This window comes from Chionomys nivalis, chromosome 18 (assembly GCF_950005125.1).
Source record: "Chionomys nivalis chromosome 18, mChiNiv1.1, whole genome shotgun sequence".
NCBI classification, from domain to species: Eukaryota; Metazoa; Chordata; class Mammalia; order Rodentia; family Cricetidae; genus Chionomys; species Chionomys nivalis.
The window spans coordinates 22,776,709-23,007,596 of record NC_080103.1 but is presented as its reverse complement, the minus strand read 5'-3'; the positions used below and the strand labels follow the sequence as shown (position 1 = coordinate 23,007,596).

Below are 230,888 nucleotides of genomic sequence, written 5' to 3'. Positions count from 1 at the left end.
TGGGAGAAGGGGGCGGAGGGGGAACTGGGGTTGCTGTATAAAATGAAAATGAAGGCCACGTGGTGGTGGCGCACGCTTTTAATCCCAGCACTCGGGAGGCAGAGGCAGGCGGATCTCTGTGAGTTCAAGGCCAGCCTGGTCTACAAGAGCTAGTTCCAGGACAGGAACCAAAAAGCTACAGAGAAACCCTGTCTCGAAAAAAAAAAAAATGAAAATTTTCAAAATATATTTAAAAGATAAACAGAAAGCCTCTAACTTAAATCACTTGGAATGATTTAATTAAGCAAAAGTCCCTCACAGGTCACAGGTGTGCCCACCAGCCATTTCTGAGTGTTAATTCCACATATAGTCAAGTTGACAGCAAGAACAGCCATCACAGTTATGCAAGCGTTTATAACTTTTCTCTCTGGGCTTCAGAACTTCACTCTAGGAGTATAAATTCAGTTTCTCTTAGACCGTTTGACTTTCCCAGTTACTTCTGTCCGACTGAACAGACGTTAATTATGAACGTGTGTATCCAGTATTGGCTCCAGGCCGTCGGCACTGTTTTACCTCCCCCCCATACCACTGAGAGGAAAACCTGGAAGTGAAGTTTTTTAGGTTCTGAAGTGGAGGTCTGTCATTCAGAAGCATTTATTTTGTCAAAATTTGGAAGGCGTGAAGAAGGCAGAGGCCACCTGGGCAGCCGCGCTAGTGCGGCCTGTTGTCTGGAGCAGTCTCTCCCAGTCTTAGTGCCTCGGTACCTGCTTCCTGCCTGCCCTCGTGGTCATACTGACAGTGATCTTAATTCCTGTTTTCTGTATCTGTGGACTGTTCAGTGGTTTTGTAAGGATCTAATTCTTTTTTTTTTTTTTTGAGATTATAATATGATTACAACGTCTCCCCCCCCCCCGCGCTCGCCTTCAGATTAATGGCTTTTTTCACTAATTATTAATTATTATTATATGCATATATATTCATAAATATAACCTGTTCAGTCCATATAATGCTAATTTTCTCTTAAACCCCTTTGTGTTTAAAATAGAGGATGTGGCCTGTGCTACCACGGGGGCCTTGGTGGCAGCCCAGCCCAAGCACTGCTGAGGGGCATCTGGTCTGTCATCCTGCTGCAGCTGGGGTCAGTGGTGACGGTCATGACCTGTGTTGGCCCAGAGGTCATTGGAACCATGCTGTACTGAGCCAGCCCCGCCCTTCACTGGGTACCTGACATCCCCCCCAACACACACACCCCTTGCCACAGGCATGTACTTCACCTGGCTGCACAGTAGAGCTGACCCTGTGATAGGGATGCAGCCAAGCCAACCCTGAGGGAGTGAGAACAGGAGAGCCGACCCTGCTCCCCTCCCACCATACCCCCTATAGCAGTCAGGAAAGAGGGCCCTGCACCTTGCCTGGGCAAAACAGCTGGCCCTGGTGACGTGCGAGTGGGGGACCCAGATCTGAGGACCTCGCTGGAGAGCTCACCTGGTAGTGATACGGGCAATCACTAACCCAGCTACCAGCCGGGCCAGAACCAGGGCTGTGAGGTGGCCCACCCCAGCATCCACAGAATCCATAGAGCACGTGAAGGGGGCGAAAACTACAGATCCAAACAACAGGATCTCTGTGCACAGGACAACAGGGTATCCAAGAGGAGCCCCAGGGAGAGCAGAGACCAAAGGCCTCCCGCAGACCGATGATGTTTACAAGTAAATATGAACGAACTAACGGGTAGACTGTGTCTCAGTGGGCCACACTGCAGCTTCCACGACGACTGTGTGTGTGTGTGTGTGTGTGTGTGTGGTTTTGGTGGTGTTGGTGGTGTGTGTTTGGTTTTGTTGTTGTTTGGTAGTGGTGGGTGATGATGGCAGTGGTCCTGGTGGTGGTGGCGGCAGCAGCAGCCGCAGCAGTGGCCCTGGTCCTGGTGGTGGTGGCGGTGCTGGCAGTGGTCCTGGTGGTGGCGGCGGTGGTGGTGGCGGTGGTCCTGGTGGTGGAGTGAGGTAAGTAGGATCAGACCGGAGTGCATGATGGGAAATTCACAAAGGATCAATAAAAATTTGTTGTTGTTTTTAAGATTATTTACCTTCCAGACAACTAGGGTTCAATTACCAGTATCCACATAAGTGGCTGCCACAGGCATATGGTACACTTACATATGAGGGTGCAAAACCTTCATATGCATAAAATTCATAAATCTTTAAAAAGAAGAAAAGATATCTAGAGGAGTTTATTTCCTGTAGGCTTTGTGATCTCCCTCCACTGTTAAGGATGCGCTGGAGGAGTCTGGAGCTGAGTTCTCTGCACCCCCACCCTCAGGCAGGAGAGAGCCCAGACTCACGGTGTCAGAAGCACAGCGCTACATAACTAGCTGGGTTTTCTAGTGTGCTCGCAGAACAGAATTAGAAGAAAGGACATCCCTGAGCTAGGACAGGAGAGCACAGGTTCAGACTGAGCAAGTCCCCTTGCAGATCAGACTTGCTGGGGTGTTTGTTTGTTTTGGAGACTGGTCTCACTGTATAGCCTTGACTGTCTTTAATGCCTCTGCCCATTCCTTTATTTCTTGAACTAGTTGTATTTCAGTGAGTACTCATAATGATCCAGACATTGGGGAGATGAAAAATTACACTTAGAATATGGTTTAATAAGACAAAGGTAGGATGTGGTTTATTTAAAAGAAAAAATGGAGTTTGTAGGATGTAGGATTCAAGGAATCCATGTTTTTTTATTTTTTAAGGTGTATATTTACTTTAGTTGTCTCTATTTCACCTATGTACCACGTGAGTGCAGTGCCTGTGGAGACAGGAACAGGGTGTCAGATCCCCTGGGTGTCAGATCCCCTGGGTGTCAGATCCACTGGAACAGCAATTACAGACTACTCTGAGCCACCATGTTGGTCCTAGAAATCAAATGTGGACCCTGTGGAAAAGCAGCTGCTGAACCATCCCTCCAGCCATATCCATAAACGCTTTAAAAATGCGCATGACTGTGTAAGTGTGAATACCCTTTGTAGGAGGACAGCGTGAGGACGGCAGGCTTGGTGACTTCATCTGGGTCTCAGGGACAAACCCCGATGTGCAGAACTGGTGAGTCGCATAAGAAAGTTTAAACAGCCAGAGACGTGTACAATTAAAAATTTATTTCAACTATTTGTATGAGTATTTTGTGTGTATGTGTGACTGTGTACCACGTGCATGCAGTGTACCCACAGAGACAAAGAGGGCATCGGATCCCCTGGAACTGGAGCCACAGACAGTGTGGGTGCTGGGAATGGAACCCACGTCCCCTGGAAGAGCAGTCAGTGTTCTTGACTGCTGCTGAGCCATCTCCAGCACAAAGTGTACGGCTCTGCATTCTCAACTGTTATTTCTTGTGGAGGGCCAGTGTGAGGGAAGGGCCGAGACCACTGCAGGGTCAGCCCTCTCCGCCCCGTGTTTTCTGGGGACCCAGCTCAGGTTGCCAGCCCTGGAGAAGGTGCCCTTTCTAGCCATTTCAGCAGCCCAGGAGGGTGTAGCTTTAAACCTGGGGATGAGATAATGAACCTTAGCATCCAAAATGGATTGTCAAGTTAAATTTAAATGCACTTATGCTCCGAGGAGAGACATCCCAAGTGACGGAATCATCAAGTACCCCTTTTAGTGTGAGCCTGGCCCTTGTCCAGAACCTCATGGAATTGCCTGTGTTCCAGTCTCATTATGAAGTGCTCCCGAAGACCACAGTTTAAATACTCGTTCACTAGTTGCTGGTGCCATTTTGGGAAGCTGAGGAACCTTTAAGGGGTAGGGCCAATCTGACAGGAGCAGGCTGCTGGGACCAGTGGGCCTTGAAACTGACCCTTGGCCTGAGGTCCCTCCCTGCTGTGGGCTTTGCTTCCCGGACCACCTGACAGAACAGCCTCTGCCACACTCATCCCTCCCAGCTGTGATGCTCTGTAAGCCTCAGAAACCATGAGGCAGAACAGCTCCTTCCTTGAGTTCTTTCTGTCAAATACTTTGGACATAGCACTGAAAAACATAACTAACACAAATAATTGTATCAAAAAAATTCCCATAAATTGAGTTTGACGATGACCCCATTGGCTTCTTTGCTTTCTTGAACTGGGTAGCATTGAAGCACAGGAAAGCTGAGTAGAGCAAGTGAGCCTTACAGTCGGAAAGCAAGGAACAAAAAGGCCGGTTGGTCCTCTCCTGGTTAGGTAAGTCCCTTGCAAAGGATAAAGCAGAGCTTTCTTTGTCACGCTAGCACAGATTGACGAGCCCTCTTCTGACTGATGGCTGCGAATCCCCTGGTTTAAAACATAGATAATAACTGGCCACTTTTAAAGTTCAGTCTGACCACTTGTCACATAGCGCTAATGGCTTTGTTCTAGTTTGGTCCTTTGAAGTCCAATATAGAAAGAAGCTCGGTTTAAAAAAGGGGGGGTTGGCCAATTCCCAGCACCTGTGTAAAGGTGGAAGGAGAAAACTCCACAGAGTTGTACTCTGACCTTCACATGTGTGCTGTGGTATAGGTGCACCAACATATGCATAATACACACATGTGCGCATACACACACATACACACGTACACACTAATAAATAATAACAGCAACAATACAATATTTAAATGATAACTCAAAAGCTTTTCTGGTATTTTGTGAGGAATGTTACAAATTTTCATAAGCCCTGTGATGGCTATTCTTGGTTGTCAACTTGACTACATCTGGAATTAACTAAAACTGAAATGTCTGGGTATACCTCTGGGTTTGGGCTTATTGTTTGTTTTTTCTTAATTAAATCATCTGAAGTGGGAAGATCCACTTTTTTAAGAATATTTATTTAGCCGGGCGGTGGTGGCGCACGCCTTTAATCCCAGCACTCGGGAGGCAGAGGCAGGCGGATCTCTGTGAGTTCGAGACCAGCCTGGTCTACAGAGCTAGTTCCAGGACAGGCTCCAAAACCACAGAGAAACCCTGTCTCAAAAACCCAAAAAAAAAAAAAAAAAGAATATTTATTTATTATACAATATATGCCTTCAGGCCAGAAGAGGGCACCTGACCTCATTACAGATGGTTGTGAGCCACGATGTGGTTGCTGGGAATTGAACTCAGGACCTTTGGAATAACAGACAATGCACTTAACCACTGAGCCATCTCTCCAGCCCCGGAAGACCCACTTTTAATCTGGATCTTTTAGAGTGGGAAGAGCTACCTTAAATCTGGGCCACATGTACTGGGAGCCCATATAAAGGACCTGGGAGAAGGAAGCTCTCACACTTGGATGCTTGCTCCAGCTCTCACTGGTAAGACCATTCTTCACTGGCGTTTGAGTCTACTTCTTTGGGATGCCAGTGTATACTGAAGACCACCTGAACATCCAGCCTCATGGACCCAGCAGCCACTAGGTTCTTGGTCCTTTGGTTGATAAACAATCATTGTTGGACTGGGTGGATCTCAGCCTGTAAGCCATTCTAATGAATCCTTTGTGTGTGTGTGTATGTGTGTGTGTGTTCATTTGATAAGTATTATTCCTCTCAAGATCTCCAACTAATACCAGCGCTGATAAGCAGTTTAATGGCTTGTCTTCTACAATGTTAGGACTGTCATTTTATATATTCTCGAGGTCAAGAGATCATCAAGCAACTATACTATACACATACTTCTGGTTAGTTTTTGTTAACTTGACATGAAATAGAGTCACCCAACATGTAGGCCCCAACACCAGCCAAAATAGGAACAAAGACCCAATCCATCAAAGACCTGGACTGTGGTCCCAGGATCCAGGAAAGTCCCTAACTGTACTAACCTTGCTATTTGGCTTCTGTAATTCTGCTTCTTGCTAATAGAAGTGTGCCAAACAGGAAGTACATGATGTGTATAAAAGACAAAGAACTGTGGGACCAAGGCTCCATGAGTTGGGCAAGTTACCTATGCATCTGCCAACAGGCGATACAGACTTTCTTTTCAGCTTTTAGAATGTCCATATGTGTTCTCTGGTGGACTTACCTCAGACCATAATTGCTGTGACAGACACCATGACCTAAGCACCTTGGGGAAGAAAGGACTTCCTTGGCCAACAGTCGGCCCTCAAGGGAAGTCATGACAGGAGCTGAGACAGACACCACAGAGGAGTGCTGCTTACTGGCTTGCTCCCCATGGCTTGTTCAGCCTGCTTCCTTACACAGTGAAGGACCACCTGCCCAGGGGCACCCACATGAATCATTAATCAAGAAAATGCCCCGTAGATGTTTCCACAGGACAGTCTGATGGAGGTGGTTCTTCAGCTGAGCCTCCTTCTCTGGTGACTCTAGTTTGGGGACATTTAGGAATGGGCTAAATGCATTTTGCATTATATGAACATAAGACTTTAGGGACCAGAAGTGGAATTTCATGCTTTAAAAAGAGTGTGTTTGGGGGCTGGAGAGATGGCTCAGCGGTTAAGAGCATTGCCTGCTCTTCCAAAGGTCCTGAGTTCAATTCCCAGCAACCACATGGTGGCTCACAACCATCTGTAATGAGGTCTGGTGCCCTCTTCTGGACTTCAGGCATACACGCAGAAAGAATATTGTACACATAATAAATAAATATTTAAAAAAAAAAAAAGAGTGTGTTTGGGTGTCAGGTTATCAAGGGAGGATTTTTGACGGTTGATCTTGGTCATCAACCTGACAGGACAGACTGTTTAGGAGACTGTGGGTGTGTCTGTGAGGGTGTTTCTAGAGAGTTTGAGTTGGTTCAGGTGGGAGTTCCAGAGGATGAGAATAAACGTACTCGAGTCTGGCAGGAGAGCGCCCTCTTCACCCAGCCAACAGCACAGGACAGCTAACCACTGTCCGGTATGTTTCCATGCCTTAATTCCACCTCGCTCGTGTTCTCAGGGTATGGAAAGAAAGACTGTAGCTGGATTCCTGACCAGAATGTGTCACGAAGATCTCTAGGCCAGTTCCCGACAGAGTCCTCGCTCCCCTCTGAAACCCCACCGTCCACGTTTCTCTCAGCGTTCTGAGACTCTTCCTCACCCACCCGAATGGCGGCCGCGCGCTCTGCTATGCCTGCAACCCTCAGCACTGCTGTCGCCAGCAGCACCAGACTCCTCCACACCCCTCCCTCAATCCAGTTCCAACGGTCTGTCAGCCCCAGGGTCAGCTGTCTCAGCAACGGCTCCTCCTCTCCGTTCCTGGTTTCTGTGTTGTTTTTTCTCATTGCTCTGACAAAAGCTCTAGAACGAAGGTTTAGTCTGGTTCGTCGTGTGAGAAGGGCTGCAGCCCATCGTGCAAGAGAATGGCGGGTCACGCTAATCACAGCCAAGAAGCAATGAGATGCCTGGGCGCTCCAAATCCTTGCTCCTGTTACTCAGCCAGATCCCAGCCCACCGGAAGTGCCATCCATCCATGGAGGTTCGTCCTGCCACAGTTAAACATCGCTGAAAATGCCTTCCTAAACCCGCCCAGGTGACTCTCAGCCTCATCTGATTTACACACCTCCCCACCACAGCTGACTCTCGTAGCCCTCCATCTCCTTCGTTCCCGTGTCTGCAGACCATGCCTCGTTACCTACTGTGGGAAAGGAAAATGTACTGTCTCCTCTGTTAAAGGATGCAAAGAAGTTTTACCTTCAATGAAATTTGTAGAGACACCATGTGGCACAAATCCCCGCCACTTTGATGTGTTCAAAGTTGCTTCCTAATCTCAAAACACTTTGCCTAGCACCCGCTTTCTTCTTTTGGGCTAGCCTTACACGTTGGTTTTCAGCTGAGCCCCCTTTGAGTTAAACATCAGTATGTGGGGGCTGAGCTCCGGCCGCTGAGCGTGGCCTTTGCCTTAGGAATACACGAGGAATGCGAGCCTGCTTCGCTGGTGGCTGTACAGCTTTCTGCAGAAGTACAGCTTGTTGTGTTGCCCAAGATGATGTGGTCATTCCCGAGACCCCGCGACTCCCAGTCATCATGCAGGACACCGAGTGACCCAGTGACCCTTCCTGTGTTTGGTAGCATGCTGTGAGCTGTCTGTGGATTTTCTAAAAGCTCTTAGCAGAGGAACTGCTGGTCAGGTAGGTGCTTTTTGGAATTTGGTAAACACAGCAATGACTGAACTTACTTTTTTTTTTTCAACTAAATGACAGTGTAAAACTGATATGCATTCAATTGAAGCTACTCCTTTCTTTTGTTTTGTTTCTTTGAGACAGGTTTTCTCTGTTTAGCTTTAGAACTTGTCCTGGAACTCACTCTGTAGACCAGGCTGGTTTCAAACTCAGAGATTCACCTGCCTCTGCCTCCCCAATGCTGGGATTAAAGGCGTGCGCCACCACTGCCTAGCTCTCTAATTTGAATTTTTTTAATACTTATTCTCTCTCTCTCTCTCTCTCTCTCTCTCTCTCTCTCTCTCTCTCTCTCTCTCTCTCTCTCTCTCTGTGTGTGTGTGTGTGTGTGTGTGTGTGTGTGTGTGTAGCATGCACAGGTCAGAAAACAACCTTCAGGAACTGGCTCCGTCCTTCCACCTTATGGGTCCCAGGGATCTAACTTCGAACTCCGATTGTCACATCTTGCAGCCAATGCCTTTTCCCACCGAGCCCTCTCACCAGCCCTCAAATGTGGATCTCCCCCCCAGGCCAATGATAAGACAGCACAGTACTCTCGGCTCCTGACAGCCAGTGGCAGCCCTCGAACTCGGAGTCAGCTGCGCAGTCACGAGAGACTATTTTATGTTAGGTCACTAAGCAATTATGTTCTGTAAGCAGGCTGCCATATTCCAAGCACTTCTTATTTAAAATCTTTTGACTTTACCGTGGGTTTGCCAGGATGCGAGCCGCTGTGAACTGAGGAATGGAGTCATGTTGCCTTACAGCAGCGGGTGACAGGGTCTGTTCCCCGTCTCGCTGACACAGTTTTATGAAGCGTTCCAGACTGATGGATAAAAGTACTTGTTTTATTGTCTTTATTGTGAATTAGGAAGAACGTAGATTTATTTTCACATAAATACCAGAGGGCTGTTTGGTTTTGTTCTGTTTCATTTAAGCACTTCGTGTGTCCATTTCTTATGGTGCTAGTGTCTTCTCTAGAAGACCATCCTCCTACACTGTGTCATAAGAAAAATACTTTGGAGAAGAATACCAAAAAATGTTAACCCTTGACTGCCTTGGCTGGCGCTAATAGTGGTTGAGTTGGTGCCTCCATCGCTGCGCTTTGGCGAGGTCTTCGGCAATGGATTTAATCATTTGGTCAGTGGTCTTTTTCAATATGGTTGCTGTCTTTAAAGCATGGTCCAAAGCCGAGTTTAATATCTACAGAGGGAAAGTCCACATATTTTTGTTATAAAAACTTACTAATGTCTCTGATAATTGGACTCACTCATTATTAAACATTCCGAGACAGACTTTTTGGAGCATTCCGTTTCCACACAGTTTATTTCTGTTTTGGAGAGTTTGGTCTCCTAGGAAACCAGTCTGGGATGGAATGTATTTGTCAAGGGAAGGGAGAGAAAAAAGATCAGCACGTGACTGATGAACGTGAATCAGAGGGTGAGGTCAGCAGCCTGCTGGCCTGTTCCTGCTGCAGAGAAAAAGAGGAGCTTAGGGACCAGCGAGGGGACTGAGGGTGGACACTCCTGGATACCACACATACGCATGGAGGGGACTGAGCGCGGACACTCCTGGATACCACACATGCGCATGAAAGTAATCCACGGGCTGGTGCTCCCAGACTGAACATAGGAAACACTGGCACCCCTAACCAGGATCTCTGGAGCAGACTGCCGCCTTCAAGCCTGGGCCCGGGAAATCCTGCCGCACCACCCACCAACCACTTTCTCCAGGAAGTTTCCTTTGGATCCAGTTTAGTCATAATGCAAACCAGGTGGCTGTCGAAGCCCTGTGTTTTTAGTTAGTGCTGAGCAAAAATTGTTTCTAGCAGAACATTTTCTGAAGGCCCATACTATAATAGCTTGAAAGCTAGGTGTTCTGTGCTTTTTTGGGGGGGTGGGGGGGGTTGGTTTTTTTCAAGACAGGGTTTCTCTGTAGCTTTGATGTTCTGTGCTTTTAAGACCATACGTCTGAACTACGAGGATTTTCTCCATCCTCACCTTAGATTCCGTTTCTTCCATGTTATTCCCATCACGTAAGGATTGGATTCCAGGAATCATGAGGAAGCGGAGGTGGGATGAGGGTGTTGCAGGGTCTGCGTTGCAGGTCAGGTAAATCTTGGTGTGTTTTCTAGAAGACAAGAGCACATTATCACCTGTGAATGGCACCACCCACATGTGCGCTCTCCCACAGTGAAGGTTTTGTGTGCACATGCGTGCACACGTAAGTGTGCCCATTGCCTCTGTGTGTGTGCACATGAGTGTGTGTGCTCGTGGGTGTGTGCCTGTGCGAGTGTGTCTGTGTATGCCTGCACATGCGTGTTTGTAGCACTTATGGTCGGAGGGGCCAACCACAGCTGAGCTTCAAGAAAAAGCAGTTGCTACAGCCAATGAGGCATGTCCTTTCAGAGCTGCTTTGTTGTTGTTGTTGTTGCTGTTTTGTCCAGAACAGAGAGCCAAGACTCCAAAGAGATTCTTCTCTTGTCATTCTTGTGGGGCCAACAGTCTGCCTTGCATAATCATAAAACAAAAACACACACACACACACACACAAAATTGCCAATACGATGCCTAGGCTTGAGTTCATTCCAGCACCAAGGACCGCGCCTGGCAAGGCAGCCAAAGCAGTGGGAAAATGAAAGCAGTGTCTCTTTAAGTCCGTAGGTCCCCACACTACCTGCTGTCCTCTGAGGAGCCATACTAAGTCTGCGCGTGAGGGATGTGGTGTCGGACCACTGGCGTGTTCAGGTTTTCTACTGCGTAGCTGAGGGGCCGTTCCCTTAGCCTATGTGAAGAGCAGCAGCCACAAATGCTTGCCCGTAGACAGGTCTGCTGTGGCATCTCCTGCATTTGTTCCTCTGCTAAGTCGTTTTTGGGGACGGACACTTGTGAGCGATATCATCTCCAGGAGATCGCTACAAATGCATGTTGCCCAGAGCCTCTTGGTCTCTCTGTCCCTGTTACTTTCACGTTTGTCTGTTCTGCAGTTCACTTAGCACCTTGGAGTCATGCCATCCTCCGGATGAGAGGCAGTCTGTGTCAGGGGCTCCTGCTAATTAAAAACACCGGGCAGAGGTGGCAGTATGGTATAGCGGGGACTGCAGGGGCTTTGGAGTCCTCCCCCCCACCCCATACGAATCACCCAGTGCCTTGAACAGGATTGACAGTATTGCTGAGTAGGCCACTTGTTTTAAGTCTTTTAAAATTCACTGATGACTTCATACATGTATGTAGCACATCTGTACACTGCATTCGGCTCACTCATACACGTATGTAGCACATCTGTACACTGCATTCGGCTCACAGTTACCCTTCCCTCCTATTCCCATCAGCTCCCTCCCGTCCGACCACCAAGTCCTCCTTCCACTTTAACTTTGTTTTATTTTGTTTTACTTAGAGACCCACTAAACTTTTCCTATCATTTCCATTTTATATCCAGGAAAGTGAAGGCTCAGGAAGGGTAAGAAACCTTTCCAAGGAAAAAGATAGGACATAAACCCAGTCCAAGAAGTCTCCAAAAGCTACATTCTTTTGTTGGTTCGGTTTTCTTTTTTAATGATTTATTTATTTTGTTTGTGTGTGTGTGCACGCATGTGCACAAGAGTGTTAGTGTATGTGTGTTCACAGAAGCCAGAAGAGGACCCTAGGGCTGGAGTCCCAGGCATTTCTGGGTCACCTGGTGTGGGTACTGGAAACCAAACTTCAATCCCTTGTTTTGGTGAGTTTTTTATTTTTGTTTTTTGGTTTTGTCTGTTTTTTTTGAGACAGTCTCATTACGTAGCCCTATCTGTCCTGGCACTTGCTCTGTAGCCCAGGCTTGTCTCAAACTCCCCCATGCCCTTGCCTTCCCCTGAGCAGTGATTACAGATGAGCCCCGCCATGTCTGACGTCAAATACTGTATTTTAAATAACTGTGCTTTTCTGAAGAGCAGGCTCAGGCTTGAGGTCGAGGCAAGGAGGCTGAATTGTTGCCTCTCTGCCCGCTGTTAATTCTGCTTTAAAGGGTTCCCAACCCCAGCTTCTCTCTCCATCCACCCAAGTCACGCTGCTGGGAACCGTGAACTCTCCTCTTGCTGCCTCCCTTGGCCTCTGCCTCTGGTTTCTGCTCCTCTAACCCAGTGCTCATTCCTCACTAGCGACAGCAACTGGTGTTGTTGGAGTTGTTTTGTTTTATGAGATGGTCTCCAGCTAGCCTGTAACTCCTTTTTCCCAGGTTAGCCAGAACCCCTCCCTAGGCCTTCTAAGTGCTGGGATTGCAGGCCACTCTACCCGACTACTCCAGGGGCCTTGTACAATTCTCCAAATTTTCCAGTTTTAAAAGCCCCTCCTTTTCCATTGTTCTGAAGACTCTTAAGAAGCCTGCCTCCACCTGCTTCATCTTGCCCCTGCCACCCCCTTCGGGCTCCTGACAGACACATGGCCTTTTCTCCTTCTTAAGTCTTCATCTAGAATGTTCTTCACGTCTCATCCTTATGTCCTCTGATAGTTCATTCATACTTTTCCTTTGAGCTCAGGTTCCCAAATCCCCAAATTCGGTCAGTAGTTCTGCGCATGTTCCTTTCTGGCCTGCAAACCTCCTCTCAAGGGCAGATACGGCTGTTGTCTCAGCCTCGGCACCAAGCACAGTGTCCTGCGTCTGACTGTTAAGTATTGACTGAATGAACATGTAGAAGACTGAAGTACCACCAGATAGGTGTAGGCTTGAACCCCAGTTCTACAGTGACAGTGTAGGACAGGCAATCTTGTCTAGGTAGTTAACGGCACAATGTATGCACCTGAATGATGGAACTCGAGTGTGTGTGCACGCACATGCATGCACGTGCATATGTATGTGTGCACGTATGTACACACACACGTGTGTGTGCGTGTGTGTGTCTAGAGTCTTTCTTTGCACCCCACACTGGCCTCAAACTCACCATGGAGCCCAGACTAGCCTTTGGCTTTGCTAAGCCTCCTTAGCATCTCAAGTTTAGAGATGTCGGACCCGAGCCACCACACCTCGCTCTGCTTTTGATATTAGTAATATTAAACTACTCACCCTGTGCTGGAATCACGCGCATCTTGAAAGGGTCCTGAATTTACTCGCTGGGAGCAGATCCATTTTGATGTTGAACAAGCTGAAAAATGTTAGCTGGGATTAAATTCAGAGTATCAAAGATGGCCTCCACAGATCTTTTGAGTTAGAGGTCAGCCTGGTATTCGCTGCCAGTTCCGGGGCAGCCAGAGACACAGTGAGAGCCTATCAAACACAAAAACAACCAGAAACCTCCAAATGGTGAGAATGGATCACTTCCTCTTCCTCAGCTTTGCAGTACGGATGAAATAGTTCCTAAAAATTTAACTACTATGTAAGGAACACAGAAAGCAGAATTTTCTTCCAAGAATTCTGAATTTATAAAACTCAATTTTACTTTTTAAATTTTTAAATAAAATGTATTGACTTATTTTGTGCAGGTGCATGCATGCCACTGTGCTCACGCAGAGGTCAGGGACAGTCAATCCTCACCACCATATGAATCCCTGGGATTGAACTCACATCAGCAGGCTTGGCAGCAGTCACCTTTACCAGCTGAGTCACCGTGCTGGCCCTATTTCTGGTTTGTGGATAGAGTCTCACTCTATCCCAGGCTGGCTTTGATCTCAGAACTCACGACAGGTCCTTTTGAGTGCTGGTGTTCCAGGTGTGAACCATGATGACCAACACGAAACTCTGACCTAAAACTCTAATGGAGCTCAGGAGACTGAGGCAGGAGGGTTGTCGCAAGCCTAAGGCCAGCCTGGGCTACAAAGTGAGACCCTGCCTCAAAACACTGAATTTATCTGTCTCTCTATCTATCCATCCGTCTGTCTGTCTATCCATTCATCCATTATTTTTTAGTAGTAATTAATTAGGGATTTTTATTCCTTGGGCGTCGTTCACTGTGTGAACTGGCATTGTTCCCAACTGTGAGCCAATATTTCATCTAATAACTGTAGGGAGGTACAGTTTCCAAAAGGTGAAACCCAAGTGAACTCTAGACTCTCCACCAACTTCAGTAGCGAAGGGTTTAGGAGTCAGAAACGAACCATTGTATTAGTAAGATAATTGCAGAAGAGAAACTAAATGATAAAGAGAAGCGTGGGAAGTCAATATGGAAACCAAGGAGACAGCCAGAAAGGGACAAGTCAGTGGGAAAAAGAAACCTGCACTGCCTATTACAATGATTGTATAAGATGCATTTCCGCCCCCACCCTAACCTGCTACAGTGTATATGAGATCCACTTCCGCACCCCAACCTGTTAGTGTGTATATGAGATCCACTTCCTTCCCCTAACCTGTTACAGTGTGTATATGAGATCCACTTCTGCCCCCACCCAACCTGTTACAGTGTATATGAGATGCATTTCCGCCCCCACCCTAACCTGTTACAGTGTGTATATGAGATGCATTTCCGCCCCCACCCTAACCTGCTACAGTGTATATGAGATGCACTTCTGCCCCCCAACCTGTTACAGTGTGTATATGAGATGCACTTCTGCCCCCCAAGCTGTTACAGTGTGTATATGAGATGCACTTCTGCCCCCCAAGCTGTTACAGTGTGTATATGAGATGCACTTCCGCCCCACCCCTAACCTGTTACAGTGTGTATATGAGATGCACTTCTGCCCCCCAACCTGTTACAGTGTGTATATGAGATGCACTTCTGCCCCCCAAGCTGTTACAGTGTGTATATGAGATGCACTTCCGCCCCACCCCTAACCTGTTACAGTGTGTATATGAGATGCACTTCCGCCCAACCCCTAACCTGTGTGTAATGAGATACACTTCCGCCCCACCCCTAACCTGTTACAGTGTGTATATGCATGCACTTCCGCCCCCACCTCACTTGGTTGCCAGTTGTGGGGATGTTTTAGGACCTGGAGGACTTTTAGGTGGTGGTAGAACTTGGCTGGAGGAAGTAGCTCACTGGAGGGTGGATGCTATGGATTGAGCATTGACTGGCTTCCAGCCAGGGCTCTGTTTTCTGACCACTAAAGCTGCCATTGGCGTCCTCCCACCCTCCCCACCATGCTTTCTCCACTGTGGCAATCTTTACCCCTTCAGCCCATAAGCCACAGCAAGCCTCCCTCAAGATGTTTCTGTCAGGAAGAACAGGACTGCTGTGAGAAAATCCCTCTCCCCCCACTTTCTCCTTCCTCTTCCTTCTTCCTCTTCATTCCTGTCTTAGTCACTGGTGTCTCATAGTGAAGCTCTACTCCCTTCCAGAGGGTCCACCTGACAAAGAAAATCAGCAGAGACTGTTCCTCAAACATGGAAAACAAGGTGGAGGCCCAAAGGCTTGTGTTTAGGCAGCTGGACCACCCAGTGCTGGGTTATGTGGACCACCCAGTGCTGGGTCATGAACACAGGTGCTTATGATGTCAGCCTCAATTGCTAGTCGTCTGTAAATGTAGCCTTAGAGTTTGCTGGAAACGAGATTTGAAATGAGCTCAGTGTTGCAGGATTCAGTTCTAGAGCAGTCTGCAGTTCGACAGAGGACCTCTCAGATGCAGCACCCGGCAGCCACTTCCTTCAGCTCCCTATACTGAGGGAAAGCTGCCCTCACGTGCTGTCTCCCACTGAGAGAGTTCAGCATCCCATTTCAGGGATTCTGTGGCTTTTCAGCACATGGATCAGAAGGAAAAGTCCAGGGCCGGGATGTTCAGTAGCAGAGCACTCGACTTACATGTGTGAAGCTAACAGGCTCCGGCCCCCACACCACAGAGGAGGAAGGAGAAAGGGGGCGAGGGGAACGTGGGGTGGGAGGAGGAGGGGAAGAGACAGAGGAGGAGAGCCCCAAAGACCAAGAAGACGGAGAAGAAATCCACTATGTGGTTCTGTAGGATCATAGTGACTCCCTTCGGAAGAATAAGTCCAATTGGAGGATTTGTCCATGGGGACGGCGGGAGAGGAGCTGATGGCTACGTCAGGTAAATGTCAGTCTTTGGTCTTGGGCGTCGGCAGTTGTGAGAAGAAGAGCCGTTCCGCCTGGTGCTTGCCTCAGAGAGAAAGCATCCTAAAGGCAAGGAGGGGCGAATGTGCCTCAGAGAAGCCATGGCTGGCTGCTGGAGCAGAACGAGATGCATCTTCTTCCTCGCTCCCTGTCCACACAGCATCTTCTGGCCTTGCTTTGGTACCTACTGTATTTGCCTTGAACTTTTTTTACTTGGCCAAGTCTCTTTCAGTTAGGAACTTCTTGGGAGTTGGGTGCTGGGCCTTACTCATCTTTATAAATAAATGTGGGGTTTCAATTGTTTTCCAAGATCGCAAATGTTTGCACTGGAAATGAACGATAGTATGTCTAAAGAGTATGGAACCTCTGGACACACTGAGTAGGTAGTGATAGTGGGGTCACTCATTGGGTCAGAATGTATGCTTGCTACTGACTTGACTGGGCACGCTAACTGCACAGCCCTCACCACCAGCATTTCCCAGTTCCCAGCCCCAGCTCAGCCTCTTGTCACCATCATACAGACCTGAATTTAGAGGTGTCAAGTAAGTGCAGGAGGCCTGGGAGACTCAGTTATTATTAACACATATAGGGTCATACAGTGATGTCACAGATAGCATCATACAAAGATGTCACAGGGTCATACAGAGATGTCACAGATAGGGTCATACAGAGACATCATGAATAGAGTCATACAGAGATGTCACAGATAGGGTCATATAGAAGATGTCACAGGGTCATACAGAGATGTACTTACAAGATGAAGGCATTTTATTGTCACGTAAGAAGTGTGACTGGGAAGCAGTACACCCTCCACTGTGGTGTAAATCATCTTGCCCTGGAGTGTTGTATCTGTAATGAAATTCTGAAAGGAGAAGGTTGAAAACGCAGCCCTTTGCCTGGGATGATGTCTGTCCCTGCCCACCTGCTCTGGGGTCCCCAAGTCTGTCTCACCTTTTGGTGGTTCTTCGTTTCTGACTCTCTGGGGGTTCCGATTCTTGCTTCCGCTGTCCTTACCTTTATTACACTGCAGTCTAGCGTCCGAATCAGGGCAGCAGCTGGGCCCTGGATCAGAACCTAAAAGGGTACGCAGAGCAGAGGTTTGTTGAGTATAGTCGTGAGGTGTGGATGTAAATGCTGATTGCACAGTGTGCCTCAGGCACCATAGGGTGCTTTCCTCAATGATGCTCCCAAGGGGGAGCTGCCAACCAAGGGACAACAGAGACCCAATATGAAAGTCCCCAGATACATCCAGATCATGTAGACACACAGGAAAGGTCTGATCCACTGTGGGAATTTGGTCTACTGGGTTACTGGATCCTCTTGTGTTTGTAGCTGGTTTGGGTTATTGAATCCTCTTATTTTTTCCAGATTTGCACACACCATACCCAAGTTCTTCATCTCAGATCCTCTTAGGGTCAGGACTTTTGTTCTGTCATTCAGGTGACTGCAAAGATAGTTCCCTCCTGTGTAATATTCATGAACTCGCATGAGGATCCATGAGGTCAGTTTGCCTAGCCTAAGGCATTAGGGATGGAGGGAATGTGGAGCTGGTGCTGAGCTAGAACCTGCTGGGCACACTGGGGCCTGTGGAGATGCCAGGGAAGGCCAGGTTCTTTAGAAGTGCATGCCCAGGGGCTGGAGAGATAACTCAGAGGTTAAGAGCACTGACTGGTCTTCCTGAAGTACTGAGTTCAATTCCCAGCAACCACATGGTTGTTCTCAACCATCTGTAATGAGATCTGGTGCCCTCTCTGGTATGGAGGTGTATAGGCAGTAGGAACATTGTATACACAATAAATAAATCTTTAAAAAGAAGAAGAAGAAGAAGAAGAAGAAGAAGAAGAAGAAGAAGAAGAAGAAGAAGAAGAAGAAGAAGAAGAAGAAGAAGAAGAAGAAGAAGAAGAAGAGGAAGAAGAAGAGGAAGAGGAGCAGGCCCAGGCAGGGGAGCCTGTAATCATAAGTCACAAACTAAAGACCTAGGGTAGAATCCTGGCTCTGCCGCTTATTAGCTGCGGTGACAGAAAATATCTGTATTAATTCTTTTCACTTGCCCTATCTATCTATATCTATCTATCTATCTATCTATCTATCTATCTATCTATCTATCTATCTATCTATCTATCTATCGAGGCAGGATCTCCCTACATAGTTGTGGCTGTCCTGGAGCTCACTCTGTAGACCAGGCTGGCCTCAAACTCACAGAGATCCACCTGCCTCTGCCTCCCCAGTGCTGGGATCAAAGGCGTGCGCCACCACACCTGGCCAATACTTGCTTTGAAAGGTGGCACTTGAGCTAGGGGGCATTTGCGTGGCATACACAGCGCACTACAGAGGGAAAGGAAGATCTTGGTCTGATTCTTTTCCTTCATTATGGGTTCATCACTAACAAAATAAAGCAGTAACAATGGACCAATAACACCTCTCTTTCTTAGGTCCCTTGCTCATAAGAAAGCAGGCTGTCATATCTCAGTGACAAGCACAATGGCCTATTGGAGGCTTCACTAAGTCTCCCTGTCAAGGAGCTTGTGAGTGGTCCACTCTGGCCCCTAATCAAGCCTTCAGGCAATCTCAGCCTTGACAAGCATCCTCCTAGGGGATGCTGGGCCTGAACCCTCCAGCTCACGTGCTCCCAATGCCAGACCCACAGAAACTGTCAGGTAACATGTTCACTGTTTTGAAGCACTAGGTTCTGGGATACATTGCTATAAAGTGGGATATAACTAATACACTGGCCCTTTGATGCAGAGGAGATAATCTCATTGAGCTGTATTTCCTTATCTGTAAAATAAAGTGCTCTTTACATTAAAATCAAAGACCCAAAGGGCTGGAGAGACTCAGCAGTTAAGAGCATTTACTGCTCCTGCAGAAGACCCAGGTTCAGTTCCCAGCACCCACATGGTAGCTCACAACCATCTGCTACTCCAGTTCCAGGGGATCTGATGCCCTCTTCTGGCTTCCACAGTGCTTGGGGCTTGGTGTGCGTATATCCATATAGTCAAACATGCATCACATAAAAACAAGCCAGGCATAGTGGCACACTCTTTTAATCCCAGCGCTTGGGGGCAGAGGTAGGTAGATCTCTGCCAGTGTGAGGCCAGTATGATCTAGATACCGAGTTCCTGACAAGCCACAGCTGTGTAGAGAGACCCTGCCTCAAATAAATAAATACATCTTTTTAAAAGGGGAATTACAAATAACTTGTGTTCATATGATTTTTACCTACTATATATGAGAACATAAACCATTTTGTATGCCATAAAAAAATTCTCCCCAAGGCAGGCATGGTTGGGAGGTAGAGGCAGAAGGATCAGGAGACCAAGGCCAATCTCAGCTATAGGAAGTTTGGGGCCAGCCTAGGCCACATGAGACCATGTTTCAAAAGACAAAAAGCCTCCCCAGTGAGAAATCACCGTAGACTATTTTGTCCCCCAGATAGACTTGCAAAGGTGTCTCGCTATGGAATGTGTAACACATTCCAGTACCGGATCATTCTTAGGCTAAATGAACAGTTCTAAGGATTTTTTAAAGTTTAAACTGAGACTTTACAAATACTTCACTGTTGTATTTGAAAATAACATGGCTGGGATGTGGGTCAGCAGCAGAGCTCTCGCTTAGCATGTATGAATCCCTGGGCACAACCCTCTATACCATCAATGATAGCAACAAGAAGAGGGCACAGGACCACCTGCCTGTCATCCTCACTGCCTAACTGACGCAGGAGTGTCCAGGAATTTGGGGACAGCGTAGGCAACACAGCAATACTTTGAAAAATAAATAAAAGTAACAAATTCATCTTTTATCAACAAAGAAATATATTTTAAGTAAAAATATTTTTTCTAAAAATGAAAGTCAAAGCTATTGAGAAGAGTGTCATTGTTTTATGCTTTGGTAACTATCTTTGGCTTTGGAGCTGGGAACTGGGTTCCAAGACAGCACCCTATTGATATGTTACAATACTGGCCTTATATCCCTACAGTGCAGTGCCATTGGGAAAAGAAAACTCCTGGTAGAAGCATTGAATTTAGCAAGTGTTCAGTCCATGAAGTCAATTATTTGAGGGTTTATTTATGTGTGTGAGTGTGTGTATATGCACACGCACATGCAAATGTACATATGCACGTGTGTGCTCAGGTGCCCATGGAGACCAGAAGAAGGCATTAGATTTCTTGTGAGCCTTCGAAACTTGAGTGCAGGGAACTGAATTCTAATCCTCTCTGCAAGAGCAGTAAGCGTTCTTCAGCGCTGAAACACCTCTTCAACCTCCATAGCTGCTATCTGAAAACACACCATCCTTCAGGAGGCCAATTCAGAACCACGTGGGACCTTCCAGAATGCTGAGTGGCAGGCAAGGCTCTGGGAACAGGGAGAATGCTCACAACCATGCTGTGTCAGCTCTCTGGCTTGCCCTTCCAGCTCGGCCATGAGAATGGTTGGTTCTACAGATGGTGGCAGTCCAGGAGCTGCCTGAGAAGGCAGGCGTCTTGGTCACCTCTCTGCCACTCTCAGCAGTTTGACCAGAGTACGTTTCTCCACTTTACACTGTCTTTGGAGCAAGGATCTTATGACTAGAGTCATTAAGTCCCACATACACACGCCCTCTTAACTGCTCTCGCCCCCAGCTTCTTTCGCTTCTGTGAAATGTTCGTGAGTGAACCAGCAACCCCTCCCACGGGGCTGGTAACCTTACCAGTGCAGTTGTGGGTCGTGCCCAGAGCCTGACGAGAGGCAGAGGGTCATCTAAGGCATGGATTGGCACTCCACTCTGCTTACCCACTTCTTAGTTAAATGGCCCATTACCAGTTCTTCACGTTTTGAAAAAAGGAAAACAAACACCATCCTAGTCAAATGCCAGGCTATGATGATAGCAGGTGGCAAGTTGGTACTCACTGTGGGCAGACCGCATATAGAGAGACCTTTAATGACAATGTGCACCCCAACTCCTCCAACTTACTGAGAGGCGAATCTTGGTGCAGTGTTTTTTCCTGAGTGGTACTGGAAAGCTTTCCACAGTTGGCTCTTCTGTGGCCCCCTTTCTCCATTTTCTGTTTCCTAGAAAGAAAAAGGAAAGGAAGGAAGAAAGGGAGGAGAGGAGAAGGGAGGAAGGAAGGAAGGAAGGAAGGAAGGAAGGAAGGAAGGAAGGAAGGAAGGAAGGAAGGAAGGAAAAGTAAGATCTCAAAATTATAGCACTGGTATGGGTAAACCGAAGTGTTGAATTTCTCTGATATCCCCAGGCTGAAGATAGTTCCGTGGATAAGGTCACGTGTCACCAAGCCTGATCCCCACATCATGGAGGGAGGGAGCTGACAGCCAGAAATTGACCTCTGACCTCCACATATATGCCGTGGCACATACACACACACACACACACACCTTTAACATGTAAAAATAATACATAATTTAAGAATAAATTTGCAGTATAGAATCATAAGAATTGGTGTTTTCTTCATAATACTATGTCAAAATCAGCTTTTTGGGGTTTTGGGGAATTTTTTTTTAATTTTTCAGACAAGATCCAGACATTACTAGTCCTGACTTGCCAGTAGCAGTAATTCTGCCTCTGACCTCCAGAGTACTAGGACTTTAGGCCAAGCCACCATACCTGTCTCAGAGCAGTTCTTGGCTGAAGAAAAACCGTGCTTACATTACTACTGGGTAACATCGCTCTTACCATAGCTCTAAGTACAAGCTAAACAGAGTCCAGCAAAGCGGGTTTTGTGTACCTTGAGGGGCTAACGTTAGGCTGGGAGCCTGGCGTTCACTTTAATAGCGTACGGCCACCAGGGGGCGTCAGAAAGACACAAGTAAAACCAGTCTTTCTCGAGCCGGTGTAGTTTCAACCTCCTTCCACAGGGATTCTAACGCCTCCAGAAGACTTTTAATTACTAACAGCTCCTAACAGCGTGCATGCTCAGCCGGGGATACATTAACAAGCCTTGGAGGAAAGTGTGCGTTCTACTGTGAAAGGAGTGGCGTCCAGGACATCCTGGTGCAGATGGGACAGGATGGCCCAGGGCTGGTTAAAGAACTTGAAGCGTTGCGGAGCAAACACATGTCCCTCCTAAGCCTGCTAGCAGTGAAGAGGGGACCCCATTTGGGGTTCCTGAGGTTTGGACCGGAAAGCCAGGCCCTTTCCAAGCCTTTCCTCCGCTCGGAAAAACATGCTCTCCTCCTGAGTCACGTATTTTCTCACACCCCATTTTCTGTCTCCACCCTCTGCCTCTGGGGCCTGTGAACATCTGCTCTCCGGCTGGAAAACTTGGACGTGGTTCAAGCGAGTACAGTCCAACGCAACGATCGCATTTCTCTGCTGCTCTTAGACTCCTCTCCGCACTAAGATCCTCTGGCCAAGCAGAGCGGCCAAGAGCAAGTCTGCTGAAGAAGGCAGTTTCTCAGCCAGACAAAGAGGCTAACACACACTCTCCGATCCCATATCCTGCATCAGAAATAGCACACGGATCTAATCCACATGGAAAGTAGAAAAAGACAAGGGCTCCTGAGTAAAATGGGAGCGTGGGGGATCATGGGAGAGGGGAGAAGAGGGGATAGGGAGGGGAGCGGAGAAAAATATATAGCTCAATAAAAAGAATTTAAGCCGGGCAGTGGCGGCGCACGCCTTTAATCCCAGCACTCGGGAGGCAGAGGCAGGCGGATCTCTGTGAGTTCGAGGCCAGCCTGGTCTACAAAAGCTAGTTCCAGGACAGGCTCCAAAGCTACAAAGAAACCCTGTCTTGAGAAACCAAAATAAATAAATAAACAAATAAATATTTTAAAAAAGGAAACAGCACATGGGGATGTGAATTCATAGGTCACACCAGCCTATTTACAGTTAGATAATTTGCTATTTGTGCCCCATCAAACTTCACAAAGAACACAACCCACTGATGATAGTAATTTGAGACTTTTAACGAAGATCGTGCAGCCTTAAGTGAATAATTCCTCGGGACTATCACGGAGGTTACCCAGATAGATTCCTCAGGACTATCACGGAACTAGGTAGACCAGGCTGGCCTCTAAGAGATCTCCCTGTCTCTCCTAAGACTGAAGGTGTGTCACCAGGCCCAGCAATCAAAATCTTTTATAAATGTCAAAATAGTTCATTAGACCTAATAAAAACCTTTTTTTAAGGATCCCACATCTGGATTGCTACTTAATCCAATACACTAACGATTAAAAGTCTGTTCTGGCCAGGTCAGCTAGCTTCCGTGGCGCCCTGTGCTTAGAGAGCTCAGAGGTGCAGCCCATCCCAGGCAACGCACCGGCCTCTGCAGCCCAACCCCACGCTATTTCTTTATCTAGGGGCAGAAACTTAAAGCAGGTGGCTCCCGCGAGGAGCGCTTTCTAACAGGAAGCTACAGGCCTCCGGACCTGCTCTTATTGGAGCTCATTATGGACTTAAATAGTGGTTGCAAAACAGCCCCTCCCTCCTTGACTCTTGACCTTTCCAGGTAAATCAGCTGAGCTTTGCACTCGGAGGCGGCGCCTCTCCTAACTGATAGAGCTACAAACATCCTGAAACCACACAGGCCGGCTGCTGCTCCAATGGGTGTTCCAAAGCGTTACCGACTTTCCACTAGGGTCTTATGGCTTGCAGCTTGTTAATGCTGAAGGATTTCTTCCTTAGGAATTCAAAGGTCCTGCCCTGAGAAGAGGAACGCGGCTTGTTTCCCAGGAGATTGGGGTGGGGGGGAGCTCAAGTGAGACCCAATAAGAAAGACCCTGTGTGTGCGTGCGTGTGTGCGTGCGTGTGTGTGTGTGTGTGTGTGTGGTAGTCACAGGAATGCGTGTGTCCATGCACTTAGAGGCCACTGCTCTCCACCTTATGGTCTTGAGACAGGGTCTCCTACTGAATCAGAAGCAGGAGGGGGCTCCTAGTACACACATTCCTGCTAATGCTAGGGATACAGAGATCTTTGGCCATGCCACACTTTTCATGGAGGTTGGGGATTTGAACTCAGATCTTCATGCTTGTACGGTAAGTATTCTTACCCACTGAGCCTTCTCCCCAGCTCCAGGAAAGATTTTTGCTCACCCCAGATAGCCTGCAAATGAGAGCTACTCTTCCGTGGACCGTAATGCCCCAGCCAGGCAATGTTCAGCCTGCAGACCATGGTGTGCATGCTCTACCTTTGGAACGCTCACCAGAATAGCCTGGAAAGCTAAAACAAACGGCTCCTACCAGACCACCCCTCCCAGTGCTGCTGGCACAGTAGGTGGAGTGGGGGCATGCCCATTATTTTAAAAACTTCCGCAAGGATTTTGATGTTCTCTGCAGCAAAGAACAGGCAATGGCAGATATTCAAGGTTGGGGGAGCCCATCCCTGAGAGCCAGGCTTCTGTAGCTAGCCAGCGGCTTAGTTTAGGCGCTATCATCCATCCTCACTGGAGTTTTGAAGCCATCTTCAAGAAGCCCTCGCCCACCAAGAAGCGGGCAACAGAAAGCACAGTGCAGATGGTGTGGAGTGATGTCTGCACAAGCCTACCTTCTGCAGACACTGCTAGGATTCTCCCGAGTCACAAAGCACAGCCTGGCAAGCAGCTCAGACCTGGATAACCTCGCCACATCAGGACCAGAGACAACTGCCAGGCAACTCTTACAGACAGGAAGTGGGCCCGGGGGACCGGAGGAAGGAGTGCACCCTTAGCTCTGATGTCTCTCACTGTGGACAGAGCCTCTCGTGCCTGGTTTGGGGAAGGGAAGTTTCAGTCTTGGTTGCGCTTCTTTCTTCCTCCAAACATATTTTGAAGTCTGAGTACACATGAGAGAGAACACTTTCCCTCCCCACCCCACCTTATTTTCAAAGGCCCCCATCCTCCACCCCAAAATGAACAGATTTGGGAAGTTGTTGGGGTTTTCTTTTGTTGCAAGGATGGAGTGAACCTATGCCAAGCTAGTAACCTGCAGCCCTACCCCAGAAGACGCTTTTAACTATTTATTTGGAATGTACATTTATGTGTGTGTGCGTGTATGTGACATGCCACAGTGTATGTGTGGAGGTCAGAAGACAAATTTCAAGAGTCACTAAAAATGACATTCCACCTTGATGAGATGGGTCCCCCCCTCTTGGTTCTTTTTTTTTTTTTCTGTTTGTTTGGTCTTTTGAGACAGGGTTTTGTGTGTGTGTGTGTGTGTGTGTGTGTGTGTGTGTGTGTGTGTGTGTGTGTAGACCAGGCTGGCCTAGAACTTGCTCTGTAGACCAGTCTAGCCTCAAAAACTGATCTCTCTTGTTTCTGTAGATGCCCTGTGTAGTCCAGGGTAGCCAACCTGCCCGGGGAACTGTCTCCACCTCCCATCTCTCTGTAGGAAGGCCACCCCATCCGTCTTTACACGTGAGTTCCATGGATCAAACTTGAGCCGGCAGGCTCAGACAGCTAGCACTTTTACCCAGTGAGCTATTGCCCAGCCTCTAGAAGAGAATTTTAAAACCAGTCTGACCACTGAGTCCTCCAGGTCAAAGTGGTATTTTGGTTTAGGTTTTTGTTGTCCAAAGAAATATATTCATTCATGAATTAAGCCAAGATCTGGGGACTGCTGATAGCCGGAGCGATGGGAACACCCGTGAACTCCTTAAACACGTGATCGCACAACTTAGCCACAAAGGCCGACAGCACCTGCCATGTAGTGTGACTGTGGTCTTAGCCTTCATGAAAACAGATCATAAATGGCCCCTTTCCACCCTTATAAACAATGCTGACGCAAGCATCACTGCACACGTGGGTTTTCCACCTTTTGAATTACTTCCTGGGGAAACATCTGGGCCAAAGGTTTTGCGCGTGCTTGTGTGTTGACACACGTTTGTCAGACTGCTTTCTGCAAGTTTTGCGATTGGATTACGCAGCTGCCAACAATGTGGGTGGCTCAGCTTGACCACACCTTTCTCGCTACCAGAAATTATCACCTGCAAATGTTTTCACTAACTGAAAGTAGGGGGAGCGAGTTGTGTCCATTAGCATCTTTTTCAGCATCACAGGAGGTGAACGTATCTCTTGCGGGTTCTTTAGCTCTCTGTCCTCTTCACGGCTTCTCAGATCATATCCTGTTTGCTCATTATATTTTTTGAAGGGCTTCAGTACTTTTTCTTTGTGGAGAGAAGCAACCACAGTACCTGCAGTTTTCCTGTTGTGTCCCAGAAGCCTCTCGAGCACCCTTGTCTGTGACTCTGTCATCCTGGCTTGATTGTTTACTATACAGGGAGAACTTGACAAGGCCTCAGAGACTAAGCTGTTGAGCTGTGATTTACCTTTCCAGTGTGACTCATGGGCGTGTGTTCTTAACCCCAATTCTGCTTCCTTGTCAGAGCCCTGGACAGAACAAAGATTTCCCCACCAACAATAGATACTCTTCCCATTTTCCCAACTGGCTGACTTTAAAATAATAACTGCAGTTTTGGCATTAGATACAGGGTTGGTGTCTCAGAAACCGAGTAACCAATAAACAAAGGAACACTGGAAAATATCACAAAGGGTCAAACAGAAGCAAACAGGGAGATACCAGTTTTTACTTCCAGAAAAGACTGTCTGGGGTGGGCTGGAGGAGGAGAGCCTGGCATTCCCATGGAGGGGTGGGTCCTGCACACTGGCACCCACCTGCTTCATGAGAAGGTTCACTGTGCACCGTATGATCCATTCCCTGCAGTGCTGGGATGTGGTTTAAGAAACTAGTCCGCTCTGGACAAAAGCCGGCAAGGGAGATGATGCTACGGACAACAGGCGTATGAAGTGCTGTGCAGAGACTGGAAGGCTACCCACTACACTACAGAGATGATCTTTCTCAGAGAAACTTCTTTTTGACAAAGTGTCTTGCCTTGTATCTCTAGCTGGCCCAGAACTCATTATGTAGACCAGGCTGGCCTCAAACTTGTAGCAATCCTCCTGCCTCTGCTTTCCAAGTACTAGGACTACAGGAATGTATTACCATTCATGGCTGGGAACTTTTCTCTATACTTTTACCATTTTCTGAGTACATTACTTGTTTGTTGTTTTTTTTGAGACAGGGTTTCATATAGCTCAGGCTAGCTCCTGGTGCCCATGCCTCTGCCTCCCCCATGTTGGGATTGCAGACATGCACCGCCACACCTGGATCTCATATTTACAGTTCCCCTTCCATTTCCTTCCTGTTTTCTTTTATTATCTTTTTGTTTTTATTATATTTTCTTTTATTACCACTAAGATCACAGAATCGTCCCCGCACTTAACAGTTAAACTCCATTTACAGTGGCAGGACAGAGACGTCCTCAAACATTTTGGGAGACCTGGGTTTTATTATCTTTCTTGTCATTTGTTTCATGCATGTCCTACCTTTCTAAAGCATTCCTCCTTCGTAGAAGTCTTTATAAACCAGCAGAATTATTGTATTATTATTTTTATGCCTATTACAATTAGTAATGGTTGATTTCTGTCAACTTAACACAAGTTACAGTCATACGGAAAGAGGAAATCTAAATCGAGAAAATGCCTCCCTCAGATTGTCTGTCGGTAAGTTTGTGGGGCATTTTCTTGATTAATGATTGATGTGGGAGGGCCCAGCCACTTGGGATGGTGCCATCCCTGGACAGGTGGTCCTGGGTTATACAAAGAAGTAGGCTGGGTGAGGAGAAAGCCAGTAAGCAGCCTTTGCCCGTGGTCTCTGCTTCAGTTCCTGCTCTGACTTCCCTCAATAATGGACCGTGACCTGTGAGGTCAAACAAACTCCCTCCTCCTCACGCACACACACATTGCTTCTGGTCATGGTCCTTATCACGGCAATAGAAACCCAATCTTGATATAGACCTGGAGTATTTAATTCAAGTATTTCCCACTCATCCACAGTGAAATAATCTCTAGAACCTGGTTCCTCAAATGCTCAGACCCACATGGGAACCGGCACCGTTGATACCACCTGGGAGCTTGCTCTAACTACAGAAGCACGGGCTCATATCAGGCCAACTGAACCAATGCCCACCTTTCAATAAGATGCAGGGATGACCCCTAGGTCCAGTTACCCCAAGTCTCTCCAGGACTGGAAGCGTGGGAAGCATTAACTACACCAGCGTCACCAGCTCTAACATCAGGCTGCCCAGGAGGTACAGAGCCTGGAGCTGAGGTAGAGCTCGGTGCTAAGTGGGTTGAGGATGCTGGGGCCCTGGGGACAAGGAAAGGAAGAGATGGGAGAGAGGTAGAGAAGAGGATGGGAGAAAGGGAAAGAGATAAAGAGGAGCGTGAAGGAAGAAGGAGAGGGAAAAGCACATGAGCCAGTTCATCTTCACAGTCCCAAGGTCCATCAGATTCAACAAAAGGGTTTCGGGATTTGACGGTTTGGGCTCCGTGCATCCTAACCCTGTGCTTGCCTCCTGAACCACATCCCCAGTCTTTTCCAAACGTTTAAAAGCTTGAGGCAGGTGCTCATGAAGCTGCCCTGGCCCGGAACTCACTCTGCAGCCTGGGCAGGCAAGTAGTTAGAATTGCAGGCCTGTACCACAGGCCTGGCAACAGGAATTTTAACTAAGGAGCCAACAGGGTGAGCTCATAGGATCAGAGCAGCCTGGTGGACGTTCGATCCATTTAGTCCCGGGCAACTACATCCATACTTGGTCTATTTGGGTAAGTAGGTTTGTTGCTGTTTGCTTTCTAAATAAAAAGGAAGAAGAGGGAGTGTTCACATTCATGTTAATTTCTGAACCTCCTTCTCCAGCTGGTGAAGGGCTCGTGGGAATTTAGCTCAACGCTTCTGGGCCTGTAGAAGGAGCCATCTATGGGACAATGTTGTGTGGATGTCCTGCAGCTACGCAACCTGTGCCATTCTTCGCTGTGTGGGGCCCTTGCCCTCTGCCCCTGGGCCCCCGCCCCACCCACTTCAGGCTTGATACCGGGTGGTGGAGGCTCCCGGGAGAGGACTCACATCTTTGGGGCCAGCTCTCTGAGCTCCTTGGAGGTGACCTCCTGTGGCCCTGCCCTTGGTAGCCCTGTCACCTCACTTCTCCGTGAGCTCCGGGGTCCCGGAAGACAGTCAGTGTGCTCCTTGGTCATCTGCAGGAACACACACAGAAGGAGCCATTAGGACTGCAGGCTATAGGAAGTGATTCAATCAGCTCAGCACCCAGACACCACAAGGTGCCTGTACCTCCTGTCTCTTCACCTCGCTGGGATCTCACCTCAGGACTTAGTTCAAATGCCCCTGGCCACCATCTGTCCCTGGGACGCTGGCCTCTCACGCTTCACTTTGGTCATACCCCATTATTTAATGGGCACGACAAGCCAACACCCAGGCCATAGGCTGACTCTGCTCCCTGCCCTATTTTAAGTACCTTACATACATTAGCTCATCTAAACATGCTAACCACCCTGCCAGACAGGCACTGTTATCCCCATTTTCCAGAGGAGGGAACTGAGGCCCGAAGAGGTTACATAACTGCCCCAAGATCACAAACCTGATAAATGACAGAACCAATATTTGAACCGAGGTGGCCTGGTTTCAGAGTCATGCAGAATGTTTTATCACCCCTCAAAACTCTTTTATCATTCTGCAAATATTCTGATTCAGTTTGCGAAATATGACTCTTCCTCAGAGAGGCGTAAGCACAGCCATGGCAGGCGATTTTCTGTTCTATACTATATTCCTAGAAAAGCGTCTGGAGTTTCCCAGTAACTGCTGTAAGAATGAATGAGTTACTGACTGAATGGTCTTCTAAGTAGACTCTCTCAGGACTACTTGTTGGAGTATACAGATGCCATCACTACATTAACCATTGCTGTGAACTTAGGACCAAATAAAGAGCAAATGCAGACTTGTTGGGCAATGGCTGGGTTTACTCAGGCTCCACCCACTGCTAACTCAGGATCAAACCCAGCAGCTAACTCAGGTTCAGCCTCAGCGGGGTACCATACCGCCAGCAGTAGCATCTTGGGTAGCACTGAGACCGTTGCTAAATCCAAAGGGCTCTGGGCTTCCCATACAGAGCCCCCCACTCCATGTCAGATATTTAGGGTGCCTAGGCACAAAACAAGTCAGACTCAGGCTAAGATTGCACAAAGGCTGGAGCACGGAATCCTGCTTGGAAGGGGTGTGAGGGCCGGCATGACAACGGCGCAGGTGCTGTGCCCCTAAAGCTGGCCTTGAATGAGTGAGAGTTGCCCAGGACGCAGGTGCCTGGAGGAGGCAGACACACATCTTTGGAAGAGTTTGCACTTATATAATATCTTGGCTTTTGCTGACAAACGCTTCATTCAGATTTTGAATATCTGCTTCAGGCTGGGTCTTCAATGCTGCATGAAACCAAAGAGTCTATCAAAGGCAATTATTTAGATGACTCAGTTTCTCAGAATTTTGATGTCGTCTGAATTGTTCTGATAATTGAGAACAAAAGGTTGAGTCGGGTGTGGTGGCTGATACATGCACTCTGGGAGGCAGAGGCAGGAGAAGCACGGCAAGTTTGAGGCTAGCCTGGTCTTTGTGACAAGTTCTAGGGTAGCTTGGACCACATAGCAAGACCCAGTCATAAAAAAATTAAACACAAGGGCTGAGAGCACACTCAGCTGCTAAAGAGCCTGTGGGGTAAAACACTGAAAACCAAAAGGCATAGGAAGCCACCCTTGGGTTGATTCCCAAGCCAGCATGAATAGCTAATCCGAAAGATTTAAATTTGCAAGAGAGAATACAGAAGAGGACTTACAGGAAATCATTAGTTTACTGAACTTGGTTTCTCTTTTGTTTTTGTTTTGTTTTGTTTTTTCATTTAAAAGGAAACTATAGGGAACTAGAGAGATGGTTCAGCAGTTAAGAGCACTTGCTGGTCTTCCAGAGGACCTACGTTCAATTTCCAGCACCTACACCAGGTGCCTCACCTTAACTCTAGCTCCAAAGGGATCCTATGCCTCTGACCTCCCACATTGCCTACACTTGGGTTCATATACCCACACACAGACGTGTGCACATAATTAAAAATATTTAAAGAGGCAGCATAAAATTATGAGGAAAAAAACTTTATCCAGGCATGATCCACAGAAGTTTTTTTTTTTATTCCCAAAAGAGTTAGTGGCTTGTCATTTTCAGGAGAAGCGTTGAATCCTAAAGTAATAGTGTCTCAAATATAAACACTTGAAATAGCTTCCAATCATGAAAAGCTGGCTCCATTTTAAATAATATGACTCATGAGGCTTTGGCAAGTCAAGGATTAAAACAGAATCCAGCAAGCCCGTGAACTGGGAGTCTACATGTACGTAAATGCCGTTTCTCCTGGCGCCACGTCAGGCTGTTGTGTTAGCTCATCTGAGGTTGAATATGCCACATCCAGGATGACTGGAGAGCACCGGGGAGGAGAGGGCCCAAGCGCACTGACGTGCATCAGCTTTCCCCTGAATGTCCTCAAGTAGCACCTCCAAGCTGAAGATTACACCGTCCACTTCTTGAGTAGAGACTGATAAGCCGGCGTCTTCTGGGCTGTATAGTCAGCTATCAGGCTAGGGACAACATAAAGAGGACCCTGGGCTGTGTTATTCAAGTTGCCCGTATTCAGGCAGGAAGGGAAATGCACATCTGCCCCGAGTAGCATCCTGTTTGGAGTTTTGTTCCAGCAATCCAGACTCCAGCCCTCACTCCCTGCTTCCAACATCCCTACTCTACCCTGGCAGGATTAGCCTTGCTTCTCTGGACTTGATGATGCCAAGGCCACTCACGTTTGCTTTTCTTATACAATTGTTACTTGGTATGTGTGTGTTTCTGTGTCTGTGTGCAAGTGTGCCACAGCACTTGGGTGGAGGTCCAAGGAGGGGAAGCTGACTCTCTCCTATCTGTAAGTCCCAGATATAAACCCAGGCTTAACCAGCAGGTAAACTTAGGCCTTTACCTGCTGAGCTGTCTGGCCAGCTGCTAGAGAAGATCCCCGTTTCTCACAAGCTGGATGCTAGGTCTTTCTGCAGAGCTGTGGAAAGGGACCCCAGTTTTGCACTAGACTCAAACCTCAGGGAGCATGAGAAGCCATTGCTTTCTCAGGGAGCCACATCCCTGCCCCCACTCTCACCCTGATTCTGAGGAAATAGTTGTCATGTGAATTTATAGGAGGGGAAATAAAAAGCTGCACCCATTCCAACAAACTTGTTATGAATATATGTACATATTTATATAAGAACACACTTTCTCCAACACTCGCCTAAATAGCTTTGGATTAAATAGGAAATTTTAAAAATGGAGGATCAGGGCTGGTGAGATGGCTCAGTAGGTGAAAGCATTTGTTCTGCAAGCTCAACAACCTGAGTCATCATGGGAAATGCCAGACGCATGTGGGGGCGTACAGCTGTAACCCCAAAACACTTGTGGTAGGAAGGGATGGGGGAAACAGAAGAATCATCTAGAACCTTCAGACCTGCTAGGCAGAGGTGGCACACGCCTTTAATTCCAGCACTCGGGAGGCAGAGGCAGGTGGATCTCTGTGAGTTCAAGGCCAGCCTGGTCTACAAGAGCTAGCTCCAGAACAGTCTCTAAAGCTACAGAGAAACCCTGTCTCAAAAAAAAAAAAAAAAAAAAAGCAAAACAAACAAATAAACAAAAAAAACCCACAAAAAACAAAAAAATAGCCTTCAGACCAACTGGCCTGGACAGTTGAGGAAGCATGAGGAAGGAGAGAATCAGCACCCAAAAGTTGTCCTCGATTCCACACGCATAGCATGACACACACGTATGCATTCATACAGAAGCACATGTGCACACACACACACACTCATGAAATTAAAAAACATAGAAATTGGGGACAAGCAAAGACCATACCTTAAGACAAAGAAGTGAGGGCTGGAGACCCAGGTCAGAGGCTGGGTGTTTGCCTAGGCTATCAGTGACCTCTCTGGTGCTGTGATAAAACGCCATGACCAAGACGACTAACAGGAGGAAGGACTTATTTGGGCTAACAGTTCCAGAGTGACAGAGTCCATCACGGCAGCAAGCCGCAGGCATGGCAGCTGGCACTGAGAGCTTACATCTTCAAATGCAAGCATGCAACAACAACAACAAACAGTGACCGGGAAGTGACTCAAGTCTTTAAACTCTCAAAACCTGCTTCCAGTGACATGCTTCCTCTAACAAGGCTGCACCTCCTTAATCTCCACAAACAGAGCTACCATTGGGGAACCAAGTGTTCATCTACATGAGCCTACAGGGGACATTCCCATTCAGATCACCTTACCTAGCATACACAAGGCCCCAATTCAAGTCCAGCGGGAAGGACAAGTTAGGTTGAGAGCAGGGCCCCTGCCAGGTGGAATAACGTGGGAGCGCAAGGACATCTGTTGAGATGGTGACTGACGAAAAAAGACTTGGAGTATAGGAAGGATATTTGGGGGGAATTTATGATCTTTTCTGTAAAATGGACAGTAAGATTGTATTCTAGAAATATCAGGGAGAAGGGACTGATGAGGCAAGCTAGTATCTTGATTACAGATTCTTCTGTTAATGTGCAAAAAACAAATACCTATAGGATTTATCCTCATGAGCAAGACGTATCAGATCTAGAATTATTTTTGCATATTAGTGTGCATGTGTGTTGCTAGGTAAGCACACTGTCACTGAGATACATCCTATGTTTAAAATCTATTTATCCACTTCTTGACTTGGATGGAACCTGGTGTAGCCCAGGCTGGCCTGGAACACACAGAATAGTTGAGAATGACCTTGAACCACTAATCCTTTTGTCTCCACCTCCCAAGAGTGATGGGTGTGTGCAACTGTACCTGCTTTATTTTGATTTTGATTTTGAGACAGGATCTTCTGCAGCCCAGCCTGGCCTTGAACTCGCTCTGGAGCCAAAGCTGGCTTTGAACTCCTGATCCTCTCATTTCCACCTCTTGAGTGCTGAGATCACAGGCAGGCAGCACCACACCTGGCTTCCAAAGCTAATACGGTTTTAATAACAGCACAGCTGCTGAAGAAGCAAGCAAATACACAACAAATTTGCCAAATTCTCGCCCCTGGGGAGAGACATTAGCTACTTTAGCTATTGGGCAGACCTCTGCTAAGGTTCTGCATTCTGAAAGACCCTGACGTTGCTTGGGATGCATTGCTGTATTAGCCCACATGAACCTGAAGTCCCTGGCATTGCATGGGATGTTACCCATTGCCGTGTCAGCCCACATGAGGCTGAGAGCCCAGTTTGAGCTATCGGCCTTGCTTGTCCTGATGTGGCTTCAAATAAGTGTAAGGAAAGGCTAGGCGCCTCCCTTTTCCCAGTGTAGAGAACTTCTCCCATATATGGGATATAATTGCAGCTCAAATCCTTTTGATTTATATTCATACCAGACACTGTGGTCGTAGCTAGGATATAAATAAACATTGTATAACTTTGGTCTCAATGTGGACAGAGGCCTGTCTTGAAAATGGCTGCCAAAATGAGAGATTCCTTGGGAAACAAATGCACGTACTCTATCAATTTCCTTATAAAAGCAGAAACATGTGGCAAATATCCTTCCCCTCCAGGAACAAAAATAAAAAAAAAAACAAGCCTCTGGGGAGAAAACCAGTATTAAACCCATCGCCGCTGGCTAATTGCACAGCATTGACCAAAGGTAGACGGCTTTCATTTATTTTTCTAAAAAGTAAAATTGTGCCTCAGGGGAAAATACCTCAGGACGCTATTTCCAAAATCGTTAAAATATTTTGGCATCCAGAGGCCCTGTTAAAATGCTGTGAGTAGAAAAGAGCTGAACTTGACAGATATTAAGTCTACTCAATGGAGTCTTTCAATTCATGCCAGGAAATTAGTGAAACAAGCTTAGCCCGGAGTTCTGGAATGAGTTTTAAAATTATTTAGAGCGGAGAGAGAAGAGAATGACTCCACGGGAAAAGTGGAAAGCTCAATAGGAGGGTGAATCCAAGGGTCTAATGTGGCAACAAAGGCCTTTGTCTGACTTTAAGCTTCAGCGTTTTCCCTGTCCTCGGGATCTATGGCGGCTCACCCGCAATCTAAGCCATCTGTGGAATGGGTGTCGTGTTTACGTCATGGAGTTGGAAACCCGTGAAGTCAAACTACCTTAAGTCGCTTCCATGTGAGCACGCTCCATAGACTGTAGCTGCCGTTGGTGCTCATTCCCATCCAGATAGAAATGACTGGGCGTGGAGGCAGAAGCAGATGGAGCTCTGTGAGTTCGAGGCCAGCTTGGTTTGTACAGCAAGTTTCAAGGCAGCCCGAGCTATATGAGACCCTGTCTTATAAAAAAATGCTGAAAATGAATAAACATGACTTTGGAAACTATTGACTATTGAGTGTACAGATGGCTGGCCTGATGGTTGTTTTTCCTTCTTCCTACAGCCACTCTCTGTCTTTCTCTGCAGGGGCTGGCCCTGGCCCCACTGCATTATCAGGACCCTTCTACCCTGGCTTCTATTGATTTTAGCCAAAGGAAGACAGCAGCAGGAGAAGGGAGTTGGCTAAAGATGAGGTGGAAGCCCCAATTTCTCTGATTCTCCAATTGTTGTGCCATCACAGACAGATTGGCTGTCTCCTTCTACCAAAAGCCACAGAATATCTCAGCTACTCCTCCAACTGCAGCTCTTCCCTTCAGCCCCAGGGCATGCATTTCCTCTGCTCCGTCAGGCCTGGGGGTGAAGTAGCTCCCCCTATCCTTCCTGGGCTTCCCTTAGCCTTGCCCAGGCTGTTGTAAAGCAAGGCCTTTATAAGCTCTCAGTTACCACATTCAAGTCAACCATCTGGTCCCTGCCAGGAAGTGACTGATACTGTGAGTCTCACAGACATCCCTGGAAGGCGGAAGGGATAAGACAGGTCTGACCAAGGTGAGGAATGAGGGGAGGCTAACAACTGTGAGGGAGAGTATCAACATGGGGGTAAGATAGAGTTCACAGTGCACATCAGTGTCCAGAAGACGGACAGACACTGACAGCCACAGGCAAAAAATGAGGGCTAGCCATTAGACTCTGAGAGGAAGCCAGCAGTGTAAGCTGTGAGGGGGGTGAGGTGGTCAAAATAAACAGAATACAAAGGGAAGAGACGGCAGGCATAGTGGTGCATACCCTTGAGTCTTCGTATATGGGAGTCAGAGACAGCAGAATCATCTCAAGTTCAAGAAGTGCGCGGTCTACACAGTGAGTTCTAGGTGAATTGGGGCTATATAATAGGACTCGGTCTAAAAGATCAAAAGGATTTTGGTATTTAAATCGTATTTCAGAAGACAGCATGGTTTATCTCATTTAATTTGCTAACAGTGCTGAGATTAAGGACATGCTACAATATGTCTAAAACCATACACTTAAAATCCAAATGCCTTGCACTATGTCCTACTAAGAAGGTTGGTCACTTGGAACTCTGTCCTCGGCCTTTTCCACTTAGTACCCCATGACTCTTCGTTGGCTGGGGGCATCTCACCCACACTGTAACTTCAACTATCCACCAAAGCATCTATTCTGACCCAAGTACCACTGAGGGTCAGATCTATTGCTCTGCCTTCGTGCAATTGGATCTCCTCACTTGAGAGTCCTTAAGGGGACCGCAAACCTCCTAAGTTATACTCGATCTTGATTCCTGACCTGCTTGCCACACCCTTTCTGAATTGGATCCTCCATTTTGATTTCTGACTTCGGTTGTCTAAACCAGGACTCGGTAACTATCTCTATTTCTTCTTCTTTTTTTTTATATTTATTTTTATTATGTATACAATGTTCTGTCTGTATGCCTGCAGGCCAGAAGAGGACACCAAACCTCATTGCAGATGGTTGTGAGCCACCATGTGGTTGCTGGGAATTGAACTCAGGACCTTTGGAAGAGCAGGCAATGCTCTTAACCGCTGAGCCATCTCTCCAGCCCCCTCTCTATTTCTTCTTTTTCTTGATTTTTTTCTCCTTTAAATCTGCCACCCACTCCCCATCCTCATTGCCAGCCTCAGTTCAGACCCTTCTAAGTTGCCCAGTATTGGCTTCCTGACCAGCCCCTACCTACAGTCTCACCCCTGTGATGCCTGCTATGCCCTGACGTCAATGCCTTCCCCATCACTCCACCATCAAAGTCAGGACGCAATCCATGCTCCTTTCATGGCACGGTCCTCGTCTGTCCTGCTAGTCTTCGCGTGCACTCTGAGCTCACACCAGTTGCATGTGGCATTCCATTTGCTGTTTCTTTTTGATTTGGAAGATTCTCGTCCCCTGTTCTGCCAAGGTTGCTCTGTTCCTCTTGTAATCCCCAAATGAGCAGTCCCTTTGAGGACCACCGAGTGTCTCCCCTCGATGGCAAAGGACAAACTTCCGCTAGGCTGTAATATGCATACTGTCACAGCCCTCAAACTGCATTTCATGATCTCTCCACCAATCTGTCCCTGGTAGAATAAAAGACACTAGCAAAGGTGTTTCTCTAACTCCCTAGTGCTTGGGACATTTAAAAAAGTGCTTGATGAGTGTTTTCTGAATGACAGAGCAGTTAATGACGGTGATGAGTGAATGAATGAATCAGTTATTATTATGTTGAGTAAACAATCACGGATCCCTTCCTGGGTTTGGCCCTGGTGTGTGGTTTCTGCAGAAGTTTGTCCTGAAGCTTGCTCTAGCCTAGGTCCGCTGGCTGTTCCTGGTGCTCACCCGGTGGCCTAAACTCCATCTTCCACATCTTGGGCTCCTGTGCTCTGCCCCCTTGCTACACCTTCATTTGCTACTACAGCAAAGCTGCTACGGCGACCCCACAAATTAGTTGTTTGATTGGCTGTGATGACAGGCAAGGGTATGGAAGCATGTCGAAGGTTCTGATCTGAAAGTCCTGCTTGAGTTTCAGATCTAAGTGTTTTCAGAGTCTTACATGTCACGTTGCCAGATACCAGCTACTTTTACAATGAGAATTTACTAAGGCCTGACCACAATGGGCAGGTTCACCCTTTATAGTGAGGTTCATAGTCTCCTCTGGAACATTCCATGGCCTCAGGTTTATCACGAGGTCACTGGTGAGAGAAGTATAGCTTCCTTAGGAAGAAAAGAAGGATAAATACACAGAGAAATAGAACTCTAGGCCATGTAGCTCCAGAAGCTAAGATGGTTAATTTTCCATCTCCCTTCCTCCTCCTACCACTGTACAGACGATGTGGCACTATGGAATCCTCCGCATGTACCCACCGCAATTCCCAAATATAGATGAAAAAATCTGGATAAAGTTCATTACCAGTCTTATGTCTTGCAAATGGCAGAAAGAGTCCTGTCTTACTCTTTTGGAAAATTCTTGTACCTGTAGTTTAAAAAAAAAAAATTCAGTATTTCATTCACGGCATGGCCTCTTCTGTTTGACGTCCATTGTTTCTATTGCTATGGACAAACTCTGAAGGTGTTTGGAGCTGGCGAGATGTCTCAGTGAGCACAGGTACTTTCAGCTAAACCTGACAACCTGAGTTTGGTCCCCGGAACCCACAGAGTGGACGGGGAGAATCAGCTCCTGCAAGCTGTACTCTGACCTACACGTGTGTGTACGAGCATGCATAAGCACACACACGCATTCTGAATAAGTTACCTTGGTCTTCAGTAGGTCAGTCTGTTCTTTCAGTTTCTGGCACATCTGTTTTCCTTGGGAGATCTTTTGAAATATGTAAGAATTTGGGGGAGGCTCTTTCTGAGTGGTTGGTGTCAACTTCCAGTGACGCTTCTCAGATTCAGCTCCTACGCAGAAAAGGCTGTTTGGCTACCGTTCATGTCAGCTTTCCACAGCTTTACTAAGTATTACCAAAAGGAGTCTGTAACAATGAGCACCATATTTTTTGGGGGGGGGGCAATCAATTCATGTGTTTATTGAGTGCCTGTTATGTACTAAATATTGTTCGGGGTACTTGGGATACATCAGAGAATAAAACAAGGAGCCCTGCCCTCATGGAGCGCACAGTCTATCGTAAGCACCATATTTTTAAGGTTTAACAATGCTTTTTGAAATAATAGTTCAAGATACTACCTTTGAGGGCTTCTTGGCAGGTGTGGGTGGCAGGCTCCATCTGCAAAATTAAAGAGGAAGAAGGCATGGGCTATGGGGATAACCAGGGACACTGCTGTTCAGAATGCCTTGCATCCTGGTCATTGAGGGGGCAGCACAGTGCTATGGTCCCAGCTGTGATCGCCATGTGGAGGCTGAACTTCACTGTGATGCTGTGACTGGCTGACACGGGCAATTGCTCGTAAGCCTCAGACTTCTTGGTGATAGAGTGGGGGCAATAGAGAATGTACCTTGTAGGGCTGCTATCTGGATTAATTGGGACACACATTCAGTTGACATTCATGTGTTTGACTCTAGCATGTAAAATACTCCAACACTTCCCTAGACGTAGGCTTCACAGGGGCAAGGACCCCTGTTTGTCTTATCACAGGTCTGCGGCTGATGCTCTTGTTAACATCAAGCCTGGCAGCCAGACTCTAGGAATCATACAACACGCACTGCACTGAATGCTAAACACGCCAAGATGGTGGTGGTTCCTACTGCTGCAGGCTGACTGAACAGGGGTTTAAACTCTTGATTAACTCACCTTTAGGATCTTGAGAAACATATACATGCCAGAGAGATAAATGACTGTTCAAAACTGACTCTGACCATTACGGATATATCCAGTAAAGAAAACTGCTAGCCCCAGTTCTCCAATTGAAGCTGTTAGGACTGATGGGAGGAAAATCAGCCCAGTCAAGCTCGCTGACATTCAAGCATTGCTGGCCACTAAGAACTGGCCATGCATGAACGCTCTTGTATAAAGACAGAACCCCAAGGCTTCCCAATATCATAGGAATGTAGGTTTCTCTAAGACAGGAAACAGCCCAGTCAGGCCAGATGGGCTGCTGGCTTCAGATGTGTGTGTGTGTGTGTGTATGTGCACGCATGTGTGTGTGCGTGTGTTTGTGTGTGTGTATGTGTGTGTGTAGTGCTGGGTAGGAGTTGGGGATCTGCACAAACCTTCAGGGTGTTCAGCTGAACTGGAAGGGTGTTATGGATGAGAGATGTGGGGGGTAACGGAGGGTGTTACAGAGCGAGGCCAAGGGTGCGTCTCTATTCAGAAAAGTCCTTCATACAAGGCTTAAAAGGAAGATGATCCAGGAAGGAAGAATTAAAAATTTTCCTGTCAATTTTTTAAAAGATGAATTTACCTATTAACTTTAAACAGTGAGATCCTGAATCTCATCAGGAAGGGAAATTAGGAAGAGATGAGAAGACAGGTTAAGGAAAAGGAAAAATAGTATAGATTACCTATTAACCAAATTTTATACTAAATAGGTACTAATAAAATATTTGAATTATAGTATTAAAGATCTTAGCTTTAAGCCAAGTGGTGATGGCACGTGCCTTTAATCCCAGCACTCGGGAGGCAGAGGCAGGCGGATCTCTGGGAGTTCGAGGCCAGCCTGGTCTACAAGAGCTAGTTCTGGGACAGGCTCCAAAACCATAGGGAAACCCTGTCTCGAAAAACCAAAAAAAAAAAAAAAAAAAGATCTTAGCTTTATTTCATTTGACTTTAATAACTGAGGCAATAATGGCCGTAGAACCCAAGGCCAGGCCTCGCTGGGAGGCAGCAATGGAAATCTGAAGATAAGGTCCTTCAGAATTTGTAGATCTAACAGAAGAAACGGATCTCTCCCGGCTATTATGATTCAAAGCAGCTGAGATGAACTGAGAGCAGAATTCCTATCCAACCCTGCCATACCATCCCGTACGAATTCACCTCAAAACTCCTAGCCAGCGTCTCACAGAATACTTGCCTGTTGAGGCTTATTGCTACTCTGTTCGCAATAACTGGGTCACGGAACTAGCGTCCAGCACAGGAATGAATGAAGAAAACATACCTCACATAGAAGATGGACTTTCAGCCATAAAGAAGGAGAAGTTAGGTCATTTGCAGGAAGATGGGTGTAACCAGAAATAATATCAAGCAAGCTCAGTCTCCGAAGGACACATATCGCCTGTTTCCTCTCATTTGTGGGCTCTAGATTTTTATACAAATACAGAAGATCATACAAGTACAGATGACAGAAAGGAGAAGTGGAGTGGTCGGGGGGGGGGCGGGCAATGGGAAGGAAGAGTAGGGAGAAAGAGAAGCTAGTGGGGGTGGGGAGTGGGAAACTCATAATGTATTCTGTATCTGCCTGACTGCAGCCTTGTGTTACCCAGTTTCCTGCAGTGACCCCTGGGAACAGTGATGAAGCGGCAGCAAGTGAGAGCCGTGGGTAGATCTGAGGAGTAGCGTGGCCTGGGGAGACTTGAGGGAAGCTGTGCAAATGGATATTCTTTGGTAAATCATATTAGGACAGTCTAAGACGTGTGGTGGTACACTCCTGTAATCCCAATATTGGGTGGTTGAGACGGGAAGATCAGAGGTTCAATGCCAGCCTGGGTTACAGGAGACACTGTTTTAAAAAACAAACAAATAAACAAACAAAACAAAGAAGTTCCCTGTGAAAAAGGAATTTGGAGAACTTGGGGCCTGAGAAAAGCCAGGTCGTGGTCACATCTCTCAGGGAAGGGCTGAGTTTAGAAGTCTAAATAAGGGCTGGAGAGATGGCGCAGTGGTTAGAGCGCTGGCTGCTCTTCCAGAGGACCCAGGTTCAATTCCCAGCAGCCATCTGCAACTCTAGTTCCAGAGGATCCAGTGCACTCTGCAGGCACTAGGCACGCAAGTGGTGCATATGCGTACATGCAGCCAACACCTATACACATGCAATAATAAGATTTAACATTAAAAGGGGAACATACTGGGGAATGTAGGGGAGGAACTAAGAAATGAAATTAGGGTGGATTTTATTATATGTATGTATACAACTTTCAAACAATGAAATTATTTTCGAATTTTAGATGAAGTTAAGAAAGATATTGGAGGCTAGGCATGGTGGCACGCACCTTTAATCCCAGCACTCTAGAGGCAAAGGCAAGAGAGGATATCTGTAAGTTCAGAGGCAACCTGGTCTACATTTTAATTTCCAGAATAGCCAGGACCATGGAGGGTCTCTGCCTCAAGAAAACCAAAAACCCAAAAAACAAACAAAAAACCTTGACAACAAATACTAATAATAGCAACAAAGGAAAAAAGAAAGAAAGATGACATTGGGAAGGCTTTGAGGAATTTGAATTTTATCTTCCTCTATATTTTTTGGAATCCAGCTTCTGATTCTTTCCATGAGGTCACCACTGAGCTTCTGAGAGGTCTGCTCCTTTGTCCCAGATAACTCAGAGGCCTAATGAAACCTCAGAACTGCAACTAAGCTCTATGTACAAGTCCACCATGGGATGGCCACGCTGGGATGACCACTCTGGGATGGATGACCACCTGGAGATGACCACGTGGAGATGGCCACCCTGGAGATGCCCACCCTGGGATGACCACCTGGAGATGCCCACCCTGGGATGACTACCCTGGGATGATCATCCTGGGATGACCACCCTGGGATGACTACTCTGGGATGACCACCTTGGGATGACTACCCTGGGATGATCACCTGGAGATGGCCACCCTGGGATGACCACCTGGAGATGAACACCCTAAGATGTCCACCCTGGGCTGATCACCTGGAGATGACCACCTTGGGATGACCACCCTAGATCAGTTTTGATAGGAACCATTCTCATTTACCTGGGTTCGTTGCGAAGGTTCAGTAAATTTCCTTTTTTGCTCTGGTTGCTGTTTTCCAACACAATTTGGCCCGGACATGGTTCCTAAATTATCTTGCACAATTGTTGATTTATTTCTCAACCTAGGAGAAAAGCTGGCCTGGTTAGCTATCATAAGTGGTTTATTAGTTACCGTATTCCTAGGGATTTTCGCTTTGGGAGAAACTTTAGAAAAATCTGGAAGCTGGTAATGCACTTGACCTTGGCTGTATTTGAACCAGCCGCCTGAACTTGCTTTTTCAGTCAGCTGTCTCTGGGACGTCTGTCCTTGGCAGTTTTTATGTTTATCACCTGAACCTTTAGGGCTGCTTAGAAAGCTTGGATCTTGGTGGTTGCTCTGCCCAGCAGCCACTGGCTTTCCTAAGGGAGAGGTTCTTCCTCCCGCTGTGTCTGGAGAGCAACTGGGCTTATTGCTATTTTCCGCACCACTTTTGGGACTGGGTCGATCAGCGAATGCTGGGGTTTGTTCTTTGGGGCAATAATTCTTTGCACAACGTGAAATGACATCTGTCAGAATAGCTGCATCATCGAGGCTGTCGGCATTTGAGGTCTCTGGGAGAGTGTCACAGCCAGTGCCTTGTCCCCTTAAGAACTGCTCCCTGGAGAGATGATGGAGTAAAATATCCAAAGTGCGTGACTTTGAGTCATTGCCTTCATTAGCTGGAACACAAGAAGCCAAGGCACACTGCTTATCTTTATTGTGCCTGTTGGTGACAGCATTTTCAGCGATCTTATCCCAAGTCATGGCCACAGCTGCGTTCCTGTACACCTCACAGCATGCGGCCTTTTCCTCGGGGCCTTTTTCAGACAGAACAACTTCTTCTGAGACAGCAAGGGTGCCGTTTGTTGAGGGCAAGTCGTGAGCACCACACACCTTCATTTGAGAGAAGTCCCCATCGTAAGGCAAGTCCTCCTGTTCTCTATAGGTTGTGTCTTCTGAAAAGTCAGCTTCATCCATGATGATATGGGCTGATGTCTGTGGTCCTCTGCTGCCTGGCCTTGGTGTTCCTAGTGGTCACAGTATGTCGCCTGGGTTTCACTGAATGTCTGCCCTGTGTGTTCTATGCTGTCAGAAGAGAAAACAGCTTCATTAGCAAATACATCAGACTAATGTACAGAGCTATGCTGATCCCGGGTCTATGGAGGAGCAGACACAGATGTTTTCCGTTTAGAGAAGTCGCAAACCTGACAGCAGAAATCTCAGCCAAAGGATAACTCATCCTGAACACCACTGGGAAAAAGAGTCACAGGAGGGTTATAATTTTAATCCACTCCATCTGGGGAGGTGTGGGCCGCACCTAACCACCACATCTTCATCACTCTCTCCTGGGAGGTACCACTTGGCGTTTGTTCCCATCACTCCTCAGCCTTGCCCTGAAGATCATAAGTGGATTTGGTCCCTCAGAATGGGACCTGGAAACGCAGATGAAGGTTATTTTAAGGATGCTGCGCATTGTCTGTGCGTCCCTGATGTCTTCGAATCGTGGGATGCGAGAAGCTGGCTCAGCTCAGGCACACCACTCAAGTTCTCCATTCTGATACTCTTTGTAAAGTGGTATTGTATTTTCTAATTGGCACACATGTTGTAAATATCTGGGGCACAAAATGTGATGATTTGATATATGTATAGGAAATAGTAGCATTAAAAATGGTACAGGGTTTCTTTGTTTAACTCTGACTGACCTGGGACTCACGATGCTAACCAGGTTGGCCTCAGATTCAGATCTCCCTGCCTCTGCCCCCCAAGTGGCAGAATTAAAGGCAAGCACCATCACCCTGAGCCTAAGAGTAACTTATTTATCACCTTGAACATGTATTATTTTTCATAGTGAAATATTAAAAATCCTTTCTTTTAGCTATTTTGAAATATTTTTAAAGGTTTATTTTACATATATGAGTAACTCTATCTGCATGTACACCTTTATTCCAGAAGAGGGCATCAGACCCCCATTATAGATGGTTGTGAGCCTCCATGTGGTTGCTGGGAATTGAACTCAGGACCTCTGGAAGAGCAGTCAGTGTGCTTAACCACAGAGCCATCTCACCAGCCCTATTTTGAAATATTTAGCATTGTTAAGTATCTCATTGTGCAACAGAGTATCAGGACCTATTCTTTCCAGACTAACTTTGTGGCCACTGACCAGGTCCTCCCTATCCCTGCTACAGCTCTGCTAACCATTGCTTCCCTTTCTGCTTCTATGGGATCTTTGTGCATGTGTGTGTGTGTGTGTGTGTGTGCGCACGCGCGCGCACTGACTGAATGAGTATCTGCTTGTGTGTGGTATGCTTGCACAAATGCGTATGCGAGGAGAGACTAGAGGCCAACATCATCTGTCTTACTTAAGCACTCTCGATCTTGCTTTTTGAGTCAGGGTCTCTCATTGAGCCTGGCGCTTACAGTTTGACTAGACAGACTGGCCAACAAGCCTCGAGGACCCTCCCGTCCTATCTCTGCTTCCTCAGTACTGGCAGTTCAGCCAGACCACAGTGTGCTTAGCTTCTCACATGAGTGTCGGGGTTCAATTTCAAGTTCTCATGCAATGCAGCAGGTACTTTACAGACTTAGCGTCTCTGGATTCTGCATATGAATGAGATCAAGTACTTGTCTTTCATGCCTGGCTTACTTCACCTCACATATGATTCAGTGTTCTTTCCCCTGGGCTGTCTTCCAACGGTTTCCCCTTGTTGTGTCTTAGCAGAGCATAGAACAGTGGTTCTCCAGCTGTGGGTCACGTTTGCTTTGGGAGTCGTGTATCAGATCTCCTGCATATCAGATATTTACATTAAGATTCATAACAGTAGTAAAATTAGTTATGAAGTAGCAATGAAAATCATTTTATGGTTGAGGTCACCACAACATGAGGAACTATATTAAAGGGTCTTAGCATTAGGAAGGTCAGGAACTGCTGGCATAGAAGGACTGACAGGGAGGTCTTTGAACACCTGGAAGACAGGTTCTCCTAGGACCCAGGCAGGAGGCTAGCCAGTGATGCTTTATCTCAACAAGGCCCTAGCAGCTACCACAACCCAGAGGGTAGGGTAGTAGAGGCCAAGGGTCTCAGGGACATTTCTAGGAAAAGGTCAGGGCACAGTTGGCTGCCACTGGGTACAAATCCTTTTTGCTAAAGAAAACCTATGACAACCAGTTAGAAGACAGCTCCTCTTGATTGGTGAACAACACCTTAGGAGTAATAAAACCACCTCAGCTTTTAGGGGGCTCTTGCTCCCCAAGAGAACCAGTCATGTCCTGAGCTCAGCATAACTGCAGGGTGACCATAACCACTGGCTGGCCCCTCCCATCTGATGATGGGGTTAGATGAACAGATCTTTGATGAGGTCCTTCCTCATCCAGATTTTCATGGCCAAGAACTTAGGATTTATTAGTTAACCTCAAAGGCTGAAATAATATGTTTGACAAAGAAGACCGTCAAACTAAGTTCCCCCAAAAAGAGGAGCGCAAAGTTAAGGCATCTGGGAAACATCAAACAAAAATCACAGTTTATAGTTGCACTAGAGCCAAGATATTAAAAAGCAAAAATTGCTTTGGGGAGGGGAGGCAGAGGAAATGGCCACAGGATTAATTTGTCATTTATATAGAGGCAGATGCTTACTGCAGAGCGGAGAAGGCACATCTGTGTAGGCAGAATTACTGGTTTCTCCAGCCCAAGCTGAAGGCAGGAGGAAATGTTTCCCAGGAGAAACGAAGACACGACGGAAAAGCTGGAGTCAGCACTGGATTTGGTTCTTATGCTTCCACTCCTTAGCTGTGTGGCATCTACAGGTGTTTAGCTCCTCCCCTTCCTCCTCGGCTACCTTGTCTGTTGTCCTGTGATAAGAACTTAGCTTTATCCAGCTGCCCTCAAACTCCTGGGCTGAATTGGTCCTTCTGCTTCAGCCGGGCCCATAGCATGCATCTCTCTGCTTGGTTTTTATTTAACTTTTTCTGAGTCTGTTTTTCTTCTGAAAAGACAAAAAGGAAGAATGAGAGTGCCTGGTTCCCAGGACTTCTAGATGATAGCAGGATATAAGGCGTGTGAGGCGTGTGGCTCAGAGGGAGAGTGCAGCAAGCCTGGGTTTAAAAATAAAAGATCGCTGGACGTGATGGTGCACACCTTCAATCCCAGCACTCAAGGCGGAGTTCAAGGATCTCTGTAAGTTTAAGGGCAGACAGAGCAACGTAGAAACCCTGCCAATAGATAGATAGATAGATAGATAGATAGATAGATAGATAGATAGATAGATAGATAGATAATAAACAAATCAGGAAGATAAAGGAAGATAAATGATCACCAAGCCCCGTGTTCAAACCCTGAGAACCACATGGAGGAGGATAAAACCAACCCCTGAAATTTGTCCTCTGGCCTCCACACACATGATGGGGTACAACATAGTCACAGTACATAGATTCTTTCTCTCTCTCTCTGACACACACGAACACAAATTGTTTAAAACAAAAAGGAAAGACTTCACAAAGATGAGCCAGAAGCCCAAGGAATTCCCTCCTTACACACAGAAGAACTGCTATCATTTCCCTGAGTGAACATCTAGAACACCACAGTGCCTTTTTCTGGAATCCTTTGCTTTAGCATCACAACAAGCCCCTTACAGGCAGCTGGAAAGAACTGGAACATTTCCCTGATACCCACCCAGCTCAGTCTTGGAATCTGAAGGAGTCTTCTGAGAGATTCTGATCAGAACCCAGCAGAACTTTTGGCACCACAACTGTCCCACAGATGACCTGAGCATTGTGAGCTCAGGGGTGGCTCATAATCACTCTGTGGAACAGAGGAGCCCCAGTGCCCCTCAGCCTGAGGACACCTTAGTCCAGCCCTGAGCTGAGGTGCACAAACCCACTGTGCTGACGGCTCTTCTGAGTGTGGCTTTCAACATCATAACATCTGAATGGGATCCTGAAGTACAGGCCTAAGCTCACTAACTTACCTGGAGAAGAGAGGATGGCTGGAAGAGCTGGCTTCTGAGAAATCAACGATGTCTTCAGTTTGGGGGCAGGGCACCAGTCAGGGTAGAGGCGGATGTCGGTTAGCTGACCGTTGTTTCCAGCTGGTAGGTAGGTGGTGTTTCTCCTGTTTACTCGGTCGGTTTTCTGATGCCACAGCTTCACATCCCCGGAGGAATTTTTATCACTGGGTCATGAGTTGGGTTTGTTGTTGTTTTTGTTTGTTTTGTATTGTAGTATCTGGGGTTTGAACCAAGGGCCTCATGCATGTTAGGCAAATATCCTACCACTGAGCTACACCCCAGCCTTCATAGCTGAGGGTGATTTTGAACTCCTGATTCTTCTGTCTCTGTTGGAATTTCTATTGCTACGGTAAAACATCATGACCAGAAGCAACTTGGGGGGAGAAAGGGTTTATTTCACCTTACAGTTCCCAGGCCACACTCCATCACTGAGGGAATTCAGGCCAGAACCTGGAGGCAGGAACTGAAACAGAGGCCATGGAGGACCACTGCTTACTGTCTTGCTCCTCGTGGCTTGTTCAACCTGCTTTTTAACCAGAACCACCACAGTCCTCCCCCAGACATGGTCAGGTCTGTCAGCAATACTCCATTCCTGGCACTGACTTCTGTTGAAGAGTTTCTTTTGCTGTGATAAAATACCATGACCAAAACCAACTTGGGGAAGTAAGGGTTTATTTTATATTACAGTTCCCAGGTCACACTCCGGCATTGAGGGAAGTCAGGACAGGAACTCAAGGCAGGAACCTGGAGGCAGGAACTCCTGTGACCACAGAGAAATGTTGCTTACCAGCTTATTCCTTATGCTTGTTCAGCCTGTTTTCTTAAAGAACCCAGCACCACTATCCCAGGGGTGGCTGCCAATTGTGGTGCCCCCTTAGGTTCATGTCTTTGAATGCTTGATGCCTAGTTGGACTAGTTTAAGAAGGATTAGGAGGTGTGGCCTTATTGAAAGAGGTGTGTCACTGGGGATGGATTTTGATGTTTCAAAGCCCATGCCAGGCCCAGTCTCTCTCTCTCTCTCTCTCTCTCTCTCTCTCTCTCTCTCTCTCTCTCTCTCTGTGTGTGTGTGTGTGTGTGTGTGTTCTCTCTCCCTCTCTTCTATCCCTCCCTCCCTCCTCTTCATTCGGTTTGTGGATCATATATAAGCTCCCAGCTACTGTTCCTGAGCCCTGTCTGCCTGTCTGAGGTTATGCTTCCCACCATGATGATCATTGATTTAACCTCAATTAAGCAAGCCCCCAATTAAATGCTTTCTTTTATAAGCTGCCTCGATCGTGGTGGCGCTTCATGGCAGTAGAACAGTAACCAAGATACCAACAATGAGCTGGGCCCTTCTACATCAATTATCAATCATGAAAACATGCCACAGGCTTGCCCATAGCGCATCCTAGTGGAGGCATTTTCTCAGTCAAGGTTCCCTCTTCCAAATGACTCTAGCTTTCATCAAGTTGACATAAAACTAGCCAGTACATCCTGTCTCCAAACCCTTGAGGGAGGATTCCAGGTTGTGGGAACACAGTGTGCCTCATCATGACAAACTCATGCTGGGAATGGAAACCCGGGGTTCACGCATGCTTAGCCAGCTCTTTACGGATGAAGCTTCAGCACGAGCCCTTCTTTTAGTTTTTTGAGACGGGGTCTCAGCTGATAAGAATAAGAGCAGCTCTGCCAGTGCAAGAAATGCAATTAGGTCAAATCAAACCAAATCAAAATGCCCATCGTTTTATTAAGAATGATGCTCTCTGGTGGCCAAGCACATGGCAGGGAGACAGGACAGCAGGAAGCCCATGCCACCTGAAAAGCACGTGTTTCTCCTCTAGGAGGCCACTTAAATACTCTGTGGGACTCGTCCTGACACCCCCCCCCCCCCAGGGAGGGGTCAGGACCTGGCATGCTGGGATTTGGAGTCTAGAGCAAAGCAACTCCCAGGCCAGGGGCTGGGGCTATGCTCCCAACTTGACATCTGTAAGTTGTCCAGCTGACCTGGGACTCATTTTACTGCCTACAACCATCTGAATTTGAGGCCCTCCTGTTCAGCTTCCCATCATAGCTGGAAATATAGGCCTATACCACCAGGTACAGTTCCATAGCCATCTTTTGATCTCAGTACCCCCTATTCCCCTACCCTGAGAGCCAGGTAGAGGAAGATGTCTGTGACCCAGTTGTGGAAGGGAAAGGCAGAATAACTTCTATTTAAACCACCTCTCCCTCCTCCCCTCCCCATAAGGTACCCTCTAGCTCAGCCACCTCCCCTTCATGATCCTAAACCCATACTTCTGAGATCAACTGTGCTGACTGAAACGGCGGTAAGACTTAGCTATTGGAGGCAGGGATGGAGGCCCCCCCCCCATCCTTATGATGTCATTTAGAATATGACTGACTTAGAATCAGGAGCCTTGAGCATCACATTTGTTCCACACAAAGTGCCATGCCGCCCGGTCCTCAGGGGAAGCACTGTGACAGTACGAGAAACTCACCTGGATCTTGGGGTCCCGACATCACGCAGCGAAGCGTCTTGCAATGCAGATGAGCCAGCCTCAAGACCGTATTCTATTTTTGTTCAATCACTGGAAGTTGGTTGCAATTGAACGACAGAACGAAAGTGTCCCCTCAAAACTGTGGTGTGTCGCTTCCCCTAAGTCCTTTCAAGCAAGGGATTGCTCTTAGAAGTCACGGGGAACTTCCGACACAATGTAAACTTTTTGCCTTTGTTTTAAGCGCAGTCAGAAAAACACTTGGTTTCATTCATAATCTTTATGTTCGCTACCTGCGGACTTCTACTTATCCATGAGGAAAAAAGGGGCAGTCGGTTCAAAATAAGTCCCAAGCCACACCCGGGGTCAGACAGTCAGGGATTTTTGTATCCAGTCATTGGTGTTTCTAGATTAAAATATTTGCAGAGGTAGCGTGATGAGGGCCCCTCCGTGGGGTCCGCATCGGATTCCAAGCTGGTCATCTGATCGGTTAACTGGAGCGCAGCCCTAAGGGCTGCCCACGAATGCGGTGTCTATAACTGTAACTGTATCTCATTCTGTGCGGTGGCCCAGCTCTGTCTTGTCATTGTGGCGTGACAGCGGGGAAGCTGTGATGGAGCAACAGATCAATCCAATCCTCCCTCGAGAGCCAGGTGGATGTATTATTTATAGTCAGGCTTAGGCCACGCTTCTTCCAGGACTGCGCATGGATGTGGTGACCAGCTGCTATAGAGTATTTGTCTAGAGACGGCTTTGGAAGTCTTTGAGGAAACCAGTGTTTGGAGAAACACCTTGTCTTCACTGGTTTTTCATCTAGTTTTCCTGCTCACCTAGCCCCGCTGCCATCATAGGTGGTCTAACCTGCACCATCACCCATGGATGTCGACATGTGGAAAGCAACTGATTTTCTGAAAACAATTCTCACGATAAACTTACGTGTGTATGGGGTGTATGTGCATTCATGTGAGGGGATGTGCATGGGGGCCCAGGTGTGCGTGTGGAAGTCACAGAAACAGCCTCCAGTGCAGGTCGTCAGGTGCCCACACTGGCTGGAGACAGAGTCTGTACTGGCCTGGCACTTCACCACGTGGCAGGCTCTTCATCCCCCCTCACCGTCACCGGGATCAGGGGTGTGGGCCCCTGTGCTTGGCTTTCTGCATGGGTCCGGTGGATCTGAATTTAGGGCCTCAAACTTGCAAAGGAGGAGCTTGAACAGAGCCATCTCCTCAGCCTTCATAAGGTTTTAAACACACTAGATTTCAAAGACGTATTACACTAACAACTTGTGGGCCAGTAAGATGGTTCCGTGGGTAAAGGTATTTTCTGCATGAACTGGAGACATGAGTTTGGTGCTTGAGAACTATTACAGGCTTGATGCAAGCATCTTTACCTGTTGAGCCATCTCAGAGGCCCAGGAAACGGACATAAAACTGCAATGCCAGCACTTAGGAGGCAGAGGCAGGAGGATCACAAGTTGGAAACTAGCCTATTCCACATTGCAAGTTCCAGGCCAGCCAGAGCTACATAGTGAAATCTCAAAAAAAAAAAAACAAAACCCAGTCATTCACTCTGTCAACACATACGTGCTAGGGGTATTGATAGAGCACTTGCCTAGCTTTCATGAAGCCTTGGGTTTGATCCCCAGCATAAGCACAGACCTGTAGTGTTAACGCTCAAGAGGGGAAGTCAAGACAATCAGGAGTTTAAGATCCCCCTGGGCTGCTGGGCAGTGGTGGTGCACACCTTTAATACCAGCACTCGGGAGGCAGAGGCAGGTGAATCTCTGTGAATTTGAGGCCAGCCTGGTCTACAGAGTGAGTTCCAGGACAACCTGTTACACAAAGAAACCCTGTCTCAAAAAAACCAAGCAATCAACAAACAACAACAAACCAGGAGGGGGGGGGGGATTATTCTGAGCTATGTAGAGAGAGCACATTGAACCCCATCTAAAAAAAACATGAACAAACAAAAAACAAAATAACCAACCAACCAAATCTCTTTCCATATGACTATGTGCCTGATACCTTTGTGATCAGTTTAGAGCGTCCATTATTACGTGTGATGTTTAGAATGCTATATGTTAATGTGAGTGGTGGCCAGAGCTGTGGGGAATAGGTCGGGGAAAGACTACCGGAGAAACAATGTTAGAATGAGAAAAAAGGTTTCCTTGTGCATGGTGAGGCAGGAAAGAGTTATCGGAGGACATGCATTTCAGACTGGAGCCTGAGGGATTGGAGAGACCCAAAGTCAGCTATGCGAAGAGACAGAATGTTCCGGGCTGAGGTGACAAGTATGCAAGACCTGAGAGCGAGAAGAGATTCAAGTGACGGCAAGTTGAAGGCCAGCATGGCAGCGGCAGAGGCTTGAAGAAGCCCATTTAATACAAAGGAAATAATGTGGGAGCTAAACTAAAGTTCATGTGTTCAATACACAGGAAATAACTTCGGGAGAAACTTAGTGTGCGTGTCAATACATAAGAAATAATCTGGGGAAGAAGTCACCAAGCACTGGCAAGGTGCATGGGAGAGAGTATGAGCAAAAGGAAACACAAACCCTGCTTCCTTGGCCACACTTGCTACTTTCTAGTATTGTACAATGGAAATCACACAAATCAATGTGAGAATGACCTCAATGGGAAAAAATGTGGAGTAACAGAAATACACACAACCCCAGGAAAAGGTTATCTGCTTGTTCACATTCTAGAATATTCTCGTAGGCACTGAACACATTTGGAAGTTTTACTTCCTAAAACCAAAAGTGTAAATTTGGTTGACTCAAAATCCCTATGTAATGGAGGACACCTTGAACTTTTGATCCTCCAGCCTCCACCCACACAGTGCTGGGATTTCAGGCGCCAGGAATCAAACCCAGGACTTCCTGCACGCTGAACAAGCCCACTACCCACGGAGCCCACATCTCCAGCTGACGGAGGAAGGTCATTGGTTAAAAAATAAAGAAACTGCTTGGCCCTCATAGGTTAGAACATAGGTGGGTGGAGTAAACAGAACAGAATGCTGGGAGGAAGAGGAAGTGAGCTCAGATGCCAGGCCGCTGCTCCCCAGGGCAGATGCGATGAAGCAAGCCGCCAGGTCAGACAGGCTGAATCTTTCCTGGTAAGACTGGTGCTACACAGATTATTAGAGATGGGTTGATCGGGATATGAGAATTAGCCAGTAAGGGCTAGAGCTAATGAGCCAAGCAGTGTTTAAAAGAATACAGTTTGTGTGTTGTTATTTCGGGGCATAAGCTAGCCAGGCGACCAGGAGCTGGGGCGGCAGGAACACAGCCCGCAGCTCCTACTACATCCAGCCCTACACTACCTCAAAAATTTTATAGCAATGAGTGGATAACTTTTTAGACACAGCGTGCCTTCCAGAAAAGTCAGTGACCTAAGTGAAGCTGCATCTTTGTCTGTTTTTTCAGAACAGGTCTCACTATGCATCTCTTGATGTCCTGAAACTTACTATGTAGATCAGGCTGGCCTCCGAGATCTGCATGCCTCTGCCTCCTGAGTGCTGGGAATAAAGGAGTGACCCACTATGCCCAGCCTGAAGTTGTACCTTATTTTTTAAAAATTTCATTTTTGCTTTGTTATGAGCCTTTTGCCTGCACATATGTCTGTGTACCCGGTGTGTGTCTGATATCTATGGAGGTCAGAAGAAGGTGCTGGATCCCCTGGAACTGGAGTTGCAGATGATTGTGAGCTACCATGTAGGTGCTGAGAATCAAACTCTGATTCTCTAGAAGAGGAAGTCAATGCTATTAACCTATGAGTCATCTCTCCAGGCTCTGTAAATATATATATATATATATGTGTGTGTGTGTGTACATATATATTATATATAAAATTATATGTTTTGTGTGTGTGTGTTCCTGAGTGTGTGTACCTGTATGCAGTGTCACTGGAAGCAAGACAAAGGCATCAGATCCCCTGAACTGGAGTTACAGGCAGTTGTGACCCACCTGATTTGGGTACTGGGAATTGAACCTGAGTCCTCTGGAAGAGGAGCAAATGCTTTTAAGTCCCGAGTCAGCTCTCCAGCCCTGAAGCTGTACACACATGGAATCTGAATGAAAGTGAACCTGTTTTTCTGGACAGCTTGGGATCACAATGAGGCCCTGTCTCAAAAAAGAAAAAAATAAGAAAGGTACCAGGAAATGGTAATTTGCATGGTGCTAGGAAACAGAAGCCACCTTGAAATCTTGAAACAAGTGCAATATATGTGTGGTCTTTATCCTCGCCTGACCTACCTTGATCTGACCAAGTGTCTGGCTTTATGTGTGTGCACACCAGTTTTCCACAGGAGCCACAGCAGAATGTCTCGCTGTTTGTATGTTTGTTTGTGTTCTGTCTCAGGTCTTTCTACCCAGAAGAAGGCAGGGAGGCTGAGAGGATATGCTGCCTTGTTTACAGGAGTGAAGGGGGCCTGCTAATGTCTTGGCTTCAATTAGTGGACACAGCAACTTAAATAAAATCAGTTATTCCTTACTCAAGACACCGCAATTGCCAAGAACACTGTTCGAGGCGGACAGGCTCTGGAAACACCCAGACAAGGATCCTGAATCCTGCTGTTAGCACTTTCTGGCTTTACCATGTGGCATGAGTTACCTAAATGCTCCGATTTTTATTTTTCAACTTTGTAAAATGGTGGTGGCGGCTGGACTGCCAAAGATTCTTGGCTGAGGCCTGCACAGCTCGGTCCTGGAAACCAGACTGAGGTGATACAGGAATGAACGACAGACACACAGACACGTGTACAGAAAAGCTGGGAGCGGGTGGGCTGTGCCCACTCTCAGGGAGTGGCACCTACTACATAGCAACCAGGAAAGCCGTCCTGTTGACTATGTGCAGCACAAAGAGGGCTCTCTGGTCTCCAAAGTGTCTGCAGCGGAGCAGTCTCGGGCTGTGAACATCTCGGGGAGGAGGCTGCAGGCCACACTTTCTGGGCACTCTGTCAACTCTCACACACAGACCAGAGGCTTTGCCAGCTCCCGGACCCTGACTGGGAAAGGCTTTACCAATTCCTAGAGTCTGAGGCAATGGGGTATTTGTCCATTATACATAGTCACTTGGGGTTTCCTCTGCTCCCCACAATTCCTCTAAGAATAAAAGAAGAAAACGTGCTTCCTTCCTATATAATCTGTCGTAGATGGAGGCCACGGCTCCAGAACCAAAGGCCTGGGTCTTACTAATCCTCCTCTGCTCTCGCCCCAGCGTGAGCCATCCTAAGCCAGCTACAGACGGGAACATTATAACCAAATAAACGCAGCGCATTAGGGTTGGGCTTTGCCTGTTTTAGCTTTAACACGAGCACTGAATTTAGAGCAGTGCTTGCCGTACAGTGTCCCATAAATACTGGCTTTAAAACACTATTAACTGAAGCCAATGGGATGTCCAGCAGACAAAGGCACCGGCTGCCCAGCCTGACAACTGAGTTTGGTCCCCAGGACCCATACAGTGGAAGGAGAGAACAGACTTCCTAAAGATGTCTTCTGGCCTTCACATAGGTGTCAGGGCACAGGGGTGCCTACCAATTTAATGTATGCACACAGAATAAAACGAATTAAACTGTAGAACAAAAACTATGTTGAAAGGGCTGGGGGTGTAGCTCAGTAGTAGAACACCTGTCTAGCATTCCAATGACCCCAAATTGAATCCCTACCACACCCCGAATTGAATCCCTACCACGGTAGCCATTACACAGGAATCTTAGCCTTTCAGTCCTTCTGCATTGTTTTGAAAGTTAAGGATTTGAAATGCAAACCTGTTATAAAGTATAAAGTTATAAAGTAGAAAAATGTCAGCTATCGGTATTCCCATAACCCTCGTAAACAAACAAACCCATATAGCTCTTTTGAGTAAATTAGAAACTCCCTGATTATGAAGTAAATATTAGCTCAGCTGATACTGAAATACCGACCTTTATTGGACAAAATATCGACTTCTGTATTAAATACGGGGAGTGAAAATGATGCCCATCCTTTAGGTAAACAATCCACATTTAGCTTTTTAAAGACAGGCTCATGTAGGCTTAACAGGCATTAGTTAGTTAACCTCATTTCAGAGGTGAACCAGCTTGATGCTGAACGATTTGGGACCACCAGCGATGATCTGCTCAGAGCATAGCTCTGTACCTAAAACACACGTCAGCGGCACCCGTCACATCACAAACCTAACTAAACACTAGGAGGGGATTAATGGAATCACCGCTTACATTCACGGGCTGTTCATGGAAGAGAAGACGTTTAGCTAAAATTAGGCCTCTGTCAAGAGCCTTTAGGACTCTGAAATCAAACATTTGTTGGGGAGTGAAGACTATTTATTGGGTGCCTAGTGCCATTTTGTAGGTACTGTCTCAATATCTCCCACAGCTCTCAAGGAGAGACACAGCTTCCTTTTCTATTTTTATACCATATGTCACAAGGAAGGAAAGACAGAATCAGACTCAGAGCTATGCTTTTTCTCTCCCTCCCCCAAGATTGGTTATTTATTTATTATTGCTACCATAGCGAATTGCTAAACAAAATTTTTAATGAACTCTATAAACTCTGTGACGGTCACTCTCAGTGGTCAACTTGACTAGACTTAGAATGGCCTAGGAGACAAGCTAGTGGGTCTATCTGAAAGTGCGTTTCCAGAAAGTTCTCCTGGAGGTGGGGTGGGGTAGGAAGACTCACCCTGAATGTGGGTGGCTCTGTTCCACGTGTGGAGTCCAGGACTGAATCAGACGGAGAAGAGCAAGCTGAGGGCCAGTGCTTACCTTGCTGAGGGCCAGTGCTCGCCTTGCTTTCTCTGTGTCCTGATTGCAGAGGTAGCATGGCCGGTGGTATCCTGTTCCCCACTCAGTGCACTGTCCCCTGGAACTGTGAGCTACAACCCCCCTTTCTCACGCTGTTTTCAGCATTTTGTTGTAGCAGTAAAAAAGGGTAGCTAACAGAAGATCTACCTAGCTTTTCCGGGCGCTGATGAGCTGGGACTTTGGAATAGGAAGATTCTATTTTGGTTGGTCTGCTGAGGCTTAAGATAATGACAAGATAATGACCGTCCATAAGTCTTAAATAAAATTATTACAAATTTAGTGACACAGTACAGAACAAATTTGTTATCTTTCAATACTTGAAGCTGGAAGTCGGACATTAGATTTACTGATCAAAAGCCAAAGTACCGGCATCGCTCTGTTCCCTCTGGAGGCTGCGGGGAAGTCCGTTCCCTTGGGTTTTCCAGCTTTAGGGACTACCTGCGTCCTATGACCCTGACCCCTTTCTCCATCTCAAATACCCCATTCATATGTGGGTGTTTCAAGAAGAGCGAGAAGTTGAGAATTTATTTCCCCATGTAATCAAAGCTCCTTAGCAGCGAACAGCAGCTGCCCCTTTGTGGTCTGTGGTTGTTGACTCCTCCCACCTACCCTCTGGCCACACACACCTACTCGACGGTCGCGGTTCAGCAATCCGTGGCACAGGATTGCCAAACTCAGCCGGTGTTTTATACCCTTAAGTCTTTGGGAAAACCCTTCTTGCCCGGCCTCTTCAGTTAGGTGAGAGGTTCTTGCTCCCACTGGTCACCTCCACCTACTGTCTGAGATTCCTCACCATCTGATAACTAAACCTTTGCTCTTCCTTGCCACTCTTTTGTTCTGCCAACCTGGAGACTCAACATTTATTTTATGAACTTGGAATTGGCAAACGCTGGAACCATCAATGTGTCTATATGTGAAGGAGCTCTGGTGAAGGGGAGTTCAAAGGTCACTGGAGGAAGGGACAAAACTACTTACTAAGTTGGTGGCTGTCATCCTCTTGCAGACATCCTAAAGCAGAGCAGCTAGCGGGGACTCGGAAGGAAGGCAGGGCAAACCCGAGGCTTCAGGAAATGGAGAATTAGTGCTGGCATTTAATATCTACAGACTTGGTTAGAAGCAAGGCACAGAGCGGTCCTGTACAAGAAGAGCCCATCCAAAATGCCAATAAGGTTATCGTGCAAAAGATAGAACCTGTCTGCTGTGGAAAGATCATGATTGATCTTTTCCTGGGTAGCTGGGGTGAGTGTGGGTACCATGAGTGACGACATTCAGAATTCTCCCCAAAGGAGCTATTTTTCAAATTACTCTTTGTTAGGCTCCTGGCCTTCCCTTCCTCAAATACACTGTCCCCTGCCCACTGAGGCTCTTTTCTTCATGCCCTTCTTCTTTATGCCCCATTGATGTGGACTATTTGTACTCTGTGGGAAGATGTATTTGCTGTGATTGATGTAACAAGTGGAATGATCGATAAGTAGCAGGAGATAAAGGAAGAATTTCTGGGGAGAGAAAGAAAGAGGAGGAGGAATCAAGGAGCACAGGAGATGCGGAGAGGAAACAGGAGGTACAAGATGGAAAAGAAGTATGCCACATGGAAGAACATAGATCAATATAAATGGGTTAATTTAAGTTATAAAAGCTAGTTAGGAATAAGCCTAAGCTACAGGCCAAGCTTTCATAATTAAGAAGTCTCCATGTCATTTTTTGGGAGCTGGCTGGTGGGACAGAAGACTCATTACACCCCACTCTTCTGCTTTCCTTCCTGTTTCTTTCTTATCTCCTAGCATGCCACTCATTCTAGAACCTTCTCTCACCCCAGCACTAGAGCAAGGTCCTCTGCTACAAACCATCAGTGCTCTCATCATCTCTGTATGACATTTATAATGCCATAAAATGCTGGTGGGAAAGAGGAAGGAGGCCCGTGAGGGCAGCAAGGTGGGGGGAGCACTCGTGTGCTTTAGGAGAGTCGAAAAGTATCGGTTCAAAAAATCGCACAAAGCTGAGGGTTAGTTCCATCAGTTTAGCCTGTGTGAAGCCCTGGGTGGGTTCCTGTAATACTAGCACTTGTGAGGTGGAACGAGGGACAAAGTTCAGGATCATCAACAGCTACATGGGAGTTCAAGGCTATCCAGAGACACGTGAAACACTGTCTCAAATGAAACAAAACAGGGCTTGAGAGATGATGGATAGCTCAGTGGGTAGAGAGGCTTGCTGCCAAGCTCGAGGATCCAAGTTTGACCCCCTAGGACACGCAAGGTAGAGGGGGAGAAGTGACTCCTACAAATTGTCCTCTGACCTCCATGTCACACGGTATCCCAATGGATAAATACATGCAATACAATTTTTGAAGACAAAACAATGAAAACTAGAGTAAGGTTCTCATCTCTGTCTTACTGAGAACCTTGGTAAACTGTCTGAGGGATCTGAACCATTTTTGCCTCATCCTCAGAATGGGGATGAAGGCTTGTACAGGGATTAATGAGGTGACTGACAGAGTAGCTTTTTCAATATCCAACGAGTGTGGGTGTTCAATAAATAGCAGATATGTTTTCCTTTCTACCCTCTTCTTGCCCAAATGCAGGCATGTGAAGGTAGGTAGTAAAAAAAAATCTGTATTGAAAAGAGGCCTTGGAGCTAGCCTGGTAGAGAGAGGAAGTCTAGAAGACTTCTAGATGGCTTGACAAAACTGACTTAAACAAAGCTTGTGGTCAGGAGGCGGCGGTTGGACAAGTCATGAGTGAAGGCAAAGATGAGAATTTTGGCATGTGTATGTTATTGTTTTAAAAGAAAAACTATTGTCTTTATAATTGCAACTCTGCACACTGGCATAATTGTCTATCAGAGTCCATAGGAGAATGCCAGAATCCACCTAAGTCCCTTACATACATTGATGCAGTATTTGTATGTAACCTTCACACTTTTCCTGTATATTTTGAATCATTTCTAGGTTATAGTACTCAACTGTGATGATCACTTTTAATTGTTAACTCGACAAAGCAAATGATCATTTGTAGAGAGAGTCTCAACCAGGGATTATTCAGGTCAGGTTGGCCTGTGGGCACATCTATGTGGGGGGGGGTTGTCTTGATATTGCCCTAACTGACTGAAAGGGTGGGAGAATTCCCCGAGTTTCGGTCCTGCACCTTGTAAGAGTGAGAAAGCTAGCTGAGCAGTAACTATGTATCCGCTCATTTCTCTCTGCTCTGGACTGTGGGTCTGATGTCACTAGCTCCTCCAGGTTTGTGTACTGACTTCCTCAAAATGATATCGTGTAATCTGGCAAGGTGAGTAGTTCCTTTTAGTCAGAGCATTTTCTCACAGCCCCAGAAATGAAACTAAGACACCGATACATCACACACGACCTGAATTACTTTTCCATAGTGAAAAGACGCCAGGACCAAGGCCTCTTACAGCAGAAAACATTAAGTGGGGCTCACAGTCAGTGGGTTGCCTGACAGCGGGCAGGTGGGAGTGTGAAGCAGTAGCTGAGCCCTTATAGGTAGAGACAACAACCAATGGGGGGAGGAGGGAGAGAGAGAGAGAGAGAGAGAGAGAGAGAGAGAGAGAGAGAGAGAGAGAGAGAGAGAGGAAAGCGAGCGCACCAATTAGGAATGGCATAGGACTTTGAAACCTTAAAGCCTGTCTGCAGTGACACACCTGCCTCAACAAGGCCACACCTCCTAAATCCTTCCCAAACACTTCTATTAACTGGTGATCAAGTATTCAAATATATGAGCTTATGGGGGGACCACATGGTCATAAGCAGTTGTTACACTATATTTCTTGGGAAATAGTTACAAGTCTGAACATGTATAGTATTTCAATACACAACTGGTTGAATCTATAATGTATAGAACCCATCAATTTGGGAGCCAAGAGTATCTGTAGGACCACTGGACCTGGCTTCCTGAGAAGTGAGATACATCTTAAGAGTGACTTCCACCCGGGCACAATGGCTTATCCTCGTAACCCAAGCACTCAGGAGGCTGAGACATCAGGACTGTCATGATTTTAAAGTCAGCCTGTGCTATGTAGCCAGTGCAGCCCAGCCAGAGCAACACATAGCAAGACTTTGTCGTTTAAAAAAAAAAAAGTTACTTAGTTCTTTATATCTCTGAGATGCATCTACTGGGGTCATGCTTGTTCAACTGACAATGTCTGGGAAGCATCCGGGACAAGCAGCTGAGGTGGCGTGTAACCACGAAGAATAAAAAGAGTTCCATATGGTGATAATTTAGGTTGCTAGGACATGCTGTCCAAAAGAACCTCTGGGCACATTTGCTATCCCATAATTAAGACTGATAATAGCATCGTAAAACAGGGGAATTATCTTCAGAGGGGAGCATCTGAGTAAGAGCAGAGCACCAACTCTTTAAAGTTAGGACAGTCATAGAGGCTCTTGCCTCTCTCTTGTGCAACCTCCCCTACTAAGTGTTCCTTTGAGCAACAGGGTAGCTGGGTTGCACACGGCTCCACATGGATCCAAAGCGCTGGGCCTCATCTGCTGCCTGGCAGCCTCCAGGTCAGCCCACTGCTGTTTTCTCTGCATTATTTAAAAGCTGGCGAGGCTGAAGTTCCTGTGAAGACACACTGTGGCCCCTAGAGTTTCCATTGCAAAGCTCTGGCCCTGTCCTGTGCTTTACTCTTGGGTTGTTGCTTTTATTTACATTAATCACATAAACCCCTAATAGTTCTTTAAATACTAAGTATTTAGTATTAATCCATTGTCAATCGCATATGGCTGTAGTTATGGCTTCATTATGAATTAGCAAGGGACATAAAGACATAGCAAAAGCATAGCCTTGAGACAGATCTGTTCTGCTGTTTACTAGGCAAGTGGATGCACTTCACTGTTGTCTAGCTCTCTGTTACTGTGACAAAATACCTGAGCTAATAACCAACTTAATAAAGGGATGAAAAGTGCTGGCACTAAAAGTATGCACCACTATGTCCTGCAAAAAAATTATTTTATGTGTGTGTGTGTGTGTGTGTGTGTGTGTGTGTGTGTGTGTGTGTATAGTGCTGGGAGTTAAACTTAGGGTCATTGGTCATACCTGTACCAGGCAAGCACTGTGCCACTGAGCTATATTCCCAGCCTTCATCTTTGAATTTATACTTTTTAGCAACATTTGATGAGTGTTTTGCTTGAATGTATGTGTACCACATGCCTGGTACCCAAGGAAATCAGACGAGAACACTGCCCCGTCACCTCAGATTTTAACTAGACATGTGTTGGACCATCTCACTCTGTTCTTCACATTCCTCTTCTACTTGAAAATATTTTGCCAGGCAGTAGTGGCCTGCCACTGTAGTCCCAGCACTCAGGAGGCAGAAGCAGGCAGCTTTCTATGAATTTGGGCTCAACCTGGTTTACAGAATGAGTCCCGGGACAGCCAGGGCGACACAGAGAAACCCCATCTAGAAAAACAAAAAACAAAACATAAATTTCTTGAGTTGTACCTGCTGCCCCCCAGCTCCCTTTTTGTCTTAGTCTGCCAAACCTGTGCGCCGAATTTTAGATTTCATTGTTTCCCCTATTTTACTTTTTATTTTGTTTTATTCCCTATTCTCTATTTCAGTTGTTTCCCTAGAAGTTTTATTAGATTCTTTTTGAAACCTGCCTGCTTTTTTCTTTTTCTGCAGTCCTTGATTCATATGTTTATTTCTTTAAATATATTAAACATTCTTGTTTTATGATCTGTGTCATGTTTCAACTTCAGAGTCCACTGGGCTAGATTCTGCTGCCTTTTCTCTTCTGTGGATCCTTGCATAAGCTCCCATGTTTCTTGGTGTGAATTCTGATTAAGAGTTCCCATTTTTTTTTAATCTTTTCTGTATAATTTTTGGGGGAATCTGGTTAAATTTGGCTTCTAATTCGATTTACCTAACTGGTTGAGAATACCATCAAACTAAAATCAGGTTAAAGCTAAACACTTTGGCTTTTTAGACAAGCTTTAATTTAAAATTAAGAGACAGATAGGACTGGAGGGACGGCTTAGTTCTTCTAGAGGACCAAGTTCAGCTACTAGCACCCTCATCAGGTGACTTCAAACCCCTGTAACTCCAGCTCCAGGGGATCCCATGTCCTCTTCTGGCTCCCGTATGGCATGCATTCACACACACACACACACATGAATAAAAATAATCTTAAATCTTTATAAAAAAATTTAAAAGTAAAAAACATTTTCATGGGCTATAATTTTCTATCTTCTCAGAGATCCCTCCACCAGCAGTCTCAAGAAGTTGAAGCATTGCATTTTCCTTATTATGTATTTTGATTTTTTTGTGTTCCTTCATTCATTATATTTTCAGGCTTTTATTTCTTTTTCTTTTTTCAGATTTTATTTATTTATTATGTATACAACAGTCTGCCTCCATGTATGCCTGCAGGCCAGACGAGGGTGCCAGATCTCATTACAGATGGTTGTAAACCACCATGTGGTTGCTGGGAATTGAACTCAGGTCCTCTGGAAGAACAGTCAGTGCTCTTAACTGCTAAGCCATCTCTCCAGCCCCTCATGCTTTTTTTTTTTTTTTTAGTTTTTCGAGACAGGGTTTCTCTGTAGCTTTGGAGCCTGTCCTGGCACTAGCTCTTTTGTTTTGTTTTGTTTGTTTTTTTTTTTTTTTTTTTTTTTTTTTTTTTTTTTTTTGGAGACAGGATTTCTCTGTGGTTTTTTTGGAGCCTGTCCTGGAACTAGCTCTTGTAGACCAGGCTGGTCTCGAACTCACAGAGATCCACCTGCCTCTGCCTCCTGAGTGCTGGGATTAAGGGAGTGTGCCACCACCGCCCGGCCCCCTCATGCTTTTATTTCTTTAAATATATTAAACATTTTATGATCTGTCGTTTTAATTTCAAAGTCTGTGTGATATATGTCTATACATATAATACTCTTAATTGCACTTATTAAAAAGTATATGATATGTGTGTAAGTACATATATTCTGTTTTTTAAAGATAGGAACTCACTATGGTAGTCCTGATTGGCCTAGAACTCACTATGTAGACCAGAATGGCCTCAGACACAGAGATCCACCTGCCTGTGCCTCCAGGGGTGGGATTAAAGGTATGTGAGACAATATTCAGTTCTTGTTACTCCTTTTATTTTTGATTATTAAATGTTTTCAAGGAGAAGAATGCACAGTCTGATGTATGTATGCTTTTGGAAAGATGACTTGCAAGACCATTCAACCTGAGTGGTTAGGAAGATGTACTTAACTGATAGCCGAGATAGAAAGTCAAATCTATGAGAGAAGAGATGCAGGAAAGAAATGGTTCACTTTGGCTATACTGAATTTGAAATACTTCCATTGTGGTTTCCTATATCAATACCCTCAAAGAATTTATGCGTATAGGAAAATTATAATACCTACCTCTGCAATAGTACAACCAGCTAATTCAGCTGTTTCTAAGAACCTGGTATTAAGGGTGCTGGCTGAAAATAACAACAAGGGTACCATTTATTGAGCAGCTTCGATGTGTCAGCGGTGTTAACCGTTTCATAAACTTTACCTCCTGAAGCATCATAACAAACCTTATTAGAGGAGAGCTTATTATCCGTGTTTTACAAGAGAGGAAGCTAAGGCTACAGAGGACGCCTCGCTTGCTCAAGGGTCAGTCAGTCGGAAGGGACCGAGCTGAAACGTAAACCTGTCTAGTTGCAATTTCCAATACACATACGCACGCACACACACATGCACACACGCACACACACAAGGAGAAATGTTCCTTGGAACAGTGGTCATGGCCATCACCAGAGAGATACTGAAATTAGGATTTCTCTAACATCTGCCTAACCCAGTAAAACATTAAAACTTCATCCCAGCGGAATAATAACCAATGGCTATATAGCGTAACTAAAGCTTCGCACCAGAGAGCAAAGTAAGATCTATTTTCTTGTGAACTTGACTTGAAGGCGTGAATAGAATGGGGATGTAGCTGCCGAAGCTGATTCAACTCGTCACTCTGTTTTCCCTGGGAACCAGCGATCCTGCCTTCAAAAGAAGTTTGCTTTTCGAACAGCTGGAAACGCCAGAATTGTGACACAGCCTCAAGAACTGAGGCTCCTTGTTCAGAGGTTCACACCGGACCCTCTGTTCCTTTCACACAGGCCTCTTTCTTTCTCACATCTGCCTCTTGGAAGACTTTCCCAGGGCGGGAATGAGCCAGCAGGGCAAGAGGCACTGGCCGCGGGGTTCCAGCGTTCAAAGTCTGAACTAGACCAGGCCTGAACTCTGATGTTTATTGTTCCACTTTTCGGCGTCTGAAGGGGAAATTTGAGAACAGTAAACTTCCAGCTGGTGGCGGAGGATCGGTCAGAAGCATAAGAGGACCAAACCCCACAGACAGAGAGACAAGCTCCCAGGTCTTTAGGTGGAGGGAACCCCGGCTCACTTAGCCCCGCCCCCGCTCGCCTAGCCCCGCCCCGCCCCGCCGTTGCCATTGGCCGGTCCAAAAGACGCGGGGCGTTGTCGGTTTGAATGGGAGAGCCTGGAGCTCGGCGCAGACGCAGAGGAGCACAGGCGCCGAGGGCTGCTGGCTGGCGGTGGGACGCCCGGAGAGGCCAGGGGGGCGTCCGAAGCTCTGGCCCACGTGACCTGCCGGAGGCGGGCGCCGGGGGCGCGCGCCGGCCTCCCGCGGTGCCCCTGCTTGGCTCGCCGTCGCCGGGGGGACCCGCCAGGGGGAAGCGCCGTGGTCCCCGGTCTGCGGCCGGAGGCACTCAGCCCTGCAGCGGCGTCGCGTTCCTCGGAGCCGCTGCCCGGAGGGAGGTGAGCGGAGCCTGAGGGGGCGACCGAGAGGGGCGTGGAGGCGGGGGGCGTGTGGCGGAGTCTCTGGCCACCTGAGCTCCACCGGCTCGGGTGACGTCGGGACCTCAGGGCTTCGCACCCGCACCGGCGCTCGGCTGGTTTCTTTTAAATGAGGGGAGAGTGGGGAGAGGGTTCTGCAGATCTTGCAGACGTTTGCAGGGATGCAGCGACTTCACGCGTTCACGAGTGTAACAGACAGTAGGTACAAAGCCTTATCCCCGTGGAATCGAATCCGAGACGCGTCGCCGACCCCTGCTTCCCAAACCAGTTTTTTTCAAATCACATTTAAACTCGTGAACTTTTGGAACTCAACCTGTTTTCTACTGGCAGGTGAAACTGATAGATCGTTGCTAACAATTTTAAATCAGGCGTAAACTGTTGTGAGACCTTTCCCCGAAATCTGAACTTATCTTCAGATGAAAAGTGGACAACCCAATTTCCTTGTAACTTAATGGTAAACAGTGAAGTAATTTTAACTAGTATCATTTGAGCACTGTTGAAACGAGTAAGGCTGGAATTTTTTTTTTTTTTTTTTTGCCTCAATGCATAATTTAACCGTACTGTAGGATTAGAAGAGGTACGTTCTTGACTTTCGGGGGCGCGTAAGGAGTGGTTTGTTCTGGAAGTGCCTGTCACCAACGGAGCTGAAGTTTCAGGCTGCTGCTTTGGAAGGTTACACTGAAAATTTCCCGGCATGTTAGTAATCATCCTGATTGCTTTGGATAAAGAAGAACGGACACTTTTGTGTGGGGTTTCTACATGCTAGAGCGCCGCTCGTTTTCCAGAAATACAAAAGCAAAGATCGCTGTTGTTTGACGACGTGGGGGGGGGGGGGGGGCTCAGGGGTGCTTGACTGTTCCTACCAGGCATTCTTAGGTCCCTCATGCAAGCTACTTCTAACTTATAATTCAAACTTATAATTCAAGAATTGAACCGCTATGAACTCAGAAAATGTGGGATATTGTGGAAGCATGTCCCACAGGAAAAAAAAATAACTGAATTTTTATTAAGTCAGCTCATACAATATTACAAATATGTTTTCATGTAAATTTGAGATTTAATACGAGGCTAATTATGAAAAGGAATGGAATAGAGTCGTTTTTAACGTGGCTCCCTCTGCCCCTATGCTTGAGTTTGAGCCCTGAGCCACGTGAACACCAGACAAGAGTTCTATCACTCAAGTACTTCCAGGCTTGTTAATTTATTTCAGATAGTGTTGCTAGGTTTCCAGAGCTGTCCTGCAACTTGGAATCCACTTGTCTCAGCCTCCCCAGTAGCTGGATTACAGCTGTACACAAATTACACCTGTGGTCAAATTACTGACTTTTTTCTTTCCTTCCTTCCCTCTTGCCTTTCTTCCCTCTCTCTTTCTCTCTCTCATTGTGAGACAGGGTCTCACTGAGTTTTTCCTTGACCAGTACTGTGAAGCAACCCTTCATACTTAGAGTCAGATCCAGGCAGGTGTATGCTAAGCAAAACTGATCCATATCCCCAGCCTTCGCCTTTTTTTTTTTTTTTTTTTTTTTTTTTTGGGTTTTTCGAGACAGGGTTTCTCTGTGGTTTTGGAGCCTGTCCTGGAACTAGCTCTTGTAGACCAGGCTGGTCTCGAACTCACAGAGATCCGCCTGCCTCTGCCTCCCGAGTGCTGGGATTAAAGGCGTGCGCCACCACCGCCCGGCTCGCCTTTTCTTATCCATGAAATATTCCAAGATTTACCAAAAAAAAAAAAAACCAAAAACCAAAAAACCACCAGACTGTGGGTATTTATTTTAAGACTGTGTAATTAATAAGTTACTGGCAGGATTGAAGCTGCTGCCCCGTCTGAAAGCGCCAGCTGTGTGTAGTGCATTTAAATCCCCACACGTCTCCCTCCCATTTGTGGGGCATTATTCTAATTAAAACCGCCTATAGGTTCCGTGTTTTGTTGTGAAGTGTGAAGGAATATTTCTACCCTCCTAACTATTGCTGGCTTTTATAGCCTTCTAAATCCAGTTACATTTCCCATTGCTTTTAACCTTTCTAAAAACTTAAGTAAAATTTTAATTTTTTAATGAATATCATTATAGTCTTCACTGTAAAGCAGGATGTATTTAACTTTTGTTTGTGCATTGTTACAGAATTCTTTCTTGTCTTTCAAATTGCTGGGGGTTGAACCCCGATTCTTGCTTCCAGGGGTGGTTCTGAGCTGCATTATGGTTGGATATCTGTCACGCTAGCTAATGTACTCGGTGTTCTGAGATGACCAGTTAGACTCCTGATTCAGGTTTTGTAGTAATTTTCTCCTCTTTCTCCTCATCCTACCCCATACAGTGCTGCTAGTTTCTCTCCCTGATGTTGAATTTTGCTGTTTTTGTTGTTGTTGAAAAACAGAAACAAACAAAAAAAAAAACCCTATGAGGTTCCCCATTGCAGAAATACACTACCAAATACGTGTGTCAGCCAGATAGTGAAGTCTCATAATTTGGTCTTGTCCTACCTTCTGAGAACTTCTCTCATGACAGTGTGCTTGCCCGGAGCACTCTGAACATGCCACCTCTTTGCTTTTGCTGGACTAGCTTCCCTTAAATAGAATGCCTTGCTTCTGTTTGCCTAATAAGTTCTAACATCTCCAGTGCCTGGAGTACAAATTTCCTTGCTTCCTCAGAGGGGTTTTTTTTTTTTTTTTGGTCCTTTTTAATGAGAATTCTTCTCATATAACCTTATAAAATTAAACTGAATAGAAACATTTCCTTCCATAGAAGATGAATAACTTGTTTTATATATAAGATCATGATTTATATATATTTTCCTACAAAAATTCTAAACTCAGACTTTCTAGGGCCCTTCTTTTGTTGAGTGTAATGTTTTGGATTTAGGATTCATTTTTGCTCTAAACTATATCTGAAGTTGATGCTGTCTTTGTCAGAGGACTGATCTAGTGCTGTTGACTGAGGAAGGACCAGTTCTCATCTGCCTCGCTGTTCAGTTTGTAAATTGTCATGGACATGCTGATGGAGGAAAGTTGGCGGCCGACCAGCATTGGTGCAGTACCTGTCGTATCCACTGGGGACACCTTTAAGACCCCAGTCTTGAAATCTTGAGTAACACCCAACAAGCCTTTTTCTGTATAAACATACATGTAATAATTAATTTATGATCAATAAATGAAGTAATAAATAATAATAAACAGAAGTTATAGCAATATATTGTAACAAAATTGTAAGCATCTCTGCTCTCGTGCTTTGAAACCATTAAAGAACAATGAAGATCACATGACTAAGACTGCAATACTGTGACCTTGACTGGTCAGGGTAGCTGCTGGTAAAAGACTGGCAGGGTGGTAACATACGGCGTGGATACAGTGGACACAGTGATGGTTTGCTTTCTCGGTAGAGCTAGGGGATTTCATCTTGCGTCTCAGAATGGTTCATATGTAAAGTCTTATGAGTTATGTGCTTTCTGGAATTTAGCACTTACTAGTTTTGGACTGCCGTTGACTGTAGGTATTGAACTGAAAAGGAAGGTCACGGATGAGAGAATTCCTGTGGTAATCCATGGCTGTGGCCGTGTTTTCAAAGGGCTAGGTACCTGTTTTTAAGGTTTCTCAGAGTTGCATGCTTTCCACCGTTGACTATAATTGTTCCCTCTTTCTCTGTCACAGTAATTGTCATGAGACTACTTTAAATTTATTTTTTTGAACTCTTAATTATATAATGTTTGTTCAATAATTTGTGTGATCTCTAAAAAGGTAAAATTTTAACACCTTTATTTATACTAACAAAAAACTACAGATAGGAAAAGTTGGTGACATAAACATATATGTTCTTTTTTTCCTTTTTAGAAGTTGTGTTTAGGTTGGAGAGATGGCTCAGAGGTTAAGAACACTGCTCTTCCAGAGATCCTGAGTTCAGTTCCTTAAACCACATGGTGGCTCACAACCATCTATAATGAGATCTGGTGCCTTCTGGTGCAAGCAGAACACTGTATACATAATAATAAATAGATCTTTTAAAGTTTAGAATGTCTAAAATGTTACTGAATTTTCTGATGATGTTATATAAATACCCTGTGAAGGACCAGGACTCAATGCAGCAAGGGGCTTTAGAATGCATGCCTTTCTTTTTCTAGCTCACAAGCCCACTCCCGTTCTCACGAATGCCTTCTTTCTTTCTCTCTCTCTCTCTTTCTTTCTCTTTCTTTCCTTCTGTCTCTCTCTCTGTCTCTCTTTCTGTCTCTCTTTCTCTCCTTTCTGTTTCTCTGTGTAGCTCTGGCTGTTCTGGAACTCACTATGTAGACCAGACCAGACTGGCCTCAAACTCACAGAGATCCACCTACCTCTGCCTCCTAAGTGCTGGGATTAAAGGCCTGCGCCACCACTAGCTGGCCTCGAATGTCTTCCCTTTTAATAAATAGCCCTTATTTCCATTCTCATTTTCTCTACAGCTGACTTTTACATCAGTGTATCCAATTTAAGTATTAATCATAATTATGTAGAGATCATTTTTGCTCAAGCCATTACAACTCATTGAAAGTGCTGGATGCAATGGCACATTCCTTTATTCCTAGCGCTTAGGAGGCAGAGGCAGACAGATCTCTGAGTTCAAGGTCAGCTTCATCTACATAGCAAGTTCCAGGACATCCAGAGCTACATAGAAAGACCCTATCTCAGAAAACAACAACAGAAAACAAAAAACAAATTCCCAATACTTTGAAAGCTTGTTAATTTTATTGATGGAGTGCTCTTGTACACTGTAAAGATTTGTCACTCATATTAGTTTAATAAAAACACTGATTGGCTAGTAGCCAGGCAGGAAGTGTAATCAGGTGACCAGACTAAGAATTTTGGGAAGAGGAAAGGCAGAGAGTCAGTTGAAAGCCAGATGCAGAGGAAGCAAGATGAGAATGCTGCTCTGAGAAAAGGTACCAAGCCACACAGCCAAACATAAACAAGAATTATGGGTTAATTTAAGTTGTAAGACCTAGTTAATAATAAGCCTGAGCTAATAGGCCAAACAGTTTATAATTAATATAAGCATGTTTTTTGGGGACTGAATGGCTACAGGACCAGGCTGGACAGAAACTTCCATCTCCAATAGAGTTAAAAGATAATGTCTATTTGAAATAGTTTTGGTAGAAATGAAAAATTTAAATTCTGGAATTCAATATGATGAGAAATAAGAACCAACTAATGGGGAAGTATTAGTTTTACTGCCATGAACATATTTAGTATAAAGCCTTTTTCTTTTATTTGAACATGTTTCATAGTCTTTGATCTCACAGTCAGAGATGGGAATCAGTCAGTTTATCATGAGTGCTGGCTGGGTGTTCTTTCACTGAACTAACAACCCCCAGCCCTAACACACTTGTAACTTTAAATATTTGTCAGTAGTCATGTTGGAAACAAATCCTGGTGACACATGTCTGTGCTCCAGTCCCATGGGAATAGGAGGGAAGAAGATCGGGGTTCAAGGGTAGCCTGGGTGACAGAAAATCCTGTCTCAACTCCCTCCCCCCCAGATCCCCCCTCCGCCGCACAATAAACAGAACAAAATAGGTTGTGGGGTTGTGTGTCCATAATCCCGCACTGTGGGGCAGATGCAAGGAGGGTCATGGGGGTTTGCCCAGCAAGCCAGCCTCACTGAGGTGGCAAGATTGAAGTTCGGTGAGAGACCCTGTCTCAAAAATTTTAAATGGAGAGCCGAGAACAATAGAGGAAGATAATCCATCATGACCTGTGACCTTTACACATGCATGTGAGAGTACACAATTCTGCATTCATATGTGCACACAACCATATGACATTTACACATAAAAATAAACACAAATCTTTTGGTGCAGGATTTTTAATTCAGTAACTACTGTGTTAGAGAAGAAAATGACGAAGACTAGCAATCTTGCTAAAACAGCCTTCTTTGACATTGAAGATTTTAAGTAAATAGTTCACCCTCTATTAAATTGTTACAATGGCTAAAATTTGTAGTCAAAAGACGGCAGCTTTTGATTAGTCTTTATTAGAGTAATTTAGGTTGACTCCATGTGTAATACAGAAAGTGTAGCTTTATTTTTTTTGTTTGTTTGTTTGTTTGTTTTGAGACAGGGTTTCTCTGTAGCTTTGGAGCCTGTCCTGGAACTCCCTTTGTAGACCAGGCTGGCCTCGAACTCACAGAGATCCGCCTGCCTCTGCCTCCCGAGTGCTGGGATTAAAGGCGTGCGCCACCACCGCCCGGCAAAGTGTAGCTTTATTGTCCCAGTCAGGTCTTTAATTTTTTTTTTGACTTAAGTGCTGCTAAACCCTAAAATGCTAAAATGGTGCTGTGCAGAAAATTACATCTGCAGTGCTTTGTATAGACACTGGGAAACTCGAGCTCACATGCAGCATTTGACTCCGACACGGGCCTCCTTCCCACTGGTGCCAGTGCTGGGGTGAAGACTTGACATACTTAGACCCCTTTCTGTTAGATTGCAGGTGTTCTGTGTCCCTTTACTTTGAAATTTTATGTGTGGGTTTTGGCAATCCAGGCAGCTGGATTCCTTTTAACTTGATATGATGGGAAAAAATAGAAATATTTGTCCGACCAAGAAAAGAAGGTCATACAGTTATCAAAGTGGAGTGGTTCTAGGGTCCTTGAGATATCCAAGAATAAGAAGTGTTTGAGGAGGGTGGAGAGGTGACTCAGCAGTTAAGAGTGTTTGCTCTTCTTCCGGAGGACCAGAGTTCAGCTCCTGGCTCCCACATTGGCTGGTTCACAACAACCTGTATCCAGCCTGTGCCAGGGGATCTAATGCCGTTTTCTGGCCTCTGACAGCAACTGTGCACACTCACACACATGCATAAATAAAAATGATAAAAGTAAATCATTAAAAATAGTTTGGGATTATGGTCTTACTTTCATGTATTCTTTATCATGACTCATGTGAATTAATTTTAGATGCATTTGAATTAATTCCAATGCTTTTTGGCCTGTTGGATAAGATTAAATGAATTAACTTCAGATATTCTTTTGTCTGGTGTGTTCATTTGGAATCATTTTGGGTTCATTTGGAATCTCTAACTATTGCCTTGACTCTCCTCCTCCTCTTCCTCCTCTTCCTCCTCTTTTTTCTTCTTTCTTCTCCTATGTGTACATTGTTCTGCCAGAAGAGGACACCAGATCTCATTATAGATGGTTTGTGAGCCACCATGTAATTGCTGGGAATTGAACTCCTCTGGAAGCAGCCAGTGTTCTTAACCTCTGAGCCATTTCTCCAGCCCTGGCAAATATCCTTCTTATGTTCCCCTATATTAACAATCCATTCTTTTGTTTTACAGTTTTTCAATTCAGAGTTTAAGATTTATTTCGTTTCTAATCGTGTGTGTGTGACTACAGGTGCCCTCAGAGGTCAGAGGCTTCAGATCTCTTACAGCTGTGTTCTCAACCTGTGGGTTGTGACCCCCTTTTCATGTGGGTCACCTAAGATCTTCAGAAAACACAGGTACTTGCATTACGATTTGTAGCAGTAGCTAAATTACAGTTATGAAGTAGCAACAAAATTAACTTTATGGTGGGGTCCACCATAGCAGGAGGAGCTGTGTTACAGAGTTGCAGCAGTAGGAAGGTCGAGCACCACTGTCCTAGAGCCAGAGTTGCAAGTGGTTGTAAGCCCCTATGTGCTGCTGGGGCTCATACTTGTATCATATCTGCAAGAACAGTAGAGACTCAAGTGCTGAGCCATTTCTCTAGCCGTGAGTGAGCGTGTGTGTATGTGTGTGTTGTGAATCAACTTCCTACACTGACTTCCTCTTAATTTTGTGTGTATTATTCCTTATACTTGCTAACTGGTTTCCACTTACCTTTGGAATAGATTTGGAATAGAAATAGACTTTGAGGAGCTGAGGATGTAGCTCCAGGGCAGAGCACTTACTTAGCCTGCCTTAGGCTGCAGATTCAGTCCTCAGCACCGAGGTCTCGAAGTGGAGTTAGACTCCACTTACAGGCACATGATTAGACTCAAAATGACCATTTTGCCTAGGATAGGGTTTCTCTAGAGGTGGCTGTTTTGGCATCTGCTTTATTTCTTCCATAGTTACCATGATGAGCCTGCGTTACTAGCGCCTGCACTCTGAATTCTAATACAGCAGGGCCTTGCTTTGAGTTGTTCTTGTTTGTTCCTCTTTCTTATTCCTGCTCACATTGATAAAAGGCTGCTGTATTTAACAGGAAATATTATAACTAAGTGAATTTAAGGAATTTGCGTATTCACTGTACCTTAGAGAAAACTATTAGGATGCAAAAGATGTAAAGAGTTTAGATGACCTAAGGTGGGGGAAGAAAAGATAGCTCACCTGGTGAGTGCTGCCGATATATGTACATCTTTTTTTAGATTTACTTATGTGCATGAGTGTTTTGCTTGCATGTAGGTATGTGCACTGCAGGCATGTCTGGTACCTGCAGAAACCAGAAGGCATCGGATACCTTGGAACTGGAGCTGCAGGTGGTTGTGAGCCATGAGGGCCATGGGAATGGAACCTGGGTCCTCTGCAAGAGCAGCAGGTGCTGGTAACCAGCAGGCCATCTTTCCTGTTGCATTTATGGAGACTTAATTAAAAGAAGCAGATTAAAAGTTACTGTCATTTAAGTTGGGGTCAGTAGCAAATAGTTTAGATAAATTCGTAGAAGTGGAAAGTGTAGCTATGTTCCATTGGCTCCACTTCCCCATGGTGTAGTTTGAGAACTCTGTCAGTGGAGTGAACCTAGGCAGGATTTCCAGTCTGCACTCATTGCATGCTGTGGACGATACCTAAAGTCCACTGGCTGTGTCTAGGGAGTTTTCCTGTGTGACTTTCTAATCCAGGAGTTCTATGCCCTTTTTCCTGTGTGCTTCGGCCAGTTCTGGGATATTTTCTTAATTTCTTTATGGTCAGACACAAGCATGCTTACCCCTGCCGCCACCGCTGCCGACCTTGGTTTTTGGAGCATTGTTGGGAGATGAGTTGGGGAATAAATGCGTCTTGCAAATTATTAGCTGTGCTCTTAATGGAAGTCGAGACCGAAACTTGACCACTTCTCACTGGTCTTTCTGAGCTCTCATTTTCATTTGCAGTTTCTGTCATTAAAATCTTATTCTAGCCAGGCAGTGGTGGCGCACGCCTTTAATCCCAGCACTCGGGAGGCAGAGGCAGGCGGATCTCTGTGAGTTCGAGGGCCAGCCTAGTCTACAGAGAAAGTTCCATGACAGGCTCAAAAGCTACACAGGGAAACCCTACCTTGAAAAACAACAACAACAAAGACAAAAAACTTACTCTAATGAACAATTTAATAATGTGAATGTAATTAATGTTGCCCTATATTTGTATTTATAATATATCCTACTAGTATTTTTGTATATAAATATGCATACACACAAATGTGGTGCTAGATATGAACCATTTGTTAGCTGTGCAGTAAGGAACAGAGTGAACAAATTGTTACAAAGTTGGTTGAGCAGCGAATCTTGAATCAAGAATTGCTTGTCTGCCCAATGAGCAGTTTTAAGACGTCAGATGCAGGAGCACTTGTGTGGCCTGTTGAGGACCTGTGTTGAAAGAGAAGAGAGAATAAAATGCTACCAGTTGTTGCAGAGAGTAAATTTGGGGGCAGTAAATTTGAGAATACTAAAACCATGTTGACTGTTTCCTTCAGAGTTCTTTGTGGTGGGGCACACCTACCTTTACTCTCGGGACTTGGGAATTGGAGGCAGGAGGATCAGGAATTTGCTAACCTGGGCTACATGAGATCCTAGATTGGAAAAAAGAAACAAACAACAAACCAGATCAGTTCACCAGTCACTGAATCAATTGATGTAGTTTTTGTTTGCAGTTTTTATTGGATAAGGTATTTTTGCAACTTCCTATGTATACTTTGCTAATTAAACATGTAAACATCTTACATTTTTACAATATGAAGCTCACATTTTAGTAAAAGTTGGAATTTGATTATCTCATAGATGAAGATATTTAAATACAACTTAATTTTAAGTAGGACAAGATCTAATACCTTTCCTTGCACCTCTCTTGTGAATGACCGGCCAGATGTCATAGTGACTAGCGAAGACTGTCTGATTGCCGATTTAGCGGCTTGTGTTGTCTAGCTGCCCTTCAGAGCGATTGTTCTGAGTGTCTACACTAATTCAGTCGTGTTTTTAAAAGGGAGAAAAGTACACAATGGGATTGAGGGGGGCAGGGCAAGAGGAAGAGGGTTGTTGGGTTAATAGCTGCAACTTTTCTTTTCACCCTTAAGCTATTGCTTCCTTTATTGTACGAGAGAAGGACTAGGAAGAGCAGTATTGTATGTTCCCTACATGCCAAGCTGGTGGCTTATGTGAAAAGCTCATTTCCTCTAGGCAGCGTTGACAGTCTCCCAAGGCTGACCCGCCCCCTTTACCTCTATCCGTGCAAACAACGTGCACGACAGAGAGGCTTGTTCATTATTTACGGTCGGACTGTGCTGTAGCGGTGACACTTACAGGATGTTAGATGGAAGAAGGATCAGGCTGTTGTAGATGGCGGTGTGAAGAAAAGCCCAGACAAAGGTGCAGAACTGAAGACAGCATAAAGTAGGAGATAGCCTTGCAGTAGGACTGGGTACAGGCAGCAGCTGTTTGCTTTGCAAACGCCGTGAAATGTCGAGCAGTCTAACATGTACAGGCTTGTTGACAGCGCTGAGATTCAGAACTTTACAGTTACATCTTTGCTTATTTCCTAATTTCTGCCGTAAAGGCTACAGTTTCATCTGATGCACTCATTTCTGGGCTGTGCCTGGGCGTGGACCTTCTCTGTGTTGGGACTTGTGCTGCTTCTGTCTGCCGATTGGTGCCTCTGAGTTTGAAAACTCCTCAGCCTTTGTCCTTTAGATTGTATCTGCTCTTTCCTTCTGGTGCTCCTGTTCCATCCGTTAGAGCCGCTCTTCTGCTTCCCTCTCGCACTCAACCTTCTCTTCTATTTGCTTATTCTTCTACCTAAATCTACCCTGCTGCCTAACTAGTGCATCAGATTATGAATACCAGTCTTTGTGACAGTTCATTTAGTTAATAATAGCAAGGATAGGAGTATAAATGTTTACAGTACAAATGCCTGTCAACAGAAAATTGAAAAATACGCTTATTGTATAATGGAAAGTGGAATGGAGATAAAAATGTGCACGTTGTAGCTACGGGCAGCAATGATTTAATTGAATCTCAGAAACAGTGTTGAAGAAAACCTTAGAAAGCAAAAAGCTGTGTTGCTTAGGGCTGTGTGCACACTTGAGGTGAAGTTGATAAGCAAGAGAATGATGAGTCCATTTAGAGACCTATTTCTGACAGAGGACATGAATGCATGGAGAAGTTGGAGTATCCAAGAGAGTCTCAGGGTGGTGGGGGTGCACGTTGTGAGTTGCCTTAATTAAATATTTGGTTCTCATTCTTTCTCTTTTATATGTATTTCCTAAATTCTTTTTGTACCTACTTAGTATTAATGCAACTGTTTTAAAGGACTTAAATATGCTCAGAGCAAATGAATGCAAACATAGCTTAATTACCAGTGTGGTATCATCTTGAAAAGAGGTCGTTAGAGTTTAGTTGACTTATTTAGATAGGTGTTGGACTCTTGATTTGATTATAGCAGCTTTTAAGAGCTCAGAGTATCATGATTTTATTTTAAAGTATTGATCTGATATATTGCTTTTGCTCGATTGCTAGTAATAATTCCGTAAGATGGTTATACTTCGAAACAGTGTTAAATTTGAAGTGCAGTTCTCAGGCAAACCTCTCAGAGTCACATCCTTGTTGTTAATCTCTGCGGTGGCAGTTCAGCTGTCCGCTGTCGACTGCGTCTGCAGTGGCTGGCCGGACCTGCGGTCGATGGCATTAGCTGTGTGATCGTGTACAGCTCAAGTGGCTGCAGGTTAATCTTTGGAAAGAGGACTTCCAGCAAAGCATCTTGTATTCCTTTTGCAGAAATGTTGCGGAAGGGGCCAGAGGCGCAAGGATTTGGGACACACGTGCACCTTTAAGCTACCTGACATTGACCTCCTTTCATTATTAATAAAGAAGAAGCAGGAGCTTAGGATGTATTAACCGTCTCATTAATGTACTAACCGGACAGTCTGCAAACTCCTCTGCGCTCTAAAGACCTGGACTGGACAGGAGACAGTAATTTCACGTTTCTCAGCTTATAATATGACTCGATGGAGGGAAATTTGCTAAGCATGAGGGAAGACCATTCTTTTCATGTTCGCTACAGGTAAGACTGCTGCTCTCTGAGTGTGTGGCTCTTCTCTATGTAGACATGTATTTAGTTCTTGTCCATTTCAATTTTCAATTCAAAATTCTCAAAATATACCAACTAAATTTGGTTTATTCTGTATGCAGTTTTGTGGTGGTGGTAAGTTTCTGTATATTTTTGTGGGAAGGTGGTGGTAGAGACCATAGGTACTGAAATGTATTGATATTCTCTGTGGGAACTTGTGAATAGCTGCTTTATACTTTGTAACTTGTGCATTATAAATAGGAAAATGGAGTCCACTTTAAGACTGTCGTGGGTAGCGGTTGGACCAGCTGACTTTTCTGCTTGGCCTTTCAGAGCAGAGAGGCTAGAGAAGGTTGGAGTGAGTAGGTGCTTTCTAACCATGACAGATCAACAGCCAGCTCAGTAGTTAGTAAGAAAACACTAATGGCTCGTCTGATAGAAGTAAAGCATATTTCTGTTATTTGTTACTCTAGAAGTGCTGGTCCAACCATAAAACCATTACTCAGATGTAACAGTAGATTCTTTCTCAAAATGTGTGGATGAAAGACACCAGAAGTTCCTAGTGATGAGCAGAATTCCAGTCAGTGTCTGTCTCTGTTTCTCTCCCACTGGGGATTGAATCCGTGGCCTGTGTGTGGCAGGCAAGTGCTTTGCAGCTAAGCTAATGGTCTCAGCACTCAAACTCTCCCATGTGAGGTGCTTGTCACTAAGTCCTCCCTTTCTTAACCTGCGTTTAATAGGAGATTTATACTGTGAAACAGATGGCCCGTGTTTGGGTGTGGTGCCAAGGAAGGTTATATAAAGTTAGGATCCCTTCTTCCTTCCCTCCCTCCTCCTCCTTCCTTCTTCCTCTCTTTTTCTCTCTCCTGTGTGTGTGCACGCACGTGTGCATGCTACATGTGTTTTGCATGACTGTGGAGGCCAGAGGACAGCTTCAGTGTCATTCTTCAGGTGCCATTTTCCTTTTTAAAAGACAGGGTCTTTGACTGGCCTGGAACTTTCCAGAAGGGGTTGGCTGATCAGCAGGCCTAGGGATCCATCTAATTCTGCCTCCTACCTCTGGGATTACAAGAATGTGGCACAACACCTGGCATTTAAATATAGTTCTAGGCTATAACTCTTTGTGGTTTTTTAAATTTGAAAAATACATTTGTTTGTTTATTTGGTGTGTGTGTGTCTTGGGGACAGGGTGTGTTTGCCATAGTGTACATTTGGAAGTCAGAAGACAGTTTGTGTGAATTGGTTCTCACCTTTCACGGGTGTAGATCCTGAGATGGAGCTCAGGTTGCTGGGCTTGGTGATAACCACCGTCACCCACTGGACACCTTACCGGCCTAGAACTCATGTCCTTGTGCATGCGCTTTTCTAACCGGACTGCCTCCCAGCCTACTAAGGACATTTTTATTAAAAATTAAAGAAAAAACCCTCAGGCTGCTGAGATCAGTCAGTAGAAGAGGCTTGAAAACATAAACTGGAAGCCTGAGTTGCCATGGTGTTCAGTTTAAACCAGTGGTATGCAGTTTAATCCCGTGGTATACAGTTTAATCCCATGGTGTGTAGTTTAATCCCGTGGTATACAGTTAATCCCATGGATTACAGTTTAATCCCATGGTATACAGTTTAATCCTGGGTATACAGTTTAATCCTGTGGTATACAGTTTAATCCCATGGTATACAGTTTAATCCCGTGGTATACAGTTTAATCCCATGGTATACAGTTTAATCTCGTGGTATGCAGTTTAACCCCATGGTATGCCCTGAAAGTCAAGAAAGAGTTGACTCTCAGCAGTTGGCCTCACTGGCATGCAGTGGTACATATATGCAGGTGTGTGTATGCACACATACATACACAGTAAGTAAATGGTTTTTTTTGTGAAAACAAGGCATGGTGGCTCATACCTGTAATCTCAGCACTCGGGATTGAAGCAGGAGTTTTGCTGTGAGTCCGGCCAGCCTGAGCTATATACTGGTTTCTAGTTTAGGCTACAGAGTAAGACCTTGTCTCAAAAAAGCAAGAATATTTTCAAATAAAGGAGAATGGAAGGCATTCAACCTTGGCCAAGCATTTACTATGAAGTACTCCCGTCTAAACCCTAGGCTGTATCCTCCCAGACCTGAAAGGTTACTTCTCATCCTTTTCACATACTTAGTCCTGCGGGAAGCACTGCCACGTGATCTCTTAAGTGTTCCGTAGATTCTTCTGCCCATCTGCATCTTTCCCACCCTGCAGTGGTTCAGGTTCCCAGAGTCTTCCCTCTTTCCTCCCAACATTACCCACACTTACCTTCCAGGAATCACCTTAAATTTGCCACTGGGGCCTCAGTGAAAACAGAGCTCACCGTGCAGTCCCGGGCGGCCCCTAGATGCCTAGATGAGCACAGTGTGAGCTGCTCCACCTTCTGACTTTGCACCTGGGCCATACGCTTTCCTTGTGATGCTCCGTGTCTCGGTGTCTCGGTGTTTAGCTTGGGCGTGTGCATGGTGACTTGAATCCCCTTTCTACTGCCTTGGTTTAGCTCATTCTACTCATGCCTAAGAGTTAGCCCAGAGACCCTGATGGAAACCTTTCCTAAGCTTGATAGTTTGCTCAAATTGTGACCTGCACAAACTGTCATTAGGTGGCAGGGCTGTTTGTCCTTCTTTACCTCTCCCCTATTTCTCTGATTGCTAACGCCTCAAGGCAACACAGTTGCTTAGCGTTTGTTTAGTTTGCTTGCCTGTTGAACTTTGTAGAATGTAACCATCAGATGAACAGGGAACACATTTTTTTATCTGTCTTTCGATCCTTGTGAGTGCTATGCCCTGTGGTACAGTAGAAGAACTGCAGATGAGGAGGAAAAGATTGGATCCCTGCCTGTAGGGAGATCTTAGTTTTCTTCTTTTTCTGTGACAGGTCAGACCTGGTTGCACATTGCTATAGGACTTCCCCAAGGAAAGACTTGTCACAGTAGTGAACACGCCTGGCCCCATCCGTGCTCTAACATAGCATTCTATAGAGGGTAGCCTTGTGTGCAGCTTCCGGTCATGATGTGATATGTTGTTAGGTTGATCTAGTTTAGGTTCCTCTGCTACAGGCTCCTCTGTAGTAAATACTTAGCGTGCCATGTCTTATCCATCTGGTTCCTTCGTTGTAGAATTCCTCGTCTATAGGAATCTCTGTAGTTCAGTGACAGCAACTTTGGAGTTTCCCTTGATAACAGAGGAAGCTCCCCCGGGACATCAGGAAATACTTTACCCCTGTTTAGGAACATGAATGCTAACAACAAAATTAGAACACATTTCTAAACTTTAAAAAATTCTGATTGACTTTAGAGAATTTTAGGTATGATAAAATAATCTCTCTCAGTTTTGAGTCAGGGTCTTACTATATGCCCAGGTTAGTCTCAAACTCCTGAGCTCAAGTAACCTTACCTCTTTCTTCAAAGTGCTTAATCTTGATGTTAAAATACTCTTTAGCAATACACACTAAATATTTGTTAGTGAAGTTATATGCATTCTGGAATTTACTTCAGGATAATCTGAGGTTGGAGTGAGTTTAGTTGTAGAGCTGAAACGTTGATTGCACTGGTAATTGTGAGGTTGAAAGATGGGTACATTGCATTCATTAAACTAGCTTCTACAGTTTTGTATTTCTTTGGGACCTGCCCTTCTTTGTCCTTGTCACACGAAAATTCTTCAGTATTTAGACATTATAAAAAATAAGACGACAACATTCAAGTAAAAGGAGTAACCACAAGCTGGAGAGATGGCTCAGCAATTAAGAATGCTTTCTACCCTTACAGAGGACTTGAGTTTGATTCCCAGCATCCATGTCAGGCTCACGACCACCTGCAAGTCCATCCAGCTCCTGGGGATCTGATGCTCTCGTCTGGCCTCTGAGGGCACACACACACACATGGCAGGGGGTTGGGGGCGCAGGAGGCATACATGAATACAAATAAAAACAAGTATTTCTTAAAAAGAAAGGAAAATAGGACTGGGGAGTGGGTAAGAGTGTTTGCTGCCTAGGTATGAGGACCTGAGTTCAGATCCAGCACTCACATGAAGGCCACAGGTGGCCATGTGTATGACCCTGTTGCTGGGGTGAGGTAGAGACATACGGGTCCTGGAACTTACTGGCCGTTACTTATCTCATGGGGATAAGCCCGAGAGTGACATCTCAGAACACACCATGCCTCCATTGACCTCTGAACCCACAAACATGCATATCATACATACACCAAACACACCTATAAATAAAATGAAAATATTTTAAAAGATATAATTTAGGGACTGGCTGAGGTGGGGAGGGTCCCGCAGTTGGTAAAATGCTTGCCCTACCTTCAGTGGTCCTGAGTTTAATCCCTAGAACTCATATGCAGAAACAAACAAAACAACAGCAAAAACTCAAACAAAAGCCAGGCTCAGTAGCACATTGCTGTGGAGGCAGAAACTCGGATTTCTGGAAGTCACTGGCAGCCAGTCCAGCCTACTCAGCAGGCTCAGGCCAGTTAGAGCCCTTCTCAAAATGAAAAAGTGACTGGCTCCTGAGGAGCAGCATGGAGCTTGTCCTCAGGCCCCTGCGCATACTCAGAGCCGCATACACATGACACACACTACAGCAAAATAGAATTTGGTATTGAATTCAGTTTTGCTAGAGAATGTAATTGCTAATATTCCTTCCTGAGGCCGAGGAGGTAGCTCAGTTAGTGAAATACTCTTTTTGCCTGCCTAACCTGAATGAACCCCAGCAGAACATAAACCAGGTGTGGCAACTCACCCAGCTGTAATCTCAACACTCAGTAGGTGGAGACAGGAAAATTAGAAGCTCAAGGTTGTCTATTCTTAAGCAGAGTCAAATCGAATCTGGGATATATGAAACCCTGTCTCAAAAAAATAGCAATAATAATACTATTACTTTGTTAAGATAGTTTGGGGTAACAGGGAACACTAGATTAGAAAACAAACAAAAAAAAACAATTTATATCCTTAGTTTTTCCACCATGTGATCATTAAGCCAGTCAGATAACCTGTCTGAGCATCTATTTCTCCTTCTGTTATTTTGGGGGATATAAATTTGAAACTTATTATATAAAATTTAAAGCTTGGGGCTGAAGAGGTGGTTCGTTGTTTAAGAGCACTTGCTGCTTTTGCCGAGGACCTGGGTTCCATTCCCAGCACCCTTGTGGTGGTTCACAGCTCTTCATAACTTCAATCCTAAGGGAGCTGAAGCCCTCTTCTGACCTCCTCTGGCATCCAGCACACATGTGATGCTCAAACATACATGCAGGCAAAACACACATAAAATGAATAAATCTAAAAAAAATTGTCTAATTAAACTGTGACTCCTGGTATGTTTGCAGTGCTTTTTCTTCCACAAATAAAGTAGAACAACTCGACCTATTGATAAGTAAGATACAGACGGCTTACAGGAGCCAGGACTGCTGGTGGAAAGGTCCGTGCCTGAGGAGAGTACACCGAGAGCAGGACTAGGCTCTATGAAAGGAGGTGGGGGACGGTTCTCCTGGTTTGAGGTCTTAAGTCCCAGCTCCCATCAACATCTACCCTGAGAAACCTTTTGAGGACTCAGATTTGGATGTAATCAGCATTATTGGGTGTTTTTAAGTGCAGCTTCAAGATTTTTATCCTGTTTTGCTTTGACTGATATAATTTGGATGTAAGAAATTAAAATTTAAGGCAGTAATGAAGATGCTGAATGTCAAAATGTAGAAGTGAGAAAACTTTGGCATCGAAATAACAGACTTGTGCAGAAGAGGAATTATACCTGACATATTTGTGTTAGTTAATTCCTGATTACAAAACGCCTGGCCTAGACTTGAGGAAGCGAGGGTTTATTTTGCTTACAGGTTGAGGGTACAGTCCCTCAGGGCAAGGATGGCATGGCCGCGGAGACAGTGGTCACTTTCTGTCTGTACTCAGGAGGTAGAAAGCAGGGACTCTGGTATTCAGATCACTTTCAGTTTTATTCAAGTCCCGATCCCTGCCTGTGAAAGGTGCTGTTCCCCTTCAGGAAGAGTGCACCCCACCCAGTTCATGTAGAGACCCTTCACAGACACACTGAGAAGCTTTTCTCAAGGTAATCCTGTCAAGTTGACGGTCGACATAAACCGTCTGGTTTGCTCTGCTTACATTTATTCAAAGCAGTTCTTTGTGCATCTAGACAGGCTGCCAGGAGCGACTGAAGAAGCCCTGTCAGGGAGGAATTGCCCTGGCCTGGTTCCTGCATCTGAGTATGTGCTTTGTCTTCACCCCAGCTGGTAAACAGATGAAGTCATTCTCTTCTCTCACGGTGACAGAGAGGATAGGAAATTTTCTCGTCATTTAATGATCTTCTAAAAATGCATAAGCTTAACTTGCTATATTTTACAATTCCAAATATTTGATTGGAGTTTAGGAATTTTGTTATAATGTTAACTTGTTTCCTTATAATATATAGTAGAGTCATAGTATGTCTGCATTGACAGTCCCCTAGATAGTTTTGAGTTTTAGCTCAGACATTAGTTATTATAACTTAGTTTTTCCTATGAACATTCTCATGATCTCAGAGGACAGTGAGGTGGGTCAGCAGGGTTCCAGTTAACTATTATGGTTTCTGGTGATAACTACATAAAATATCTTTTCAAAAGTATATAACTTGGGCTGGGGGATGTCTCTGTGGGTAAGGTGGGTTACTGGCATGAGGGCCTGAATCCAGATCTCAGCACCCATGCAGTGTTGCAGCCGGGTGTGGTAGCACACTTGTAACCTCCAGCCAGACAGTACAGCCAAATTGGTGAGCTCCGGGCTCACAGGCAGACTGTCTCAAAGGTATAATGGAGTGACGAAGAAGACCCTTGACTTTGGTCTCTGACCTTGCCAACTGTACACACAGGCAAGCAAAGCTTCACATACATGCACACACAAATGTGTAACTCTTATGGTATCGTTTTATCATCATATAGAGCAGACAGAAAACACCCATACACACAAAATAAATTTTGTTAGGTATTATGTCATTTGGATTGATGATGTCATGTTGTATGAATAAACTTAGAAATCCAGAAGGCCCCTGTATTTGTACTGGTGATACTTTATATGTATGTTCGCTTTATATGGATGCAGGCAAACACATAGATTCTGTTTGTAAATGCCTTCTTTATGAATAATTCTGCTTGTCTCTGATGTCCTGTATAACCCAGTCACCCTGAATTGAGAGCACCGCTGTCTGACCATTTTCCTACTCTCTCTCCCTCTGGAATTACGTGCCATGCATCGCTGCATATTTTTTTTATTATTTTTAAAATTTTATTATTTTGAGTATGAGTGTTCTGTCTGTTGATATGCCTGTGTACCACATGGGCCTAGTACCCGAGAAGGCCAGAAAAAAGGTATTGGATTCCCTAGGACTGGAATTACAGATGGTTGTGAGCCACCAAGTAGATACTGGAAATCAAACCCAAGTCCTCTAGAAGAGCAGCCAGTGCTCTTATCCACTGAGCCATCTCTCCAGCCATGCTTGTCACAGCGATATTTTATTGCTATAAGTCTCCTTGTATAGACATCTTGTGAAATTGTGGAACTATACTCTGAAGTTCTGTTCCTAGAAGGGAAAATGCTTGTTAGATATTTCTTACACAAGAATGTTTAGGTTAAAATTTTAGTAGGAAGATTTTATATACATATGTATACACACACACACTTTTTTCTCTTTTCCTAATGTTTCCTTCTGGTAATTCTTAGGCGGCCACTGGTTCCGGTATTCAGACAGAGCCTCATCTAGCAGCTTTCATGGAAAGGGAAGTTTTCACTTGTGAAAGACAAGAAGAGTTTTGTTAATTTCAACCCTGTGGATAAAGAAATGTAACTAGCTACTGTGGGGTGCCTGCCTGTGATCCCAGCACTCTGGAGCCTGAGGCAGGAGGATCTCCAGTTCAAGGCCAGCATGGCTACATAGTGAGGCTGATTCAAGAAAGAAAAAAAATAGGGGAAAAAAATGGATAAATAGTCGCTGACCAGATACCTGTAAAGACTGGGGCCGGTCAACATTCCATCGTGGATGGGGGAGGTGCTCATAAGACCTCACCTTCTCCTGAAGAGCTGTAGACAGTTAATGGTTGCTAGGAGACAGGCAGTCATATTCCCAGTGTTGTAGCCACTGGTAAGTTGCCCACTTGAAGTGAATGACTCTTGCTCATTCAGGCGGGCACCAGCACCCACCCATCCATTGTGTTACACTTTACCCAGGAAGCTAAGAGGGCTCCTTGTTGGGAAGAAGAAAGATTTGGCAGTACAGGGAGAGTGCAAGAGAGGGTAAGGGGTGTAAAGTTCCTTGCGTATCTGTGTGAAATTGTGAGAACATAAGTAAACTGTAGAACAGTGTAGCTGGTTACGTTTCTGATTAGACTGGTTTCATCTTTCCGTGTACTTAGTTCTTCCTGGTCTGTTGGTTCCATCTACTGTTGAAACATGTTAGCTTTGGTTATATTGACTTGGATTGCTTTTGTAAGTTCATACATGGAAGGTAAAGTTTCTGTCATAGAACAAGCAATAGACATTGGCTAAATATTTTGAATTGTTAAAGAGAAAGCTTCCTGAGTGCAGAATTGAGGATTACCTGTTAGAGATGCTGGATAAACCTGCCTGTTCTAATTCAGGAGTCTGCTTTGAAGCTTTGCTGTTGGCTCATAGTTGATCTTAGTCCATGCTTTTCTAGTTCCAGCAGGTTATAGTCTGCTTTTACCAACACATTTTAATGTATGGCTGTCAGGAAGACCATACATCTCCTCTGACAATTTTTCTCTGCTCTAAAGGTCACCACCTAGGCTAGACTGGCTGGCCAGCGCACCTGTGGACCCTTGCCTCTCCAGTGTGGGATGACAAGCATGTGCCAGACCTGGCATTTTTACATGGGTCTGGGAAATGAAATCAGGTCATTATGCTGGCAAGGCAGGTGCTATACCAGCTCAGCTCTCCACCCCCCTGCTGTACCAGCTCAGCTCTCCACCCCCCTGCTGTACCAGCTCAGCTCTCCACCCCCCTGCTGTACCAGCTCAGCCCTCCCTCCACCCCCCTGCTGTACCAGTTAAACCCTCCATCTCCATCTAAATTAATTGCTTTCCAGGAAAGCATCTTGATCTTTAGTTCTCTGATGAATCAAGATATTTTGTTCCTTTATTCTTTTAGATGATAATTGCTTATGTGCTGGTAAGAAATGCAAAAGGAGTGTGTGTGTGTGTGTGTGTGTGTGTGTGAGTGTGTGTGTGAGTGAGTGTGTGAGTGATATGAGACTGGGAAAGGCAGATGGAATGACGGATGGGTGATGGAAACACTACTTAGGATAGCCTCACTAGTAAAGTGGGTTGTTACTCTGGGCGGGCCACTTATAATAAACTCCGTATACGATATATAGCTGCCCCATCTAAGAGACCTTTGAGGCTCAGAGAAATATGAGCAGGCAAATTAGCTGTTGCTTCAATTAAGCATTTATTGTTTTGTCAGTAATGTGTATGTCATTCAACTAAGCTCCCGTCTGATCAAGAGTAGCCACAAAGCCCTCGTTTATATCACTGGGAGTTAAAATCACGGATGTAGTTGTGATGCTCTAAGTGTCTGTCCTATATAATTTGCAGAATGGAAGCTTCTTGCCTTGAGCTGGCCTTGGAAGGAGAGCGCCTGTGTAAATCGGGGGACTGCCGCGCTGGCGTGTCATTTTTTGAAGCTGCAGTTCAAGTTGGAACTGAAGACCTCAAAACCCTCAGTGCTATTTACAGCCAGCTGGGCAACGCTTACTTCTACTTGCACGACTATGCCAAAGCACTAGAGTACCACCACCACGACCTAACGCTCGCCAGGTAACATCAGCGTTTGACATTCTCCCTCTCTAAGTTGACTTGCTTAAAAAAAACCAAAGCCAAACTCCCATTCATTTAAAAACCAACAGTTGTACTTCGTGGCTTCTATTTGAAAACGAATGTTTAGACAAAACAGTTGAACAGTAATGAAACAGCTCTGAGCTTAATTAAATGCATGAAGGTTAACTAGAGAAGTGCTTTTTTATTATTTAAAATAGGTTTCAAGGTTAATGAATTTCATCTTAGCTGTGCCATTTGTCCTCTAGAGAAACTGTTCTTTGACTTCTTTGTGTCTTCAGTTTTTGTTTGTTTGTTTAAGACGGGGTTTCTCTGTGTAGCAGCCCTGGCTGTCCTGGATGGAGCTCACTGTGTACACCAGGCTGGCCTTAAACTCAGAGATCCACCTGCCTCTGCGTCCCAAGTGCTGGGATTAAAAGCATGCGCCACCACTGCCCGACTGTATCTTAATTTTTAAAAATAGTTTTAACATCATTCACTTTTCAAATTTCTGTCCCAGGACTATTGGAGATCAACTGGGGGAGGCTAAAGCCAGTGGCAACCTTGGAAACACCTTAAAAGTGCTTGGGAATTTTGATGAAGCCATAGTGTGCTGCCAGCGCCACCTGGATATCTCCAGAGAACTCAACGACAAGGTAATAAAGATGGCAGGCCAGATGACGGCTATTTCCTCGAAATAGTTTTGTGTCCTAATACTACTTCATAGTTTATCTGTAAAGTCAAATATTCGTAGACAAAAGAGAAAGAGTTTTTTAAAATAGAAAAAGCAAATAGCAAAAGGTCCTTCTTTGCGAGTGGAATGATATGTTTGATTCTCTGTGGGTGGGCATTGGGTGGTTGGTTTCTTGACAACAGCATTAAGGATGTTATAAACAGATGGGGAGCGGCAAGAGGGCTCAGTGGGTAAGGGCACTTTGACTTCAGTCCCGGGGACCTGCAGGAGGGTGGAGGGGCGAACCACGACGTGTACCACCACACGTATCATGCAAACACACGATAATGACACATTAAGTAAATACATGGGATTAGCAGTAGAAACCCCTGGCCTCCATCTTTAGAATGTAAGCTTTGTTGACGTCTCCACCCAGGTGGGAGAAGCGCGCGCACTCTACAATCTTGGAAATGTGTATCATGCCAAAGGGAAGAGTTTTGGTTGTCCTGGGCCCCAGGATGTCGGAGAGTTTCCAGAAGAAGTGAGGAATGCCTTGCAGGCAGCTGTGGATCTCTACGAGTGAGTATACGCGGTGGGGCTGTGGGCCTGGGCCTCCTGTGCTCTTTACTCTGTGGGTGGTTCCTAGTTTGTCAAAGATGCAAAAATAGCCAGGCAGTGGTGGCGCACACTTTTAATCCCAGCACTCCTGAAGCAGAGGCAGGCAGATCTCTGTGAGTTGGAAGGCACCCTGGTCTACTGAGCGAGTTCCAGGGCAGCCAGGAATACAGAGAAACCCTGTCTCAGAAGAAACAACACAACAAGAAAGATGTAGGAACTGTGAGCTAATTCACTGGCTGTGGTAGCACACGGCTGACCTACCAGTTTGGAAGTAACCTGCTCTACATTCTGAGTCCGGATGACATATTGAGATCCTGTCTTAAACAAAACCAAAAACCTAAAACAAAACAAAAACAAAAAAGGTAGGCTAACTTGAAAACTAAGCACTGGAAACAGTAGCTGCTGAAGTGCTACTGTACCCCAGAAACCTGCTCTTCACTTAAACTGCAGACCAGTGCTCCTTAGTGTTGAAAGCAAGAAACACCAATGCTTAGTTTAATTTATCTGGGGTAAATTTAGTGTTTGGTCAGTAGGATTTCAAACAATCGCCTAGCTGTCGGGCTCCATGATCATCTCTTGCTGGCTCTGAATAAAGACCTCCAGCCGGCTGTTTGAGTGAATGACTACCCCGCTCAGAACGTGCCTTTAAGATACTGTCATTATAACTGTAAGCTGTTTTTTTTTTTCTGACTAATAGATTAACTCTGGGGCTGGGGCATAGCTCAGTGGCCAACACTTGCTGAGCATGCCCTAGGCCTGGGTTTAAACCCCAGCTATGAAAAGAATAAAACCTACCTGCAGTCAACCAAGAACTTTCCCCTAAACTTACACTCTCACCGCTTTTTGTCATCACTAAGGGAAAACCTGTCGTTAGTAACTGCTCTAGGTGACCGAGCAGCGCAAGGACGGGCCTTTGGGAATCTCGGCAACACACACTACCTCCTTGGCAACTTCAGGGATGCAGTTATAGCTCACGAGCAGGTAAACATGGAGCTGGGTCATTTCCTCCTCGGAGCGGAGGGCAGTGATTGGGCGGTCCTCAGCTCTCTCATGTCTCTGATGAAGGCTTTATGTTCCAGCGGCTCCTTATTGCCAAAGAGTTCGGAGATAAAGCTGCCGAAAGGAGAGCCTACAGTAACCTCGGAAACGCATACATCTTCCTGGGGGAATTCGAAACTGCTTCTGAATACTACCGGTTAGTCGGATATCTTTGTGGATCAATGTAAAGCAAGTCCTTACGTAGCCTGTAAAATCACAGTGGGCTTTGGGGCTGAGGAGACCCGGCTACTGACGCGTGCCTGCAGGGCCTAGGCTCCCAGGCCTGTCTCCTCATCTGTGTGGGCATCAGGATCTGGATTTGGGGATGTCATGAGAACTGGATGAAAGAGTACGCTGGGCTCAGGAAACATTGTACTCAAGTTTTGTTTTTGTTTTTTTCTGGGAGTTTCGACTGGTGGCCTTGAATTTGTAGCCCTCCTATCTCAGCCTCCTGAGTGCTGTCATTGCCAGCATGGGCCTTAGAGTGTGGCCTTTTACCTGATACTTAATAGCAGAATACGACTTCCTTTATGCTTTTTATTACCTTTTGTTTAAAGTTCGAAACTTCTAAGGTCCTTTATGAACCTGTTTAGCATGTAGGGCGTGTGTTTTATCTCACTCAGTTACTAGTGGTAACAGAGGCCAAAAGGAAGCTTGGTAACAAAACTAGGTCTTGTCGGAAGACTATTAAAGTTTCACACACACACACACACACACACACACACACACACACACAAATGGTGTTAATCTCCACCAATGGCCACTGAATTTTTCCCTCCTGCGCCACCGTCAGCCAGCAGTTCTCCCTTCCTTCTGCCCAGCATCAACTCCACCAAAGCTGAGGCTCTGCTCATCTGCCTGCAGCAATGCCAGCTTGCACTTCTGTGTCAGGGCCCCTCTAGGCCACAGTAGGCTGAAATTGATGGTAGCAAGGTCTGACCAGCTTCAGGTCATCTGCTCCATACCTTCTGGACTGTTGAGGGTTTTCTCCACTTAGTGGGCTTCAAACCCTCATTCAGACTGAACCAGACACACAGGGGTTGGTTTGTGCTGATACTTCAGAGATTCCTGTATACAGGATTCAGATAGTTTGTCTCAAATTAACAACAAAAACAATATTGGCTTTTTAAAAAGGAATCTTTAATTTTTTAAAAAAATTTTATATAGGGGCTGGAGAGATGGCTCAGAGGTTAAGAGCACTGGCTGCTCTTCCAGAGGTCCTGAGTTCAATTCCCAGCAACCACATGGTGGCTCACAACCATCTGTACTGAGATCTGGCGGCCTCCTCTGGCGTGTGGGCATACATGGAGGCAGAATGTTGTATACATAATAAATAAATAAATCTTTAAAAAAAAATTTTATATATATTAGTGTTTTGCCATGGGTGTCAGGTCCCCTGGAACTGGAATTACAGACAGCTGTGAGCTGCCATGTGGGTGCTGGGAATTGAACCTCGGTCTTCTGGAAGAACAGTCAGTGCTCTTAACCACTGAGTCGTCTCTCCAGCCCAGTGCTGGCTTTTTGGTGTATGCCTTTCCCAGGTCACTAATCCAACCCATCCTTAGGAGTACCTTTCTCTTAATACACTTTCTCTGCTTTTGTTACTCCACAAAGAAAAATCTAGGTGTGTGGCACATGCCCTTAATCCCAGCACTCAGAAGAGTCTGGGTATGCGGCACATGCCCTTACTCCCAGCACACAGAAGAGTCTGGGTATATGGCACATGCCCTTACTCCCAGCACTCAGAAGAGTCTGGGTATGCGGCACATGCCCTTACTCCCAGCACACAGGTGAAGGCAGTGGATTTCTGTGAATTTGATGCCAACCTAGTCTACAAAGTGAGTTTCGGGCCAGTCTGAGGTATGCAGTGAGATCTGTCTCAAAAATAGAAAAGAAAAAGCTAAGGTTGCTTTGGTCCATCTAAAACATTAAATGGTGCTGTCTTTCTTTAAACATCTACTGGCGGTTAATATTTATTGGTTGATTATTGATTAACTCAATGGTTCTCAACCTTCCTAATGCTGCAACTCTTTAATAAATTTCCTCATTGTTGTGGTGACCCCCAACTATAAAATTATTTCATTGCTACTTCCTAACTGTAATTTTGCTAGTTAGGATCATGATGTAAATATCTGATATGCAGGGGATCTCATCTGCAACCCCTGTGAAGCAGTCATTCAACCTCCAAAGGGGCCATGGCCCACAGGTTGAGAACCACTGAATTCACTAGCTAAGACATTTCCTCCCTAGTATGTCATGTGAGCAGTATAACATACATGTTGATTTTAACTGTCAAGTTTCATATATTTTAAAGTCAAGAATACAGAAAAGTCTTCGCTTTTGAGTGTTGTGCCTGCATTAAATATTATAAGTTCTGTTACAAATTGGTTGGTGGCTTTTTGACTAAAGAAGTTACGAGTTTGCTGTTATGGTTTGCTCCCCACAGCAAGCAGACTACTCAGAAGTTTAACCTCTGTTCCAAAAACACAGGCGAGTGATACTTTTGGAACGCGCCTTCAGAATTGTCTCCAATCCCATGGAAAAGTATGTGACCCATGCTTTTCAGGACACAAAGCAGCAGCTTGGCAAACAACCTAAGTAATTGAATTTGCTTCTAGAAAGATCTCTGATCATTTACAAACAGTAATGGTGGAGCAGAGACAGCCGTACTGTGGGGTCTCACGGCAGTCCTGAAGTCTCAAAACTGCCTGTGAGGACCAACCACTAGAGTAAGCATGCAACCTCCCAGGGCGACAGCTCTGGAGATTATCATTGTTAGTATATAGCTTCAAATTTGTGTTTTTGAAAAGACCTATCTTATTACCATATTTCAGTTTTGAAATAGTTATGAGCGGTGTGAAGTGATTGTACTTTGGGCAGAAACTCTGGAAAAGGTCATTTAGATTATTGAATCCACAGGCGTCTGTAGGCTTAAGCACTGATACAGTTTGCATACATCCTGGTCCATCTCAACGTTCCCAGAGCCTTGTGAGGTATTTCTCCCAGCTGTTATATACATATATGAGAAAATCGATAGGAAGCTTGCGTAGCTTGTCCTCGAACACATAGTGAGGGTAGGGTCTGAATCAGACAGTGTTGTCCCAGGACCGTGTTCTAGCCCGTTACACCAACTTCTTGCTGACAGTATATATACCAAATGTGTTAGGTAGAATTTGTGTCATGTTAAATAAAATGTTTGGTATTTTTTATGAATCAGTACTGTGATTCACAGTGCTATAAACCCGCATTTAAGGATTTTCCCTAAATATTATATATGTTGACAGAGGGTAAAGATAGCAGTAGGATTAAAGACAGATGTCGGGGTTAGGGAGAGGGCTTCACTGGCAAAGTACTTACTACACAAATATGAGGACTTGAGTTCGAGCCCCTGCTCCTACCTCAAAAGTTAGGCACCATAGTGTTACCTGTAATTCAAGTGCTTGGGGTAGAGATGCAAGGACAAAGATCCCCAGGCTCACTGGGCAGCCAGCCTGGCCAAGTCAGTGAGACACCCCGTCTCAAATCATAGACTGATGAGGAAGACAGCAGCCTGGTAGCAACTCTGGCCTCCACGCGATGCACATGCACACACAGATAGGCACAAGGCAGCCAGTGCATGAACACGTGTAAGTTACCGCCAGCACAGGGGAGAGAGCGTCTTCATACTTGACATACTTCTGCTTCCAGAGGCATTTGGTCTCATGCTTCAGCACGGCTGTATTTTGGTGAGCTATTAGGACTCAAAGTCTAAATCTATTTTTTTACACTTTAAAACAGGTTTTCACTTTTTCTAAAGTAATGGGAAGAAGATAAATTGAACTCTCAGACTTGTTTAAAAGGCAGCAGAAAGCAACAAGAGATGGGAAATGTCAGTATTATGTATGATTCTTTTAGAACCAGAATTTCAAATGAGCTTTATGTGAATTGGTTTCTCTTAGGAAGACACTGCTGCTGGCTCGGCAGCTTAAAGACAGAGCCGTGGAAGCTCAATCCTGCTACAGTCTTGGGAACACGTACACTTTGCTGCAGGACTACGAGAAGGCCATCGACTATCATCTGAAGCACTTAGCAATTGCTCAGGAGCTCAAGGACAGGTAAGTCACTCCTCGTCCCTGAGTTAGGGCAAATGCAGATGCGTTATTGAATTCCGGCCTTTTGCCTCTGCCTCCCAAGTGCTGGAATTAAAGGTCGGGCCATGGCATAGTTTAAAGACTGTTGCCATGTTTTAATATTTGACTTGGAGTTTGGTATCAAGTATTCCCGTTTCTCTGTCTGGACTCCTCCTTGCTCTATCTGAAAGGTTAAGTAAATCCAAAGCATGCTTTGATCCTTGAATTACTGCTTGGTTGTATTTATTCTGTACAAAGGCCTTGTTTCAGATAACTGCGTGTGAATTTTCAATTACATTTTAGAATTGGCGAAGGACGAGCATGTTGGAGTTTAGGAAATGCATACACGGCTCTAGGAAATCATGATCAAGCAATGCATTTTGCTGAAAAGCACTTGGACATTTCAAGAGAGGTATGAGACGGAAGAGACCACTGCCCACCCTGTTGTCGCTTACAGATCAGGGAGGCAGTGGGGTGTTTTCCAGAGCATCCTTACGGCTGTATTGCCTTCATCTGGGGAGGCAGTAAGATGAGCTGGGGCATGTGGGAATAGGATGTGGCCAGAACACTCCATCTTCTTTCCCGTGTAGAGAAATATCATGGTTTTTTAAAGAAAAAGTTGATATTTAGAACCAAGGACTGGCTCTTGTTACACCTGATGGCTCTTTGAGCTTAGATACCATTTCTGAGCTTCATTTCTCTCATGTGCAAATAGAGATGGTAATAGATACCATGGGAACTGTTAGCACACGCACGCGTGCACTCAACACGCACACACGCATGCACTCAACACGCACGCGTGCACGCACACTGAACGGATGCTCACCATTTCTCTCTGTCACTCTAACATAGAAACGCTGTGGTTACAGGTGGGGAATTGTTAGCACACACACATATACTCACACATACACATGCACATACACGCACGCGCACTGTGAGCTGATGCTTACCATTTCTCTGTGTCACTCTAACAGGTTGGGGACAAAAGTGGTGAACTGACCGCGCGGCTGAACCTCTCAGACCTGCAGATGGTTCTTGGTCTAAGCTACAGCACAAATAATTCCATGATGTCTGAAAATATTGAACTTGATGGCAGCTTACATGGTAAGTAACAGCTTTCAAAACCCCCACTTCTGATCTCTGTGAGTTCAAGGCCAACCTGGTCTACAGAGCGAGCTCCAGGATAGGCTCCAAAGCTACACGGAGAAATTCTGTTTCGAAAAACCAAACCAAAAAACAACACAACCCCACTTCCTATGCTTAAGATTTACTTTACATTTAGGAAAAGGAAGGATCTTTAGATCGCTAGTGATGCGTGTCTGCTGTACTCAGAGACCACGTGTGACGGAAGTGTAACTTCTCCACCTTTTATGGTTTTATACAGTTCAGTTAACCCGGAAACACAGAACATGGCATTTTATAATTCTTACTGTGAACATAGGAATGATAAAGGTGTAAGTCTTTTCTTTAGTTAAAAAAATACTCAAATGCTGTTAGAGTAACCTGTAGGTTAATTCAGAAACCTATAAATAAGATACCAGAATGAAAACACTTTGTCTATCCCTTTATATTTCATATAGTTACAGTATATCTGATTCTTAAAGTTCTTTTTCTCCCCCATTTCACTTACGATGAAATAGCTTGGGATGGCTGTCTCTTCTTTCAAATCAGAAAACACAGGCAGTCTTCTGCCTGTATGTGACTCTGAAATACATTTTTAACTTGGTTTCATGAACCACAGACATGACTCAATGGGCAAAGCATCCGCTAACAAGCCTTGTGACCTGAGTTCAAGCCCCGGAACCCACATAGTAGAAAGCGAGAACCAGCCCTAAAGTTGTCTGTGACCCCCCTGCTGGCACTGTGGTGCTTGTGTGCCCCACCCCCGACAATAAATGAATGTACTTTTAAAAAATATATTCGTTCCTAAGCTTAGATTCACAGTTGTGGGCTAGAGAGATGGCTCAGCAGTTAAGAGCACAGGATGCTTTCCCAGAGGTCCTGAGTTCAAGTCCCAGCACTGACATGGCAGCTCATAGCTGTAACTCTAGTTCCAAGGGTTCTATTCCCCTCCTGGCCTTCAGCACCAGGCACAGAAGTGGTGGACAGACATATATGCAGAAAGAACACCCACACACAAAATTCAAAACTGAAGTTCTTGGTCTGGAAAACGTTGACACAACATTTCATACTTGAAAGCCAGTGAAAAAAATTAGCTTTGTCACTGGAGTTTTCCTCTCTAAACTCAGAGATAATGACGGGAAGTCTGTCCTGATAATCGCAGGATAGCAAAGAACATTTCATAAAAGATTCTGAAGTGGGGGGTGTAATAAATTGCAATGTGCTTTGTAATGAGTTATTGTAACTGGATAAAGTTTCCCAGTGTTTAACTTGTAAGTCGGTGTATTGTAAGAATTCCCATCTTTTAAAACTGTCACATGTTGTCATGAGCCCTAGCTCCAGACCCTCTAGCGTCTCCTCTGCCTCCTCTTGCCATCGGAACCCACTCACCCGCGCTGCATGCTAGCCTGGCACCTCTTCTCAAGGTCACATGCTTCCTTGGCAGTATTTCCTGCAGCTGCTCACTCCACCTGCGGGTCCTCTGCTCTTCATCCCCATCCGGTACATCCCTAATGCCCAGGGCTCGGCTCCTGAGCCTCCCCTTTCTCTGCCTCCCTCTCTGTTCACCATCTACCGCTGGAACAGATGTATGCTTTTTCGTTCTAGTCCATGTCCTAGTTCAGTGCCTTCAGTAGAACTTTTTAGAAAGGTAGGAAAATTCTTGGGGCTGGAGAGGTGGCTCAGCAGTTAAAAGCACTGGCTGCTCTTCCAGAGGATCCTGTTCCATTCCCAGCACCTACATGACATCCAGAGCCCTCTTCTGGCCTCTGAGGGTTCTTGCACTCACAGGTACATACTTAACACGGGACACATATGTAGATGCATGAAAATAAAATCTTTTTTAAGAAATGAAAAACATGGACTTCATGAAATATAAATGCTGATCACTACAGAGCTTGCAATCAAAGTTTAACCCTAAACTCTTGTAATTAAACCCAATATAGAAAATAAAAATTTCAGAGGCTCTGTTTCTCACAGGTAGCCTGTCCTCAGCACAGTGCAATTAAGTTGGAAATCAGTATCAAGAAAAAGTAGCATAGAAGTCTGGGCCTAGTGACACACCTCTAAATCCCACTACTAATCTAAGGCCAGGCTGGGCAACTCAGTGATGCTGGCCTAAAAACTAAAGAGGACTGTGGTGTGGCTTAGTGACACAGAACACTTGCCTAGGCATGCACAAGGACCAAGCCCCATGTACTGTTTTACACACACACACACACACACACACACACACACACACACACACACACACAGGGAAACATAGAACATCCATTTGAAAACTTAAAAGCATACTTCTAAATAACTTGTAGATTGAGGAATTCTTAAATAAGATTAAATATAACCTAGAAGTTACAGTGAAAATATAGTGTTTCAATGAAATTTTTATGTGTTTGGATGTTTTGTCTGCATTTGTGTTTGCCCACGTGTGCCTGGAGACTAAGGAGGTCAGAAGAGGGCATTGGGGCCCCTAACACTGGAATTACAGTGGTCGTGAGCCACCGTGTGGATGTGGGAACTGAATTCAGGTCCTTCTGCATAAACAATAAGTGCTCTCAACCACTGAAGCATCTCTCTACCCCTCTGTACTTCAGTTTTTGTGGCATGTTACTTGTATTGGTTCTTCAGCAAAACTTGTATTTAAAAGAATTTTTTTAAAACTTTGTGCATGCATGTCTATATTCAGACAAAATGCAATGAAGATTTTCTTTAAAGTTAAATTTGGTTCTTAAAAGGTGAGCAAATCTACAAGATTATTTTTATAAAGAGAAATTGAAAAAGAGAGAAGGGAGCACTCAAAATAGATGTACAGATTGAAAAGGTGACTGGCTTAGTATAATTTTAGAGGAATCTATATCAAAACCTAGGAGAAATACCTGTTTCTAGAAACATAACAAATCATAAAAAAATTAGGTCAGGTATTAAAAGTCTTCTCACTAGGAAACATGGAAGCTCACAGTTGTCGCCACCTTTTGATGGCGTCACACATCCAAGTTAAACAGTACACTAACCGGAGTGCAGGCGGACTTCCCTGATGATCTGGAAGCTGCCTCCCACTTATAACTGCCCAGACCACGCGAATATCCTGCTCAGATACCCAGGGGGACGGGGGACGGAGGATCCAAACTCAGTAAACAGTTTCTACTGAATGTTCAAAGTGCATAAGCTAGGAACCATCTATATAACCATTGCATTTTCCAGATAACTGAAAAACTGGGAAAGTTCATCAGCTTGAGAATCATATAACCTTGATACCTAAACTAGAAATAAACAGTACAAGAAAGTAACTTACAGACCAGCTTCACTCATGAATAAAGTTTCAAAAATCCTCAAAACAAAACAAATCCGGGAAAGTGTTTAAAGCAAACGGGTTTTAACGTAGCATGAGTGACTAAAGAACCCAGAGTAACCAGTGCTGTTAATCACAACACGCTCTGTTCTTGGACTTCCTGCTCGCATTAAATATGTAAAATTTCATCTACATGGTTCTTATCACAGCAACTAATAACATATTCTTTAAATAATGAAAAATCAATCAGGGATTCAACCAGATTCAATATCAGAAAATCAATTAATTTACTAGTAAACATAGTAAATATGAAAATAGCCCAGATAATCCAAATGGAGCTACAATTCTTTTAAATACAAATGCTTCATTTTAGAATATCCAATTAGAGAAAATAAGATCCAATCTACTAATAAGAGAAATATGTAAAATACTAAGATGTTGAAAGACTGAAAGTAAAAGGATGGAAAAGATTCACAACACAAAAACTACCAAAAGGAGATAGCTGTGCCAATACTGGATCAGGTGTGCTTAAGGTAAAAGGTCTGTAGCAAGGGTGTGCTCAGTGGGAGGGATGCTTACAGTAGCATGAGTGAGGTCAAGGATGGATCTCTAGCCCTGGGGGGAGAAAGTGCGATGGCAGATTTATATGTTCATATTTTAAATCTGGATGTCAGGTATCAGCCATGCTTTATATTATGTCCTTTTGTTCTTGGCAGTAGTTTTGTTTGTTTTAAACAAGGTTTTGCTATGTAGCCCAGGCTAGCCTTGAACTCACTGTATCCTCCAGACTCAGCCACCAGAGTGAGGCTAACAGGCATGCGATGCCATGTCTAGGTATATTGTGCTTTTAAGGGCTGGCTGCTCTACTGGAGGACCTGGGTTGAGTTTCCAGCACTCACAAGGTGGCTCACTTCATCTATAACCCTAATTCCAGGGGAACTAAACACGCCTTTCTGGCCTCCTGCGACACCAGACATTCACACGTGGTGCAGACATGCATGTAGCAAGACATCCATACACATGAAATAAATTTATTTATTTATTATGTATACAATATTCTGTCTGTGTGCATGTCTGCAGGCCAGAAGAGGGTGCCAGATCTCATTACAGATGGTTGTGAGCCACCATGTGGTTGCCGGGAATTGAACTAAGGACCTTTGGAAGAGCAGCCAGTGCTCTTAACCACTGAGCTATCTCTCCAGCCCCCATGAAATAAATTTTTAGAAAAAATACGACTTAATTTTTAAAGGCTTGTTTGGTTACAGAAACTCTGTACTTAATATTGAACAATATGAACAAAAGCTGGTGTTTTGAAACTTGGCTTCTATCTGGCTTGTGTCCTGACAGTGAACCTGTCTGGAAACAGGAAACTTGGGGAAACTGTGTTGAACCAGGGTGTTATTTTTAATTCTCTCAAGACTGAAGGCCTTCAGCTTTCCCGTGATTTCACTCACTTAGACCACAACATGTTTGGGTTTCTTTGAAGCATCACAGGGAATATAAACCAGTTATTATAAAATGCCTTTTCTAAATCAAGGGGTAATGTTAGAAACCACTGGTTAGCTTGCAGCCAGAATGTGGCTTCTGACATCAAAGTGTTTTAGAGGGACTCTATTTTTATGTCGTGTGGAAAATAATTACTCTTTTTAAATGTTGTGCTCCTTCCACGAGGGTTTGCAGATCAGATGTGAGAGTGGAATCATGTAACAATGCCAAGTTTGTGTTCTAAAGGGCTCCCTGGATTATTTGAATTAATTTTTTCAATTTTTTTTTTACAAAGGTTCACGCTCCAAGCTGGGACGAAGACACAGTATGGAAAATATGGAACTTATGAAGTTAACACCAGAAAAGGTTGGCAGGTTTATGTTTTAAATTTCCATGAACTGTAACGGTATTTCAGTAACTTTTAAGTTAAAAAAAAGGTTAAGCCTTGTGTAACTTTTTTTTTTTAATTTTTTTTTATTCTTTTTTAATTAAAATTTCCACCTGCTCCCCGTTTCCCATTTCCCTCCCCTCCTCCCAAATATTGCCCCCTCCCCCCACTTCCCTAAGCCTTGTGTAACTAACTGGAGGTTTCTCTCCCACCTACCAGTTCCCAAATATCTACTCTGAGGCTTAATATTAATTATAAACTGTTTGGTCTATTAGCTTAGTCTTATTATTAACTTGCTGTTACAACTCAAATTAACCCATTTCTATCTGAGGGTCCAGGGTTCAAGTCCCTGCTTGGGCACCTGATGTTGCTAGGTCCTAACGGCTCCCTTGGGGGAGCGGGTGAGAAGGCACGGTGTCAATGGCATAGACACTGGGAGTCAGGTAAAAGGCAAATGGCAGACTCGTTTATTCAGTAATGGGGAGAGCCTTGTCTGCTCTCCTCCCAGCATCCAGGCTGCGTTCCCCTCCACTGACATTGCATGTCCATCCCTCATTGGCGAGGCACCATCAGGACCTCTGACAGCACTTGTTGCTAGGCCCTCAAGGCAGACTGCAGGTTGGCTCATCTCTCAGCCTTGTAGGCCTTATCTCCCTGCAATTATTTTACCACAAGGCTCGTGGCTTTTTAACCCCCCCCATCTTGCTTCTCCTGTGGCTGCTGGTATCTGTCTGATACCACCTTGTTTCTCTCTCTGTTTGGATTTCCTGCCTAGCTATATTCTGCCCTGCCATAAGTCAAAGCAGCTTCTTTATTACCCAATGGTACTAGAACAGCATACAGAGGGACATCCCACATCAGCATTGTCCTATGTGGATATCACTTTCGCTTTTAAATAGAACCAGAACAGACCAATGCAAAAGGAGTGAATACAGCATGCCGTCATGTGAGATATATACATATATATATGTATACACACACATATATATACATGTATAGCACATGTGTATGTATATGTATATTGGCTATTTTGAACTGTTTTCCTTGTTAAAAAAGGTTTTAGCCAGGTAGTGGCGGCACATGTCTTTAATTTCAGCACTTAGGAAGCAGAGGCAGGCAGATCTCTGTGAGTTCAAGGCCAGCCTGGCCTGCAGAGTGCGTTCAGAATCCAAAGCTACACAGAAAAACCCTGTCTCAAACCTCCCCCTCAAAGTTCTTAATTAAAAGGATACCAGATTGATTAAAAGAAAGAACAATTCTTGTCATTCAATTACATAGCAACATCACTGCCAAGTTATTTGTGTGTGAACATGTATGTGCCCATGTGTCTCCAGGCCACGTATGTAGAAGTCAGGGAACTACTTTATTCTTCCATCTTTTAATAAAGAAAACATTCATGTGTGCCAGTGGGTGCACAAGTCGGAAGACAACTTGTATGGGTTGGTTCTCTCCCTTCAAAGTGTGGGCCCAGGGATCAAACACGGTCATTAGCCTTGGCAGCAAGCCGCTTTCCCCACTGAGCCATGTTACCAGCCCCCACTTTGCGTTCTGAGACCTCTCTCCTCCACTGCACCTTCTTCCCCTCTCTTCCTCCCTCTTCTGCACAGAAGAGCCAAGCTAGCTGGCCCACAAGCTTCTGGCTGATTGTCATGTGCTCCCCCAGCCCCTCATCCCTGTGGAGATCTGTGATTACAAATATTCACTACTGCTGACTTTCTTGTGGTTCTGAGACTCAAGCAGCAAGTTCTAATACTGCAGGACCTTGCCCTCGCCTTTTAGCTGAAGTACCTTTTATTCAAGATGCATCCTTCCTGTGTTTTTGTTTTTTGAAACAGGGTTTCTCTGTGTAGCTCTGGCTGTCCTAGAACTCACTCTAGACCAAGCTGACCTTGAAACTCACAGAAATCCACCTGCCTCTGTCCCCTCCCCCATGTGCTGGGATTAAATGTGCACACCACCACTGCCCAGCAGGTGCAGAGAAGAGATTCTAATTGGAAGGATGTCATAGAGGACAAATCAAGGCTATTTCCATTCTCATTCAGCTTAATTCACATGGCTGAAATAGGCCTCCCCTCTGCCGCCTTTATTACAGAGTACTTGTTTTTTTCTATTTACTTTGCATCCTGGCTGCAGCCCCCCCCCATACTTCCCTCCTACTCCCTCCCTCTCCAGTTCCTTTCCCCCACCCCACCCTCAATCCCCTTCTCTTCTTTCTCCATCCAGAAAAGGATAGGTCTCCTATGAGTATCAATAAAACATGGCATATCAAGTTGCAGGAAGGCTAAGCACTCCCCTACATATTAAGGCTAGGCAAAGCGAGTATGAGAAGGGTCCCAAAAGCCTGTAAAAGAATCAGACAGCCCCTGTTACCAATGTTAGGAGTCCCCCAAGAGGACCAAGCTACACAACTGTAGCTTATGTGCAGAGTGCCTAGGTCAGTCTCTACGAGTCCCTATGAGGCCAGGTTAGGTGATTGTGTGTGTTGTCCCATGATGTCCTTGACTCCTCTGGTTCCTCTTCCTCTGCAGGATTATAAAGTACTTTCTTATAAAACATTCATTATAGCAACTTTTAAAAATTATAAGAATCAGGCTGGAGAGATGGCTCAGCGGTTAAAAGCATAGCCTACTCTTCCAAAGGTCCTGAGTTCAATTCCCGGCAACTACATGGTGGCTCACAACCATCTGTAATGGGGTCTGGTGCCCTCTTCTGGTCTACAGGCATACACACAGACAGAATATTGTATACATAATAAATAAAAAAAGAATATTTTAAGATTGTAAGAATCAAAAAAAAAAGATTGTAAGAATCAAAAGAATCAGTAATCTCCCATCCCCATAGTAACTTCAGATATTAATAATTGTCCAATATTCATTTGATTATAGATGCTGTTTCCTATACAGCAGTCATACATCAGGAACATCTTTCAGCTGGGCATGGTAGCATGCATCTGCAACCCTAGCATGGAGGCCAGCATGGGCAGCATGTGTGGAAAAGTTCATCTTTGCATCCCCTGAAGTGCCCTTCTCTTCTGCTGTTATAAGTAGCATATGGCTTATATATTATTGATAATTTCTGCATAACTAGCCTCTAAAAGTCTGTATCTAAGATCTTTTTAAAATTTTAACAAGATGTTCCAAAATGTGGGCCTGTGAGATGGCTCATTGTGTAAAGGTGCCTGCCACTCAGCCTCACAACCTAGAGACAGGTTGTGTCCCACAAGTTGTCCTCTGATCTGTGCCTGTATGTCATGACACACAGCAAACAAATGTATAAGTTGTCCCTGACCTCTACGTGTCATGACATTACTCAGTAAACAAATGTAATTTAAAAGTTTCTAGAGGAATCAGTTCATTAAAAATATTTTTCAAAGCCGGGCAATGGTGGCGCACGCCTTTAATCCCAGCACTCGGGAGGCAGAGGCAGGCAGATCTCTGTGAGTTCGAGACCAGCCTGGTCTACAGAGCTAGTTCCAGGACAGGCTCCAAAACCACAGAGAAACCCTGTCTCGAAAAACCAAAAAAAAAAATATTTTTCATTGTCGAGAGACAGGTGGGGAGTATGTGTGTGATTTCTGTCTACAGAGAATTTATTTCGTATTAGTGAAATCATTAGTTTTATCAACAAATTATTTGTAATAATAAACTTTAGATACTAATTTTTAATTAAAAATTCTACATATCCTCACAAGTTTCTAGCTGTGACAGATTTTTATGTAATTTACAACCAGAATAACGGGCTTCTCTGACCGTTCAAAATGTATTTTCAAAGGATTTGGGTAAACAGCGTTTTTTTTACTCTGGTGTTCATAAAAGCGTTTACAGGATGTTAGATGCTATATGATGTGTGTTGTTGAAATTGTTGAATGGGTTCATCAAACATTTGTGAGGCTGAGGCAGAAGGCTCATGGCCAAAGTGAGTTCCAGGAAAGCTACATGAGACCCCTTGTGTGAAAATAAACCATAGGGTAACAAAAACGCCAGTCAAGGATCTCTAATTCTCCCACACTGGTTGCGAGCTGTGAACTGGGGTTTTCATGCCTTGCTTTCCACCTACAACTTGCAGGTCCCAAACTGGAACAGTGAAATTCTTGCTAAACAAAAGCCTCTTCTTGCCAAGCCCTCTGCAAAGCTGCTGTTTGTCAGCAGACTGAAGGGGAAGAAGTACAAAGGCAGCACCGGCACTAAAGTTCTTCAGGACGCCAGCAACTCCATCGACCACCGCGCCCCAAATCCTCAGAAGGTATCACCCGGGAGGATGCATGTTAAGTGCCCACTTGTAATACTTTAGTTTTCTTGTATTCACACTGAATCGTTGATAAACAAGTAATACATGTATCTGTCAGAGGATGGGTCTGTCTGTCTTCCGGTTCTCAGCTGGGACCTACTCTGGACATAAATTGCTCCATTGTTCTGGACAGTAGTTATTACTATTTAAGTCACTGTGGCAAAAGCACTGTTTACTTATTTTGTGTTTGAAGCCAGAACAAAGTGAATTCAGGTATTCAAGGGTTTTATTTTTAATGAATTAGTCATTTTCACAACACTAGACCTAGTGGATTTTTAAATAGACGGAAAGAAAGTATTTAGTAGCATCAGCTCTTATCTCATCCTATTACTGAAACCGTAACTGCGTTTTCATTAAGTATACCAGTTTATTGAATTTAACTTACTCTAAAATAAAGACACTGTGGGCTTATTGATCAGTATCAAAGAACTCTCTAACTAGTTCTTCTGTATCCTGATAGAGAACCAGAACATTCTTCACCAAGTCCCATTTTCAGTCAATGAGGATATTTTTTTTAAAAAGTCTGTTTTTTTTTTTTTTTTAAAGATTTATTTATTATGTACAGTGTTCAGACTCCATGTATGACTGCAGGCCAGAAGAGGGCACCAGATCTCATTACAGATGGTTGTGAGCCACCATGTGGTTGCTGGGAATTGAACTCAGGACCTCCTGAAGAGCAGCCAGTGCTCTTAACCTCTGAGCCATCTCTCCAGCCCCTGTTTTTGTTTTTTTTTAATCAAAATTCCACTGATGACTGTATACCTTTCTTTGGTTTTTGGCTAACAAAAGGAAGAATTACGGGGCTTTGTACAGACGGGCCAGGGATGCAGCAGAACTAGGGCTCCAGGCTATGTTCCGCAGACACCTGAACCGAGCTAAAATGTGTGTACTTTTGAAACCTACTGTGGGTTTCCATTTCGAACTTCTTGAGACAAAGTCTTCCTCACCATGCCCAGTCCCCATGCTGCTTTTGATGTTCAGAATTGTAAATTACAGGCCCTTTGCGCCTAGAACGAGGTCTTGGTGATAAGGTAAGACTATCGTTTGGAAGCACTTCATTTCCAGATGTCTGATCCAGCTTGCCTCCTGCCTCATTTGTTCTTTCCATCTCGTTTATGGGGTGTCCTGTGCCGTCCCACAGAGCTGGTGTTCCTCTAGGTTCCCTTTTCCTGTCTTACCCATCATTTGTTCTTCAGATCTGTATGTCTCTTCTAGAAAATTTCCCCCTCCCCAGTCTTCATCTGGTACTTACAGTCTCCTCTCTAGACTTCATCTCCTTCTGCTTTCGTTTTTGCTGCCTGGATCACGAGGCATCTGTACAGACGCCTATCGCTAGCTGCACGGCCACTGAAGTTCAGAACTTAGAACTTGCCTACAAAGGCAGATGCTTTCTTAGCCCACCTCTGCCTTTGCATCCACTGTCCTGTAAACAAACCTTTGGAACCATATTTATCAGTACAGAACATCTCCAACTGACAAATGCCTGTTCATTTTTAAAAGAGCCAACACAAACACATGAGACCTTAGCTAGTTTACTTACTCCCTTCTTAGGACTATGACATGTTGTATGTGTATACCTTTATCTCAATACTTACGGAAAATCAATTGCTTGTATTAGACATTACATACACTATTCAGGTTTGGAGCACTCCAAACCCCTCCTCCCTTCAAACACTTAACTGAAGTTTTTTTCCAGGGTCTTTTAATAACAATTTATGCGTTTGATCCCTAGCTCTGGTGTCCCCACATGGAAAACACTGTGGAGATTGTCATGTTAGGAAAATACACTTGCTTTTCCTGTTAGTTTACAACAATTAACTTACTTAAATCCTATTATGGAGTCATTGAGCCTGGGGTAACTCTGTATTGCTAATACAGCAGAGTGGCATTTCTTTCTGACGAGACCACAGGCAGTTTGCACTCTATCATGTAGCTTAGGCATGCAGTGGCTCCACCCACCTAGGTCTGCATTTCTCAGATCACAGCGCCACCGCCAGCTGGCATGACTGCACCTAGTGGTGTCTGGAGCATCTCGCTGAAGACGGGCATTTTATTCTTGTAGTGGCTTTGAATCTAGGGCCTTGAACAAGCTGTGTGATCCACCACGGAGCTACAGCTGCATCTCCAGAACTTCTGTTAGATTTTATTTGGGACACTCTCACTAAGTTGGCCAGACTTGCCCTTCACTTTGTGATCTTCCTGCCTCAGTTTGTAAGAAGCTAGGATCATAGTTGAGTGTCCAAAGCCAAGCTTCAGATACATTACTTTGGCCTAAGAAATACAGGAATTAAAGTTACAAAGTTACAAATTAAGTGATTCTTGTAGGGTTAGTATGGGAGCGCTTTATTACCAACATTGCCACTCGAATTCTTTTTGAAAATAAAAGGCCGGTTTTTGTTTTTAATATCTATCCTTTCACAACTGATTACATCATGATGTTCACGGATGACCCTAAGGATAAAGGAGGAATAATTAAGCATACTAGACTTTCTGTTTTAGAAAATCAGTGCAGACAGTATTGGAGATGAAGGATTCTTTGACTTACTGCGGCGATTCCAGAGCAACAGGATGGATGACCAGAGGTGCTGCCTACAGGAGAACTGTCGTGCAGCACCCACAGCAGCAGCCTCTGCCACCCCCAAGGTGGTGAAAGGTAAGCCTCCTCTGCTGCTCTTGCAGTCCGGTCCTCCTGCTTCCCTCCCAAGTGCAGGGATTACAGGCACCATCGATGCCTGCTTTTCCCCAGTTTTAATAGTTGTCTTTGGTGCTGTCATTTCTCATATTTCTTGTTATAGAAACACAGTAAGAGATCCCATAATCCTAGCATAAGGCACTGAGACAGGATATTAAAGCGAATTCCAAGCCAGCCTGTGCTATTAGATAGTGAAGCCCTCCCTGACTCAAGAAAAAAGGTTGCTGCTAAGTGGTAGAGCATCTGTCTGGTGAGTAGTAGGCCCTTTTGTCTGCAGCATCACACACACATAAAAGGCAGTGATTTATATACTAGATACAAATAATAAGGCATATATTTCATATCTAAAATTTAGAAGCCTAAAATACATTACTCATATTTAGCTACTAAGAGATTTCTACCACATAAATTAATATTGGCCAGTCTCAGCCAGAAGGTGGTAGTGTACTCCTTCGGTCCCACCACTCAGGAGGTAGAGGCAGACGACGGATCTCTGTGAGTTTGAGACCAGTCTTGTCTACAGAGCGAGTTCCAGGATATAGCTAGGGCTACACAGAGAAACCCTATCTCAAAAAAACAAAAAATATAAAGATTGACCAGTCTTTCATCTCTTTAAATGATTTCCATCCTGATTATGGAAAGACAAACATTAGATGAAATTATATAAGGAAAAAACCAACACCATTTGTTTACTTCTGAAACCCAGCCCATACCTCAGTTATTTTGGGCAAAGCTGAAGCCCTGGAAAGGCCACAGCAGCGACGGTGCCCTGCGGGAGAGCGAGGTGGTGAAGACGGCGTGCATACAGGTGTTTACGTGTTTCTCTTCCCCGTCCACAGCACCATCTGTTTCTGTGGTGTCCCCCAACACAGATGAGTTCTTAGATCTTCTTGCCAGCTCACAGAGCCGCCGCCTGGACGACCAGAGGGCCAGTTTCAGTAATTTGCCAGGGCTCCGTCTGACAAAAAACAACAATCAGTCTGTACTTGAGCGCCTGGTGACAAATGACAAGAAAGAGCCCGATGAAGACTTCTTCGACATCCTTGTAAAGTGTCAAGTACGTGTTCACACACACACACTCCATCTGTAGAACAGCTCGGGCAGTATTCAGATTCTTGTGAAGGGCTCATTGAGGATCAGGCCCTTCTTACTTGCCTACATTCTGAACACCACTGATGTTACAGGCACAGTTTGGGATATCAAGGATGCTCTTGCAGGGTCCTGCGTCTTATTGGGAAGACAGGCCAAGTGTGTATATTGTGCTAGAGAGACAGACAGACAGGCAATGATACTTGGTGTGAACAGCGTGAAGGGGCAGTGGGTGATCAGGGTGGGGAGTGACTGGGGACATCTGTTCTGTACACAGTTGAATACCCCTCTGGGTTGAACAGCTTCAAAAGTAGGCACAAAAGTATATTTCAAAAATATAATCTAGTAACTATAGTTAGTAATTAGTTTGTTGGCCCTTGGCCTAGGTCATTCTAGAAATGTAAAGACTGATAAGATTCCAGTCCTGCAGCTGTCATTGGGACTTTTGGACAGTTGACCTTGCATTTTAGCATCAGATTACTTGTGACCAGTTGTAATAGTATGATACAATGTACGTGTGAAGCCCATTTCTACATAATATACTATATTCCCATTCTATCAAGTTTCTGGTCTGAAGCCAAGTGTCTGAAAAAGGCCAAAAGGAATGCTTATAGATCTAACTGGTGACTGACAAATGCCACAGCCTGGCACTGTCCTCCCTGGTCATTATGTTTTCATTCCTCTCCATCTTTAGGGGTCCAGATTAGATGACCAGAGATGTGCTCCACCACCTGCTGCCACCAAGGGGCCAACTGTCCCCGATGAAGACTTTTTTAGCCTCATTTTACGCTCTCAAGCTAAAAGAATGGATGAACAAAGAGTTCTTTTACAGAGAGATCCAAACAGAGGTACTGAGTTTGGACTAAAGGAACTTTTGCAAAATAATGCTTTGCTGGATTTTAAGCATTCAGGAAAGTAACTACCAAACCACTAGATGCTGTTGCGGTATTTCCTACTAAAGACTAGCTCCCTTGGGAACACTGCAGGGTGATCCACCTTTTTCCAGAGGAGGAAACGATGGCACTGTAGTAGTTAACATGTTTTTAGGGTGTAAATGCTGAAGTACTCAGGGACTGACATTCTCGTAGACGTTTGTTTCAGGGCAGAATGTCCTGTAGGTGCTCCAGCAACTTACTGTTAGATTCCTTGACTAGCGTTTGTGAGCTAGGAATTTAAATGATCCCTACATTAGAACTCAGTCCTCTTACTGAAGTCATTTTTTAAAGATTGAGTTGACAATGACTTTTTTTATACTTACCCTTGAATATAGTGGACTGCATTGTTTATTGAAAATAATGTAAATGTCCTATGTAAAAAAGATGAAAAAGTCATAAAATTTTAGTTTAAGAAAACTATACTCAATATATTTTTAGGCAAAGTCAGTGGGGGGATAAGGAATAAAACTACTTTTAGCATGCTTTGTTTCTTTTATTTCATAACAATGCTATATAAGACTTAACTGTTGGGAAAACCAGAAAACTGTGTGGTTGGTGTGGTCAAAACTGAATTATCTAGGCAGAAAACACATGCAAACTCACAAGCATGCAGGGCAGTGGTTAGGCCCTCAGCCACCATTAGACCTTGCTCTGCCAAGGTATTAATGTGAGTTTACACGACAGTGATATTGTGAAGATCATCTGTTCATTAAGAAAGCAAAGACAGCATAGCATATCAAAATGTAAAAAATAAGTGTTTATTTTGCATTTACAGTGGCTATTAAGACCCTGTAAGCATTCAACATTATTCCATTTTAAAAAGTGCTTTTAACAGCTACCTACCCCATTGTTACTTTCTTAAAAGGCAGTTACAATATGCTTTAGTCTCCATGACAAACTCTTGCTAGTCAACTGAAACAAGCTGGCCTTGATATGTTCACTTGTTTTAGTCAAGTCTTCCCTGAATGACTGTAATCTTTCGAGAACAGCGTGTTGCTTTGCTGACTGTCCAGATGGAGTCCACTCCCAAACAGTTATCTGCAATGAGAAGTACAAAGATGAGACTGTAAATGTTTCTGAACTAAGAGCAACAGTAGTGCCCTTCCTTTCAGGAACATCTGTTACAGGAGTTATTTCTCCTCAGAATTCCACCAGAGCTCAAAATACACGTCCCACCTTGGGAGTGTATTTCCCAGTCAGGGTGAATGACAAAGATAACTGCTGTACAGATGTTCAGAATCTAAATATATACCTAAGTATAAAAAATGAAATAGCATACATTTCTGTAAAGAAATCAAAGTCAGTTGTTCTGAATATCCTTGCTGAAACAGCCTGCCTGATCATTTCAAGCCTTAATTCCTGAGTGACGTCGATGTTAGGAAAGCACCTGATAAAATGTGCAGTATGGATGTGGTTACGACAAAGGACACCTGAGTTCAAAGAGACTGCTAACTAGGGACTTGTACAAAATACAGAAATTGCTTTTTTTTTTTTTTTTTTTTGAGACAGGGTTTCTCTGTGGTTTTTGGAGCCTGTCCTGGAATTAGCTCTTGTAGACCAGGCTGGTCTTGAACTCACAGAGATCCGCCTGCCTCTGCCTCCCAAGTGCTGGGATTAAAGGCGTGCGCCACCACCGCCCGGCTCAGAAATTGCTTTTTTAAAAGGTTTAAAATGGAGAATGTATTTTAAAAATCACAAAATGTTGATTGACAATCTATCTACCCACAGTTACTTTCTATGTAAGCTCTTTAAAAACTAGAATTGCATTTAGCCCAGACAAGATGGTTTTCCATAATAAAAACTGAATAGCATCAATTGCTAGGTTCTCAACATGGAAACTGGGTCTTTATAAAAGCAGCACTTCATGGAGAATAAAGCCATTCTCAATGATGAAGTGAGAAACTGAGAAAGACTGATAGCACCAGGCCATCCTCAGGTTTGTCTTAGTGAGACCTAATGTAAAATGTATGACAAGCTAGTAACCAGAGAGTCACATTGTTCTACAGAGTGGGATTGACACGGTCACATGTACTCTGGGGCTGCAGCAGCTGCCAGCCTGCATTAAACACCCTTTGCAATGCAAACACTGACTAAATCAAACCAATTATTCTGTTAACTAGGTTTCACAGGACCCTCCACCAGCTAACATAAACTTTGATTAGTTGCTTCTTCTAAATGCCAGTTAAACTTTAATTACTTATTAATTATACTTGCAATAGCATTCATCTGAAAACATACAAAATCCTGTTCTAAAATTATGAGACATCTTAATAGGTAAGAGATACTGATGGTCTGTAATATTAAAGTTGGCAGCTTTGTAGTAAATACCAACATATTTTTAGGGAAGAATGAAGAGTTAATACTTTACAGACTTCAAAGATGACTTCATGTTCCTTAGCCACATGGGCTGCTGACAAGATCAGTCACACATGTTGCGGTTCCTGGGCTGTGTGTGGCACCTCCCTGTGGGCTGCACGCAGAATCTAGCATCACCGGGGCCTTCTCCGCTGTGGGTGAGACTTCTGCAGTCCCTGCACCTTGGCCAGAGACAGTCTTGGCAGACTGGCTGTGTTCTGTTGGGGTGCTTTCTCCTGGGGGTCCAATCTCTTTGAGGTTTGTATTCACAATGGATGGTTTATGCTTTGAAATACAGAATTATATTTTAACTACTTAACAAAATATAAAGGATTCATTGCCAGTTCTTATCCACATCTACTGTAGTGTGCTCCAAACATCTTAAAACCCCGATTCTAGAGCTGCATCATGACTGAAGCAGTAAGCCTCACAGAAGGATGAGGACACTTAAGGTCTTGTAGGTATCTACAGACCCCGCTTAGGAGATCTGAAGGGTTGGCTACCAGTAACAATGTCTCCTGCCTGGTAAGAATAATCTCATGTGAGCCTGTTTTAAATTCTAGGTGCTGGGAATATAGAAGAAGCAAAACACAAAATCTGCTCCCATAGGAACCCACACTTGGGTGGGGATGAATCATCTGGTATAGGCTACATAGAAAAAAAAATGAGTTTGGTGCTAGATGGAATATGATCGATCAGATGGCAGATTAAGATGACATGAGTAAACGCTGAAGAGTGTGTGCACATGTGCACAGCATTTTAAACATTGAACAACAAAAACAAGACCCTGTCACCAAGGTTCAGTGAGCAAAGAGCAGGAAATGATTGGTAAGGAGGTTACATGTGGGGCATGGCAGAGCAGGAGTTCCCGGGACTACTGTGGTAGATGGCTTTCCCTGCCAGCGGAGACATCACTAGAGGAGCTTAGAATGAGTGGCAGGTGATCAACAGCTACAAAAGCCGGAAGGAACAGTCTCAGGTTATTTAGCTACATTAACATCCATAAAAGAACCCAATGCTATTTCTGTCATTTCTAGAGTCTCTTGTACGTACAGCTTTCTCAACAATTTCTAGTTGAAACTCAAACATTGCAAACAACAATACCAATTCCTATCTTGGGCAGAAATGGAAATGGCCCTTTAAAAACACCAACAGTAATGCCAAAAATGTAGTTAAGTGGCTTAGCACGTGAGAGCCCAGGTTCAATACCCAGACTGCTGAAGAACTCATCACCTTGCAGATAAAACGTCCAGTCCAGTATATACTTTCTTCTATACTACAGAATCAATAGAGATTCTGTCAAGAGAAAGGGAAAGCAGGGAGGGCTGCTTTCTGATCCCTGCCCGGTCCTTTCTCCCAGGCTGGGCCATCAGAGCTCTGCAGCCAGCCAGTCCCCTAGCACACTTAGGCCCTCTGGGAGACCCTCTCTGATCATGTCAAAAGCAGAAATTCCAGTCAGACTCACTTGTTGGTTTCATAGGAAATAGCACCTGTTGTAAAGAATACAGTTAAATGGTATTTAACAAAGTAAATCTCATTTTCTGAGGCCGCTGGACTGGTGACAGCAATGAGAGGTAATAATCATTGCACTAGTGACTGAGCTGACGGCGTAAAGACCAACACACATGTGTAAGGAGCTCTTGGGCCTAGAGTGAACAGGCAGCAGAATACAGTGCTGACTTACGCTGGGTACCACTTCTGGATGCTCTTGAGCCTCTGTGTCAGGTAAATCACATGCCCGGAGCACTTCAGGGCTCTTGTTGCCAGTGCGAAGTCTCATATCAACGTGTCTCTGTCTCAAACCTTCTCTGTTACACGCATGCATCGTGTCATAAGGGCCTTGCTCGATGGAGCCAGCGTGGCCCCTATAACAGAAATCTGCATCACCTGCTCCACCATGAAGTCTATAGTCAAGTTGCTTCTGCTGTCGCCTGTCGGCTGGCTCAAGTGCCTGGGGAGGTTCTCTTTCAGGACCACCCAAGTATCTCAGCATAGGAACTGACTTTCCAGCACCGTAGCAGAAGCTCTGTAAAGAAAAGAAATACATTCTGAGGATTTAGTGATGGACAGGTAATCAAGTAGGTGCTATTTTATTCAGAGTTTAACAAAGCCAGCTGTCTTAGTATTTGTGGACATAAAAATATTAATTTCACTCTTTGATTAAAAACTTCTTTGGACTAATGGGCCAAAGTAGCCAATACAATGTACTAAAAAACTAAGTAAATATTTCAATCAACTTGATACACTTTAAATACCTAAAAAGAGTATTTTTAGACCTAGAAATTTAGACAATTCTAGAAATTTCAATTTAAAAGCCTGGTTATTGTTCCTATTTCTATTCATTTAGGGAAAATGATAAATTATTGAATTTCATAATCAATCATGCACCAAAGCAAAACCCAAAAGAGAACAAGTCAGTCAGTGCATACAACATGTAATTCCAAATCCCTGGGGAGTCCTCATTTTTGATCCATACAGCAAGTGCTTTGGGAAGGCCATGGCCATAAGTAACAAGATGCTGAACTAACTATGGGAGAAATACAAGCACTATTTTTAGTAAATATCTACTCTTGGACTCCCCCACCCAAACTGATTTCAGTGCACACACCCACTCCTCCTACACCCCTTTCTGTTGTTCTGTGCTGTGAAACTCAGGCTGGGGTAGAGCCTCATTCTCTACAGGAGGCAGTCGGCAAACTTCCTGTGTATTCAAGTTAAAGCTAAAAAGGGCTATTCTAAATTACTGTGGTGCTTACAAACCCAAGAACTACTAGTTAAAATATATACTATCTCAACTTACACCTCTGAGCACAGTATATTAATCCAGACGTTTCAAACTGCTTTCTCTGTCAAACTTCACAAGCTTGTTAACTACCAGCAATTGGGCTAATGTACTAACCAGGACGGCCAGTGCCATAATCACCAGCACTGGAATCTGCAGTAACACTGGGATCTCCTTCATGAGTGCTTTAATGAATTCACCAGTTCCTTTTCCAATGTGCTTTAATGGTTCTGTTACGAAGTTAGTGAATGTAACTGCCAGAGCCTAAAACAAAGATCAGAGCAACTTCTTCAAAAGACTGAGACATCCACATGCAAAACTTCACCATGCACTAAGGCTCAAATTAAAATGCGCATTTCTACATATGCGCATGTGTGCTCTGAGCACGGGTCTCTCATTCAGCTCAAACAGCTATCTAACCTCCCACCTCGGCCTCCCAAGTGCTAGGATTATAGGTATGCCACCATGCCCACCTAAATTTGAAAACCAATGTTTAATGAAAGTACTTTTCCCCTAGGACAGAGGTTTATTATTAACCCTATCAATCCTTTATGCAGGCAAAGAGTTTGTGATACTATAATTATTACAAATATATTCTATACCTTTGTTGGCGGAACCAACAAAATAGGGTTGATTAGTAAGAGCTCATAGTACTTTTGGCACGAGTCATCCTTATAGGTCCATGAACTTCTAAACCATTCTACATAGAGAAACAGACAAAAGAAAAACAAAGCTGTTTTTTTCACAAATGAAATTACTTTGGTTTTAACGATTCTTACCCACCCACCAGTAAATTTTTGAGTTGTTTTATATTTTAAATAGACTCTCTGTAATGTTAATTATTTCATATAAGTCCAAAATCCATTCAAATTCAACAAATCTTATGGAGACAAAAAAAGATCTACTTTATAGATTTCCAAAAAGTAAAGAATTAGCTTTTTATGCACACAAATAAACATAAGTAGAACTGCAAAGTGGAAGACTGGTGGGTTAGCGCACTCCTGCTACAGGGCGCTGCCGCCGCTGTGTGAAACGCTGTAACGGGGGAATACCTACTAATCTCTATCTCAATAAAATTTCACTTTACAAAGTCAACTCTGACAAAATTGTTAAGACAGAATAGGCTCTTAATTAAGAATAGCTAAAGCAGTCTTATGCACGTTTGGAAACTAGCCTGCATTAAAGGAGGCGTATTGTCTCCTGAAGCCAAGAACCCAAGTTTTAATCCCACAATTTAAAAAGGGGGGCGACTGGGGACTGGAGCAGGATGAGGGTGAAGGGTACCTGTAGCTCCTGCATAACACCAGACTCAGTTCCCAACACCCACATGGTGGCTATAATCATCCATTAACTCCAGTTCCGGGGGATCTGAAGCCTTCTGTGTGGAATATTATTTTAAGATGTGTCAATGTTTGTTTATACTGTGGAATATTTGTTTAATGATGCAAAGGGTGTGTTGTATTCTTTTATGTTGTTTGTTTAACTCTGAAGCTGTGATTCCTTGCCTGTCTAAAACACCTGATTGGTCTAATAAAGATCTGAACAGACAACAGTGAGGCAGGAGAAAGGACAGGTGGGCTGGTAGGCAGAGACTACATAGAAGAAATCTGGAAGAAGAGGAAGGAGCAAGAGAACAAGGAGAGGACGACACCAGGGGGCAGCAACCCAGCCACACAGCCAGTCAGAAAGGTATACAGAAACAGAGAAAGGTATACAGAAACAGAGAAAGGTATACAGAGCCCAGAGGCAAAAGATAGATAGGATGATTTAAGATAAAGCTGGCTAGAAACAATGCGCTAAGGCCGGGTATTTATAAGAAGGAGTAAGATTCCATGTGTGATTTATTTGGGAGTTGTGTGATGGGCCCCCCAAAAGCTAAAAGAGTAAAAAAACCAACAACATTCTTCTGACCTCCTCAGGTACCACGCACACATGTGGTCCACAAAAATACATGTAGGAAAAACACTGAACACATTAAAAATAAATCTAAAATTTAAGTTAATTCTGGGACCTACTTGTATAATAATCTATCCTGTATCAGTCAGTACAGACTTGTGTTTATAAAGTGTCTTTGAACATTAAACCATTCCAGACCAGATTTCAACAGTTACAGTGGTCAATACTAGTGAGAACCGTTATAAAATCTGGAAGGATAAAAAACAAAATTTCATTTAGTTAAAAAACAAAACTAGCTGGGCGGTGGTGGTGCACGCCTTTAATCCCAGCACTCGGGAGGCAGAGGCAGGCGGATCTCTGAGTTCAAGGCCAGCCTGGTCTACAAGCGCTAGTTCTAGGAAAGGTTCCAAACTACAGAGAAACCCTGTCTCAAAAAACAAACAAAACAAAACAAAAACAGAAAAGTAAACTGTAGGAAAGTTATAAAATAGTTTATGTCAATCTAAGAAGATTACAGCTAAAATAGCTCTAATTTTATCTCCGTGATTCTAGTAAACTTCTGCTAAGGACCTAGAAAATGCTGTGGACTAGATAAAAAAGGTAGCCAAGGATCTAATCTAATGACCACATATACACAGCTGCCGTCTTTCCTGTATGTTTAGATGAATTCAGTAAGTCACTACTTTTTAAACTGAAGAATGTATGTTATGTTCGCTTTCGTTCTGTTTTTGAGAAGGGAATAAAACCTGGGGGTAGTTCATAAGGTGGGCAAGATTCTAACACAGAGCTACATCCCACCCCTTTTATCTTGGGACAGGGTCTTTCTAAGTTGCTGAAGCTTTACTCAAACCTGTGAGTCTCTGGATTCTGTCATCACCCTCCTCTGGCCCTGCTGCATGCACGTGTGTGTGCTTACAGTAAAGACAGCCACGGGAAGCCTCCTCTGGCATTCCATCATTTTATCATTATTGGAGGGTTTGTTTTCTCCTTCATTCTCAGAAATTCTACTTAAAATAGTGATGAATGAACCACCGCTTACCCCAGAGACTTCCAGTCCAGTCCATCTTCTCAGCACACACATTGTCCAATGGCGCCATCTTGGCAACGTTAGCCTGATGCTCAGCAAAAGCTACCTGGCCAGAACGGGAAAGATGCTGACTGTGAGCTTGCGAACAACAAAATGCACCCAATGTTTTCTCTGCCATTTATCCAACCAAGGCTTTGGTGGATGTGGTTTTTAGGTTTTTTAAAGTTTTCTGAGACAGGGTCTCCCTGGCAACCTTGAAACTCACTCTGTAAACAGACTGTCCTCCTGTCTGCCTCACTAATGTTGGGACTAAAGATCGCACCACCATATGACAACTAAATTAAGAAAAACATTTTAAAAGACGGGTTATTTTCAGCTCGTGGAAAAGCATACGTTTTTTTCCCCCTTGTTTTTTGTTGTTGGGTTTTTTTTTGTTTTGTTTTTGAGACAAGGTCTTTTACAGCCCAGGTAGTTGAAGATGACCTTGAACTCTTGACCCTCCTGCTTCCACAACCCAAGCACTGTTACAGGTGTGCTTTACCATAACCAGCCAGAAACTAGTCTCAAGGCCTTACACCATCTTTGTACACAATTTGACGAAAGAAAACTATTTTTTTACAAGACTTTTTGTTGTTGTTTTTCAAGACAGGGTTTCACTGTGTAGCCCTGGAAGTCCTGAAACTTCAGGACCACAGAACCGCAACACCCATTTCCTCAGAATTCACTGAAGGTCCTGATTCCCTCTGTCGGAAGACTGAGATTAGAATGGCTCTTCAATGATTAGACTGTCCTACTGACAACAATCCTTTCAAATTTCTGCAATCTACTCTCATTGTGAAAAATAATTAAAATGTTGGAAAAATACCTCAAAAATACAACAGGCCAAATGTCATGGCACATGCCTTTAGTCCCAGCACTGTGACGCAGGAAGAGCTGAGTTCGAGGCTAGCCAGTCTGCATTATCAAGACCGTCTCTCAAAAAATTCAACAATTATACATAAGACTATAAATTTAAAAAATAGTTTACCTGTATCTTTGTTTTCTAATTTCTCCAGTGACCATAACTTTTATATTCAAAAAGCCTAATTTTTAGAGATAACATTTTCTATCATAATTTTGGTGTCATTTTTTTTGTTTTCTTGGTGGTTATTTTTATTTTTATTATTATTGTTATTATTATTACTGAGACAGGGTTTCTCTGTAGCTTTGAAGCCTGTCCTGGAACTAGCTCTTGTAGACCAGGCTGGCCTAGAACTCAGAGATCTGCCTGCCTCTGCTTCCTGAGTGCTGGGATTAAAGGTGTATGCCCCCCACAACTATTTCTAACAAATATAATTTCCCAAATTACATGTTTCTAAACTATGTCTATTTTGCTCTGTGATAATAAAAAGTAGAGCTGCTTTTCTTCACTAAATGATCAGATCTCCCCCTAAACCCCAAGTGGCTGATAATTACCAATTTCTTTATTCCCACTACTGATAATCCAATCACTGTCTTCAACCATATCTGAGGCAAGACTGCTCTAACAGTATATTATAGTCTCTGGTTACTATGAATTTACATTTAACTAAAATACAAAAATGGAAACAAAATAACAGTAACAAAAACAAACTTATTTAATACCTTATATAGATACACCCAATTCCATCCCACACTGAAGAGAAAAATGATAATACAAATGCGTCTCAACTGTGTGTACCAGCAAATATATGTCCACAGTTCTGTAGCCACCAACAGCACAATGCAGAGCAGACACAAGAGCACCTTGAAAACAGAAATGGGAATCAGAGTCACTGCTGAGTGGTCTTCCCCACCAAAAAACACCAAACATCAGTTTTTTAAAAAGGCTGGACTTGGTCATGCAGGCAGCTCAGCAGGTTAATACACTGCCTCAGTCCTGAGGAGCGGAGTTCAATCCCAGGGCACACAGCAGACAGAGGACCGAGTCCTACATGCTGTCCTCTGTGCACATTCACACATACGTATCATGCATACAAAATAAATCAATGTCATTTTTAAACAGCCTTAAAAGAACGAGACTCAAACAAAGTTATCTGTAAATTTCACTGCTTATTCATATCCCTGTAATGAGGAACTAAAAACAGGTTCTCAATTATGCTGGAGTTTCAGGAGGGTTTTTCCAGCAGAAGCTTCTACGCCACCCTCATGGCATCTTACCATAAACGCATTATATGCATCCACTCCAAAAGAGTCTTCAAATCGCCACTTCCATGCTTCTGAATCATGACACTTAAAATTGATTAAAATATCACTTAAGGCGTCATCCAAGGCTCCTGGCTTCCACTCCTCTCCACTGAGGAACTTCTGTATCTCCAAGAGTGTTTGTCTTGTAAGGAGAATCTCAGCATCATAATGCACATCAACTTTGTTTTCATCAGGCTGCGTCAGTTACCAAAACACCAACAACAGAGAAACAACTGTATTATTACATTATTCAATAAAACAGTAAAACCAATCTGGGCCAAATATGATTTCATACACCGGCAATTCCACCTCTCACAGGAGGATGTTGCAAAGAACTTCGTGTTCAGGGTTAGCCTGGGCTACAGAGAGCTTATCTCAAAAAAAAAAAATACTTTGGAACTCAATATAATAAGGTGTAAATAGTTCTACATGCCAGCACTGCTTTAGGAAAGTATATTAATTTGTAGTATTTCATAAGTATAATATATATTTATCCTCAAAGGCGTGCATAAAATCCAAATATATGCCAACCATCCCATTCCCCCAAGCTTTCCCCATCTCCCCTTTCCCCCATCCCACCCCACCCCCAGTTCCCAATTTTTGCCCAGCAATCTTGTCTACTTCCAATATCCAGGAGGATAACTTTATGTTTTTCTTTGGGTTCACCTTCTGATTTAGCTTCTCTAGGATTGCGAATTATAGGCTCAATGTCCTATATTTATGGCTAAAAACCAATTATGAGTGAGTACATCCCATGTTCATCTTTTTGGGTCTGGGTTACCTCACTCAGGATAGTGTTTTCTATTTCCATCCATTTGCATGCAAAATTCAAGAAGTCATTGTTTTTTACTGCTGAGTAGTACTCTAATATGTATATATTCCACACTTTCTCAATGAGGGCTGCTGAGAAGCCAAGGACAATGGCACTGAGTTTTGATCCTACTCCACGTACTGGCTTTGTGGGAGCCTAGCTGGTTTGGATGCTCACCTTCCTAGACCTGGATGGAGGGGGGAGGACCTTGGACTGCCCACAGGGCAGGGAACCCTGACTGCTCTTTGGACTGGAGAGGGAGGAGGAGGGGAGTGGGAGGAGGGGAGGGAAAAGGGAGGTGGGAAGGAGGTGGAATTTTTTAATAAAAAAAAGAAAATAAACTAATACTTAATAAAAAAATCCAAATATATGTAAGAAGCACGAAAACATTGCAGAATCCTAAAAACAAAGACACCAGACACTTCATGAAGGAGAGTCGGTTTCACTGTGTGAAGTACACAGGCTCTACACAGCCACTCGCAAATGCTGGGCCACAGTCCTACAAGAAACACAGGGTTAGGTTCCCGTGCACCTCTGCAGGGAAGTCCCACACTAGTTCAGAATTGAGTATAATAAAGGGTTCTTTTTTTAGGGGTAGACTCACAGATCAACAGTCCTTTGCATGAGTGGAGAACAGGAACCAAAAATTAAAAATAAAAGAAAAGAAATAAGAGTTTAAAATAAAGCCAAATAAAGATGGAAAATACAGAGAATCTGGATGCTGAATGTTACTGTGTTGTCTTTGAATTGTTTGACGGCTGAGGAAGGAGCCACAGCTGCTAAAAGACATTTGATTATAAATGCTGCTGGATTAATCCAACATAATTATTTTGAAAATGCCCTTACTTCAAAATTTAAGTCAAAAGATATATCTCTTTGGAGAAGAGGTTTTGCTTTTATTTCCACAGGAAATGAGAGGCTGGGAATTCATTCTGCTACACTGAATGTAGCATGTAATAGGCCAGGATAAAAACAATGATCTACAGTATTGGCCCTGAAAAATCAAGTTTGATCAAGAAAGACCCCCTGAAAAATCTCCGATAGGAGCAGATAGCCCAGATGATCCAACATTTCAGAACATCTCATTGCAGTTTCCTCTGAGTTCTACATCCAGAACAGCCTCAAGACTGTTGGCTGAGATGATCAAGCTTCACAGAATACTCCAGTCAGGACTTGACCACAATCCTAAATTTTCTTTAGGTCCCCATAAAAATTACCAGTCCTCACAATCAGCAGAAAGTAGCCTATAAAATCACGCCCACATTCCCCCCAAAAATGGATTATGAATGTTTGTCTTTGTTTAGAATGTTGGTTACAAGTTGTTGTGGATAGTGGTCAGGAAAAAAGCTAAACAAAGGAGGTAAGATTCAGAGTTCTTGTTTAAAAAAGAAAAAAAGCAGAAGTACTGTGGGACAATGGTCTTGTACCCTGTAAAGATTTGTCTCTTGTATTGGTTTAATAAAACATTGACTGGCCAGTAGCCAGGCAGGAAGTATACATGGGGTGACCAGAATAGGAGAATTTTGCAAAGAAGAAAGGTTCAGTCTGCAGTCATCACCCAGATGCAGAAGAAGCAAGATAAGAACACCTCACTGATAAAAGGTACCAAGCCATGTGGCTAACACAGACAAGAATTATGGGTTAAGATGTAAGAGTTAGTTAATAAGAAGCCTGAGCTAATAGGTCAACCAGTTTATAATTAATGTAGGCATCTGTGTGTCTTTTTGGGATTGAACAGCTGTGGGCCCAGGTAGGACAGAAACCTCCGCCCTGGTCTCTGAACACTTATCAACTGATCAATATATAACTTTGCTTCTGTTGACACCTTAATCAGAAATATCAGTGACTCATTACCACTAAACACACTGCCAAGAGTCCTATAATTCATGCCCAGATGAAGTTTATATAACATGCTTTTCTTGTAGGGTACATCATAGACTTTTTGCATGCAGGGACAATAGATGGCATTTCACATTTCGGAGACATTCCAAATGATGTAATTACTTTAAACAAAGAAATCCCTTCCTACCCCAAAGTGTGCAAAACGTAGCATGTAATAGGCCACACTAAACGTAGCATGTAATAGGCCACACTAAACGTAGCATGTAATAGGCCACACTGAATGTAGCATGTAATAGGCCAGGATAAAAGTGAGTTTTGTTGCCTTGTTCCGCCTTACTAAACCCAGGGCCTTGGACATGCTAGGCCATAGTGTTACCTCTGAGCAGTAACCCTAGCTCCAATTTTCTAGGTTTTTTTTTTTAAATCTATCTATCTATCTATCTATCTATCTATCTATCTATCTATCTATCTATCTATCTATCTATCTATCCATCTATCCATCTATCCATCCATCCATCCATCCATCCATCCATCCATCCATCCATCCATCCATCCATCCATCCATCCACCCATCCATCCACCCATCTTTTTTTTAGAATCACTCTTTCAGTTTAGGGAACCAAGACATGATGAAAGTATCAAGCAATTGGCACATGTACAAGAGTGAGCATGGAAATACCTCAAAGTAGGGGACGGTGAGATGACTCAGGTGGAAAGCGCTTTCTCTGCATGAATGAGAACCTGAGTTTGGATCTCCAGCACCCACATTAAAAGCCAGTTGTGGGAATGAAAACCCACAGTCGTACCCCTAAGAACACAGACACAAGGAGGATCCCTGGGGCTTGCTGGCCAGCCAATCTTGCCCAGTTGGTGAGCTCCAGTTTAGATAGAAACTTTGCCTCAAAAAATTGGGTGGAAAGTGATTTGGAAGACACCCCAAATTGATCTCTGTCCTTCTCATTGTGAACACACATGCATGCATGTATGTGTGTATATATATATACATATATATACATACACACACACACCTTAAAAATGATAATTTAGAAATCACGAAGTACTGATTTTGATATGACAAATCTTAATCAATAGGTAAATTCACAAACATAGAAACTGCAAAAAATAAGGACAGACTCTGCATCTTTATGATTCAATTTATGAGTTTCATTTGCTGACACTATTGTCAGATAGCCTAAAATTTAAAAATAAGAAACATTGGGGCTGGAGAGATGGCTCAGTAGTTAAGAGCACTGACTGCTCTTCTCAAGGACCCGGGTTCAATTCCCAGTACCCACATGGCAGCTCACAACTGTCTGAAAATCCAGTTCCAGGGGATCTGACACCTTCACACCAATGCACATAAAGTTAAAAATAAACCATAAAAAATTTAAAAAAACATTTTCAAAATTATTTAAAAATAAAAATGTGTTTCCTTGAAATAGAAAACTATCTTTTTATCAGTGCAAGTTCACTGTAAACAACTGACATTCACTGACCAGTTGATACATAATTTGGATTTTAGTTTGATTTTTGGGACAGAATCTCATTATGACTCCAGGACAGCCTCAAAGCAGTGATCCTCCTGTGTTAGACTCCTGAGCACAGGGATTATAGGCATATGCCAGTACACTCAGGCTTTACAGTCTGAATGTTCAATGTTGCCCAAAGGTCCACATGCTAAACACTTGATGCCCAGGGTAGCACTATAGCAATGTGGTCATTTAGGAGGTAGGACTTGGTGGGAGAAAGTTAGGAATAAGTCCTTGAAAGGACTTGTGGGGCAGATGTTCCTTTCTCCTTCCCTTTTGCTTCCTAGCCACGACATGAAAAGGACATTCCACTACATGCTTCTAGCCATGAGTATCTGCTATACTTACTAAAGGCCAGGTCTTACACTGGAATGTCCAAATCATGGAAGGTTTGTCCAAACAAACCTTACTTTTTCTTTTTTTAATTTATTTTTTGTTGTTTTAGATTTTTGTTTGAGAGAGGGTCTCATGTATGCCATACTGGCCTTGAACTTGTTAAGTAGCCAAGGAAGACTGAAATACTGATCATCTACCTCCAAGACTAGGGGACTGCAGCATACACACCAAGGCCTGGTTTATGGGGGCTAGGGATGGAACCCCAGGCAAACACTATCAACTAAGGGTCCTTTCTCAGGTATTTTGTTATACTGAGAAAAAACGGCCTAACAGGAAATTTCCTGTGCTCAATTTGTCTGCCCATATACTACAGCTGGAATGATAGAGATTTGTACAACCCCTGCAAAAGGATGACAGGCATATTTCATATTTTTATGGACTACATAGGACTTTATCTCAAAAAAGAAAAAAAAAAGTTAAACTTGTGAGCTGCTTTTGGTGGCTGGAACACATGGCCAGACCAAACAAAAGTCTGCCTCCAACCCCTAGACCAATTCTGGGGACATAAACAATACAGAAAAAATACCTCATGCACTTACAAATAAGCTTTGGATACACTTCTCAGCCTTCCGGCTAAGAATGTGTAAAAAATGAGCTTCGTAAGTATATTATAAGATACAAAATCATAAGTCTTCATCATGTGTTGATTTCCCAAACTGAAACAGTAATTCTCAAAAATGATAATAAACAAACAAACTATACGGAAAGCTGGAGCTAGGGTACTCTATGGTAGCACTATGGCCTAGTACATGCAAGGCCCTGGGTCTGCTCTCCAGCACTGTGAAACAACACAGGACTCCCACCATCCTAAGTACCATATGCACATGATACACAATTCCAAAAATAAGACCTACCATAGTAAACAGCAAAGAGAAAGACTACTGAAAACATTTTTCTTGTCCTCACAGGAATGGGAAAACGAGAAGAAAGGTTAGGAAAAGACTCTGTCCCTAGTCCTCAGAGGTCTTAGGGAAAACAGCGCCTTCTGTACTGCTCACCTCCACCAGCCCGTCATGCTGGATGCTTCCTATAGTCTTGTACATACAGCGTTTGGGAAAAGGGTGAAGCAGGTTCTTTTCTACTAAAGCACAATGAGGCTCTATTACTTCCCCCGCCCCCTTTTTTGGGGGGGAAACAGACTGGGCCAGAACTAGAAATTCTCCTGCCTCAACCTCCTGAGTAGCTAACACGACAGATGTGTCACGTGCATGGCACAACTTCTTACACGATGTGAAACAATGAAAGTATCTGCTACGGATCAGTACCATGTCCTCAAATACTTACAAGTCCAAGCTTGCCGGCTTCAATTAAAATCTTATTTAGGTATCTCCTAAACACAGGGTTGCTTTGACTTTCATAATCTTTCATTTTCTTCTTCTCACAGTCATCCACCTGTAATCATATAATAAAGTCAAGCTTCAAAAGCTAATGAGAGGGTCAAGTTCTAGTGCTGGGGAATATTAGTGAAGATGTGTTACATTTGTTTATGCTAAGATGGGCTGCATTTTTTATGTTGCATTTGTTTAACCCTGTAAAGCTGTGTACTTTGCCCGTCTAAAACACTGATCTAATAAGGAGCTGAACAGTCGATAGCTAGGCAGGAGAGAGGGATAGGCAGGGTTGCTGGCAAAGAGAATAAGAGAAGAAATCTAGGCTTGAGAGATGAGAGAGAAGAAGAAAACACCAGCTGCCAGCTACCCAGCTGCCAGCCACGGAGTAAGAAGGAAAGAAGGATCTATAGAATAAAAGATAAAAGCCCAGAGCCAAACAAAACATGGTTAAAGAGAAATGGGATAATTTAATGCCGCTATCTCGGTGGGGACCTCCAAATGCCGCGCACCACGCCCCCCATGTCTACGCTCTGTGCGCTGGCACCCAGTTACCAAGCTTTAGGCAAGGGGCTGGAGGTTAAAATACACAGAGACACAGCGACACGGTCATCCTTCAATTCCCCAAGAATGCCCCCTTTATTGTGTTCAGGGGCAGATTATATAGAGATAGTCACGCCCCAGCCAAACCCACCAGAAACCACTCTCCTGCCATCAGGAACTCCTGAAGGTCTCGTGCTCAGAGCAGCTGTAGGCTCTCAGATCAGGGGATTACAAGAAATTCAGGATCTGGGGTCTCACTGCTCCCAACATCTCCCCCCTAAATTTTTTATAAAGCAGAAGACCCTCCTGACCACACAGCCTTTTGGTCACTTTGATTGAACCTGTTGTAATCAGGAGAGAGTGACAACATCTCCTCAGGAGGATACTGGCTTTTAGGGAACACAAGAGAGCAACTTAAGCCTATAAGATAGGTAGATTCAAGTACTCCAGAGACTGTTGGTTCCTCATACTATTTCCCTCTTCCCCTCAAATGAACAGAGGTGTGTGACCATTTCAGACTCGGGACTTTTAGGAGTGGCTTTGCCATGACCCCAGGAGCAGTCAGAAACCACTGCTCCTTCAGCAGTCCCCTAAATAACATACCCCAGCTGCCACCCCCCCCCCCCCCCGTGGTACATTCATTCTTGTCAGCTGAGTGCATGGAAGACACCTTCCTCATGCACCTCTTTGGCTTCCCTCGCAGCCCAGCTGCTTCTGCTAAGGAACCCTTTGGCTAAACAGTTACGGTCTGGTGTGCTATTTGTAACATTTCAAGGGCTATTCAAGTAACCATTGAGTTGTTTCACCACATAAGAGGCATTAGCAATATTAACAGGTCACGCAAATGAAATAATGAACAAGACATTTGCTGTACTAGCCGTAAGTCCACCGGCTCCTACAATAGGGCAGTCTCTTGATTTAAATTCACTCTGCCACAGACTCTTCAGTGTGCAGAGTCTGAAACCGCCACTGCCTTTTCCTTGTCCTGCGGCTGCGTTCTCGGGCAGCCCAGCGGGGTCTGTGCTCCAGCTTGTCTCAGCTCCAGTACTTGTTGTTGCGTTTGCTGATACTCTTAGCACTGCTGTGGCATCCGCCGGGCTAGGCACCAACTGGGCTGAGGCAATGTGCCTTCCACCACAGCCACCTAACAAAGCTCTGCTCCAGCTGCCTTCTAGCCCCAGCTGCATTCGTTCTGGGTTCAAACTGGTGCATGGAGTGGAGCAGAACTCAGGAAAGCAGGCTTGCTGCTCTGCAACCACTGAGGGAGCCCCACTTAAATTATCTTTTAGGGAATTTGGGCGTTGTCAATCTGTCCGGCTACTTCCTGCTGAGCGGGGATGTTGCATTCTTAGGGGTATTTACTGCAATTTATTGCCATTTTCCAGTCGCGCTCGGACACGGGTCTCAGCAAAGGGGGAGAGGTGGAGGCTTCACCTCCCCACCAAGCTGGTAGGGTCCAGGCCAACAGGCCTTGTCGCAGTCCGGTCATGCTGCTCTTCTGCACCGTGAGGCCCGCGCTGGAAGCGGGCCTAGGGCCTAGCGTTCTTGCCTCGTGGGTCCTCAAGGCAGGTCCCGGGGTTTTGCATGTGGCATCGCAGCCCCTCAGCTCCTGCCGCCTGCCTTGGAGCCGCCACAGCTCATACTCCACTGCAACATTTCAGGAGGTCTTGGTAATTCAAACCACATGAATATTGAATAAATCCTTAGGATCTCATCGTCTGTGGAGACAAAAAACAGAACCTCCTTTCCAAAACATCAAATTCTTAAGCCCATATTTTAAAGTCAAGATACCTTTCTTAGCAGTTCCTAGAATCAAATGTCTTTCTCCAGTCCAGAACAAAAAGGGCAACACAATCAACATATCATACATCTGTACACATTTATCTTTTCAAGCTATATACATTCTATCTTTTCCCAATACATATATCCCCTCCAGCTGGGAACAACCCTGTTCATTTACCCCTCTTTCTCGGTTGACTTTCACTTGCTGCCAAACCGAGCAATTAACACATATACTACAATCCACCCTCACCTTCTGAGGGCAACCTCTCAGCATTCTCTAGTTCCCGATATCTTGGCTGGGACCTCCAAATTCCGCTATCTCAGAGGGGACCTCCAAATTCCGCTATCTCGGTGGGGACCTCCAAATTCCGCTATCTCGGTGGGGACCTCCAAATGCCGCGCCCCCACCCCCCACCCCCCGGGGTCTGCGCTCTGTGCGCTGGCACCCAGTTACCGAGCTTCGGGCAAGGGGCTGGAGGTTAAAATACACAGACACACACAGACAGAAACACAACGACACTGTCATCCAATTCCCCAAGAATGCCCCCTTTATTGTGTTCAGGGGCAGATTATATAGAGATAGCCACGCCCCAGCCAAACCCACCAGAAACCACTCTCCTGCCATCAGGAACTCCTGAAGGTCTCGTGCTCAGAGCAGCTGTAGGCACTCAGATCAGGGGATTACAAGAAATTCAGAATCTGGGGTCTCACTGCTCCCAAAAATTTAAGTTAGAAACAAGTCAAGCTAAGGCCAGACATTCATAAGTAAGAATAAGTGTCTATGTATTTACTTGGGAGCTGGATGGCAGGCCCCCAAAATGTAAAAAAAAAAAAAAAAACTAACTAGCAAACAAAACCAACTACTTTCTGGTGATGCTCTCAGAAGAGAAACATCTGGCTGTTATTTTTTGTCTGACAATGTATAGGATTTATTTTAAGTATGCTTAAAGAAAGGGCAGAGTGCTTGACCAGGACATATGTGGACTTCAGTTAAAACTCTGTCTCACAAGATGGACACAGCGCCCATTCTCTCTGTCTCCTCACTGTCCCCATCCTCACCTCTCTTCTCTGCACCCTTGTCACTGTGCCACTCCTCAGTGACCACATGATACCCTCCCTCCCCACTCCAGGCCCTTCCATGCCGCCCCCATCTCACTGTCTATACAACCAACAGAGTAGTTACCACCAGACCAGAGAAAACACTCAAATCCCTTACCATCCTATTTCCTTTTAGACAAACTCTACATAAAAATAAATAAATAAATAAATAAAAGTGGTGGTGCAAGCCTTTAATCCCAGCACTCAGAAGACAGAGGCAGAGGGATCTCTGTGAGTTCAAGGCCACCCTGGTACAGACTGAGTTCCAGGACAGGCTACAAAGGTACACGGAGAAACCCTGTCTCAAAAAAACACTAAACAAAATGTTAAGAAGCTTGAAAAGAAGAGCTCCCCACACTAAATTGTCAGCTCTATTCACATCTGGAAGAGCAGCTGTCACAGCCTTTAATGACCTTTCCTCTGCTCACCTGTTCCACTGCAGCAGCAGGCAGTGATAACAATCAAGATGAAAGCTATTCCTGTACCAACAAGTTTATACTCTCACAACTACAATTAATGTTATTACAAAAATATTAAGTACTATTTTATAAGACAAGATGTAACTAAATTATAAAAACATACAATTGTATAGAACACAGAACATTACAAATATAAAAATTAACAAAGACAAAAAGGCCAAGTAACTGTCTTAGGGTTAATATTGCTGTGACGAAACAGCATGATCGAAGCAAAGGGTTTATTTGGTTCCACTGCTCATCAATGAAGGACGTCAGAACAGGAACTCAAGCAGGGCAGGAACCAGGAAGCAAGAGCTGATGCAGAGGCCATGGAGAGGTTGTTTATTGGCTTTCTTCAGAACCTAGGACCACCAACCCAGGGGTGGACCCCCACAACGGGCTGTGCCCTCCCCCATCAATTGCTAAAATTAAGAAATGCCCTATAGGCTTGACTACAGTCCCATCTAATGGAGGCATTTTCTTTCTTTTTTTAAATATTTATTTATTTGTTATGTATACAATATTCTGTCTGTGTGTATGTCTGCAGGCCAGAAGAGAGCACCAGACTTCATTACAGATGGTTGTGAGCCACCATGTGGTGGCCGGGAATTGAACTCAGGACCTTTGGAAGAGCAGGCAATGCTCTTAACCGCTGAGCCATCTCTCCAGCCCCATGGAGGTGTTTTCTTAATGAAAACACCTTCCTCTCAGATGACCCCAGCTTATCTCAAGCTGACAGAAAACTAGCCAGCAAAGTAACTAAAATAAATAGTTAATTTGTGAATGGAAAAAAAAAATCCAACCTTGTGAGTTAAAGAATCCAGTCTGTGCAAGCAGTCTGATAACTCCTCAGCATTCGACAAGTCAGGGATCATTTCCTTTTTCTCGGATGTACCATATTTCATCTGTATCAAAGCAGACATTTTACTCTTCAGGCTTCAGTTGTACAGACAGGTCCCAGGGAATAAAGACTTAAAACATGACTATCGTTTTATGACTTTGCTTTTTAAATTCTTCACTTGCATCAAACCACCAAGAAGTAAGAATTAACTATATATGCTAAGAATCAAAACTAAACCAGCTTACTCCTTGATGGGCATTTATATCCAAATTCAAACAAAAATAACCAGATGGGTGAGTACTTGTCTATTGCCTGAAGGCCCTAGGTCCAAGCCCCAAGCATGGAAAAAAAGGGAGGGAAAATATCAAGAAAGTACCTTGCATAACTACTAATCCTTTATATAACTCTTATAGTTCTGTATGAAAAACAACAACAAAACTGGACTATTCCCATCATGGCAGATAAGGTCTTCTCAGTGTATTTAGATCATAGATACCTGAGACTTTCTCATGGTTCCTGAAGCAGCATCATAATTAAGCATATCTGTGGGGTCAATCCAGTCATCATCATGAGCATGACCAGTCATCAGCAAAAGACATTCACAAAGGAGCAGCAGACACAGCATCCTGAGTAGGCTTAAAAAAGAAAAAGAAAAAAAAAAAATCAATGAAATACTAGTTTTTAAATAATTATAAAAGTTACTTCAAGAGTTAGCAGTTTCTGAATAAAGAGCATACAGAATGTACACACATTAAAAGACAAACCTGTAAAATGGCTTGGAGAGTAGCAGTTAAAAGCACTTGGCTATCAAGTGCAAGGCCCTGGGTTCAATTCCCAGCACCTCGTAAAACAGGCATCATGGTGTACACTTGCAATCCTCAAGACAGATGCAGGAGGACCCCAAGTTTAAGATCTTACTTAGCTACATACTAACTTTGAAGCCAGGCTGGGGCATGATACAGTATTTTTTAAAAATACAATAAAATGATATTCACATCAAAATACGTATATAGATACACACACACATATGCACAAAGTAGTCTCATTAAAATATACATTTTTACATGGTGCTGTCATTTTACTCCTAGTTCTTCTATACCCAAAAGATACATGACCACATAAAAGCTTGTGTGAGAATGGGTACACAAATTTTCAAACTAGTCAAAAAATAGAAAAGAGCCCAAAGTCTATCAACTACAAAATGGGTAAATAAAATGCAGTATAGCCATATACAACAATATTCAGGCATAAAGACAACGGATTGCTGATTCTATTCTACAACATAAATGAAACTTTTTAAAATGTGTTACAAGAAACTAGTCAGACAGCTGGGCAGTGCTGGCGCACACCTTTAGTCCCAGCAGAGGAAGGCGGATCTCTGTGAGTTCGAAGCCAGCCTGGTCTACAAAGCAAGTTCCAGGACAGCTAGGACTGTTACACAGACAAACCCCACCTCAAAAAACAAAACAAAGGGCCTGGTTTGTTGCATTTTAGTATATTCACAGATGTGTTTTAGAGGATTGTTCATTACTTGTACCATTCAGGACATTTTCCATATAACTCCAAAACCCAGCCTTAAACACGCATTAACCAACTTTCTGTCATTATAGATTTGCATATCTGGACATTCATTCTCTGCATAGCCCTAGCTGTCCTGGAACTCAATCTGTAGACCAGGCTAGCTTTGAACTCAGAGATTCACTTCTGCCTCCTGAGTGCTGCCCAAGGTCTGTTTTGTTGTTTTTGGTTCGTTATCCAAACTAACCTCAAAATCCTGGGCTCAAACTACCCTTCTACCTCAATCTCAGTCTCATGATTAGCTGCCACCATGAAATTATTAGCTTCTGAAATTATTTCCTTATTTACACGTGTGTGTCGTGTGCGCCGTGTGTGTGTGTATGAGAGAGAGAGAGAGAGAGAGAGAGAGAGAGAGAGAGAGAGAGACCCACCAAAGTCTAAGGACAACTGTTCGAGAGTCTGACCTTGCCTTCCACCTTGCTGATGCAGGGTTTCTCTTGTTCCTCCCACTGTGATGCTTATCTGTCTGCTAGCCCATGAACTCTAGCCAGTTCTGCCCGTTGTTATAGCACTGGGATTACAGAAGCATGTCCCTGCATCCAGCTTTTACATGGGTTCTAGGGACCAAACTGAGGCCCTCAGGCTTGCCAGCAAGATCTTTTACCCCCGAATTTCTTAAACGGTAATTTAAAATGAATGGAGAACACTTATTCTGTCTCATGGAGCAGAATACTACCTGACTGTATAGTCCAAAAGTCACGCTGGTGAGATGGCTCAGCGGGAAAGGCTGTGCCATAAAAACCTGGCAACTTGAGTCCAAACCCAAGAATCCATGTAAGGTGGAAGGAGAGAGCAAATCCCCTCTGAACCCTGTCCTCTGAACCCATATGAGCATCATGGCACAAGTGCCCACATACACATCACACACACACAAAATAAAAGAAAAATTAAGCCAATGAAATGAACAAATTACATAGTATGTGCCTTATAGCACAATACAATTTGCTAGAAAACAAATATTTCTTTTTGAACTTCCTGTGCTTGTGTATAGTGTAGGCATGTGTGCACAGGTACCTGTGTACATGCTGAGGTCAGAGGCCAGCATCCGGTACCCTCTACTGCTTTCCACTTCAGTGTAGAGACAGGGGCTCTCCCTGAACCTGAAGCTCATCAGTTTAGTCTCTAGCCAATGAGCTGCAGCGAGCCTCTGTCTCCAAGCCCTCACCCAGTGCTTGAGTTACAGGCATGTGCCTCTGGGCCTGGCTTTTTACATGAATTCTGTGGATGTAAACCCAGATCTTCATGCGTGAGCAGCAAGCACTTCACCCACTGAACAACTTTCCCAAGTATTTTAATCAGACCCGCCTTACTAATTTACAAAAATCGTTTATTGGGAGTGGAGGTTATGTATGTGCCACAGAACACACGTGAAGGTCACAGCACAGGATAGCCTACGAGAGTTGGTTTCTCCTCCACCACGTGGGTTTTGAGATCTGAACTCAGGTCCTCTTACCAAAAAGGGCCTTTACCAGCTGAGCCATCTTGTCAACCCTTCCCCAATTTTTTTAGCAAATAATTTTAGGTTTTTTTTTTTTAAATAAATAGTTTCAAAAGGTATGGAATTAAGACTCAAATGAGGGTCTACTAAGAGGCACACAGGCCAAGAGCACTTGCTATAATCCAGAATATCTGAGTTCAATTCTCAGCATCTGCATTGGGCAGCTCACAAATGCCTGTAACTTCAACTTCAGGGAATCCAAGCTACTCTTTTAGATTCTGCAGACATCCACATACACATGCATATACACCCACATGACACATACTTGTAAAAAATAAAAAGATAAAGCCTGTCCTAAATTAAACACTTGTCTGTGCTTTCCTGATACCTTGTTCATTATTCTAGCAAAACACAGTGAACTGGACCCTAGACTGGTCTGTCTCTCCCATCAGCAAAGGGCCTTTCAATTATGGCTACATCCAAAGGGCTCTCAAACGCCCACAGCTCTGGCCACTTTCCAGCATCGCCAGGACTGAAGCCCAAGCAAACAGATTTGTAAGGCACCATGGGTGATTTCAGTGTGCAGCCCAGGTAGAAAACCACAGCACTGTGTGAACACCTCTGTAAAAGGGAGTGTCTTACCCACACCTAAACTTCCCACTTCCCCATCCATCTGCCGAAGGCCCAGCACCTAGCCTTGTGGCTGGCAGATCACTCAATGAATGCTAGAAAGCAAGTGCAGAGGACTCAAGCCTTAGCAAGGAGTCAAAGTTCAGAGAACGGAGGAAGCCCATCTGATTAGGAAACTCCAGGGAGACGTCACAGAAGAACGGCAGGGTGAGTGGAACTTGAAGTACAGGGAACCTTCTAGTAGCACGACAAGGAAGAGCACACTTCAGAAACTGTGAGCCAAGGATGAATGGTGGGATAGGGGATGAAGCGCTTGGCAGTGAGGACAACCCCACCTGTGGAAAAGAGTGCTCCACTGTTTTATCTAAGTGTCTGCTACAAGCAAGCACCAAATTTAATAATAAACGTTGAATAATTTTCTTCTAAGATGAAAATGAGACAAGAGAAGCAGGCATGGCAGCATATGTATTTAGTCCCAGCACTGGAGAGGCAAAGGCTGGGCTACATGTGAGACCCTGTCAGAAAATAAAAGAGGGGAATAGCGGGCACTTGCACAGATGGCTTAGAGCACTGGGTGTCTTTTGGAAGAGCCAGGTTTGAATACCAGCACCCATGTGTCAGCTCAAACCACCTGTAATTCCACATCCAAGGTATTCAACATCTTCAAGCCTCTGCAGGCACTAGACACACATGTTACACAGACATACATGCAGGCTTACTTGTCATGGCCACCCTCGTCCCGCAAGGATGACGTGACCACCGGAGCTCTTCTCACTGCAGTTTATTCCAGGACTTTATTCACTTTCTCTCTCTCCTTCTCTCTCCCTCTCTCTCCTCCTCACTCTCTCTCTCTCTCTCCTCTGGGCAAACCTCTCCCAGCCCTTAAGTAGGCATGGGCAACCAACCCCGATTGCCAGGTGGGCACTGCCCATAGGTCCACGCATATGCAAGCAGCTGACAATCATTGCGTGATCACAGCATAAGTCAGGTCTTAGCCATAATTAGGAGCTGATTATCAGATGTGGCTTCACGCAGCTCGCTACACTTACTCATGCACATAAAATTTTTAAAAGGAAGCATAGTAGCGAATGCCTTTAATCCCATCACTCAGGGAGAGGCAGGAAATTTGTGAATCTGAGGCCAGCCTCGTCTACAAAGTAAATTTCAGGACAGCTACACAGTGAGACCCTGTCTAAAAACAAAACAGTGGAACTGGATCCCCCATTTATAATCATGTAAGCTCCCTCCTCTCCACTGAAACATTCTCTTCCAGGGAGCCAGACAGCCTTACAAGCGTGATGAAGCCTCTTCCCCAAAAGTGGTAACAATTGCTGGGGGGGAGAGACTCTTCAGTAACACAGCTTCCTCCAAGGGCCTCCTCACCGCTGGTATAGTGTACCTTGTCCTTCTATAGATGCAGCTGCCCTAGTCAGTCACCCATACGCCATAAGTAACCCCAATAAATTCATTAGTCACTAAGCTAGACTTGGATGGAATTGCTTTTGTCTGTCATTGCTCTCTTTATCTGGGATGAATAAAAATAGTCTTGTCAAGGAGCTGGAGAGATGGCTCGGCAGTTAAGAGCACTGGCTGCTCTTCCAAAGGTCCTGAGTTTAATTCCCAGCAAACACATGGTGCTCACAACCATCTGTCTATAATGGGAGCTGATGCCCTCTTCTGGCATGCAAGCATAAATGCAGACTGAGCACTCATACATAAAGATTTAAAAAAGTAATCTTGTCAGAAAAAGTCATACAACAAAAGTCAAGAGGCCTCTGAAGACACCATCCGGGTCACACCTTCTTCTCAGTCTCCCTGGCCTACAGAACCAGCAGAAAACTGGTCTGTTACTTCAGCTGCCCAGTTTATGATTATTGTGCCAGTCCTAGAAAACCAACACAGAATTCTTTAGACAAAAAAGACCGGAAGTCTACAATCCATAGGCTCCGTACGATGATCACAGAAATGAACCAAACACAGAAATATATTTTTATGTTTGAGAATATAAAAACTAAATATTAACACCATCTCATTCTGGAGAGAGAAAAACTGTGTTTTATTTCTTAAAAAAAAAAATAAGGGGTTGGAGAGATGGCTCAGTGGTTAAGAGCACTGCCTGCTCTTCCAAAGGTCCTGAGTTCAATTCCCGGCAACCACATGGTGGCTCACAACCATCTGTAATGAGGTCTGGTGCCCTCTTCTGGCCTGCAGGCATACACACAGACAGAATATTGTATACATAACAAATAAATAAATATTAAAAAAATAAGAATAGAGCCTTAGAAGAACTACATACAGAAGAATGTGGAGACTTAACTAGAGTAATACACAAGAAAGAAAAAAAACAAAGCAAAGTGAAGACAGCAAGAAAAGGGCTGGAGAGATGGCTCAGGGGTTAGAAACACTGGCTGCTCTTCCAGAGAACCCAGAGCTCCACTCCCAGCACCGACATGGCAGCTCAGAACTGGCTTTAAGTCCAGTTCCAGGGGATGTGGCAGGCTCTTCCGGCCTCTGCAGGCACAGCATGTACATGGTACACAGACATGCATACGGGCAAAAATGCTCATAAACATAAAATAAAGGGGAATCTCTCTCTCTCTCTTTTGAAAAAGAAACCAAGAAAGGGCTTGGCAGAAACAAGCATTAGTCATATTTGGCACTTCAAAGAAATTCAGTAAAGCCTGAGAAAAGGTCATTGGATGAGATAACCATTTACTAAAAAAGAGTAATAGGGAGACACCTAATTCTAAAGAAAAGAGTTAAGAAGTAGGTGAGAGCATATAAACTGAGTCGAGACTCTGAAAAGACAGGAGTTTATACAACCGAGGACACGGGAAAGGTGCCCTGTGCCCCTTTCATGAACACCCCATACTTCATTAATAGAAAAATGAGAAGGAAGACAGACTTTCCCAAATAAACAGGGAGGTGAGGGTGGAGGTAAAGGAGATTTAGAAAACATAAGTTATAACAGGAATAATAAAAACCCAGAGACAGATATTGGGGGTTTCTACCTGATGATCAGAAAAGCAAACCAGTCAAGCCACTAGAGAGATCGTACCTCTACCAAGGCTCAGGCAAACAAAGGGATGCTCCACCAACCTCAAACTCCACCCTCCACTGAGTTCCTGTCTCTTCCCCCCTTATATTCCTCTCTCCACCCAGCCATATCGCCCTGTCTTCACCTCCCTAGTGCTGGGATCAAAGGTGTGGGATCCCAAGTGCTGGGGTCACCTTTGCGTGAGCTCTGTTTCTCCTTTAGACAGATTCAGTCTTGTGTAGCCCAGGGTGGCCTTGAATTCACAGAGAGCCATCGGCCTCTGTCTCCTGAGTCCTTTAACCAAAGGTGTGTGCCACCACTTCCTGGCCTGTATGGCTGCTTTGCCCTCTGATCTTCAGGCAGCTTTATGTATTAAAACACAAATAACAGACTACTCTACAAAGCAGAGGATATGATATAAAGGAAGGTGACTGAAAGTCTGACAAGCGTCACTCAAAGTCAGGCCACTGGTAACCATGTCCCTTTCTCCAATAATGACCGGCAGGTGCAGAGTTAACCTGACTACAGCACAGTGTGATTCAAATGATGGGGGAACCAGAGGGTCAGATACCACCGCAGAATGATGGGAAATCAAAAAAGAGGGGGAGGGATGTGAAAGAAAACAAAACAATCAGCTGGGAATTCAAGGCCTCCTTCCAGAGTCCTGTGGTCACTAATAAGGCCAGAATATAGTGGCATTTCATTTGTATTTATTTCTTTATTTATTTTGTTTTTTTTCGAGACAGGGTTTCTCTGTGGCTTTGGAGCCTGTCCTGGAACTAGCTCTTGTAGACCAGGCTGGTCTCGAACTCACAGAGATCCACCTGCCTCTGCCTCCCGGGTGCTGGGATTAAAGTTGTGTGCCACCACCGCCCGGCTTCATTTGTATTTTATTAAATCTTGCCTGAGAATCAGAAAAGCAAAACAGCCACACCTGCCAGCCTTACAGACCAGACAGTAACGATACACACCTTTAATCCCAGTAACCACATTAGCTTGCCATAGAAACCAGGTGGTAGTGGTGCACACACTTAATCCCCAAACTAAAGAGAATTATAAAATGGGAGAAGACAGTTCTCGGTCTCATTCTGAGATTTCTGGGAGGCAGGGTCACCACTGTTGGACTGAGATCGAGGTAAGAGCCAGTAGCTGGCTGCTTTGCTTTTCTGGTCTTCAGGTTGACCTCAATATCTATCTGTCTCTGGGTTTTTTTTTTTAATTTTGCTATCTTTTCCTGGGTTTTTATTAATGGTGTTTCACTAGAACTCTTTGAGAAAAAAAAATACTTAGAACTTGGCGGGGCAGTGGTGGCACAGGCCTTTAATGCCAGCACTGGGAAGGCAGAGGCAGGTGATCTGTGAGTTCCAGGCCAGACTGGTCTACAGAGCGAGTTCCAGGATAGGCTCCAAAGCTACACTGAGAAACTCCTGTTTCGAAAAACCAAAACCAAAACAAAACTTAGAATTGATCTTGCACTTCCTCCAAAGACGCATCTAAAAGCAAGTTTCTGAGCTAGGGCCAACCTGAACTACTGGCTCAAAAAAACAAAACACCACAAAAACAATCGTACGTTGCATTGGTTTATCGAAGGAACCTGTGTTATTCTACTAGAGGGCACTAGTTTCTACCACTTTTACCACTTTTCTTTTTGGTTTTTCGAAACACGGTTTCTCCGTGTAGCGCTGTCTGTCTGTCCTGGAACTCACTCACTCTGTAGACCAAGCTGGCTTCGAACTCACACAGATCCACCTGCCTGTGCCTCCCGAGTGCACCACCTCACGCGGCTGAGAATTTGTATTTCTAATATGAGCCCAGACGATGCGGCGAATCGCTTGTCTGGGCACACATTACAAATACTTCAGTGCCACGGAGAAAACCTGGCTTCTTTTCGCGGTCAGTCATAAACACACAGGCTTATGGCACCTCCTAACTTTATAGACTCGAATTAGATTGGAGTTTTACACCATTAACTACAACGAATATACTTGCTTCCTGGCCGCCAGTATTTGTTGCAGGTTATGCCACGTTTTCAGAAATAACAAGATCCAAGAGTGCTCTTCCCTAGGCCGCTCAGCATTCACAGGGCAACGGAAGGTGAGGCAGGGGGATGACTGGCGGGCGCTATCGGCCCGCCTAACGCCACAGGCCCAGGCCCTGCCGCCGGCCCGCCCCGCACCACCTCCCACGCAGCCCCGCGGGTCACCCCGACACGCCTGAGCGCATCCACTCACTTCGAGGGCGTCCCGCCTGACTCCCCACAGCGACCGCTGCCAGCCCGGACGCGGAAGACGGCGACCCGTCCGACCTCAGACGCCGCCGTGCGCTCGCGCCCGGCTCCAGCACAGACTCATCGACTCGCTCGGTCCGCGGCTGTGCGGCCTTCCCGCGCGCGCCGCTGATTGGTTGAGCCTAGGGGCGGGGCCGAAGCCTCGCTCCTATGCTCCGAAGTCAGGGCTTTTCAATTACTCAACCAATAATTCATTTCGGGGGAATTTGACCTTAGGATCCCGAGTGCGTTAAAGAAATACGAAGTATATTTTCTTACTGTTAGCTTGTTTTTATATGTTCGACGGTATAGTGTTTGCAATAAAACCAAATCTACTTCGAGGATGATTTTCTTTTCTTAAGATTTATTTTATTTTCCCCGGAGGTATAGGTGCACGCCTTTAATCCCAGCACTCCGGAGACAGAGGCAGGTGGATTGCTCTGAGTTCGAGACCAGCCTGGTCTACAGAGCGAGTTCCAGAGCAGGCTCCAAAGCTACAGAGAAACCCTGTCAAAAAAAAAAAAAAAAAAAAAAAAGATTTATTTTATTTGCATTGTTTTGCCTGTATGTATGTGTGAGAGAGCCTGATCCTCCGGGACTGGAGTTACACACTGTTGGGTTGTCATGTGGGTGCTGGGAATTGAACCTGGGTCCTCTGGAAGAGCTGCCATTACTATTAACCGTTGAGCCAAGACTCCAGCCCCTAGCATAATTTTCTAAGTGGAAGGTAATGAATAACTGTAGTACTGCTCTGAAGCAGACAAACGGGAACTGGCGTACTCTAGAATATTGGTATGTAAGGTTTGTTTTGTGTTTATCTTCAACTTCTGGCTTTGAAACATCAAAAAACTTACCAAAGAGGAACCCCACCCCCACCCAGAAGTGGATACAGAAATTAACTGGCAGGAGTTACTGCTGGCATATAGTTCGGGTATTCTTGGGTACATATATGCTGTTTACAACTTTTTAAGATTTTTTTTGTTTTTAGTATTTTTAGATTTATTTATGTATGAGTGCTTGGCCTGTATGTATTATGTGTTCTCTGTGTGTCTCATACCCACGAAGAACCATACAAGGGAATCAGATGCCGTGGAAATGGACATTCGTGAATCACCATGTGGGTGCTGGGTCTCAAAGTCAGGTACTCTGCAAAAGCAGTGCGTGATCTAAACATCTCTCTGACCCCCAAGACTGATTTTTAACTGTGTCTGTGCATGTGAGTTCTGGTGCCGGCAGAGGCCAGCGACACCTCAGCTGACACCTTGGAGGTAGAGTGTGAGTCACCAAACACAGGTCCTGGGAACCAAACGTGGGTCCTCCAGAAGCGCAGTGTGTTCTTTTAACAGCTAAGCCATCTCTCCAGCCCTTGCTTCTCTTGCTGGTTGTCCACCAGATCGAGTTGGTAAGACCCTAATACTGGAGAAATCACATGCATAAGTCAAACTGGAACTCAGCTGGAAGCTTACTCTGGGTTCCTTAACTTTCATAGCACCAGAAGGTGCTATAGGCTGCTTGGAAGACATCATCAGCAGGTTTGCCTTGCTGGGACCGCCCAGACAAGGTGTGTCTACTTTTGCAATAGTGGCAAGTTGTTAAGTGGGTAGCCAGCCCGTTTGTGATTTGATTTGAGGCCCACTCCACAGGACAGAATCCATGCCTGGCACAGTCAAACTAGGTCCTACTAGTTTGTGGCTGAGGAGGTCATATGACCTACTGGGGAAACTACTGCTTTTTTGCTGAATAGATGCGCTGTGCACATCAAAGAGCTTCCAAATACTGACGTTTATACCCGTAGATCGGTACCGCTTTCAGCTTTCCTCAAAGAAGCTTCATTTTGCAGTAGCAGTGGCTGTACAGAGACTCCTAACAACTCAAGGTGTTGGAACCTAACGGAGTCCTGGCTTTCCTACTCACCTCCCCTGTTGGTGACCTTTCTTGCCCTTGTTGTTCTGGGTTTCTGAGAAACTTACAAGTTTCTTACTCTCAGAGTTGTTTACCAACCCTGCTTCCTGAGTACACATCGCCTTGGCCCTAACCCGAGGATCCCGCGATTAGGTCTCCATCCTGTAGCCCCACTTGTCTGGGTTAGGTATACCTTGGTGATGTGCGATAAAGGGCTTCTGATTCTGCAACATCCAGAGTGCGTGTTTCATTAATCCTGACGTCCAGCCGGGCGGTGGTAGCGCACGCCTTTAATCCCAGCACTTGGGAGGCAGAGGCAGGCGGATCTCTGTGAGTTCGAGACCAGCCTGGTCTACAAGAGCTAGTTCCAGGACAGGCTCCAAAACCACAGAGAAACGCTGTCTCGAAAAACCAAAAAAAAAAAAAAAAAAAAAAAAAAAATTCCTGACGTCCTTCCTTCGCTTGGACACAGCATCCGGGCTGTGCTGGTGCGGCATCAAGGTGCTGGGAATAAGTGGCTTGAATGTTCAGCCCTAAATGGGGTATCTATAGCACTCCTCCCAAGGCTCAGGGAAAATCACAGGAGGGGTGTGGTAGAATCTAAGAGCCAGAAGAAGGGTAGAAGTGTAGTGGAATGTTGTCTCCCTGGCTTGACACCTCATTGCAGTCATGACTCACTAGTAGCTATGATTAGCTACACAAGACCTGTTCAAGACAGTACCTGTCTTGGCATTATTGTGAACATGGCAAAGGGCTCATGAGGCCCCACTCTTCCCTGAGGAGCTATGGGCAGTTGATGATCGCTGGGGAGAAGAGGTGTTTTCTTCAGTGGTGTAGCAACTGGTAAATTGCCCACCCATGCTCCTGTAAATAACCCCTCACTTATGCTCATGTGAGCAACTCTAATTAAACTTACATACCTGTATCCCCCACTCTTTTCATTAGTTTGTATTACTTATGGATACTGGTTACATTTTATTTTCGTACATGTTTATAATGTATTTGACCAAGCCCACTTACCATAACCCTCTTTTGTCCCCTTCCCCCTCCTTCGGCTCTCATTCTTCACATCAAGTCCCCCGTTTACTCCCACGTCTTTGTGTGTGTGCATGTGAACCAACAAGCTTAATGATGCTGAGATGTGAACATGGATGAGGAGTTCAAGGTTATCCTTGGATATAGGAATTTTGAACCTCCGAACTCCTTCATCCGTCTCCATTATTTGCTTTTCCTGTTGCTGTGATCAAATGTGCCTGCACTGCCATCTCAAGGAAGAACAGGCTTATTTGGGCTCATAGTTTCGGGGAGGAGTTCGTGATGACAGGAAGTCATGGCAGCTGGAACTTGAAGCAATTAGTCACATTATATCCCCGATCAGGAATACTATTCAGTACAAGACACCAGCCCATGAAATGGGGCTGCCCACAATGAAGGGGGTCTTCCTACCTCTATTAACCTAGAGGCATGCCCAATTCATCAAGCTGACAATACTACCACACTGTTCGTCCAAACACAGTTGATTAGATCTCTGTTCCATCTTTTGTCATCTTTGATGGAAACATCAGGTGCTTGAGCTTGGCATGTCAGGACTTGGAGCCAGGACTCTGATCCTAAAACTCCAGTAACACATAATATTATTGAAGATTTGTTTCATATGAATAAATGTTTTGCCTGCATGCATGTATGTGTATCATGTGTGTGTACTGGATCTCCTGGACCTGAATTTATCAGTTGTGAACCACCATATGGGTGCTGGGAATCAAACCTAGTCCTCTGCAAGAGCAACTAGTGCTCTTAACCACTGAGCCATCTCTGCACCCGCAGTAATGTATGTTTAAATGTAGGATTGCTGAACGGTAATTTTATTTTTATTTTATTCTGTATTTTCTAAGAGGGTCTTACTGTGTAGCCCCCAACAGCCTCCAACTATCATAGTTGGGATTGCAGGCATGTGCCAACACACCTGGCTCTTGTTTTAACTTTGTGGGAACTGCCAACCTTTCTATAGAGCACTTATAATCACAAGTGTGTGCAAGGAAAATGCCTGCATCCTCAACTGTTTGAATTTCTTTTTTTTTTTTTTTGGTGGCGGTAGTGGGGGATAGTGCCACGCTACTCAGGCTGGCCTCAGACTCGTGTGCTGCCTCCCAAGAGCTAGGTATATAGGGATACATACCATCTCCAGGAGATAATCTTGCCATTAACTTCTTTGGTGAAGGACTATTCAAATCCCTTACTTTCTATTCAGGGTTTTTGTTTGGTTTGTTGGTTTTGAACACTGTTACATTTTAGTAATCCTATGTCTGTGTGTTTGGGACAGGGTCCTCTATCACAACTCAGGAAGGCCTGAGATTTACTATGTAGCCCAGACTGGCCTTGAATTTGTGGTTGTTCTCTCTCCTGCCTCAGCCTCTTAACTGCCATGTTCAGATATATTAAATAGACAAATACATATATTTGTTTTGTTTTTTTGAGACAGGGCTTCTCTGCGTGGTCCTGGTTGTCCTGGAGCTCACAGAGATCCTCCTGCCTCTGCCTTCTGAGTACTGGGAATAAAGGTGTGCACCTAGCACCTCTTGATGACAATGGTATATCCTTAAAGATTTGTGAGCGTTTTCTCACGTCTCAGAGGCTTCCTTTCACTGTTTACTGTATCTTTGGGACTTATATTTTTGAGGAAAGCTACATATTTTTTATGGAGAAAAGAAAAACAAATAGAAGGGGGAAATTTGAATTAGACTGGAAGTCCAGGACCACCTTTTATTCAAACTCCTTCCTCACGTCCTGAGAGGAGCTGAAAGAGCAGAGACTTAGGTCTTGGCATTTCCTTTGCGTATGCAGCTCAGAATCTACTCAGCTTCATGGGGAAGACAGTGTGGAGACACAGGGAATGGACACAGTTATCTCAACAGTTACTAAAAGTCATTTCTGGTGCTTTAATATCAGATCATGCAATGAAAGAAATGCAATTCGAGCCTGTGAGAGGCTCAGCAGGTAAAGAGCTTGCTGCCAGTCCTGATGACTTACTTGAGTTTGATCCTTCAAACCAATATGGTAGAAGGGGAGAACTAAATCCTAGAAGCTGTCCTGACCTTCCTATTCGTGTCTCGGTGCACACCGAGAGACACATACACACACCTATGTTGTCGGGGGCTTCTGTATATCTTTGTCCAGTTCCCGCAATTGTTATGTCCCAAAGAAATCACACAGAGCTCTACATTAACTATAAATTGATTGGCCCATTAGCTCAGGCTTCTTATTAACTTTTATAACTTATATTAGCTCATTATTCTTGTCTATGTTAGACACATGGCTCAGTACCTTTTTCAGCGAGGCAGTCACATCTTGCTTCCTCTGTGGCAGGGTCACAACTGCAGAGGAATGGGCTTCTTCCCAGAATTCTCCTGTTCTCATTGACCCGCCTCTACTTCCTGTCTGGTTGTCCCGCCTATACTTCCTGCCTGGCTACTGGCCAATCAGCATTTATTTAAAATATAATTGACAGAATATAGATGATTGTCCCATACCACACCTATATGTATGTAAATAAATTAATAAAATGTTAAAGAGAGGTGGATTTCATACCTCACTTGAGAGTCCTGAAAGCTTTCTTCCCAACAGTGATTAAAGCAGGATACAGCATTTCATAAACTTGGGGAAGCGTGGTGGGTAGTATTGAGAAGCAAACCGAGAGACTCACATCAGGAAGAGCTCTGCCACGGAGCTACACTGTTAGGAAAAGCTCTCCATTGAGCTATATCCCTAACTCTATATTTAGTTATTTAAATATAAATCTTTTGAGATGGTCTCAGGAAGTCCAGTTGCTATACAGGAATGTAACGCCATGCATATCTATTACCATGAAACTTAACAGGGATATATTGATAAAATTTTGATATTTTATTATCTACTAGGGTACACAATGTGCCATGTCAAAAAGCTAGAAGAAAATATACAAAGGAGTTGAAAAGTCCATGGTATCCTATAAATACAATTTTTTATGAGAAGGAAGAGGTGGAAAAGGAAGGGAAAGATGGGAAAAAAAAGAGAAAAGAATTAACTGCCCTAGAATGACTGGCAGCTGTATACATGGAGTCCTGGAGTTGTTGCCTCATTCGTAACTTTTATAATGTCTTCCATGATAAATGAGCAATTTTGCCCTTTAGGAAAAACAGCTAATAGGAACCATGAAAAATCTGCTCCAAAAATGTAGAGAATTCATCTATGGAGGTCCCCGCACAGAACAAAAGGTGAGCTGGGCTATGGAGGTGCCCACACAGAACAAATACTTTCTCTGAGAAGTCGTTTCTCTGTGTTGACAGCCCTGGCTATTGTGGAATGTACTATGTAGACCAGGCTGGCCTCAAACTCACAGAGGTCCATCTGCCTCTCCTCTTGAGTGCTGGGATTAGAGGAGTGTGACACCCTACCTGGCTATGGTGTTGCAGACCTTTTTGTTCTTTTTTTGTTTTGTTTTGTTTTTTGTTTTTCGAGAAGGGTTTCTCTATGTAGCTTTGGTGCCTGTCCTGGAACTCGCTCGGTAGACCAGGCTGGCCTTGAACTCAAATCTTCCTGCCTCTGTCTCCTGAACACTGGGACTAAAGGCATGCACCACCAGTGCTTGGCTGTGGTACACACTTTTAATCCCAGCACTTGGAATGAAAGAAGATCTGTGAGGTCCAGACCAGCCAGAGCTAAGAGTGAGATCATCTCAAAACAAAATGAAAACAGAAATCCTAAAATGTGTGAAATTGTGCATTAAACTAAACTAAGGTTTAGGTTTTTACAGTGCTCCCCTCTGCTTGTGTGAGGGTGAAGCTGTTAAACATTCAAAAGTTTCCAAACCCAACTGGAGCCGGGTTAGAATGTGTGCTCATTTTTATGTGTTTTACAGTGCTGAGGACTGAACCCGGGGCCTTCTGCATGCCCTGGCAAGTGCTTTACTACTGAACTATGCTCCAGCCCTTGCTGTGACAGGCTTTGTTAATTAAAAGTCACAAGAGATGAGGGTGCAGCTCAGGAGTAGCAGACTGACTGCTTAGCGTGTGCAAAGTCTTGGGTTCAATCCTTCAATACCTGAAGGGCAAAGGGCAAAAGGATGGAGTGGGCAGAGAAGTGCTATCTGTTGTTAGGGGCTACAGAGCACGTTAGGAGACAAGTTTTAGGAAAAAGTTAGGGTAGGGCATAGGTCCACTCCTCCAGCAACTTTCTTTCCTTGGACCTACCTGCTCCAAGGAACCTGGAAGCGGCACTCTCAACAGAGCGCCACAGACTTAGACCGTGGGAAACAGATAAGAGTTGTAGGTGTCAAGAGGTCTTTATTGAAATAAAAGCACAGTTACACTTCTACTGCCCTTCCCACTTGGACTATAGATTTAAAATGCTTGCTACATATGGTGAACAGACAGGTCAATACAATTGCAGTTGAAATAAATAAAATAGCCTATTTAATAACTTAAAGTAAAATACTGAACAATATGAAAATAAAGATACATAAAATGTTAGGATCTATAGTACTGTACAAATAAAATCATTATTCCTCATTACACAAAACTGTGCAAGAAAAATCCAAGTTAGTTTCTGGAGTGCAAAGTTTCAGTTCCCCACTTTAAATTATCATGCAGACAGTTTTTCAAGCCATGCTAAGGTCATGGCAAAGTCTTTAATTTTGAAGAGGAAAATGCTACCCAGTAAATTAACCCTACCATCAGATATTGTTCCTCCTAGCTGAGGCTGCTCTGCTTCTACAGTATCACTTGGAAGGGAGGTATCTGTGCATTCAAAAAATTGAAATCAACAAGTTTCCAAAGCAAAATAGTTATGTTTTAGCCTGAAACAAAATGATGTGACAAATTAGCAAGCAGACCCTGGGTTAAGGAAAAGAAATGCGCTGAGAAGCGGTTTCCTTTCATCTGTGAACTCCGATAATGACCCCTATATAAAGACAATCATGTAAAAGTTTAGAGATTTACCAAATTCTGACCTCTAGAAGACACGTGATACAATATGGGATTGTGACAAGAGCAAAGTAACTTCTGAACACCTATGTTTCATCTGGGGAGGACTTGGGTGTATTATATGTAACAAGTACTTAAATATTAATTCCATGTCAGTGTATGTATAAAACTGTTATCTGGGCAAAACCCGAGAGTGCATTTAATGATAAACCATAAACACATCCTGTACCTTGACTTGGCGTGCAAACCAACATAAGAGCTCTTCTGCAGACTTTGGCAAGGAGACTACACAGCAGCATGAACACACATGGAAGACTGAAAACCACCACCCAACACCTTCTGTCAACACGACATGGTAACAAGGGGCTCCCTTGTGTAAAGTCTTTCTGGAAAGTCTACGTTCTTCAGGCCTGTAGTCCTCACAATTCAGTAGTCTCGAGTCTGTGCTTTCACTGCATAGACCGACATGGGGTGGCCTCTAGCCACTGTAAGTCCAGAGGGTCACAGTTCTGTCTGCAGATGATGACAGGAAGGAGAGATCCTGGGTGTGCCATCTGCACTGGATCACTTTGTCCTTGTGCTCCCCCACCACCATAAGAGGAAGCTGCTTGGTGAGGTCCCCTAAATTGAGAAAGAAGAGACACTGGCTTACAAGGAAGAAGTAAGTAGACACACAGATTGTACAGACTCCCTGCTACTCTGCGGTGCTATAGCAGGAAAGGCCTAGGCAGAGATAAACGTCAGGATTTGGTAACAAACACACAGCAACACTTGTTGTGGCTGCACTCTCTCCTCCCAGGCTGCTGATCTCGCTCAAGGCCTTCGACGATTTTCCTTCCTTTCCTGATTTAAAGTTTGAGGGGTCCCGGAGTCATCTGGCAGACCTCTTCTGTCCTTTGTCTTTCCTCCTCTGAAATCACACCTAACCTGTGTGTTTATAAGCCTAGGATCCACATTCACTTCATCCCCAAACCTAAACTTCAGATTAGGAACCATTTTTTTTTTTTTTTTTGAGACAGGGTTTCGCTGTGTAGCCCTGTTTGTCCTGAAACTCACTCTGTAGACCAGGCTAGCCTCAAACTCACAGAGATCTGTGTGCCTCTTCCTCCTGAGTGCTGGGATTAAAGGCGTGTGCCACCACATCCAGCCTCTAAATAATCATTTAATACCCATCTTAAATTTAAATTTTTTGTTTTCTTGCCCAGATTTGTTCTGCCCTACCCATGCACCTCCTCTCACTAGTGGCACTGTCTGCTTATGTCAGAAACCCGGGACCACCGACTCCTTGCTCTCTTACTCCCTACATCTAATCTGAATTAAAATACCCTTAAATTCAGTTACTTCTTTCCCCTCCGCTTCACACCTCACTCCCAGACAGCACCTGTCCTCAGGCCATTCCAGCAGCACCTTCCCCAATTCTGCATTTCTATCCCTGTCCTACTAAGAGCACACACAGGTGAATACTCAAATTACTAAGGATGTAATTAGATCAGATTACTTCTTGATTAATGATTTTCTGAAGGATTCAGGTTATAACTTACGTACTATTCTGGCGGGGAAACTGACAATGGGGAGGATGCATGCGGACAGATAGTACATGGGAAACTGACCCTTCTCTTGGTTTTTGTATCAAAAACAGACCTTTTGTGCCAATAAACTTTGCCTCAAAATTAGACTTTTGTATCTCTTTCCCTGGGTTCACTCAATTCCAACCTTGGCTTCCTGCAGACTCATGACCACTTCCCATCTGCCCCTGCCTGAGCATCCTTGCATGCGTTATGCTCTTCATGAGGGCCTTGGATAGCTTATACTCATGACTCAGGCTCCATGCAGACGGCATCTCCCTGCCTAGAACAGCCATCCCCTAACTACAGTCACTGTCTCCTACTAGCTAATCTTTTAATAGCACTGGCCAGGACCTAAAAAAACGACATCATTTGTTAATTTATTTTTCACTGGCCTCTAAAGTACAACTTCCATTAAGTTTAATGGGAGCTAATTGTTTAATTCATCTTCCTAATTGCTATACAGCAAACATTTAGTTAAAGAATGTTTAAAGATAAAACTGGACACTAAAGGACTAATCATATAAATTGTACAATATTTTTAAGGATGCTAAGGAGCATATAAATCCATCATTTATATCACAGAATAAGTCACTGTAGCAAATAAACGGAATAAAATGTGTTTTATTAAATGACATCTCACTCCATTTACTTAATAATTTACTATAAGAAATATTAATTCATTTTCTCAATAACTATAACATTGAAGCTTAAAAATGTAGTCAATCATATCAAACTAGAGAAAAGCCCCAAATAGGAGACTAAAAACAAAGGGAAGCTGATCTCATCACCTTGTAGGTCTGTCACCTTTATTTTCATATCGTAAGAGCCTGTTAGCAAGTAGTGAGCTCCAGGAGAGAAGCGAACAGAGCGCACATCACTGGAATGAGGGTGGTAACTCTGGACCATTCTGCCTCCTCTTATGTCATACAGCATGCAGCTGGAGTCTTCTTGACCTGTGGCTAAGAGACGGCCACTGGGATCCACAGCCACAGATGCCACCGCACTGCCTATAGTTGAGAAATGAAAATTGCAACACAGACAATTAATACACTTATGACACAATGTAGCATTTATGTTCACTGAACCACACACTAATGATCTGATGTAACTTTTCAACACTATTATATTGATTTGATAAGGAATGTATTGTATAAGGAAAAATCCAAATTAACTAAATAACCACTGTATCATTTTTAGAAATGAGAACCTGTTCCGTCTGAGTTGAAAACACCTCCCCCAGCATAACATTGTGAAACAGTGCTAGAAAACACACCTCCAGCCCCGCGTGGTCACTACTAGGCAAGACCTAAAAATACCCTATACTCAGCTTAGAGAATCTAGCCGAGGGAACAAGAAAACCCACTAACAAATTTTACTGTAAAGCAACGGTGTAGGAAATATCCCAAGGCAACCTATGATTTATTAACAACAGAAATTAAGTTCTGAGTCTGGGGGTTGGAGAGATGGTTCAACAGTTAAGAGCATCGGCTGCCTTTCCAGAGGACCCAGGTTCAAACACTCCCAGCACCCACATGGCAGCTCACAACTGTCTATAACTCAGTTTGGATCAGGACTCTAACACCGTCACACCAATGTGCTTAAAATTAAATAAATTTTTTTAAAAAGTTCTCAGTCTGAAGGATATAGCCTTAACTTTGCCATATATTTTCAATGGGGGCATTCATGACCCTAAGCAAGCACAAAAAGATGGCTAAAAAAATTAAATGCTGGGCTGGAGAGATGGCTCAGAGGTTAAGAGTACTGACTGCTATTCTGGAGGTCCAGAGTTCAATTCTCAGCAACCACATGGTGGCTCACAACCATTTGTAATGAGATCTGGTGCCCTCTTCTGGCCTGTGTACATAATAAATAAATCTTTAAAAAAAAATTAAATGCTGCCAGGCGGTGGTGGCGCACGCCTTTAATCCCAGCATTCGGGAGACAGAGGCAGGCAGATCTCTGTGAATTCGAGGCCAGCCTGGTCTACAAGAGCTAGTTCCAGGACAGGATCCAAAGCTACAGAGAAACCCTGCCTCTGCCTCAAAAAAACAAAAACAAAATGCTAAGGATAGTTTGTGGATCTGCCAAAACTCAACTGTACCTAAGAAAATTTTAATATTTAGAATTTAGTTTTTCTTGTTAAGGAAAAGATTTGATTTTTCTTCTTAAAGGAAAACAATCATGAAAGTAAGATTGAAGAGTTGTGCTCGATACCCAAGTAGTTCAAGTAGTCTGTGGAAACTTCACAGGAAAAAGAGGATATAATCATGAAAAACAGTAAACAGTATAAATAATGGTATCTATGTATACACGAAGTAAACACACCTTTGTAAACTAAGATAATATTTCCTTGAAACTTTGACAAGAAAAAAGAATCATGGTCTGGAAGAATTACGTAAGAAAACATTAAATGAACACATATAAAAGCTGAGAGGTTCAAGTAGGAAAGGCAGCCATGAAAGGTGGTTGAGCCTTGCATTCTAAGCTGCAGGTTTGAAGCTCAAGCATCTCTGCAAGTTTGAAAGCAAGAGGGCTACATGGTACAAGATTAACCTACGTAAAAGTGTACAAGCAACTAAAATAGATTATTAAGGAAGACAAGGCAGGATAACCAAATAATGAAGGACTCAGGGCTGAATTAAAAAATAAAGGATAAACAATACTGACAGATAACTGAGTGGGTCTAAAAAAAAGTACAAAAGAGTTCAGAGGTCAAATAAAACAGCCTTCCCCAGACTAGTGTACAGTCATTTAACATCTCATCTGAGTGCCTGATAGGTCTCTTAGTTGTACGAGGGAAAAAAATTATAAGAATGAGTCACTGTAGTAAATAAATTATCAAACTCAGAACAGATGGAACCAGCACAGCAGAGCAGGTAAAAGTGCTTGTTACCAAGCTTGGTAACCCGAGTTTGATTCCTGGAACCCACATAGTGAAAGGAGAGAATCGACTCTAAAATTGTCCCAGGACCTTCAGGAGAACACCATAACACATGGGCACCCACACCCACACAAACACAAACAAACACATACATACATACATACACACACATACGAACATACACACACACACACACACACACACACACACACAGAGTCATTTATCGTTATTTTTCCATTAGAGAAGCTGAGGACTGAGGATATGACTCTGGGAAAAGTGAAAGACCCGAGTTCAAATCACTGCACCCATGGGAAAGGTAGGCCAGGCATGCATGTCTGTGATCCCAGTGCTGACAGTGAAGACAAGCTCACTGGCCAGTCAGTCTGGCACACGTGGAAAGCTCCAGAATCAGTGAAAGACCCTCAAAGAAATTAATAAGGTAGAGAGAAACAGATGAAGATACCTGATATCAACTAACCTTTGGCCGCCACATATACAATGAGTGCATCTGCACACACACATGAACACACACATACACTACATATATAAAAATATACACAAAAATTAGGAAAAATGAGAATAGCTGGTACATAGGAGAATGTTGTGGAATATTATTTTAAGATGTGTTACATTTGTTTATGCTGTGGAACATTTGTTTTAATGATGCAAAGATGTGTTGCATTCTTTTATATTTAGTTACTTGACTCGGTGAAGTAACTTTTGTGCCAAAAGAAATCTTAGTTCATTTCTTTAAAAAGTTGACTATTAATATTCAGTTGTCTCTTGGGCTAGGCACTTTACAATAGGTGGTCCGTCTACTCTGGAATATGAAACAGGTATGACCATTTAATCTCTATTAGGGAAGATAAGCAAAAACATTATTTTAAGTAGATATTAAGAGTTCATGACCGAGCAGTGTTGAGTTTGGAATTAGGGCAGTCAAAGGAGTCTCATGGTGGTAAGGCAATGCTGAATGAAACCTAAAGATAAGCCTGGGCTAGAGAGACGGCCTAGAGGTTAAGGTCCTGAGTTCAATTCCCAGCAACCACATGGTGACTCACAACCATCTGTAATGAAATCTGTTTGAGACAGGGTTTCTCTATGTAGCTTTGGAGCCTTATTCTGGAACTCGCTCTTTAGACCTGGATGGCCTGGAACTCATAGGGATCCGCCTACCTCTGCCTCCCAAGTGCTGGGATTAAAGGCGTGCAGCACCACTGCCCAGCTATAAATAAATCTTAAAAAAAAAAAAAAAAAAAAGCCTGATAAAGAGAAGACAAAAGGAAGAGAACCTCAGACTGCAGAAACAACATGAATTCACAGAAAATCTTGGGATGCTACAGAAAAGGAAAGAAAATATTTTGAACTTGAAACTGTAAGGATGCAAGATACCAGATCAGGTTTAAATCTGAGATTGCCCCCTATACCTTCATGTTTTAAATACTTTTCCCCCACTGCAGGAAGTGATTTGGGGAGGCTATGAAATATTTAGGAGGTGGATCCTGGCATGCAGAAGTAGGTCACTAGCATCAGGCCTTTGAGGGTCAAGAGAACAAAAGAAGGCCACTATGTATTTTAAAAGGTTAACAATTCACCAAGAAGATATCTACCAACTTTTCATAAAACAAATACCAATGGCTTTTTAAAGTTTAAATAAGTCTTGATAGAAAAACAGTAATTTCAATACCGTACGTATCTCTAGACAGATCATCTAAATAAGAAGTCAACCAGAACATTAGAGTTGAACTTCCCCATAGAGCAGTCGTTCTCAACCTGGAGGCTGCAACCCACAGGGATCACATATCAATATCCTGCGTATAAGACATTTATATTACAATTCATGACAGTAGCAAAATTACATTATGAAGTAGCAATGAAATAATTTTATTGTTGGGGTCACCACAACTTGAACTATATTAAAGGGTTGCAGAATTAGGAAGGTTGAGAACCACTGCTAAAGAGTAAAAACAGACTTAATAGGTACCTCAGAACACTCCATTTAGCCAAAACAGCCCTCTGAGCCCACACTAGGTAAGAACACTGTTAAATAAAAGACAAAGCTAGTCATAAAAAGGAGCCAGCACATGAACATTCTTCAGGAAATGAGGTTCATCAGAAGAAAGGAACATTAGAAAGAAGAGGTACAATATATTAAAAACAGCACAGCACAGCCTTTAAAAGGAAAGAAGAGGCTTTCCTTTAAAACCTGGAGTCAGGAGTTTCAGGAAGAGAGAAAATAATAGAGACAGGGTGTAACTGGAGGTTTCTCGTCCTGACTGATCCCGCAGCTGCTTTAAAAATAACCACTTAGAGGCTTAATATTAACTATGTATTGTTTGGCCTATTAGCTCAGACTTATTATTAACTAGCTCTTACAAATTAAATTATCCCATTTCTGTTAGTTTATATTTTACCGCGAGGCTCATGGCTTGTTACCTTCTCCAGCAGCTGCTCACATCTCTAACTCCGCCTTCTTCTTCTTCTTCTTTTTTTTTTTTTTTTTTTTTTGGTTTTTCGAGACAGGGTTTCTCTGTAGCTTTGGTGCCTGTCCCGGAACTAACTCTTATAGATCAGGCTGGCCTCGAACTCCCAGAGATCCGCCTGCCTCTGCCTCCCGAGTGCTGGGATTAAAAACTCCGCCTTCTTTCTCCCTGTATTCAGCTTTGTTTTCCCTTCTAGCTATATTCTGTACTGCCATAGGCCAAAGCAGCTTCTTTATTATCAATGGTAATAAAACATATTCACAGCATACAGAAGGGCAACCTACATCAGCAGGGAGAGGTGTAGGCCCATATTTCTACATGGTATGGTGACCAGAATCCCAGGCCATAGTTTGCACCTGCCACACAGGAGGTGGTCACCTCCCTAACAAAGGGTCAGGATATGCTAATGTTGTTCTGCTCCCTTCTTTGTAATTTGGAGAATGCCTGAAAAGAGATGTTAATTCAGTCTACTTGACAGAGCTGGCCTACAGAGCTGGTCTACAGAACAGGAAGATAGGAGGTGTGACAAAATGGGCATAGAAAGGTGTGGTCAAAGGTGTGGACGTGACCAGAGACATTCACCTGGTTACCTAGGAAACAGAATGCTAATGAATTTCCCCTAAGTTTATATAAGGCTGTTTGGAGAATAAACTAGATGAATTTTCAGGATTGTGAACTCAGGATTCATCACTGAGTATCTCCCTCCTGATAAAACCATGTGAGTTGTGTCTTAAATCCATGCCTCCCCTCTGGGCCGGAGAAACAATACAGGGTCCGGGCTGGCACTGGACCCCGACTGAGAGGGGCTGGGGAGATGGCTCAGTGGTTAAGAGCACTTAATGCTTTTACAGAAAACAAGGGTTTGATTCCCAGCTCCCACATGGTAGCTTCAAAACCTTCTGTAACTTCAATTTCAAGGGATCCGAAATCCTCTCCTGGCCTCCACAGACAATGTAAGCACAAGGTGCACACACACACAGGCAGGCAAAACACCCATGCGCATAAAATAAAAATAAATCTTTGAAAAATCTTTAGAGCCAGTGGGATGATCCGATCAGGTAATGGTCACTTGCTGCCAAGCCTGATGACCTGGGGTCAATCTTCATGATCCAGATGGTGAAAGGACAGAATGACTCCCACAAGTTACCTACTGACCTCATGTGAACATGTGACTGCACATAAATAAGTTATCTAATTAAAAAGTGTTGAATATCTAAGATCTGGGCAGGGGTTTGGCTCAGTAGTTAAGGCACTGCACTCAAGTCCGGAACTCAGGTCAACCTCCAGAGCCCACACACAGAGGAAGGAAAGAATGGTCTCCCACAAATGTCTTCTGCGGCTACACACACTGTTGGGGTGTATACGCTACATACATTACATACATAATAAATAAACAAATATATATATATATATATATATATATATATATATATATTCTAAAATTGCCCTAAGAGGCCAATTTGGAACACAATATTTAATCTAGTATTGGTTTACAAATATGGTAACATATGAATGAATTCTAAAAAGAATTGAAACTAATCAATAAAATACGAAGTCAGTTTCCCTCAAAACCTCCACCCCAGATATCCTTTTGCTTTTTTGTTTGTTTTTTGAGTCTCTTGTAGCACAGGTTGACCTGGTTTATTTAGTACTAAGAATTAAACTCAGAGCTCCCATTAACTGGTCCAGCACTCTATCAGCTAAGCTACATTCCCAGACCTCGTTTCCTTTTTCACATGAAGATGGGGGAGGGGGGAGGAAAGCAGACACTAGCATAATTTATGAAGTTCCTTTCTCATACAACTTCATATCTAAGAAAAACCTACCAGTTCCATGGAATGTTGTGCCAACCACACGAACACAGCTTGGTACTCGAAGATCCCAGAATCTAACAGTCTTATCCTGGGAACCAGATGCAATCATCCAGCCACTCCAGGTATAAAGTGCTAAAATATGCCCTATAAAAGACCATACACGCAGTTAAGTGAGAAAGGGCCTTTCCACAACATGTCTCAAAGCAAGTCCTTCTCATTACTGGTTAACCAAATGTCACAGCATAGAGATTTTATATACTATCAAAGAGATTAATTTTTAAAAATTCATTAAAACACATCAAAACCACTCTGAACAAATTCATTCTTTCTTTGGTGACTCTATTAGTAAAATAACTAATTTCTGTATTTCAAAATATAATAATTAATACACACAAATTTGTCACTTGAAATAATGGTAACTTTCAGGAAGAAAACACAGGCAGTTATTCTGTGGTGTTAGATTACTAGCTTTGAACGAAATGGATACAGAATCACATCTTTGATCTGCCACTTCCTGGCGTTACCCTTTCTGCCCCACTGTCTTCATATATAAAGAGGAATAAAACTTCCTACATCATATAATGCCTGTGAAGATTAAACTACAAGAATTCTGTGCTGAATAAAAAGATAATAATACCATTATTACTACTCTGATATCCAAAACTCACAATGAAGGTCTTTGAAATAAAAATCTGTCTCAGAAAGACCCATTATGAAAAGATCTACCCACCAATGAAAACAGCACATAGCACAGGCTGAGCAAAAGGAAAGAGCACACAGTGTGATTGTTACGTACCAGTGTGTCCACTCAAAGCATGGAGACCCTGTCCTCTTTGACAATCTGTTGTGTAAATGTTACAATCTCCTGCCCCAGCACTTATTAAAATAGCTCCACCACTTTCCGGGCCTTCCATAAATGCCAAATCTCGGATTGTCCCATCATGCATGCTAAATTCCAGATCTGGTCCTGAAACAGCAGTAAGAATTAAAAACAAAAAAATGCTGCTCAACTTAGTGTGCGAGGAGATGCTAAAGCTGCCTAAGCACTGGCTAAGGATAATACAGCAGCGTCAGAGCAAAGCATGGCACACCACAGGTAAACCCATCATCTTGTAAGCTAACCTAAAAAACTCATCTTCAAAATAGTGTAGTATGGTTTATATTTTAACTTAGGGATTGACATAGTTCACTTATTGAACATGAAACTTCAAGAAATCAATGTACTGATTTAGTTATTACTGTCCTTAAAGCAGAGCTACAGAAAGTTCATTGCCTCTCTGCCCTTTGTTTTGTTTTGTTTTTAGTTTCTCAAGACAGGATTTCTCTGTGAAACTGCAGGGGCTATCCTGAAACTTGCTCATGGTAACCAGCTGGCCTCGGACTCATGGAGATCCTCCTGCTTCTGCCTCGTGACAGCAGGGATTAAAAGCATGTGCAACCACCACCTGGTACCTCCCTGTCTTTTATTTCAAACAAAAAGGACAGATAAACTCTAGAAAATATCCACTAGTTCAATTATGGTAGTTATTTAAAGGTTCTCTGTCTCTGTTTCTGTCACTGTCTCGTGTGTGTGTGTGTGTGCACGCACACGTGCGTGCGAATACTTCTGTACACTGTACAAGTGGCCTACCACTCAGATACATCCCTAGTCCAGAAAAAAATTATTTTCACCTTAATGTTTTTCTAAAATTCATATGCCAATTGGCTATGTGTAAGACTTTTATTTAAAAGAATAATACCTCAGGCTCCAAAGCCACAGAGAAACCCTGTCTCGAAAAACCAAAAAAAAAAAAAGAATAATACCTCACTGGAGTGGAATAATCAGAACAAAAAAATGAATTCCTCAAGATGATGTTCTGAGATTTCACTAGTAACAACAGGAAGACACGGCAGGGGAAGCGCACAGGTACACTGGCATGTCAGCTACTGGGGCACACTCGGACCCTACCTGTTGCGTTACAAGTCTCTGCATTGAAGGGCAGCACTTTTACATATTTGTCATTTGATCCAGTTGCTAATAACTGTCCACAAGGACTCCAAGCCACACAATAAATGGATCCTTTATGATGTTTGTTTCTCTTAAATCGTACCACTGGCTGCTTAGGCATGTCATGTGCACTGAAAAGAAATAGTACATAAAGATATTTCAACTTCTTGATTTTTAAAATTAGTTAACATGCAATTCTCTATTACAAGGGAAGGAAGAGAAGAATATCCAGCAGCAAAGTTTTATTTGGGGAGAGGTTGGATTTCCAACTCAATAATCCTCCTGTCTCAGACTCAAGAATGCTGATGTTAAATCACCACATCCAACTTACAGTAGATTATCAGATTTCTAAAATCATAAAAGAAAATAATATAAACCATATTTTAAACCAAAATGTAAAATTATAACTATTATACAAATTTCTCATTTCAGATCACATAATAAATAGGATATGTTTTTTTAATCTCCATTTATCCATTTTTCATGAAGTTTTTTCCAAGAAAAAATAAACAAAAGAAAGCTAATACAAACTAGGAACATACAATATTTATTGACAATGTGGCTCAGTTTAAGAAAAGGTGAAAATGGATAAAAATAAAAAAAGACAAGATCTCTTTCCAGAGTTTAAAAATCTAGTTAGGATAGATAATGTTGTGACCACTACATGTAAGTCATTATGGGATAGAATAAAGTTTTGAGTTCTAAAAGATAGGAAGATTGTTTCCCCCAACAAAGTAAAAGTCAGAGAACAGCTCCAGGGGACAGAAGATACGGGTCAGAAAGGGCTGCTCAGGGTGGGGCAGGGACAAACCATCGCATCAACTCTACATAGACAAGTGTTGGGCTGTGCCACCATAACTCCTGCTATCCATTCCCTGATCTAACATTTTGCTTTCTCCTTTTCAAGTATTTCTACTTAGTAATGCAGAGCTGGTGTTGCTTTCATTGGTTAATTAATAAAAAAACTGCCTTGGCCCATTTGATAGGCCAACCCTTAGGTGGGCAGAGTAGACAAAACAAAAGGCTAAAAAAAAAAAGGCAAGTCAGTAAGTCGCCATGATTCTCCCACTCCAGACAGACACAGGTTAAGATCTTTTCTGGTAAGCCAGCTCATAATAGTACACAAAATATTAAAAATGGGTTAAATCAATATGTAAAAACTAGCCAATAAGAGGCTAAAACTAATGGGCCAGACAATGTTCAAAAAAATATAGTTTCCGTATAATTATTTCGGATATAAAGCTAGCCGGGTGGCGGGACGCAACACAGCCTGCTGCTCTCATTAGCCGCTCCTTCAACAACTTTCGGGTAAAGCTAGCCGGGTGGCGGGACACAGCCCCGCAACTGCTACTACAAGCTGGAGAGATAGTTCAGTGGTTATGAGTATTTGCTGTTCTGGTGGAGGACCTGGGAGGAGCTCCCAGTACACATGTGACTGCTCACAACTGCTTGTGACTCCAGTTCCAGGATCTGACACCCTTTTGGGCCTCTGCAGGAACTGCATCATGTGCTGTGCTTACGAATATACAGGAGCATTCATCCACTCTATTTACTCAGACAATGAGCAACAAAGTATTTTAACACTGTGAACTAACAGGGTCTCTGATTCCTTTCCCTAATCTTTATTTTTTTTTTACTAATTTATGTATACATGTGTGTGTCTGCATGTATGTTTGCCTATGTGAACTCAGGTGCCCTTGGAGGCAAGAACAGGGTATCAGATCACCTGAGACTGAAGTTAACAGATGGTTGTGAATCACCTGATGAGAGCCAGGAACTGAATGCTGGTTCTCTGAAAGAGCATCAAGTGCTCTCAACCACTGAACTATCTCTGCACCTCCTACCTGTCTTTAAATGATTCTACAGGGGAAAAGTTTCTTTTTGCAGCAGACAACAGTTAATACAGAGATGGATAGCTGGTCAAAGTGCTAGGAATAAGAGAGCGCCAGTGCTCAGCTCTAAACCAGACAACTTGGAAACAAACAACCAGCAGACCCTTGGAAAGGAACCGCTAGGAAATGCTGCCTCCTCTGCATGACATGGCATTGCACTCACGGACTCCGAGCAGCTGGGGCACCTACTCTAGACCTGCGAAAGGACAAGCCAGTCAAAATTCCAACAACAGACCAGAGAGGGGCTCAAGCTCCACTGCTACTTGAGAAGCTATTGGTAATAAGCAGAGAGTCAGGATTCTTCGGGGGTGTGGGCACTGGTAGGTTATCCGTGCGCCAGTGGATGGCCCCATACTCATATGTATGTGAAAAATACTAACTAGATTTATTGTGTATTTAACTTAAAAAAAAAAGTCAGAAGGCAGTGGCACAAAGCTTTAATCCCAGCACTCAGGAGGCAGGGGCAGGCAGACCTCTGCGTTTGATGCCAGCATGGTCTACAGAGTGAGGTACAGGACAGCCAGGGCTGTACAGAAACCCTGTCTTGAAAAATAAAGCAAAACAAAAAGCAAAAGTGTATGAAGTTAAAGGGCGATGAATGTATGTTCGGGGCAGGGGGCAGGTCTCGGAAGAGTTAAAGGGGGAGGAGTGTATACGATCAAAGTACATTATATACATGTATGAAATTGTCAGATAATAAGTATTACATTAAAATTTGCTTTGTAAATACAAAATAATATATCTCATAGTACTTATAATAATTAAAACTTTTAAGGATTTATATAGCTTGTTTGGGTATCTTTATATGAAAACTAATTTTTCCTAGATAGGCACACACAGAGTTTTTTTCATTTGAGCCAACAGTACCAATAGTATATAAACTACCACTTGGATAAAAAGCCACTGTTCTAAAAGCTTGTGTGTCTTCTAGAGTATTAATACAAGTTTATTTCCATCACCAGAAAAATTTACCAAATTATCTCATAATATATATCTTTATAATGCTCGTTTTTTATTTTATGTGTATGAAAGTTCTGACTGCATGTATGTTTATGCCTTATGTCTGTGTCTTATGTGTCAGCATATTGGTTCTCCTGGAGTTACAGACAGTTGTGAGGCAATGTGGAACCTGGTACTCAACCCAGGTCCTCTGAAACAGAAGCCAGTGCTCTTAACTGCTGAGCCATCTCCTAGGCCTATAATGTTAGCTTACTCACAGCAGACAATTTAACAAAAACAAAAACAAAACAAAAAAACTGACAAAAACGTTCTAATGTAGATTCCTATGAAGTTACATCAAAACAAAAACTAATTTTCTGCAGTGTTGGGGACTGGACCCAGTCCAGTGTCTTGTACACCATAGGCAAACATACCACTGCAAATGGTATTAGCATTTTCATGACAAACCTTTCAGAATACATATCTGGTTTTCAAATCCTATAATTTGCTAGAACAAGAGGATAAAAATTATTGTTAGGTTAACCAAGTAAAATTTTACTTTTTGTAGGTTTTAAATGGCCAAATATCAGCAATTGCTATAGTTTAACTTAAACTCCTCTGAAACTATAGGAACAGTAATACAGGGAATGGCAGCTGGTGCCTGCAAAGGAAAAAGAGGCAGAAGGATCTGGGGTTCAAGGCCAACCTAGGCTACAAGTGAAATGCTGCTTCAATAGGGAAAAAAAGTCTAGTTTTTCAGTCTGTAATGAGCCATAACCTATCTAATTTTTGTTTTGCATAATAAATAGATTATAAGAACCCTGAAGATAAAAAAGATGTCATAGAAATAAGAAAGACTTACTAATACAAAATGCCATAATCAAAAATATGATGGGCGATAAGTTAATAATGAAGGCACTGATTAACAAAGGTTTAACAGAAGGAAGAACTGAAACATTAATAAATGACAAATATGAAAAAGCAACCATCTGGGCGGTGGTGGCGCATGTCTTTAATCCCAGCACTCAGGAGGCAGAGGCAGGTGGATCTCTGTGAGTTCGAGGCCAGCCTGGTCTAACATAGCTAACTGGAAACGTAGGCAAGTGGAACAATGCAATTCTTACCTTGGATCAATTTTTTCAGGATAGGCACACACTCTCAGGGTTTTTGAGTTTGAGCCAACGGCATATAAATTACCACTTGGATGAAAAGCCACTGCTCTCACGGCTTGTGTGTCTTCTAGAGTATTAATACAAACAAACTGCTTTTTTGATTTGTCATCCTATGGAAAGAATGGATATAAAAGTCAATATATGGAAAAACAAATCTGAGTCACCCTCATCCACTCTAATTCATTTCAACCATATTATTCCAGTTTGATCATTTCATAGTAACTACCAGTAATCTTTTAGGTAACAAATATTACTGAACAAAAGTCAGACTAGGACAAAATACAGGGTCTGAAGAGACAGCTCAGCAGTTAAGAGCACTTGTTGCTCTTACAGAGGACCCAGGTTCAGTTCCCAGTACCCATATGGCAGTATTCCATACCTCCAGTTCAGGGGGAACTGATGTCCTCTTTAACTGTCAACCACTCACATATACAGTTCTAGTGAAAACAACAGAGTATCATTTGTCTAATAGGAAATTCATGAGCTGCTAGTTGAGAAACTGAGGAGAAGTAGCTCTAGACCGGAGAGGGCAGCACAATCAGATTACTCTCTCAGGAAGAAAAGAAGAAATATAAAAGGCTATTATTAATTTAACCCACTTATAGTTAAAAACAGACAACTCACTATTATCTCCAGCAATTAATATTTCAGTATTTCAAACTAAAATTGTAGAATGTCCTTTTAAAACTATAAAAATGATTTTAATCAAAATATTTGAGATTTGTGTTTATTTAAAGTGTCAGTCTGTCTGCAGCACTCTCCCGGAGAGGAGAGCTGAAGCCGCTCTAGACAAAAATGTCCACAGCTCCTGTTTTTTTTTAAAAAAAAAATATTTATTTATTTATTATGTACACAATATTCTGTCTGCTTGTATGCCTGAAGGCCAGAAGAGGGCACCAGACCTTATTATTACAGATGGTTGTGAGCTACCATGTGGTTGCTGGGAATTGAACTCAGGACCTTTGGAAGAGCAGGCAATGCTCTTAACTGCTGAGCCATCTCTCCAGCCCAGCTCCTGCTGTTTTGTCCTTTGAAACAGCACTGCTACCTTGAGCAGGACTGTCTGGACCAGGAACATGGATCTCCAGGTGCAAAGTTGACAGCCTTAACGTAATCTTGTCTTGAGAAATAGCAATGGCAAGGACACAAAAACGCAAATCGCTTCAGTTCTGGTCATAGCTAAGAAAAATCACAATGAGCAGTGATGGGACCCTCCCTCTTGCTACCCAAGCTTTCATGCATTCAAACAATGCACCCTCCTTAGGGAAGCAAAGACAAAACTGACACCACATACACTTTCTTATCTAACGGAATTCTGTTATTCATACAGACTTTAGTCCATTCAGGAAATGGATGTGTAAATGAGTAGTATGCAGGAGATAAGCGAAAACGGAGAGGATGGTTGGCTAACACCCTTCTAAACATTAAGAGTTTCTTTATAGCAGAAATAATGTAAGTTTTACATTTTTTTAAATGCAGCAATATGCTCAATAGGAGACTTCATATAAAAACAAATGCTAGCTTTTCTTGAGATCAAAGAAATTGGAAACACCGGCATCGTGCATTTCTTTGTACAAGGAGCAAATATTCCTGGGCACTTAGGAAAATGGTGAGCACTCTTCATTTGTTTCCTGTTTGCCCTACAGGCATCTGGAAAATATCTTTATTTATGAGGCTAAATTCTGAGCTAGAATAAAAAAGAATAGTAAGAAAAGGATACCTGATTCCAAAACACAAACACATTGAGATGAAAGGCCCAGCAGAAACACCAATAATATCTAAACAAAGCCACCATAAAATTCAGAGAGTAGCAGTTCTCAGTGAGAAAATTCAAGGTCACCACTAGGCCATTAATATGAATACTTATGTGTGTTCATTTTTAAGTTAACTATGTGTGTGTAGGGGTGTACATAAGCATGCGGAGGCCAGAAGACAACATCTGGGAGTTGTCTATTCCCACAATGTGGGTCCTGGGGACTGAACTCAGCTCTTCAGGCTGGGCGATGAGCCAGCCATCCCACATGTCTTTCCTAAGGCAAACTCTCCATTTAGTGCAGTGAGATCTCTCCCACTACTTTGAGTTAAATAATGACCATTTCTATAGCTTTTCTTTGAATTAAGAATCTTTTGCAGCAGGGCATAATGGTGCACACCTTTAATCCTAGCACACGGGAGGCAGAGGCAGACAGATTTCTGTGGGTTTGAGGCTAGCCTGGCCTACATAGCAATTTCCAGGTCAGTTAGAGCTACACACAAGACCCTGTCTCAGGAAAAAAAAATCCTTGCAATACATACACACACACAAAGAAACTTCTCCAAAACATTACCTCGTCCCCTTTTGATCTTGATAGATTCCCTGAAGAATCTCCAAGAGATGGCTTAATGACAGAATGTTCTGATGAGCTGTGGGAATAGAATTTCAAATAAAGTTTACTCTAAAAATCACAAGAGAAACTAAATTTAACCTTTCATCTTTATTTTACTTTTTAGCAAGTAATCTTCAGGGATTCTGTTCAAAGCCACTGTATGGAGGCCCTGGGGACTGGGCTGATATGGTATCATATCAGGAGAGCTGTGGAGTGAGGTGAGACACCATTCTGGAAAGAAGGCCACGTTCCCACACTGTACGGTGAAGGGCAAGAGCCTCTCTGCCTGTCCCACAGTCCTTCTGCAATGCTAAACTCTACCCCAAGCAGAAGCCTACAGACTGCTCTTTAGGAAAAATATCTGTCCTTGGAAAAAAAATAAGAAAACAAAAAATAACAAAAACTGATAACTATCCCTTCCTAGAAGAGTATTTCCAATACTCCTTGTTTTGTAAGCCAAAGAAGACACACGAACCATCAACACACGCAGTTCTTGTCTAATAAGCTTAAGGAAACCCTCAGGAATTACACTCAGAGGCTTCCAAATCCTCAAAGAAGTAAGGGATTAAAGCTAGCGAGCAAAGAGAAAAGCTTCAAAAAACAAAGTCCCCAAACTAAAAACATAATTACACTCTTTACAGACAAGAGGATTTCATCTCAGAAAAAATGCAGTACTTTTTTAAAGTAAATTTTTAGAGAATGAGAACATCACATCAGGGGAAAAAAGTCAATAGAAAATAGAGATGAGGACATTACTAAGCACTTTTTCTAACTTCCTAAATCTTAAGTTTCTAGTTTTAAAAGACCCATGGGGGAATTCAACAGAACAAAACTACAGTGATGGAGGAAGGTCACTGGTTAAATAATAAAAAAACTGCTTGGCCTCATAGGTTAGAACACAGGTGGGTGGAGTAAACAGAACAAAATGCTGGAAGGAAGAGGAAGTGAGCTCAGATGCAGGGCAGCTCCTCTCAGAGACAGACACCATGAAGCAAGCCGCCAGGTCAGACATGCTGAATCTTTCCCGGTAAGACTAGTGCTACACAGATTATTAGAGATGGGTTGATCGGGATATGAGAATTAGCCAGTAAGGGCTAGAGCTAATGGGCCAAGCAGTGTTTAAAAGAATACAGTTTGTGTGTTGTTATTTTGGGGCATAAGCTAGCCAGGCGGCCGGGAGCTGGGTGACAGGAAGCAGCCCGTAGCTCCCACTACAGAATGGTGCCCAACGTGGGCTCGATCCCACGACCCTGAGATTAAGAATCTCATGCTCTACCGACTGAGCTATCTACAGAACATGGGGGAAATAAGGGACCTAAAAATTTCAGAGTGGAAAAAGCAACAGGCCTTACACAAAGGATCAAGAATCGAAAGGACATCAGACTTCTTCATAAGAGCACTGAAACTGAAACTGAAAGATCACAACACAGAGCTCTGAACACTGAAAAATGGTTACCTCCAGGCAGTGATGACACACAATCCCAGCACTCAGGAGGCAGAGGCAGGCAGAGCTCTGTTTCGAGGCCAGCCTGGTCTACAGAGTCAGTTCCAGGATAGCCAAAGCTGTTACACAGAGAAACCCTGTCTTGAAAGAAAAAAGAAGAAAGAGGAGGAGGAAGGGGAAGAGGAAAAGGAAGAAGAAGAAAAATGGTTACCATCCCAAATTCTACACCAACACTGGGAAATACAGTAACATGAACAGATACACACGGTCAGAGAAATTTTACTTCTGACATAAATCCTTTTTCAAAGAACTACATGAAAGCTACAGAGGATCCAACACAGGGAAAAGGAAAAGAACAACCCAGGAAGATAAGGAGGAAAGTCCTAGAATTCTCTAGGTCTGGTTTTGTCTTGTTTTTTGTTTTTTAAATAATGGCATAAAGCCAGTAAATAAAAGCAAGAATGATATAATGCCGGAGCTATGATCCAGAGAGAAAAGAGACAACAAATTATCCTAATGAAATTGTTTGTTTCTTACATTTACTTATGGTGTGTGCAATGCTGTATGTAGAGGTCAGGGTGCTAACTTGCTGTCTTCTCAGACCTCAGGCCCTCTGAATAAAGCATAACTTTAACATTTAATTCCTATCTCTACTCAAGAACATTTGTGTATCAGCCTGAAACCAGTATCCTAGTTACAAAAGTAAAATATGACAATTCCTACAAGGCTAATTCCTACAAGTACACAAGTGTCAAAAGAAGTTATACATTTTTAAATTAACCTACTTGAGAAGTGTTTTATGGTAACACAAGAAAATGCCCCTGACTATTCTCACTGCATTAATACTTGTTTACTAGCGATAGGAAGATAAAAATGTTCTAACTGGTGAAAACATAAATATGCAAAGTCTTTAGCTGCTATAATTTTTTCACAGTTGCCAAAATTGTCCTTCTATAATCACTCTAACATAAAAAACACCCTCTTGTAGCCCAAAGGTCTATGAGCTTATCTGTTGAAAAATGTCAAAACAAGGGGGAAAAAATCAAGATAAAGCCTAAAACCACAGACTCTCTCAATAAGATGGTTTATAAAAAAACGGAACTGTCTTGCTGCAAGAAGGAAAACAGACAGGAAAGGAGACAAATGGCAGCAGGCAGAGAGAAATCGGGAGCTAGTGAGCTCTTAGCTTATGTTCCTAGCACCACAGTAAGAAGGTAACATTTCAGGCTTTACACTCAAGCACTTACTTCTGGCTTCCACAGGGCGACTCTTCAAGAAAGGGGATGTGATTGGTAGATCCAGGATTACGAGGAGTGCTTGTGTGAATATGTGAAGTATCGTGGATCAACCTCTGACTGGAATCTTGGGGTGGAGTACTAAAACTAGCCACAGAAGAACTATTGGATTCGCTGCTTTTGCTCCCAGTGCACTGTTGGTTGGGCACTGGTACTTCATTGCCGAGATTATCCATCCCAATGTTTAATTCACCAAGCTTTTGAATAGACCTATAAAAATAACAACATAAACAGTTTAAAATAAAAGTGTAGTTTAAAACATTCCTTATATATCCAAGACTAAAAGCTTGAAAAGACAAACACATGCACATATATAATCTAGGGGAAATTTTATTTTAAATATAATCTCCATCAATTTAAGACATAACCAAGACACTAAAAAAGATAGTCCAATGCCAGGTGATACTGGGGACACCTTTAATCCCAGCACTTAGGAGGCAGAGGCAGGAGGATCTCTGAGTTCAAGGCCAGCCTGGTATACAGAGTGAGTTCCAGGATAGTCAGAGCTACACAGAGAAATCATAATTTGAAAAACTAAAAAAAAAAAAAAAAAAGATAATTTACTTTAAAAAGAAATTAATATTGAATCCAAAAGAATCTACAAGTTGTCTTGTTTCTTTTTCTTTTCTTTTCTTTTTAAAAATAGTCTCATTTTGTTGACCAGGCTATTTCAACCTAGGCTCAAATGAGTATCTCACCTTGGCCTCTCAAATAGCTACAGCTTTAAAAACATGTTACCATGCCTGGCTGAATCTGAAGGTTTAAAACTAATAACTATAAATGACAACCATAGTAGAGTGCTCACAGCACATAAACAGATGAACTCATTTACTTTCATGGTACCTAGGGAAAATGGATGAGCAGATAGAAACTAAGTATGGGCTGGAGAGACGGCTTGGCAGTTAAGATCACTGCTGCTTTTCCAGAGGGCCTGGGTTCAATTCCCAGCACCCACATGGTGGGTCCAGGGGATCTGATGACTTCTGGCCTCTGTGAACACCAGGCATGTGCATGGTGCACAGACATACATAGAGACAAAACACAGCACGTATAAAATATTAAAGTTTAAAAACAATAGAAAAGAAACAAAGTAACGTCTATATCCTAATCTACCTTGGGTAAAATGGGATCCACCTAGTCCACAAGCTTCCAGCCCATGGGCTGAACCACTGTAGTTACTTGGGGGAAGAAAGACAAATCTGGACTTTGTAACTGAAAGACATTATGTAATTCTACATTACATAAAACATTTTTAAAATCTTGAAAATTTCAAACTACAGAGAAAGTAGCAGTTACTACATGTTTTTTAAAGATTTTGTGGGTTTGCCTGCATGTACGTAGGTATGCACATGTGTATTTGGTGCCCGAATAGGTCAGAAGGGAGTTAACGCTGGTGGGGAGCCTTCTGAGCCACCATGTGGGTGCTGGAACTGGACCTGGTCTTCTGTGAGCAGCGGCATGTGCTCTAGTTGGGAGCCTTCCCTCCAGCCCCAGCAGGTACTCTACATGACTCTCGTGTTTACAGTGAGGCTCAACAGACCTACTAAGGAATTGTTCTGTAAGATTCTGCTGCTGGTCAGGACCGTCCTCTTGGTTCACACCTCCTTCAAGTAACATCTGCTGGTATATCTGCCGCTGTTGCTCCTTCTGCTCTAAATGCTGCTGATAGCGCAATCTTTGCCTGTAATATTCTTGAAATTGTTCAGTGGAATCTCGAAGCTTAAAAATATTAGAAAAACATACATATAACAGACCATTACTGAATTATGTTTTTATAATATCATCTATAAATGCTAAATAAAATTACAACTACAACAATGTAAAAATTACATTGCTCTTTGAAAAATAACAGTCACAGATTATCAGTTCCTTTACTTTCTAACACCAACTGAAATGACTGGTTACTGTGTGTTCCTGACTAGCCCAAAGTTGACACGCAACTGATGGTTATAACAGGTACACACAGTCAGAGAATACACATGTAGATAATGATAAACTTAGTATTACTTAAATAAAATGCCTTGGAAAACTGTATTACTACTCAGTAAATGTTAACCTTAGCCAGATGGAGGTGGCACACGCCTTTAATCCCAGCACTTGGGGAACAGAGGCAGGCAGATCTCTGTGAGTTCAAGGCCAGCCTGGTCTACAAAGAGAGTTCCAGGACAGTCAAGACTGTTACATAGAGAAACCCTGTCTCGAAAAACCAAAAAAAAAAAAAAAAAAAAAAAAAAAAAGATTACCTTTATCAAACGTATATAATACCAAGCATGTAATAGATTTCTATAGACAGAAACATGTATTTGCCTAAAAACTAGGTTCCAAATGTTCTTTAATGAGTAAAAACCGGTTTTAAGTTCAGTGATCTCAATACTTCCCATTCATTCTCCTAAAGTGTAGGTTCTGGAGAGATAGGCAAATGGGTAAACATGCCCACTGTTCAAGCCTGACAACCCAAGTGTGTTATGGAGAAAACTAACTCCCATAAAAGCCTCCTCTGACCTACACACACACCCACACACACACACACAAACACACATACCAATCCAATAATTAAAAATTTTTAAAAGAAAAGCTTATGGGGCTGGAGAGATGGCTCAGCGGTTAAGAGCATTGCCTGCTCTTCCAAAGGTCCTGAGTTCAAATCCCAGCAACCACATGGTGGGTCACAACCATCTGTAATGAGGTCTGGTGCCCTCTTCTGGCCTACAAGCAGAATATTGTATACATAATAAACAAAATGAATATTTTAAAAAAAAAAAAAGAAAAAGAAAAGCTTAGGGGCTGGAGAGATGACTCAGTGGTTAAAAGAGGACCCGGGTTCAATTCTCAGCACTCACATGGCAGCTCATAACTGTCTGAAGATCCAGTTTCCAGGGGATCTGACACTTCTCACCCATGCACATAAAATAAATGTTAAATAAACCATAAAAAAAATTAAAAAAAGAAAAGAAAAACTTAACACCTCTTGTATGTGGAACAATACATAAATCTCTATTCTACGTCATAGTACAATTTCCTATCAGAAACACATAAAAGATGGAATCTTAGATTTAGATAAAAGTATCACTATTATATATTTTTATTGTTCATTAAACACAAATAAAATATAGATATATAGAAATGTCTTTAAAATGAAAATTTACTGTAAATTCAATTATTTAAGTCATGAAATATGTGGCATTTTAGATTTTTAATAAATTCCTCTACTTATAAAATACATGATGACAACTAAACATACTATAAATTCTTTGAAGAGAAACCAGAAAATGAGCCAATAATGAGAATATCTAAAATCTTTGTACTATGCCCTAATATAAAAGTCTTTTACATTATATATAAGAAATCCTATTAACTTTTACAAAGAGAACAACTTTGAGGCACATTACACTCAGTAAATATTACCTCGTTTTTTTCTTGTTTAGCTGGCACTGGATTCTGTGCTCCATTTGCAGACTCTTTTTCAAAATCTGAACCCTGGCACGTGGGTTCACTGCTGACAGGCGGCTGGGCCTCAACAGGTGTATCGCTTCTTCCAAAAAAATAGAAAAAGCAGAGATGGGGTTAAAATGCATTTTAGAGGAATTTTTCGTGCATTAAAAAGAGTATTAAGGGTTCACTGTTTATTATACAAAATTAGGTATCTTTCTTAACAATATAAAATGTTTTCAAAATACAGAACATGCTTAGAGAGGATGTGTTTGTTTCTGAGACAGGGCCTTGCTGTGTGGTCTCAAACTTCTAAGCTCAAGAGATCCTCGGCTCCCACACACCACAGCTGCAGGCGTGTACTGTCACGCCCAGATAGGACAAACGTTTACTCCGGAAGCGGGGTCTCTAACCTAATATCAGTAGTATGTGTTTTCGGGAAATTCACTTTCATTCTTTGTGGTCCAGATACATCTACAAACTAGACAGTCTGGAGGCTTTCATACCTATATTCTCTTTATGAAACATGAACTGAGATTTTGTTGCTCAAATATTTGTTTTCCCTCTCATATGTTTCTTTAGAGTTTTAAGACTTTAGATTTTATTTACACTGATCATAAAAGCAAAATAGATTTTTCCATTTCTTTAAAAAATTACTTAAAATTCTTTAATATATTTTTATTTATATTTTTGGGACAGGGTTTCTCTGCATAGCCCTGTGTATCATGAAACCTGCTGTGTAGATTAGGTTGGTCTCAAACTCAGAGATTTACCTGCCTCTGCCTCCTAAGTTCTGGGATTCCAGGCGCGCACCATCATACCTAGCCCATCTTTCCACATTTTTAATAAATATCTTTTTGCTGAAATAATTTGGGAATTTTATGTCAGGTTGTTCCTAATATTCTTTTAAAACACTAATTGCACCGCCTTTAATTCCAGCACTCGGGAGGCAGGCGGATCTCTGGGAGTTCGAGGCCAGCCTGGCCTACAAGAGTTAGTTCCAGGACAGGCTCCAAAGCTACACAGAAACCCTGTCCCGAAAAACCAAAAATAAATAAAAAACAAACAAAAAAACCCCACTAACTGCTTTACATAAATCTCAAATAATGTTAACAGTGACCCAGGTGTGGTGATGCACACCTCTAATCCCAGCACTTAGGAGGCAGAGGTGTGGTCTCCATGAGTTTGAAGACAGCCTGCTCTACACAGTGATTTAGTTCCAGGCCAGCCAAAGCTACATACCTTGTTTCAAAATAAAAAAAGAGAAATAAAAAAGAAAACAAAAGAAAAAAAGAGGGAGGGAGGGAGGGAAGGAAGGAAGAAGGAAAGAAAGAAAGAAAGAGAGAGAGAGAGAGAGAGAGAGAGAGAGAGAGAGAGGAAGAAAGAGGAAGAAAAGAAAAACGTCATCTGAAGATGTTGAATACCAGACACACACACACAGATTTATCTGCTGCTACAAAACACCATGGAAACAACTACCGAAGTTAAATTACACAGCACTGATCTCTCTAGGCAGCAGATATATCGAAACACAGTTGGGGGATCAGGAAGGCAACATTAGAGAGTCATTGTCACAAAGGCAATCTTTGCCTAGGAGCTTCTCCTTCTGACTACTATGTGTGCATGTATAAGAATATTCGTGCCGAGCGGTGGTGGCGTACGCCTTTAATCCAGCACTTGGGAGGCAGAGGCAGGCGGATCTCTGAGAGTTTGAGGCCAGTCTGGTCTACAAGAGCTAGTTCCAGGACAGACTCCAAAGCTACAGAGAACTAAAAAAAAAAGAATATTCATTACCAGACTTCTATAAATTACTAACAACCATGATGATAAAGTAAGTGCCACCACACAGAGAACTTTTTTTTTTTTTTTAAAAAAAGCATGGTATCAGCATGAAACAAGACAGAAAACAGAACAGAAAACCCAGAAATAAACCCACTTAGCTACAGCTACCTAATTTCTGGCAAAGGTGCCAACATATGTTGGATAAAAGACATCCTCTTTATCAATAGCACTGGGGAAACTGGATTTTCACATTTAGATGAATTTAGAAATCCATGTCTCATCCTGCACAAAGACCAATTCAAAGTGGATCAAAGCCCTTATATACGATTTAAAACATTTAAAGGAAAACAAATAGGCAAAACATAATACGATATATATAGGAGCAAAGACTTTTGAAAGGTCTCCAACCACACAGAAAATAATCTCAAGAACTAGAAAAAGGAGGTTACATGAAATTAAACAGCTTCTGCAGAGCACAGAGACTGGGAAAAAGTTCTTCCAACTATAAATCAAACAAGGGAATAATATCTAGAATATAGAAGAAGCTGCAAAAATTAAACACTAAAAAAAAAACTCATCAAATCAATAAATGAAGCTAATAACTGAACAGATAATTCTTAAAACAAGACATTCAAATAGTCAATAAATATTATACAAAGTGTTCAATGTCCTTAATAATCAGGGAAATGCAAATTAAAACTGTTTGAGATTCTACCTCATCTCCAGTTAGAATGGCTATCATCAAGAAAACAAACAATGACTAAATCTGGCATGGAAGCGGGGAAGGAAGAACCCATAATTCATTGCTGGTGAGAATATGAACTTGTGTGGCCACTACAGGAATCAAGATGGAGCTTTCTTGGGGCTGGAGAGATGGCTCAGAGGTTAAAAGCACTGGCTGCTCTTCCAAAGGTCCTGGGTTCAATTCCCAGCAACCACATGGTGGCTCACAACCATCTGTAATGAGATCTGGTGCCCTCTCCTGGCCTGCAGGCATACATGGAGGCTGAACACTATGTACATAATAAATAAATCTTTAAAAAAAAAAGAGAGAGATGGAGTTTTCTCAAAAAGCTAGAACTATAACTACCAGGTAACCCATCCATACTACTCACAAGGATGTACCAAAAGTTCCTAGTCCACACATCACAGAGATACCTGCACAGCCATGTTTCTGCACAACTGTACAATTCACAACAGTGAGGAGATGAGCAGACCTGGGTGACTACCAGCAAACGAGTGGGTAAAGAAAATGTACAGCACGGGCGGTGGTGGCGCACGCCTTTAATCCCAGCACTTGGGAGGCAGAGGCAGGCGGATCTCTGTGAGTTCGAGACCAGCCTGGTCTACAAGAGCTAGTTCCAGGACAGGAACCAAAAACCACAGAGAAACCCTGTCTCGAAAATGTACAGCATACACACAGTGGGATGTTTTATGACCACTTTATTTATTCCTTTACATTATATACTTTTGATAATTTTTATTTCTGATAATGTTATATAGAATGCCAGTGATCATCTTCAGCCCCAATTACCTCTCTTATTCCTTTCCCTCTCCTGCTGACTTGCTTCTCCTCAAGCAGTCCCCTCCTAATCCCAGGTCTCTTTTTGTGCAGGTAAACCACAACAGCTATGAGCCGGTGTTTGGAATGGCCATGCCACTTCCAGAAAAGGGTTTCAAGATGCTCCTCTCCACCATTAACTTAATAACTCACCCCCCACACACACACCTTTGCGGATGTTTGCTGGGACCTGAAGGAGGTACAGATGTTTCCTTTAGAACTAAACACTCAACAACCATTTATTCTCAGTACTTTGACTATGTAACTGTCATCCTCTGCTAAAAGAAGCTTTCCTGACCCAGGCTAATGAGTGTAAATATAAATATGTAGATGGCATTTTGATTGGATGTCCATTTAGCAAAACACCTGTAATATACTCTTCTCTAGGGCCTAGAACCTTCCCAGTCATAGGCTTAGTACCAGGCATGTATTCCCTCCAATATACGGGGCCTCTAATATAGCAATTGGTTATCCCCCGAACTTGCCTGGCAAGCTGGAGTTCACAATGAGATTTTAACGCATCATAAAGAAAACGAAATAATGACGTCTGTATGAAAATGGATACACAGGAAATGATTGTATTAGATGAAAGAAACCAGACCAGAAAGACAAATTCCTCATTTTCTATCATATGAAGGACCTATATTTACAATTATATTTATGAATATGGTGTATGTTTAGGTCATGAAACTAGACAGGGGAGGAAGGTATCTTAAGGAGAGGGAGAAAAGAGGAAAATGGAACACAAGTGCATGAACATGTAAAAGGGTCTGAGGGACGAGGAGGAGCCAGTCAGAAGTGGGCAGGGGATGGGGGCACAGAGGAGACAAATCAGAACCAAGTAATAATGGCATGTATAAACATGTGTGCCTCCATGAAACCCATTACTTTATAAGCTAACTTTAAATGTAAACTTAAAATTCTTAAAACTATAAAGTGCTGAACACCAAGAGCATTTGCATGCACACTATAGACTACTTAGAACTGGCCATTTCCTAATTTTTATGAGCAAATGCCTACCGTTCAGGAGATTCTTCATAGATACTGTGGCATTCTGTATTCTCAAGCATGAGGCTTCTGCTAAGGTTTTGTACTCCTGGATAATGGAAGTTAGCAAAGGAGTGTGACATTGGAGAAGTTTTGTTCCCAAGATCTGAGATTCTCTTATCGTGGCTGGTTAATCCACACGTGAGGCCATCCAGGGCAGGGTTCAGGGAGCGAGTCATATAGGCATCAGCTGACTGAGGTCTTCTCATTGGTGACGATGGGTAAGGAGAAAGCTTGCTGATAAGAGGAGTCAAGAGATCAGCATATGCAGCTTTTGTAGGTTTCAGGAGTTTGTCAACATGAATATTAAGCATTTTCTGTTCAAATGCACAAGAAAAGACTGAAGAAGGGAGATTCTGAAGCCAAGATAATAAACTCAGATCTAAATCATCACAACCGTTGCCACATAAGAGGTCAATGCCAAGAAGTACTTCACTTTCTGTAATTTCTTCACCCGTTGCTTTACTCTGACAAAACTCTACACAGCATTCATAAAGTAAGCCCTTCATTACGAGCTGGAATAAGCGATTGTTACTTGCTTTAAAACCAGCCTCGCTTAGCTTCCTGTCGGCAGGGATGAACTCTGCGACCATGACACAGACCTCTTCAAAGCAATGAACTCGTGCAGTGCTGGGATTCCAGTCCTTAAATTCAGCATGATTGGTCAGACGAGGCAGAGTGAGGAGCAGACAGAGCTTGCTGTAATCATCTTTAGAAGGGCAGTACTCTTCTAGGGCATGCAGACACTGGACAGCTTCTTGCATGGTAAATTCCAACTAAAAAATATAAAGGATGACTATAAAAAGAGATGAAAGGCAACTGATCACCTTAAATGAAATGTGAAAGCTAAGAGCATAAAAGATAAATTTTTGTGCCAGAGAACATAGATATAATTTGTAGAACGCGTAAAATTTTTAATTGATGATGTTTTCACAACTTAAAAAATGAAGAATTTGGTTAATTACTAAATTAAAATTTTACCTACAAAATTAACATTCTAAATCAATTCAGATTTAAAATTCTAATTTCCAACTGTTGTTTAATTTACTTTCATTTTGTAAATATGGTTAGATACAGAGCCTCCACATAACTCGGGCTAGCCTTGAACTCAAGCTTCTCCTGTCTCAGTCTTAAGAATACTGGGATCATAGTTGAAAGCTACCATGCTTAGCTAAAAGTAAAAACCAAATGATGGCAATAGTTTGTTTGACAAATTTGTTTGGTTTGTCCCAAATGCAAAAGCCATTTTCTCAGTCTCAACTTGTCTTAGAATAAATTCATATGAGGATAGAAAGCAAAATTCACAAAAGGAAACATTTATAGTTGATTACTACAAAACACCAGAAATAGCACAAAAAGCTTAGCTGAGATACTGACAACAAAGTGCATACTGAATACCTTGTAGGAATGTGGGGCAGTATGCGACCCAGGCTAGCTACAAATATGGCCTAACTCAAAAATGTAAACTTGCCTTTAATCCTAGCACTCAGGAGGCAGAGGCAGGGAGATTTCTTGTGAGTTCAGGCCAGCCTGGTCTACAAAGTGAGTTCCAGAACAGTCAGAGCTGTTACACAGAGAAATCTTGTCTCTAAAAAACAAAAACCAGTAATAACTAAATGTAAACTGACTTAAAACACACACACACACACACACACACACACAGGCTGAAGAGATTGCTCAGTGGTTAAAAGTGTGCATTGCTCTTCACAGGACCTGAGTTTTAACCTGAGAATCCATGTCCAGCAGTTCACAACCACTTGTAACTCCATCTCTAAGGAATCCAATACTCACTTCTGGCCTTCACAGATATCTGCATATATGTGCACACAACCACACACAGATAAATGTATCTACACATAAATAAAAATAATTCTTTAAAGTAACTTTCTGGCTAACAAGATGGCTGGGAGAAAAGCACTTTGCACACAAGTCTAATAGCCTATGTTAAACCCACAAACCCACAGCAGAAGAAGAGGAAAGACAAAATTTTTCTCAGACATCCCATGCTTACCACAATGCTTTGACATGCACGCTCGTGTGTACATACACATACATACATACAGACAGACATACAGACACACTCATGCATGCACACATACCATTCGCACAAAAATAAACAGATGAAACTTCCCAGGGCTTGAGATACAGCTCAGCTGGTACAGTGCTTGCCTGAGACACGTAAGAAACTGATGGTAGAAAAAGAGTCCTGCAAGCTGTTCACCAACCTCCACATACTTTCACCATGGAGTGTATGATGCCCCCAATAAAATAAATAATAAAGATTTTAAAACATTGATGAACTCTGAAAATGTTGAAGATGTGCTACATCCTGCAATATAAAATATTTAGCCAAGATTTAATCCTTTACATAAAAATGAGAAGCATCAGGGGGAAGGGGGAAGGAGGGATCTTCTTTTTTTATTGATTTTTATTGAGCTCTACATTTTTTTCTGCTCCCCTCCCTGCCTCTCCCCTTCAACCCTTTCCCAAGGTCCCCATGCTCCCAATTTACTCAGGAGATCTTGTCTTTTTCTGCTTCCCATGTAGATTAGATCTATGTAAGTCTCTCTTAATGTCCACATTGCTGTCTAAGTTCTCTGGGATTGTGATTTGTAGGCTGTTTTTTTTTTTTTTGCTTTATGTTTAAAAATAACTTATGAGGCCGGGCGATGGTGGCGCACGCCTTTAATCCCAGTACTCGGGAGGCAGAGGCAGGCAGATCGCTGTGAGTTCGAGACCAGCCTGGTCTACAGAGCTAGTTCCAGGACAGGCTCCAAAGCCACAGAGAAACCCTGTCTCGAAAAACCAAAAAAAAAAAAAAAAAAAAAAAAAAACTATGAGTGAGTACATGTGGTAATTGTCTTTCTGGGTCTGGGTTACCTCACTCAAAATGATTTTTTTTTTAGCTCCATCCATTTGCCTGCAAATTTCAAGATGTCATTATTTTTTTCTGCTGTGTAGTACTCCATTGTGTAAATGTACCACATTTTCCTTATCCATTCTTTAGTCGAGGGGCATTTAGGTTTTTCCAGGTTCTGACTATGACAAACAAAGCTGCTATAAACACAGTTGAGCACATGTCCTTGTGGTACAATTGAGCATCCTTTGGATATATACCCAGAAGTGGTACTGCTGGGTCTTGAGGAAGGTTGTTTCCTAATTTTCTGAGAAATTGCCACACTGACATCCAAAGAGGCTGTACCAGCTTGCACTCCCACCAGCAATGCAGGAATATTCCCTTTACCACACAGCCACTCCAGCATAAGTTGTCATCAGTGTTTTTTATCTTGGCCATTCTTATAGGTATAAGATGGAATCTCAGGGTTGTTTTGATTTGCATTTCTCTGATGACTAAGGATGCTGAACATTTCCTTAAGTGTCTTTCAGCCATTTGAGATTCCTCTGTTGAGAATTCTCTGTTTAGGTCTGTACTCCATTTTTTTTAATGGATTATTTGTTCTTTTGATAACCAATTTCTTGAGTTCTTTGTATATTTTGGAGATCAGACCTCTGTCTGATACGGGGTTGTTGAAGATCTTTTCCCATTCTGTAGGCTGTCATTTTGTCTTGTTGACCATGTCCTTTGCTTTACAGAAGCTTTTCAGTTTCTGGAGGTCCCATTTATTAATAGTTTCTCTCAGTGTCTGTTATTGGGGTTCTATTTAGGAAGTGGTCTCCTGTGCCAATGTGTTCAAGTGTACTTCCCAGCTTCTATGAGGTTCAGTGTAGCTAGCTTTATGTTGAAGTCTTTGATTCATTTGGACTTGAGTTTTGTGCATGGTGATAGATATGGGTCTATTTTCATTCTTCTATATATTGGTATTTAGTTATGCCAGCACCATTTGTTAAATATGCTTTCTTTTTTCCATTTGATATTTTTTGCTTCTTTGTCAAAAATCAGGTGTTTGAAAGTGTGTGGATAGGCCGGGCAATGGTGGCGCACACCTTTAATCCCAGCACTCGGGAGGCAGAGGCAGGTGGATCTCTGTGAGTTCGAGACCAGCCTGGTCTACAGAGCTAGTTCCAGGACAGGCTCCAAAGCCACAGAGAAACCCTGTCTCGAAAAACCAAAAGAAAAAAAAAATGAAAGTGTGTGGATTAATATCCAGGTCTTTGATTCGGTTCCATTGTTTCTCCTGTCTGTTTTTATGCCAGTATCAGGCTGTTTTTCAGTACTGTAGCTCTGTAGTAGAGTTTGAAGTCAGGGATTATGATGCCTCCAGAAATTCTTTTATTGTACAGGATTGTTTTAGCTACCCTGGTTTTTTTGCTTTTCCATATGAAGTTGAATACCATTCTTTTGACGTCTGTGAAGAATTTTGCTGGGATTTTGATGGGCACTGCATTAAATCTAACTACCCAAGATCATGGGAGATCTTTCCACTTTCTGGTGTCTTCTTTTTTTTTTTTTTTTTTAAAGGTTTATTTATTATGTATACAACTTTCTGCCTCCATTTATACCCACACGCCAGAGGAGGGCGCCAGACCTCTTTACAGATGGTTTGGAGCCACCATGTGGTTGCTGGGAATTGAACTCAGGACCTCTGGAAGAGCAGACAGTGCTCTTAACCACTGAGCCATCTCTCCAGCCCTCTGGTGTCTTCTTCAATTTCTTTCTTCAAAGATTTAAAGTTCTTGTCATACAAGTCTTGTTTGGTTAGAGTTACTCCAAGATATTTTATGCTATTTGTGGCTATTGTGAAGGATGATGTTTCTCTGATTTCTTTCTCAGCCCATTTATCATCTGTGTATAGGAAGGTTACTGATTTTTTTTTTTTGAGTTAATCTTGTATCCTGCTACATTACTGAAAGTGTTTGTGAGTTGTAGAAGTTCCTTGGTAGAACTTTTGGAGTTGCTTATGTAAACTATCATATCATCAGCAAATTGAGTTTGACTTCTTCTTTTCTGATTTATATCCCCTTGAATTCCTTTTGGTGTCTTATTGCTCTAGCTAAGACCTCAAGAACTATATTGAATAGATATGGAGAGAGTGGACAACCTTGCCTTGTTCCTGATTTCAGTGGGATCACTGTGAGTCTCTCTCCATTTAGTTTGATGTTGGCTTGCTGTATATGAGGCAAGAGGATCTTACAGAAGTTTAAGGTCTTCCTCTGCTATAAGCCTTCTCAAAGCCAACCTGGGCTACATGGGAACCTGTCTTTTTTTTCTTTTAGGTGCATGAGTGTTTTGCCTGAATGCATATATGTGCACCACATGTGTGCTCAGTGCCCTGGGAGGCCAGAACAGGGTGTTGAATCCCCTGGAATTCAGAGGCCCTGTCTTTAAAGAAGCAAGTGCATAAGCAGAGGGTAACTGAGGACACCCTTGGGAGCACTCTGCCTCCGTGTGTACACACATGGGTACACATCACACCCATACATACACAAATCTGGTCTAACCTACCTGAAAGGAGAAGAATATACTCTTGAAGTGGTCCTACAGCACCTTGATTTAAATCACGGAGCAAGTTTAAAAGGACTATAGATTAATAGGACCACAACTGCAAAACTACAGATCTTGCTTCATCACAGCTCATAAAACTTTAAAAACTCATGGTAATAACCTTCTGGTTTAGTGAATAAAATAACTGAAAGCAAGACTAGGGCGCAAACCTTCAGGAATAAAAATCTTACATGCTGGGGCTCATCTTCTGCAGACATTGCATTGTTAACACACAAAGCTTCTAGAAACTTCTGCTTGAGGATAATATAACGAAACCTAAGAAAGAGGAAACATTAAAATGATTAAAAAGTTGAATGATCTCATCCGCAGTAGCATACATCTGTAAATTCTGACTCAGGAGGGTAGATAAGGAGGAACATGAGAAGACACTATCTTGAAGAAACCTCAGCTTCTGAAACACAACAGGCAAAGTTTGATTCCTGCGAACTGCAGACTAAGCCCAGGATTCTGCATATGCCCAGTACACAATCTTTTTCTGTTTGCTTGTTTGTCTGTATTTTTTGATACAGGGTTTCTCTGTGTAACTTAACTGTCCTGGACCTTGCTTTGTAGACCAGTCTGTCCTCGAACTCATAGAAATCCTCCTGTCTCTGCCTAGGAGTGCTAGGAATAAAGGTATGTGCCACCTCTTCCCAGCACCAGGCACACAGTCTATCACTGAGCTAGAGGAACACTCCAGCCATTTTGTTTTACAAATGATCAAAGTGGGCCAGCAAGATGGTTCTACAGGTAAAGGTGCTTGCTAACACACCTGAAGACCTAAGTTTGAGCCCAAACCCCAACATGGTAGAAAGATAAAATCAATTGTTATAAGTTGTCCTCTGCTCTCTACATGTACACTATGGAAAGCACATGTGAACATATATACACATGCAATTACATGTTTTAAAAGGCATCAATTATTATTTTAAAATAAACCTAAAAACCATAATTTTCTAGTATCTGACAAACTTAGAAGTTACTCTAAGTAAAACTGGGCTCTGGAGAGATAGCTCAGTAGTTAAGAGCAGATGCTGTTCTTGCAAAGGACCTAGGTTCAGCTCTACACAGACACTCACAACTTTTGTAATTCCAGTTCCAGGGGATTTGGCATCCTCTTCTGACCTCCAGAGGCACCACACACACACATGGTTACAGTAAGAGAATAAGGGCCCAAATTACTGCTGACTGCTCATTGAACAATGAAGGCCAAGAGGGAGCAGGAAGACATCCTTGAAGCCTGTGCTGATATCTCTTTGCATACATACTACCGACTAAGTAACTGCATTTCAGACTTGCAAAGACTTCAAGAACTGTAACTATGTAATGTATCCTATGGATGCAGTGTGCTGCTTCATAGGAAGGCTACATTAAATGTGTTTATTGTTCTGCTAGGCTGACAAGACACTAAAAATTTAAAATAAAATCCTACCTTTTTTTGTCAAATTTTTCCATACATTCTAGAGGCTGAATGAACTGAAGAACTTCATCCCATTGACCATCGAGAATTAGCTGCCTAAATAAAGAAAAACCCAGAATGCTAATCAATTCAGATCACACTAACAGCTGATAGAGCAGATTACAAAACAGACATTAAAGCAAATAATGAAATTAACCTGATTCCTCAAACATTATTCTTTTACAACAAAAATTTCTCAATATTGATTTATGATAACAGTAAATTTATAAAAAGGATGGGCAGAAGGACTTTTATAAGATTACCAACATTTTACTTAAAGACTACTAATAACCAATCAATAGTAGTTTTATAAAGAAATGGTTTTTTATTGATTTTTATTGAGCTCTACATTTTTTCTCTGCCTCTCTCCTCTCTGTCTCTCCCCTCCCCTTCAACCAAGGTCCCCATGCTCCCAATTTACTCAGGAGATCTTGTCTTTTTCTACTACCCATGTAGATTAGATCTATGTATGTCTCTCTTAGAGTTAAAGGAATGTTTTAATCTTAAAAAGGGAGAAAGGGCACAATTTCAAAGGTTAGATCTTTAAGATGAATACATTAATTTAATAAAAACTTTCTATCCTGTAATTCTTTCCATTTCACCTCAGACCAGTAAAATTCTATCATAAGTCAGCAGGCGCCTGGAGAGGACTCAGAGGCCAGTACTAAGTTCCAGAGGTATCAACACTTGAAAGACAATGGCGAGCCAAGTATGGTGGAGCAAATCTTTAATCCCAGCACTTGGGAGGCAGAGGCAGGTGAATCTCTGAGTTTGAGGACATCCTGGTCTACAGAGCGAGTCACAGGACATTCAAGGACACACAGAGAAACCCTGTCTCAAAATAAGAGGAGGAGGAGGAAAAGCAAGACAAGGGTGAAGAGCAGTCTCAGAACTGGTTCCTCACTCCAGTACTGTGTAGGTCCCCGAGGTTAGAGGACCACAGCATGGGTACGGGAAGTACAAGTTTAATACGCTACAGCTCATATAAGAAACCTTTGGTTCTCCTTTCAGCTCCATGTTCATGAATTAGGAACAGTGTATTTCTTTCAAGAATACACAGTCCTTCTCAAGGATATTTGAAATCATTAAAATAAAATATATTTCTATCTTAGAGCTTGGTATTTTCTTTTCCATGCAAGCCAGTTTGGGATATATTCAGTTTTCCACTGTGGCAAAAATTTCCCTTGCCTTGAAAATCCCTCCTGTTAAGAATTGTGCCCTAGAAAAATAATTCAAAATACAAAAAGTCCCATATATAAAAACTGTTCAATAGAGTATTTAAGAAAATTAGAAACAATGATCTAAAAATGGGTGAAGCATTGAGACTAAATTGAAAAGTTTTAACATATATATTTGAAATCACAGAGAATTCTTGTGATACAACAATTTTTTTTTTTTTTTTTGACAGTCTAGCTCTGGTTGTCCTGGAACTCACTATATAGATCAGTGGTTCTCAACCTGTGGGTCTCAACTCCTTTGGGGTCACATATCAGATATCCTGCACATCAAATATTTACATTATGATTCAAAACAGTAGCAAAATTACAGTTATGAAGTAACAACAAAAATAATGTTATGGTTGGGTGTCACACAACATCCAAAACTGTAATAAAAGGTTGCAGCATTAGGAAGGTTGAGAACCAGTAATGTAGACCAACCTAGCCTGGAACTCACAGAAATCTGCCTGCCTTTACCTCTCAGGTGCTGGGACTGAAGGCATACACTACAATGCCTGGAAATTTTTCTATTTAAAAAAAAATAAACACAAAAGGGGCTGGAGAGATCATTCAGTGGTTAATAGTACTGCCTGCTCTTCTGGAGGACCAGGGTTCAATTCCCAGCATCCACATGGCATCTCTAACTTCAGGTCTGGGGATCTGACACCTTCTTCTAGCCTTCACAGGTACCAAACATGCACATGGTACACAGGCATAACACAAATATGCATAAATAAAGCTTAACTATATATTAAAATGTATATGTGCATCTATATAAATATATACATATATATGAATCACAATTGCTCCTAGGTAGTGGTAAATTTTCTTTATTTTTAATAATGAATATATTTCTATAATTTATTTTATGGCATTTGTTTCCTTGTACTCCTTATGCATATTTTAGAAATGTTTACCTTTCCAGTGCCTTGGATTTCTTGAGTACTTTTTAAATTGCTACGATAACACTGTGACTACAAAGACTATGCATCTTACCACTGAAAACATTCTACAGATCTATTACTATACACTGTGAGCATTCCATCATGAAATAAAAACCAATTATTCAATTATACTTAGTCTTTTATGAGCATATTACACATACCACCATATTAATGCTCTTCTTTGGAAGAGCTACATGTAAGCCTCATAGTAATGATGTAACATACCTCAGGAAAAGCATATCATCTGAAAATAGGCCATTTATGACTCCACTTTCCTTCTCAAGGGCCAGCATACTAATATGAAGCTTCTTTGAATTCAAGAAGTCCAAAATCAGCTTAATGATTTCCACCTCCTTCACATTCACGGTCTCTTCTGCCGTCATACTGTTAGCCTGAATAAATGAAAACAACAAAAAATTTAGTCCTACTGTTTTATGTGTAGGCTTAGTCGCCTAGAAATGACAATGTCACTTGGCAATTTTTAGTACATGTATTTCAAAGTAAAATTAACTATCAAAACTGAGCCATTCTTTAATATGTTAAAAAATATAGCTCAGATATTTTGAAAGTACTAATCTGTGAGAAATACACATTGGAGTGATGACAGATGAAATGATGAGGTCTGAGATGTCTCAGAATAATCTGCAGTAACAATATCAGGTGTGTTTAACACTCAAGACACTGTGCCACAATGCTGTCACCTACGAAGCCTATCTCAAGAATATCTCCTCTTCCCCAATTGAGTTAACAACAACAACAAAAAATCATAATTTTAAGTAAGTTTGCAATTTTTCACTGTGTTAAATTCATATACATCCTAGGAAACATGCAGCCTGTGGATCAAACATTGGTCACCCATGAATCATTTTGGAGTTAAAATTTTCTGTTGAAAACTGAAACATGCAATGTATTGGTAATTTCAGTGTTGTACTGATAATATCAACTATATTTCAACACTTTAAAACTCCTTCAACTCAGATTAGATTAGTCATGGGTCTAAGGAAAACCAAATACAATTGTTATGCTAAAGAAACATAGCAATAAAATAACTCCTAACAATATTCTGCTGTACCTATCTACAGATCAGCATCTTGCTCAGTCATCATGACAGAAGTTTCCTCTTGCAGCAGACGGAAACTAATACTGAAACCACAGCTCAACAATGTGCAAAGAGTGAGACACTTTGGAACACTCAGTCACAAATGGGATGGCTTCATCAAACCTCTCCCACTTCAGGGATCACAGAACTATGCAAAGAGAAGGCTGAACAATTCCAAGAGCTAGAGGGGATGAAGACACCAAAGGAAACAGTGGCTTCCAGACATAACGATACTGACACACATATGAACCCAAAGGCAGCACGCACTGGGGCTGCACAGGTCTAAGACAGATGGGGTCCCAGTGTTCAGAGGGGGACATGAACAAGGACTCCCATGCCTAAAAAAGAAGCTACCTCCAATTGACAACTGCTTGCAAAGGGAAAATTAGTTTTCTCCAACAGAGTCTCACTGGGTATATAAGCCACACTTAAGGGCAAGTCCCAAGCCCAGCATTAGATGACCAACACAAAACAAAATCATTATTTCTGTAGAATGTTTTTTGTCTCATATTGCTTTGTTTGAGCACTTTTTAAAATCTTACTGGTCTTTTGCTTGTGTATTATGGTTTCCAATTTTGTTTTTATGGATTTTGTTTGTGTATTTTGTGCACATTTTCATTTTTAAAAAATTCTTGCTTGATTTTTTTTATTTGCCTGTTTTCTCAGAGAGAGAGAGAAAGAAAGGAGATGTGGAGTTGAATGCATAGGGAGGTGGAAAGAATTTGGGAGATGTGGGAGAGGAAACTGTGATCAGAATATTTCATTAAACTGTTTTCAGTCGGGCGGTGGTGGCGCACGCCTTTAATCCCAGCACTCGGGAGGCAGAGGCAGGCGGATCTCTGTGAGTTCGAGACCAGCCTGGTCTACAAGAGCTAGTTCCAGGACAGGCTCCAAAACCACAGAGAAACCCTGTCTCGAAAAACCAAAAAAAATAAAAAAAAACTGTTTTCAACAGAAAAAGCTAAAATTCCTCTTCCTAACACTTACCTATAATCTGTAGAGATACAACTGAATAGACAGGCTGTGAAAGCAGAAAGATTTACAACTTAGAGGACTGAAAGAACCATTAGATCCTCTTATTTTGTACAAGTCATATACAACTGTACTTTTCAAATGTTAAAACACATAGGAAACACCCTGACAGATTACAAGAACATGGACAAAGGTAGCTCTCTCTTTGCCACATCTACTGTGAACAAGAAGAGCATTCTCAGCAATCAGACTGTCCACATTCCAGAAAATGTGACGTCACAATGAAGGGGCGTGGTTACTGTAAAGCCCCCCCCCCCCCCAGGAATCCTTCAGGAGGACTTCGATCACATCAACATCAAGCTAAGTTTCATTGGAAAGAAAAAGAAGAGGTTCTGGGTTGATGAATGGCTACTGTCTGAACTATCTGTGGTCATGTTCAGAACAGGACCAAGAGTGTTACACTGAGCTTCCATTACAAAATGAGGTCTGCACATGTTCACTTGCCCAGCACTGTTATTATCCAGGAGAATGGGTCTCTGGTTGAAATCTGAAATATCTTGGGTGAAAAATATGTTCTGTTTCTCAAGCCTAGATAATCCTTGAAGGAAATGATATTAAATTTATTTCAATTCCATGGCTTTGAACCAACAAGTCACAACAGTTAAGAACAGGCCATCAGAAAGGTTTTAGATGGCCTCTGTGTGTCTGAAAAGGGAGCAGCGTAGCATGCTGATGAGTGAGACCAGGGTTACCCTGCTCCAGAAACAAGATCCCGGATCATAAGTACATTTTGGGAACAATAAAAATAAAATATCTCTATTAAAGAAAACAAACTCATAGCAGGGCTGTCAATTTGGCTCAGCAAGTAAAGGTCCTTGCTTTCCAGCCTGACAACCTGAGTTCAATGCCCAGGACATACACAGTTAAAGGAGAGGAGAGACTTCTGGCAAGTTGTCCTCTGACTTGCACATTCTATGACATGCATTGACTCACACAGACACAAAATAAATATATGTAAAAACTTCCTCAGAAGCAATGCAAAATTATCATGCTAATGGACTAACTGCAAGAAATAGTCCTGATAACTAACAGGACTATCAGGAAGCTTTCTTTCTCATAGGACCAAGTCATTCTAACCAAGCTCACAGAAACATAAGCACAAGCTTGTAGATAATCCAGTTCTGCTCTTTTCAATCTGTTAATTCTCTATTTCTTCATGAAGAAAAATGCAAATGTACAGCCAACTAGAATGTTCTCATCATCAAACAGCATACTGTCTGTTATACAGAGAAGCTGCATGGATAAGGAGAAGAGTGTGTTAAGACAATTACTTAACTAAAAAAAAAATTATAGCCCCTGGCTAACCTGCAACTCGCTATATGGACCAGACTGGTCTCTAACTCACAGAGATCCACTTGCCTCGACCTCCTGAGTGCTGGAATTAAAGGCACGCACCACCATGCTGGACTTATTTATGTGTATGGTTTCCCTGCTTATATATCTGTACACCATGTGCATGCAGTACCTAAGGACACCAGAGGATGACATGAGATCCCTTGGATCCATCATGGAAATCGTCATGGGGGAGGGGGACACATGATCACAACACACACAGGACGGAACAGGATACAACATCACATATGTTCAACTGATGTTAGTTAAACAAACTTGAGATGCAAAATATGTTAGGCAGTGGTGACTCACGCCTTTAATCCCAGCACTCTGGAGGCGGAGGCAGGCAGATCTCTAAGTTTGAAGTCAGCCTGGTCTATACATAGTTCTAAGACAGTCAAGGCTACACAGAGAAACCCTGTCTTGAAAAACAAAAAACAAGTCGGGCAGTGGTGGCACACACCTTTAATCCCAGCACTTGGGAGGCAGAGGCAAGTGGGTCTCTGTAAGTTCAGGCCCAGCCTGGTCTACAGAGTGAATTCCAGGACAGCCAGGAGTGTTTCACAGAGAAACCCTGTCTTGAAAACAAACAAAAACCCAAAACGAAAAAAAAAAAAATACACATGCATTGACATACACACACACACACACACACACACACACACACATACATACCATATACTTCTAAGGCCATAAGAAGTTAGTTTTGTTTCCAACTTCTCTAATTTTTTTTTTAATGCCATTCTGGTCCCTCTTAAAAATCAATTCTGAAAGCATCTTAGTAGGCTTCCCAGCCTATGGTTTCTGAGAACACTTACTTAGAAAAGAATTCACAAAGGAACAACAATAGGGTGTATTCCACTGAAATAGGGGGAGGGATTTCAATGTCCGCATATCCATTAATAAATGGTAGCTCTTTTGAAGTCTCAACATGTAATTCTGTGTTTCTTAGGGATTTTCTTTTGAGAGGTAAATTTTTACTTATATTCAATAACTAAACTAGGGGCTGAAGAGGTCACACAGTGATTAAGAACACTGGCATGGATAGTGATGGCGCATGCCTTTAATCCCAGCACTTGGGAGGCAGAGGCAGGTGGATTTCTGTGAGTTTGAGGCCAGCCTGGTCTATAAGCGAGTGCCAGGACAGGCTCCAAAGCTACACAGAGAAACCGTCTTGAAAAACCAAAAAAAAAAAAAAAGTACACTGGCTCAGCTGTGTGTATTTATCCCAGCACTCAGGAGGCAGGTCTTTGTGAGTTCAAGGCCAGCCTAGTTTACACAGTGAGTTCAAAAACAGTTTGAACCACATAGAGAGACTGACTCTGTTTCAAAACAACAAAAAGAAAGGGAGGGAGGGAAGGAGGGAGGGAGGGAGGGAGGGAGGGAGGGAGGGAGGGAGGGAGGGAGGGAGAATAGGGGGAAAAACCCACCACCAAGAGAAAAAATAAAACACCCACATGACAGCTCATAACCCTCTCTAACTCCAGTCCCAGGGGATCTGATGCCATTTTCTAGCTTCTTCAGGTACTACACCCATAAACACAAAACACCCATAAACACAGAATACAGGCAAAAGAAAAAAGTTTGAATATAAAATTAGTTTTATAAATCTAAGATTACAGGCCCTCTGCACGTGGGAGACAGTTATATAACTTAGTCTATCTGAGGGGGTCCCTGGAAGTAGGACCAGGATCTCTATCCATGGTACATGAGTTAGCTTGTCTGGAGCCCATTCCCTACAGTGGGATGCCACGCTCAGCTTTAATGCAGGCAGGTGGAGGGGCCTGGTCCTCCCTTTACTTAAGAGCCAGGCTTTGTTGACTCCCCTTTGGGAGGGGTGGATGGGGGGGTGTGCTGGAGGAGGAGGCAGGGGGAGGGAGAACTGTGGTTGGAATGCAGAATAAAATTTTAAAAAACTTTTAAAAAATCATTTTAAAAAGAAATCTAAGATTAAAGTCAACATTAACAGACTAAAAATAATAACAGAAATGTAGTTTATACATAAAGAAAATTTTCACTGAGTGGCGGTGGCGCAGGCCTTTAATCCCAGCACTCAGGCGGCAGAGGCAGGCAGATCTCTGTGAGTTCAAGACCAGTCTTGTCTACAGAGTGAGTTCCAGGACAGGCTCCAAAGCTACTCAGAGAAACCCTGTCTTAAAAATCTAAAACAAGAAAATTTCATGAAAAACTAGCTACAAGCGGTAACATACTATAGTGAACTCAGCACTCAAGAGGCCACATCAGGACTACCGAGAATTTGAGGTCAGCCTGAGCTATCTAGTTTGTCTAAGGCAAATTCGGGCTACACAGCAAGACAATGTCTCAAAAGAAAAAATCAGGGCTAGCTTTCTAACCAAATATAAATAGAAATGACTTAACTGTTCCTTTGCAATGACGTTGCTTACTTAAAATACAGAATAGGAAAGAAGGAAAACATGAATGGCTAAGAATGATTCAGAAGTTAAGGCAGAAGAAATTAGGATAGTAAAAAAAAAGTGTTTACAGTTTTCTTTCTATGATTTGCATTTAATTTTTGTGATTTATTTCAACTCATATTTTAGAAAGGGGAAGCACATATTCTGGTGGATACTATAAAGTCTGGGATAATCAGAAATTTTGAATTTATAAAGTCAGTTAAATAAAAGAAAATAGATATTCTTTAAGTAATTTTTTAAAGATTTATTTATGTATAATCTATGTAGTGTTCTGCATGCATGCATGCCTGTGTACCAGAAGAGGGCACCAGATCTCATTAAAGAGAGCTGTGAGCCACATTGTGGTTGCAGGGAATTGAACTCACAACCTCTGGAAAAACAGTCAGTGAGTGTTCTTAACCTCTGAACCATCTCTCCAGGTCTCTTTAAAAAATTTACCAAATGAAACTTTCCTTCTAACTACAAAGCTCCATCATTCTGCTAATCACCTATAAACACGTATCCTTTCTTAATGTTGACAACCATCTTCTGACCTCCGACTCATTTACCTTCCAGAACTGTGGATGGTGGTGACCCACAGAAACAGACTGTGGGGCTGAAGGTGTGAACATAAAGGATTTAGCTACCATGCAAGAAGCACTGGACCACATAAGCCAGGCATGGTGATGCAAACCTGCAACTCAAGCCCTCAGGAGGAAGAGGCTGGAAGACTGGGTCATCCTTGGCAATAGAGCAAGTTCAAGGCCAGCATGGCCTGCTCAAAATATAAAAAGGGGACCAGAGAACTGGCTCAGTACCTAAAGGCACTGACCACGAAACCTGAAACCCTAAGTTTGATCCCTGGGAATCCATGTCTTAGAAGAAGAAAGCCTATCCCCACAGGCTATTCTCTGACCTCCACATGTATACAATGGTGTGCACACACAAATACACAACACACACCAGAGAATAAACTTTTAAAAGCTAAAACAAGAAAAAACGTATTATGCCCGGGCATGGTGGCACATTCCTAAATCACAACAGTGGGATAAAGCTGGGGTGGGGTGGGGGAATCAGGGACAGACATGACTATAGACAATTGGGGACATATCGAGACAAATGATGTTTAAAGCATGGTGCTACTTTAAATAGCTACAGAAATAAAGTTAGCATATACATATACTTAAAATGTCTCTGAAAAAAAAAATACAAGGAATTGGCAATAATGGTTGTTTCCCAAAGACCTAGATAGGTAACAGGAATGGTTAGATGACTTTTTATGATGTACCTTGTTAAATCTTTTGAATTTTGTACCATTACAAATATTAGCCAGGCAGTGCAGTGGACACCTTTAATCCCAGCTCTCAGGAGGCAGAGGCAGGTGGATCTCCATGAGTTCGAGGTCAGCCTGGTCTACAGAATGAGTTCCAGGCCAGGCTCCAAAGGTACACAGAAAACCCCTGTCTCAGAAAACAAAAACAAACAAAATATACATTCAAAAAATTTAAATGTGAGGCTAGAAAGAAGGTTCAGTAGTTAAGAGCTTGTTACTCTTCCAGAGAACCCAAGTCCCAGTTCCTAGTATGCACATCAGTAGCTCACAACCACTTGTGACTCCAGCTGTAGAGTACCCAGCTTCTTCTCTGGTTTCTTCAGGCAACTGCATACATGTGGCATACACACATGAATATTTTTAAAAAATAAAAATTTCTACATAAGAGTTTTGCACAAACACACAAGTATGGTAATCCCAGTCCTTGAGGATTTGCAGTAAGTAGATGGCAAGCTTAAGGCCAGCCTAGACTACATAAGTTAACCTGAGCTATATACTAAGATCCTATGTCAAAAAAAAACTTTTAAATAATAAAACATAAGCAAATAGTTATGCCAGGTATAGTAGCATATACTTTAAAAATAGCAGCACTCTGGAGACAGAGGCAGGCAGATATCTATGAGTTTGAGGGCAGCCCTACACAGAGATTTCTAGGCCAGTCAAGGCTGTGTATTGAGACCCACTCTCTCTGTCTCTCTCTGTCTCTCTCTGTCTCTCTCTGTCTCTGTCTCTCTCTCTCTCACACACACACACGGACATGAACACACACATGTGTGCACACACACATACATACAAGAAAGAAAGAAAAAGGAAGGAAGGAGGAAAGGAGGGAAGAGAAAAGAGGGAGGGAGGGAGGAAGGAAGGAAAGAAGGAAGAAACAGACAAAAGGAAACACCTTAAAAAAAAAAGAAAAAACACCTTCAGATTCTGAGCCAGGCATGGTGACATGCATCTGTAATCCCAGCACTTGGAAGCAGAAGCAATTAATTCCAGGTCAGCTGAGTCTACATAGTGAGTACCAGTATAGCCAGGCACCTGCACACATAAACTTACCATACATATAACTAAAAATAAACCCTAAAAAAACAAATTAGTACATGTATATTAAAGTAATATTACTTCATAATCCAAGACAATTTCTCACACTGGCACTGATCTATGGATACAGCAATATGTAATTAGGAATCATTTTAGTATTGCTACGATCATTTAGCAGAATAATAGTAACAGATTTTCCCCTGGGGCCAAAGACCTAACTAACCATTACCAGGTATGGCCTCCATCTGGAGCAGACCTTAAACTCAATCAAAAAGTAGTATGTTACTCCATAACGTTTGTGCCACTACTGCACTAGGGGACTTACTTTGCAGGCAGTTCACAGCTGGGTGAGAGTAATGATTAATTTTTCCTCTGGTGTTGTTTATAATACCTTCCAGCAGCTTCCAGATGTGCACCAGCTAGACTTCTCCATGCTCTATGACTCAAGAATGTAGAGTCTTCAGCAACAATGCCTTACACTATCAAGTTGTGAAGGATAACATTACATTGGCAATAGCTTGTAATGTCTGTGGGATCTATAAACCCCACTGGCCAACAACTCATAAAGATGTAATCCATTCCTGGTACTGGGGGTTTTATTTGGTGGCATATTGTGTTTAGTTGGACTATTGTTCCCCTCATTATAAGGTAATGCTACTTAAACTCTTTTTATATGTTTCTATTTTAGGAAGCTTCTACTACAGCAGGCTTCCAGATGGCTATCTTTATTATTATTATTATTATTATTATTATTATTATTATTATTATTATTATTATTATTATATACATTGGTGTTTGACCTGCATGTCTTTGTGAGGGAGTCGGATCCACTGGAACTGTAGTTACAGGCAGTAGTGAGCTGACATGTGGGTGCTGAGAATTGAACCTGGGTCCTCCGCAAGAGCAGTCAATGTTCTTAACCACCGAGCCATATCCTCAGCACTCCCCTGAGGTGGCTTTCAAAAGGTCTTTAGTGTTAGTTGTCCCTCCTCCACGCTGCTCTCCCAATCCCCACCCCAGCTGATTCTCTGTTCTGATTCCCCCTTATCCTTTTATAACAGTATACTGCATTTTCCCTTCCTGGAAGCATCCCACTTCCTATCTATCAACTTAACCATTGTGAGTATTCTAAATGAAACATGTATATCTAAAGCTTAAAGACCAATGTCCACATATGAGGAGAAAACATGCAATGCTTGTCTTCCTGGGTCTAAATTGCCTCATCCAGGACAACTATGGTGTTCCACATTCTTGAGAAGCTGAGGCAGGACTATATGCTCAAACCTCAGCAATTCCAGGCAGTCTTATGAACACAGAAAGACTCCCATTTCAAAGGATCATCATCTTACATAGCTCAGGCTGGTCTCAGACTTGAGATCCTCTTGCCTCAGCCTCCTGAGTATTGCAGATAAAGGTATGCACCCTGCCAGTGGATTTCTGATAAGAAAACAACTTTTAATTTTAAAATTAAAAATATGGGGCTGCAGAAATAATTCAGCAGTTTAAAGCAAATACTACTCTTGCAGAAGACCCAAGATCAGTTTCTGTACCCATATCCAATGAGTTACAACACGCTTGAACTCCTGCTCCCAGGGATCCAACACCCTCCTTAGGGCCACAAAAGGCACCTATACATATATAGCATGTGTGTGTGCATACACACATACACACACACACACACGAATAAAAGTAAAACTAAACCCTTAAGTTTTTTAAATAAAATTAAGCTAAAAAATTTACAAATAAAAAATTTTTAAATTAGATCACAAAGGTTCTGTTCTATTATTGAACTGCAAACTAAAGCAGAATCCCCAAAACAAGATTAACTGCTTAGTTTACAATATATAAACACTGGGTACTATTCTTAGAACATTGTTAATAGAGCCTTACAAAACCATTCTTCACATCCCCTCCCTACTGGAAGATGTGTCTCTAAATACATGCGAATATCTGTCTTAATTAAAGCACATAGATTAGAACGCAGTATTTTGGGTATGGTCTGGTCAGTAACGATATACAGTAAACTAACACTTCTCACAACCGAGGCTGTTTCACAGTGAATGCACCAAAAAGCCTGCCTAATGTCATCACTTACTTGTGATCTACTTTTCACATTACCTAAAGTTTCATCACCAAGCCTCCCCACACACACACACACATACATTTTGAGGTATTATTAGTCTAGGTTGTCCTGGAACTTGTTATGTAGACCATGCTACCTCCAAACTCACAGTAATCCACCGTCTCCCAAGTGCTGGAATTACAGGCATTTAGGCACCATGTCTAACTGCTTTTTGAGACAGGATCTATATGAGATCCTATAGCTCAGGCTAGCCTCAAAGTTGCTGTGTAGCAACTTTGAACTAATGATCTTCCTGACTCCACCCCCAAGGCCTGGATTACAGATGTGTGCCACCATACCCACCTCCCTTTTTTTTTTCTTTTCTTTTCTTTTTTCTTTTTTTCTTTTTCCAGAGTTGAGGACAGAATTCCGGGTCTTGAGCTTACTAGGTAAGTGCTCTACCACTGAGCTAAATCCCCAACAATCCCCCCGCAACTTTTCTTAAAATTGATAAACAAAACTTACTTAATTCTATCCCTAAGTTTTTCAAAATAACCTTTGAAAACTGTTAAAACCAGAAGTTGAGGGACAGCTCATCAATTAAGAGCATCTAACTGCTTTTATAGAGGGACTGAGTTCATTCAGTTCCCAGGACCAACATCAGACAGCTCACAATCACTTATAACTTCAGCTACAGGGGAACCTCTGGTTTCCCTGGGTACCAGCTCTAAGAAGCACACACCCCTACACAATTACACACATACACACACACACACACACACACACACACGCTCCTCTCTCTCTCCCTCCTCCCCCTCTTAATTTTTTTTGTAGCTCTGACTGTCCTGGAACTCACTTTGTAGACAGGTTGGCCCTGAACTCACAGAGAGTGCTGGAATTAAAGGCATACGCCACCACACCAGGCTAATTAAATAAATCTTTAAAACAAAAACATTTAACTAGTACTAGCAAGTTGCCTCAGTAATTGCCACCAAGCTCAATGACCTGAGTTTGATCCCAGGACCCATATTACGGAAAGAGGGAGCCAACTTCTTCAATTTGTCCCATGCACAGTGTATGTGCATGCACACAAAATAAGTAAGTAAATAAATGTAACTGAAAGTTTTAAACATATATTTAAGTATTTTTTACATGTTAACACCAGTCTGCATACATCAGACACAATGTTAAGTCACTATGGTGAACATGAGAATAACACACACACAAACAAACACACGCACACTTGGTTTTAAAACAGTGTGATTATTTTTGTTTTTCAGACAGGGTTTCTCTGTGTAGCTTTGGAGACTCTCCTGAAATTCACTCTGTAGACCAGGCTGGCCTCCAACTTACAGAGATCTACCTACTTCTGCCTCCCGATTAAAGGCATGAGCCACCACCGCCCAGCTCAGTGTGATATTTTATAAAGAACATGAAGTACAGAGTGCATGGGTATAAAAATTTTTTATACATGGGCATAAAAATATTCTTCTTTTTAAATTTTGTATTTTATTATTCAATGTATGAGTATTTTGCCTGCATGTGTGTCTGTGCACACTCAGGCACCTAATGCCTACAGAGGTAAGAAGAGAGTGTTAGATCCCCAGGACTGGAGGTATAGATGGCTGTAAGCCATTATATGTGTGCTGGGACTTGAAGCCAGGTCCTCGAAGAGCAGTCAGTGCTCTTAGCCACAGAACCATCTTTCCAGCCCCAAACTATTAGTCTTTGAAACTACGCAGAGTGAAAAGGTACTAACATTTATTTACAGAAAGTCTTGTGCTAGATACTTCCATACATTATCTATCTATATTAGTCCTCATGCCCCTGTGATCATCATTTTACAGGGGATTACACTTAAATGCTCAGGGGTGTGAAATTTACCCTAGAGAAAATAAGTACATGGCCAGATGAAATGGTCAGTCTGTCTAAACCAGTAGTTCCCAACTTTCCTAACCTGTAACCCCTTAATACAATTCCTCACATTCTCGTGACCCCAACCATAAAGTTATTTTCATTGCTATTTTTTTACTGTTATGAATCTTAATGAAAACATCTGATATACAGGATATCTGATATGTAACCCCTGTGAAAGGGCCACAGGAACCCCTCAAAGCGGTCAAAACCTGCAGATTGAGAATCACTGATCAATCTGCACATTTTCTCTTAACTTTTTACAGGGCTTTAAAAAAGAAGAGAAAATTATAATTTAAGTGATGGTGAACCTAATATCAGTCAAACTTTCAAACCTTAAAAATAACAAAACTGAAATGTGACTTTTTTCCTAGGCTATGTAAGAACTCGCTATTCATTAAATAAGCTTCTTAAACTTTTATACTTAAGGACAGAAGAAACTAAACTCAGCTGAGAGCTTACTTGGCGTCAGTGAACTCCAACGGGAAATCTACTTTGAAATCTCTAAATGTTATCATAGAAATTAGTGTTAATATTGCCTTCCCGCTGTGTTTTGCACAAACACGTCCAACTCTTCACAGGAAATTCAGGACTCCTTCCTGCGTCACTTGCATGCCTACATATCAGTTTCTTATTCATCTTCTTCTTCGCTCATGTTGTTCTGGGGATCAAGCCCAGGGTTTGTGGAAACTATAACAGTATCTATCACTGAACAACACGCCCAACCTGAAATGGTGTCAACACCTGAATTTGGAAAACTTAAGTCTGAGGAAATAAAGCTATGTCTTCATTAGTCAAGAATTGGTGAATCACGGTGAGGATTCCAGTGCCAAATATAACTCAAGTTATTAGTAAGAGCCTGATTTGCAAGAAAACATTACTAACCCTTACATACAAGAAGAAAATACCCTCTTTCACCTATATCACCATATAAGCAAGAAAAAAATTTTTAAAAACTCTACCAAGAATGGGGATACACCTCAAGTGTTTCCATAATTCCTTTTAGCCCCTGTAATAAATAAGGTCCTAGGACTAGAAACGTTAAAAAGGTTACAGAGAAAACGGTAATGATCCTTGTCTGTGTCCCCTATAATAAGAGGTGGTCAACAGATGCCTTCATGTTGTCTCAAGTGCTTGCAAATGAACTGTTCTCAACATCACAGTCCCTCTCAGACTCCAACACCAGGCGTTATTCCTATTTTACAGAACGAGAAACAAACAAGGTCAGTGATAGGATACGTATCTCTCCCAAGACTGTAATTCCAGTACAAAAGAAAGAGATCCTAAATCCAGGCAATATGATTTCCAGGGAACCGAACTGCCAAGAAAAACTGGACATTTTTCTTATTTTGAAATGTTTTTCAAACTGTAGCATATACCAACCAAGTCATATGGTGTCCATTCAGTGAGAAATTATTTCACAAACAGCAAAAGAGACTGCACAATTATGTAACTGGAAATATCGCTCTCCTATGATACATTCCTACTACTAATTTTCATAACAAGGGACAAAACTAGGAAGTGGCAGGGTGGGAAATAAGTTAAATGTCACACACATAAAAAAAATAATGGCACCCCAATTTAAGGAGTTTATGTTTTGGTTGCTTTACCTATGGGTTATTTGGTTGTGTTTCCCATTTACGTGTTATTTTGTTGTTGGAAGCAATGTTCCTTCCCCCAAATCTTAATGTACAATGATTCATTACATCTCCCTTATAATGAGACCTCCAGAATGTGTCATATAAAGGAAAATTGGCTCCTCGGCGGTTCTTCTTTCTAGTAAAATGTAAAGAACATATGCCAACACTTGAGACAAAAACAAAAAAAAACAAAAAAACCTGCACCTGTATTTTCTGTGAAAAATACAGCCCTTTTAAACCTGCATGTTAATTTCTGTGTCATTAACTTTTTTATAGCATTCTATGAACTCTACAACAAAGGGAGAAAACTAAGTGTCAGGATTTCAACCGATGAATCTGGGTGGAACAAAGACTTCTCCTTTCATTATGCAGTGAGAACCAAGTTGCCAAAAAAAAAAAAAAAAAAAAAAAAAAAAAGGAAACCAGAAGCTCCCCTCAGACATCATTCGTAGTTGCTAATTGCATGACTGGATGTATAGGGAAAAATCATCAGGTCACACACTACCCCTGCCTATCTTGGTCCCTACCCCTTTGCCAAAGGCGTCGTCCCAGAGCTAGAGCCCCAATCTTTTTCTCCCCAATACAGCTAAGAGGCTTAACCCTTTGAGTTCCACAACCCCCCTCCGGTGTCTTTAACGCAGGCGCCCCCTCCCCCACGCAGCACAATCCGCGTTCGAAATTCAGACGACGTCCCTGTCCCCACCCTCCCAGACCCCCGAAGGCCTACTCCTAGAGACCACTGACGTCAGAAAGGGCAAACCAGACCCCCCTCCCGTGTCTCCCCCCACACCCGAGCCCCGCCACTCCCTACCATTCGCCGAGCCGGGAAAGGGACAAGAGCGCAGCCCTCGGTCTCGTTCCAGCCTAGCACGGGGGCCAGGCAGATGCAGCGCAGTCAGCCCGCCTCGCGCCCCTCAGCAGCGGCGGCGAGGTGGGTACCCCATGCCAGGGCTAGGCGCATCGCTCCGCCGCCGGAATCGGGCTGGCAACCAGGGGAAGGTGTGGTCCAGGAACGGCGGCCTGGAGAGGCGGCCTGGCGGGTCCCAGGTCCTGTCCCCTGGCCACCCGGGCCTCACCCGCGACCCATCTACTCGCCGTCGCCACCCAAGCCTACCCCAGACACTCCTCCCCGGTCGCGACCACCACCCAGGGGGGCCGTGGGTTCTGCGCCTCATCAGGCTCGTGACAGGTGGCGACGGGTGACCATGGCAACCCACGGTGCCCGGCGGCCCGCCCCCGCCTTCTGGAATCCACTCACCTGAGGGCTCCGGGCGGAGCCGGCACAAGCGGCGGAGGGAAACGCGGTAGAGAGGCCGGCGGCCGGAGCCGCGAGGCAGCCGATCCCCCGGCTGAGGCGCGAGGGCGGCGGTCGGGGCTGAGCAGCCCGCACGTCAATCCATCAGCTCGGCAGCCGGTCCCCGTCGCGTCCGCCCCAATCCCGCCTCCGACCGCTCGGCTCGGCAGACTGCGGTTGTCAAGCGCCGCTGGAGCCGGGCTCCAGCCGCCAGCTGCAGCCAATCACTGCCCGTCCCTGGGGCCGTCTCAGGACCCCTCCTCTCCTCGCGGGGCGGCTAGGCAGGTGCCTGCGCAGAAGAGACTCGGCTGGGCCGGCCGGGAGGATAGGGCGGGGCCTGCGGGCGGGGCCTAACGCGGAGGGGCAGGAACTGAGACTGGGCCGCCTGGAGGCTCCTGGCTCTCAACTTCTATGCCCTTAAGGATTTGGAGACTCCGGTAAGAGGATGCAGGCGCTGAACCATCGGGTGACGCTGTGTCTCAAAATAGCGTGGACAGGTGTGGCGGTTTGAATGAGAATTACCCCCATAGACTCATACATTTGAACGCTTGGTCCCCTGTTGGTGGACTGTTTGGGAAGTGGTTCTCAACCTGGGGGTGGAAGGACTCGTTTACAGGGGTCGCACATCAGATCTTCTGCATATCAGACATTTACATTATGACTCATAACAGTAGCAAACTTATGAAGTAGCAATGAAAATAATGTTATGATTGGGGTCATCACAGCACGAGGAAGGTATTAAAGGTTCACAGCATTAGTAAGGCACGGACTGCTTGGAGGAGGTGTGTCCCTGGCGGGTGGACATTGAGGGTTCAAAAGCCCAGACCATTCCTAGTTAGTTCTATGTCTGGTGCTTGTGAATCAGATGTAAACCTCTTAGCTACATACAGTCTGCCACGAAGTCATGACTTAGCCTCTGAAACCCTAAGCCCCAAATTAAATGCTTTCTTTTAGAAGTTGCCTTGGTCATGGTGATTTGACACAGCAATAAAAGAGTAACTACACAACAGGTCTGACGCTTCCAGATGTAGAAGACCTCTATGCACTTCTAATATATATATATATATTATACACATATACACCATATATACATACATATATATTATGGCTTCCACTGTTCCACTGTTATTCTACTTCATATATATATATATATTGAGACAGGGTTTCTCAGTGTAGACTTGGCTGTCTTGGAACTCGCTCTGTAGATGAAGCTGCCCTCAAATCCACCTGCTTCTGCCTCCCGAGGGCTGGGATTAAAGGCATGCACCACCACTGCCTGGCCAATAATTTATTAATAAAGGTTAAATTAAATAAATCTTGCTTCCTTCCTCTTCCATACTCTACTTCTTTCCATGAAATCTTAGCAGCTTGTCTGTCCCCTTCCAGTTTTTTTTATTTTTGTTTTGTTTTTCAAGACAGGGTTTCTCTGTGTAGCTTTGGTGCCTGTCATGGAGCTAGCTCTTGTAGACCAGGCTGGCCTCGAACTCACAGAGATCCGCCTGTCTCTGCCTCCGAGTGCTGGGATTAAAGGTGTGCACCACCACCTCCTGGCCCCCTTCCAGTTTCTGAATATGTAAAGCTAATCCTTCCTTGAAGCACTCTCGGGATCACTGGTTTCCTGCCCTTATTTACAGCAGCAGCCTAGCTCCTACAATACTTGTGTAGTGATGTTCTCCCAAATATGTGATGCTCACGGAGCTGAATTAAAGCTTCAGGAATTATAACAATATAGAACTATAGAAGACACCCCTGGCATAAATAATTTTGTCCAGCCAGGTGTCCAACACTTGGGAGGCAGAGGTGAGCCAATCTCTGTGAGATTTGGCCAGCCTAGTTTACAGTCAGTTAGGGCTACAATGTGAGACCCCACCCCCATCTAAAAATAAAAATTTTTTTAAAAATTATCCAGTTTTTAAAAAATAGCCAGATGAATCACAGCATTTGAGAAGCAGAGACTGGAGGACTGAGTTCAATGTCATCCCCAGTTATACAGAGTTCAGGGTCATCCTGGGCTACATAAGGCTCTGTCTCCAAAAAAAAGATGGCGCATCAGGTCAAGCCAATGCCACCGAGCTGATGGTCTGGGTTTACTCTCTGGTAGCCATATGATAGGAGAGAACAAACTCCTGCAAGTTGTCCTCTGATCACCATGTGAATGCTGTGGCTTGTTCAAGGCCAGGAATGTTGGTGCAGCCCTTTAATTCAGCAGGGTCAACAGTATTGCAAGTTGGAGGCCAGTCTGAGCTCAGCTACATAGTAAAGCCCTCCCCTGTATCGAAATAAGATGGGGCTGGAGAGATGGGGCTGTGGACAGTGCTTGCCATGCAATTGTGAAGATCAAGGTTTGGAACTTCAGCTCCTATGCAGGACTGGTGGCTACCTGTAATCCCAGAGATTCGGAGGCAGAGGTGGGATCATGGGGGTGAAGGACACAAGCTGACTGATTGTCAAGCTCTGGGTTCAAGGAGAGGCCTTGCCTTGATAAATAGGATGAAAACACCCAGTGTCAACTTCTGGCTCCCCATGCACACATAGCGCACATACAAAAAGGAGGAGGGAAAACTGAAAAGATAAGCAGAGTTTAAAGGAAAAGTTGTAGGGAGAACATTTTTAATTTCAGGGGGGAATTTTTTAAAATCTGAACTTCAAAACATCAATTGCTCAGTTCACCTAAATCCTGGAAAAACATCATATAACAAGTATCTTAATCACTATCCTATTGATGTAAAGGGACACCACGACCAAGGCAACTATTATAAGAAAAAGCATTTAGCCGGGCGGTGGTTTGCGCACGCCTTTAATCCCAGCACTCGGGAGGCAGAGGCAGGCGGATCTCTGGGAGTTCGAGGCCAGCCTGGTCTACAAGAGCTAGTTCCGGGACGGGCACCAAAGCTACAGAGAAACCCTGTCTCGAAAAACCAAAAAAAAAGAAAAAGCATTTAATTGGGGGCTGGTTTAAAGTTTCAGAGTTCATTATCATCATGGCAGGGAGCACCGCAGCCGACAGGCAGACACTGGGGCAGTAGAGGGGAACTGAATTCTGATCCACAGTCAAAGAGACAGGCTCTGGGCCTGGCACAGGCTTTTAAAAACTCAAAACCCACCCTTCACTGACACACCTCCTCCAACAAATCCTCACTTCCTAATCTTTTCAGTCCTAATAGTGCCACTCCCTGGGGACTAAGCATTCAAATATATGAGCCGATGGGGGCCATTCTTACTCAACTACAAGCCTGGCAGAAATGCAAATATTCCGAAGAGAAATGTGTGCCCTCCTCTCAGTTAGTAGACTTTTGAGACAATAGTCCCTAGGACATTAGAATTTCCGGGGGTGAGGGAGATCTCAAGCTGGGAGCGAGGAAGGGCTGAAGCAGGTGCCATCCAGAGGAAGACTTTGCAGGAAAGAGATTTCACACAATGTTTAAAACTGGTTAGACTGCCTGGGAGCAGAGGCCCCCTCTGCTTGCACCTAAACCTCATGCCAGTACCCCGAAGACAGACTTGGAGGGCCACTGGACTCTGTCCTTCTCCCTCACATGGCCACATTGAATGTGGTCTTTCTCCGCCTCTCACTATTTTTTGTCCATTTAATTGACATATGTAGGTGGCATACTGAGGACAGGTAACAACCTAGGTTATTAGGGTTGCCAGGCCCCAGGTTCTGACCTGAACAACTCTGGTAACATTGATTATGAATCTTCTCAGTGACGGAAGAATTAGGAAAAATACAAACACAATTGTTCAGGTGGAAGCTCCACCTCTGCCCCTGCCCCCCTCCAGACCCTGTGTTCAGAAAGGCCTCCAAACAGCAGCTCCTCCTCCTGAGATGCTCCTGAAGACCCAGCCCCTAGACCTGCCACGTGCTTCCTCTCCTACCTTCCCTGAGAGTAACCCAGGAGTAGCTCTACTCTGTTTATTAAACCTGGTCTTATTAATTTGGCTGGATTTGGTTTACTGCATTGGCAGAGAAAGCCACAACTGGGGATTTTCAAAATACTTATCAACAATCTGACATTACCTAGGGTCCTCATATTTTAAAAAAAAAATGCTATATGGAACGTTTGAACCTAACAAGTGGCAGAATGATAGACACATCCTGGAAGTAGCCTCCCTATTTGCCAGGATGGTTTGCTCACACTGGGTAATTTCAACTACACCTAAATTTTGCCTGCCAGTGGTAATGGCATCTAAATATTTAAATCTTCAGTGAGATCTAGAAAGACACTAGTTATGTTCAATCAGATAAGTGTGAACAGTCGGAAATGTGGTAGAAGGAAAACAACATCCTGTCTTTCTGGTACTAGGTTGGTTTGGGTTGTCAGGACGCTCCCACCCTCTTCCAAAGGCCAGAGGGCCTTTTCTCCCACAGGCAGGGCTCCACTCCCAGCTCACCAGTCTGGACTGGTCAGATATGTTCAAGGTCAGTCCTGAGCTGGGCTCCCAAAGCTGTGGACCTATTAGCTTCTCTTTGTTTGTCTCAATGACCAACCGAACCTCAAGTTAAAAGAAAGAACCTGCCCCACACCACTGTAAATACATATTTGTCTGCAGCTGGAGGCCTAGAAGCTCCTCTTTGTTTAAAATGGCCAACTCAAAATTAGGGGAAGGGCACCTATGCCAGACACCAGCAAAGCACTGAAAGTTCCCAGTAGTCCATGGAGAAAAAAAGGGCCTTTAGCTCCTGAATCCCCCTCTGCTCTGTGGGGAGTCTCACTGTGTGCTTGCTGTGTATCTGTATTCACTTTAAATAGTTTGTGCCTATTGCTGTGTGTTATATCTGAGATTTTTCCCTGCCTTTTATTTCTTTAATTGGCTGAGAAAAACAAACGCGATCAAGATGCCTAGACAGTAACATATAACTCTTTTTTTTTCTTTTTTTGTAACATATAACTCTTAAAACCTTATTTCCTACCCTACTTCATTGTATCAATCCAGCATTTTAGATTAAAGAAGGTGAACCTTACTCTGATGAGGTAGGGGGAAGGGAGGATTTTGTTTTATGTATGTTGTGACCCCCATACTCTATGATGTAGTGCTACAGTATTATACATCTAAATTTTCAGTAAGAACCAGCACTGTTAGAAGCAAATACATACTATTTATCCTTCTGCGGAAAGGAGGTACACATAAGAAATGGACCAGAGCGGGGCGGTGGTGGCGCATGCCTTTAATCCCAGCACTCAGGAGGCAGAGGAAGGCGAATCTCTGTGAGTTCGAAGCCAGCCTGGTCTACAAGAGCTAGTTCCAGGACGGGAACCAAAAGAGCTACGGAGAAACCCTGTCTCGAAAAATCAAAAAAAAAAAAAAAAAAGAAAAAAAAAGAAATGGACCAGACTGGAATAAGACAGCTGGTACTCCTTACCACTTGTACATTGACAACATGATGACAATTTATGTAAAAGCCGGAGGTCCCTGTAGCGCCTGTGCCTCTACAAGATGGTACGCTGTACGCAAGCCGGGAACTAAGCCTGGAGACTGAAAAACACACGCACACACAGACAGACAAAGAGACAGGGACACGGGCCATCCTTGATACAAGAATGCCAATGCACACTTCACTGTGCTCAGGGGCAGCTTATATAGGGACCCTTAGCCATGCCCAGCTCTCAGGATCTTTCAGCTGCAGGCTTCATCAGGCTCAGAGCAGCTGCAAGCAGCTGCAGGTCTCGTGCTCTGAGCAGCTGCAGGCACAGGTATTTTGCACAGTTCACTCCAGCAGGCAAAGGGTCTAAAGCAAGCAAAGAAAGTCAAGGGGCCAGGGATCTGCAGCTCCCAACAAATTTATGTATTTGCTTCCTAATGAAACATCAGCTCTTACTGTCTGACCTTAATACCTGGTGGCCTAAGGGATCTCCTTTCCTTCTATACTCAGCCAGTGTTAAGATTAGATCTTCTTGGCTTTCGCTCCACTGGCTGCATAGCAGCAACCTGTTTAGAAAAGACAAAGCTTTCTTAGATGGACTGTCCTTAGATCCAGAGGTGCCGCCTCAGCCACCCACTAAATATTACCTGAACGCCTACTGTGATTCAGAAACTAGGCCAGGCATCGTTTGGAAGCGCAGGTCCTAACATGACAAAATGACTCATGGCGCCCTATGACTTAAATGTCTACAGGCTAAGGTGGATGCTTTTGAATATGATTCTCAAATCTCATTTCTAAAAAGGCAAATAGGAGCTTTTGGTCCCCCATCCACACACACACAAATGGCACAAAGGAATCTGAGCACAAGCCTAAACAGGGAAATTTTAATCCAAGGTATTCAGAGAGAGTTCAGTGGGAATAAGGGAACTTGGCTGAGAGAAGCCACTCGGGTTACTAGAGCATAAACACACCAGAGTTTAGTGCTTTAGGGTCAGCAGCATCCTGGCCTTGGGAGAAGGAATTTTACTACCATCACTGCTTCTCCTTAAAAACAGATTCAAGGATTAAACCCAGAGCCAGATGTGGTAGCCGCCATCTAAATTCCCAGTAGCAGGAGGCAGGAGGATCAGAAGTTCAAAGTCAGCCTCTTCTTCATAGGGAGTTCTACAATAATAACCTGGGCTATACGAGACCCTGTCTTAACTCTTTCCTCCCCAAGCTCCCCCAAACAAACAGAGTCACATGGATCTACCAAGGCTCCTTAACAAAGCTTACATTATACATGCATGGTTAAATCTGTTTTAAAAGCACATCATTGGGGCTGGAGAGATGGCTCAGAGGTTAAGAGAACTGACTGATGTTCTGAAGGTCCTGAGTTCAATTCCCAGCAACCACATGATGGCTCACAACCATCTATAATAAGACCTGGTGCCCAGAACACTATATACATAATAAGTAAATTTAAAAATAAAAGCACATCATTGTTTCAAATAAGAAAGATGGTTTTATTTACATTAACATTTGATCACTAATAAAGATAATTTTGTGAAATAGAAAATGTCCTAGGGTCAGTAAAAGGGCTCTGCGGACTAAAGCACCTACAACCAAACCTGGCGGCCTAAGTTTGACCTCAGGGACCCACTTGGTGGAAAGAAAGACCCAACTCTCACAAGCTGTCCTCTGATCTCGACGTGAGTGCCATGGTACTGCATGCACACAGGCAAACATAAAAAAATAAGGAATGAGCCTAAAGCCTCTTAGAACTTCCTGTGAACTCTGAGTAGATACTGTAAGTTCACAAGCTGTATTTGCTGCTTTTTTTTTTAATCGGTGTGACCAAATACCTAACAAAAGCAACTTATTTTTTTGTTTTTGTCTTGTTTTTTTGCTTTTGTTTTCTGAGACAGGGTTTCCAAAAGCAACTTACAAAGCTTTATTTTGGATCAGGAGTTGAAGGGATACATACAGTCCATCATTACAGTGGGAAACAGTGACCTCTACACTCAACATTTAAATAAATTAGATACTCCACGTCATCTTAAAGTGACAAGCAGACACTGAATGAACCTTGTGAAGGGACATGAAAATCAAGCCAAATTTCCAGCGCCAGCAGCGAGACAAATTATCGGAGGGCATTTTCCTGGGCATCCACACCTCTGCAGTGCTCAGACCCGGGGAGCCGCTTTCCCAAGTCTCCATGTGATGCTCTGGAGGTGCCTGCCTGTCATTTTCCTCACTAGATTTACCCTCCGCAGACTGCTTCTGTGTCTGTGTGTGTCTGCCTAGAGGCAAGAAGACAAGTTTTACTTACATTTGTGAGCACGTATTCACTTTCTTCTGTCACTCTCCTGAGCACGTCTTCCGTGGCTCCACTCTGGGAGATGGACATCACTCTCCCGAGCACGTCTTCCGTGGCTCCACTCCGGGAGATGGACGTCACTCTCCTGAGCACGTCTTCTGTGGTTGGTTCCACTCCGGGAGATGGACGTCACTCTCCCGAGCACGTCTTCCGTGGCTCCACTCCGGGAGATGGATGTGTTCTCCATTTGCTAATGGAAGCTGGTTCAATACTACTCTCAAGAGACAAGTTGGCAAAGAGTTGGTTATTTGTTGAGGCTGAGGCTCGTTCTGCTATTCTATTCTGACTGTATGTATATGCAAAACCAAAGACCTGAGGGCACCTGTGCCCTCTAATCATCATTGTTCAAAAAAAAACTCAGTGAAAATGGGTCAGCTCTGTTCAGTGCTACCCTGGTCACTGTCATGGGGTTGAGGATACATCAAGAGCAACTGAAAAACTCCATTTCCAATTTTGTTTAATTTTACTGAAATTTTTACACATAGTGTCTACTCTAGATGTTAGAAGGTAGCTATCATACCTTACTATAAGAACTCATAATTAATAAACTCTGTCTGTAAGCCCCCTGCCCCAGTATGCAGGAGATTGAGGCAGGAGGACCCTTGAGTTCAATCACGGGCAGCTGAATGATGGACTGTATAGGGACACTATAGGGACACTTAGCCAATCTCCCTTTCCTTTTTGCTTTCCAGGCCTACTCTATGCCTTTTGGGGTGAGGGTGTAGCAGCAAGGATCTCATGTAGCTCATGCTGATAATCCTCCTGCCTCCATCTCCAGAGGTCCAGATTATAGGTGTGCACTACACTAGGTTTATGAAGCGCTGAGGATCAAGCCCAGGGCTTTATGCATGATAGGTGAGCACTCTTTCCACTGAGGAGCAGCTTCACCTCAAAAGGGCAGGAGGTAAAAGCCAAGACAATCATAACTCTTACTTGGAATTTTCTGTACTAGTGTTTCTGCTCCTGTCCTGCTGCTGTGAAGAGACACCAAGATCAAGGCAACTTTTTTTTAACATTAACTTTTTTTTTCTAGACAGGGTTTCTGTGTAACAGCTCTAGCTGTCCTGGAACTCCAGGCTGGCCTTGAACTCACAGAAATCCTTCTGTGTCTGCCTCCTAAGTGCTGGGACTATGGACATGTACCCCTACCGCCCAGCTCTACCAAGGTAGTTTCTAAGAGAAAAGCATTTAATTAGGGGCTAGCTTATAGCTCCAGAGGGTAAAGTAAGTACATGACCACCATGGTGATGAGCAGGGCAGCAGGCAGGTAGGCTTGGTTTTATTGCAGTAGCCAAAATCTTATATGAGATCTGAAAGGTGGAGGGGAGGGCAGTTGAGACTGAGCCTAGCTTTTGAAATCTCAAAACCCACCCGCAATGACACACCTCCTCCAACATAGTCACACCTCTGTAGCTGGAAGTTCTTTGTGTCTCCCCTGGTCCCGCTGGACCGGTTTCTTTCCTGCCTCTTGGTCCCCACAACCACTTATGAAATAATCACTCAGAGGCAAATATTAAATATAATTGCTTGGCTGATGACTTGAGCTATTACTGGCTAACTCTCTCTTATAAATTAACCCATGGCCGTGGAGTTACCTCTGTTCTGGCATCTTTCTCCTTGTGCCGCTGCTGGCATCTCTCTTCTTTGGCAGCTGGCTTGCATTCCTCTTGATCCCGCCCTTCTCCTGTATATCTGTTTGGATTTCCCGCCTAGTTATATTCTTGCCATAGGCCAAAGCAGCTTTAATTATCAACCAATGGGAACAACATACATTCATAGCATACATACAGAAGGATACCCCACCTCACACCTCCTAGTCCCTCTCAAAACAATTCCATTAACTAGGATCAAATATTCAAACGGGAGCCTATGGGGGCCATTGTCATTAATGCCACCACAACTAGGAAGTGAAACAGTTTCCTCATTCTGAAGTTGTTAAAAGATAGAACCCTAGAGCTGTTATCCATATTCTTGATTCTTCTTAAGTCTTTGAGTCCAGTCAAGCCTGAAGTCAGTTCCATCCTTTCTTTCCTGTGTTTCAACTAAGTAAGTCAGTAAATTCCTTTTCTGCTTATACTAGTTTTTTGTTGTTGTTTTGCTTTTTATTTTTGTTTTTTTCAAGACAGTGTTTGTCTGTAGCTTTAGAGCCTGTCCTGAAACTAGCTCTTGTAGACCAGGCTGGCCTTGAACTCACAGAGATCTGCCTCCCAAGTGCTGGGATTAAAGGCGTGCACCACCATCACCTGGCTTTATATTAGTTTTATATTCTATCTCTTGGCACCTTAAAAGTCTTGAGATTAAAAACAAAGCAAATGCACACAGTGACAGTGGTACACAAATGTAATCCTAGCACTTGGCGGGTGGATGCTTGAGGATGAAGTTCAGCTTCTCGGTGAGGTGGTTCAAGGCCAGCCTTCACTATAAGAGACCATCTCTAGACATCTCTGTAGCACGAATTCTAATTGGCATAATAAAAACCCAGAGTCAGATATAGGGGTTAATGCTGAAGATCAGAGAAGCAGAGCGCCAGCCACTAGAGAATTTTTTTACCTCTACCAATGCTCAGACCGAAGGGACGATCCTGTCCTCAGACTGCATCTCCAGACTGCATCCATCTCTACCAAACTCCGACTGCACTGAGCTCCTGTCTCCCACTTCCTTATATTCCTCTAGCCCTCCCAGCCATACCACTTCCTATCTCCATCTCCCTGGTGCTGGGGTTAAAGGCGTGGAACTCCCAAGTACTGGGATTAAAGGTGTGAGCCACAACCGTTTGACCTCTAGTGGCTTAGTTCTGCACTCCAATCTTTACAACAATATCACTACATGTCTCCTTTTCCCAAAAACAAACAACAACAATAAACAGGGCTGGATTAGTTCAGCAATTTAGAGTGCACGCTGCTTGCAATGACCAATCTTGATTCCCAGGCTTCACATGAGGTAACTCCAGCTCCTGGGGATCTGAATCCTCTGCTAGTCTCCTTGGACACATGTACATCTGTGTACATACCTACACACAGATACACAAATGTGTGTGTGAGCTAATTTTTAAAATTATGTTATATATAAACAGTAAAATTGTCACATGGGTCTGGGTCATTAATAGAAACGGCATTTAAAACAAATGGGACATTGAGGCAGGGAACATACACTTTCCTGAACAAAGTAGATAAAAACTGAATAGTACTCAGTGTAAATTATTTAGTATACCCTTTAGAATAGAATAGGCCCTGATTAGCGGAATAGCGACAGATGGCTGGCCATGGTAGCACATGCCTTTACTCCCAGCACTGGGGAAGCAAAGACAAGCAGATCTCTGTAAGTTCAAGGCCATCCTGGTCAACATAGCAAATTCTCGGAAAACCAGGGATATATATAGAGACCCTGTCTCAACCCTCTCCCCCCAAATCATGACAATATTATTCCACTGCCATGCTTTTTTAATTTTTAAAATTACATTTGTTTTGTCTATGTGGGGTAGAGAAACATGAGCATACCAAAAAGAGTGTGTGATCGGATGCCAACCCAAAGGCAGAAATTGGCTCCTCCTCTTACCCCTGGTTCTAGGGGTCAAAGTCAGGTCGTCAGGATTGGCAGCAAGTCCGTTTGTTTACTCACTGTTTCTTCTAGTCAGCCCTCAAACGTCATTTTTTATTTAAGTAGACTGAAATAGCGCTTCAGTTGCTTTTTGTAAATTTATGTATAGGAATATTCTGCCTGCATGCATGTCTGTATACCGCTTGCCTGTCTGGTACCTGAGAAGGCCAGAACCTGAATCCCCTGGAACTGGAGTTAGATGGTTGTGAGGCACCATGTAAGTCCTGGGAATTGAACCCGAGTACCTCTGGCAAAAGTAGCCAATGCTCTTAACTTCTGATCTGTCCAACCCCTTCGACTGAATAAAATAATCAGCCCAGCTGTCTCACCATCAACCGAGGTCTGGTATAACAATAAGATAGAAAAGGCTTTACGACAAGATAAAACAGCTAGGACTATCATACAGTAATGGACGCAATATCATGGGAGGGGGATAAAATCACAAACTCAGCCATGTATGGTGATGCACGCCTTTAATCCCAGCACTCAGGAAGCAGAGGCAGGCAGATCTCTGAGAGTTTGAGTCCAGCCTGGTCTACAAAGCAAGTTCCAGGACAGACTACACAGAAAAACCCTGTCTCAAAAAAATAAAAATAAAAAAATCACAAACTCAAGTATTAATGTGTTTAATTCTTCATCCTTTATTCCTTGTTTCAACAGATTAAACAGGTAGCATTTCCCCAAGTACTGACTTAGCGATGTTAAGAAGCACCAGTAAGTTTCACAGAGTAACATTCAGTAACCTCTTTAAATGTAATTTTAATCCTTATTATAAGCTAAATAAAATAATTTAATGCGATATGCTAAATACACACAAAGCCTGCATATCCTTAACTATGAAAATGCTTGCACAGTCACATACTCGTTAAATCAACTATACATTTTTACAATGAAATTATTTACATTTATGTCAATAGAACACCACCCAAAATATCTGTCCTGACCTTAGGTTTATAAGCTGTGCCATCCCTGCTACTGAAAGCACTTGTTTTAGAAACTTTACTGTTACCAAGGAAGATGAGGTCCACTAACACTTAACAAATAGTAGTTTCATTAAAAAAAAGAGTTCTTTAGAAAAGAATATTAAAACAAATAAGCATTCTTACAAGAACTTATTTCCTTAAAAGAAACACAAACCAGTTCATTCTAAGAATTCCTCCCGCCACTGTCATAAAAACTTGAAATACATAAACCAAGTCTCGACTTTCATAAAGCCAAAAGGACATTTAGAGTGCATGTTACGCAGCCATGGCATAGAGCTTGGCATACGAAACACTGCCTTTTCAGATGAAGCTGCACAACTAGCGACCCTTTCAGTAGTCACTGAATCCCGGTGAAGGATTCAGATATAAAGGCAGGCAATGAAAGGCTCAAGTTACAGAGCGAGAACTGAAGGCTTCCTTCACTGCATGCCTAGCTATCGCATTACTGTAGACAAGTTAGAATGTATGGTTTCCAAATAAAATATCAAAATTTCAGATATTACAAATGGTGTCAAGATCCATAGTTGGCTTCGTCAAAAGCTTTTCTAGCCCGCTTCAATTCTTCATTCATAGTAAGTAAGTCTTTAACTCTGGCAAACTTCCTTGGGTCCTTTCGAATCAGGAAGACAATATCTTCAACTTGCACTCGACCCTGTCTCCCGATTGACATTGCCTTGTGAGTCTACGACAAGGAAATACACTCAGTTTTAGAAGTCAAATACTTTTGTGTTTTAATTTGCTATTAAACATGCTGGCAAGGGTGAGAAGTTTCTAATTACAGCTATTTATTTGTGAACCATCTGTATGTCCCTTTTCTTTTTTTTTTTTAATGTATTCATGTATTCATGCTCCATCTTGATACACACCAGGAGTCTGATCCTATACAAAGGGGTTGTGAGCCACCATGTAGTTGCTGGGAATGAATTCAGGACCTCTGGAAGAGCAGTTAAGTGCTCTTAATGGCTGTGCCATCTCTCCAGCCCTCCTTGTCTCTTTTCTATTACACAGAAGTATTTCCTTTATGAGCATATATATATTTTTACAATAAGGATATTACAACTACCAAGTGAGCTGGACAAAGTGATGCAGACCTTTAACCCCAGTACTTGGGGGGCAGAGACAGGCAGACCTCTATGAGTTCAAGGCCAGCCTGGCTTATATAAACATTTATATAGCAAATTCCTGGTTTATATAGCAAGCTCCAAGTCAGACAGGGTTACAAAGTGTGACCCTGCCTCATAAATAAATAAATAATACCAAAACCAACAACAAAGCCTACCAAATTTTGAGATATGACCACTCTGTTTTGTGATATAGGTAGAGTTTGTTTTGCTGGGGAGGGGTGGTCTTGTTAAAGATGTTCTGGGTGCTAGTGAGTGTGAAATAGAGATTAAACAAATAATAACATTGGGGTTTAGTAGCTTGGAAGGAAGGGAAATTTCTGGAGGTAAATAGTAAAGACTAGTCATAATACTGCTTAGACCTTTTATACCAAAATCCACACTTGGAGACACAATTGTAACATTTGCTGTTGTTTTGTTTTTGAGACATGGTCTCACCATAGAACATGGAATTTACTACGTACACCAGCCTGGCCCTGAACTCAGGCCCACTTGTCTGATTCCTGTGCTTGTATCAACTGAGGCGATCCTCCTGCCTCGGCTTCAAGTTCTGGAATTACAAGCATTTAGCATACTGCCCAGCTTTGTTTTTGTTTATTGAGAAAAGTTCTTGCCATGTAGACGAGGCTGGTCTTGAAACTGGTGTCCTCCTGCCTCAGCCTCCTGAATACTTAGCATGCTGAGATTAAATCCTCTCATACCTGGCTGTTTTGTTAGTGTTTGGGTTTGTGTTTGTTTCTGGTTTTTTTGTTTGTTTGTTTGTTTGATTTCATTTTATTTTACTTTTTAGACAGTCTCATTATGTAGCTATGGATGGTCTAGAACTTGCTATATACACAGACCAGGCTGGATTTTTTTTTTTTTAACTTGTAGTGATCCTCCTGTCTGCCTCTGGAATTCTGGGATTACAGGTCTGATCCACTATGTCAGACTCTGTCATTTAATATGGTGCTGGGGACTGAGCCCAGGGCCTCGCACATGCTAAGGGCATGATCTATCACTACTGCTGCCAATGTTTTCCTTCGATGCTAAAACACACAAGGCAAGTGTTCTTCACCAAGCTCAGCCTTAGCCCTTCTGAGAATTTTTTTCACTTTTTTTCTGTAGTAAGGAAATAATCCAAAATAAAGGGTAAACACTCATAAGAACTAAATACAGCCAAATTCAGTAAGCCCATCCCTGCTTATATATCCAAAGAAAGAAAAGGAAGAAATCCATGAAAGTGGTCATCCAAGATGTCAGGCGCAGGGTTCGAGACATAACTTGGTCATAGTGCATTCAAGGGGCCCTGAGTTCAAACACCAATACCATAGAACAAAACTACCTGGTGTGGGAAGTCCTTCTGTATATGTGTTACTTTTATTGGTTAATGAATAAAGAAGCTGGTTTCAGCCAATGGCTTAACAGAATATAGCCAGGCTGGAATAAATATATAGAGAGGATGGGTGGAGTCAAGGAGAAGCCATGTAGTCACCACTGGGGACAGACGCCTCGTGGTAAAGTATAAAATAATAAAAGTGGGTTAACTCAAGATGTAAGAGCTAGCCAATAGGAAGCTAGAGCTAATAGGCCAAGCAGTGATTTAATTAATTCAGTTTCTGTGTCTGGGAAGCCAGAAATGAACAAGTGGCCTCCTACTGCAACTACCTTTAAGTGACTTATACAATCAGGTTATGGTTAATCACACAGTATGATAACCAATATGGTAAAGCAGTTGAAGCTCAGTTTGATAGTTTGCCTAGCAAGCACAAAGACCCGGGTTTGGTCACCAGCAGTGGAAAATAAATGGGCCTGACAGCCTGTATTCCCCGCTCAGGAATCAAAACGTCAGGGTCGCCTCTAGGTACACAGTGAAGTCAGCCTGAAAGACATGAGACCCTGTCTCAAGGGGGAAAAATTTGTATGAATTTATATGGCTACTAAAATAATTAAGATTAAAACACATGAAACACATATAAAACATTTAAGAGGCCGGGCGATGGTGGCGCACGCCTTTAATCCCAGCACTCGGGAGGCAGAGGCAGGCGGATCTCTGTGAGTTCGAGACCAGCCTGGTCTACAGAGTAGTTCCAGGACGGGCTCCAAAGCCACAGAGAAACCCTGTCTCGAAAAACCAAAAAAAAAAACATTTAAGAGTAAAATGAATGTCATTATGATCACTATTGTCGAAAACATTATGGAACTTAATTTTAATTTTTTTTTTTTTTGGTCTTTGGAGAGTGTTCCCAAAGATAAAAAAACAAAACAAAACAACAATAAAAACCTCGAAGATATGACATAAACTGTACATACTTTAACATAAATACTGGAAGGAAAAGAAATCAGGCTGTATGAGATTATGGGCAATATTTTTTCATTTTATGTTTTAACAAATAAAACTTAGAAGCTGGAGAAACTGCTCAGTGCTGTTCTTCCAGGGAACCGGAGTTCAATTCCCAGTACTCACATGGCAGCTCACAATCATCTATCTCCAGGTTCAGGGAATCCAACCCTCTCTTCTGGCTTCCAAGAACACAAGACACACATGGTACACAGACATACTTGTAGGCAAAACACCCATATATATAAAATGAAATAAGTAAAAAACAAATAAAGCTCAGAAGTGCTGGAATACATTTCTATAATCTCTGTTATTAATGGCAAATTAAATTAATGGCAAATAGAAGCCATGAACTTACACAAAGTAGGTACTCAAATGGATAGCTTATTTCGAAAGTTTTAGTGTTATTTAAAGCTTAGAATTTCAAATCTTCAATTAACTAAAACAGTTACAAAATTAAAAAACAAAAAAAAATGAATAGTTACACAACTGTCTTACCATTTCAGTAATGAACTCGATGACAAGGTCTTCAAGAATATCCACCGACTCGGTGTAAGGATTCTGGTCATCCCCAAACCCATACATCATACACCGTACTGTGAAAGAACAGGAGTTTTGGTTTACTCAGAGACTGACTAATTTCACCAGTACCTTTCCCTAACAACTAGAATTAAATCAAACTATAAACAATGGTTTGATAACATAATTATAGCTGGGCGAGGTAGTACATGGCTTTCTAATCCCAATAGTCAGGAATCAGAGACGAGTGAATCTGAGTTCAGGTCCAGGATGATCTACGTACTAAGTTTGTTTCAAACAAACAAAATACTACAATTGTGTCTCCAAGTATGGATTTTGGTATAAAAGGTCAGAGCAGTGTTATGACCAGACTTACTATTTAGCCTCCAGAAACCTGTCTTCTTCCTAAGCTACTAAACCCTAATGTTGTTATTTGCCTAATATCTACCACCCACTCATAGCCACCACAGGAACACCTTTAAATATAGTACGGACAAAGCTAGCGACAGCGTAGCCTTCCTTTCTTTCCTTTTCTTTTTTTTTTCTTTTTCTTTTTATGCTCTGGCTGTCCTAGAACTCACTCCATAGACCAGGCTGGCCTCAGATTCACAGAGATCCGCCTGCCTCTGCCTCCTAAATGCTAGGATTAAAGGCGAGCGTCATCACACCTGGTCTAAAAGATTAGCCTTTCCTGAGAGTAATGTGGAAGTGTGGGCACTGGAAAAGAGAAGGCAGAGGTCTTCAACATTACCATAAAGGGTGTGAGATAAAGTGCTACAATTACCTTCTTATAAGAAAGAGGCTAAAGTATCACCATCTGGCGATGGATGGAGATAGTGACAGAGACTCACATTGGAGCACTGGACTGAGCTCCCAAGGTCCAAATGAGGAGCAGAAGGAGGGAGAACATGAGCAAGGAAGTCAGGGCCACGAGGGGTGCACTCACCCACTGTGACAGTGGGGCCCGATCTAATGGGAGCTCACCAAGGCCAGCTGGACTGGGACTGATGGAGCACGTGATCAAACCGGACTCTGAATGGAGAGCTGACTGAGAAGCCAAGGACAATGGCACAGGGTTTTGATTCTGCTCCATGTACTGGCTTTGTGGAAACCTAGTCTGTTTGGATCCTCAACTTCCTAGACCTGGATGGAGGGGGGAGGACCTTAGACTTCCCACAGGGCGGGAACCCTGACTGCTCTTTGGACTGGAGAGGGAGGGGGAGGGGGCATAAGGGAAGGGGGAAGGAAATGGGAGGAGGGGAGGAAGTGAAAATTTGTAATAATAACAATAATATCTTCTTTTTTAAAAAATATTTATTTATTATGTATACAATATTCTGTCTGTGTGTATGTCTGCAGGCCAGAAGAGGGCACCGGACCTCATTACAGATGGTTGTGAGCCACCATATGGTTGCTGGGAATTGAACTCAGGACCTTTGGAAGAGCAGGCAATGCTCTTAACCACTGAGCCATCTCTCCAGCCCCTAATATCTTCTTTTTTTAAAAAAAAAAAAAAAAAAAAGAAAGAAAGAAAGAAAGAAAAAAAGAAAGAAAGAAAGAAAGAGGCTGAAGCCAGGCATGTGTTGGGATAGCACATGCCTTTAATCCCAGCATTCGGTAGATAGAGGCAGAAGGATCTCTAAGTAGAGGCCGGCCTGGTCTACAGAGAGTCCCAGGACAACCAGGACTATACAGAGAAACCCTGTCTCAAAAAAGCCAAAGAAAAAAAAAAGCAGGCTGAAGCCCTTTCAGGTTTCATCTGAAAGAACAGAATATACAAGAGAAGAAAAGTCTAATTCAGAGTAATAAAATTAACTGCAGATAGCTAAAAACTTGTTTAGTATTTCCTATAGGCCAGATACTATTTCAAGGCTTTTCATATATAATTCAATTCTTATGCAGGCCTCTAATTTAAACACTACTGACACCCCCATTCTATGGGTGAGAAAACTAGGGCACCAAGTGAAGTGACTCACCCTAAGGTCACACAGCTAGTTAAAAAGTGAACCTTAAATGTGACCCCAGCTGATCTGAACACAGTAGTAATGCTCTTCTTTGTAGCTCAAAGAAGACAGGACTCCTAAGGACGCTTAACCTATGGTCAATATATTCCAATTCCTTCACAGACGGGCTTCACACATTCCTGTACATATGCATTTTCTGGGAAGAACTGTAATTTTGGTCAGGTTTTCAAAGGGGTATGTGGGGCTGGAGAGATGGCTCAGCAGTTAAGAGCACTGGGTACTCTTCCAGAGGTCCTGAGTTCAATTCCCAGCACCCATATAGCAGTTCACGATCCAATGCTCTCTTCTGGTGTACAGATATGTATACAGACAAAGCACTAATATACATAAAATACATAACTAACTCAAAGGGGTATGCAAATGCTGTCAATTCTGGAATGTCTTCTATCTTTGGATAGATAGGGACAAGGTCTGTGAGCCCTATGTAACCAAGGCTGGCCTTACATTCTTTTTTTTTTTTTTTGGTTTTTCGAGACAGGGTTTCTCTGTGGTTTTGGGAACCTTCCTGGAACTAGGTCTTGCAGACCAGGCTGGTCTCGAACTCACAGAGATCCACCTGCCTCTGCCTCCCGAATGCTGGGATTAAAGGAGTGCGCCACCACCGCCTGGCTGGCCTTACATTCTTGATCCTTCTGTTTCTACCTCCTAAGTGCCAAGATTATAGGTGTGCATCACCATACTTAGCTTCCTGTTTATGACAGAATCTCACTATGTAGGCCACCCTGGCCCAGAACTCTCTGCCCTCCCGCTTCTACTTCCTAAGTGCCAGGGTTACTTTTATCTTGATCCCAGTGGTGACCATAAGTATACATATACAAATCTGACCAGGTTGTTCTCTTAGAACATGCCCAATTTACTTCACGCAAGTCTTATTTATTTATTTATTTATTTATTTATTGGAACAAGGAAGTTGGGCTGGAGAGATGACTCAGAGGTTAAGAGCACTGACTGCTCTTCCAGAGGACGTGAGTTCAATTCCCAGTAACCTCATAGTGGCTCAAAACCGTCTGTAATGAGATCTGGTTCCCTCTTCTGTCCTGCAGGCATATATGCAGGCAGAACACCATGTACATATTAAGTAAATAAATTTTTTTAAAAAAAGAGGAAGATGAAGAGCCAGAAAGATGGTTCTGTAACTAAAGATGGTTCCTGTGCAATCCTGGTGATCTAAATTCACCATGTAAAGGTGGAAGGAGAGAATGAACTTCACAAAGGTATCACAGCTTTCCTATGCATCATGGGACACGCACACTCATACATACACCAATGAACATATAATAATAATATAAAAACTTTAAAAAAGACAGATTCAGTCAGCTATGGTAGTGCACACCTTTAATATCAGCACCTGGGAGGCAGAAGAAGCAGGTGGATTTCTATGAGTTCGAGGCCAGCCTGGTCCACAAATAGAGTTCCAAGACAGTCAGAACTGCTACATAGACAAAAAGAATAATAATAATAAAAAATAATAAAATAAAATAAAATAAAGAACAGAGTCTCATTATGCAGTTCTGGCTGACCTGGAACTCACTAAGTAGATCTGGATAACCTTCCTTAGTGGTGGGATTAAAGTCAATCAGTCACTACCATGATCAACTATATATAGATATTTTAAAAAGGAGCTTAGAACATACTTCTAAAAAAAAGAAATAGGCACATTTGTAATTCCTTTTACATTGTTTTTATTCATTTTATTACTGTGAACGATATTTCATTAACTGCTTAGGAGGGGCTGAGGCAGTGTTTCTCCATGTAGCACAAATTCATAATTCTCCAGAGGATTGGGATTATAGATATGTATCATATATTCAGCCTTAGAATAATTCCTATTTAGAAGCAAAAACTGGTAGAGGCAACCAAAGGTAAGAAAAGAAAGGGGTGACTTGAAAGCCAGTACAGTGATCCCTTGTGTTCAAAATGCCAAGAGACTTTAGGTCCCAACACAAAAGGAAGAACAAATACAGGAGAATACAAATATTTTCACTTTCTTTTTGAATTCTATTTTTAAAACTTGCCTTTTTAAGAGACAATTTTAAGTTTACAGATGAGTTATAAAAGTAGGAGCATTTCTATATGCCCAATACCTAGCTTCTACAACAAATATTCATACTAAGAAACCAACATTAGTACAAGTACCTTGTTCAGATTGTACCTACTTTTCTGAGGTCCATTTTCTGTTCAGTTCCCTTGTGTCTACCCCACCCCTCACCAGAGCTTCGCATGTGTTGGGCAGAAGCCCTTACCACTGAGCTACACGCCCCAGGCCGTGATTCCAGACCCCCCGCCTACTAACTTGTCACACCTCTGTAGCTTTCTCTAGACAACTGGTGAGAGACCCTTAGCTCTTCCAAGACACAGAGAATCCTAGTCAGCTTCTGTAGACTGTTCTCTTTTCTCTGGAATGCTTTTACACTATTAGAAAGAATTTCACGTCAGGGGTACAGGCCAATACATCATTCATGATGCTAACTTTGACCATTAGCTAAAGTGATGCCTGTTATAATTTCCCACTGTAAGTTGTTTTTCCTTAAATATTTGAGGAAGACACGTCACAAACATTTGATGGGTGTAATTCACCTACTTCATTAGGAACAGAAAACTGATATTATATAAGATGCACATGTTCAGAAGTTGGCTGTATTTGGTCAAAAGTAAAGGCATAGAAAAACGACAGTGGATGCTTTGAAACTGTGTTACCACACCAAAAGGAAATCTTTAGAACTGGGGATGTGGCTCAGTCAGGAGGGGTCCTGCCAGCATGCTCAAGGCTCTGAGTTTGATTCCCAGCACTGAATAATAAATAACTGGCTGCGGCAGCACAGCCCTGGAATCTTAGTTCTTGGGAAGTGGAGGCAGAATCAGAAGTTCAAGGTCATCTTCATTTACATAGATGGCATGGTAGGTAAGGGCACCTGTTGCCAAGCCTGTGCCCCATCACTGAGAAACACACGGTATAAGGAAAGAATCATTGAGGAAGATGAACAAAAGTATAAGGCCAACCTGGACTATAGAGCAAAAGCCTGACTGAAAAACAGCAAAAATAGATACAAGAAGAAACATGAAGAGTCTATTAGTTCAGTGAGAGTGGCTGTGAAGATTCCAAATTTTTATCATCACAAAGTTAAAGCAACTGAAGTTGAACTAAATGCTTGAACAAGAAACATTTTAAGCACCAGTTCTAGAGTGCTAGGCTAGAGTGCTTTTGATGTAAGGATCCCTTTTTGTTGGTTTTCGAGACAGGGTTTCTCTCTTGTACCTTGGAATCTGTCCTGGAATTTGTCCAGGCTGGCCTTGAACTCACAGAGTTCCGCCTGTCTCTGCTTAAGGGCCCTTTTCATATCTCCTCATAACACAAAGTAAAACCACATACGAATCATGCACTTAGCATCAGGGAGATAGAATAGGAAGTGGTCAGGCTTAAACAAAAAATGAAGATACTGGAAAGGACTTTGTTGTCTTGAGACAGGATCTCATGTAGCACAAGCTGGCTTCAAATGCAGATGACACTGAACTCCAAATCCTCTGGTCCCTACCTCTCCCAAGAGCTGGGAGTATGGCTATGAGCACCACGTGTGCCTGGAAAAGGATTTAGACAGTTGAAAGTTGATCTTGCAGTTTCAAGATTTTTTTAGATACTACTGCATTCGGGCATAAATCTATGTTGCTGAACTTCTCGGCATGGAGATGGAGAGTACATTCTCTCGGTGCCTTTCAGAAGTCAGTATGGGCCATGACAAGGAGAAACAGCTAACCTTGCTGCTGCCCCAAAGGGCCTAACTTGTCTGCTGAAGGAGTAAGACAGAAGGCTAGTACATTACAATCTCCAGTCACTGTTAGTTCTGCACACTTCACCACCTTCTTGCCTGTTCACTGCCTTAGTCCAAGGCCTCAACGTGATCACTTGAGAAGTGGATATAAGAGGAATACAACTTCATGGTCATCCTCAGCCAGTAATACACAGCCTGTCTAGGACACATGAGACCCTGCTAAACACAAAAGAAGGGAAACACAGCACCAAAAAACAAACCAAAACAGGCAAAGGGTGGTGGTGGTGTTCAGGCTGTACCTCAGTTAGCAGCAGAGTGCCAACCTAACACAATCTTCAGCAAGGCATGAACTGGGAATCATGACACAAGTCTCTGAGTCTAGCACCAGGGAAGTAAAGCAGGAAGATCAGAAGTTCAAAGTCAGACTGGAGAGATGGCTCAGAGGTTAAGAGCAATGGATGTTCTTCCAGAGGTCCTGAGTTCAATTCCCGGCAACCACATGCTGGTTCACAACTATCGATAATGAGACCTGGTGCCTTGTTCTGGCCTGAAGGCATGCACGCAGACAGAAACACTGTATACAACATAAATAAATAAATCTTTAATGGGGCAGTGGTGGTGCACGCCTTTAATCCAAGCACTTGGGAGGCAGAGACAGGTGGATCTCTGTGAGTTTGAGGTCAGCCTGGTCTACAAGAGCTAGTTCTAGGACAAGATCCAAAGGTACAGAGAAACCCTGTCTCGAAAAAAAGAAAAAAGAAAAGAAAGTTCAAAATCATACTCAACTATATACCAAGTTTAGACCCATATTGGAATACATAAAACCCTACCTCAATGCTGGGCAGTGGTGGGGCACACTTTTAATCCCACCCAGCACTTGGGAAGCAGAGGCAGGTGGATCTCTGTGAGTTCAAGGCCAGCCTGGTCTATAGAACAAGTTCCAGGATGGGCTCCATAGCTACTAGGAAATCCTGTCTCAGAAAAAAACAAAACAAAACACCCTACTTCAGCTGGGTGGTGGTGGTGGCCCACATCTTTAATCTCAGCACCCAAGAGGCAGAGGCAGACAGCTCTGAGTTTGAGGTCAGCCTGGTCTACAGAGCGAGTTCCAGGGTGGGGCACACAAAAAATCCCTTTCTCAAGAAAACAAAAGAAATAACAAAACAAAAATAAAACCCTGCCCCTAAAAGGTGATCATGACCACATTCATCATCTTATATGCCATACACAGAGAAAAATTAGTACATATGATTCCATATAACAGTTATGCTAAGCATAGGAGTACACACCTGTAAGCCCAGTACTTGAGAGCCTAAGGCAGGAGGATTGCTACCAATCCAAAACCAGCTTGGGCTACACGGTGAGCAGAGTAGCCAAGGGTGTGTAGACTATCTTTTGAAAAAACAAGCAAAACAACAATAAAAACAGGCAACTTTATAGGCAAGTCTGAGAACACTGTCCCTTCAGTCGGAATATGCAGAAAAATACATCTACTTTAAAAGGACATGTTCCAAAGCTTTCACCATCTACAATAAAAGCATTGCAAAGTACAACTTACATTCTTTGGAGAAAAGTCTCTTTCTTTTCCCCTGTCCACCTTCTGCTCCTCCTCCAATTTCTTCATTTTCCTCCTCAAACTAGAAGTTTAAAAATACATAAAGACACGTCAAATGACTGTCCTGCAATTGGCAGTCCACTGAGTTTCCCTTCTCTCCTTTGGTGTGGGCTATGAATTGAACCTAAGGGCTCAAGTCTAAACAGATGATCAACCACTGAGCTGCACCCCCAGCACCATTTTCATTTCGTCTTTTGTTTTTGGAAAGACGCCATTTATGTGTATTGTGGGTGCCTACACTGACCATGTGCCTAATGGTGACCAGAGGCCAAAACAGGGTGTCCAGTCCACTGGAGATGCAGTTATAGATTGCCAGATGTGACAGGAAGTGTTCTTAACCACTAAGGTTTTTTTTCTTTTCTTTCTTTTCTTTTTTTTTTTGAGATAAGGTCTCACTATGTACCCCTGTCTGCCTGGAACTCAGAGATTCACTTGCCTACGCCCAGTGAGTATCCCTTTTTCATATTCAATAGTAATATGCTGAACCAAACAACACAGAATCGTGAAACTTAGCATCAATGGGTCCTTAAGACCTAGTCCCATTCTCAAGTCACACAGAAAGGCTTCTATTACGGCCCCTAACAACACTACACCTTATGTATGTAAAAGTTCTAATGACTTGGGTTCAGGGTTTTGTTTTCAGCCAACTAAGTTGTCAGACTGCTAGGCAACACTGCAGTAAAAAGACCTGCTACTGATCTGAAGTCTACTCTCTGCTGTCATCGGAATCAACATTTACTAAGGACCTACACAATACAGGACTAAAATCTTTAGTGGGCCTGATCCTATCTCATGATGAGAAAACCGATGTCTGAAGTTAAATAACTTTCTCAGAGGAAAATGAGTTTGGACTTCAAGCTTCCTGGCTTTACATCGTTTCTCCGTTTCTCACTAGTTTTGTTAGCAGCTGGGCTCCTGGTCCCGCAGTATTAGCTCTGATCTCCCATAGCCCTCCTGGTGTTTTCGAAGTGTCTGGCAGACCCAGATCAAAGGGAAGCCCCCTTCCCACTTCTCCTTCCCGTCCTGCCGGTCCCACGACTAAGGTAAATCTGAGGCAAACACTGCGGGACCCCCACACTCTCGGCTGATTCCCTGCGGAACGCGAAGCTCACACGGCCTCCGAGGGAGCCCGAGGGAGTGAGGACACAGGCTGTGACCGAGGCGCTCACTCACGGTGGGGTCTTCCTCCTCATCTGCCATCCTAGCTGTCCGCCAGCCTTCTGAGCGCCGCCCGCGGGTCGCTAGCGGCTTTTATATGATCCTGTGCGTCACTTCCGGCCAGGAGGGCGCTGCGTCGGCAAGAACGCGCCTCGTTCTCCAGATTGGCTAAAATGCCGTGACGCGCCCGTAGGCGTGGACTCCAGAAAAAGGAATTAAACAGTCAGAAGCCGGGCGTGGAATGCCGTCCTGCGCGCGGGAGGGTGAGGTCAGCCTAGGCTACGTGAGCCCGCCGTCTCGGAAAATATAGAGGACAGATTTGTACGTACGCATGGAAGTTTATACATGCTTGTAATTCCAGCTCCGGAGAAACACGATGGATCTTACCTTCCGGGGCTGATGCACTCAAGTACACAAGCCACACAATTAAAAATTAAAAATACAGTGTTTTTAAATACAATCTTTATGTGTACGAGTGTTTCGCCTGTATGTGTGCAGAGCTAAAAAGGCCAGAAGAGGGCACCCGATTTCCCGGGGACCGGGGTTAAAGATTATGAGCTCTATGTGGGTGCTGGGAATCAAACACTAGTCTCTGGAATCTTAACCACAGAACCGACTCTCCAACCCCCGCTAATACACATAACTTTTTAAAAATATATGATATTATTATTATTATTATTACTACTACTATTTAAAAGGAAGGGCCGGAGAGATGGTTCAACCAGAGTAAGCATCAGGACCAGATTCAATCCCTGGGACCTGTATAAAAGATGAAAGATGAAGCCGGGTGGTGGTGGTACCCGCCTTCAATCCCAGCACTTGGGAGGCAGTCAGGCAGATCTCCATGAGTTCGAGGCCAGCCTGGTCTACAAGAGCTAGTTCCAGGACAGGCACCAAAGCTACAGAGAAACCCTGTCTTGTGGGGGAAAAAAGATGAAAGGAGAGAAAACTGATTACACAAGGTTGTCCTCTGGCTACAATAATAAGTAAAAAAAGTTTAAATTACAAAAGAGCTGAGCCGAGTGATGGTGGCATACTCGGGAGGCAGAGGCAGGCAGATCTCTGTGAGTTCGAGGCCAGCCTGGTCTGCAAGAGCTAGTTCCAGGATAGGCTCCAAAGCTACAGAAAAACCCTGTCTAGAAAAAACAAAACAGCCGGGCGATGGTGGCGCACGCCTTTAATCCCAGCACTCGGGAGGCAGAGGCAGGCGGATCTCTGGGAGTTCGAGACCAGCCTGGTCTACAAGAGCTAGTTCCAGGACAGGCTCCAAAGCCACAGAAAAACCCTGTCTCGAAAAACCAAAAAAAAAAAAAAAAAAAAAAAAAAAGAGCTGAATGCGGCGATGCACGCCTATAATCCCAGCCTCCGGAGGCAGAGGTAGGAAGGTCTTCACAAGTTCCAGTCCAGCCAATGGCTACGTAAAGATACCATGTCTTTAAAATTAAAAAAAAAAAAAAAAATGCCCAGCAAAATTCTTCAAAGACCTCGAAAAAACGGTACACAACTTCATTTGGTAAAGCAAAAAACCCAGGATACTCAGGCAACTCTTATAAAGAAAACATTTAATTGAGGGGGCTCACTTACAGTTTTAGAGGTTCAGCCCATTATCATCCTGACGGGGATCATGGCAGCATGCACTCGGATGTGGTCCTAGAGCTGAGAGTGCTACATCTTGCAGGTAACAGGAAGCCAACTGACACCCTGGGTGTACCCTGAGTGTATGCAACCTCAAAGCCCAGCCCCACAGTGACACACTTCCTCCAGCAAGGCCAGACCTCCTAATAATGTCACTCCCTTTGGTGGCCATTTTCTTTCAAACTACCACACAGTTCTTCCATAAGGAACCTACAATATGGAGGGCAGTTGGTTTCCCTCAGAGCAGACAAATTAGGCAACCCAAAAAGAACACCCAGAAGAAAGAAGCCATGTTTTTATTTTTTTAACCTAATTTTGGAAGTGATATCTCATCATTCCTGTTCTGTTTTGTAGATTTGAGTCAATGAGTTTAGTCCACAATCAAGAAGGGGGATTACAAAAAAACAAAAATATCAGAAGGGGAGTTCACTGGGGCTCCCAGAAGCCAGGTACCACATTATATTACATGATCGATGAATTTAATCTCAAAACAGTGAAGAAAACACTTGTTATTTAAGAAAGACTGTTGCAGGAGGAGGAAATAGGAGAGGGGGTGACCATATGTTTAAAGTACATGATATGCTTGTATAAAAATATCATTATGAAACATCGTTTTGTACACTGCACCAGTGTTAAAGATTCTACAAGTCCCATGCCAGGCCCGGGGAAGGGTTGGGACCACTCCCACAGGGTATTTAGGCAGTGACCCAGAGAAGGAACATGTGGTTTCAGATTTTGGGTGTCCTCCTCACCCCACCCCACCCATGCTTCCTGCCACCTGAAAGCACGGCATTCATTAAACGTGATCATTTTTGATTTGGTCTAATCTGGTTTGATTGGAGTTCTTTACGCCAGCAGAGAGGCTCAGTTAGGAAATAATCCTAACACTCTGGATACAGAGGTAGGCAGGTCTCCGAGAGTTTGAGGGCAGCCTGGTCTACACCTTCATGGAGAGATCCTGTCTCAAAAGGCAAAACGATAACAAAAACCATTGCAAGTCAAAGCCAAACTATCTTGGACTGTGTTTAGTCCCTTTGAATCACACTGCAGTTTTTTGTTTTGTTTCATTTTGTTTTGTTTGAGACCTAACATATTCCAAGCTTGTCTGAAACTCACAAAATATCTGAGGTTGATCTAAAATTTCTGCACCTCCCAGCCTTCATCTCTTGAGCGAAGGAGATCTCCCTGCCCTCCCCGGATCATCAGGAGCTTTCTCCTGGACCCAGGATTAGGAACAAAGCACACCCAAACCCCAATTTTCACAGAGATTCTTTATTAAGCAGGGAAGAAAAGTTGAAGTGGCTACTTTCTGACTCAGGCAGAAAACAGCAGGAAATGAACTTGCAGGTGTGATTTTTAAGAGGTGGAAAAGGGGAGGTCTGTGTTAAAATGGGCGAGGATGCCTTGGTAAAGAGATAGAGGATGAGGGAGAAAGGGAAGGGAGCAGGGGTATTTGTCCTGAAGGGACAAAGGGCTGCCTCTGGATAGAAGGGAGACAGACATGGCACATAGGCAAATGGTGGTTTATAAAGGTAAAAGGGGAAACTCCATATTAGGGTGAGGTGTTTAATTTTAATTGGCCATATTAGTTAGGTGAACCAAAGTGGGCTTTTGATTGCCAGACTTTGTTAGTGAGCCTCAGGAGCAAGAAGTGGAATAAGGGAATAGACCTTAGTGGCTAGCTTTAGGAATGGAATCTAACAGTTTTTACCAAGACAGAGGGAATGGGGAGAAGGGCCAGGCCTGCCAGAGCCCCATGTTCAAGTGGGCGAGAGTCCCTTCATTGCGTGGTAGGGTTACAGTATGCACCGTGATGCCCAGTTTATGCAGGGCTAGGATCAGACACAGAGTTCTGTATATGCTAAGCCAAGCGCTCTGCCAACCAAGTTACATCTCCAGTGCCCTTTATTCTTTTGAAAGTCACTTATTGACCTATCAAAAACCTTTAAAATATATTCTTACCAAACCATTAGTTTCTACCAGTCTAAGAGCTAAGAATGGCAATGCATGTACTCTGAAACATGTAATAGTTTTCACTGCTGTTGTATGACAAAAAGTTTTCCTGGGGAGACTGAACATACATTATCTACTCACCCCAGATAGGGAGCCCACAACAGAGCAAAGTACAAATACCACCAAGGTCCAACTTGGGGAACCAATGAGGTTTACTGGGGTTATAGGAGTATGGGTGAGGGGTTACTTAGAGGAGCAGAAGTGACTCAAAGGCAGCTGCGTCACCAAAGCCCACCCCAGCACACATGACAGCTCACAGAGCTGGGAACCTGGAGCATGCTGGACAGCCTGCAGGCAGATCAACCAATTGGAGAGTGTCCTTTCCAGGTGTCTGAACTGGTCTAAACCTCTATCAGGTAGCTTGGCTTGTAGGCAATTGGTCTGGTATCAGGGTCTACTTTGCAGCATTGCTAGTGTGAGAGTCTTCTTTGCTGCTCAGCTTCTCTCTTCAGAGAGAGACTCTCAGCTTCTATTGTTTACTCTGGCAGGGACAGGCCTAGTGAATCTGGTCAGTTTCAGGGACTTCCTGATGCTATGTTGACCTTCCTGCTTAAGGAGCTTGGAATATTTCAATCTTAGAAGAAGCTTAGACAACACCTCCTTTGCTGTGACCTGTTTACCTCCAGTCCCCACCAACACATTTGGTAAATTCCTGGATTTATGACATCATTTGATTCGGCATCACTAATAAAATCTCGCACAACCACTTCCACGGTAGCACTCGGGTTTTGTAGCTGTGGTGACTTAAATGTCCCTCATAGCCTCAGGCATTTGCACACTTGGCCCCCAGTTGATGTTGTCTGAGAAGCTTTAGGAAGCATGGCTTTGCTGGAGAAAGTCATCACTGCAGGCAGGCTTTGAGGGGTGAAAGTCCCTTGCCACCCAGGTTTCTTTCTCAGATTTCTGCTTGTTGTTCCAGATATGATCTCTCAGCTTCCTGTTCCTGCCACCATGCCTGTTGCTTGTTACAATATCTCTGTTCCACCATGATGGATTCTTATCCCTCCGAAACCGTAAGCCAAAGCAAATTCTTCTTCATAGAGTCCTTAGTTAGCTCCAGATGACCGGAAGACACCCCATATGCAATTGCAGAGAGCAGCTTTATTCTTGAGGAAAAAACAGCATGCTGGGGCCTACCAAAAATGGCTTTAACTCCAAGGGAGGGTGAGGCATCTCCTTAATTTTAAGCCTGCTTAGGGGAATTCCATCTGTGGTTAAGTGTACTTGAAGTGATTGGGTATAGACCCTCACAGATACAGGAATCATTTTATGATTGGCTCATGGCATCTGGTCGGCAACTATGGTTGCCGTGTCAGGGCTCTGTCTGCTGTGTCCGGCGTCTGCCTGACTGAAAAGAGCAAGTTCCTGATTATGGCAGGATAGGACCATGATTGGCTACCAGACTGGACGTACTTCCTGAGAGTTTGCATGAAGCTAGACATGAGTCAGCATAGAATGGAGGGGTAATATGGGCAGAGGTCCTAGCAAACTTACCCCTGGAAGAAACAACTGGCCCTGGTCCCTTCATCTCTAAGTTGTCTTCTATAAGACATGGTGTTTTCTCATGGCAACAGAAAAGTAACTGATAGAGGAGCAAACTGAATCCGTATTCCCAGGCGATTGTCACTTTGACTCAAAAAATAAACCATCCTTTATTCTGTTTAAGATTTGTGGTTTTGCATCAACCATATTAATTTTAAAGTTATGAAAAGCAGAAGCTGGGCAGATGGTAAGTGGGTAAGCATGCGTGCTGTTTATGCATGAGGACCTCGACTGCTCCTAGTGCCCACAGAAGTGCAAACACAGCTGCATGCCCTTGTAACCCTAGCACTGTAGGGGAGAGACAGGAGAGTCACTGGGGCTTCTAATGCCAGCCTGCCTCCAGGGGCATTAAAAGACCCAGATCCAAAGGGATAATGTGGAGAATTAGAAAAAGATGGGCCTTCCTAATAAGCATAGCCACTTACGCACATGTATGCACCCACAATAAACACGCATCAAATTAAAGTTAAAAAAAAAAAAAAGCAGGGCCTGGAGAATTGGCTCAGAGGTTAAGAGCACTAACTGCTTCTCCAGAGGTCCTGAGTTCAATTTTGTGGCACATAGCCATTTGTAATAAGATCTGGTGCCCTCTTCTGGCCTGCAGGCAGACATGCAGACAGAACACTATACATAATAAATAAACCTAAAAAGGAAGGAAGGAAGGAAGGAAGGAAGGAAGGAAGGAAGGAAAAGCAGACTGCAAAGCTCCTACCCCTCACCATACCCATTTGAAAAAAAAAAAAAAAACAGATTGAAAAGCCTGACAAGGGGTCTGTAGATATGGCTCAGAGGTTAAGAGCACTGACTGTTCTTCTAGAGGTCCTGAGTTCAATTCCCAGCTACTACATGGTGGCTCACAGCCATCTGTAATAAGATCTGGTGTCCTCTTCTGGCCTGCAAGCATACATACAGACAGAACACTGTATATATAATAAATAAATAAATCTTTAAAAAGAAAAGAAAGCCTGACAAGATTGAGAATGCCTTTTTAGGCAGTAGTGGAGCTTGACCAGAGAGTCAGTCATAAAATATTCAGTGTCCATTATCAGCGTATCATGGAAGTAAAAATACATACTGTAAAGTACTAGGAGTGATCAGAAATAACAGACTAGCAACACGACCAGGCTCATGAGCTGTGCTAGGAAAAACAGTATGAAACACAATGAAATCTAAATAATGTTTATGTAAATTAAAGATAAAAGAACCATATCTTTTACAGGAACCTATAAAAAGGGAGCAACACAGCCAATCATGATGTCACACGCCTTTAATCCCGGCACTTGAAAGGTAGAGACAGGATGATCTCTGCGAGTTTGAGGTCAGTCTGTTCTACATAGTGAACTCCAGGACAACCAGAGCTACATAGGGAGACCCTGTCTCAAACAAAATAAAACGAACAAACAAAAAAATGTATGAGACACGGAATGTATGGGAAAGGCTGTAGCATAGGAAAGGTGGGAATGGGGCATAAAGGAATAAGGGAAGAGCAAAGGATTGTGGGAGGACCATTTAAGCTCACAAAGGACTGTGAAAGGATCACTTATGCTAGCAAGCCATGAACTATGAAGCATGGATATCATTCAACCCTCTGAACCTAAACCCCAAAACATAACATGGAAAAAAATGGAGTGTAATGAGCAGAGCAGACATAAAGCTGAGTAGAAAGCCCTGGTGCATGTAATAGTCTGTCCTGTCCCTTTAAGAGATGAGCCCTGCCCCCTCCCCCTCCCCTTCCGCCGAGGCAGGTGGATCTTTCTTTTCCAGCCTGCTGCTTCTTCTTCTTCTTCTTCTTCTTCTTCTTCTTCTTCTTCTTCTTCTTCTTCTTCTTCTTCTTCTTCTTCTTCTTCTTCTTCTTCTTCTTCTCTCTCTTTCTGTCTCTCCTCGTCTCCCTTC

General features: G+C 43.4%; 6 protein-coding genes across 12 annotated transcripts; 2 read left to right on the top strand and 4 right to left on the bottom strand.

Moving 5' to 3' along the window:
- Positions 1-9,097: 9,097 nt before the first annotated feature.
- Positions 9,098-43,529, bottom strand: Aknad1 (AKNA domain containing 1). The gene is made up of 11 exons (XM_057794237.1): positions 42,534-43,529; positions 38,885-38,924; positions 38,453-38,598; positions 38,111-38,173; positions 28,876-29,003; positions 20,953-21,050; positions 16,953-17,075; positions 16,756-16,863; positions 13,067-13,145; positions 10,030-10,159; positions 9,098-9,232 (listed from the first exon to the last, which is right to left on the bottom strand). The coding sequence occupies exons 1-11, from the start codon at positions 43,527-43,529 to the stop codon at positions 9,098-9,100; spliced, it is 2,046 nt and encodes a 681-aa protein (XP_057650220.1).
- Positions 43,530-65,340: 21,811 nt separating this feature from the next.
- Positions 65,341-110,124, top strand: Gpsm2 (G protein signaling modulator 2). Of its 2 annotated transcripts, XM_057793190.1 has the most exons (15): positions 65,341-65,587; positions 77,558-77,843; positions 87,458-87,679; positions 88,197-88,332; positions 88,786-88,928; positions 89,825-89,948; positions 90,047-90,162; positions 93,944-94,099; positions 94,418-94,526; positions 95,089-95,218; positions 100,303-100,373; positions 104,461-104,637; positions 107,182-107,335; positions 108,214-108,431; positions 109,158-110,124. In XM_057793190.1, exons 2-15 carry the CDS (start codon positions 77,788-77,790, stop codon positions 109,380-109,382), a joined length of 2,037 nt encoding a protein of 678 aa, XP_057649173.1. In that variant the 5' UTR covers positions 65,341-65,587; positions 77,558-77,787; the 3' UTR covers positions 109,383-110,124. The 2 variants fall into 2 exon arrangements, with proteins under 2 accessions (XP_057649173.1, XP_057649174.1); XM_057793191.1 differs by lacking the exon at positions 77,558-77,843.
- A 10-nt stretch (positions 110,125-110,134) lies between these two features.
- On the bottom strand, positions 110,135-139,334 carry Clcc1 (chloride channel CLIC like 1). Of its 4 annotated transcripts, none has more exons than XM_057793193.1 (12): positions 139,206-139,334; positions 130,788-130,926; positions 130,254-130,355; positions 125,526-125,633; positions 119,637-119,858; positions 119,082-119,222; positions 117,471-117,564; positions 115,138-115,235; positions 114,653-114,799; positions 113,438-113,779; positions 111,767-112,038; positions 110,135-110,436 (listed from the first exon to the last, which is right to left on the bottom strand). In XM_057793193.1, exons 2-11 carry the CDS (start codon positions 130,914-130,916, stop codon positions 111,793-111,795), a joined length of 1,629 nt encoding a protein of 542 aa, XP_057649176.1. In that variant the 5' UTR covers positions 130,917-130,926; positions 139,206-139,334; the 3' UTR covers positions 110,135-110,436; positions 111,767-111,792. The 4 variants fall into 4 exon arrangements, with proteins under 4 accessions (XP_057649176.1, XP_057649177.1, XP_057649175.1 ...); XM_057793194.1 differs by having other exon boundaries at positions 111,762-112,038; positions 130,788-130,917; positions 139,206-139,328; XM_057793192.1 differs by having other exon boundaries at positions 130,788-130,917; positions 139,206-139,328.
- Positions 139,335-146,566: 7,232 nt separating this feature from the next.
- Positions 146,567-199,233, bottom strand: Wdr47 (WD repeat domain 47). Of its 3 annotated transcripts, none has more exons than XM_057793431.1 (15): positions 198,945-199,233; positions 184,048-184,214; positions 181,635-181,718; positions 180,394-180,478; positions 174,733-175,535; positions 170,346-170,472; positions 168,481-168,659; positions 166,893-167,150; positions 164,163-164,238; positions 161,788-161,945; positions 157,794-157,963; positions 156,642-156,812; positions 155,858-155,989; positions 149,456-149,674; positions 146,567-147,720 (listed from the first exon to the last, which is right to left on the bottom strand). In XM_057793431.1, the coding sequence occupies exons 2-15, from the start codon at positions 184,203-184,205 to the stop codon at positions 147,578-147,580; spliced, it is 2,763 nt and encodes a 920-aa protein (XP_057649414.1). In that variant the 5' UTR covers positions 184,206-184,214; positions 198,945-199,233; the 3' UTR covers positions 146,567-147,577. The 3 variants fall into 3 exon arrangements, with proteins under 3 accessions (XP_057649414.1, XP_057649413.1, XP_057649412.1); XM_057793430.1 differs by lacking the exon at positions 198,945-199,233 and adding an exon at positions 198,498-198,857 and having other exon boundaries at positions 170,346-170,469; XM_057793429.1 differs by lacking the exon at positions 198,945-199,233 and adding an exon at positions 198,498-198,856.
- LOC130889341 (proline-rich protein 2) lies at positions 198,571-199,334 on the top strand. Its single transcript, XM_057792990.1, has 2 exons — positions 198,571-198,843; positions 198,876-199,334. The coding sequence occupies exons 1-2, from the start codon at positions 198,571-198,573 to the stop codon at positions 199,332-199,334; spliced, it is 732 nt and encodes a 243-aa protein (XP_057648973.1).
- Positions 199,335-210,919: 11,585 nt separating this feature from the next.
- Positions 210,920-223,911, bottom strand: Taf13 (TATA-box binding protein associated factor 13). The gene is made up of 4 exons (XM_057793737.1): positions 223,821-223,911; positions 222,591-222,669; positions 215,221-215,318; positions 210,920-211,963 (listed from the first exon to the last, which is right to left on the bottom strand). The coding sequence occupies exons 1-4, from the start codon at positions 223,845-223,847 to the stop codon at positions 211,793-211,795; spliced, it is 375 nt and encodes a 124-aa protein (XP_057649720.1). The 5' UTR covers positions 223,848-223,911; the 3' UTR covers positions 210,920-211,792.
- Between the last annotated feature and the right edge of the window lie 6,977 nt (positions 223,912-230,888).

Bases quoted from the DNA above. Each gene is read 5' to 3' on its own strand.
- Aknad1 (XM_057794237.1), bottom strand. From the start codon at position 43,529: ATGGATGAAGCTGACTTTTCAGAAGACACAACCTATAGAGAACAGGAG. The intron at 38,925-42,533 runs GTAAATGAGAAT...TTAATTTTGCAG, and splicing joins AACCTTCGCAACGAACCCAG to ATGGAGCCTGCCACCCACAC. The intron at 10,160-13,066 runs GTGAGTAGTTTA...CTTGTCTTCTAG, and splicing joins GCGCGTGATTCCAGCACAGG to AAAACACACCAAGATTTACC.
- Gpsm2 (XM_057793190.1), top strand. From the start codon at position 77,788: ATGGAGGGAAATTTGCTAAGCATGAGGGAAGACCATTCTTTTCATGTT. The intron at 104,638-107,181 runs GTATCACCCGGG...TTTCTGTTTTAG, and splicing joins GCGCCCCAAATCCTCAGAAG to AAAATCAGTGCAGACAGTAT. The intron at 108,432-109,157 runs GTACGTGTTCAC...CTCCATCTTTAG, and splicing joins ACATCCTTGTAAAGTGTCAA to GGGTCCAGATTAGATGACCA.
- LOC130889341 (XM_057792990.1), top strand. From the start codon at position 198,571: ATGCAGCGCAGTCAGCCCGCCTCGCGCCCCTCAGCAGCGGCGGCGAGG. The intron at 198,844-198,875 runs GTGGGTTCTGCG...GGCTCGTGACAG, and splicing joins GACCACCACCCAGGGGGGCC to GTGGCGACGGGTGACCATGG.
- Clcc1 (XM_057793193.1), bottom strand. From the start codon at position 130,916: ATGCTGTGTCTGCTGCTCCTTTGTGAATGTCTTTTGCTGATGACTGGT. The intron at 119,223-119,636 runs GTAAGATGCCAT...TCTGTTTTCAAG, and splicing joins ATGCATATAATGCGTTTATG to GTGCTCTTGTGTCTGCTCTG. The intron at 117,565-119,081 runs GTATTAAATAAG...CGTTCTGGCCAG, and splicing joins ATTGGGTGTATCTATATAAG to GTAGCTTTTGCTGAGCATCA.
- Wdr47 (XM_057793429.1), bottom strand. The intron at 157,964-161,787 runs GTAAGAATTGCA...ATTTCTTTTCAG, and splicing joins CCTGAAAAAATTGATCCAAG to TGCACATGACATGCCTAAGC. The intron at 147,721-149,455 runs GTGATGAGATCA...TTCTCAATTTAG, and splicing joins AAAGGTGACAGACCTACAAG to GGGACCTCACCAAGCAGCTT.
- Taf13 (XM_057793737.1), bottom strand. From the start codon at position 223,847: ATGGCAGATGAGGAGGAAGACCCCACC. The intron at 215,319-222,590 runs GTAAGTTGTACT...GTTCTTTCACAG, and splicing joins GAGACTTTTCTCCAAAGAAT to TACGGTGTATGATGTATGGG. The intron at 211,964-215,220 runs GTAAGACAGTTG...TCCTTGTCGTAG, and splicing joins TCGAGTTCATTACTGAAATG to ACTCACAAGGCAATGTCAAT.